This window comes from Vulpes vulpes, chromosome 12 (assembly GCF_048418805.1).
Source record: "Vulpes vulpes isolate BD-2025 chromosome 12, VulVul3, whole genome shotgun sequence".
NCBI lineage: Eukaryota > Metazoa > Chordata > Mammalia > Carnivora > Canidae > Vulpes > Vulpes vulpes.
The window spans coordinates 72,002,536-72,257,544 of NC_132791.1; the positions used below are offsets into that span (position 1 = coordinate 72,002,536).

The 255,009-nt window shown below is 43.9% G+C and overlaps 2 protein-coding genes across 14 annotated transcripts; both read right to left on the reverse strand.

Annotated features, from left to right (window-relative positions):
* Nucleotides 1–779: 779 nt before the first annotated feature.
* On the reverse strand, nucleotides 780–40,561 carry TBC1D9B (TBC1 domain family member 9B). Of its 11 annotated transcripts, none has more exons than XM_072731870.1 (22): nucleotides 40,319–40,552; nucleotides 36,621–36,731; nucleotides 32,868–32,986; nucleotides 28,029–28,257; nucleotides 26,828–27,086; nucleotides 25,489–25,696; nucleotides 22,537–22,749; nucleotides 15,775–15,936; nucleotides 15,311–15,461; nucleotides 14,615–14,829; nucleotides 12,903–13,020; nucleotides 11,755–12,040; nucleotides 10,458–10,587; nucleotides 10,218–10,316; nucleotides 9,460–9,528; nucleotides 8,069–8,309; nucleotides 7,698–7,763; nucleotides 6,075–6,146; nucleotides 5,810–5,860; nucleotides 4,322–4,381; nucleotides 3,797–3,903; nucleotides 780–3,039 (listed from the first exon to the last, which is right to left on the reverse strand). In XM_072731870.1, exons 1-22 carry the CDS (start codon nucleotides 40,434–40,436, stop codon nucleotides 2,353–2,355), a joined length of 3,771 nt encoding a protein of 1,256 aa, XP_072587971.1. In that variant the 5' UTR covers nucleotides 40,437–40,552; the 3' UTR covers nucleotides 780–2,352. The 11 variants fall into 11 exon arrangements, with proteins under 11 accessions (XP_072587971.1, XP_072587982.1, XP_072587975.1 ...); XM_072731881.1 differs by having other exon boundaries at nucleotides 4,322–4,384; nucleotides 40,319–40,535; XM_072731874.1 differs by lacking the exon at nucleotides 7,698–7,763.
* Nucleotides 40,562–43,793: 3,232 nt separating this feature from the next.
* On the reverse strand, nucleotides 43,794–187,584 carry RNF130 (ring finger protein 130). 3 transcript variants are annotated; one of them, XM_072731882.1, is made up of 9 exons: nucleotides 187,260–187,579; nucleotides 155,390–155,584; nucleotides 127,094–127,344; nucleotides 102,304–102,375; nucleotides 100,315–100,397; nucleotides 93,088–93,184; nucleotides 90,774–90,978; nucleotides 87,458–87,551; nucleotides 80,474–80,660 (listed from the first exon to the last, which is right to left on the reverse strand). In XM_072731882.1, exons 1-9 carry the CDS (start codon nucleotides 187,504–187,506, stop codon nucleotides 80,645–80,647), a joined length of 1,260 nt encoding a protein of 419 aa, XP_072587983.1. In that variant the 5' UTR covers nucleotides 187,507–187,579; the 3' UTR covers nucleotides 80,474–80,644. The 3 variants fall into 3 exon arrangements, with proteins under 3 accessions (XP_072587984.1, XP_072587983.1, XP_072587985.1); XM_072731883.1 differs by lacking the exons at nucleotides 80,474–80,660; nucleotides 87,458–87,551 and adding an exon at nucleotides 43,794–51,129 and having other exon boundaries at nucleotides 187,260–187,584; XM_072731884.1 differs by lacking the exon at nucleotides 87,458–87,551 and having other exon boundaries at nucleotides 187,260–187,581.
* Nucleotides 187,585–255,009: the final 67,425 nt, after the last annotated feature.

Genomic DNA, 255,009 nt, shown 5'->3' on the forward strand with positions numbered 1-255,009 from the left:
CAGTTTTGAAAAAGATATAGAAAAAAAAACATAAAAATACTGAGTAATCTTGGAACGCCTGGGTGTCCAGGCAGTTGAGTGTCTGCCTTTGGCTCAGGTCATGATCCTGGGATCAAGTCCCGCATTGGGCTCCCCACAGGGAGCCTGCTTCTCCCTCTGCCTGTGTCTCTGTCTCTCTCTGTGTCTTTCATGAATAAATACAATCTTCAAAAAAAAATTGAGTAATCTTAAATATTATGAAAAATGGTTTTCCTACTTTTCTGTTTTCCTCCTTTCTTCAAAAATATGTAATCTCCAAAAATTCATATATTTTTCTTGGGAATTACAAAATTGACTTGGTTTGGTATATCACTTGGTAAGCAGTTTTAAAATATATAATTGTGTTTACTTACAGAAGAAAAATATTTTTAAAGCTTTATTCGTACTATCCATTCTTTTGTCATATGAAAGGCTAGATTACTGTATCATATTCTTGTTTAATTTCTTCGGCACACTGTCGCATTTAGACTTCTATGTGATATAGAAAACATCCAAATTTCGCTTTATTTACATCTAATTGATTACACTCAATTTAAGACTTTAAACTGCCAACTTTATGGGGTTTTTACATAGATATTTACTTAATTTCATTATGGCCAAAAATGCAGTCTTTTGGATATGAACCCTTTGAAATTACTTTATGGCAAAGCATGTGGTCAGTTTGTATAAATCCTAGAAAGGAAATTACATTGGTTAATGACATTTTTTTTTGTTGTTAAGCAAACAGTTATTCAGTTTCCTTGATGTTGTTTCGCCACATTTATTGAGATGTGAACCAGCAGTTGTGAACAGGGTAAAAATCACAGAGACTGTCATTTAAAACACCAGCCATAAAACCTATAAATAGAAAGTAGATTAGTGGTTCCTTGGAGCTGCAGGTGGGAACGGGGATTGGCTGCACGTGGGTGGGAGGGTCTTTCTCAGGGGATGGAAGTACTCTAAAATTGCATGGTGGGGACAGCTGCACAACTCTATAAATTTACTCAAAATCATTGAAATATAGCTCAAAACAAGTGAATTGTATGGCATATAAATTATACCTCAATAAGCTATTAAAAGAAAAAACAAACACAGGGCATGCCTGCGTGGCTCTGTTAAGCATAGGACTCTTGATCTCAACTGGGGTCTTGATCTCAAGGTCGTAAGTTCAAGCCCGATGTTGGGCTCCATGCTGGGTAGGGAGCCTACTTACAAAAAGAGGGAAAAAAGCCCAGCCCCAGGACTTATCCTTATCCATGTGGCAGGGATGGGAAGGAAGGCGAATGCCAGACATCAAGGATCAGCTCTTGTCCCAAAGCTAGAGAGTGCTCATGGCTCAGTCTGCTACCTGCGGCCCCACGTCAACTTGCCCCAAGCGCATGCTGCAGCCCAGGCCCAACCACACCCCTGCACCCACGGGGCACAGGCTGCTTGCACCTGTGGAGCTTGGGACTGCCCCCATCAGCAAAGGTCAGTTCAGGCCCTACCGGGTCTGCATCAGCACCTTCTGTGTCCTCATTCTTCCTGAGGGCCCCGAAGCCCTACCCCTGTCGGGGTCTGAGTGCCCAGAACGTCTGGAACATGGCCTGGGGGCCCATCTGCCTGGGAAGAAGCCAGAAGCCCAAGCCGTAGCTGAGGCCCCATTAAGGCTCTGCACGCAGTATGGTATCGAGTTCTTTCAGGGGTTTATTAAGGCATTGAGCACAGTGTGATCTTCAGCCAACTGAAATGAATACAAGGAAATAGATCAGGACCTGAGGGATGTGCTTTTAAGGTTAATGGTGAGGCTGATGAGCTGAAAGAGCATTTCGAGTAACGTCTGTGTGGCACCTGCCCTGGTGCACTAGACACTTCCTGCCTGTGTCTCTTGGCCAGGGGCTTGGGCTCAGGGGCTTCCAGAAAGCACCTTGAAGTTCCCACCACCTTGATGCTCAACAGGCACGAGACTCGCTGCCTGGTGCCAAATGGCAGGAATGCTCCCCACCGACCCCCACCCCCACCTGGAGTACTCAGCTGCAGCCCTCCTCTCCCCCAGGAGTACTCAGCTGCAGGGTACCCCCCCATCTTCTTAGAAGTGGAAGGAGCAGGGTAGCCTGGCTACAGAATGGGGCACGGAGGCACTGGGCAAGCAGGCCAGGACGGACGGCCTCTTGACACTGCATGGGACCAAGGTGGGTCCCATGAAGCAGGGCATGAGGGGACCCAGCTGTGGCCATTCAGCCTTTTTTCCATTCACAACTGACTGCATCTGGGGAGAGCAAGAGGGGTGCATCCTTAAGGAGAAAAGAGAACACGAAGGGGGAGGGGGAAGCAGAGAGACAGGCCAGGTCCCTGTCAGCCTGAAACTCCAGACTGTTCGAGGTCGCTGGAGGTGCTGAACTGTCTCTCCACCTTCTTCTGCTCCTTGATCTTGAGTCCGATGTCCACCCTCTTCTCAAAGAAGTTCACCAGGACGGACTCCGTCAGGATGGAGGCCAGGATCTGCTCAAAGGAGATGCACCAGTCTGTGTCTACAGCGCCGCCACAGCGGGCGGTGGCTGGGGGACTGCGGGCCTCCCCGCCCACCAGCACCGTGTCGTCAGCCAGGTCCTCGCATGGCAGGGAGCCAGTGCTGACCACTGAGTAGGAGGACATGGACATGTCGTCTTTGGTTTCGTCGTCCGACAGAAGCTGGGAGGGGGAGCCCCGGCCCTCGCCGCTGCCCCCTTCGCCCACCACCTGGCTCTCCTGTGGAGCTTTCCCGAGGTGGGTGTCTCCCCTGGCTTTGGCCTGGGGATCCCCTGCAGCTGGGGGCTGAAGCTCCGGGGCTGGGTCCTGTGGGGGCTCAGTGGCCACGGGCTCATCCTCCTCGGGCACGCCATCCCTGGGCTTCCTGCCCGGCTGCGCCGAAAACTTCTTGCCCACCTCACCGATGCGGAGCAGCAGGCTTGCCACCGTGGCGATGGCATGGTACAAGTCCTGCTCCATGGGGTCCTCGCTGAACATATTGTAAAGTGTCTTGCACAGCTCAATGAACTGTTCCTTTTCAGATGAAACACAGAAAAAAGGTCAGGGAGATGGGAGAAGATGGGTCAGCCTGACCTCAGATCAGCCAGACTGCCCGTGCTCTGTAGTGTTGTTAGCTGTCTGTACACCTGCGCCTTGTTACACCCATGTCACAGACTGGGACGCTGAGACACAGAGTGGGAAGCTGACTTGACCGATATCACACAGCCTCAGAAGAGCTTTCTTTTCCAACTGCCTTTACTTTGAGCATAGTCTCCTCCCTGCCCCTAAGTCCACTCTGCTAGCAGAGCCACACTGATTTCTGCCATGACTTTCCAAACCCGGTCGGTGGCTACTGAAGGACTTCAGTGTGTTTTGGAATCACTTTGAGTTTCCTACATCTTTGATCAGAATAGATGGTGAGGACAAAGCAAGCACGGCCTGGGTCAGCTGTGGGGGGTGAGGGGGGGTCTGACGCCTGCCTGTGCCCGGCCCTGGGGAGGAACAGGAGTGCTGTGAGGCTGTCTTGTAAGAGGGGTCATGTGAGTCTCTACTGCTATTTTAGTGGATGGATCCCAATTAAATGTGAACAAGTCATCACCAGGAATTGGCTCCAAAGCAAGTGGACTCCTGTCCCTCTGGAATCATCCCTGACTCTGACTAGCAGGTGTTGGAGGCAGGCAGGAGAATTTCCACCCTATCAGGGGTTCTGGGAGAGACGGTGGGGAGCTTTTGGGTCCGGGGAACCCAGCCTTGGAAATGTCTGTTCAAGGGGGGCTCTGAATGGGCCTACCTGGTTCATTTTGGGAAGATCCTTAATGGTCTCCTTCTGAACCTCTTTCTCTTTGGCCCACATGCGAAGGTAGTGCCGATAGTCAGGAGGGCTGGTCCCCTTCTCCTCTGTGAGTTGGGAGAAAAAAAGATCTGTCAAGTCAGAGACAGAGCTGGGGCCAGGAGCAGGCAGTGAGTGGGTTTGGGGGCTGTCTGGCATGGGGTTACTGGGGCCCGCTTACAAAACACCCCAGTATCTGGGGAGGTGGTGATGGGAAGAGCACCCAGATGTCTCCCGAGTTATTACACTAAAGTAGGTTTGAAAGGACATGGAGGTTGATGAGAGGGTGGCAGGAGAGGGGCAGGCTGGGCTCCTAGAGGGAGGTGGGGGTGGGTTGGTATTCACAGCTAGGAGAGTCAGGTCTGGGGCTGAGAGGGGCTTCCTCTGGCAGCAGAGGCCGTTTGCCATTTCCCTGGGAGGGAGGCCTGCACAGACGCCATCAACCCGGGATCTGCGTCAGCACTGGCCACACTGGCCTGCCTGTACCTCCTCTCTTTTCTTGGACGTCCTCATTTCTGCTTCCCTCTTGCTCTTCCTGCTGCAGTGCTTCTGGACAACCGGAAAGGGGAAAGTACACAGAGAACATTCTTGTGTTACAACCGCAAACCACGGAGGCCTGTGAGCAGATGGGTCTGTTCTCCCGTAGAAGCCCTGCGCTGATGCTTTGCACCTGGTTACAGGACCCAAAGTGCCACCAAACCCTCCTGCCTCTCTGCCAAAGGATTACAAGCCTCGGCCCGCGGTGTTGAACTGAATAACCATACGCACGGTAGGGAGAAAAAGCCTGAGGACTAATTTCTGTAGTTTCTGTTAGAAAGGGTCAAACTGAAGGCAGTCCTGATGATCACTTCGACCCACACCTGACTGCCGCACTGATGAAGAATTTTATGGACTTGAATTCTGTGCCAGGTCCTGGGTTTCTTACAGCTGCACACTTGCTGGAGTTGGCCTGCACCGTGTGTCCTCTGGGGACAACGAACATGGGGACCCAGCAGGCTGCCCAGCTTTCCCAGACCTTGAGCCGGTAGGGCCACTGGGGGACCTCTAGTGGTGGTAGCACCCTGGGCTGTGCAGTGGTGGGGAAGGGCCCACCTCTCTGGGCTCAGGCTCTCTGCTGCAGAGGGGAGACTCGCCATCTGGGGCTACGTGGGGTCCAGGCACAGGGCTCTCCCCCACTAGTCCCTGGCCTTAATGGGAAGCCACTGGGAAGAGCCTCAAGTGTCCCTGATTTTCCCAGATTCTGAGTGTAAGAGAAGCATCTGCTTCTTCAGTTTGTGCACCTGAAATCAAGGCCCTTAAGCTTCCTATAAAGTTCCAATCCAGCCTTTTGACATGGCCAGCAGAACGGCCTTGCGGATCTTGATATGTTTTCTCTCTTGGGTGTATGTTGTCCTTGGTGTGTGTTATCTGCCACAAGAACTTACAGGCTGGGGGTTTGGTCAGTTTTGTAAGGACTTTATATACCACCAGCTCCGCTACCAGACCCAGGCCCAGAATGCCCCATCACCCTGCACCAGATGTCCCCAATGGGCTTTACACGTGGCCCAAGAATGTCTTCAAAAAGGCATGACAGATGTATTTTCCTGTAATGGAAGAGCCATGCCGACCACGAGAACACTTTACAGGGAAAGCACCCACCTCCACCTCCACCAGAACCATTTGACACTGTTGTCATGATGGCGTCTGGACTTTTTCCCATGAGTGTGACGTGGAATACTGACACTCCTGTGCAACGCCCACTGTGCCATGTGTCTGCATTTACTACCTGCTCCCCGCTGACAAGCATAGAAACCGCTTCTCTCCTCCCCGGTAAGCTGCGGCTTGCTCTTGGGTCCTCCTCAGGACTCATTCACACAGGAGGCATCCCTGGGACCAAGTGTGTCCAGACCCCCTGACCATGCAGGGGGTGGGGGTGGGTTGTTAGGTAGACGCAGCCAAGCATGAAGCAGGTGCCCCTGCCCCCCAAGGACTGACCTTGAGCCTCCCAGGGCAGGAAAAGGTCCAGATCTGAGGCCAGAGGAGATGCTGGGAGAGCACAGGAAGAGCGCAGGAGAGAGGGAGGGAGAGGCCAAGGTCCAGGAAGGAGGCAGAGACAAGAGAAACAGGAGTGAGAACACCTCCGGAGGCCCTTCCACAGAGAGGCAGTAGCCGACCCCGACACAGCACACTCCCCAAGCCCACAGCACGACTGCACAGCTGCAGGGCCCCAGGCCACGGCCCCCAGGACAGCAGTGCTCACCTTCAGAGGAGCTGTCCTTGGTGAAGTAATGGGTTGCTTCCAGGGCCGACTCGGCCTCCTCCGGGCTCAGGGCTATGCTCAGAAAGAAAGGTGAGTGAGGGCAGGACAACACAATGGGACTCGCCAGAGCATACCTCCCGAGTCCTGGCTCCCTGCGTGGCCTGCCTCACCACTATTATCAGGGCCCATGGTGCGGTGTGGGGTCACAGGGGTAATGACGACCACTGACCCTGGGTATTGTTCCTTCCCTGACTTTTACATTGTGCTTACAAATGTCATACATACCCCATCAAGAAGCCCGGTCAGTGCAGTTGGGGGTCCAGGGAGTGGCCTGCCTTCTTCCTGCCCTGATGGTGTGGTGCACAGCATCCTTTAGGGATGAGGTCCCCCAGGACACATGCAGGGACCAGCCACACACAGGGACTTACTCTTCTCACTTTATGCATCTTGTGCCTATTCTACACCTTTGGTACATTTTTTGTGATTAGGTCGTCCCCAAGATTTCGGATCCATGTGGTTCTGGGTGGGGGGCTTATTCTCCCCAGTGCAAGCGGGGGGGGGGGGCGGTTTGTGCTGACAGGGGTTGAATAGATGGCACTTGGGGGAGGTGCAGAGTGTGAAGCAGGGCAGGTGTGAGGCCTGGGTGAAGCAGGGCAGACAGATGTGGCTGGGAGTTGGTGAAGGAGCCCCATGTGCCCTCACCTGTAGAAGTGCAGCCCAGTGGGGTCTGCCCAACCCAGGCCCTGCCCTGAGCAGAGCTGGAGGTGGTTGGTACCCACCTTCCCTAGAGACATCCCTGAGGCCACTGTTCTTTGTTGAATTACGGGGAAAAATGAGCTACAGGTAAGAACACCTACATCAAGGCCTGGGTATTCCGGCTCTGGCTGCACAGAACCACCTCGGGGAGCTTTAAAACTGCATTCCAGGCCAGTCAAGTGCCAGCCTCTGGGGCACGCACAGCACCAGTGGTCAAAAAACCATTCCACCCACTTGGAGGCAGCCGCTGACCTGGGGCAGTTCGAGAATAGCAGCAGGGACCCAGGGCAGCTCCACCCCTGAGCAGAGCACCCAGGGGTAGAATTCTCACCTAAGTCTCAGTTTCTCCCTATGAAAAGGAGATCACGTCATCTTAGAGAACTCTCCGTGTGGCTACCCTGGCTGGGCAGGGTGAGCTGGGCCCACACGGCAGAAACCCACAGACCAAGGGATCCAGCCTGTCTGAAGATCAGCTGCCAGTCACCCTTCACCCACCACCCTGCAGCCTCTCAGTGTCTCCAGGAGGTACAGGTACAGTGTAGAGAAGCCAGGGGAGAATGGGCCCTGCTCATGACTGCACAAAAGGGCTACCCAGGCCATTTGGAGGGCCTCGGGGGTTCCCCCAAGCTGACCTCCGGGGATAAACAGGAGCTGCCCTGTGCTCCACCTGGGTCCCCACCCTCAGCCAGGCTTAGTCCTCTGAAACATGCCTCTTAGGTTATGTCCCTGCCCAAGGGCTCTGGCCTCCTCCCCCTAGGCTGCCTGAGGCCCACCCAGCACCTCATGGAGGCCTGCGCCTTGGGGCGCTGCAGCCCTAGCTCTGAATGCGAGAGGCCCGTGCCAGTGAGTGGGAGACGAGGCTCTCACCTGGGGGCAGGTGCAACTTGTAGAGTGCCTTGAGCTTCTCTGTCAGGTCCCCATGGTACATCCCACCTGTAGTGGAAGGCAATCCACACTGGAGCCCATCCCCTTCCAATGGGTTCTGGTGTGTTCCTCCTCATAGCCTCTCTCCTGGAGAGGTCCCTGGAGTGAGCCCCAGGCCTCCCACCTACCCCTGAGCTCTGCCCTTCTCAGTGTCGGCAGACCCACCCTGAGCAGCCCCGACCTGAGGAGGGGGAGGTGGAGGGGAGGACCCCACAGGATCCCCATGTGTTCCCAGTGGGAAAGCTGCCCTTTCCCTATTAAGGCTCCTGCTGCAGTGGGAAGGCTGATTGGGCTGGCATGCGGAGGCTACTCACTCATCCCAGTCACAAACTCCTTGAAGTTGATCAGAGAGTCCTTGTTTTCGTCCAGGAGCCGGAACATGCGTCCTGCCAACACTGGCGTGTGGGTGCCACAGGCCCAGGGTGTCAGGCTGGCAAAGAGTTCCCGGAACTGGCCTGCATCAATGCGATACTGCTCCAGGTAGGGCAGGCTGGGGTCCCGACGCACGGCTGTGGGGCGGCCACTCCCCCAGTATTGACTTGCCAGGTGCTTGGCCTGCTGGGGGCACAGCCCAGTGAGACAGCCAGGCCTCCCAGTCCCCATGGCGTTAGGACAGCCAGGCTGGTTAGTGTGTCCCTCCTCCTCCTTGGAGTCCTAGAATCCCGGGGTGGGGAGCACTGGGCCAGATTCAGCATGTCATAGAACCTCCCACACTGGTACCATCAGCCTCTGATGTTTACAGACACGGGAGCTGAGACACAGCCCTAGGGTTGCTGGCCGCTGTTGGTGAGAGGCCCTGACTGCACTGTTCTGACCACAGGGCTCAGGTCTGGGTGCCAAACCAGAGGCAGACAGGAACCGACAACAAGAACGGAAAAGGCAGCGTGGACTTTACTGTTTCGGCCTGCTTGTCACCCGTTTCCCCCTTCTTCTAACATCTGAAATTTTTTGGAGAGCCCCTCCTGTCCCACCCTCAGGCTATGGGGTGGGTGCAGGGCCTAGATTTGGCTCAACAATAAACACCCCCCTGTTCCCATAGCATCTGAGTTAGTCCAACAATTAACCCTGAACTTTTTGTTAAAACCACTTGGAAAGGATCCCTGGGTGGCTCAGCGGTTTAGCGCCTGCCTTTGGCCCAGGGCACGATCCTGGGGTCCCGGGATCGAGTCCCACGTCGGGCTTCAGCCACGGAGCCTGTTTCTCTCTCTGCCTGTGTTTCTGCCTCTCTCTCTCTATGTCTATCATGAATAAATAAACAAAATCTTAAAAAAAAAAAAAAAACACTTGGAAAGAAAAGGCTCTTTCCACTGAGAGAATAGGACAACCCTGGAACTGCTGATGACAGTCCTGCCATTCTGGTAGGAAGAGAAGTCCAGAGGACATCTGAGGTAGGAAGCTTGGCAGCATGTTTAAGCACCTGGATCTAGCCAAGGCTGAAGCTGTGAATTCCTAAACTATCTAGTAACATGAGCCAAGGAATTCCCTCTTGTGTAAACTAACTTGATTGGATTTTCTGCCACTTAAGAAAATGTCTAAGGCAGCCTAAGCTGCCTGAAGGATTAAATTCTACCATGTGAGGTTGGTGGTACCTGCATCTGAGGATGCTTTTAAATCAACTTCTCCTCTGGCAGCAGGTTGCTGCACCGAGGACTCACGTAGGGGACGAGGATAGGGTACTGGGCCTGCCCTTGCTCTTGGCTATCACCTTAAACACCATGTAAAGGTCCTCCAGTTCTTCAATTGAGAAACCGATGTCCCCAGGTATAGCTCGGACCTAGAAGGAGAGAGAAACCACATGTATGGATGGATTCTTGAGTTCTAGGTCTTTAAGAGAGTCCCCATGTGGACAAAGGCTAACACAGACCAGCTGACCAAGCACATGGTGACAGTCCATTCAGGAAAGGACGTGTGGACCTCCCTGCTTACCCACCCTGCTACACAGTCCACACTACCTAGGTTCCTTCCTGGTCAGGGCTCAGGGGGCCTTCCTGCCCTGAGCCCCAGCCAGGGACCTGGGGTGAGGGGCAATCATTTAGTGACTGACTGCTGTCTTGCTCCTTGGAAGGCATCCTAGAACTTCCCAGTAAATTCTCTCTCCGGAGTTGGGGAGGACAAAGGCTTGTGGTAGAGGCACAGTGGGCTGGGTGGGTGGAGGGTGGCTGAATGTTGCCACCGAGGGGCAGAGGCAAAGCCAGGCTGGTGGGATCAGCCCAAGGCAGAGTGACATGTGGCCGTCAGGTCCTGGGGTGTCAGAGAAGCTTTGCAGTGACCAGCCCAAGAGCAGAAAACAGTGAATGGGCCTCCCCCACTTACTCAAAATCACACCTGCATTCCCAGACTCCAGTGCTGCACAAGGCAGCACTAGGGGGCGCTCTTCAGGCCACCCAGGTCACCCTCCCCCTCCCAAACCCCAACCCCACCGCCAGCCAACCTGCGGCCACCGGAGGCCAGCCCCATCCATACCACGCTCCTCTTGGCCGTGTCCTCCAAGGACTGGATCACTTTCAGCCTCTGTTTAAACCGCATCTGTTCGATGTCTTCGGCCCTCAGGCTGCTGAATTTCTACAGGCCAGAGGTAATTCAGTGAGGAAGGCAGAACCACGGAGCAGAGAACTGCCCCCTCCCACCCCCTCCCACCAAAGCCACCCACACCCACACACTCAGATGGGGCAGGCTGGCCAGACAGCCCCACAGGGTGCTGACCTCATACGACACCTTCAGGAGGTCGAAAATGTCCACTTCTGCTGGAGGGTCATCTCCACTAGTCAGCAGGGCATGGAGATGTGGGATAGGAGGAGAAACACTCTGCTTGTTGACCACATTATCCAGATATCTGGAAGGATTAAAGCAACCCCACTATCAATAGGGATGTCCTAATAATGATGTGGAGGGACCTAATCTGCCTAGACCCCCAGTCAATAAATGAGTGTGCTGACGACAGAGCATCCTCCAGGAGGGCAGGAGATGAGGCCTGGACTCTGCAGGGGCAGAGGACAGAGGTGTGCCCCAGACAGTGCCCTGGCAAATCAGGGATCCCCCTGGAGGTAGCAGAGAGGCCTTGCCCCTCATGAGGCCTGAGCATGAATTCTAGGAAGCCAGTGTGTCCTCTGGGGGTTCCCTGACCCTACCATATCAGGAGAGAAAGGTCTGTCCCAGTTGGAGGGTTAACATGGTCCTGGGCAGGCTCAGAGGACAGGTGGCAGTACCTATGGCAGTCCTGGCTAGGAGTCTTCCAGGCTGGGGTAATACCCACACATGGCTAGCAGGACTGTACAGGGCTCAGAGCCTGGGCCTGTGTGACGCCAGGGCAGGGTGGGGGTCTTGTATGTAAGGGGCTTGAAGGCCAGGCTGGGGGACTTGGCTCCTTTGCCCAGAGAACCACTAGTGCCATGGGGAGTCACAGGGTCAGATTCTGATCAGAATAAGCTCTATGGGATGCTGCTGGCAGGAACAGGGAAAGCTGTGATGAAGCAGCAAGGGGCCCAGGGTGGGAGGGTACTGTGGACCTACACCAAGGCAATGGGGGTGGTGGGAGGAGGCTGCATCCCAGAGTCTGCGAGGATGGGATGTGGAGACTGAGGGCGGAGGTGGCAGCCAGGATGACAGGGAGGTATCAGCCCATCCAGCTGTCAGAGCAAGCCCAGCACAGGCCCCTTTATCTAGGTGATGGTGAGGGGGAGTGATGTTGCTGAGCTGGGGACGGCACAGTCGGAACTGCTCTGAGAGAAGAGTAGATACTCAGCACTTGCTAGAGGCTGGAGGCTGTGCTGCTCCAGCCACCTTTTGCCCCCTGGGTGCTCTAGTCCAGCATGCTCTGGCCCATCACCCATTTAGTCTGCTCCCAGAGCTATCACTACCTGGGGCCATTTTGTCTCCCCGCAGAAAGGAGGTTCTCTCCTGCCTCCCTGGACTGTGCTTGCTGGGAGGAGTGCCCAGGGCTGGTGAGGGGCTGAGCTCTGCTACCCGTGGGGGGTGCTGGTCAGCAATCTGGCTCGCTCACCTGCCCAAGACGGTCATGGCCTCACCCTCGTCGCTGCAGCCCAGCAGCTGCTCTGTGTTGGCATCCAGGATGGCCAGAGCCACCTGCAGGATCACCTTGATGCCCTCATAGAAGAAGCAGTCAACAATGACCACAGAGCTCTCAAAAGGCATGACGCTGAGGAAGAGGGTCAGGAACCAGGAGAGAGAGATGCTGGAGATCACTCCCAGGTCCTGCATTTTCTCGGAGAGCTGGGGTAGGAAGTCTCTCGTGAGCTCCTCAAAGATGCCTTGGTCCACGAGGGCCCCTAGGGAGAGGACAAAGGAGTGTGAAGGGTCAGCACATGCTGCTGGCTCAGGTCCTGGGTGCAGTGCAAGGAAGCCCACCTGATGATCCCTTGCCAGCTCCGCTTACATGGAGGGCTGGGGTAGGGAGTGTGTGGTGGAGAAAATAAGAAACAAAAACGCTACAGCTTCCAAAACTACTAGGTGAAAAGAAGAGCTGATTTCACTGTGCTTGGATTTGCTTTTGGGGAAATCCAAATTTCTCCATTCTAGAAGTGTCGAAAGTAAACAGGAACCTTGGTGGCTGTTGTTTGTCCTGGCCTGAAGCTTGTGAACAGATGTGATTATGAAAGGAGCCTAAGAGGGGAGATGCCCAAAACCAAATGGTAGGGGTAGGGCATCTTTGAATAGCCGACTTAATTATAGGTCATTAAATACATTGGCCAGTGCATTTCCACTTAACACCGACTCTACTGGCTGTGCTTCACAGTAGATAAGGCTGGGTAGTAGGGACACAGGGATGTATGAGCTGCTTGGGCTGTGAGGCTGGAAATCTCCAGAGTCAGATAGATGAGAATGTAGGCCCCAGGCTGGCTTCTAAAGGCCACTGAATGTGTAGCATCTTCTGTCACTGCCAGCACCCCCTAACAGGCTGCGTAAAGTCTGAGCAAGGTGGCTGGGGGGATCTGTGTTTGGTTCTCCATGTTCTAGCTGTGTGGTGATTTTTCGGCTTCCTTATCAACCTGTGGAATGGGAACCATGACTGTCTTTGGCCTGCTTCACATCCGTAAGGCCCCGGAGAGCTCAGAGTGTGTGCTGTGTGTAGAGCCCAACACAGGGAGGCCCACCACCCCCAGGGGGAGCCGCGGGGCCTCAGGCACTCACCTACCACCCTGGTATTGTAATAGTCAGGCAGCATGCGTTCACAGAGGGCCACCAGCAGCCAGAATGCCTCCTCCTCATTGCCATAGAGCAGAAGCACGGAGGTGACAATGTTCATGGCCTGTGGGCACAGAGACAGCAAGGGGAGGCTCCCTAACCTACCCCCAAGGGCTCACTCCACAAGCAAGTCCAACAACGACAAAATATCCCACCCAATTCCAGACAATTTGCCAAAAGGCCATTTGTAGGAAATCAGTTTGACAAAACCCATCATCAGATCCCTCAGATCCAGCCAGTGGGGCACTTGGAAAGCTGAGGAGGAGATGAGCATGGGGCTCTTCTTCAGAGTGGTTTCTGGTGTGGGGGCTGAGATGCAGGACCAGGCGGATGTGTAAGTGAGTCCTGTGTGACAGCCAATAGCAAGGCTCTTAAGTAAAAGAGCTTTGGGGCACCTGGGTGGCTCAGTGGTTGAGTGTCTGCCTTCTGCTTAGGGAGTGATCCTGGGGTCCTGGGATTGAGTCCCCCTTCGGGCTCCCGGCAACAAGCCTGCTTCTCCCTCTGCCTGTGTCTCTGCCTCTCTCTCTGTGTCTCTCGTGAATAAACAAAAAAAGGCTTTGAAGGTGGAAATGCTCTTAAGACTTCTCTAAAGCCAGCACACTAACTTTCCCTGCACTGATAACTCGTCATGCAGAACAGTGGCTGTACAGAGGGTGGCCTTGAAGGGGGTGGCCTGCTGCTCTGAAATCCCGATGCAGTCTCAGGCAAGTAGAAAGCCATCTGTCTGGGCCGGGGGTGGAGGTGGGGAATGTCACTGGATGTAAAACCTAATGCTACTGGAAATGCAAATTGAAAGCATGATAAAGAGGCCCCTCTCGCCATTAGGTTAGCTATCATCCAAAGACAAGAAAACAAGGTGGTGAGGATATGGAGGAAGTGGAACCCCTGCGCATGCATTGCTTGTGGGAATGTACAATGGTGCTGTGCCTGTGGAAAGCAATATGGGAATTTCAAAAAAAAAAAATTAAAGGTTGAACTGCTATATGATCCAGCAATTTCAGTCCTGGGTACGGACTCGAAAAAGAAATGCAAGTAGAGACAGGAACAGATGCTAGTGTGCTCATGGCAGCGCTATTCACAAGAGCCAGAAGGCAGAAGCCGTGCAGGCGCCCCGCTGAAGCGAACAGGTGCACAAGGTATGGTTTGTACACAGAATGGAATATGCTTTAGCCTTAAGGAGAGAAATCCTGACATGTGCTATGATGGGAATGAGCCCTGAGGCCCTTGGACTAATGAATAAGCCAGTCACAGAGACAAATACTGGGGGACTTGAGGTTCTCAGAGCAGGTAAGTTGAGAGAGATGGAAAGTAGAACTGGGAGTAGCAGGGGAGTTGTTTAATGGGGACAGAATTTCCGTTTTGTGAGATGAAGAGAGTTTTGGAGGTGGACCGTGGGGATGGCTGCATGACCATTCATGTCATGCCATACCCTAGCGTGCTATGGTTATTTTACCAGACGCACTAGGCAATCAAAGGCTCCAGGCCCCCGTTCAGGAGGCAGTACAGGCCAAGGGCAAAGTGAGTGGTGGATATCATTTCTCGTTACACCTCTCTGTGGTCAGGCTTTGCCGGGGGGAATGGGGCACCATCACTCAGGCCTCTGTTGAATGAGCTGCTAGTGGCAGATGCGGTCTCCAGGCTCGGCTAACCCTCTTTACCTGACAGTAGCCGATGGTGGGGTTTCGGAAGGCATAGGCAGTCAGCACCCGCCGGAGGGCAGCAATCCCGAGCTCATTCTGGAAGGCGGGGTGCTCGGGCATAGAGCGGTGGAGATCTCGCTCTATCTCCTCCGTGGCCAGGCTGTACTTCCCTGTGGACTTCTCTACCAGGTTGGCGTAGTAGCCGGGGTGAGTCACCATCTCATTCCAGGCCCCTGTGGAGACACAGCTGGCAGCTGTCTTTCCTCCTCCCCTCCTTTTGGGACTTTGGGGACAGTGAAGGGGCAGGCTGGAGATGTCAGAGAAGTGGGACCCTCAGGTCTAGGAGGAGGTGTGAGGCAAAGGTTCCTTGGTGACTGCTCCTGGAAGGGGTCGCCCACCAAAGTTTGAAGGGCTTCCTTGTGAAACTGTCCACATGGCCAAGGGCATGCATGTTGTCAGAGCCTGTCCCGAGGAAAGGATACCTTGGGGTCCCTTTCTTTCTACCCATTGCAACTGGGAAGGTACCATCTGGGTGACAGAGCCCCGCCCTTGAGGTCTGCACCCCAGGACAGTGGCCCACCCTAGCATGGGCCCCTCACAGCTGAAGGCCCCATTCTGGCCTTGTAAAGGGCTGGCAGCTCCAGGCCAGCCTGGGGTCAGTGGAGTTCTCACACAGAGGCCCTGGGGTGCTGGGCCAAAGCTCGGGCAACTCACCAGAGAAGAGAAGCCACAGCTCCCCGCGGAGGCTCTCGGGGATGCCTTTCAGCACCAGCTCCCGTGTTTTGGCTGTGCGGTACATGCACACACCACGTCCATACTCAAAGAAGTGAATGTTCCACGACTCTTCTTTCATCTTCTCCTTGGCCTGGGGGAGAAGCAAGCAGGGTCTGGGAATGTGTGCCGGGGCCCACCTCCATCTACACTGCACGTTTGCAGGAGCTGAGGCTGGGCGGAGCAGGGCACCACCCCCAGGGCATCAGAGAAACGAGCATCCGAGCAGAGGCCAGGAGCCTGGGGTGACTGGTCCTGCCGAGCAGATCATGCAGGATGCCCCTGTCCTTGGACACTGCCCTTTGCAGGCCTGAAGACCTGAGGTGGTGTGTGGGCAGGGAGCCACAGCTGGCCCTGGCCTCCTCCCAGGCCTAGGTGTGCTGATGGGGTCCGTGCTCTGGGCTTACCCCCCTGGCCCCCAGGTCCTCCATGGGTGAGTTCCCCTGGAAGAGTTTAAGCAGACCCTGGGAGGCGGTTGGTGCCTCCTGTATGCTGGAGCTTTGGCGGCTGCCGAGGGGTGTGGTGGGGCTGGCAAGCTGATCTGACGTCTCTGGAGGTGCCGGGGAGGGCTGAAAAATACGACACAGAAGGGAATGTACCCAGTGAGCGAACCGGCATGGAGGTATCTGGTCTGGCCCAGTCCCCCTACTTCCTCTCTGGCCGGCTGGCCACTTAACACGTTCTTCCCTTCACCAACCCGCTCAGACTGGCTGGTCTCTTGGGGATGGGACCAGAGGCCCATGCTGCCAGGTCCTCCCTCAGTGATGTCAGGGCCAGGAGACCCTGGGTCCGCCTGGTGGTGCCAACAGCTCCCCAGTCACAGGAGGCTGTGGCTCAGGTAGGGACTCTCAGGAAAGAGCAGCAGGCCCCGCAGAGCCCAAGTGCAGAGCCCCAGAGTGGAGCAGAGGCAGGCAACACTGGAGCCTGATGGCCTGGCCTGGCCTGGCCTGCCCTGGCCTTTCCAGATGGACAGAATCCTAACTGAGGTAATCTGTGTCCTGCGGGAGCCCTGATGACTGCCGGGCCAGGGAAGGAGCCCTCTCCTGTCCTCTCTCCCCCAGGCAACCTGACCACTGTGCCCTCAAGGGCCCTTCAAGGAAGGAGCTCCCAGACAGCTGGCTGTTGCCCCGAAAGCTCCCCAAGTTTCTGTCTTCCTCTGGTCCACATGTCTGGTATGTGGTGCACCCTGTCGTGGCCTCATGACCTCTTGGCTCTGGACACTCATGTCAGTTCAACGCTGGATGCTCCTTGACAGTGTGGTGTGGCCTCCAGCCAGAAGTGAGTGTGTGAGGAGGGGTCCCCGCCTATAGACCAGCCCTGCCGTGGGCTACCTCCCCTGCCCCAGGGTAGCAGTCTAGGCACCTGCTTTCCCACCACACGGATGGCCAAAAGCCAAGAGAAATGGGTCCCAGAATGGTTCTGGGAACCTGCCGGGGTAGGGGGACAATATGGGGCTGGCAGAAGGGAAGGGAGGAATCGGAGACGAGGGTCTGCAGGGCAGCCCTGGCTTTCAGGGCTCTTCCCCTGGTTTTCTGAAACCCCTCCCCCTAGCAAACCCATCTCTTCAGGGGAGCACTGGCAGGGTGGCTGTGGACATTCAGACACAGCGTGGGTGACACCTGACATTTGCCCCCTGCTTTTCGCCTATCTCTGTGACCTGACTTCCAGGTGACCTTACCCTGTCCTCTGGCCCAAAGTTGGCAGGGCCCCCATTCTGTCTGTTCCCCCCTCAGCTCCCTCCTCGAGTACCCACCGGCGGGAACAGCACTGCTCTCAGGTGGACGCCAGTCACTGGCTCCCCAGAATCCACTTCCCCTTCTGCCAGCACTCCCTATTTTTCTGTGGGGGCACATTTCTCTCTGCTCTTGGCCTCACACTCTAGGAGCTCCACTGAGAACCAGAATGACAGCCCTGGTCTGATTAGCTTTTCCTACCCCTGGGGTTAGGGAGGGGTTGGACGTACTATGTCACCCAGTTGCCACCAAGGAAATGCAGGGGTGACTCTGCAGGGAATGCTGGAATGAGCCAAGGAGGATGCAGAGGCTTCCACCAGCACCCCGGTACCACACACCCCTTGGGACAGCGCCCCTTCGGCAAGAAGCCCAGTCTGGTGGGGATGATGGGAGGCCGACTGCGTGGACTTCTTGGCCTATGGGCCAGTAAGCTATGCTATGCCTGTTGCTCCAGTCTGGGTCCTGTCATCTCTGATCCCGTGCCCTCCCTGCCCTAGGCCCTGGTCCCATCCTCCAAGAGGCAGGGGTAGGGGCACTGGATGGCTTCCTGCAGGACCTCACCTTCTCTGCGTTCCTGGTAAGAGAATGCTTTTCTTGGCTGTGGTGATAGTTTCACAGGGAATACATGTTATACCCTCCAAACTGTATTCTTTGAATATATATGGCACACTGCATATGTCAATCTCACCCCAGAGATGCGGTTTTTAATAAAATGGGGAAAAAGAAAGAAAAAAAGGAAGAGAGCTCTGCTAGGCCCCATCCACCATCCATCATCCCTCTGCCCCTGGGGGATGTTTCAGAAGTGGATTTTGGGTCCACTATGATAAATTTTCATGACAAACTGCTCAATCCACGGGTACAACCCCAGCCCAGACCGATATACAGATTCTGCTTCCTGCCTGAGGATCCCCAAAAGGGACCAGGACACAAATGGACTTGTGAGCACAAATGGCTTGTGAGGCCAGACAGCACCTCAGAGAATCAAACTGTCAGTGCTGGAGATGGATATGGACTCTAGGATGTGGCCTGGGTAACATGCATCTGAGACAGTGAGCTCATGGGCCACCTTGCCTGGGGGTCCTGCACTTCCCAGGGCCAGTTCCTTCGGTTCTTGTAGGAACCTCCCATTCTTTCATGTCAAACCTCCCAAACCACCTGCCCACCTCACTTCCTGCTGAAGAGGACCTCTGGCCTCCTGTTTGAGCGAGCCAGGGAAACAAGCTGAGGCCCATCACAGCCACAACAATTGGCCAGGTTCCCTGTATTTGTGGCCTCTCAGGACAGGCCCAATCCCTCCATTCTGGCCCCCAATCTCACCCTTCCACCTCCAGGACCTTCCTTGGGCCACTGCCCACTCCACTGACTGGATCAGGATCAAGCCACGCCATCCCTATAAGCCTACCTCTTGCTGCCACTGGGCAGCGCTCACACGTCTTGCTCCCTGAGCTACACATCCACCCTGGACCCGTGTGCTTTAGAGAATATGTGCTCAACTTCAACTGAAAAGTGAGCCCTGTTCTTCTCGGTTGACCTTTATACAAAATTCTCAATGTATCCTTTTCTCCTCAAGTTTTTTCCTCAGTCTGTCGGGAAGTGTTCTAATATCTAGTTCTATGTTCTAGATACAGTCTCGAACCTAATATCTAGTACTGTGGATTCCCTCCCCTGGGCAATACTGAAATTAGGGAGTAAGCCTTCTCTCCCTCTGCCTGTTTTTCCTGCCAACATACAGGGATACACTTTCACTCTTGGTTAAGGAGGCAATTGGTGAGCTTATTCTGCTTTTTATGTCTTCTCTTTTTGTTTTGTGTGGCTTTTTAAAAAGATATTATTTATTTATTCATTCATTCATTCATTTATTTATTTATGACACAGAGGCAGAGACTTAGGCAGAGGGCGAAGCAGGCTCCATGCAAGGAGCCTGATGTGGGACTTGATTCCAGAACCCTGAGATCATGACCTGAGCCGAAGGCAGATGGTTAACAGAGTACCTCAGAGAGTCTGAAACTTTTGTGTATTGTTTTTTCTAAACCTTTACTGAGTCCTATCAACTCTCTTTTCTGTTGCCTGGTCACTTTGTTTCTGAGTTTTGTTTTTAAGATTATTTATTTATTAATTTGAGAGAAAGAGTGAGTGAGTGAGAGAGAGCACAAACCAGGGTAAGAGGCAGAAGAAGGAAAGGCAGACTCTCCACTGAGCAGGGAGCCCAATGTGGGGCTCGATCCCAGGACCTTGAGATCATGACCTGAGCTGAAGGCAGATGCTCAACTGACTGAGCCACCCAGGCGCCAGTTTGTTTTTTCTAAAAAATTTTATTTATATAATTCTTTAGTAGTTCCTATAATTTCTCTAATGTTTTTAGATCATTTTGAAATATTAGGGCACAGTTCTCATCTGCTTTGGGGGATACTGTTCTGACGTGTGGAAGGTCACTTGGTTTGCGTTTTTCCCCAATGATACCTTTGTATAGGGTGTGATCATAATCTTGTGTTGCTCATGTTTGAACGATGTGAATTCTTCTGTACTTTAGGAGGATGATGTACGTGTTGGGGAGATGTGGGTCAGGGGAGCTTTCTGCACTGAACATTTGTGGGTTCTGTCTTCTGCTGTATCTCTCTGTATAGTTCCCTCCCCTCAGGACTTACAGATTTGTCTCCTCTAGCGTCTGAAGCTTCTGTCTTGTTTACCACACCCACCCCAGGCCCCGTCGGGGTTCCTGCCCTGTTCAGTCCTAAGTCTTATTTTCCTCAGGGAGGGAGGGCTCTTTCCTTTGGGGTTGTAGTGGGTGTTTCAGATCCTCAGGGGAGTGGGCCGCCCTAGATCATCTGATCTTCCTTCACCTATTCATGGATTCCTGTGGTTATGTTGTGTTGCCTCAACACAACATAAGTGGAGCCTGAGAAATCTCCCCAAGTCACTGGTTGTACCTCAACATCACTTGCTGAGGCCTTTGTTCAGTGGGCAGTCTCTCTCGGGGGTCTGCTCCACACCCTGCTCACACATTGGCTCCTTCTAAACAAATAAGTTAATTAATTTAAAAAATCTTTTAAAAAACAAAACAAAACTCAAAAACCATGTTGGGTGAACAGTGAACATTTAGAAGGGGCCCAGGGTCTGTGCTTACTCTGGCCTGGCAGGCCCTGTCATTTGTGGTGTTGGGCCTCATAAGGGCAGCTCAGAATTCTTGCTTATATTCCTTTTCATGCAATCCAACCTCACTTTCTCCTGAAATCCAGATCAAGCCCAACTTCCTCTAAGAAACCTTTTTAAATGTCTCCAATGAATAGATCCTGTCTGGTTCCTTCCCATCCATCCCTTACCTACTTAATAACTTACTGAGCATCAATTGTGGGGGTGAAAAATAGAAAGGCCTCTGTGGGCCAGACCAGGCAGGGCTCTGGGGAGCTGGAGGGCATGTGCCACCACCAGGCTCCAAGGTCACCCAATGGGAATGTGGGCCCTGTAATGCCAGGGCTGCTGCTTTTTCCAGAGAAGCCAGATACTGGATTTTTATATGGACTCTTCTAATCATGGAGTGTTTTCACAAACTCAGATTCTTGTCATACCAGGAAGTGATCAAATATGGCCAGGGTTGTGTCAAAAGGACTCAAGTGCCTACCTCAATAGGCTCCCTCTAGACAGGATGGATGAAGGTAATGACTGCCATGGACTGAAACATATCAAGCTGCCAAAATCTGTAAATTCATAATTATACTACGAAATAAACATAACAAATGACTCGATCACATCTGGAGAAATCCAGCTCATTGTTTTAACAACGGTGAATAGAAGCAGGGATAAAAGATTTCCTCTGCCTTTCCTATGTGAAGTGTTCCTCAGGTAGCTAAGTAGACAATGGACGGTTTTTTTTGTTTTGTTTTGTTTTTAAGATTTAATTTATTTATTCATGAGAGACACACACAGAGAGAGAAGCAGAGACACAGGCAGAGGTAGAAGCAGGCTCCATATAGGGAGCCCGACGTGGGACTCGATCCCGGGTCTCCAGGATCAGGCCCTGGGCTGAAGGTGGTGCTAAACCGCTGAGCCACCCGGGCTGCCCAGGGGGGTTTCTTTCTAGGGATGTATCCCAGCTCACAAAGACGATGAAGTGGGGGTTTCTTTCTAGGGATGTATCCTGTCTCACAAACAGAAGGAATGACAGCAGTAGAGTGCCACCGCCTTGCAATCCCTGATGAATTACCGGATCTACACAGGGACCAGTAACAACACACGACAAGATGACTGGGTGTTGATATGGCTCCTGGTGTTAACCTAGCTCCTCAATCCTGCCTCCAGGTAGACCTGCCCCCTAAACATACAAACAACTGAACCTGACTCTGACCTGGGTCTCCCTCTTCACCGACCAACTTACAGGAGACAGGGGACAGAGGAACAGAGTAAAAGCTTCCAGAGGGATGCTATAAGGCTACCAGCCTGTGAGATACTCTACAGCACAAATGACCCAGTTCCTTCAGCAAAATACTGCAAGAAGAGAGATGGAGCAGACATTTACAGATAAAAGGGAATTTAGGAGATATCAATGTGTACTTCAGTGTCAACATGCAAATGGTAAAACGTATGTCTGCATTTGGGGAGATGTGAATCCAAGTACAGTTGACCATTGAGCAACACAGGTTCTGAGTGTGCAGGCTCACTACACATGACTCTTTAGGATAAATACAGTAAATATATTTCCCTTTTCTCATGATCTTCTTAATGACATTTTCTCTTATGTTATTGTAAGAATGTGGTATATGGTACATGTAACATATATACATTAATCAACTGTTTGCTTATCAATAAGGCTTCCAGCCCACAGGAGGCTATTAGTAGTTAAGTTTTGGAGGAGTCAAAAGTTCTACAAGGATTTTTGACTATGTGCAGTGTCAGCATCCTAACCCTTGCATTGTTCAAAGGTCAACTATATTTGATATTAAGGAATTACTGTCAATTTTGTTGGTGTAATGATGATACTGAAGTTAAGTCACTAAAAAGGAAATCTTCCCCTCCTCCATACACACACAAAAAAACCCCAAAAACAAAACTAAAAAAAGAGGAAGTTTTTCCCTGTAAAAATCCCTGGAAGATTAAAGATCGACCAGAGAAATACCAATAAGTAAACCCAAGCTGGACAGACCAGATGAGGCTATCTGGTCCAGCTAGAGAAAGTTTCTTATGTGGAATGGGGCTCGAGGCAGGTGTGTCATACTGGGCAGGTGTGGTGGGGTGCAGAAGGGCCTGTGAGCTCAGGCAGCACATGTGTGGCTGGGACACCCAAGTCAGGCTACGTGAGGCTCTCGTCCTGCACCCTGGGGGGGACCTCCCACCTGAGGCCCACTGCAGGCACCCTGAGGTCAGGCTCCTGCGTCAAGGCTGAGAGTTGCCTGGGTTTTTCTCCTGGCCCTGACTGCTGCCACCACCCCACTGCTCTCTCACCTCTGGGGCCAGGTCCGCAGTGCTGGCTTTCCTTCCCCTTCCGTGGCCACCTGGCTGCTTGGATGGCATTTTCTGGAGGAAGTCAGAGATCCTCTGCACTAAGAAATCACGGTCCTTCAGGTTGGCGAACAGGAAAGTCATTTTGCTCTTGGTGCTGATGGACAGAGGGCTGGGCAGGACACTGGAGCTGTCAGCTTTCTCAACAATGGTCACCTGGGAAGATAAATGAAGCACTGGGCGTCAGCATCTGGTGATGGAAAGCTGACTGGTTCTGTGCCTGGGAGGGCCCAGTGAGCTCACATGGCTCTCCCCTGGCCGGGGGGAAGGTGCTGGGCCCTGCTGTGCTCCTGTGTTGACCTACTGTGTGTTGCTGTGGAGCTCTGAGCATGTTATGTGCCCGTGTGAGCCTCGTTTCGCCCTGCTGACGGGGCAGTGAGCACGACCACCATGAGGATGAAGAATGCCAGTACACCTCCAGCTGCTGCATTTGGCTGCCTTGAGATGATCAGCTACTCTACCATCTAAAGCATGGTGATCAGCCCTGCCGCACGCTGTCCTAAGCACTGGCTCCCACAGCACTTGCCAACAAGGTACCTGCTGGGCCCGGCTCTGACCCGAGGTGTGTGGACAGTGGCATCGGTGTGGTTGGTGCAGAATGGGCTCTCAAGGGACATCTCTTACAGAGCCTGCGGCCCTGAGCAGGAGGGACAGTCAGCAGTGACCACAGGGGGAGCTAGGAGGCCACCAGGCTGTTTATTCTGATGGCACTTCCAGGGAGGCCAGCTACTGGAGCTGAGACCTGGTATGGTCAGGCCAGAGCTGAGGCAGGGGTCAGGGCAGGGTTCCCAGCAAGCACCCTGAGGAGGGGATGGGATTGGCCTGACACACGAGGAAAGGGTAGAGAAGCTGGGGCAAGTATATATGTGTTATGGGGTGTGTGTGTGTGTGTGTATGCAAGCTCACACATGGCTGGTATGTGTATGCATGTGTATGCATGTCTCTATGTGCATAGATGCACGCGAGCATGTGTGTGGTATGTGTATGTGGATGAGTGTACATGTGTTTGCAGATGCATGTTAGCGTGTGTGTGGTGTGTGCACAGACATGTGAGAGTGTGTGGTGTGTGTATATGTATATGTGGATTAGTGTATATGTGTATGTGTGCAGATGCACATGAGCATGTGTGTGCATACTTGTGTGTACACACCTGCATGTACATGAGTTAAGATCTAAGAAGGGGAGAGCGGTTCCCTGAAGGTCCCATAGGTCACAGCAGGCAGTTGGAGCTTCTTCTCATCCCCAATGGTGGAGGAGTCCTGGTGGGGCACTGACTACACTGATGGGCATTCTGAGGTCCACTGGCTGCCGTGGGGGGAGGGGCCTATAGGGCTTAGGTGTAGGTGGCACTTTTTGCAGTGTGGTAGCGCCGTGGAGAGAAAGAGCCGTGCTACAGTTGGAACGTGGGAACAAGGCCAGGTCAGGATCAAGGCCAGCTCCTGCTTTTCAGCAGAGCAGACAGACAGAAGGAATGCTGCTTCCTGAGGTGGCAATAAGAAGAGCGCGTTTGGGGAAGTAAAGTCAAGAGCCCGCTGGAGGTGGGCATGCAGCTTGCTCTGTGGGGGATGCCCTATGAAGGCCCCTGGCAGGCACACTAAGGATAGTTGGTGCCAGGTCAGCACCTCTGTCCTGACCAGCTGCCGAGTCAGTCCCATGCCTGGAGCCCGAGACAGTCCTGCTCCCCACCTCAGCCAGAGCTGTCTGCCATCAGAAACGTCAGGATCGTCAGGAGAAAGAGCTGAGGCCTACGGAGACCTCTGCACCCTCCCCCAGGCCTCGGGCCCAGGACAAACTCAGAATCCAGCATGAACAGGGGTTACCTGAGCCCTCAGCCTGGAGCTTCTGGAGCTGTGGCTCTTTCGAGTCCTTTGCCTCTGACTTCCCTTGGGGAAACGAGGCAGCACACAGAAGCCCCCTCACAGCTGTAGCTACAATTGGATGACTTTGTGAATGCAGGGAGGTCTCGCTACTCTAGGTTGTTAATATAAATCAAGATACTGTGATTTAGGTTCTAACTTAAGAACCTCACTTTGCTTCACAGAGTCAAACAGCCAGTCTGCCCTGCTATGCCACTAGGAAAAGTAGGCCCGGGGGCCTGCTCTGATCCTGGTGGTGGGGGCAGTGGCGGGGGTGGGGTGGGGTGTTGGTTAGTGCTTTCCATCTCTCACCCTGGCCACACCCTTCACTGCAGGATAGGACAAATGGCCTTGCTTCCATCAGGCTCACTGTGGAAGCCTAAGAAACCTGAGAAAAAAAATACCTTTGACAGGTGAGAGCTGTCCCCATCCCTGACAGGTGAGAGCTGACCCCCACCTGTGATGGGTGAGAGCTAACCCCCCCCACCTGTGACAGGTAAGGGCTGTCCCCATCCCTGACAGGTGAGAGTGGACTTCCAGAGGCCCTGCTGGAGCCTGAATCACAGCCAAGGCAAGGGTCAGGAAAAGAACAGTGAAGTGGCCTCTGAGAGTGACATAGTGGGGCTGGTCAGGGGTCAAAGTCCTCCAAGCCAAGTTGAAGCACAGAACTTTGCTAAAGTCCACCTGAAGGGCCAGGAAGCCAGGACTCAGGGACACTCCCCTACAGGAGGCCTCTGGGATCTGACTGGAGAGGCAGACAAATTTCATGACATGACCTCATATCCCAGTGTAAGCTGTCCTGGCATGTCCAACCCCACCCTGTCCTCCCATCAGGTGAGGTGACCCCTGAGGAAGCATCCAGCTGGTCCCTTGCTTGGAGGGGCCTGGCACAAGGCAGGTGGTCAGAGAAGCTGCTGACTCACACTGTGCCCTCCATGTGCCCACCATCAAATGCTGTGGGGCTGCTGGGGCTGGCGACTCCCACCACGTGCCCCCACAGATGAGTCAGGTAGAGCTGGTGTGGGGCCTCAGGACTTACCTCCCGCAGGGGTATGATGAGGTGGCAGGCGTTCTCCTCTTTGCTGGCGAAGCAGATATAGTTGCTGGAGATGAACATCTGGCCAGGGATGTGCAGCTTGTTGAACGGGGTCCACAGGGTACAGCCTGTGTGGCCGTCCAGGCGCTCGTCCCTGGGCAGGCGGAATGTGGCCCGGTAGCACTCATTCTTCGCTCGGGCATCCAGGTCTCTGGGAAACCAAGGTATGGGTGGGAGGAACGGGGACAAGAGTTAAGGCCAGCATGCCTGCAAGGGGCCACAGAGCCTTGGTTTCCATGTGGAATTGGACTCTTTGGGGGTCCTCCCATAAGTAAGGCATGCCCAAGGATCTGAGTGTTCAATAAACACACACACAGCAGATGGCCAGGTATCCTGAGAGATATCTGTATGACCAGCAGAGGAGCAGTCACCAAACAGCATGCCCTTGAGCCCTGAGGACACCCGGAGGCTTGGCAGGGTTTGACGCATCGCTAACTTGGTGCTGAGGGCAGAGAGTGCCCCAGTGCCAAGACACCTCCCACACCTGCCTTGCGCACCTCTGCCTGGAGACTGCTGCTTTCTCCAGGAAAGACCCAGCCCTGGCTAGACACCAGATGAGGGTCTCCTGAACTAAAATACACGGTGCTGCTGTTGATGAATACAAAGGCACACTCGCCTGATGACTATGTGAGGCGGCCCCCTGACACCCTGCTCCTTGTCCCCTTACTGGTTCTTTCTGTGTAAAGATCTCTGACCCCAGCCCCATGGGGCTGCTGCAGTCAGCCTGAGCAGGGCCTGGCGGGCACACCCTGACGGACAGTGTCAAGTCTTGACTTTGGCCCGTTTCCTTTCTGGAAGGTTCCAAAAGGACCCTGTCACTCACATAGGGAGCATGAAACCCTTGAATGGTGCTCTGGTCCTGAAGGTGCACCCTAGCATCTGTGCCCAGGCCACAGTCCCTGGGTGCAACCCAGGGAACAGCCTGGTGGGGATGAGGTCTCAGGATACAGGTATGAATCCAGGAACCTCTGAGCTCCCAGCCGGCCTTGTGGGTTTCCTTCAAAGCTACCATCAAGGAACATGGAATTGCTCCGAGGAACACAAACAAATGCTGGCCACCATTACTGAGCACCAGTCCCCAGCACAGGAGCATTCTGCCTCACCGGGCTCTGAGAAAGGATTCTCTACAGGCAGCAGGAGGTATTTTTGGATGGTACCCCTGCAGATCTCTTGCTCCCCTCCTATAACTATCTGCAACCAGCCCTTTCCCAGGCTTTCTTCCTGTGGGGAACCCATGAAGGGCAAGTAAGGCAGGTCCCTCCCACCCCAGGGGGCTGCGCACCGCTTCAGAGCCGAGATGTTCCTGTGTGGCCGAGCAGGCCGGGGCAGCGCCTTGTCCTCCAGGAAGCCCTCACTGTCCAGCAGCTGCCGCATGGCCAGGTTGGCCAGCTGCTCCATGAGCTTGAAGGTCTCGCCGATGTTGAGGAACATGGAGAAGAAGAGCTCCTGGTCCCGGGTGTCCACACGGATGCTCTCAGGGAAGAGCAGCGTGGCATTCTTCTCCAGCCTCGTGACATCCACCCACTGCACCACCAGGCTCACTGGATGCCAGCAGGGACATACACAGCAGTGGGTCAAATGGGCCAGAGGGCTGGACAGCACATGCACCCAAAATCCACTGGGAGAGCCGCTCCCTGCAGGTGTCACTGACTGTACGTCCCTCATGCCTGAGCCTGGCTGTGCTGGGACATGTGTCCCATGAGGAGGGCTTGGGCTGTGGGGGTCTCCACTGCACCCCAGGCCAACCCAGCACCCTGCCTTGAGAATATCTTGGGTGAATATTAACTCCACAAATGGCTGAGGGGAGACAAGAATAAACGTGGGGAGATGAGCTAGCTGAGACCCTGGCCCCGAGGGGCCCCCAAGTGGGACTACATGGATGTGGGAAGAGAGCACACAGCTCCTGCCTGGTGAGGAGGTGCCAGGGTGGGGGCAGGGCTGGGGGAAGGGCGTGGCAGATGCCTGCTAAGCAGGACAGGGGCTTGCTACGCTCAGAAGCGCCAAAGCCCTGGGAGCTCTTTCTGGGGGTGGTGCAGCAGCAGAGGGTGCTGGCTGCCACTGGGGCTTCTGCCTTGTGACCAGAGGCCAGGGCTTCCCACAGGGAGGGATCTGCAGCTCCAGGGCACCACATGGCCTAGAGCCACTCAGAGATGGCATGTGTCCCCCAGAATATTCGATTTAAAGGAAAGAAGCTATCACTCTGAGCTATCACTCTGTGAAGAATCATGTTGGTGGATACAGGTGGGCCAGGGCCCCCTGAGAGCCAGGTATGAGCCTGGCTCAAGTCTGGGCCACCTTTCCTCCAACTGCTGAGGTGCCCTGGGTTTCAGGGAGACCTTCCAATGGGTGTGTGGGGGCAGAATATCTGGGGGCCACAAGGAAAGAAGCCACTCAAGAACTCTGGTGGTATGGAGAGGTGGTGAGTGTCCTGAGGGGTGGGTACAGGATGACAAGACCAGCTGGGGGCCCTAGGGGCCACTCACCTTCCTTCCCCAGCAGGAAAGAGTAGAAGCACAGATGGTTGACGGTCAGGTAGAGCCAGCCCTGCCGGGGCACGCGGCCCTTCCAATAGCTGCAGGAATAGTAGTTGACCAGCTTCTCCCCGTCAGGCATCCCGAATTGCTTCCTCATCTTCAGCTCGGCTTCCTTGAATTTCCCTGGGTCCTCATCTCCCTGGGGCTGCAGGTTCTTGTTCTCTTCTGCGATGATGCCCTGTAGGAGGATAGGGGACTGATTCCTGGCAGGCCTGGAGGGCCCCGGTGTTCAACCCAGGACTCCTGGGTGCTGGCCCTGGGGCCGGAAGCACGGGAGGACCAGCTGGGAAGCTGAGGCACACGGTTGGACAGATGCCAGGCAGGTTCCCTCAACTCCCTGAACGAACAATACTTCAAGCATGGCTGGCTGGAAGTACTGACTTTCAAAATAAACATTTACTTCCATGCAAAATTTCTGGAAAATAAAATAAACGTGGTATACAAAAATCAGAGTAGAAAGTGTATTCAGTAAGAATCTCCCTCTTGCACACTGTAGCCACTGCTGGTTTCCCCCAGGCAAGGAGACACTGATGGACCTTTAAGGAAACACCTGGTTTTCTCTTTCCCCTTTTCTTTACCCAAACGGCTTCCACCTGTGGCAATGTTTTGTGCAGTGCTTTTCTCATGACAAAGACGTTTAAATTTGAATCCACCTCACCTCAATATACCAGGGGGCTCCAGCTTCTTGAGCCTACCCTCCCACCAGCTGCGGCCCCTCCCAGCTGCAGCCCTTCCCAGCTCAGCCCCCACCAACTGTAGCCCCTCCCAGCTGTAGCCCTTCCCAGTTCAGGGCCCTCCCATCAGCTGCAGCCCCTCCCAGCTGCAGCCCTTCCCAGTTGCAGGCCCCTCCCAGCTCAGAGCACTCCCACCAGCTGCAGTCCCTCCTAGCTCAGGGTGCACCCACCAGCTACAGCCCCTCCCAGTGCAGGCCCCTCCCAGCTCAGGTACACCCACCAGTTGTAGCCCCTCCTAGCTCAAGGCTCTCACACCAGCTGCAGCCCCTCCCAGCCTAGGGCATGTCCATGCTGTGTTCTCCAGCGTTTTCACTAGGCTCAGGATGCCCAGAGACATCACCCTGGGCCACAGAGCTGCCCCAGCTCTTCGGGTAAAAGAGGTTCTTAGCACCCTTGGCTCTAAACATGCATTTATCCAGGAGGATGATTCAATAAACTAAGGTACTTCAAGACTAGCATTTGGGGCCTGGCCTACTGCCCCCATTGAGGGGAGCTCCATCCAGGGGCAAGGAGGACAGCCAGGAGCCTGGATAAGGACCAGAGGTAGGGTGTGCTCTGATGCTGTAGCTGAGACGTCAACATCTTTCTCTCAAGCTGCCCCTTGTGCCTCCCAAATGTTCCTGTAGGAAGCAGCTCTCCCATCTGGGAAAAAGGCTCTGGCAAAGTACCTGCCTCAATACTAAGGCCACATCTTTGTCTTCTGCTGCCCTCAGCTCCACCCACTGGGAGGCCATCACCCATGCCGTGCCCTACCAGTCCCCTTCCTGGGTCTCAGCCAGAAGCCTCCTTTCCCTGCTCCCTGCAGCTGAACCCTGGGGAGCCCCAAGCCAGGAGTAGAGGGGCTGACATCTGCTCTGCATCTCCCTCTGCATTCTCTTGGGGTCCCCCTTCCCAATGCCCTGCCCTTTATGACAGTGCTGCAGGAGGAATGGTCCCTAGCAATGGGAAGGGGCTGGCCTGGCTCACAGGGTTGAGATTTGGTTTGTTGGCCCACAGAACAGGACCATAAAAATTACCGGGCAGATTTTAAATGACAAATCCCATTTAATAGTTTGAGGCATATTCAGGTTTCTTATCTCTTCCTGAGTTCCGGTTTGAATTATATTTTGTGGTAGGCCAAATAAGAGCCCCCCACCCCCAAAGATGTCCAAATCCCAAACCCCAGAACCTGGGAATATGTTACCTCACATGACAAAAGGCACTCTGCAGATGGGATAGAGTACGGATTCTGACCCGGGAGAGGGTCCCGGATTATTCGGCTGAGCCCAATATATAATCACAAGGGTCCTTGTAAAGAGGAGACAAGAGGGTCAGAACCACAAAGGGAATGAGAGGACAGGAATGGGGAGATTGATGGCGTGATGTGAAGATACCATGCTGCTAGCACGATGAAAGATGAAGGAAGGGGCCCAGGAGTGAGGAAGACAAGTGGCCCCTAAAAGCTGGAAACGGCGAGGAAACAGGTCCTCCCCGCCAAGTCTCCAGAAGGAGCACAGCCTGCCCACACCAAGGTGTTCAGCCCGTGAGACCCACTGTGGGCTGGGGACTTCCAGAACTCCCAGGAAATGAACCTGTGCAAGGCCACTAAGTTTATGGAAACTTGTTGCAGTGGTGATGGAAGTAAAGACATCCTATTTTGATGATTGTCTAAACTCTGATTGGTTCAAAGCTGTTTATGGCCTGCCTTCCTTCCTCCCTCTTCCTTCCTTCCTTCCTTCCTTCCTTCCTTCCTTCCTTCCTTCCTTCCTCCCTCCCTCCCTCCCTCCCTTCCTTCCTTCCTTCCTTCAACTCTGCTTTTTTATAGGTGCTTCCCATAGTTCTTTCCCAACCCTGCTCATGTGAGGCTTCCTACTTCGGTCCTAGAGCCACTTTGCCACAGCTTTGTTTATATCTTAGATTGTTTCCTGGCCCTGTTGCCTTTCTGCATTGTCCTCTTGTTTTCTCTGGAGTTAACTTCCTCTTTTTATCATTTCCATTTGATTTCCTGATTTCTGGGGTTAGACATGCTAACTTGCTGAATTAGACGCTTAGCTCATTAATTTCCACCCTTTCTTTTTCTCCTCATATCATCAGATTTGAGGCTTCAAATTTCCTTCTGCATATGGCTTTGGCTGCAGCCCCCGAATGCAGATATGTAGTGGCATTCTGATGACCATTCAGTTCTAAGTATTTTTCTAATGCACATTTCTTCTTTAACCCAAGCATCAATGGAGAAATTTTTATTCTGTTTTATTAGTTTGTTTGGTCTGGCATGTAGGAAGCATTCAATAATGTTGCTTCATTATTATTATTACTATCATTGCCCAGCTTGCACACTGGGAGAGTAGAGACTTGCCTCTGCTCTCCTTGCCTTTTCTTGTGGAGCTAGAAAGGCAATCCAGGTCCTGCTCAGACCGTCAAAACATCTGGAGAGGAGCTGAGGATCTCTTGGTGCCGCCTGCCTAGGTCTAGAAAGTTCTGGCATAATGAAGTCACAGGGGCCTGCCCAAAGCAATCCTGCACTGCTAAACTCTGACCCAAAAAGAGCCATCCAAGAAATCTAATCTAAGGTAAAATCAGCAAACAGAAAGAAGACACACATGCGTATGTGCTAGGTATATGCTCATCGCGGTGTGAATTATCCCCCCAAAGAGAAGGCGAAGCATCACTATGAGGTCAGTTTTGACACATGGCTACAGTTTTCAGAGCTATAAAACACACCATTAGATACACTGCGTATGACTTCACAAGTGCCCTGAACGTGAAGGCCTTGGCAGAGTACCTAGGAAGTGTTGATAAAGGCCATGCTGGGAAGTAGCACCCCTCTCACTCTGCGGATCAAACCGTGGCTGCTTCTCCTCCTGCTCTCAGACTGAAGGTGCTCTCTTCAGCCTTTTTGCTGACAGCACTGCAGGGAACATCCTGAGGCCTACATGTTGCTCGGCACATGTGCCTACACTGTACAATGAATGCCAGGGGAAGGAAGTATTTCGTCAGAGGGTGCAAACTTTTTTTTTTTTTTTTAAGATTTTATTTATTCATAGAGACACAGAGAGAGAGAGAGAGAGAGAGAGAGGCAGAGACACAGGCAGAGGGAGAAGCAGGCTCCATGCAGGAAGCCTGATGTGGGACTCGATCCCGGGTCTCCAGGATCACACCCCAGGCTGCAGGCGGTGCTAAACCACTGCGCCACCGGGGCTGCCTGCAAACGTTTTTATTTTTATTATTTTTATTATTTTTCCGCAAACGTTTTTATTTTTTATTTTTTAATTTTTTTAATTTTATTTTATTTATTTATGATAGGCACACAGTGAGAGAGAGAGAGAGAGGCAGAGACACAGCCAGAGGGAGAAGCAGGCTCCATGCACCGGGAGCCTGACGTGGGATTCGATCCTGAGTCTCCAGGATCGCGCCCTGGGCCAAAGGCAGGCGCCAAACCACTGCGCCACCCAGGGATCCCCCCGCAAACGTTTTTAAATAAAACATTCCTCCAACTAGTCTATCACTTCTAGCCTTTTCCTGTTATGTCAGCCGAGAAGTGGCCAGCAGAGTGGTGTGCCTGTGTATTTGCTGCTCTAAGGCTCTTTGCAGGGAGCAGGAAGTCCTGGCTGAGGCTGGTCAGATCTCCCCCAGGGGTAGCCAGAAGTGGAGACCCGCTCAGCAGTGAGTTAAGATGCCCCTCTTTTTTTTTTTTTTTTTAAAAGATTTATTTATTTATTTATTCATAGAGATGCAGAGAGAGAGAGAGAGAGAGAGAGAGAGAGAGAGAGAGAGAGGGGGCAGAGACACAGGCAGAGGGAGAAGCAGGCTCCACGCAGAGAGCCAGATGTGGGACTCCATCCAGGGTCTCCAGGATCACGCCCTTGGCTGCAGGCGGCGCTAAACCACTGCGCCACCAGGGCTGCCCAAGATGCCCCTCTTGAGACCAGGAGGATGGGAGCACATACATGCTTTTGACCTCTGTTAAGGGAGATGAGCCTAGACCACACTGTCTGAAGAGTAAACTAGATGACACAGGGGAACACCGCCATCCCTGAGCGGGGAGTGGGCACTGGAAGCAGAAGGGGAACCTTACATGTATCTTGCCCTTGACAAAGGTGGTGATATCTTCCTCGTTGTCAAAGATGGACAGCGTCTGGAGTAAGTTATTCTCCAGCCATTCCCAGTGCTTCGTGATCTCTTTGCGGGAAGAACCTGGGGGAGGTTTGGTGGAGTAAAGAGGAGGAAAGTCAGTACAGTCAGCAGGCCTTAAACATAAATTCAGAGGCTAACACAGGTAACCTGATGTACTGTATATACCCTAGGGACTACAATCTTTAGGCTGCTCCCTCTTTTCTTTCTCCAACTTTATGTATATATGTATCTATAACAACAGTCATGGATGGTCCCAGTGAGCACGAAAAATAATTCAGGGAGAATCGCAGAGAGTCATGCAGAAGACAGAGCCTCCACATTCCCTAATGCCAGGAAAGAATGACCACCAGTTACACACATGCCCTTCCAGAAATAGTCTAGAGATCTGCGGGTTTGCTGAGTTACAACAGTTTTCCTTCGGGATAAAGAGAAGACAAACCAAACACAGTCAGACTTGGTATAAGTGACTGCAGTCCTCCGGGGGATTCAGGTGTCCACAGACGTCAGCTGGAGCGTCCTGGAGAGCTCCAGGCCCCAGGCTGGCTGGTCTCCTGCTGGGCCCGCCAGAGGCTCTGGCTCTCTGTGCAGCCAGATGCACCCACCCAGGTCTTTGCCTGCAGGCCGCTGTTCCCCATCTCTGCTCACATCCCAGCCCTGCTCCTGCCTCCTGGGGGAACCTCTGCCTGACCCCTTCAGCTTTTGGCTGGACCCCTGGTGTCTGCCCCTCCTCTGGAAGTGGTCCCTATGCTTCTCAGGGGGGCGGGGAAGGGGGTCCAGAGGCAGCGGAAAAACTTTGAGAAGGCAGTGCACCACCATTCCCAAAGTGCAGGGTGGCTGTTTTCTCTGCCCACCCCTCAAGGAGCTGGGAAACGGGCCCCGAAGGAGAAGCAAAGGGGTGAGGGACGTCTGCCTGGCTTGGCTTCCCCCGCCTCTCTGGGGTTTTGCTTGTGCCTGGCAGGGGGTTTGCTCTCAAGAGCTATTTTCTGAACAAATGAACAGAGAAGAAGGGGGAAGGCCCTGCCTGCTTCCAGCTGATCTGGGGTGGACTGCGAGTATCCACAAGGCCCAGCCTCTTGGGAGGCTGTGACCCATGAGAATGTCTGCACACTGGGCATAGGGGAGCCCAGGCAAAGACACAAGTCTTTCTTTCCCCACTTTTCTTTGGGCTTCTCATGTGGCTTCCTTTCCCTGGTGTACAGAGGCCACCACTTAGCTAGTAGGAGAAGGGATTTCTCTCTCTTTTTTGCCAAGAACCCACATTTGAATTTGGAAGTTAAACATGCAAGTAATGCAACTCAAGGGTGTCATCCCCTCTGACAAGTACTCCTGGCAACCTCAAACAGAAGAAATCTTGTCCACACTGCCTGTGTGGGTCTGTGTGCACTGTGATTGTCAATATTTACATACATGCATTTAAAAGAATGATTAGCTAGATGTCAGTCTACATTTAGCGCTAAGTAAACACAAACTATGCCATCTTTATATTAGGTTCAGGGAATAAAAAATGTAACAGCTAATTATTACCAAGTGCTATTTCTGTTTTCAGACCTTTTCGTGGAGTATCTTATTTACTTCTCAGAGAACCTTGGAGACAGTACAATTCTTTTCATTTCATAGGAGGAAGCTGAGGCACAGAGAGGTTAAGTAAGTCACCCAGTGTCACACAGCTGGGAACTAACCAAACCATGATCCTAACCCAGGCTGCCTGGCTGCAGACCCTATCCTCACCCTCTTCGGGAGCCGCCGGCCTAGTGGGACAGCCAGTGAACCTTCATTGCAAACTGCTGGTAAAGACATGGCAAGTCTAGAGGAGCAAGAAGAAAAGGTAGATGCCTGGGTCTGGGGAATCTGGTTTTCCATAGGAGCAGACACCCGAGCAGGTTCTCGACAGAGGAGGACGTTAGGTGGATGTGGGGCGATATCATGCACACAGTCCAGGACAGGTGTGGTTGGGAATTCAGGCCCTGCAAGTGTCTGGTCTGGCCGAGGGCCAGGTGTGAGCTGAGAGGAGGACAGGAATGGAGATGGGCTGACCCCAAAAGTCCTTCAGTGGCAGGCTTAGGAGGCAGGATTCACTGGGCAGGTCTCGGCATGACTTCGTCTGGTTTTATAGAGCTGAGGGGAGGTGGATGGGGCCCAGCAGAGGTCAGGCTGGGTTGGGAGGTCTGGCAGAAGCTGGAGCAGCTCAGCACATGTGGCCCAAAGCTAAGGACTAAGGCTCCCCAGCAGCCCCAGGCTCCTCCCCAGCACCAGGCCCTGCTGCCACCAAAGGGGTTCCCACGCTACCAGAAGTGTGGCTACCCTCCTCCCTCGCTGCTTCTGCCTGCCTCTTCCCCATCTGCTCCCTGAGAAAGAACATCGCTGAGACAGAGGAAAGTCTCGAGGGCCCATTTCGGAGTACTGTGTCTCTCTGTAGCCCAGGCACACACCAACCTCCCTGAGCTCTACTCCATGGAAGCCCCTCTCTCCTGCATGCTCTGGAACCAGGAGGGCTGGGGTCCTACCACGCCCCACTCGGCGTTGGGAAAACCAGGACTTTGAGGACTTGGTCTATGGATTCATACAGGGGTACCTCTGTCAAGGCACCAGGGGGGAAGAGGACTTCTCAAGCCAGGGTCTCAGTTGTGAATGCTCTCATTACCTTTCTCAGGCCCCCTAACCCACTCTGGCCACTGCTTCCTTAAATTCAACATAGAAAAAGACCGCCCAAAACAAAAGAACCCAAAGTTCCACCTTCTGGAGTTCTTGGGAGGTTTGCCTGGCCTGCAGGAAGTGCTGAGTGCTGGCTGTGACCACTGATGTATCGAAGTGACCTCAGCCAGGCTGGTATCCACTGAAAGGGACCTCCTCCCAGACTCTTGGGAGGGGTGGGCATGTCTCCTCCTGGGAGGACAGCTACAGCCCATTGCCATTACTGGCGGCAGTCAGGTTCTAGCAAGTGTCCTGGAACATGGAATTCGCCAAGACTGATCCCAGGGGAGCTACAGGGAGGGCTAAGCTCCTGTAAACCTGTGGTCACAATGTATTCATCAACCGATCAATACATGACTGTTTTATGCAGCTTTCTGTTTAAAAGCACCATATTTCCTATACATTAATTCCCAAACATCATACTCATGGCCAGCAGCAGCACAAGTAATTAAGGCCCGAACAAAGCTCCTTTAAACACACATTCTCTCCCCATGAGACACATCACCGTTTTTGTGCTTGGAAGCACCACCAGCATGTCGGCAACCATACATAGGGCTCCTTCCTTCCTTCCTTCCTTCCTTCCTCCCTCCCTCCCTCCCTCCTTCCTTCTTTTTTCTTTGTAGGGCCATTTTCAATAGCAAAGTCACCAACAAAAGAGACAAAAATGCCCAAAATATGGCACTTAGACCGCATAAAGGACCCTTGTTTACAGTTTGCCAGCTGACAAAAGGAGGCAAGGGGACACCTTGTCCCACTTTGGCTGGGAATCTAAAAATTTTCATTGTTCTGCACGTGGGCATTTCCACACACGTCCACAGATGATCCCAATGCAGTACTGAACATCTGGGCTGCCATCCTAAGCTAGATGCAGCCCTGGGTTGTGTGGTCTGAACGAAAGGTAGCACCGGGTTCTCCATAGGAAACATCCAGCCCGGGAATGCAGGTTGTGTCCCCTCCCTCCTGGGGGCCCTGCTCCTCTAGGGCAGGACCGGCCAGCACCTACCACATGCCACCGTCCAGTAGACCTGCGAGTCCTGGGTCTGGTGCAGGATTCGGTAAGGGGCCACGCGGGCACTGGAGTCCAACACCACGTCCAGGGTACCCACAAGAAGACCTGGGAGCAGGGCAGAGAGACGAGGGTGAGGGCTAACCCCTAGAGGCAGCCAGAATGGTGGCATTGCCTTCCCTGCACAGCTCGGATGGAGATACATCTGGCATCCCCCTCATCCACCAAATGACTTCTTTTTCCTCAAAGGTCTTCAGCTGTATCTGATCCCTATCAAAAAAATCTCCTCCCACTTCTTCCTAGAACCTTCCGTGTATTCTCCAGACTCACAAATGCTTGCAGGCAGGGGCTGATGCAGGTGTTATGGGCTCTCTTAAACAATTTTGTTTAAGCAAAAGCTTAAACAATTCTGGGAGGCCCTCTTTAGGAAAAATACAAAATTAGATTTGAAGACAAGTATGTGTTTAGAATGAAAAAGTACAACCATCACAAATTAAAAACAAAGACAATACTACAAATATCACAAATCCAGAATAACAGTACAGTGTGTTTTATTACTGCCAGACACATCTCTTAAGATATATTTTCCCCTGATATTTCCGGCTATGTATTCTGCTGGCTTAAAAAAAAGCGGGGGTGGGGGGGTGGGGGGGGTGGGTCCCGGGGTGGCTCAGTGGTTTAGCACCACCTTCGCCTGGGGCGTGATCCTGGAGACCTGGGATAGAGTCTCACATCGGGCTACCTGCATGGAGCCTGCTTCTCCTTCTGCCTGTGTCTCTGCCTCTCTCTGTGTCTCTCATAAATAAATAAAATATTTTTTTAAAAAAAGGACAACGATGGTTTTTGTAATATTACTTTCCATTATCAACAACAGGGAGATAATGTAGTCTTTCCTCTGCCAAGTAATCACACATTCTTATTCTGGGAAGTTTAAAGAAGCTCCCTGTGGCTACAGAAATCATGACTGAAGACGACATGGCAATTTTTAGAACCGTTCAATTTGGGAAAACACTGATCCAATTTTTTCCATCTTGAACTGAAGCATTTTGGGGCATTCCAAATTTTACTTGTCATCACATACAGCCTTTGTCAATGACACTACTTCCCCAACAAATCAGAGGAAATGTCCACCTTCTACCACTGTTTGATTCTCCCCTTTGTTAACTGAATTATCAAACTACCTAAATATCTGTTCACTGTTCCTAATTGGAATTTATGTTTTCTTTTTTAATGAATTGCTGCTTTTGGTGTGATCTGTAAATAGTTTGTTACCACTTTCCTGCTGATGCCAGAATAATTTCTACTGATTAACTTGACTTTAACACTTTTGTTTCATATTCCATCTTTTTAAAAGATTTTTATTTATTCACAGAGACACACAGAGAGAGGCAGAGGCACAGGAAGAGGGAGAAGCAGGCTCCATGCAGGGAGCCTGACATGGGACTCGATCCAGGGTCCCCAGGATCAAACCCCGGGCTGCAGGCGGCGCTAAACCGCTGTGCCACCGGGGCTGCCCTCATATTCCTTTTTCTTTTTAAAGATTTTATTTATTTATTCATAGACACAGAGAGAGAGAGGCAGAGATACAGGCAGAGGGAGAAGCAGGCTCCATGCAGGGAGCCCGATGCGGGACTTGATCCCAGGTCTCCAGGATCACACACCAGGCCGCAGGCAGCGCCAAACCGCTGCACCACCGGGGCTGCCCCTCATATTCCATTTTTAATCATTTTTTCCCTCCTCAATCTTTTAAAAAAGATTTTATTTATTCAAGATTTTATTTATTCACACAGAGTGGCAGAGACGTAGGCAGAGGGAGAAGCAGGCTTCCTGCAAGGAGCCTGATGCAGGACTCAATCCCAGGGCCAGGGGATCATGACCTGAGATGAAGGCAGATACTCAACCACTGAGCCACCCAGGCATCTCTCCTCCTCAATCCTTTAACAAATAAAATTACTGATTATAAAAGAAAGTACTCATCACATACATCCAAGTTATGAGTCTGTGATCTCTTGTTTTATTAAAATGTTCTAAAATGTCGCTCTAAATTGCAGTTAAAGTGGCATATTCAAGGGCAGCCTGGGTGGCTCAGCAGTTTAGTGCCGCCTGCCTGTGTCTCTCATGAATATTAAAAAAAAAAAAAGTGGCATATTCAAGCTTTATCAGTGTTTGGAATAAACTTTTTCATAGTCCCTGTTGAGGCTTCTCTTCTGGTCTCGGAAACCTTATTTTAATGCTTATTCTGTTGGCATATCCATGTTTCGAGGCCTGAAAGCTTTTTCATGGGCAGACCATCTCATCATACTCAGACTCTTCAATGAAGGATACAGGCTGGCAGGTGTTTTTAAAAGCCAGCTTGAACAAAACCACATCACTAACTGTCTCTCCCTTGGGGAGGCAGGGTTCAGGAGGCCACGGTGTCTATGATGGCACAGGGAAGGCCATGCCAGGAGCCACGGTGGGGCTCACAGAACCTGCCTGGAACAGGGAGCTGAAGGAGTGGTTCTGGGAGGGAGGGAGATGGGTGAGGTGGAAAGGGCCTTCTGTGCACAGGAAGGCAGAGCGGAGCACAGAGGGTCCCACCCGCCCTCTGAGCTGATCTTTAGAAGCACAGAGCACAGAACAAGAGTGGAAGTGCACCGGCCAAATTGGATACACTGGTATGCTGGCGCAACAGAAGGTACTGGGCACCGTGCCTTGCCTTCCTACATGCGCTTGCAGCTAGTTTCTGAGGCTGACCATGGCTCAGAATACCCAGAGGGGCTGTTATCTGACCTCCACTGAACCGCTAGCCCAGGACCAGGGTCCAGGACCGACTCCTGTGATTCCTGAGGCTGTGGGCGGCACCCCAGGCACGGAAGGGAACACAATTTTCTTAGGAAAGGCACAGTGTCTTCCACATTAGGAGGTGTGGCGCAGGAGAGGGTGGCCGAGGAGGGAACTTCTGCCTGCACCTGGCAGGGCTGTTTTCGCCGCACATGTTTACAATCAGGATGTTTCAAGGAAATTTCTGTTGATAACTTGTGAGAAGCACAGACACTGGTCCAGCCCCGAGCCTGCCCGAGCTGGACGGGCAGTGACCCCACAGGCTTAGAGCACGAGGGACCTCGGGAGACACCTGCAGAGGGTAGGCCCGGCCGGCTCGTCCAGGATGCCACATGCCACCAACTCCGGGAGTGCTGCGGGACGGACGACGAGGCACCCGGCTGGCTCTCCCAACAGCCTTACGGGTAATTAGTGCAGCCTCCGTCTGCGGCTCCGGCTCCGGGGCACCAAGAGGCAGGAAAGGTGCGCGAGGAGGAGCCGGAGGGCGGGGGCCGAGGCCAGGGGCGTCCTGGGGCGCGGGGGGCATCGGAGTGGCTAAGAGTAATTCGGGGGCACGGGTGGGGGGAGGGAAGACGCAAAAGAAAACGTGTGCTTGTGTCGTTTGGCTCCTCGGCGGCACCTGGAGAAACTGAGGCAGAGGCCAAGGACCAGGAGGCGTCGCCGATTTTCAGCTGTGACTCCCGTGCTGGGGGCTGCGCGCCCCGGGGAGCTCGCGGGCACCGCGTCGGGCACAGGCGCCCAGGCCGGCCCGTCCCACCAGCCCCCGAAGGCAGCACCTCTGCCCGCCGGCCCCGGCCCCGCCGCCCGCCGCCGCGCCCCGCCCCGCCCCCGCGCAGGCCGCCGCGTCCCCAGGCCCCGCCGCTCGCGCTCACCCGTGAGGCCGCCGCCCTTGCCGTGGCCGCGGCGCCGCTGCAGCACGAAGAAGGGGTTGGCCCGCTCCGTCACCCACAGCGCGTTGGCCACCAGCACCTCCTCGGGGCCCAGCCACATCCTGGGCCGCTCGCACCGGGCCGAGGCCGGCCAGGCGGAAGCGCCACCGTCGCCGCCACCGCCGCCGCGGCGCCGGAGCGGAGCGGAGCGGGCGGGGCGGGGCAGGGCGGGGCGGAGCGGCGGGGCGGGGCGGGGCGGGGCGGAGCGGCGGGGCGGAGCGGCGGGGCGGGGCGGGGCGGGGCGGGGCGGCGGGGCGGCGGGCCGGGCGGGCGCCCCCTGGCGGGCGCGCGGACCAGCACACGCGGGCTCCGGGAGCGCCGGGCGCGCGCAGCTCCCGGGCCCCGCCCGCCCCGCCGCCCCGCCCCGCCCCGCCCTCGGCCTCGGGTCTCCGCCTTCCGCTCGGGCCCCGAGCTGCTGACTCCTGTGGGGGCCACGGGCCAGCCCCGGGACGCGAGCCGCTGGCCAGGAAGGCCGAGCGCCCAGGCTGGAGGAACCGGTGGTGCAGAGAGTCGGCCCCTGGCGTTTTGCGAAAACCTGGACAGGATTTTGGCAGGGATCGGTGCGAAGAAATAGCGCAGGCAAATGCGCTCTCGGCCGCTGGTGCGGCGCGCCCCGGGGCGTGTTAACAGAGCGGACGGCGGCTGGAAAGGGTTAGAGACGACTGTCGTCGTTGCCAGAATGAGGACACTCGGGCCGAGGCCAGGAGAACCTCCGGGAGCCCGGAGCCGAGGACAGGTTGTCAGAAAGCCCTGGCAGGATCCTCAGAAATCCGTGCAGTCTACCCAGCTGACAGATGGGGACAGGGCTGCCGGTGTAGGGTTCAAGGACGGGGCTGCAGGTCTAGGGTTCACGGACAGGGCTGCTGGACCAGGGTTCACGGACAGGGCTGGGCCTGGGACATTGAGGTTTTCCTCCTAGCCACGGGCAGCAGCGCGATGGGCAGGGGATGTGCATCACTGCTCTCCCAGTGCTGGCCTGTAGGGGCCGACCTCTTACAGTTCAAACACTGTTTTGAGTGAAAGGGAGTGCTGTGAACTCCGTCTCGGGCAATCCAGAATGTCCAGTGTCACTTGGGTTGCAGGATCCTGCTGGTGGCTCAGGCCAGCAGCAGGATCCTACTGGAAAGGAAAGGGAAGGGGGAACTATGGGATCATCCTGGGAGGCTTAAGCTGGTCGCCAATTGGGTTTCTGTCACTGGCATTCAAGAATCCAATGTGATGGATGTAGGTCAAGTAGGCACTTCCGTGGTTGGCAGCCAGGGTGATCAAAAGTCTTCTAAAATGTTGCTGAGATTGAATCAAAATGCAGAGGCCATCATTCTTGAAGACCTTGGAAGCTTAAACTGATACTGTGCTCTCTGGGGAGTAATCTGCCCCAGGAATTTGGAATAATTGTTAACACCCTGAGAGGCCACAAAGAGTTATTTTGTTTCTTCCTGCCAGTGGTTCTCAAGCTTGAGCATGCATCAGAATCACCCGCCAGGGGCAGCCGGGGTGGCGCAGCGGTTTAGCACTGCCTTTGGCCTGGGGTGTGATCCTGGAGACCTGGGATTGAATCCCACGTCAGGCTCCCTGCATGGAGCCTGCTTCTCCCTCTGCCTGTGTCTCTGCCTCCCTCTCTCTTTGTGTCTCTCATGAATAAATAAAATCTTGAAAAAAAAAAAAAAAAAGAATCACCTGTGAGGCTTGTTAAAACACAGGTTGCTGGGCTCCACCTCAGAGTGTTTGCATCTCTAGCAAGTTCCTAGGTGATGTTGATGCTGCTGAAGTGGAGATCACCTTTTGATAACTATGCTTTATTTTTAAAAATTATTTTATTTATTTACTCATGGGAGGCACAGAGAGAGGCAGAGACACAGGCAGAGGGAGAAGTAGGCTCTCTGTGGGGAGCCTGATGCGGGACACAATCCCAGGGCTCTGGGATCATGCCCTGAGCCAAAGGCAGATGCTCAACCACTGAGGCACCCAGGCGTCCTAGAACTTTTTCTTTATTTATTTTTGATTTTTAAAAAGATTTTATTTATTTATTTATTTATTTATTTATTTATTTATTTATTTATTCATGACAGACATAGAGAGACAGAGACACAGGCAGAAGGAGAAGCAGGTCCATGCAGGGAGACTGGCGTGGGACTTGACCCCAGGGTCTCCAGGATCACACCCTTTGCTGACGGTGGGGCTAAACCGCTGGGCCACCGGGGCTGCCCGCCCCCCCTTTTTTTTAAGTAAGCTTCATGCCTAGCCCAGTGTGGGGCTTGAACTCACAACCCTGAGATCAAGACATGAGCTGAGATCAAGAGTCAGATGCTTAACCCACTGAGCCACCCAGGTGCCCCCATGTTTAACTTCTTGAGGAACTACCAAACTGTTCTTAAAAACCGCTGCACCATTTCACATTCCATAGTGATGTATGAGAGTTAGAGTTTCTCCGTATCTCCTCAACATTTGTTATTGTCTGTATTTTTTATTGTAGCCACCTTAGTGGGTATGAAGTAGTATCTCATGTAGTTTGGATCTGCATTTCCCTAATGATTTATACTTGATGGTCATTCGAGTATCTTTATTGGAGAAATGCCTATTCATATCCTTTGCCCTTTTAAAAACTGGGTTGTCTTTTTATTTTTGAATTGTAAGATTATTTGTATATTCTAAACATTAGACTGTTATTGGCTAAATGATATCAATCCTAATTCTTACATTATTTAAAATCTAGTTTCCCCATGTTAACCCTATGAGGTATTTTATGACCCCTGTGATGGAGGCAATAAAACTGAAATCCAGACAGAAGAAATTCCTTACCGAATTCGTACTAGTAAGTGGCAGAGGTGGTACTGATGTCCATACTTTTTTGGGTACCAACTCTTTTCTACACATGTTGGACATTTGGTGCCTTTGTCCTAACATCTGCTTCTTTCTGTGCAGCATCGTGACTTTATTGAGGAGAATCACATCTTAGAACTCTCAACTCCTGCCTTTCTGGTGAAGCCATATGCACTCTGTGGCTGCAGAAGAGGAACCCGCGCTGGCCTTGGCCATTGGCACATGCCATCCTTGAGACCACAGTGGCTGTTTCAGTGGTGGCCATGGATCTCCAACCAAGCTAGTCAGGCTCAAAGAGATGCCATTCTGGTCTGTGCTACCTTCTCGGGAAGTAGACCAGCTGTCATGCAGATGGGGCTGCTACCACCACTCTGAGCCCAAGCCTGGCATTTCCCCAGAGGAAGCACAGCTAGCAAATGTGAACTGGTGTCAGTGTTTGAGGGCCAAACCATGCCACAAGGGACATGAGCATAACCCCTGGCATTTTAGCTTTTGTGAGCCACCATGAGCCTTTTGCTCAAGCTAGTTTTGGTGGGGGTGTCTGTCACTTGCAACCAAGAGAGTCCTCACTGATACAGATTACCATGTGGCCAAAGCAGCTTTTTAAATAGGTTTTTATTGAAATGGTTATATTAGCAAATCCCACACATACAGGTATACACTATCGGCATGTAGGTATATACCATACCATTTCACTACTTATTTATACTTACATTAACCATACAGACCTAGGCACTGTGCTGCCCAGGAGATTTCAAAGGGCTTATAAGATCTGATTGCCAAGAAATCAGCTCACATTCTACTTGCAGGTATCTATGTTCTAGACAAGGTAAATCCCCCTACAGTGAGCCCCCAAATTAAGCAAATGATTGATTTTACTTTTTGGCTATTTGATGTGTGTTATTTCTGGCAGAAGCTATCCATTGGTGAATTAAAATTCAAGTGCATAGTCTCCCTTTCATTCCTCGAGGTGGAAGGGAAGTCGTTTGCCACATTTAAGTATATCCCAAGCCTCCCCCTCCCCAGATTACCTGTGCTAGTTAGAAAAATAGTTTTGTATGCCATCCTCTGAGATGTTGTGCATAGTTATCAGGAACTCAGGATAAGAGGAGCTCTGTGAATGATCCAAATATGAAAGGGGTAACTTTAATATTTTCTATGAGTATAAAAGCTACTGAGGGTAAAAAGCAACTGTGACATATGTAGCCTACAGTCTGGACCAACTCCTTTTCTTGTGCAGTAACAGGACTGTTCTAGCAGGTGAGGCCATTCCCTGTACCCCAAATAGCATTTCCTAGCTTGGAGTCTTTTCCTGTTTCTGTGATCACACTGGTCAAGTTTCTTAGACAGAGCCATGGCCACTTGGGAGCCAACCTTGCTTCTTATTCTCACTTTGAGACTCAGCTTTCGATTCTGGCCCCAAGCACCTGCCAAGGAGGCCCCTCTTCCACCTAGGCCAGCAAGCCAGGGGGATGAAGGACACAGAATGGCATGTGTCATTTCAGGTGGGGCACCCATTATAGGTGCTGGGATGCTGGCACTGGCCACAGCTGGTGACTTAGTCCACAGAGCATGCTGGCAGTCCGTAGGCAGTTAACCTGCTTAGGAACAGCTTACTTGAGTGAAGGGAAAGAAATGGCCTCGGTATTAGAGTCTACCTACCCCAACCCCACCTTTTGTTTTTACAGACATCTCTGCTCAATATCTACCCATCACTATAATAGTCCTTTAATAGCACACAGTGTAAATACACTGGGGCTTAGTTGTGGATGAATGATAATTCTGAAAACAAATTAGGATTCACTTTGTGTTGAGTTACATTTGTAAAAATAGAGCTCAGAACCATCATCTGTAGCTTTTGACAGTTGCCAGTGGCTCTACAGAGAGCTGGACAGAGAAGGCAATCATCCGAGGAGGGGTAGGCTGCTGCTGAAGGCCAGCCAGGCTTGCAGATGAGCAACCTACAGGGATCTTCCCAGCACCCATGCCCACCCAAGTAGATGACAGCATACTGGTGGGAGATGAACCATTTCAGGCCAGCATTCCGCTGGGAAGGAACCCTTGAGGCTGTGTCCCAGAGGATTAAAGATCCACTGCAGCAGAGGAAAGTGTGCTAATGACATCCTCCAGTGCTCAGCTTTTCCACCTAAGGAGGATGTGTGTGGTTTGTAAATGGTGTTTACCCTGATTTTGACTACCACCCTGGGCTGGTGCACTAGAGCTCTGGCAGCTGTGTCTGGGCCCCCAGCCACACTCCCTAGGCCTGCTGTTCCAGAGAAAGTCATTTATTTTGTGATGCCAAGCCAGGTCCATGCCGCCCTGGAACCTCTGTCTTTTGTGGTACATCCATGTAGAAGATTCAAAGGGAGGAAGTAGGAAGGCCCAGTATGGAGGTCTGGGTGATTCCAGCAGCACTGAATCCTTCTGAAAGTTTAATACTCAAGTTTGCATATAATCCAAAGTTTAAAAAGTTTTGTTTTCTTTTTTGTCTTAAAGTCTCACGTCAGAGTGAAGAAAACAACAAATGGCTTCAACTAGAGTGACCTGCAAGAGGTAAAAGCCCAGACAAGTCCTCGGCCTTGGACTTGGGGCCCCCACAGAGCCTTGTTAGAGCTTAGGAGCCAAGTCCTGGAGATAGGCATGTGGCCCCTGGAGCTCCGACCTCCCACAGTCACTGGGGGCCAGTGGGGAACACAGGTGGCTACTGTCATTTCCTTCCTGCAAGGGACCTGCCAGCCTCTCTTCTTTAAGCCTCAGTTTGTTGGGCTCTTGCAGGGCACCCCTAAGAAAGATGGCAAACCTCCTGACTTGACCTGCATCCCAGAGGAACCCCCCGGGGGAGAAACCTTTCCCCCTTTGCCACGTCTGGCGCTTCCTGCTGTTTTCCTGACAGTAAGGAAAGCACAAACCCATGCAGCCAACGCTGGCGACTTCCCTCTGTATCCTTCCTTCGTATGTTCTCTGATGTCATGATGATGTATTATACACATGTTTCCCAGTCCTGCTGAAATCTCCTTGGATGTTATGTGAACATACGGACTCGTTTTGTCCTCTTCTCAGTGGGCTCTGGAATGATTTACTGATGTGACCACAGAAAAGGCACAATTGCCCTTAGCAGGGAAGACACTTCTTTTAAGCTGCGGGTGTCACAAGGGTCTCCTGGGATGATGATCCCTGACTTGGGTGCAGGGTTGGGAGTGAATGCTCAGTTGAATCACCCCAAACTCTGTCTGGATGCAAGTGAGGGCTGGCCCCTGTGCCTCTAGCACCGCAGCCAGGTCAATGTCTTTTTCTTCAAGAGGGAAGTGACACTCAGTGGTTTTTCTAAACGGTTGCTGTTAGGAGCTCCCTCTGCTCAGACCCTAAGTGTTGGTGTCCCCAGAGCTTTTCCCTAAGCCTGGTTCTCCTGGCAACGAGCAATCTGGGCCCCATTCTGGCTTCTACCATCATCTGAAGTTAAGGGAATACCAGGCCCAGGTGGATACCCACTCTTGGGGTTCTAGCTCCTGTGAGCGTGTGTGCCCATAAGAGTGCATGTGCCTTGTGTACACAACTGTGTGTGTGTGTGTGTAGGTGTGTATAGGGGTATAGGGAGGGAGGCAGCGGGAAACAGAAGGTTTGGGGCATCGGAGGGACTGGGATTACATGGGGCCTACTTTGGTAGGTCTGGGTGACAAGCTCATTTAAAACACAGCTTCCCAGGGATGCTGATGCAGAGGGAGGGCCCCTCCGCTGACCACCCTGTCCCCACCAAACCTCTGCCTGAGACCCAGAGCTGGACTTCCAGGCCTCTCTCTGCCTCCCCACAGGGGCTGTCTCTGGGTTCCACCAACACCGCCCCCACCCTGGGTCACTAAGACCGCCAGCCTGGGCTTTGCTTCATCTCGTGGCACCCTCCTTTTCTGCTTCCAGTGGGACCCCCGTGTCAGGGTTAGGCCTAACTGAAGTCCTCCCTCTGCCCTGGGCAGCCTCTCTGGTCCACAGCCACCCCTGCCCCTGCTCGTTCTTGCTCCTACTCTTCCCCTAAACCCTGGGCAGTGAGACCCTTGCCAGTCTCATGCTCCCCTCACTGCCTTTCCTTTCTGACGGAGGGGCGCTCTCCAGGCTGCACTGTGCCCGTCCTCTCACACCCTGCCCCCCAAGCCTCCCCCTTCATCACTCACCCGTATGGCCGCAGGTCTTCCAATGCAGTTGGCTGTTAATGTGCCAGCTTTCTATCACAGCCCAAGTTTTAAGATTGTGGGGGTCGCCTTAACCTGGAGCAAACGTGTCTAGCACATAGCAAGAACTTAATGAAGGTTCTTTAGCCTCACAATCCTACCTTTTTCCTTCTAAATTCAACTTCCTGGAAATCGGTGTTTTTTGTGGCGTGGCATTTATGAATAGCCACGGCTTGACAAGGTGACCTGACAGTAACACCACCTTGTTTTCCTGTAGCCAAACCAGAGCCTAAGTAATAAAGGTTAACAGTGAGACAGCATTTTGGTTTTCCCTCAATGAAAGCCCATTTCGCTTATGGAAAGCTCTGGGTGTGAGGGGTCACAAAAATACAAGAAGAGTTCCTAAGGCCCATAGGAAAAATTAGGCCAGTCAAAATCAGTAATCTTATTTTGTTTAAACCCTCTGCAGCCGCAGGTTTTAGAAGCTGGGTTGCTGGGTGCATCAGGGTGGCCGGCAGTGCAGGCTCAGCTGTGGGTACAAATGGGTGCTCAGGGCAGTGCCTCTTGGAAGTTCCTCTGATCCAGGCCTCAGGAGGGGCCAGGAAGATGGAGCCTTCCTTCAAAAGCAAGGCTCAGCTCATGAGACTTGCTGAGGTGTCTAGAGCTTGTCTTGCCCTGTGGTGGGGGGCAGGGGCAGGAAGCTCTAAACAGACAAGCTGCCTAGTGCACCTACCACCACCACCACTACCACCACCACCACCACCAGGTTACTCCGTGCCTGGCCTTCCTATTGTTTTACTGGCCAGGAGCTTCTTCCCTCTTCCTGACAGATCAGCAAAGGAGGGTGATGGGCAGTTCTTCATGTAGGAAGTTAAAAATAACCAAACTTTACGTGTTGGCATTTTAACCCAATTTAACCCACTTTCTAGTGGATTGGGTGATGGTTATTTTGGCTCCAGACCTCATCCACAGGTATTCTGTGGTGCATGCTGAGAGATCTGTACCCAGCTTGGCTGAGAACAGAGTGGAGGCCATGGCAGGAGGAAGAGGCTAGAGCCAGGCCCAGCTCGGGCAGTCCACAAGAGGGATGGAGGGTTTATGGTATAAGCAGCTTGTTTCTCTGCCCCTTCTGTCCTTCAAATAGTAACCTGACCCCCAACCCCCCTCCCATATCAGAACTTATCTATACTTCCTGACTGTTAAGACTTGCAACAATTGAGATGCTCATATGGTGGAGAAGAAGTGTCTCTCCATAATCCCAACCAGACCAATGAACTGCTCCCAAACCCTGAACTTCTCTCAGAGGCAGGGGTACTGAATGAGAACTTTGATCTCACTCAGCTTCCCCACTATCCAGGGCCCTTGGTGAAGCTCCCCAGAGCAGTCTCCAGCACCAATGCCAGCAAAGAGGTGGTTATTTGGGGCAAATATTGCTACTCCCGGAGAATATGACCTCCACACAGAAGTTACTGTCCCTTCTGACAAAGCAGCTGAGCAGGAAAGTGGCCTCAATTTTTAGGGAAAAAGGTGTTGAGTTTGGGACCTGGGGCGTTAATTCTGAGTGAATTCCCTTATAAGAAATGCCTCCTTGGTTATTTGACAGTGAAGGTGTGCCCTAGATTACCCAGAAATCCAGATCTTATTTAATAGGTGGATTTTTAAGGGCCTGAATCTATAATTTCTTCTCATGCAATTTCATTTCTCTTCAGTAAAGGACTGCCTTGAATGAAATGTAATGCATATGCTTTTCCGAGAGTGTACAAATCAGGAGAAAATGTTCTAAGCGAGATCTCAGCCCTGGTGTGGGAAAACAAGCTCATGGTACGGACAACGTGGTCAGAGCTGAGCCGTCCTCTCTGTTGGATGAGCCAAACCAAACAAAGCTTGGGTGTGTGTCTGGAACATCTGGCACACGGAGTTCTAATCTCCTTGAGATGCTTTCCCCTCATCACAAAGCAAGCAGGGCAAATCTGTCTTTCTGGACACTGCTCTCTTGAAACTATTTATCAAAAGTATTTTTATAGTATAAAGACAATAAAAAGGGGGGGGGGACCAAACAGAAGCCCTTGGTTAAAGGTAAAGAGAAAAAGCTGCTAAGACTTTACAAGTTCTGCACTGCTCCAGCCTCTGTGATCATAGATTCAACGCTGCTGGTCACTCTGAGGCGACATTCCTGGTGGCTGTCACCACCATGGTTCTCTGAGGAGTTTTGCTCAGGGGCACAAGTGTGTTTGAGGCATCTTAGCAACACATAAGGAGAATGGACACTTAAAGACAAGAAGCCAGCCACACGGGAATATGGTAAGTGTTAGCCTCCAACTTCTGTTTTACAGAGTCAATAAAAACCACAGGGTGGGGGGCGGGGGCCACAGGTCCACATGTTTGCTGCCAGATCTGACTCTAGAATATGGAGGCCGGCATTTCCATCCTCATAACTAGGATTTGAGGACCTGAATGCATCTACATTTCTGCATAGCTTCTATGGACAGGAGGAACAGGCTGAACTATGGTGTGTCCTTGAGCAAGAAGGGTGAGCCCATTTGTTTATGAATTTGCGCATCGTGGTTCTGTGTTGGGATTACACTCTTCAGGTACACGTTTTCTCGTGATATTAACGTGATGTCATCCCAGGTGTGTGGGAAGAGTGTGTGTGTCCCTGATGCCCACCATGCAGGCTACCATGTGTTTTTCTGGAAGCTCCCATGCCTTCCTTGTGCCAAAGCTGAGGCTGGTAGGAGGGGACTGGGTTGGATCAGGAAGCCTGCAGAGGGGTGCTCATCTGGTCTCTAACAGTCACGCTGTGGTTTGATCTTCTCAAGAAAGTACTCAGAATCATTCTGATTTTGACACCCACTGGCCATCATCCCGAGATTGCTGGACCCAGAGAAGACCAGCAGGCTGGCCTCCCGGGGACTGCTTCTCCACACCCCTCAGCAGATGCCATGCAGACGAGTCTACAGGCCTCAGGATTGGGGCCTTCAGTGTTTCTGTGGTCACATGAGCACTTGGCACCCCCTGTATCATGCTCTAGGAGGGAGGCTGGAAGTGGCAATGGGGAGGACCACCCGTCCTGTGTAGCCTGTGGCCCCACTGCGGTGCTCTGGGTGGTGAGTCTCAGAGGAGGGACAAAAGGCAAACCTTTCTCTCTGGAACCTTTAGAAAGATCCTCTTTAACAGAAAGTAGAATAAGAGACAGAAAAACACAGAGCTGGCCATGTTGCAGCAGCTTGTGCCTCACATTAGTAAGAAGCGGCACCTGTAAGCTTTAGTATGCATTGTGAGTGGGGAGCACAAAGGTATTTTAAAAACCCCAACATCACCCTGATACAGAATAGCATGTAAATATTCAGAGACACGTTTGCAACACAACAGTAACCCCTGGGGCCCCTGCTTGGCTCTGGGAACAGCCAGGCTCGTTGGGGCCCCATGTTCTTGTGTCAGTGTTAGGAGGGTTTGCAGTACTACGAGGCTGCCTGGGCAATAACACTGTCCTCAGAGCCTCACCTTGGGGGAACCTTGCAATTTAACCCTGAGCCCCAACTCGTGCTTGGAAAGCCCTGCCATTCTTCCAAAATGGACGCTGACAGAAGAATACAAAATAAGAAAGGTGATTGTAAATCAAATCACAAAAGAGGTGACCCCCCAGAGCCCATTTAGAAAAAAATCAGGTTTTGTTCTCATCATACATGTCCAAAGAAGGTTCGATTGTGGAGAATTCACTTTCATACACCAGGCTCCGAGGAGACAAGGAGTTTCGATGAAAGAAGTGACCACCTGGAAAAGGGGAAAGGAAAAAAAAAACAGAATTAATAGGTCCTCAGGCCTCCACTTCCCACACAGCTTGGAGGAAAGAAAACGGGTTATCTTCAAGGCATCACATTTTCTCAAATATCTCCATTTTAGGCTCTTATCACGATACAAATGGAAAGAATGGAGGCACCCCTCAATTTAAGCATAGTATAAACTTGTAAATCTCAATGTTTGTGTTCCCAAGAGACTAACCACTGGAGCTTTTCAAAGGAAAAGCTGCCTGGTGCCCTTGAAAAGACTGCACTTATAAATGTGAAGGTTTTTGCTAAGGGCTGCACAATCTGTGGAGCCTCCTTGCCCACCTCCCTCCTGAATACCTGCTGTGGGCAGACCGTGTGCGCGCACGTTGGGCAGATTGGGGGTTGTGGCTTTGAGGCTTTGATAATGCATTAAAATGTTTTTACTTAGAGTTATACCTTCACATGGTTTTTAAAAAAATTTTAAAAAATATTTTATCTCTTTATTTGAGAGAAAGATAGAAAGTGCATGCAAGCAGGGGTAGAGAGAGATGCAGACTCTGTACTGATCAAGGAGCCTGATGTGGGGCTCGATCCCAGGACCCCGAGATCATAACCTAAGCTGAAACCAAGAGTCAGTTATTTAACAGACTGAGATATCCAGGTGCCCCTCACATGGTTTAGATAGTTAATTCCACACGTGTAACTGAGACCAGTAACCTCCAGTGGCCCTCCCCCAAGACAGCCACTTTAACCTGATTCTTGTGGTACCTACCTCCATACCTCTATGCCTGAGCTGGTCCTTCCTAATTTTTTTTTTTTTTTTTGAGTGTTAGACTTTATCTGCTGAGTTAATACTACGGAAGATGAAGACTTTCCCCTACTCTTCTGTGCCACATCTACCCCTACTTTCCATTCCCCACTCTAATTATATTTTGATAAAAATTTAAGCATTGACATTATTTGACTATTTCTGCTCTCCTAAGCAAAGCCGTGCTTACATTTCCTTTTCTGAACAACTGCTTTGTTTGCACAGATTTCCTGACATATAACTGACATACAACAAAACACATGTATTTCAAGATGCATGTATTTCAAACCATGACCAGATTCAAGATGGTGAACATCTCCATTGCCCCCCAGAAAGTTTCCTGGTTTCTCTGGGAGTTCTTTTCTTTTTCTTGCACTACTTCTACCCTCAGGTAAACACAGGTGAGGCTGCATCTTTCTAGAATTTTATATAAGTAGACTCATATCATTATCTATTGCTCTTGTAAATAGAACTGCTATGAAAATCTGTGTACAAATCTGAATGAGGACATGTGCTTCCTTTTTTTTTTTTTTTTGGGTAGATACCTAGGACCTGAGTGCCTGTGTGAATATGTTTACTTTTCTAGAATACTTGACCCATCAAATGTTCCCCAATCAGCATATGGGAGACCTGGTTCCTCCACATCCTCACCAGTACTTAGATGGCCAATCTTTGACACTTTGGATGTTCAAGTACCAGCACAGGAATATCTCATTGTACTTCAAATTTATATTTCCCTGAACTTGGGCATCCTCTCAAGTGCCTATTAGCCAACTGTCTATCTTCTTTTATGAAGTGTTTTGGTAAAATCTCTTGCTCATTTAAAAAATTGGGTTGTCTTCATATCATTGAGCTGTAAGAATTTAAATATATATATATGTATATATATTTAATATATATTCTAGAAACAACTCCTCTGTCAGACATGGTTTGCAAATATTTTCACCCAGATGACTTGCCTTTTTTTTTAAATTAACTAATTAATTTACTTATGATAGTCACACAGAGAGAGAGAGGCAGAGACATAGGCAGAGGGAGAAGCAGACTCCATGCACCGGGAGCCCGACGTGGGGCTCGATCCCGGGTCTCCAGGATCGCGCCCTGGGCCAAAGGCAGGCACCAAACAGCTGCGCCACCCAGGGATCCCGATGACTTGCCTTTTTATTTTCACAACAAGGTCCTTTGAAGAGCAAAAGTTTAAAAACATTTTGATAGAATCCAATTTATTGATTTTCCTTTATATAGGTTTGTGCTTTTTGTGTCAGAATAAAGAAATCTTTGCCCAACCCAAGGTCATTAAGGTTTTTTCCTATGTATTTAAGCCAGAAGCTTTATAGTTAGTGCTTACATTTAGATGATGACTTCAAGTAAATTTTTGCATATGGTGGGAAATAAAGGTTAAAGCTCTTTTTTTTTTTTCGTATGGATATCTGATTTTCTCAGCATAGTTGTTTAATAGATCACCTTTCCCACTGCACTGATGTGGCAACTTGGTTGAAAATCTGTTAACTGTGCATACCTGGTCTTTTTCTGGGCACGATTCTGTTCCAGCAATCCATCTGTCTTCACACTAATACTACACTCTCTGGATTACTCACAGCTTTAGAGGTCCCCGTCAGGTATATTGGATTCTGCAACTTTGTTCTTATTTTTTGAGTGGTATGATGGGGCGGGGGGAGAGAAAGGCTGTTGCAAAGAGGACAGACAAGTATTAAATGAAAACATTTCATGCACTGGTATGCATGGTAGGGCCACTTCCATTTTCTTGTTTGACTTTCCTATATTAAAAACCTTTTGCATTAAAAAAGAGGACAAAGTCAAAGATGCTTGCTATCTGTACAAAGCAGCCCTCTGAGAGAGGTGTCAGGTGAAACATGGGATGTTTGAACTGACAGCTGTGTCTCAGCCACCACAGGAATCTGCATACTTCAACAGGGCTCAAGGGCTAAAGATTTAAAAACCAAACAAAAGAGGAAGAAATGAGGTGTTCTGCCCTGTGGATAGAACTGAAGCCAACAAAAGAGGAAATGATCAGCTCAGACCAAACTCTTGCCAATAAAACATGGCTCAGAAATGTCATCAGTAGTCTACCCACCTGTTAACTAGTGTACCTGAAAAAAATATAGCATTAAGAGAAGAATCCACAGCAGCTGAATTTCAGAGAAAGACATGATGCTGGCTTTGTCAAGGAAGCGGAGCATATTTTTTGACACCTGAAAACACACCCTATTTACTGATCAAATGATGATGATGATTGTTTTCATTATTAGCCACATAATATTATTAGCCACATAATATTATTACATAAGCTCTTAATTGAGGTTTAACCTGTAAACAGGTATGTGCATAAATCCTAAGTATATAGGTCAATGACTCTTCACAGAGAGGACCTACCCCTGAAATCATCATTGGATCAAGAAATACAACCCCTAGCACCCTATAAGTCCCTCTATCAATCCCAATCACCAGACCCTCTCTTCTCTCCCAAAGGAAACCACAATCCAGACTTCCCACATCATGATTCAGTTGTGTCCCTTTAATGGAAACACTATTCTTTTGTATCTTGATTCTTTCAGACAATATTATGTTGTGACATTTATCCATGTCATGAAATAGATCAGGGACTGGTTTGTTTTCACTGTGCCATGACATTCCATTGCATGACTACCTCACCATTTATATATCTGATCTTCTCCTGATTGCACATTTGAATTGTTTCCATTTTGGAGCTCCTATGAATATTGCTATTAGAAACAGTCTTGTGGGGAAGCCCAGGTGGCTCAGCGGTTGAGCATCTGCCTTCGGCCCAGGGCATGATCCTAGAGTCCTGGGATCGAGTCCCACATTGGGTTTCCTGCATGGAGCCTGCTTCTCTCTCTGCCTGTATCTCTGTCTCTTTCTCTGTGTCTCTCATGAATAAATAAATAAATAAAAATCTTTAAAAAAACAGTCTTTTGTGTATCTTTTGTACACATGCACATGCAGTTGTCTTGGGTTTGTTGGATCTTGGGGTCTGTATATGTCCAGTTGCTGCTCATACTGGCAGTTTTTCAAAGTGGATGGCCCAATTTTTACCTCCACCAGTAGATGAGAATTCCAATTGCTTATATCTGTGCTGATACTTGATATTTTCTGTATTTTTCATTTTAGCACTTCTGGTGGGTATATAACGGTATTTCATAGTGGTTTTAATTTTCATTCATCTGATGCCAAAAAACAATGAGCACTTTTCCATATGTTTTTAGGCTATTTGTACACCCTGTTCATCCTGAAAAGCCTGTTTATTTATTTATTTAAAAGTTGTGAAAAAAAAGTTGTGGTATAACATATAATGTTATATTAGTTTTAGGTGTACAACATAATGGTTCGATATTTTTGTATATCATGAAATGATCACAGTAAGCCCAGTTAACATCCATCATCACACATAGTTACAAAATTCTTTTTATTTAAGAAGATTTTATTTGTTTATTCATGAGAGAGAAAGAGAGAGAGAGAGAGAGAGAGAGAGAGAGAGAGAGGGAGAGAGAGGCAGAGAAAGAAGCAGTCTCCATGCAGGGAGCCCGATGTGGGACTCGATCCTGGGACCAAGGGATCATGCCCTAAACCAAGGGCAGACACCCAACCACTGAGCCACCCAGGCGTCCCTCCAATCCTTAGATCTTTTATTTCTTTTAAAATATTTTATTAGAGAGAGAGAGAGAGAGAGAGAGCTCCATGCAGGGAGCCTGACGTGGGACTCGATCCTGCATCTCCAGGATCACGCCCTGGGCCAAAGGCAGGGGCTAAACCACTGAGTCACCCAGGGATCCCCAAAATTCTTTTTCTTGTGATGAGAACTTTTAGTGTCTACTCTCTTAGCAACTTTTTCTTTCTTTCTCCCTTCCTTTCTTTCTTTCTTTCTTTTTTCTTTCTTTTCTTTCTTTTCTTTCTTTCTTTCTTTCTTTCTTTCTTTCTTTCTTTCTCTCTCTTTCTTTCTTTCTTCTTTCTTTTCTTTCTTTTTTCTTTCTTTCTTTCTTTCTTTCTTTCTTTCTTTCTTTCTTTCTTTCTTTCTTCTTTCAAGATTTTATTTATTTGGGACACCTGGGTGGCTCAGTGGTTGAGCGTCTGGCTTCGGCTCAGGTTGTGATTCTTCCCGCCTGGGATTGAGTCCGCATGGGTTCCCCGCAGGGAGCCTGCTTCTCCCTCTGTTTATGTCTCTGCCTCTCTCTGTGTGTCTCTCATGAATACATAAATAAAATCTTTAAAAGAAGTTTGTATGTTTTGATCCCTTCTACTCATATCACCCACCCCTAACCACCCCACCTCTGGCAATCACCAATCTGTTCTCTGTATCTGTGAACTTGGTGTTGGTTTTTGTTTTTAAATTCCACATGTAAGTGAGATCATATGGTATTTGTCTTTTTCTGACTTATTTCACTTACTATAATGCCCTCAAGATCCATCCACATTGTTGCAAACAGCAGGATTTCCTTCCTTGTTTATGTCTGAATAACACACGTGCACACGTGTGAGCACACACACACATATGCACACCACATCTTCTTTATCCATTCATCCATCAGTGGACACTTAGGTTGTTTCCATATCTTGGCTATTGTAAATAATGCTGTGATGAACATAGGGGTACATGTTCTTTTAGAGTTAGGGCTTTTGTTTTTCTCAAATAAGTAACCAGGAATGGAATTGCTGGGTCTTATGGTAGCTCTAGTTTTAAGTTTTTGAGGAAATTCCAAACTGTTTTCCATGGTGGCTGTACCAGCTTGTATCCCACCAACAGTATAAGAAGGTTCCCCATTTGGGGCACCTGGGTGGCTCAATTAAGCATCTGCTTCAGCTCAGGTCATGATCTTGGGATCCTGGGATTAAGCCCCATGTTGGGCTCCCTGCTCAGTGGGGAATCTGCTTCACCCTCTTGCTCTGCCCCTCTCCCCACTCATGCTCTCTCTTTCTCAAATACATAAATAAAATCTTTTTTTTTTTAAGTTTCCCCTTTCTTTACACCCTCACCAAAACCTGTTATTTCTTGTGTTGTTGATTTCAGCCATTCCGACTAGTAGGAGGTGATATCTCATTGGGGTTTGATTTGTATTTCCCTGATGATGAGTGATGTTGAGCATTTTTTCATGTCTTTAAGCCATCTGTATGTCTTCTTTGGGAAAATGTTTATTCACTTCCTCTGCTCATTTTAAATTGGATTATTTTCTTGATATTAAGTTGTATGAGCTGTTTATATATTTTGAATGTTAACCTCTTATCAGATATATGATTTGCAACTATCTTTCCCATTCAAGAGGTTGCCTTTTTGTTTTGTTGATGGTTTCCTTCACTGGGCAAAAGCTTTTCAGTTTGATGAAGTCCCAATTGTTTACTTTTGCTTTTGTTTTCCTTGCCTGAGAAGACATATCTAGAAAAATGTTGCTAATAAGGCTAAGATCTAAGAGATTACTAGGATTTCTTTTAGTTTTATGGTGTCATGTCTTAGATTTAGGTCTTTAATCCATTTTGGGTTTATTTTTGTGTGTGGTTTAAGAAATTGGCCCAGTTTCATTCTTTTGCAGGGAGCTGTCTAGTTTTCCCAACCCTATTTATTGAAGAACTATTTTTTCCCCATTGTATATTCTTGCTTCCCTTGTCATAGATTAATTAATCATATAAACATGGACTTACTTCTGGGCTCTATTCTGTTCCATTGATCTATTTTAATGCCAAGACCATACTGTCTTGCTTACTATATAGCTTCTTAGTATGTTTAGGCTTCACATGTTTGTATTTCTTCCAGTGGTTTTTTCTTGTAATGTATCATTCAAAGCCACTGTTTCCTTATTGATTTTCTGTTTGGATGATCTATCCATTGGTATAATTATATGTCTTTTTAGATCTAAAGTGAGTCTCTTATAGGCAGCATATAGAGAGTCTTGTTTTTTTATCCATTTAGTCACCCTACATCTTTTGAGTGGGTTATTTAGTCCATTTGCATTCATTATTATGTTTTAAGTATTTATTTATTTGAGAGAGAGAGAGAGAGAGAGAGCGCACCAGAGAAAGACAGCATGAGTGGAGGGAAGGGGCAGAGGCAGAAGCAGACTCCCCACTAAGCAGGAAGCCTGACATGGGGCTTGATCCCAGGACCCCAGGATCATGAACTGAGCCAAAGGCAGATGTTTAACCCACTGAGCCATCCAGGTACCCTGTCCATTTACATTTTTAACATGTAACATTTCTTGTAAGGCCAGCATTGTAGTAATAAACTTTCACTTTTGTTTCTTTGGGAAAGTTTTCATATCTCCTCCAAGTCTTAATGATAACTTTGCCGAGTAGGGTACTCTTAGTTGTAGGTTTTTTTCTTTCAGAACTTTGAATATATCATGCCATTCCTTCTGCCCTGCAAAGATTTATTTTTCAGCTGAAAAATCAGCTGATAGTTGTACGGGGTTTCCCGTGTACATAACTTTTGTTTTTCTCTTGCCATTTAAAAAATCCTCTATCCATGGGATCCCTGGGTGGCGCAGCGGTTTAGCACCTGCCTTTGGCCCAGGGCGCGATCCTGGAGACCCGGGATCGAATCCCATGTCGGGCTCCCGGTGCATGGAGCCTGCTTCTCCCTCTGCCTATGTCTCTGCCTCTCTCTCTCTGACTATCATAAATAAATTAAAAAAAAAATCCTCTATCCAGACAGAACATGAAAGACTCCTAACTCTGGGAAACGAACTAGGGGTGGTGGAAGGGGAGGTGGGTGGGGGTGGGGGTGACTGGGTGACGGGCACTGAGGGGGGCACTTGACGGGATGAGCACTGGGTGTTATTCTATATGTTGGCAATTTGAACACCAATAAAAAATAAATTTATAAAAAAAATAAAAAATCCTCTATCCTTAATCTTTGAGATTTCAATTATTGTATGTCTTGGCATGGACTTCCATTGCTTCAGTTTATTGGGGGTTCTCTGATTTCTGGACCTGGATGTCTGTTTCCTTCCCTAAGTTAAGAAGGTTTCCAGCTATTATTTCTTTAAATAAGTTTTTTGCCACTACCCTCTCCTTCTGGGATCCTTGTAATGTGGATCTTAGTATACTATATCTTTGAAGTTCTCATTGAGTTCATCAACTCATCTCTCAAATTTGGTATATTCCTTTATGACCATTTCTGCGAACTTTTTTCAGGTAGATTGCTTAGCTCTATTTCATTTAGTTCTTTTTCTGAGATTTTGTCTTTTTTGGGGGAGCATATTCCCTATCTCATTTTTTTTTTTATTGTTTATTTCTATGTATTAGGTAGGCCAGCCAAAGTCTCCTGGTCTTGGAAGTAGTCTCATGTTGAAGGCATCCTGTTGTGCCCAGTAGTACAATCTCCCCTGGTCAACAAAACCAGGCACTCCAGCGGTATATCCTGTGCTAGCTGTGTGCACAACAGGGTAGCTTGTGTGGGTGGGCTGATGGGTGAGCTTGCTGCAGTTGCTGCAAGTGCACTGGTGGGCAGGGCTGGCCAGTCCAGTAGTCTGCAACTATTGAGGGCACACTGCTGGGCAGGACTGGCTCCCAGGGTAGCTGGCTGAAAGACCAATGGTAGGTCCTGTGGCTGTGCTAGTGGGTGAGGTTAGCTCCCAGTGCAGTTGGCTGACAGGCCCAGCCACAACTGCTGTGAAAGTGGTGGGTAGAGCTGGCTTTTTCCCTTCTTGGAGCAGGAGTTGCTTTGGTGGGGGGCACTAGTTCTTGCTAGATGTGGTGTGGTGGTGGTCACCTTGGGAGGACCATGGTCCAAACAGATGCTGCCTGCCAGGTGTGGCAGGGTGAGATCTGCTTTGGAGTGGCCCCTGCTGGGGCAAGAGAGGAGGAAGGTGCAGGTCCCCAGGTGGAAACTTGGTAGGGTGAGTAGTGCTAGCAAGGTAGATGGAGTGTCAGAACTAGTTCTCACAAGTGTCTGGCTACTTAAGCTGAAGGAGTGCATGAAAAATGGTGCCCATCAGCATTTCTGTTCTGAAAGAAAGTTCCTGCAGATCCCTGTCCCTCTGGTACATGCGCTCAAATCAGTCAATAAATTCTCATGTATACCCCAGATGCTTTTCAAACTGCTGCTTCTGTGCTGGGTCTTGGACTGAGGGATACAGCATGCTGGCCCTTTAAGAGCAGAGACTCAATTTTCTATGGCCCTCCAGTTGTCCTGGAGTTAAGCTCCACTGATTTTCATAGCCTGATGTTATGGGGGCTTGTCCTCCTAGTGTAGGTCCCCAGATCCAGTGGTGCCAGATGTGGGGCTTGATCCCCTCACTTTTCAGGGGGACCTCTGTGTCTGTTAAGCCCTCCTGCTTGTGGTTTGTTGTGCTGGAAGTTTGGCTCCCTACCTGGTCTCTAACCGCCCTACCCTCCTTAATGGGATCTCCTTACATCTTTATCTGTGGAAGAGCTGTTCTGCCTGACGTGTTTGTGGAGGAGGTGAGCTCAGGATCCTCCTCCTCTACCATCTTCCTGAGATCTCTAGTAGGTAGTCTTTTCATTTTGTTGATGGTTTCCTTCGCTGCAAAATGCCTGTTTATTTATCTTGCTCATTTTCCCATCAGTCAGGCTTTTTTTTCTTTATTCTGAAAAGAAATTCTTTGTCAGATATAAGCATCGTGGGTATCTTCTTCTAAAATAGTGTATTCTGATAAACAGAATTTTAAAAAAAGATTTTACTTATTTATTCATGAGAGACACAGAGAGGCAGAGACACAGGCAGAGGGAGAAGCAGGCTCCATGCAGGGAGCCCGATGTGGGACTCGATCCCAGGTCTCCAGGATCACACCCCAGGCTGAAGGCAGCACTAAACCGCTAAGCTACCGGGGCTGCCCCAGAATTTCTTTTTAAAATTTTTTAAATTAAAAAAAATTTTTTTATTTTTTTAAATTTTTATTTATTTATGACAATCACACAGAGAGAGAGAGAGAGGCAGAGACACAGGCAGAGGGAGAAGCAGGCTCCATGCACCGGGAGCCCGACGTGGGATTCAATCCCGGGTCTCCAGGATCGCGCCCTGGGCCAAAGGCAGGCGCCAAACCGCTGCGCCACCCAGGGTTCCCAGAATTTCTTTTTTAAAAAAATTATTTTATGGGGATCCCTGGGTGGCGCAGCGGTTTGGCGCCTGCCTTTGGCCCAGGGCGCGATCCTGGAGACCCGGGATCGAATCCCACGTCAGGCTCCCGGTGCATGGAGCCTGCTTCTCCCTCTGCCTGTGTCTCTGCCTCTCTCTCTCTCTCTCTCTCTCTCTCTCTCTCTCTGTGACTATCATAAATAAATAAAAAAATTATTTTATGAATTTATTTGTGAGAGACACAGAGAGAGGCAGAGACACAGGCAGAGGGAGAAGCAGGCTCCATGCAGGGAACCTGATGCAGGACTCAATCCCAGGACCCTGGGATCATGACCTGAGCCGAAGGCAGATGCTCACCCCTGAGCCACCCAGGTGCCCCACAGAATGTCTTAATTTTAGTGCGGACCAATTTATCTACCTTTTATTTTATGGCTTTTTGAGTCCTGTTTAAGAAAACTTGCCTATCCTAAGGTTTTGAAGAGATTTTATTTTATCTTTTAGAAGCTTCATTGTTTTACCTTTCACATTGAGATGTATGCTCCATTTCAAATTAATTTTGAATGTTGTGTTAAGTAGGAATCAAGATTTTTCTTTATAGCTATTCAGCTGATCCAGCAGCATTTATTGAAAAGACCATTCTTACCTCCACTACTATACAATGCTACCTTTGACATGAATTAAGCATCCATAAATGCATGGTTGTCTGGGACTATATTCTGTTCTACTAAGTTATATGTCCATCCTTGCGGTCAATAACTCAATCTTAACTATGGTACCTTTATAAAAGTCAATACAGTTCTATAAATTCTCCCACTTTATTATTTTTTAAGATTGTCTTGTTACTGTTGGTTCTTTCATTTCCACATAAATTTTATACATCAACTTGTCAAGCTACACACACACACACCCCACTCCTGGGATTTGACTGAAATTGCAGTAAATCTATAGATCAATTTGGGGAGAAGTAACACTTTTACAATATGAGGTCTTACAAACTATGAACCTGGTATATTCATTTATTTAAGTCATCTTTAATTTCTCTCTATAATGCTTAATATCTTTCTGTGTAGAAGCCTTGCATATTTTCTTTTAGACTTACTCATCAATATTTGATGTTTACTTGATGCTTTGGTACATGCTATCTTTTTGAAAATTTCATTTTAATTTCTTATTGTTGATAAAATTAACCCTGCTAAATTACTTATTGATTTTAAGAGCTTATTTTTAGAATCTTTTGGATTATCTATATATACCACTGTGTTGTCTTTGTTAGTGACAGTTTTATTTCTTCCTTTCCAATCCTTACTTTTTTTTTTTTTAGATTTTATTTATTTATTCATGAGAGACAGAGACAGAGAGAGGCAGAGATAGAGGCAGAGGGAAGCAGGCTCCATGCAGGGAGCCCGATGTGGGACTTGATCCTGGGACTGAGGGATCATGCCCTAAGCCAAGGGCAGACACCCAACTACTGAGCCATCCAGGCGTCCCTCCAATCCTTAGATATTTTATTTCTTTTAAAAGATTTTATTTATTTATGAGAGACTCCATGCAGGGAGCCTGACGTGGGACTCGATCCCAGGTCTCCAGGATCAGGTCCTGAGCTGAAGGTGGTGCTAAACCGCTGAGCCAGCTGGGCTGCTCAGATCTTTTATTTCTTTTTCTTGCCTTATCATAATGGCTAAGACTGCCAATACAATCTTGAAAGAGACAGTCACAACAGGTATCCTGATTTCTAACCTTAGGGAAAATTTTTAATATTTCATTATTAAGTATGATATTTGAAAACACCCATTATTAGGTTAAGGAAGTGTTCTTCTTTTTCTAGTTTGCTGAATGTTCTTCTCCCCCTCCCCTCCTTAGATTTGTGATTTTAAGTAATCTCCACACCCAATGTGAGGCTTGAACTCACAACTCTGAGATCAAGAGTCACATGCTTTTCTGACTGAGCCAGCCCTGAATGTTTTTTAAAATCAGGAATGGATGTTGAATTTTAACAAGTGCTTTTTCTGTACCCATTAAACATGATTTTCCACTTTTATTCTGTTAATGTGTTGAATCACACTGATTTTCAACCTCACAGTTTTTAATAAATCCAACTGGATTGTAATTTTTTCCTATTTATATATTGTCAGATTCATTGAGCTAATATTTACTGTATATACATCCGTGATCATAAAAGAAATTAACCTATAATTTTCCTTTTTTTGTAATACCTTTGTTATAATGCTAGTCTCATTCAAAGAATTGGGAAGTTTTCCTCTTTTTCTGTTCTCTGAATAAATTTGTATAAGATTGGTGTCATTTCTTCCTTAAATGTTATGAAATCATCTAAGCCTAGGGCTTTTTTCTGAGGGAAGATTTTATTTTATTTTATTATTTTATTTTATTTTTTTAAAAAAGATTTTATTTATTTATTCATTAGAGACACAGATAGAGAGGCAGAGACACAGGCAGTAGGAGAAGCAGGCTCCGTGCAGGGAGCCCGACAAGTCAATCCCAGGTCTCCAGGATCATGCTCTGGGCCAAAGGTGGCGCTAAACTGCCGAGCCACCTGGGCTGCCCTATATTTTTATTTTAAAAAAAGATTTACTTATTAATGTTAGAGAGAAGGAGAGTGAGCGCAAGTAGAAGGAGATGTAGAGGGAGCAAATCTTCAAGCTGACGCTCCACTGAGCCCCGAGAGAAGATTTTAAGCTTTTGATTTAATTTATTGCCTAGATGTAAAATTCCTAGTTCCTATTTCTTCTTGTGCCAATTTTGGTACTTTGCATTTTTCAAGGGATTTGTCTATTTCATTTAAATATCAGAATTTACTAACAAAGTTGTCATAATATCCTTTTATAATTTTTATAGTTGTAAAAAACACAGAACATGAAAGTTGCCATCTTAACCAATTTTTAAAAATATTTATTTATTCATGAGAAACACACACACACACACACACACACACACACACACACACACACACAGGCAGAGACACAGGCAGAGGGAGAAGCAGGTTCCATGCAAGAAGCCCGATGTGGGACTTGATCCCAGATCCCGGGATCACCTCCTGAGCCAAAGGCAGACACTCAACCCCTGAACCACCAAGGCATCCCTCCCCATCTTTACCATTTTTAAGTGTATTGAGTATATTCACGCTGTTGTGAAATACATTTCCAGGTCTTTTTAATCTTGCAAATCTGAAACTCTATACTTATTGAGCAACTTCCTTCTCCCCCCTTTCACCAGCCCCTGGTAATGATCATTCCACTTTCTATTTTTATAAACTTTATTATTATTTCTTTTAATGTGTGTAGGTGCTATAGTGATGCCCCCTTTTCATCCCTAATATTGGTCATTTGGGTCTTTTTCCTTGATAGCAGAAATTTGTTACCTTTAGTAATAGTCTTTTTCTTTTTTCTTTTTTTTAATTGTTTTTTTTTAATTTTATTTATTTATGAGACACACACACACACACACACAGAGAGAGAGAGAGAGAGAGAGAGAGAGAGAGAGGCGGAGACACAGGCAGAGGGAGAAGCAGGCTCCATGCAGGGAGCCTGATGTGGGACTCAATCCCAGGTGTCCAGGATCAGGCCCTGGGTCAAAGGCAGGCACTAAACCGCTGAGCCACCCGGGCTGCCCAGTAATAGTCTTTTTCAAGAAACAACTTTGTGCTTGGTTGGATTTTTTTTCTTTTCTTTTTCTTTTTTTGGATGTTTTTTCTATTGTATGTTTGTTTCCACTGAATTCATTTATGATCTTTTATTATTTCCTTCATTTGATTTAGTTTGGTCTTTATTTGGGAGGAATGCTTAGAAGATTGACTTCTAGCCTTTTTTTCTGTTCTAATATATATATTTGAGGTCACAGACTTTCCTCTAAATGGCATTACCTGCATCACACAAGTTTTAATAATTTCCACTGCAATTTCTTCTCTGTCTTATGAGCTTTGTTCCCCCTTAAAATAGGTTTTTTCTTTCTTTTTTTCTTAAAGTAGATTCTATGCCCAATGTGGGGCTTGAATTCACGATGTTGAGATCAAGATTGGATGCTCTACCAAATGAACCATCCAGTTGCCCCTGTCTTATAAGCTTTTTAAAATATATTACCTCCGGAGTGCCTGGCTGGCTCAGTCAGTGGAGAATGTGACTCTTGATCTCAGGGTTTTGGTGCAGAGATTACTTAAAAAAATAAATCTTAAAAATAAAAAATAAGTATATTATTGACTCCAAACATTTAGAGATCATTTTAATTACCTTTTCACTATTGATTTCTAACTTAATTCCACTGGTAAGAAAACATACTCTGTATAACTTCAATCCTTACATATTTGTTGAAATTTGCTTTATCACCCAACATATGGTCTATTTTAGTAAGTGATTTGTACGCACTTGAAAATAATATATAACCTGTAGTCAATGAATGCTATATTTATGTGTCAATCACATCTTTGTTAATCATGTTGTCCAAATCTAGATCCTTGATGAGTATTTGTGCACTTGTAAAAAGAGGTGTGTTTAAATTTCCCACTACAATGTTGGAATTATTTGTCCTTTTAGATCTGTTAATTTTTGCTTCATATGTTTTGAGAATATATTAGGTACACAGAATTTAGAATTGTTTTCTTCATGATGGATTAACTTTTTCATCAAATGAAATGTCCCTCTTTGTCTTAAAGCATATTTTGCCTGATATTTATACAACAATGATTTTCTTTTGGTATGATATATATATCATACATATATTTAAAGATTTATTTATTTGAGAGGGAGAGAGAGCAAGTGTGAGAGAGAGATGAACAGGGTGAAGGGCAGAGGGAAAAGCAGACTCCCCAGTGAACAAGGAGCCCAATGCAGGGTTTGCTCCCTGGACTCTGGATCATAACCTGAGCCAAAGAAAGACACTTAACCAACTGAGCCACCCAGGTGCCCTCTGTCTCCTTATATTAAAGAAGTATCACATATACACAGATGTATATGTGTATTTATAAATTTTAAATCATCTACCTTTATATTTGAATATTTAATAATTTTATATTCATTACTGATATACAGGGACTTAAATTTATGATATTTAATGTTTCTATTTGTCTGTCCTTTCCTATGTTCCTTTCCTCTTTTTTAAAAAAAACATTTCTTCTTTTGAATCACTTTATTAGTCTATTTTTTCTTCTATAAGTTTATTTTTTTCTGTTCTTTTAATGGCTATGCTAGCCTAGAGACTATTTTACCACTTTTTAGTTGTTACCTTGATCACATCATGTATCTTTGATCTATTTAATTAATTATTTTTTAAAAGATTTACTTATTTATTTGAGAGACGGAGAGAGCATGAGCTAGGGGGAGGGGCAGAGGGAGACAGAGAAGCAGACTCCCTGATGAGCAGGGAGCCCTATGTGGGGCTCAATCCCAGGCCTTGGGATCATGACCTGAGCTGAAGGCAGATGCTTAGCCAACTGAGCCACCCAGGTGCCCCTATTTTATTTTTTTAAAGATTTTAAAAAAAGATTTTATTTATTTTTTCATGAGACACATATACAGAAAGAGGCAGAGACACAGGCAGGGAGAGAAGCAGGCTCCATGCAGGGAGCCCAATGTAGGACTTGATCCTGGGACTCCAGGATCACACCCTGGGCTGAAGGCAGGTGCTTAACCGCTGAGCCACCCAGCTGTCCCCAAAAGATTTTATTTTGAAAGAGAGAGGGGTGGGGGAGGGACAGAGGGAGAGGGAGAGAGAGAGAGAGAATCTCAAGCAGACTTCCTGCTGATTGTGGATACCCACATGGGGCTCAGGTTTTATGACCCTAAGATCATGACCTCAGCAGAAATCAAGAGTCAGATGCTCAACAAATTGAGTGACCCTGGAGCTGCATCTTTGATTTATTAAATTCTAATACAAATCAGTATTTTTACCTATTCTTGGGCAATGCAAATATCTTAAAAGCACTTTTATCCTCTTCCACCTTTTGTGCAATTGATGTCAGGTAATCTCCATAGGACATTACTATTAAAGTTTTATACATCAACTGCCATTTAGGTTAACCTGCATATCTTCCCTTTTTGTGGCTCTTTAGTCTTCCTGCATCTCCATGTTCCTGTCTGGGATAACTGTCCTTCTGCTTGAAGATTTCCCTCTCAGTATTTCTGTTCATTGGAAAATGTCTTATTTGTTATTTCTGGAATGAGGCTTTTCATTTATTTTACTTTTTATTGAAGTATAGCTGACATACAATGTTATCCTAGTTTCAGGTGTATAACACGTGATTCAACATGTATACAATCAGCAATTCTATACATTATGCTATGCTCACCAAAATAAGTGTAGTTACCATTCGTTAACACAGTTATTACAATATTATTGACTATATTCCTGTGTTGTATTTTTCATCCCTGTGAATTATTTTATACATATTTATTTTGGATGAATTTTTTCCTAGGCTATTTAAGTTGGCAGGTTCCCCACTTACCCAACACTTTACTATTTTCTGGTTTTCATTGTTTTGTTCAAGATATCAACTGTCAGTCTTCTATTATTATTTAAAAGTAACACATCTCATATTGAAGAAGGAAAAACAAAGCTGGTGACTCATATTTCCTGATCACAAAGCTACTACAAAAGTATGATAATAAATATAGGGTGGTATTAGCATAAAGATGGATAGATCAATGCAATATAATCGAGAGCGTACAAATAAATTTATATATTATGTTTAACTGATTTTCAACAAGGGTGCCAAGACCATTCAATTCAATCTCTTCAACAAATTGTACTGGGACAAGTGGGACATCTACATGCAAAAGGATGAAGTTGGACCCATATCTCACACTAATACACAAATATTAACTCAAAATGGATCAAAGACCTAAGTATAGGAACTAGAACTACAAAACTCTTAGAAGTTTTTGTGACCTTGAATTAGGTAACAGTTTCTTAGATATGACACCTAAAGCACAAACTACCAAAGAAAACACAAACTGGACTCCATCAAAATTAAAAACTTGCCCTTTGAAGGATACTATCAAGAAAGTGAATAGATAACATAGAAAATGGTAGAAAATATTTGCAAATCATATATCTGATAAGTGCCTAGTATCTGGAATATATAAAGAGTTCTTACAACTCAATAAAAAAAACCAAACAAGTTGCTAATTAAAAAATAGACAAAAAACTTGGATATTTCTCTAAAGAAGGCATATAAGTGGTCAGTAAGTACATGAAAAGCTGCTCGAAATCATTAGTCACTAGGGAAATACAAATTAAAACCACATGAGGTATCATTTCACATTCACTAAAAATGGCTATAATTTTTTTTTAAAAAAGGAAAATAGTAAGTGTTGGTGAGCATATAGAGAAACTGGGACCCTTGTACACTGCTGGCAGGAATGTAAGATGGTTAAGTCACTGTGAGTAACATTTGGGAGGTTCCTCCAAAAGTTTTAAACACAAAGTTACCATAGGACCCAGCAATTCCATACCTAGTTATATACCTAAAAGAAATGAAAAGAGAGATGCAAAGATTCTTGTACAGCAATTCATAGCAGTGTTATTCACAATAGCCAAAAGGTGGAAGCAGCTCAAATGTCCATCAATGAATGAATGGATGAACAAATTGTGGTGTATACACACACACACACACACACACACACACACACACACACACACACACTGGACTATTAGCCATAAAAAGGGATGAAGTATTGATACATGTTACAATATGGATCATCCCTGCAAGCATTATGCTAAGTGAGAGAACACAGGCCAAAAGATCACATAACTTATATGATTCCATTTATATGAAATATCTAGAATAGGGATATCCACAGACAGAACACAGAGATCTTCCAAGGGCTGGAGGGGAGGGTGGAATGAGAAGCAACTTACTTCATGCGGAGGAGTTTGCTTTCTGGGGTGATAAAAACTTAGAACTGGATAGAGGTGGTGGTCATACAATACTGTGAACATTTTGATAAAACCATTTAGCACTTTAAAGTGGTTAATTTTATGTTATGTGAATTTCGTCTCAATTATGATGTGGTGTATCTTTTTTCTCTAATTGCTTTAAAGTTTCTCTTTGCTCCCTTCCCCTCTTTTAAAGTTCTACTATGATGTATCTTGGTGTATTTTTCTTGACTCTGTGATTTGATGTCTTTTGTCAGTTTGGGAAAATTAAAAACATTTTCTCTTCAAATACTGCTTTTGCTTTAACTGATCTTCTTTCCTTCTACTACCCAACCTGAATTACATGTATGTTAGATCTTGTTCATTATGATCTAAATTCTCTTGTGACCATTTTTTTGTTATTTTCCTTCCCTTTTTCCTTTTGTGCTTCAGGTTGAATACTTTCTCCTGACCTGTATTCCAGTTCACAAATCCTTTCTTCAGTGATGTTTAAGTTAAACCTTCTATGGGTTTCAGTCCTCACATTCCATTTACTTTTTTTGCTGTTTCCATTTATTTCTGAAATTATCCATCTTGTTATCAGTTTCTTGAACATACTTAAAGTTATTTTAAACTTTATGCTTCATAATTCTGATATTTGTTTTTCTGTGGATCTATTCCCCCCCCCCCCCTTTTTAAGTTGTTTGGTCTTCTTGTACGCCTGGTATTTTTGACGGATTTTTAGACAGTACATATGAAAACTGTAGAGATCATCTGAAGCTGCTGCTGGTGGTATCTCCCTCTGGAGGATTTCCACATGTTACTTTTAGGCTATGGACACATCCTTCAATCCAGTTGGAAATTAACGCAGATTCAGAGTTAGGCTTCACTCTGAGAGGGTTAGTCAAATTCTGGTTCAGCCTCTATCTAGTTCCAGGGTATAGCCCTTTGAGGATCCTAGGCTCTGGACTCCAGGGTGTGTCTCACAAGTTCAGGAAGGCTGCCTGAGCTCTCCTCATCAGTCATTCAAGCCCCCATATTCTGGCCACTTCTTAGCCACTGTCTGTGAATTGGCAAATGCCTCTAAAAGAAAGGCAGTGTTGAACATTGGGTTCATATCACTTCACTTCCCTTTCCTCTGGACTCTTGGCTTCTCAGGTCCTCATCACATTGATAGCTCTTCAATGCCTTAAGATAGAACAACAAAAAAATGCTTTTTCCATATTCTCTGGTTGTGCATGGTATGATGTTTGAACTATAACAAGTTAGGATGACACTACGAGAAACAGAAATGTGATTAACTTATCAGTGGCTTAGAGCTCCCCTTCATATGGCTTAAAGTTTTTCTAGACTTCAGAATCCTGAAATTGATGAATGCAATGAAAAAAAAATAGGGACTTTGTAATTCTCTGAAAAATATAAGTACTTGATTATATGTGCTCTTTTATGTCTTTCTTCCCTCAATTAGACCATAAATTTATGGGTACAACTCAGATATATTTTATCTCTGTCTTTTCACATTATGTCAGCAAATACTCCATAGAATTGAATTGAGTAGGATGCATACTATCCTAATCACATCACTAAATTGTGTCTAGATAGTTTTAACTTGGAACTCTCCTGACAGGAAATAAAATGGGTTTTTGCACTAAGAAAGAGACAGAGGGGTTTCTGGAAAAGCATGTGACTTTTGATCTCAAAGTCATTTGAGCCCTACATCAGATGTACAGATTACTAAAAAAAAGTAAACAAACTTAAAAAAAAAAAAAGAAACAGACAAGTAGCTAGAAATTAACCATCATTTGCTACTTCTGTGTATCACTGGTTCTGGTAGTTATACAGCCTTTGTAAAGACTATAAATGATTTAAAACAACTGAAATGTCCATCAACTAGGAACTGATTCAATATACAATGCATTTATCAATATTAAAGAGAAAGAGGCAAACAGATCCATATGCACTGATGTAGAATACCTCCAAAAACTGGGCAAGAAGAAAAATAATTCTTTTTTGCAAACCTATTGCTTCTATATTCTTGGTCTCAAATTGTGTTAAGTACTTTTTTTCTTCAAAGGTTTTATTTGAGAGAGAGAGAGAGAGAGAGAGAGAGAGAGAGAGAGAGGCAGGGACACAGGCAGAGGGAGAAGCAGGCTCCATGCAGGGAGCCTGATGTGGGAACCGATTCTGGGACTCCAGGATCACACCCCCAGCGGAAGGCAGGCGCTAAACCACTGAGCCACCCAGGGATTCCAAGTACTTATTTTCTTATTCACTTCTAGCAAAGAACAAACGGAAGCCTGGCTATGCCTTGAAATTGCAAGCCTTTGTGAGAAGAAATTTTAGATAAAATTAAGGGAATTGTTGATGCAGACACAAAAAGGCAACAGAATTTTGTAGAATAGAGCCACTTAGGAGAAATTTGTAAGGTTAAGGTGAAGACAGGAAGCGTTCATAAAAGTACAAGTCCTACCTGCTTACAAATGTAACCATTAGAGCATCTTGTGACAGTATTTATGAAGTCCCTTTCTGAGATTTCTGGACTTAAATAGTATAAAGTTTTCTTCAATGATGTTATATTTATTCTTAAAATACCCTGTGCTAATTTGTTGCTATGGATAACCAGATTCCTACTGTCATCTGTGGCCCTCTTCTGTGGATATGATGTAGGGATCCTTTTGTTTGGTAGAAAGCCTGAAAAATGTCATTTTTTTGTTTTTGTTTGTGTTTTTTTTTTTTACTTTTGGGCTAAAGGAAATTTAATAGATCGGTGACCAATCAATAACTTGTTCTAAACCTATGTGCAGAAGAGATTTTGTTGGGGAAGGATAATGTGTATACTGTGCTAATAATTATAAAGGTATGTAAGAAAGAATATGCTCACATATGCACAAAATCTCTCTGCAAATGCACACACCACACCTAGGCAACAGAGATGCTGGGAGAAGCCCAGGAAAGGCGTCAGGGTGGGAGGGACATGTACTTTCACCTTATGTATGCCCTTTTGTACTATTTTGACTTTTTGTTTTTTCAACCATTAGCATGTTATTCAGGAAAATAATTTAAGATGTTTTCTAAATACAAGAAAAAGGATTGAAGGGGGAGAAACTTAAAATTTCTATATAATTTCACAACCACCATGCAAGATAGATGTGTTATTCTTATTTCACAGAGAGATGAAATACTGACTCAAAATCATAAAGCTAAAACAACAACAACAACAACAACAACAACAACAACAAAATCATAAAGCTAGAGGTAGAGCCCAGGTAAAGCTGAATCCAAAGCATACTGGTATCTTTCAGTTTTTTACTTTTAACACATAAATAACTTGGATTGTAGTTATGAACAAACTGCAAAAAAATTTAACAATGAAATTTAGTTGATATAATTAATACAATTTAAGCTCCCTAGATGCAACACTGTTATTAAGAGTTTTCTATGCTGTAAAATAAATGGCTACAGTAAATGAGAAGGTATAATTTTTCTAAGGTAATAAAAATACAATTAAAATTCAAAGACTTTTCCAGGACACCTGTGATTTCTACCTGCCTTTTCAACTCCTCAGACCGTGCTCCCCCCACCGCCCCCGGAGCTGTATACTGAGTAGATACAAATGCATGGATGTAGCTCTCCTGTGCTGGGTGGATTCTCCCTAGAGGTCTCCTTACCCATGGGTTTTTAGGATCTTCTCCTCTTCATTGGCCCTACTGTTTCCATTCTATTTCTTGCCTGCTGGCTTGTTAAGGCATCTTCTTAGCTGGGATGTTCTAAGCCAGCACCTCTATATATTTTCTGTAGCGATCCCGTTATTTTAATTTCAGGAGCCAGTCTGCATCTAATTCACACTTTCCACAGTGCACGAACCTACTTTCGGCTCCCCATTGGGAAAGCTGTGGTCTTATGACAGCACCAGGACACCTCTCTCCCCAACCATGCTTTTGTCCTAAACCCAAGCCAATCACACTTCTCAGCCTTTCCTACCACCAAGGTTTGTGCACACAGGGCCCATGGCTAGGACGACCCACGATCTGCTCTTCTACTTGGCAAGCTTCTCTAAGGCAAAACAGAATGGGGTTTAGGACACAGCATTGGCAAGTTACTGGATTTCCCTAAACTTGTTTCCTTACCTGTCAAGTGGTGGTTAATAATAAGATGTTGTGAGAATTAAATGAGTTAATATGTGAAATGCTTAAAATTGTGCCTACCACATAGTAAGCTGTTATGATAATCAATAATTCACTTAAAAAATACATACACACACAGATATACAGAAAGAGAATGTGCATGCATGTGCTAGCTCAGCCCAAATAGTTCCCTCCATTCATGGTCCTGTTTTCCCCCTGAATCCATAAATTCCTTAAGGGCAAGAACCATGTACACCTCAGCAAAAGCAGTCTCAGGGCTGGAGGGTGGCTGGGGGTCAGGAACCACTGGGATGCCTTGGTTTCCTTCTGACTTTGTCACTTAATAGGTGTTCAATCTTGGCCAAGTTTTGGGACATTCTCTAAACCTTGTTTCTTTATTTGGAAAAGAGGAAAAACTATACCTCTTCTGATTTGGATACAGCCACAATAAAAAGTACAATGTATGCAACCACTCAGCATGGTGCCTGCCACATCTTATGTGATCTGGAGCTGCTGGTTTTCTCCTGCCCAGCTTCACAGTAGAGATCTAGAATGGCAGTTCCTATTTCTTTCTTTTAATTTTTTCCAAGATTTTATTTATTAATCATGAGACACACACACACACACACACACACAGAGAGAGAGAGAGAGAGAGAGAGAGAGACAGAGACAGAGACATGGCAGAGGGAGAAGCAGACTCCACACAGGGTGCCCATGTGGGACTTGATCCCAGGACTCCGGGCTCACACCCTGAGCCAAAAGCAGGTGCTCAGCCACTGAGCCACCCAGGGATCCCAGCAGTTCCTGTTTCAACTGGATTCTTTCTTCTTTTTGTTGCCATTAGGTTCTATTCTTAAACTTGTCTTGATAAGGAATTTAATATAACTAAATATTTTTGTAGATACAAGTCAAAGAACCTTACTATTGAAAAAGGCTAGTTATAACCCAGCCAGCTGAAGAGAATAGATTTAATTCTATCAGGCTTCAGTGGCTATAAATAGCTGAAGCCTGATTATCAGGTATAATCAGGAAGTGCTTTCCGGGGGTGCCTGGATGGCTCAGTGGTTGAGCCATCCTTTGCCTTTGGCTCAGGTTGTGATACTGGGGTCACGGGATCAAGTCCCACATCGGGTTCCCTGCAGGGAGCCTGCTTCTCCCTCTGCTTGTGTCTCTGCCTCTCTCTGTGTCTCTCATGAATAAATAAAATCTTAAAAAAAAAAAAAAAGGAAGTGCTTTCCTATGAAAGGGCTTTTTGGAGTATAGATTGTATTCTTACACACCTTTGGTCTGTTGTACTGAGGTTGCCTTGAAATAAAACTCTTGAAAAATACGTTTTTTTGGGTATGTGTAGAAAACAAAGGACAAAAACAACCTACGTTTTGAAGATTACAAAGTTTTTCCAAGAAGGTCTTAAAACCGAAATATCAATCTGTTCCAGACTTGTTGTTTTCTAATTTTTAAAATACGTAAACAAGAAATTACTCAACTTCCTACAGTGCTTCTATTCATAAAGCTGACTTCTTAGTTGGTAGCACTGTGACTATGAATAAGCAAACGCATTTTGATGAAACTTTGAATTCTGGTTCTAAGGAACCCAAACACCCACTTAAAGGATAACATGTGCGCACACACACAACACATCACGTTCTTAGCTGAGACCATGACTAATTGAAACATAAAAACTTAATGATGCCAGTTTAATCTCAAAGCCACAAAACGGCAGGTTCAAATTTCAATGGCTCATAAATCATCTGTAAGATTGATGAAAAGCTCTATTAGTTCACTCATTTCATTTCTTAGCTCTTATAAAAATTCTATATTTGGCCCCACATGGGACCTATTGTTTGAAAAAGTTTTATTCTCTGCTAGGGCTTGAAATAATGTGAAAGGGGTGAAAGTACACTAACAGTGGCATTGTCATTAAACAGTCTTACATCTCCTGCCTATTGAAGGAAAATAACAACTTGTCATAAATGGGAAGGAACAGCAAAGAGAACAAATTTGGTTAATTTTCACTGGAATAAAGTGAGGTGGGGAGAAACTATTCTACTAATTTGTGAAAATCTGCTCGAAGAGAAAAATTTTGTAGGTATTGAGGAAGAAGCGAACTTCAACACAGCCCACTCTAGGAATAAAGTCAAATACTCAGCTGAACTCTCTAGCATACAGTTAGCTGGAAATGTCAGGAGAGCCACTGAACCAGTCAATCTCAAGTGAAAAAGATACACTGAATAATCTCCGCAGCTTCTAGAAATTCTTTAACCCCATATGCACCTAACAACAGAACCCCAGAATACATAAGGCAAAAATTTCTCTATTTGATAGCAGAATATATATTTTTCTCAAGTACACATGGAACATTCTCCAAGATAGACGATATGTTAGGCCACAAAACAAGCCTAAATGTATTTAAAATTATTGAAATCATGTAAAATATGTTCTCCAACCATAAGGTAATGAAATTAGAAATCTTTAAGAGAAGGATATTTTGGAAATTCACAAACTTTTAAAGACTTTATTTATTTATCCATGAGAGACAGAGACAGAGAGAGAGAGAGAGAGAGAGAGAGAGGCAGAGACACTCACAGGCAGAGGGAGAAGCAGGTTCCATGCAGGGAGCCCAATGTGGGACTCAATCCCAGATCTCCAGGATCACGCCCTGGGCTGAAGGCGGTGCTAAACTGCTGAGCCACCCGGGCTGCCATAAACATATTCTTTTTAAAGATTTTAATTTATTTATTCATGAGAGACACATAGAGAAGGGCAGAGAAACAGGCAGAGGGAGAAGCAGGCTCCCTGTGGGGAGCCCGATGCGGGACTCAATTCCAGGACCCTGGGATTACACCCTAAATTGGAAGGCAGATGCTCAACCACTGAGCCACCCAGGTGCTATTCACAAACATATTTTTAAGATTTTTTTTTAAGATTTAATTTATTTGAGGGAGAGTGAAAGAATGAGTGCAAGTGGAGGGAGCAGAGGGAGAGGGACAAGCAGACTCCACTGTGTGGAGCCAGATGAGGGGCCCAATCTCACAATCCTGAGATCATGACCTGAGCTGAAATCAAGAGTTATTTACTTAACTGACTGAGCTACCCAAGCGACCCAATATGTGGGGTTTAAATAAAATATGGATCCAAAGAGAAATCACAAAGGAAAGTAGAAAATACTCTAGGATAAATGATGCAAAACCCACAATATACCAAAGCTTATGGATAGGCAAAATCATGCTTAGGTGAAAATTTATAGTTGTAAATGCTTGTAAGAAAGATCTGAAGTTAATAATCTAATTTTCTACCTTTAGGAAACAAAACAAACAAAACAAAACTAGACCCAAAGCAGAGGAAGAAAGTAACAAAGATCTGAGCAAAAACTAATGAAACAGAGAATAGAAAAATAGGCAAATCAGTGAAACCAAAAGTTAGTTCTTTGAATAGATCAAAATTTACAAACCTTTAGCTATACTGACTAGGCAAAAAGAAGACTCAAGTTACTATGAAATTAAAGAGGGCATTACTATCAACACTGCAAGAATAAAAAAGGATTATAAGGGAATCTTAAAATTGTATGCCAATGAGCAAGACAACCTTGATGAAATGGACAAATCACTAAAGAGATACAAACTATAGAAACTAACTTAAGTAATAGAAAACATGAATAGATCTATAGTAAGACAGTCAGTATACAAAAAACTCCCCACAAGGAAAAGTCCAGGCCAGATGGCTTCACTGGTAAATTCTACCAAATAATTGTGTAAGAATTAATGCCAATCCTTTTCAAACTCTTTTAAAAACCAGCAAAGAGGAATTACTTCATAATTCATTATATGAGGCCAGCATTACATTGACATTAAGCCAGAGAAAGACATCACAAGAAAATTACAGATCAATACCTTGTATGAATGTAGATGCATAAATCCCCCTGGGCTGCCGGGGAGGGGAGGGAAGGGATGGGGCTGGATTCAGGTGGATTCCCACCTGGAATGGCAGATGACCTCCGTGATGGAAAGGGAGAGGGTGATCCTCTCCGCAGAGAACCCTCAGTCCTTTGAGCGCAGTGTGATGGGATTTTACAAGATATGTGGCCTGTACTCTCAAAAAAAAAATTGTATTTTGGAAATATTTAGATAAATACAAGAGTTGAGACCATCTGAAAAAAAAAATACTAGCAAATAGTAGCAACCTGAATTTTGCAACATATAAAGGACAAAACCCACACAATCATAATAGGCATAGAAAAAGCCCTTGCAAAATCCAAAATTCATGATAAAAACACTCAATAAGCTAGAAATAGAAGGGAACTTTTTCAATCTGATAAAGGGCATCTATGGAAATCCCATAGCTAACATCATACACAATGGTGATAGTCTGAAAGCTTTCTCCTCAAGATCAGAAACAACATACGGATATCTGTTTGCACTTCTGTTCAACATTACATTAATGGGGGGTCTAGCCAGGGGCAATTAAGCAAGAAAACAACAGGACTCTAGATTGGAAAGATGTTAAACTACCCCCATTTGCTCATGAGATGACCTTTTATATAGGAAATTTTAAGGTATCCACTAAAAGACTATTAGACCTAGTAAAGGAGCTCAGCAAGGTTGCAAAGATAAAAGATCAATGTACAAAAATTAATATTTCTACAAAAATTAAATGGAAAAGGTATCCTCTCTTCAAGGACTGACTTACTATTTTAAAATTTTAATTATTTTTAAAATAATTTATTTGAGACAGAGAGACCACGTGTGGGGTGAGGGACAGAAGAGAGGGAGAAGCAGACTCCCAGCTTGATCCCAGGATCATGAGATCATGACCTGAAGTCAGATGCTTAACCCAGGTGTCCCAATATAATATATATTTTTTTAATTAAAAAAAATTTTTTTAAAGTAGGCTTCATGTCCAGTATGGAGCCCAATGTGGGGCTTGAACTCAACCCTGAGATCAAGACTTGAGCTGAGATCAAGACATGGATTCTTAACTGAGCTTCCTAGGCACCCCAAAGACTGAATATTATTCTAAAGCAATCTGCAGATTCAGCATAATCCCTATCAAAATGCCAGCTGGCATTTTTGCAGATTGAAAAATTGATCTTAGAGTTTATATGGAAACACAAGGGACCCTCTATAGCCAAAACTATCTTGAAAAAGAACAAAGTTGGGAGGACTCACACTTCCCAATTTTAAAACTTACTACAAAGCAATAGTAATCAATATCATGGGATACTGGCACGAGGACAGAAAGGGAGACCAGTGGAATAGAATTGAGAGTCCAGAAATAAACTCATATATTATGCTTAACTGACTTTTGACAAGGGTACCAAGACCACTCAATGGGTGTGTGTGGGGGGGAATAATTTGTCCAACAAATGGTACTGGGACAAATGTATAGCCACATGCAGAAGAATGAAGTTTGACCCCTATTTGACACCATATGCAAATATTAGCTCAAAATAGGTCAAAGATCTGAATATAAGAACTGTAAAAGGGCAGCCTGGGTGGCTCAGCGGTTTAGTGCCGCCTTCAGCCCAGGGCCTGATCCTGGAGTCCCAGGCTGGGCTCCCTCCCTGCCTGCTTCTCCCTCTGCCTGTGTCTCTGCCTCTCTCTCTCTCTGTGTCTCATTAATAAAGTCTTAAAAAAAAAAGAACTGTAAAATTGTCAGAAGGTTTTGTCACCCTCAATTAGGCAATGGTTTCTTAGATATGATACCTAAAACACAAACCAAAGAAAAAAGCAGATAAACTGGACTCCATCAAAATGAAAAACTTGTACTGTGAAAGATACTCTCAAGAAAGTGAACAACTTAAAGAACAGGATAAAATATTTGTATATCATATATATGATAAGGGCCTAGTAATCTGGAAGTATAAAGAACTCTTACAACTCAACAACAAAAAGACCACCCAATTAAAAAAAAAATTGGCAAAGGACTCAGATTTTTCTCTAAAGACATTCAAGTGGCTAATAAGCACTTGAAAAGTTGCTCAACATCATTAGTCATTAGGGAAATGCAAATCAAGAGCATAAGGAGATGGTTTTAAAAAGGAAAATACGAAGTGCTAGTGAGGATGTGGAGGAACTGGAACCCCTGAACACTGCTGGTGGGATTAAGAAACTGCAACGGCTCTGTATAACATTTTGGCAGTTTTTCAAGTCAGAGCTACCACATGACCCAGCAATTCCACTCCCAGGGACAGACCCAAGTGAGCTGGAGATAAGTTCATAAACTTGTACGCCAACGTTCACAGCAGCGTATTTGTGATAGCTGAAAGGTGGAAACAACAAATGTCCATCACTGGACAAGCAGACGAACAAAACGTGGTACACACCCATACAGTGGCATATTATTCAGCCACAAAAAAGGATGAGTACTGATTAAAGGTATAGCATGGAAGAACTTGAAAATGTTACACTACATGAAAGAAGCCAGATGCAAAAGGCTACCTATTCTAGGATTCCATTTACGTGAAATGTTCAGAACGGGTGGATCCACAGAGATAGAGAGATTAGTAGTTTCCAGGATGGCAGGGGGAGGGCAGGGGTGAGAGGTTACTGTTCGTGAGTATAGGGCTTTTTTGGGTGTGATGTAAATGTTCTGGATTAGGCAGTTGTGATGGTTGTACAACCTAGTATAGTCACAACTATACTAAAAACCATGGAATTGACTTATCCTTCAAAAGGGTAAATTTTTATGGTATGTGAATTATATCTCAATTGAAAAGATAAAAATCTTCAACCTACCAATTTGAGAATTTACTACTTTTATTGGTTTACTGTAGTGGGAGTTAAGTTCTCATCCCTTAGGGATGCTGAAGTAAAAGGCTGAAAATTCACTGCTCAAAAGGTTTATACACACTGATAATCCTTCAAGCATAGAATTCAATATAACATAAAATATTTCAACATTTTCCTCATCAATATAGCAAAAAATATTTCATTTACACATAAAATTGCTCTCTCCCAACTTTTTAGAATTTGCCATTTTTAAAGAGTACTGTACAAATCAGGTAGAAAACCATCATGGGTAGATGCAATTCATTACTCATCAGTGCGTAGTTTGGAAATTTTTCCATATACTCATTCCTTCATCCCACAAATATTTATTGAGTCCTTACTATGTGAGAACCACTTTACAAGGCTGGGGATACAGTGGCCAGCAACACAGCTAAACGTTTCTGCTGCTGTGGGGCTAATGTTCCGGTGAAGGTAGTAGGTCAACCACAAAGCAGTAAGAGATGATCAGAGAGCACGGAGACCCTAAAGAAAGTAAAACAGAGGAACTCCACAGAGTGCCTGAGCAGGCGGTGCCTCTGCTCTGGACTATGTTGGCATGGGAGGAGCCACTGTGAGAATGCCAACAGGAGCAGCGTCATGTTCCTCCTGTGGGGATTCATGAGCACATTCTGTCTCCAAAACACACATGTGAGATTTGGGTATGTGATCTCCAAGTCGGCCTTCCGAACACAAGTGAGTCAATGATACTCAACAGCACGGTCTTTTTATTTTATTATTTATTTATTTTAATACAAAGCTTTGGCATTAGCAATTTTATGAAAAAATAAAATGTACTAAAAATAAACGCTCGTATGGCATGATTGGTAAATGATGCACAAAAATAGGTTCTTTTTTCCTTGAAGGCAATCAGTCAGAAAGCAGTTTTTTCTTCTTCAAAACCACTCTACCCTGTGGAATGAAAGGGAAAAAAAAGAAGTCAAGAATCAGTTAAAGGGGAATTGACAATATTTTAAAATAACAGAGAAAGTGATCCTCACTGAGGGGTGGCCTGGCGCTGTCCCCAACTACTTCCCAGCCCTGTCTGGTAAAGCCAGGAAGCCACTGGCATCTTCCTGAACTTAGCAGCTTCAGATCTGTGATCAAGTGGCGCAGTCACCTTGGAAGTGTGTGTGTCCTCCCACCAGGAACATGGACAAAAGCCCAGGCTAATAGCATCTCGTTTAAAAATTCAGGGACAGGGGCACCTGGGTGGCTCAGTGGCTGAGTACCTGCTTTTGGCTCAGGGTGTGATCCCGGAATTCTGGGATCGAGTCCCACATAGGCTCCCCACGGGGATCCTGCTTCTCCCTCTGCCTATGTCTCTGCCTCTCTGTGTCTGTCGTGAATAAATCAGTAAAATCTTTAAAAATAAATAAAAATGCAGGGGCAACTATACTGGTTGCTGGTTCACAACTTTTCCTGGTTTGAATGTATGTTCTCAGGGCCGCGTGTCCTGGAATCTGTAGTTGTTTCTTTATAATAGGATCCCCCTTTATATCTCATGCAAGAAGGTCAATCTTTACTTTGAAATAAAATTTGCAGAACCCAGCCCTCCAGGGCTTATGGCTCTCATGGGACTTCCCCAGACTGTATGCACACACATCTGTCCCTAAAGCAAGTGCCTGACAGTACCTGGGGCCTCTGCAGCCTGGCACTGTGGGGCTGCTCCAGCTCGCTGAAGCCCTGTACGGCTGGCTCACTTCCTTGGCTCCCCATTTGTGTCTTTAGTGCTGCTTCCTCTTCTCTCTGCTCAGTTCCAGAGCCACGTTCCTTGCCTCTCAATTTCTAATCACACATTGCTCCAGCACTACTTCATGTCCTCTCTTCCCCATGACTTCCTCCCTTAGATCCATACTCTCACCTCACCCATCACCCTGCCTGCAGCCTCTACGCTAGAGCAACTCTTCGGCCACAGGAATCCTCTTTTTGCTGAAAAGCCTTACGTATTAGTCGCTGTTTCCAAGAACACAGTCCAAATTCTGCAGCTGGCCTACTGCTGCCACCACTTCCAGCAGACACAACCAACCCACAACTCTCTGGTCCTGTTCCATGAGGACCCCATCCAGGAAGCCTCTGCTAACTTCCCAGGGTGTGAGCAGGGTCCACAAGCTCTCCCATCACTTCAGCAGGCGCCATAAGCCTGGCCATAAGCCTGAGCGCTGTGCAAAGCAGCCCCATTCCCACAGCACCCCTGCAGGGCAAGGCCATTCACAACTTCACACAGAGCTCTGGACTTGACTGGTTACTGCAGCCCCGCTGAACATAACACACTGATTTTACAAAATTTTCCCAGAGAAATCAGATGTTAGATATAACAACTTTCAATGGGCAAATCAAGATTTTTAAACTGACTTTATTTGGGCTGCTCTTCTAAGGAACTGTAAATCGCTGCAGCCACAAGATTAAAGGGACTTGTGAAAACCAGAAATGAACACTACAGAGACAGTGCAGAAGTCCAATCCAAGGTCCTCATTGCCTTTGATCTTCTCTGTGTCATCACATTTCTAGAAAGCCAACAGTCTTCTTCTACCACATTATCCAGAGCCCTGGGATGGCTCTCTGGAGTAGTCAAAGATGAGCAATGCAAAGGGAAGAGGTAGACCCAGAAACATCGAGCTTGAATTCCAGGCCCTTCTTCCTATGGCATTTCTCAGGGAATCCCCCAGCCCCTTTGGGCCTCAGGTTATTTTGTGTATGTATCTTAGGCTCAGAGTGGCTAAAAGGAGAAGTAAACACTAGCAGAAAGAAGAGGATTCGTTATAAAATTGGGGGCACGTTGAATCTTTGCTGGTGTTATGACAAGGAAGGCTGTCTCGGAAAAATAAGCAATCCTTGATGGGTGCCAGTGTAAACAAAAGGTACTTGACTGAGAACCAGAAATTGAAAATTTTTAGTTCTGTGTTTTCTCAAACTGCAAGCAGTCTCCTATTAATGGACTGAAAAAGCCATGCAGAATTCCTGACTAGCATTAACAACAAAGTGTAAAGGAGGATCGTGGAATACTGTGTGTAGGGAGGAAGACACCTGTAAACTTTGTCAGTTACACACTGGGAATGTCACAATGTAAAATGTAGTTCTTACAGTGGTAGGTGGTAAAAAAGTTTTCAAATCATTGCTTAATATTTAAGGTTCTAAAAGGGGCAGCCAGCCAGCAGGGCATGCAAGTCCTCTTCTCAGGCTCTGACTTGTCCCAGGAAAGGACCATTGAGGACAGACAAGTGAAGAGGGGCTCTCAGAACTACAGGGAACCTCTGGCCTCCTCCCACTCAGGGTCTGCCTCCAAACAGTGCTAGCCTTGTAGCTCATTTCTGTCTGCAGCTCCCTGGCTTGCAAAGCATCCCATGTTCAGAGACGGATACTGCCGACCACCACAAAGCTCTTCCTTGTACTCAGTGGTGCTCTACCTTCCTGTGGATATCTTGAGAGCTCCCCAACTACACAGTAAGCTCCCCCTGTGTGTGCACTGGTCAGTCCCCATGGGACTGTGATGAGTGTCACACAGGGTAACTGGAGCAGACCCAGAGCCTGACAGGAATAGGCTGTTGGGAGGTACTTGGCAAACCATTGCTATTTTCATCTTTGCGAGCCCTTCAAATACTTGGAGACCTCCTTCACATCACCCTCAACTTTGCTCTTTAAGCCAAGCATCCCCAAGACATCAAAATGATTACACTTGCAAATCCTTTTACACTGAAACAAGTTAATGTTCCTCTTAAGAGTGTGAGCAGAACAGGGCGCCTTGGTGGTTCAGTAGGTTGAGGGTATGACTCGAGTTCGACTCAAGTCAGATCACAGGGTTGTGAGGTCCAGCCCTGCATCTGGCTCTGTGCTCACTGTGAAGTCTGTGTGAAATTCTCTCTCTCCCCCTCCCTTTGCCCTTCCCCTGCGTGTTCTCATGCTCTCTCTCTCTCTCTCTCTCTCAAATCAATCTTTAAAAAAACAAAAAAACAACAACCATGAGCAGAACAATTCAGAACTACTGAAGACAGGGTCAAATAGAAGCACTCATTCCTTTGATCAGGCTCCTAACTTTCCGTCACTATGCCTCAGGAGCCAGCTCAGCAGGAATACTGGCGGGGTTGACTCTGACCTGCTGCAGAGCTAGGGCTTCCTGGCCTCAGGTTATGCCACAGGAGTTTATATTTGCTACAGTTACTGCACATTAACCACAGCAGGGTTCATTTCCTTCTCCTGAGATGGTTTTGAAACTTGAATGTCTGGGTTATTATACTCCTGGGCAGATCTTTGGGCATGAGTTTTATGAAGTGGAATCTAGGAACTGAGAAAGAACACTGGAGGATACCTAGCTGAACCTCCCATTCCGCTCAAAATCCGTCTGCATCATTGTCCTGACTCGCAACGCAACTCGTGCCTCAAATGAAAACAATGAAAATACTTACTGTTCTCATGTTGAGGGAAAATAGACTGATACAAACATAAGCTGGTTAACACTGAGATTTAATGAGGTTTTTGGAATGATGAAGTAGAGCAGCAAACCTCCTTTGGGAGCTGAAGTTTACTAACATTGCTTACTTAGGTACTAAGAAATTGGGAGTATGGAAAATTATATATATAAATATATTTACCTTGGATGTTATTTGCTGCTTTGACTCTTTATATTTGCAAAGCCTCAACATTCACTAGATTTGTTTGCAGTGTTAAAAATTAAAGCACAATTAGTCACGGTTGAGTATTTAAATAATATTTTGACACAATAGAAGGGGAGTGACCTCAGATTCATGGACTTGATTGACTTCAGATCAGGAAATAGCCTCAAGCCGTGGATAATTGTGCAGAGTGTGGTGAGGGCAGAGGGCGTGCGTTTAGCCCTAGCAGGGCAGCCATTCACGCACTGCAGCCAGGCTTGGGGCCGTCTGGGTTCCACCACATGCCAGCCCTGACATGTGGCCCACACTGCTTCCTTTTGCCTACAGGGTTTCACCCGCAACTAGACTGGGTCAAGGTCTTGCTAAAATCACAATATACAAGTTCAGTGTAACACCAGCAGAAGAGTAAACTATAATAGTAGGTAATATGTGGGGAGGTGAATTTTACTATCAACTTCCAGACAAATTGTTAACATGTGAAAAGATGGAATCTACTTATATAGAAGACTATCTCACGCATGAATGAGGTTACCTAGAAAACTAAAGTAGCAATTAAATTGAAAAGGCAATCTCATTTTGGCTGCAGTTTTTGGTAAAGGCAAAAAAAGGAAGTAAGATAGATTTCAAAGAATTCATTGATGAAGAATAATTAGATTTATGTACTAATAGAAACTTTCCTCTGGAATTAAAACCTCATAGGAATTTTTCATCAAATTCTTGGGAAGGAGACACTGAGTAAGAGTGACTATTATTTTTCATCCTCCACAATTAAAATGGCCTTTAAAATATTAAGTAATTCATGTTTTATTGAAAATCAATATATAAAAGCACAATAGGAGAGAAAAACATCACCCCAAATTCTACTAAATTAGGGTAATCACCATTAATATTTTGGTGCATTCTTTCATGCACTCATATGTCCACACACACACACATACACACACACACACACTCTCTCTCTCTCTCAATGGGATCATGAAAATCGTCCTTCAGAGAAGTTCTGATTGGAGGCACAGAAATATTATCAGGATGAACAATTGCAGTATCAATCCTTTACAAAGGCTCATGGGAGAAGGGTTGGCCTAAGACATGGATCTAAGATCAATGTTGAGATTGAGTCATGCAGGCATTTATGCGTGGAACTGAAATATTATGGCCAAGGGACCCTGATTTCTAAAAGGTAACATGTCTATTGAGCCTTCTTTAAACTATCTGATGCATGACCTGACATCTGGCAGATCCTTGGTGGCAGCAAGGTGATCATTACATCACTGAACAGTTTTCTATAAGTGCCCAGAGTGCCCCTACTTGCTGTGATTGGTTTTCACTCATTTGTGAAAAATTTAAGGAGTGGGTTACATCATCATCTAGTTTGATGTGGTCACTGTGAGAGTAAGCAAATGAGGTGACTACAGGTGAAATCACCATTTCTCTACAAACTGAGGTCTGAATCACAGGACTCACAGAGTTCCTGTGATTCTGTATTATTTCATGGAAGAAAATGAAATTGATTTACCAAATGATAAAGGCAGCTATGGTCATCTTGTTCACAGGACTGGAAGAATCTCATTGGAACTGTTCAGCTAACATTTATTGAGCACTTATTATGTACCAGGCACTGTGCTAAGCACTGTATATGCTACTTCGTACAACCTATGATGTACTCCTGCCATTATTCCTGTTTTCTGCATGACTAAAATGAGCTTCCGAGAAATACAGCTGCCCAGGTAGAAAATGGAAGAGCAGGGAGTCAAACCCAGGCTATGTCTGACTCTAGAGCCTGAGCAATTAATACTTGCTATGTTGATGTAAACCATCGGGTAGGTTGACGTGCTGGATGGAGCAGCTGAGACTCCGCGCCAGCAGGCTAAAGATGCCAACTGACCATGGCATCCTCCCAACCTGTGCTAGGCCAGGGATGCCAAAGGGCACTTCTTACAAGTATCTAGATCAGGTTAGAGATAATAAAATCAGGTCATTATAAGCGGAGGTTACTTGCCCATTTGTTTCCATAGCTGGACAATGAGTGTTCCATTAAATCAATTACAGGAGCTTGGCTGGTTATTATTAATAAGTTAAAATGCCAGGGCATAAGTGAGTGTGGAGAGCACAGGAATTCCACCTGTGCCAATTTAGGTTCCTATCTGGGCTGTGTCCCAGGGATGTTCACCTCAAACTAGCTTTCATGAATACTGGTAAAGAAAAGGACTCAATAATACCTTACAGTTAAATGCCTTGAATTTAAAACAAACTAACAGAACCAAAAACCTTTCCTGCATCTTAGCCCTGTGGAAAGCTATCCTAGAAAATCACTGGATCAAATGGACCTTAACAGTCAGCTAGCTCAGTTTCGCCTACTCCGAAAAATCTCTGACCTACAACAGTCCAGACAAGTAACATGCAGCTTTTGCCTGCACTCCTGGTCCTGAGCACTCCCCACGGCAAACCAGTTCACTCGCAAGGAGCCTCACTGACAGATGTTCTTCCTTTCACTGAGATGAAATTCACCTTCCTGTCATCTGCCCACTGGTCCTCATCTTGCCCCATAGGAATACAGTTTATACTTATTTTGTTTTCCCCTGACAGTCCTCCCAATATTTGGAAACAGCGGGTCTTCCCAATTGCTTCTTTCTTATAGGCTAAACATCCAAGTCACTGTCCCCTGACCACAGGCCAGGGTACCAGTGTTCCATCAAAAGCTAAGTATGTAAGTAAGAATCCAGGTGAAGTTTGGTGGGCACATAGGAGTGGGACTATTTCTGCCAGTGATCCGGACACGGGCCTTCTTTATATGCTACAACTGTACTGGATCCCTTTGGCATCTGCATCACACTGCTCTTGTACTTTAAGCTTGTGGCTAACGGGAGCCCCTAGGTCTTTTCTCAAGTGAGCTGTTGTTGCTGAGCAAGGTGACCTCCCCGATCTGTGTACTGACTGCAAATATATGGTCACGAAATTCATTATTTTGCTAGGTATGATCTCATCAGGATCAGTATGAAACTGGTGGAGGCCAATTTTCACCATATCTATGAAAATTACTCTACAAGTTTTCTTGGGGTCATGTGGCACATGCAATCCAAAAAATAATTTGTTACTTACTCATTAGCATTCAAGCTAGCTGTGGCTCTGATGATCATGTAGCAGAGTGTGAGAGCACTGAGGAGGCCAAAACTGGCAATAATAAACCATTCTTCTGTTGACAAAGGAAAGGGAGGAAATCACTCTGGGGAGAAGCTTAAGTCAAATCGATGTCAACATTTCCCTCAAATGCAACGAAGCAGACGTCAACGGAGTTGTAAGCCAAGACTGGCCCAAGGAAGTGCAGCAGGAGGAGGTTTGCCAGAGAGCTACTAACTGGAGAAGGTTAGTGGAAGTAGTGGTGAAAGCTGCAAGGGAGAAAGGAAAGCATGGCCCAAACATTTCTTCCAGTTAAGGTCTTGAGGTTGTGGAGGAGTGTGGCCACCAAAAAGCGTGCAGTAGAAATATGTGTATAAAATTGCACGTGGACAGAGATTTTTAAATTACTACTTTAGATGACAGTAAAATGGACTGGCCATACTTATATAATCTTTCCTTCTTCACTTTGTCACTTCTGCCATGGTTGTATTACTCAGTCTTAGAGACAGGCTTACAAATATAGAGTAGGGGTCCCAGAGGTCTTGTGGGTACTCCACGCAGTCCGCAGGCTGGCCTTCCGTGGCATGCAGCTCTACTTTCTTTTCTTTTAGAGATTTACAGTCTTTACTTAAATAGGACATTTCATTGGTGACTCCTGGAAAGGCCTACGCTTCACACCCCCACCTCCCCAGTGGGGAGCGGCACTGGGCTGCTCTGGTTGCGTCGAGCAGGTAGTTCACCAGGTACACGGCCCATTAGAGAGCCGAAAATCTCTGGTACCCAAAGTTTTTAGCTAGTCTCTCTCTAGATCCAGGAAGTCAGTGGATATTTTTCTTTCTTTTCAAAGTCTGTGTTGTCAAGGTAACATTCCAAAAACACTATTTACTGAGAACCTCAAAAATAACCTGTGAACCGATCTGACTTGCTAACAAGTCTTAACTAGAAAATATTTCGTAGAGTATACACTAACTGGGGCTGGTTTAACAGTGCTACACAGTCAAGTTCCTTCTACATCTGCAGTAAGGCAGTAGGAAGACATTTCTACTTGGAATGTCAAATGTTTCTATGCAAAGTGTGTAACATGAGTGTTTCTCAATCTGGTTTCCATGAATCCCATAAATATGCAAAATTATGTATGTCTAGGAATTTGTCCAGAAAAAGGTTTTTTTTATAATTTCACTGGACTAAAGTTTTAAAGGTGGTGATCTTCAAAAGGTTAAGACTTTGTTCTTCAGGATTCCAGGATGATGAGTTTGTTCTATGAGCATTTCTTGGCCATCTTGATATTTATTATTAAAATGCTTAGCAAACTCTTTCTTCTTGGTAACAGTGCTGCCAAGTGCTTCCCAGATTACAAATTCCTCATCATTCAGTGAATTTATAAGGTTTGAATTTATGTCAAAATGAACATTTAAGAACCCACGCAAAATCCACCATTTTTACCTGGAGATATTTTAAGTTAGGAAAAATGTACACTGGCATTTAAAAAAATGAAGAGATGACTGGTCATCGGTATCAAGAAGCTTCGAACTCAGTGTTCTTCATTTTTTTCTTCTCAGAGACCTTTATATGTGATAAGGTGATAAGACTAACTTTTAGAACTTCTATTACATGTGTGTTTCTGCATTCTGAATATATCATCCATAGGTGTATGGCATTTCAATTATAAAAACTAGTGACCAAAAAGAAACAAACGCCATTGCAATGATCTCCATAGGGGACCCGGGGTATTTGGGCAGCAGTCGGCTGCAGCTGGGTCCCTGATCACCTCTGTCCACCCCAGAGTGTATTTAGCACAGTGTCTTGCACAGTGGATGCTGGGCAAATGCACTGTAGTTGCTATAGCACTACAGAGCTTTGAGGGGAAAGGAGAGGTAGCTTTGGTTTAATTTAACCATGTGAAGTTATTGATTAACATGCATTAATTTGGCTAAAGGTGATTAATTTGATACATGAAGTAATATTTTTTTATCATCAAAACGTAAGATTTTGAAAGGACATTCCTGCATAAAATTTATAACAGGACCAGAACTTAATGTAGTAGGAGGTGCTCAATAAATGTCAATCAATGAAGAGCCTACAAAAACTCAGTGATAAGCAAATAACCTTTGTTTCCTTTATTGTTACTAGGTCAGTTTTAAAAAATCTCCACTCTAAAACCTGAAACCATGAAAAGCTGTTAAATCGCCAGGATATGAAAGGAAATGAGTCAAACTGCATGGAAGAATACTTTTCCTGCTTTTATGAATGAATGAAGTCTCCTTGAGTTTAGACAAATGATAGAACAAAACCTGGGGAACTGTTTATTACTACTGATTTTTGGTCAGTGAAAAACATGTACACTTCAGTTGAACAGACCACACGAGCCTTACTATGTGGAGGAAAACTCCTGTGATGGCTTTATCCGTGCCACTGACTCATAGGGTGAGGCGGAGGTCCATCGGGTTTAGGGCTCGAAGCTACAGGCAAGCGACAGCACACACTGGGGAAGGAAGCACCACAGTGGTGACAGGGAGGATGAAGAGAGGCTGTTAGATGGAAAGACCGTGTAGGGGATGGAGCTGAAGGAGACAGCTGGCTTGTTGCAGGGTGAATGCCCACAGGGCCTACACACACACACTCCTGCCAGCCCACGCATACTGTACTTCGGCCTGCCCATTGACACACACACACTCGATATAATCGGAGCACCACTTTTCTTCGTGTCAACACTTCACCAATCAAGATATTCAAAACTAGTGAGAGCGTTTTTAAAGGCACATCACCCAATGGCTCTTGGTCCACCCTGTGCACAGTGATACCAAGACACCAGACTTCATAAAAAGTGTAAAATGAAATAAGCAGCAACAGGCCATCTCAACTCCCCCCTAGAGTTGTTTGTTCATTTGTTCAAATTCTGCCCTGGTTTTTCACTAAGTGGCCTGCAGCCCAGTGCTCATGGCTGGTTACACAACACATGATGCCCTGTGTCACATCCCAACGTGACTCTTAAAATGTCCGTCTGCAAGGCAGTCATCAAAACAGGTTTATAAACAGCTCCTAAGACAAATCTCTGAACAACTACTTGTCAGATGGCAGCTATTCCTATTTATTATACACAAATACACAAGCTCCTTATTGTAAGGACAGTTCTGTCTTCCCAAATACCTGTTTTAACAAAACTACCTGTCACCTTGTCCCTTACAGACTACTATCTCCCTGGCCTGGGTGACTGCCTCAACTGTCCTCTGGAGCAGTCAACACACACCAAGCAGCAGCAGCAAATCTGCTCTGCGCCTGGGTACAGGGTCCCACTTACTTGTTACTGCAATGTTGATCTCTCCCGTTCTGGGAGTGAGCTCCCCATCCTGCGCAAGAGGCGAGATTCCCGAAGTTCGAAGTGGCTCAAGGCCAAGGGAGTTTTCACTGGCGAGGTCACCTAGGGCTGATCTTCGGTTAACTGCTTGGGTTCTGGTGAGCCTTTCCATGTCAAATGCTACGTTATCAGTACATGGCAAATTTGGCTGCAAAATATTTCCAGATTAAGAGTACTTATAAGAATAACAAAATTTTTAAAAATAAAATTCTAAACGTCTGACACGCTGTTGAAAAGATCTCAAATTTTTTTCCATGTGATTTCCTCTCATTTCTTTCCCCATTTACCCTTTTTCACCCAAGAGTTTTTCTTTACGAGATGATCTCTTCCCCAAAAATGATACAAAAACCCCCAAATCCACTGCAGAGTTGATGAGAAAACTGGATCATTCATCTTCATGAAGAAACAACCACCTTTGGAGGACATGGCTCACGGGCAAAGGGATTCATTGTCATTATTCTAAAGCTGACCAACAGGAAAATGTAATTACACTGGCTCTTCCATTAATGTTGAGGGAGAGCAGATAACATAAAATACTGCTTTTATCCTATTAACTTCGCTGTAATGCCCCATTTATCTGGCAGTCAGTTTTTACCTTTTGACACGAGGATAGCACACGACCAAGAGTGGATCAACATTGAAAAGACCTTTGAACTGTGAGTATACCATCTGTTTCAAAATCAAAGCATCTAACCCAGAAGGAGAGGTATAGAGCTGCCCTGGGGCCAATATCTACCAACTAAAAAAATAAACGGGTATGAAAGTGTTCTGAGGTAACAAGATGGATATTTGGTTTCCCTGGCAACCTTCAGTTCTTTTAGCAGACAGCAGGTTGGAAGCAGAGCTGGGATGGCTGAGAGAAGCTCAAGGATGGAGAAGTCACAGCCAGCCAGACCCAGAACAATGGCTTCCTGTGCAGAAGTGTTCTAGATTGCCCCATGGTCCAAGTGAAAATGCTTATAATGATACCCAGTCAGAAGAGGTTTATTACAGTTTTTATAGTTAAAACCACAGCAGCTTGTAATAGATTTTAGAAGGATGTTTATTAAAAACAAAAGGCAGAAGTGTCAGTACTTCAGAGAATAGGACTCAAAAAAACCCCAAACCAAACAACCACCAAGATTGGAGGCAACAAAAAAGGCTAAGTTAATACTTCCCGAAGCATCTGTGATATGCCAGATATTACAGCAGATGCTCTACGTTAAGCTCTTCAAGCAGGGGTGATGGTTCCCCAAGGGAGACACAGCAATGTCTGGAGGCATTCTGATTGTGTGACTGTTGTGTCCTGCTACTGGCATTTAGGAGCAGCCAGGGATGTGTGAGACACTTTCCAGTGTACAGGATGTGCACCCCACCCCCTGCCCCGGTGGAATGATCTGATCTACAGTGTCAGTGGTGCTGAAGTAGAGTAACCCTGTGTTAAACTATGTCAATGACATGATCTCTGGAGACAGGAGGAACAATCCTGCCTAACTGGACTGCTAAGCATATTTCAAATAGGACTACCTGGATGTGCTTTGGGTTGCAAAGCTAAAATGAGCAATTCATCTGTTGGATCAAACTAAACTTTCAGTTCCATAAAGAAATCATTCACCCACTCTTTTCTGAGACCTGACTTTCCTCTAAGAAGCGTTAATTTTGGATATACACTTCTGGTAAGGAAGAACTGTAAGAAGTCTCCCAGGTCCTGGGTTAGTTAGTCAGGGCAGAGCTGCCTGGCCATAGCTGAATGAAGTCCTCTGAGTGGCACCTGACCAAAGGCTGCCAGGCTGGCAGAGGTTCACCCTGGGCTGGCACTGCCCACCTTTGCTGCTTGTACCTGACAAACGCCCTGGGGAGCAAAGCCAGATTCAAGAGGAAGGAACAAAAGTGAGGACATGGTTTTATATGATGCTAAATACAGAAAGAAAAAAATCTACTATTGGATCAAAGTCAAAAGTCTATATTCTAATTCTAGTCTTAAACAAAACACAACAAAAACAACAAAACCAGAATGGAAGAAAACCCCCACCCCTCTTTCCACTGCCATTCTTCACATTTTCACCACCTGATAGAAGCACGCTTCCAAATGGACTAGTTCAGTTCTCTATCTTCTCTTCTGGGAGTTCCCCAAAATGGGCTGACCTTTAAGGACTCTAGAAGGGACACTGGACTCACAAGGCTGTGCGGCAAGGAGGCTTAACCACCCGCTCACGTGATGTTAGCTTACACGCGGAGACAATACCACACAAAAGTAGTGACAAAACAGGAAACATACCACAATTCCCAGGGCCTTCAAAATATTAAGTTTGCACATTGGACAGGTACAATGTTCACTAAGCCAGGGATCCACGCAGGACTTGTGGAAAACATGCCTATAAAAAAAAACGGAGAGTCGTATCACAGATTATATACTGAGTAACTATTAAACCCAAAGAAATGGAAGTTTTAGTGTCTTTTAGTGGCTTTTGGACATACTGGCAAGTCCTAAGAGACAAATACTAGGGATGCATTAAAATATAGCTGGCAGAAAATCTGCCCCCAATCTGTATGATGAGAACAGATATTTGGCTGTAACACTATTTAGCAGGTTTTTTTATTCTAGCATCTGAAGAAACTTACGATATTGATTAGGAATGAAACAAACTATACTTTAACAGTCAGTTATCCTTTCTACAATAGCTAGAGTAAAAGAAGGGAAATTCAAAAGATATGAAGGGTAGAGTTTTCCACAAAAGTACTAATTGGTTTAGTGGAACTTGGTTTAAACGTTATTTAAAACATTATTTAAAACAACTTCTAGGGCAGCCCCAGTGGCGCAGGGGTTTAGTGCCGCCTGCAGCCCAGGGCGTGATCCTGGAGACCCGGGATCGAGTCCCATGTCAGGCTCTCTGTGTGGTGCCTGCTTCTCCCTCTTCCTGTGTCTCTGCCTCTCTCTCTCTCTCTCTGTCTCTAAGAATAAATAAAATAAAATCTTTTTAAAAAATTTTTTTAATTTATTATTTATGATAGCCACAGAGAGAGAGAGAGGCAGAGACACAGGCAGATGGAGAAGCAGGCTCCATGCACTGGGAGCCCGACATGGGATTTGATCCGGGGTCTCCAGGATCGTGCCCTGGGCCAAAGGCAGGTGCCAAACCGCTGCGCCACCCACGGATCCCAAATAAAATAAAATCTTAAAAATAAAATAAAATAAAATAAAATAAAATAAAACAACTTCTAAGCAATCTATGTTACATGTTTGTGAAAGTTACAGGGTGGTTGGGAGTATTTTTAGAGATGAGCTGTGCCTAAGAATCAGGCAACACTGAGCCAACATTTTTCAGTGGAAACATTAAAAGGAGAGAAAAGGATGGGTGATTTTTTTTTTTTTTTTAATTCAGGAGAGCGGAAAGTCACATCCTTGTAATGGAAAAGAAGTCAGTCATGGAGAGCTCTCCATGTGGAAATAATTTCTCAAGTTTAAGTACTCCTCAAGGCAGCATTTAGAAGCTAAAATGAAGCCACATGGAAGCCCAGAGTCCTGGCCACACAGGGAAAGAGAACATACATTCTGGGAACCTTTGGAGGAACTAAACTTGGGAGTCTTAGGATAAAATAAATTTTAAGAAAAAAAAATTTTAAGAAAGATAAAAAATTGAAACATGGTATGCCCTTAAAACTTTGTTAATTTATAATTTACATGTGGCTTAGTTAAATGGTTAACTTTAGCTGGTTAAAAATGCAGGTTTGATCAAAAAAAGTAAGAGTCAAAAAAAGAAATTAAGAGTCTAAACTCACTGCTCCAACTGGGATCTGGAAGAAACATTCATGCTTACTTAGAGCTTCAACTTTAACAATGCCTATGCACCCACCTACTGCCACTTGGTGACCTTGTACTCATTTATATGGATAAGAATAAGAATCTTGAAGACTGAGTTTATCAGTGCAATGAACTGGAACCTCCTCATCCCAGAAGGCTTTTATTTAAAATATTTAAACCTGCAGGTTACTTAAGGAGCAAAGGAGTCACCAAACCATAGGCAACAAGACCAAAATTTAGTATACACAAGGCCCTGTCATGTCTGCTTGTCACTTGTATCCTTATATGACTGCTCCAACAGGGGGATGAAGGGCTCCCTATATGCAGGGCTCCAATGGGCGGGTGTTTTCAGAGCCAGGGTTTACACCCAAGCAGCTGTCAGCTGTGCCAGTGTTCACTATAGTCTGTCAAAGATTAGAAGAAGGCTTCTAATCTTTCTGGAGACACAGACCCCTTTAGGTCAACTAACTGACAGGATCCTCCCCCTTACACCTGCCTAATCTCTGGCCTGTAGATCTCTGAGGGTTTGGTTAGTGTTCGGTGGGGGTGAGTGGTTGGGAGAGGTGCTTGAGGCCAGTTTTATGTGGGGCAGATGATGGACTTTGTGCAGTTGGCAGGTGACAGGAGAGGTGAGGCTGTGTGACCTCTGATGGAGCTGCTGCCATTAGCCAGCTGTTTGTGGAAACCCTGGTTTCTACAAGCAGCAGTGGCCTGGGGCAAACAGTGGTTTGCTCTCCCCACTCCCTCCACTTGTGTTTTTGCTTTCTGTTTTCCTTAGTCTACTTTTTTTAGTCTACTGCCTTTCTTTTTGATTACTGGTTGTTCAGAAAGAAGAAAATGGTATAATCTTATATTTAATTTTTAAAGCTATGTGAGTTGAATGTTCTCTGCTCATCTGTTCCTTTAGTTATAAATGGATTTTTCCTATGTTGAGCTTTTAAACTGTTTCCTTATAGGTTTGTTGAAATAAAAGACAGTGTCCCTCCATCCCTCTTGGGGTACTGTAATGGACAACAAGGACTGGCCAAGTCTCCAGGGACAAACTGAGAATGGCCCCTTTCCCTGGCCAACCCAAAATCTGAAAAAAAAAAAAAAAAAAAAAAGGAAAACAAACTTCTTTCTTTAAAAAGCCAACTTTTCCTTTTGAATATGTGTCCACCCCCGGCTCTCCTACTGTTGACCCCACCCCAGTTGGCCACCTGCCTCTCCCTTTGACAGATTCCCCAACAGCCTGGTTCTTGCACCTCGCCTGAGGGAAGGTGGGAGGTTGTCAACCTAGCTCCCATGCACGCCCCTCTCATCTGAAAATAGCCCGGCAGCTTTCCTGTTCACCTACGGGCCCTCTGATGCAGACCCCCAGCCTCCCTGGGGTTGCTGCTGGGATCTTGGTGGGTAACTACCCTGTGCTCCTTCTTGTCCTCCTCACCCATCTCCTTCCCCCCAGGCACACTCCTGCAGTTGTGGAGTCTGAGCCTGCCTCCTGGCTGTGTCACCCACAAGCTGCCAGGCAGAGCAGCGGCGAAGGTGCAAACTCCCTTGTGAGTCTGTCTGAGGCAGTGAGTGATGAGCTGTTGCAGAATACTTAGAAAAGCACAGTGTGCAAATGAAAGGTACTATTAAACCCACATCAGGTGAAGTAACGTTAATGTTTCACAGGATAACCCAATAAATGGTCAGAACATATTGTGTGGGCCTCTAGCGCCAGCATACCCAGCACCAGTGACTCCTGACTAACAGGTGTACCTTGCACCAGTCACAAAATAGAGCAGAGCAATGGCCGGGGTGGGGTGAGGGGGCCACACTGAAGGTGAGTGGTTTTCACAGCCCTGAAGCCTCTTGGTGTTGTGCAAGAACCTGGCGGAAATACAAGGACCTAGGATCCTTAAAGGTCAGAGACAGAAGTCTTTCCCTGGCCAGCCCGGCAGCAGCCGGAGGATGGAGCCCTCCTGGGCTCCCCAGATGGCATCCTGGACATAGTTTATCTGAGCAGTAGCACTCTACTTCTGAAAAGTATTCTTAACTACTAAAAAATTTTGTGGCTGACCTTTAAATAAGAGGTCTAAATAAGGTGATAGTTTCTAAGATGCACTGGCTGACATCCAAGGATGATCAGCTGTAATCAAATGACACATGTAGGAGGCCCCAGAGCAATGCCAAGTGCCATCTGTCCAAAGTAAATTAATGTGACAGAAGAGGCAAAGTAAAGGTCATGCAACAAAAAGCCAGCAATCCAGGAGAGCTCTGCTGTCTACAGATAAAAAGTCTTAGTTCAGTCTCCAGATAGGCTTGTTAAAATTAAGGACAGACAGAAACAAAGGCACTGGGGCTTTCCTTGGTCCCTTCCTCAGAGAAAGAAGGATGGTGAGCATAGCTCCTTCCCAAAGTCTGGCTGTGTAGGGAGGAGCCGAGGGTGGTAGTCAGAGAGGGCTTATGAAGCTGCCACAGAAGGTGCTTGAATGTGATGCAGCATCAGAGCTGCAGAAACAACACAAACTGGTAGGGGCACATTGCTAACAGAGGGAGGTCTGGGAGGAGGGGAGGAGTTGGCATGTAGAGGCTGAGGTGGGAGGAACAGATGGAGGGGAGGCTGCAAGGCTGGGTGGGGATGCAGGCACACCTGAAATATTGTGGTCAGGTAGTAAAGGGAATTTCAGGGTTGAAAAGGTTCTCCATGAAGCTGATGGGGAAGCTGTCCAGCTAGAGCAAGGAGCAAGCAGATGAGCTGAGGTGTTTAAGGGAGAATGAACAAGGAGAGGCAACCAGTGAAAGAGAAGGGCTGTGAGCAGCACTCTAGGCCCAGCTTAGGGGCTGCCTGGAGGCCTATGGGAGGCAGGAGGCCCCAGCAGTACCTGGCAGCGAGAGCTTGAGGGAGGGCAGCCCTGGTGGCTCAGCGGTTTAGCGCTGCTTTCGGCCCAGGGCGTGATCCTGGAGACCTGGGATTGAGTCCCACGTCAGGCTCCCTGCATGGAGCCTGCTTCTCTCTCTGCCTGTGCCTCTCTCTCTCTCTCTCTCTCTCTCTCTCTCTCTCTCTCTGTCTTTCATTACTAAATAAATCTTTAAAAAAAAAAAAAAAAAAAAGAGAGGGAGAGGGAACGGAGTCACAGTCTCCTTGGTTCCAAAGACCTGCAGACGAAAGAGGAAGGGCAGGGTGTCCCAGGCAGAGGGAACAAAATAGGCAGCAGTACGAGGCCAGAATTAATCAGAAAAGACTCTATAGGAGTGCCATGGAAACCAGAGGCGTGTGGAAGATCTGAAGTGCGAAGCTGTCCTCTAGGTCAGTGGTTCTCAGCTGCATACTTGTATTTAGTGGGTGGACTCAGGGATAATGCTAACTATCCTGCAATGCACAGGACAGCCTCCCCCCTCCTCTGGCCCCAACAAAGAATGATCTGGTCCCCAAATGTCAATAATACCAAGGCTCAGAAACCTTGGTATTATTGACAAGTTGTCGATCCTGGTCCCATAAAAATATTGCCCAACGCACTAATTTTTACTATAGCCAAGTGCCATTGGTACCGTTTCAGTGAAGTGACTGGTTTTGCTGAGCAGGTTGTGTGATACACCTCAGAGAAAGCTACAACTTAAGGCTGAAGGAGTACATCTAACAGATACCACCCTGCTCCAAAGCAAAAGGGGAACTCTGATATACAGGCATGGCATGTTAAGTCAGACAAGGACCCAGTAATGCAACACAACCCACTGAGGGTGTAGCACCCTAACTGCCGACACAGAGACCTGCCATTAAGTTTGCCCAAGTTCTAATACTCAGAAGCAGACCACAAGTACAAAAGGTGAGAACCAGTTCTTAGTTGGCAGGTGCAGCCAAAAGAAAGGTTAGGACTCTGATGGAGGGGGCAGGCTGTGTCAGTGTTGCTTAGGTGACTATTAAAAGCCACATGCCCGGGGGCTCGGGGATGTGTTTCTAACGATCCCCACTAATTCTGACACACTGTCAGGTTTGGAAAACACTAGAGTAAGTTAAGAAAAAAGAGAACTAAGAATCAAACTCTGTAAAAGCCAGTGCCCAGGGGGTGGGGAGGATGGGGAACAAGCTTCCAGAGTAATCTATTTTTGGCTGAAGCTCCCCTGAGGAAGACACTCTCATGTCAGTAATAACCACAAATGGCTTCAGAGTCCTTTGTTCTCAAGTCCAGATGGTCCCTCTGGAGGGGGGACCCTGGCCTGAAATAGGAAGACAGAATTTGGGAAGACTTGGCTTATTATGCCTGGTGATTCTAGGGTCAGAGGAAATCTGTACAGGTGACAATATGTTTAGATAGCAGTTAAGAGTTGATAACGCTTTTTTTTTTTTTTTTTTTTTTTTGATAACGCTCTATAATGTACCTGATCTTCCTGGTTTGTATTTGGATGTGTATTTCCTTCAGCTCCATTTTTTTGTTTTTTGTTTTTTGTTTTTAAAGATTTTATTTATTTGTTCATGAGACACACACACACACACACACACACACACACACACACAGAGGCAGAGACACAGGTTGAGAGAGAAGCAGGCTCTATGCAGGGAGCCCGATGTGGGACTCGATCCTGGGACTCCAGGATCACACCCTGGGCCAAAAGGCAGGTGCCAAACTGCTGAGCCACCCAGGGATCCCCATAGCTCCATGTTTTAAACCATAAATGACTGCTGCTGAAGGAAATCTGGTAATTAGCAATTTTCTACAGGATGGCTTACAGTTTTGTAGATTTTCCTTTATATGTAAACTAGATTGACTTGACTTCTAGAAACTGTTTTCTGTTTCAGCATTTGGAATTATTCTTAATTTCTATGGTTAAAAAAAACCCTCAAAGATCTTTCTAGGTTCAAAATAGATGACTTTGAGAATAGCACTATTAGCCTCATAGAGACAACTACTGACAATTATTTTGTTTGTTCACATGTTCTGTGTTATTAGATGGGCAGAGTGGTGTGGATGTGTTTTAAGGGAGGGAGAAAGAGGAGGAAATGTCTTTGAGTTCAGGCTTCTCAGTAGGCGCTTTCATATTTTCCTGATCAACATGCTTCTAAAGAACATGTGCTCTTTTCCGAGCACCACATACAGGTATACACCTTCTTTCTGGAGGGAGCTTCATGGTCCTATGTAAGGAGCACCAACATTCAAGGCAGATCTTTACTTTGACTCTGCCATTTCTGGATTGTGTGACCCCGGCACCTACCAGGGGAGGAAAGCACTGTTAAATGTCAAGCATACAGAGCACAGGGCCTGGCCCAGAACAGGCACGCAGCACCCAGCAGCCACTCTGAATAATACAGGTTCAGAAGGATTAACCCAACTCCTGGAGTTTCCGTTCCTGGTGACAAGTGAGCACCACTGAGCCTTCACCAGAAGGCCTCATGATGCACTCAGATTTAACAGGGAGAGGAACAAGTGGCTCGTTTGGAAACCCGTAAGTCACAGAATTGAAAATTCTTGACCTTAGTGGTTTTAGGTTACAATGTGTCTACAGGATTTTCTCCATGTGTTTCTTACAAGCTGAGGAGGCTCTGCAACCAGTCTGTGCTGAGGCAGCATGGCTCGCTGCCAGCTGCCACTTCCACTATACGTAATGTGCTGTTGGGCCTCTACCTGCCACGAGAGCTGTGCGTAAGGTGGCTCTCGAAAGCAAGTGGAATACCCACTCTGAAAGGGAGACATACATGCCATACTGATGTCATTCTGTTTTAGACAAAGAAACCTGACATACTTGCAGGGGAGAATCCGGACAACATCATTCTGCTTATAGCTCTCAATGCAGACAGCGCAATGATCAAAGTCAGGGTCTGTTTCCTGCAAGGAAAAGCACAGGCATAAGAGTCACATTTTAAAATTAAAGATAGACATAAATGGAGGAGCTAATCCAGCTAAAAACCTTCCTGTGGCAACTACGGTAAGCAAGTGACTATAAAGTGAAAAGTTATGAACAGTTCTAATGTGTTTAGCTGTATTGATCCACATGATATCAAAACCACTCTATCTTGGCTTTTTTTTTTCTATCTTGTTTTTAAACTATGTTGTAACAAACTAAGTCTATTTGTGAAATGTCTGAGGAGTCAGAATGCTTTTTTTTTTTCTAAGATTCAAATCCACCATCACTGCGGACATCCTCATCTCCCTCCCACCACTGCATCATTACTATTCTGGTTTAGTGGGTTTCACTGTACACCCTCCATAGTGTGGGTGGTCGTCTGACAATATCTAAGTATAGGCAGAAAAGATGGTGAGCCCCCAAGAGACCAAGTCCCAAGGATGGGACCTAGTCACAGGTTTGGGGTAGAGAACAGTCATGGTCCAACCCAATAGTGGGTCTTTGTCAAGGGTCAGGAAGAGTCAGCCAGGTATTTGGTCATCTAGACTAACTGGCTTCCATCCTCGTCTGTGCTGGGAAGGGATGCCCCTGAGTTGTCATAAAATAGAGCACTGCCAGGAACCTAAGCCAGGAAGGTGTGACTATTTGCTATGTCAAGGCCACTGTACTGAAACTCAGCGGGACAACTCTTGGTAGGTACAAACTAGGAAGAGGTGTTGGTATGATCAAGAAAAGATGGTCTGGTGTTATCCTGAAGGACAAAGTAGGACGGGCAGGTTACACCAGCTCTGGGGAATTTCAATTAATGTGGTAGCTGAAGGCTGCCAGGCCAAGAGGGTGGTGACCTCTCCTCTGGAGTTAAGGGGCAGCTGTTTTTTTTTTTTTTTTTTTAGGGGCAGCTGTTTTGATGCTGCTTTTATTTCTGCAAATGTTTTTACTTTTTTCTTTCCTTAGTATACACTGAAGTTCGCTGAAAATGTCTCCACCTTCCAGAGCTGTGTCAAAAAAACCCCGATGTGATGGTGTCAAGGTGTGGGAACAAAAATGGGTTTGACCAAGAAAGTGGCGAAACTAAGGAGGATGGAGGATTGTCTGAAATTATCCTCTTAGAGCTGCTAGTCAAAATGCTAGAACTGGGTGTGGGGCAGAAAACAGTTTTGGTTTTATACCTTTAGAGTGTAACTTTTCTAGATAACTGAATCTGTCGAATGTTGGGTCTCACATCAAGTTGCTTTGTCCTCATGGACCAGAAGTGGGCTCCAAGTAACGTGAGACCCAACTGGGGAGCTCTGGTGTGGTCACTGGTCACCGGGTTTCTCACTTGGTCCCCCCAAGCCGAGGGTCCAGCCGTGACACACGAGGCGCTGCCCTCAAACTGTCTGGCCCACTATACAGAAAGCACCTTGCAAATGACACTCCCTCGAGATGCAGGTCTCCAGCTCTCTGGTGAGCTGGTGACAGATTAAAACATGAAGGAGATGTGGCCATGTTTCTCAAGAAACACAGGGAGAGAACGTACATTCCTGGCCTCCGAGTGCACCAACCGACCCATCAGGGTTCTTCTCGAAGGCATCCTTGGCTGCAGTGGTAGAAAGCTCTGTGGAACACCACGGCTAGGGGAGCTGTAAGTAGACCAGTGCATCTAATAATGGCAGGGGCACTGGGAGTCCAGGAAAGTCAGACACTGTATGGAGGGCCTCCAAATGAGGTGAGCTAAGGGTAAGAGCTCAGAGGGAGGCTAGTTTAAAATGAAGCATTTAGATAATATACCTGGAGAAAGAGTCACCAAACAAATGAGACACAAATGATTAGGTGCTCTCTCCCACCAAATAAAAAACAAAACTACTTTATTATTTTTATAGGGTTAAAGTTATTTCACTACCATACCTTATCACCCTTTTTTACTGTTCTGGTGGTCAATTTGCTGATGGCTTTCTTGGCAGCATCTCCAAGACGACGCTATGACAATTATAAAGAAAAACAGACATTAATGCAAAATCTCTGATGTCCTTTACTTTAAAATAATTAAATGTATGAAGCCCCTGTTATCCTACAACATTCTCATGTCATATCACAAAAGGATTCTAAAAAAGCAATTAAAAATATTAGAAAACCTGGCAGTTTTCCCATAGGTTCAGCATTCTGAATTGTTCTGGTTGAATAATAAAAAAGTGCGTGTAGTGAAAAATTCAGGTGTCATAACCACTACTGCATTCCTGTATTTAATAAACTTCTGAAATACTACAGCATTACTGAAGTCTTCTTGTACATGTCTGAGCTACTGCCAATGTACTAACAGCTTTCCTATTCTACTCCAAGGATGATGAGATGTATAAGCTCTATCTTAGTAACAGGAACCTCCAATGCCCCCAAAACTGCTTATCATGGTGCCAAGTGTGGCAAAAGAGACGCAGTCACAAGCTCACCTTCTGTCTTTGCCAATACAATGCTCCATGATCTTAGGAAGGTGCATTTATCTTTCCAGGGTTGGGTTGTCCAAAAGAGTTAGGTCATAGACTTTCTAAAGCTGGATTTATCCAAGATTCTGGCAGACACTGCCAGTCTTGCTATATATACCAAGGACCCACAGGTGAAAAGACAGTGCCCCCTAATCTTGAAAGGCCAAATGAATTGGGGAACAGACCACAAAGGTGTGTGGCAGCACCAAGGGGCAGCCTAATGTGGGTGGGTGGGGCTGTTAGGGAAGGCTGAGGAAACGATGGCTGAGCTGAGCTTTGGGACACCAGTGGGAAGGAATTCAATAAGGAAAAGCAACGGGCAGGAGGAGGGGACATGTGAACAAAGGAATATTCTAATAAAGAGGTACGAAGCACAGGAGTATGAGGGAAATTATTCGGTATCATTAGAATGAACATATGTGTTATTGTGCAAATACAACATTTTCAGAGACAGAGGGCCCTATTAATAATTACATGGGACAGTGGGTGCAAACAGGCACATGGACAGGCAGCCACTTGACACACAAGCAAATCTTGAATTGTGGTAAGAGGCAGAGGTGAGGCTGAAGGGTGATGGTGGGGGCTAAAAGGGGAGACCCTGGATTTTATACCTTGAAGATTAAAAAAAATCATAACAATATAAAAATTTTAGGGGGAATTTATTTTTATTATTTTTTAAAGATTTTATTTATTCATGAGAGACACACAGAGAGAGAGAGACAGAGACACAGGCAGAGGGAAAAGCAGGCTCAATGAAGGGAGCCCAACGTGGGACTCGATCCTGGACCTCCAGGATCAGGCTCTGGGCTGAAGGTGGCGCTTAAACCACTGAGCCACCCGGGCTGCTTAGGGGGAATTTAAAAACACATAAAAGAAAATAAGTTGATGAACTTCTATATATCCATCATCCAACTTCAATGATCAGTATTTTACCTGTATTTTCATCTGTCCCCTTCTCTATTGTGCTACAGGATTTCAAGCATATCACAAGCATGGTAGCATTTCACCCACCCATAAAATCGTCACTATGTCCCAGAGATAGGGGCTTTTGTTTGGTGCTGTCTCATCTAGCAAAATTAACAATAAGTAATCAACATTAATAAATACACAGATTATACTGCAATTTCTCTAGTTCTCTCCAAAATGTTTTCTGAAAAAGATTTATTTGAGAGTGAGTGAGCGAGCAAACATGTGAGCACGGGGAGGGGCAGAGTCCCCAAGCAGACTCCTTCCTAAGCGTGGAGCCTAAAGTGGGGCTAGATCTCAGGACCCTGAGAACATGGCCTGAGCTGAAATCAAGAGTTGGCCATTCAACCAACCAAGCCTCCCAGGTGCCCCAGAATGTCTTTTTATATAGTTGGCTTGTTTGACTCAGGATACAAAGTCCAAGCACAGCATTTGGTTGCTGTTCCCTTTCAAGTTTCTCTTGATATGTGAGTCCCCTCTATTGTATATGTATCTGTAGCCTGTGGAAATAGAATGGACTCAAACTGTGTAGAAAGTGTACAATTGGTATTCAGACATGGCCCACAAAACCATCATTACCATTAAGACAATTTATCTATCACTCCCCAATTTCCCTGTGCCTCTTCCTAATCCTTTCTTTGTGCTACCCCTCCACCCATCGCCTACTTTCTGCTACTGTACTTTGTATTTTTCAGAGTTTTATATGAAAAAGATACACTGTGTACTATTCTGTATATGGTTTCTTTCACTCAGCATAATTATCTTAAGATTGATCCATGATGCTGCATGTATCACTAATTCACTGCTTTCTTATGCTATGGTATTCTCTTTTAACCCTTGATGGAACTTTTGTATTGTTTTGACTGCAATGCAGCTTTTGACTGCAATGAATAAAGCTGAAAACCACCTTATTTATTGGTACAAGTCTTTGTAAAGACATGTGCCTTCTTTTCTCTGGGGTAAATACTTACAGAGTGGGGAAGACTGACAATATTGTGGTGTGTGTGACTTTTTAAGAGACTGCCCAAGTGTTTTCCAACATTGAGTGGGCCATTTTACATTCCCATAAGCAGTGTATGAAAATCCCAGTTCCTCCACATCCTTACCAACACTTGGTCAGTTCCTTTCATTTGACTAATCACTCTAAGAGGGGTGTAGTGATATCTCCCTGTGGTTTAAATTTGCATTTCCCTAATGACTAAGGATGGTGAGCATCTTTTCATGAACTTGTTTGCCATCTGTAGATCTTCTCTGGTGAAGTATCTGGATCTTTTGTCCATTTTTCTACGGAGTTTGTTCTCTTATTGACTTGACAGTATGTTACATATATTTTTTTAAAAGATTTATTCACTTATTTTAGTGGGGAGGGGCAGAGGGAGAGAGAATCTGAAGCAGACTCCCTGCTGAGTGGGGAGCCTGACGGAAGGCTCGATCTCAAGACCCCCAGATAATGACTTAAGCTGAAATCAAGAGTCGGAAGCTCTTGATTGAGCCACCCAAGCACCCCTATGTTACACTTCGAAATACAATTCTTTTTGTATACTGTTTCTCTCCTTCTGTGGCATAAGTTTTTAATTTTGATGGTCAATTTATCAATTTTTCATTTGTGGACTGTACTCTGGTGTCATATCTAAGTAATTTTTGCTGGTATGTTAATGGATAATCCGCATGACAGATATATGTAGAAATATCACTAAAATTAACTTACATGACCCAAATGTAGCAAGTTTCCTAAGGGGTAATAGTGGATTCAGAACTGACATTCTGAAGCACATCCTCATTGTAGACAGTAATGCTAGTGCATGAAGCTTCTGTTTATTGCAATTTCCACATTTAAGGAAACAACATCCCATAATAGAAACTAGCATGCAGGGCTAAGGCATACAGGATTTTTCTGCAGGACTTTAAAGCTTTGAGAGGCCAATATCCCTTGTGTTAACTCTAAACATGTATATTTTTGTTTTGTTTTTTTACTTTTCATTTTTATATCAGCATACAAGGACAATTGTACATATGTAAACATTTTTAAAATAAAAAAAAAGCAGCTGTTTAAAAAAAAAAGGTTACAAGGTTACAAGACTTTCTTCCATTTTCCTTTCTTGAAGTTATTTAGGTTTCACATAGGCCTCTGGTCCATATTGAGGTCATTTTGTATATGGTGTGAAGTACTGATCACACGCGTTTTTTGGTATATGATATACAATGGTGCTGGTACCGTTTGTTGAAAAGGCACTCTTTCTCCACGAACTGCCTTTGTATATCTGGCAAAAATCACTTGCCCGTAATTTGTGGGCGTGTCTGAACACTATTTTATATCATATATCTATCATTAAGCAAATATCACACTTATTAATTTCTTGTAGTGCTTTATAAAAACAAATCTGAAATCAGATAGTATTACACTTCCAACTTTTTTTCTCCTTTTCCATCCTCCTTTTGGTTGTTTTTGATCCATCTAGTGTGTTCCCATAAGAATTTTAGGTCAAGCTTGTCAATTTCCATAAAAAAAATTATCTAGGGTTTACATTAGGATTGATTGCACTGAAAGCACAGATCAATTTGGGGAGAAGTGATATCTTAATAGTACTGAGTCTTCCCTTGAACACTGTATATCTCTCCATCTATTTAGTTCTTATCTAATTTCTCTCAGCAATATTTTATAGTTTTCAACGTACAGGTCTTGCAAATCTTTTTGTCAGATCTCTAATAATTTCTATTATTTATTCTATTTTACGTTTGATGCTAATGGAAATGGTACTTAAAAATTCAATTCTCATTCATTGCTTGTACAGAAATAAAATTTATTTTTGTATATTATTATATCTCTCACCTTGCTAAACCCATTAGTTCCAGCAGCCTTTTTATAGACTCCATCAAATTTTTGATATAGATGTTAATATCCTTTGTGAATGAAGACAGCTTTACTTATTCTTTTCATTTTTTTTTGTTCTTTTTTTTTTTTAATTATTTTCTTTTTTAAAGAGAAAGCAAATGTGAGCGAGCAGGGGACAGGGAGAGAAAGAATCTCAAGCAGGTTCCATTCCAAGCCCAATGTGGGGCTGGATTTCACAACTGAGATCATGACCTGAACTGAAATCAAGAATGGGACTCTTTTTTTTTAAAATTTATTTATGATAGTCACACACACACACACACACACACAGAGAGAGAGAGAGAGAGAGAGAGAGAGAGAGAGAGAGGCAGAGACATAGGCAGAGGGAGAAGCAGGCTCCATGCACCGGGAGCCCGAGTGGGACTCGATCTTGGGTCTCCAGGATCGCGCCCTGGGCCAAAGGCAGGCGCTAAACCGCTGCGCCACCCAGGGATCCCAAGAATGGGACTCTTAACTGACAGAGCCCCCAAGCATCCCTACTTACTCATTTCTGATATGGATACCTTCTATTTATTTTCTTTATTCCTTGTTGTGCTGGTTAGAACTTAGTCATCAGAGCACAGATACTTCTATTGCTCCTAATCTTAAAAAGAAGCATTTACTCTTTCACCATTTGGTATGATGGTATGGCTGTTTGCTTTCTATTGAGGCCCCTCATCAGTTTAAGGAAGTTATCTTTTATGCCTAGTTTGCAAAAAGTTTTTTTTTTTAAAGACTTTTATTTATTCATGAGACAGAGAGACAGAGAGAGAGAGAGAGAGAGAGAGAGGCAAAGACACAGGCAGAGGGAGAAGCGGGCTCCATGCAGGTCTCGATCCCGAGACCCCAGGATCATGCCCTGGGCTGCAGGCAGATACTAAACTGCTGAGCCACCCAGAGATCCCCTGCAAAAAAATGTAAAATCAGGAAGAGATGTTGGATTTTAGGAAGTGTTTTTCCCTCCATCTACTGAGACATATGATTTTCCTTTTTTGGTCTGCTAATATGATAAAATTACATTAATTTCTCAGTGTTAAAACAGCCTTGCATTCCTGGGATCAACACCCCCTGGTCATGATGAAATATCCTTCTTATATATTGTTGGGTATGATTTGCTAAAATTTTCTTTAGAGTTTTTACAGTTTTGTTCAAGAGGGATTCTGGTCTGTAGTTTTCTGTTTTGTAATATTTTTTGTCTAGTTTTGGTATCAGGGATGTTGCTGGCTCTATAGGACAAAATGGGAGGTATTCTTGCCTTTTCAATTTTCTGGAGTTTGTAGATTCTTCTTTTTAATGTTTGATAGAACTCAAAAGAAATCATCTGCCTTGAGTTTTCTTTTTTGGTGGAAGGTTTTACACTACAAATACAATTTTCCTGGGAGATAATGGCTGTTTACCTTTTCTTCTTGAATGTACTCTGAACATTAAGGGTCTTTCATGGAGTTTGTCCATTTCATATTAGGTGCCATAGAATTGTTCATAATATTCACTCATTATCCTTATAATCGGTAGTCACATCATTGCTTTCGTTTTTGATATTGTTAATTTGTGCCTTCTCTCTTCCTCCTAATCAGTTTGGTCAGATGCTTTTTAATTTTATTAATTTTCTCTTAAAACCACTGTTTTTCTTTTTTCTAGTTCATTTTCCTTTCTTCTGTGTACTCTGGATTTAATTTGCTCTTCTTCCCCAGTTTCTTAAGGCATAAACTGAGTATTAATTTCAGAACTTTCGTCTTTTCTAATACAGGCACTACTTTAGTGGAATTTTGAAAATTTTGATATTGTGTTTTCATTTTCATTCAGTTCAAATGAGTCTCTTATTTCCCTTTTATCTTTATCTGATGGCTTATTTATTTATTTATTTATTTATTTATTTTTTTATGATAGTCACAGAGAGAGAGAGAGAGAGGCAGAGACACAGGCAGAGGGAGAAGCAGGCTCCATGCACCGGGAGCCTGACGTGGGATTTGATCCCGGGGCTCCAGGATCGCGCCCTGGGCCAAAGGCAGGCGCCAAACTGCTGCGCCACCCAGGGATCCCTGATGGCTTATTTAAAAGTTTCTAAATATTTGAGTTTTCCAAAGATTTTTGTTATTGATTTCTGATTTTTTTAAAAAAAATTTATTTCAGAGAGAGGGAGAGCATGAGCAGGGGGAGGCACTGAGGGAGAGGGAGAAGCTGACTCCTTGCTGGGAGGGGAGCTGGACTTTGGGGCTTGATCCCAAGACTCTGGGATCACAACCTGAGCCAAAGGCACACCCCCAACTGACTGAGCCATCCAGGAGTCCCTATTTCTGATTTAATTCCAAGTGGTCAGAGAACATATTTTGTAGGACTCAAACCCCAATAAATCCACTGAGATCTATTTTATGGTTTAGAGTACACATTAAGAGATTCGAGTTTTCTTTAAATGTCAATCAGGTCAAGTTAATTACGTTGGTTTGAAGCTTTTACATACTCACTGATTTTCTGTCTATTCTTTTAATTTTTGAGAGTGGGGTACTGAAATCTTGCACTGTAACTATAGGGCTGCCTACTTCTCTCTGCAGCACGCTGTTAGTTTTCATTTCGCATTATTTTGGAATTTTCTTATTAGAAGCATAAATGTTTAGGTGCCAGGTCTTCTTATCAATCAATCAATCAATTTATGATTAACAAGTAACGTTCAGCTGAGCCACCCAGGAAGTCCCCTGGGAACAAAAACCGTTCTATTTTCTGTCTTTTATGATTTTGACTATGCTGAGTACCACATGTTAGTGGAGCCATTTGTTATTTGTCTTTCCGTGACTGGCTTATTTCACTTAGCATACGTCTTTCAAGGTTCATCAATGTTACAGTGTATTGCAGAATTTTCTTCCTTTTTAAGGCTAATGATATTCTATTGTATGCACACATCACATTTTGCTTATCCATTCATCTGTCAGTGGACACCTGGGTTGCTTCCATGTTTCAGCTACTGTGAATAATGCTATCAACATTATTTTTGTACACATGGGTGTACAAATATTTCTTTGAGATTCTGTTTTAATTTCTTTGGGTATACTGAGAAGTGGAATGCTGAGTCATGTGGTAATTCTACTTTTTTTTCTTTTTTTTAGGAACCTCCATACTTCTTTCCATAGTTGTAGTACCATTTTAAATTCCCAACAGCAGCATGCAAGGGTTCAAATTTCTCTATATCCTTGCCAACATTTATTGTTTCATTTAAGTTTTCATTTAAATTCCAGTTAGTTAATGTACAGTGTAATATTAGTTTCAGGAGTACAATTTAGTGATTCAATACTTCCATACAAAACCTGGTGTTCATCACAGGTGCTCTCCTTAATCCCCAACACTTGTTTCCCCCTCTCTTCCCTCTGGTAACCATCAGTGTGTTCTCTGGAGTTAAGAGTCTACTTCTTTTTAAAATATTTTATTTATTTATTCATGAAAGACATGAAAGAGAGACAGAGACACAGGCAGAGGGAGAAGCAGGCTCCCTAGAGGGAGCCTGACTCGGGACTCGATTCCAAAACCCCGGGATCATGCTCTGAGCCAAAGACAGATGCTCAACTGAGCTGAGCCACCCAGGCATCCCAAGAGTCTATTTTTTATTTCCTGTTATTTTTTTTTATAGTAACCATCCTAATGGGCATGAGTGCTATCTCACTGTAGTTTTGATTTTCATTTCCTAGTGATTAGTGATGTGGAGCATCTTTTCATGTGCCAATTGGCCATTCGTGTATCTTTGGAGAAATGTCTCTTCATGTCCTTTGTTTTTTTTTTTATGGGTTGTTAACCTGTTAAGTTTTTAGTTCTTTAAATATTCTGGCTATTAACCCCTTATCAGAGACACAATTTGCAATTATTTTCTCCCATTCTGTGGGTTGCCTATTCATTCTCTTGATTATGCCCTTTGATGTACAGAAATTTTTAATTTTGATGTAGTCCAGTTTACCTGTTTTTTAAATTACTTGTGGGATAGGTGTTATATCCAAGAAACACTGCCAAATCCAATGTTATGAAGCTTTCTCCCTATGTTTTGTTCTAAAAGTTACAGTTTTAGCTCTTATGTTTAGGTCTCTGATCCATTTTGAGTTAATTTCTGTGTATGGTGTAAGGTAAGGGCCCATTTTCATTTTTTGTCATGTGGATATCCATTTTTCCCAGAACCATTTGTGGAAAAGACTCTTTCCCCACTGAATGGTCTTGGTGCCCTTGTCAAAAATCATTTGACCATACATATGAGGGTTTATTTCTGGGCTCTCTACTCTATTTCATTGTCTGTCTTTATGCCAATACCACACTGCTTTGATTACTGTAGCTTTGTAGTAAGTTACTAAATCAGGAAATCTGAGACTTCCAACTTAGTTCTTCTTATTCAAGATTGTTTTGGCTGTGCAGCTCAGAGAGTAAAATTACCACTTTATGACAGGGGAAAGATGCAGGAAGAGCAGGGTGGGATTCAGGATGTCTGAGGTCAAGCATACTGAGCACTGAGAACTGACTATTGCAGCTGGCCAACGGGTCATGCAGCCTTGATGGAAGTCACTCAGTGGAAAGATGGAAGGAAAACCTGTGGGAAGGGGACTTTCACTGGGACAGGGCAGTGGGAGCAGGGTAATTTTTAAATATTACTGAATTGCCTCATGAAAAGGCCCAGACCAACTTTAGCAAAGGCAGGTGGGTCTCCCACAAACCTCAGACTAGGGATAGGCAGGTCAGACCACCAGTAGTAGTGATATTCTAAAGGGATGTAGGCCAGCAGCTGTGCTGAGGCTATAAAGAGAAGAGAAGAGGGGTTCTGAGTTCCTGGAGCCAGGGAACCCAGAAACCACCACAGAATACCTCCCACACCCCCGAGAGAGACTGCCCACCGAACAAAGGCCTCAGCAGGTGATGTTGAGGTACAACCAACAACCTGACAACCTGACTTGGGAAGGTTTCTCAGGCTCCATTTCATAGATGAGCCAACACAACATAACCCACAGGAATCCACGAACAGGTGAAGGAAGATCAGATGATTTAGGGCAGCCCACTCCCCTGAGGATCTGAAACATCCACTACAACCCCCAAGGAAAGAGCCCTCCCTCCCTGAGGAAAACAAGACCTAGGACTGAACAGGGCAGGAACCCCGATGGGGCAGGGGGGAGGGGTGTTGTAAATGAGAGGGAAGATTCAAGACACTAGAGGAAACTCTTCCATTTTGGTCAAAACCAGAAGTCTCCACCATACTTTTTTTAAATGCCATTTTAAAACGACAAAAGTGGGTTATTTGTCTAAAAGAATATCCCACATTCTAAATTTGGCTGCTTGTTTCCTCCTAGTGTCATTTTACTTGGTCCAGTTCTTATGAAACAGTAGTTAGATTTAGGTTCACCTGCTTTGGTGAGAGTACATCCTAGGTGGTGCTATGTACTTCTTAATACACCCCAACATGAGGATGCAGTGTTCAGCTTTCCGATTTCAAGCAACATCAATAGATTCAAGCTTTGTCAGCTCATTCATTATAAAGCTCCCTAAGTCTTTCAGCTGATTATAGTATCCACTGGTGATCACTACGTAAGGCATAATTCACTGATTAGTTGGAATTCTTTTTTTTTTTTTAAAGAATTTATTTATTCATGAGAGACAGAGAGAGAGAGAGAGGCAGAGACACAGGCAGAGGGAGACTCAGGCTCCATACAGGGAACCTGATGTGGGACTCGATCCCAGCTCTCCAGGATCACGCCTTGGGCTGAAGGCGGTGCTAAACCGCTGAGCCACCCAGGCTGCCCTGGAATTCTTGCATAAGGAGCTTTTCCTCACCAACTAGTTGGTTACTATACAATAATACAATGTGTACAGAAGACACAAGATGAATCATTTTTAAGGTCCTTCTCTTTCTCTCTCTCCTCCCTCCCTCCCTTCTTTCTTTCTTGTAGACTCCATGCCCAGCAGGGAGCCCAACATGGGGCTCATGACCCTGAGATCAAAACCTGAGCTCAGATCAAGAGTTGGACGCTTAACCGTCTGAGCCACCCAGGCGCCCCAAGATGAATCGTTTTTAAAACTTGGTTTTCAGAAGAGCAGGTTGGTTCTTTAACAGCTTCTGGTTTCCATCAACTGCTGTATTTATTCCTTGGTGCTTTTGTCTCACTTTCAAATATGGAGAGTTCCTTTAGATATCACACCTCAGTAGTCTTCAATCAGCCACCTTATATATTTGCTGCCCTAAACCTATACGATAAGCCATTTTTCCAAGGATCCCTGGCTCCTTTGAGTGGGAAATAGCATTTAAAGATAATGCTAGAGCAGCCTGGGTGTGGAAAGGAATGGTACAGAGCTTCATTATTTTATTAAGGATGTAAAATGGTAATTTTGCCATTCCTTCTGCATTTATTAGCTGGAATTTTTCTATGAACAGGGGTATTTTTTGTTATTGGGTTGTTACTAGCATGGGCAGAGGAGCTCTGTATTATTTTAGAAAAAGGAAACCAGGAGTTCACACGATTTCCAATTCAAAAGTAGGATCATAAGTGTTATCACCTAATGTCTTTTAGTATTTTTTCTTACAGTGAAAATCTTGGTTTCTAATATTATTAACACAATTACTTAAAAAAAAACCAATTACTTATTTGCTTTATCCTGCAGTATGCATACAATATGCATATAATTGTTTCAAATAACAATATCACTAACAATAAGATTATTAAGTGCAGCTGATTTTGTTTTTAATCCTTAGGCTACATCCCAGTAGAAATGTATTGTCCAAAAAAAGTGCCCTAAAAACAAAAAACAAAAAAAGTGGCTTAATAATTCCTTTATGTGCGTGTATGCCACCATCTTGAAATACATTTATGTTCACTTGTTTTCATGTATTTTTGATTTTGATGATTTCTTCTTTTCTTTAAATTATCTACAATGGTCACGTGGTTCCAGAGTCAAAACTACCAGGTACAGGGAAGTCTCACTTCTATCCCTAGTTCCTCCACCCTGTTCTCCTTCCCTTAAAGAACTCTTTAAGAGAATCCTGCTTTAACGTTATATTGTTTCCTTTTGGAAATACAAGCTCACAGGTATAGCGTGTGCATATATACTATGTACATCCATTTTCGTGGGTGAATTTTCAAAGTCCTCCTCTTTGTTACAATAAACTAGTGCACTAAAACTATTCTGTATAGGGGTTCCTGGGTGGTGCAGTTGGTTAAGCAGCTGATTCTTGGTTTCAGCACAGGTCATGATCTCACTGCCCTGAGTTCGAGCCCCATTTTGGCTGTACACTCAGTGCAGAGTTGTCTTCAGATTCTCTCTCCTGCTCCCTCTCTCCAGCTCATGTGCAGTCATTTTTTATTCTACCATACTTGGAGCCATAATTCAAGGTTTTCCAAGTTTCTCTATTATAAAGGAAAATTTAGCCCACATTTTCTTCTAATATTTGTAGTTTTACTGTTTATAATTAGATCTCTGATTCATCTGAAATCTATCCTGGTGTGCAATGTAAGGAATAGATCTAATTTTGTCCTTTTCCAGTTGTCCCACCACCATTTATTAAAAAGTTCACCCTTACCCACTGATTTGAGATGATGTTTTTTATTATATACTGTACTTAAATTTCTACATGCAGTTGTGTTTATTTTTGGATTTTGCATTTTGTTCTATTGGTCTTTTCATTCACGGGCTAACTTTTAACATTCTTTTAAATAAGAGGCTTCATTTATGTATTATAAAACTTGGTGTGGCTAGCCAACCACCACTGCTCCTCTTTTTAAGTCTTTTTTTCTGACTATTCTTAATTATTTTGCCATATGATTTTTATAATTACCTTATCTAACCCCCCAAAATACCTGAGGGCAATTTTGCTTGGATTAAGTTAAATTTATGAGTGAACTTTGGGAGAACTGCCATCTCCATTGTATTGAACGTTTATATTCCCACAGGAACCAGGTATGTCAGGAGTGTTGTGTGGTCTTCCTCGTGTAGGTTTACACAGTATTTGTGAAGTTCATACCAGGATTGAGCCACACACCCATCCACCCATCCAGTTGTAAATGTTGCCTTCCATCCCATTTTATCTTTTGATTTTTTTCTGTTAGTTTTTTTTAAAAATATGTATTTTACAGAGAAAGGGAGAGTGTGGGTACACTTGTGTGAGCAGGGTGGAGGAGGGAAGGGCAGAAGGACTCCTTGCTCAGTATACAGCCCAGATGGGGCTCAATCCCATGACCTGAGACAAAACTAAGCATCGGACGCTTGACTGCCTGAGCCACCCAGGTGCCCCTCCAGATGTTAAGTTTATATCCTGTTCCTTTATTAAGTTGTTTCCCTGTTTTAGTATGGTTCCATTGGCCCTTTTGGGATTTTTCACATAGACATTCGTATCAACTGGATATAGAGAAACTTCTGTGAGCCATATTCCTCTTACTGCTTGCTCTTATCTAACTGCTTGGGTCAGTACCTGCAGCACGACGTTAAAAAAGAGCAGCTCTGCTTCGTCCTGACTAGAGGTGAAATGTCTTCGTGTTTATCTGCCTAGTAAGATGCAGGGCTTTCAGGCTGAGGGTGTGCAGGTGTGTGCTCCTGGATGCCTCAGAGCCCAGGCACCCCACCACCTCTTGGGCTCCCTAAAGCTCCTTAACAGCCTTCCAAATCAGAGCCTGTGGTTTCAGCAGCTGTTCTAAGATGGCTTTGCTGAGGCTTTTGCCTCAGGGCGAAGCCCTCTCTTTCTGATTTCTGGGTTTCTGATTCTTTGGACCATAGGAACTACCCCTTTTCTTCTGTGGGCTACCTTCTCTGGGGTTATAGGGCAGGTCCTGCTGCTGCTGGCAATCTGGCCTGACCACGGCTTTTCCTGGAGTTCTTGGAGGCACCCTGTGGCTTCAGATCATCAAAGATGCTGAGAATTTTTCCTTTTATTATCCTACCTGTTCTCCGTTGTTTACTGTTTTATTTATTTTTATTTTTTTAAATTTTCATTTATTTATGACAGTCACACACACAGAGAGAGAGGCAGAGACATAGGCAGAGGGAGAAGCAGACTCCATGCACCAGAGCCCGACGTGGGATTCGATCCCGGGTCTCCAGGATCGCGCCCTGTGCCAAAGGAAGGCACTAAACCGCTGCGCCACCCAGGGTTCCCTTGTTTACTGTTTTAAAGGCATTTAGGGAAATTAAAAAAAAAAAAAAAAGATACCCTTCGACTTCCATCTTGTTCAGCTCAGAATTCTGCTGAAGAATTTTAAACAAAAGGGTTCCCTGATGAGATCTGAGTGTTGGGAGGATTGAGGCCTGGCCTCCTGAGAAAAAGGTATGTGACACAGGGAAGACTGGGGGCAGTGAGACCTGGAAGGGTCAGGGCCTCCAAGAGAGAAGAAGGCAAGTGTAGCAGGGAACAAGGGGAGGACAGAACCCTGCCAGGCTTCAGAGGTAAACCTGGCAGAACCAAATGACTGACCGGCGTGGGGGCCTAAGAGGGACAGGGGATCAAGATGACTGGCCATGTGGCTGTGGCACATTAGAGAGCTTCTGGAAGGAAGTGCAGGTGCTGGTGGTGCTCAGCCATTGGCAAGCTAGTATCAACGCATGCAGGGTATTGATTAGAGAGTGCCTGAAAATATTTGGGTAAATCACCCCTTCCACTTCTCGACTTCCAAAATCTGGGGCAAGAGGGTAAAAAAAACAAAAACAAAAACAAACAAACAAAAACCCTTCTCTCTGTATTTGATATTAATGTCAAGTATCTTCACTGTAGTATTTTTCACTGGAGTTGGCCGTGGTATTTCCTTCTTGTGGACCCCTCACCGTCTCCGATCACTCCAATCACACCTCCAAGGAAAGATACACCTCAGTCATGGTTTTGGCCCTTATTTGAATCTAAAACCCACTGCTTTAATACTATTTGTGTTCTGCTGACTCTCAAAAACTAAGATGAAGCACAAATTCCCTTTGCTAAGATCATTTTTTATTCAAGTTCCTTGTCTATACCTGACCACCATGCTATGAAGTCACTGTTTTCAAGGTGTAGTCAGTGGGGCAGATGCTTGAAATTTACCTTTGGTGCTTAATAATAATATGAAACAATGATATTTATAGTAACTAAGATTTATTCAGTATATACCACATGCTAGGTACTGACTGTTCTAAGCCTTTCATATGGACTGACTCACATAATCCTCATCATTTTGTGAGAAAGGAACCACATTATTCCCATCTTACAGAAGAGGAAACTGAGGCACAGGGAGAGGTAACTTGCCCAAATCCAAGCTGGTAATCCAAATCTAGACTTCCGGCTTCAGCCTGGGGGGTGGGGGGTGTCTTAAGAAGTTGCAGTTTTAAAGTGCACCTCCTCCTGCCCCCACATGATTCCTTACACACTGAAGTTTGAGATGCCCTAAACTAAGTATACACTCCCAACCCTCTCTCCAAAGCATTTCCTGGAGTACTCCACCCACTCCTCATATTCTCTGTATTTCTGACTGTGCTTTATTCATAGGTAGTAAAATTACTCAAGCTTCCACCTCGGCGCACACAGAGCAGTGGAATGGAGCAAACCACAGGGACATGTCAGGCTGCAGAGGAGAAAGCCCAACCAGACACAGTTGGGGTCATGTATGTATGTGATGGCAGCACAACTGCTAGGACCAGAGTCTCCTGACCTCCATTCCTGTTTCCACTCTAAATGCTGCAATGACTCTCCATAAGACAAAATACAAAGGGCTACTGATGGTCAGGGGCCACGCGATCTTGTTTCACTTTGCTAAAGGCACCGATGGTGCCAGTGTGAACACTCTTCTGGATGTGGATGCAAACAAAGCACCCATGGGTTTTAAATGGGCAGAAAACAACTCCGGCTTCACCGAACAGGAATACCTCGTTTAAAGCCAGCTGGTTCATAGCGTATGGAGGACAGGTCACTAGAATGACACTCAATCCAGATTTCCTGGTCATCAGAACTCTTCCACAGACCCACAGCAGGTCTGCATCAAAATGGAGCAGGGTTCTCTCCCAAACACAGTGAGATCCAGGTGCTGGGACTGTACTTCTTGACCCAAACCGCCTGGTCATCTGCAGTCTGCCATCCACTCTATCGCTACCACTTTTTGTCCCTTTTGTCTAAAACAAGTACCACATGCTCGTGCCGACCCCTCCCCTGCCCTCTACATGACCTTGCTTTATGAATATTACTTTCTTTGGCTCTTCAATCTTTCCCTAAGAGCTCCTTCTCCCTAAACTTTTCCCATCAGAAAAAAATATTCCATTGCTCCACTGCTAAAACCATCACTTTATGGCTCCTTCTGGCATAGAGAATAAAGTCTAAATGCTTCAGTGTGTGATTCCAGCCCTTCATCTTCTTGTGTCAACATGCACCCAGATCAGCTCATAGGCTTAGGTCTCCTCCCCACGAATCCTGATGTCACTCCACCCTCCCGTCCCTCCTTTCATCCCTCCACGGTTCTGTGGAAAATGATCTCTTGGCCTAACTTTCCTCCTACTCCCTATTTGATGAAGTCTTATTCATCCTTTAAAATTCAGCTCAAATGTCACTACCTCTGCTGTGAAGTACCCTGACTCACCTAGAGTAATATCATTCTGCCCCCAAAAGAACTCATAGCACACAGTATTTTGATTACACCCGTCTGCCTTCCTCATAAAATGTAAGCTCATTCTTTAATTCACTGAGTCAGTGTGATGTGCCAGGCCCCATGCAAAACCCTGAGGAGGCAGAAATGAATGTCTCACAAACACCTGGATCTCAAAAGCATATTCTGTGCTAGAAAAAAATCTTAAGCTCTTGATGTGTGTATAACTTTTAGAAGGCATGTACTTTCTTTATATAGACAGTGGTATTTATATATGTAAACTGATCGTAATAGCAGGACATGAAAAAGAAAGTAACACCATTTGAGGTATATTAGAAAAATGATGAAGTAATACATACATAGCTGAAACACCCCCCCAGTTTTTCTACAATTATTAATCTTTAATAAACGTTATAGACAAAATTCAATGTACAATCCAACAATACAAAAGAAGTCTGTCTTTTTGACACATAATCTTTTCTTAGGGGAAAAATCTTGACAGTATGCACAGTATTCCCTCCCTTCCAATTAGGAAGGAAGCCATTGAGCCCACTGTATTTTTTTTTTAAAGATTTAATTTATTTATTCATGAGACACACACACACACACACACACACACACACACACACACGGAGAGGGAGAGAGAGAGAGAAAGAGAGAGAGGCAGAGACACAGGCAGAGGGAGAAGCAGGCTCCTTGCAGGGAGCCCGACGTGGGACTTGATCCCAGGTCTCCAGGATCACACCCTGACCTGAATGGGGCGCCAAACCCCTGAGCCACCTGGGCTGCCCGAGCCCACTGTATTTCAAAGACCAACTGTGTTTAAGCCAAGCATTAGCCCTCCTCTGAAGAACATTCGGTTTTCTTCCTCACACTTACATGCAAGTGTGCTCTCCAATTAGCTACCTTCCAAGATAAAATGGGCAATAAAAGCCTGCTTCATTTCAGTAACCTCAAGATATTTAAAGTCTAAGAATTATGTATATATATTTTGGCAAGGAGCTTTGGCAAGTTTTAAATACCTTAGAAACTTAGAAATATGCATTTTCACAGGGAATTTTCATTAAAAAGTCACTCTAAACTCAGGTTTACCTGGTGGAACTTCTTTATATCTGCCTTATTATTCCTCAACTGTAAAAAAAAAAATTATTTGTTCTATTGTGGGAATCAAACCTGACTTTAGGATTAAAGATGCAACATTAACTGTGAAGTTTACCCTGAGGCTCCCTCTCGATAGAAACACACCAAACATAGATCTTCATGTGAAGGATTGATCACTGACTTACCAGCAGGCAACACATTTGCGTCTACCATCAGCCATTCTGAGCTGTCTGTGCCTAAACACTGTATTTAGATGCACTCGGACAGTTTTTCAGGAAAAGCAGACCACCAATGGATGTTTAACAGTAACGATTAGTTCTAGTTTTTTCTGTACATGTGAAATGGTGTCAACTGTGTACATTATATTGTGCTTAGAAAGTTATTTATGATACATTGTCTTTCTTAGTAGCATATTCTATACAGAGCACTGCTTCCTGATGATAGTCTGGGAGAAAATGAGCCTCTCCCTAAAGTCACCGTTTCTCCTTTGCCAAAACTTCTGGCTTCTCGTTTAAAATAGCCAGAGGTTTCAACCAGTTGAGCTTCTGCCACCTTCTTATTAAACTTTAATAAGCTAAGCGTTTTAAGCCACATAAAAATTTCATCAAGTGTTTCTCAACCCTTAGGAAAAGACGGAAGGAGGAAAAAAAGGTCAGATAGAACATGTCTTTCTGCTCTGGCAGCATCTGGAAAAGGCTGTGGAAGCCTGTATGCAGCCAGCTGCACTACAAGTGCTGGGGAGCCAGGAGGCCCTGGGCTGCACCAGATGGTGGGTGTGCCTTCACCTTCATCACACACGGGCCCCACACTGGGTGCTAATTAAAGTGCTACCGTCAAGCACCAGGCTCCTGGGACCAACTGTTTGCTCTTTTCCAAAAGTCCTTGGGATGTGCTATATTCACCCCACCATTACAGGGTTCTCGTGTTAGGAACACCATTTCAGAGCAACTCTTGATCATTTTACTTGCAGTGTTTCATAATGGCAACATATTTAAGAAGTGTCTTCATTTTAAGAAAATGAATAGGGCATGCCACATGTTAATACAGAGTTAATAACAGAAGGAACAGATAAAAGAGTTGAAAGAGGTTACTTGTCTCCGGGAAACAAGAATTAGGAAATGACTGGGCAAGGAACCAAGCCTTGTGGTGCTATTTATTTTTAAGAATCCTGTTCATACATTGTATTGGTGAAACATTTAAATTTACAAATGAAAGTTCCATCACTGAGGAAAGTGGGCTATTAAAAACCACTTCAGTGCTATGCCACAGTCCTCCAAGAAGCTCAAAAACTTCAGTTGACATCTATTTTCCCCAGACATCATCAGACAGGACTTCAATGATAAATACACAAATGTTGTCACTTGTTGGTGCTGGTATGACTCTTCCTCATTTCATCAAAACTGAATTTCACATCTATTCATTTTGTCAAAGACCGCACAAAACTGGTGCCTTCTATTTGAAGGCTGTAAATGTGATTTCACACATTAATAATCTTTTCTAGAACAGGCACATTTTAGATCAGCTAACACTTCCCACCTGCTAGTCCTTTATTGCCACCACCTATGTGCCCGCCCCAGTGTGGGACATGCTATGCGGACTGTCCATTCTGACAAGAGAAGCCCCTCCTGCCCAACCCTCCCTCCGGATCTGCTGACAAGCACATGAGTCTGAAAGGTGGACACCCTCCTCAGGGACTTGGAGACTGGAGGAATGCAGGGTGGAATGCCTGTACCCATCCTACTCTAGCCGCATCCCTTTTTCCATGGTGGCTTCAAAAGGGCCCAGCAGAAAGGTGATCTTTCCACCCTACCTTCTTGCAGAAGCAAGCTCCATGCACCGATCTAATTGACATCTATAGAATATCCTGCCCAACAACAGATTGTGCATTTTTGTCCAAATGCCCATATTATATTCACCAAGACAGATGACATGCTAGGTAATAAAACAAGCCTCAACACATCTAAAGGAACTGAAATCATACAGAGTATTTCTCTAATGATAATGGAACCAAAATAGAAATCAGGAATACTAAGATAACTGCAGAATCTCCAAACTCCTGGAAAGTGAACACATGTGTCAAAGAGGAAGTTTCAAAAGAAAAAATTACATAAAACTGAACAAAAATGAAAATACAGGATATCAAAGTATATGGGACACAGTTAACATAGTCCTAAGAAACTTAGAGCACTAAAGGCTTACGTCACAAAGAAGAAAGGTGTCAAATAGATAAATCTAAGTTCCCATCTTTAAAAATGAAATAAAAGGGGATGCCTGGGTGGCTCAGTGGTTGAGCATCTGCCTTTGGCTCGGGTCATGATCCTGGGGTTCTGGGATTGAGTTGTGCATCGGGCTCCCTGTGGGGAGCCCGCTTCTCCCTCTGCCTATGTCTCTGCCTCTCTCTGTGCGTGTCTCATGAATAAATAAATAAAATCTTAAAAAAAAAAAAAGAAATAAAAGAGGCACCTGGGTGGCTTAGTCTGTTACGCATCTGCCTTAAGCTCAGGTCATGATCTCAGGGTCCTGGGATCAAGCCCCATGTTGGGCTCCCCACACAGTGGGGAATCTGCTTCTCCCCCTCCTCTCTGCTTGTGTCCTCTCTCCTTATCTGTCACCATTTCTGTCTCTCTCGCAAATAAATAAATAAAATCTTTTAAAAAATGAAATAAAAATGGTTCTTCGAAAAATATCAGTAAAATGGAGAAGTTTCTAGCAAGACTGACAAAAATAAAAAAAAGATATAAATCATTAAAATCAGAAACAGGAATATCACCACAGACACTGTAGCATTACAAGAACAACTTAATGCTCATAGATTTGACATCTAAAAAACGAGCCAATTAAAAAAGTAAAAAATAAAAAAAACGAGCCAATTGCTCAGAAACCACAAATTACCAAATTCCATCTCTCTTACAAAATTAGACACAAAGGTCCTAAACAAAATTAACCAGCCAAATACAGCAATGTACAAAAAATTATATACCACAACAAACTGGGATTTATTACAGGCACGTGGGTCTGGTTCAACACTAGAAAAATCCATGACTGCAATCTACCATGGTGGGCAGCCCTGGTGGCCCAGCGGTTTAGTGCCGCCTTCAGCCCAGGGTGGGATCCTGGAGACCCGGGATCGAATCCCGCATCAGGCTCCCCTACTGGGAGGGGAAGCATGGAGCCTGCTTCTCCCTCTGCCTGTGTCTCTGCCTCTCTGTGTGTGTGTCTCTCATGAATAAATAAATAAAATATTTTTAAAAATCTACCATGGCAACAGGATAAAGAAGAAAACAAAAAATCATATGATCATGTCAACTGACACAAGAAACGTGACAAAATTGAACTAGAAACACAGAAGACCTTCCTTAAGTTGGTAAGAAACATCTACAAAACATGACAGCTAAAACATATTTAATGATGAAATTCTTTCCTCTAAGACCGGGTACCACCAAGGATGCCCACTCTCACCACTGAACTCTCATGCCCGCCCATTCAACACAGCACTGAAAATCTAGCCACTACAATTAAGGCAAAACAAACAAAACAAAAACAAGGGCAGTGAGACTGGAAAGAAGTTCCTATTTGCAGGTAACATGATTGTCTATACAGAAAATCCCAAGCAGTCTACAGAGAGTTTATCAAGACTGCAAAACAAAAAGTCAGCATACAATACTGAATCACATTTTGATCTACTAACAGTGGACATATGGAACTTGAAGAAACTAAAAACACATTTGCAGTCCATTTACATTATATTATCACTCACAGTCACAAATGTTGATGAAAGGAATGAAAAAGACCCAAATAAGTTGAAAAGTATTACAAGTTCATGGACTGGAAGATTCAACACAGTAAATATATCAGTTCTCCCCAAACTGATCTATAGTTTATTTATTTTTTAAAAGATTTTATTTATTCATAAGAAACACAGAGAGGCAGAGACAAAAGTATAGGGAGAGGCAAGCTCCATGCAGGGAGCCCAATGTGGGACTCAATCCCCAGACCCAAGAACACGGCCTGAGTTGAAGGCAGACGCTCGCTCAACTGCTGAGCCTTCCAGGCATCCCTGATCTATAGTTTAATGTGTTCATATAAAAATCCCAGCAGGGTTTTGTTTTTTTGTTTTTTGTTTTTTTTTTCTTTTTTGGTAGAGATACAGGCAAACTTATTCTAAAATTTACATGGAAAGACTCTAGGACCTAGAATAGATAAAAGAATCTTGAAACATAAGAATCAAATAGGAGGAATCACTCTACCCAATAGTGTGGTTACAGTCATCAAAGCAGTGAGGGATGGGCAGAGGGATAAAACCATACTTCAGTGGAATGGGACAGAAAACCCAGAAACAGAGCCATAGAAAAATGCCCAATGGGGGGGGCGGGGGGGGGGGGGGAGAAAAAGAAAGAAAAAGAAAAAAGAATCTTAACCCAAACATCTCATTTATACAAAAATTAACTCAAAATGGATCATGGACTTCAACATAAAAGATAGAAGTATATAACTTCCAGGAAAAAAAAAAGAGGTCTTTGGAATCTAGGGCTAGGCAAAAATGTTTTTAGAGTTGCAGCAAAAGTAAAGTTGAAAGACCTCATCAAAATTAAAAATGTTTGCTCTTCAAAGACCCTGTTAAGAGGTTGAAAAGACTAGATACAAACTGGGAAAAAATATTTGCAGACCACAATTCTGACAAAGGCTTGTATCTGGAATGTAACAACTCTTAAAACTCAATGATTAAAACAAACAAACAAACAAACAAACAAACAAGACCAAAAACGACCCAGGTAGGAAATGAGTAAAAGCCATGAAGGGCCATTTCACTAAGAGGATATACAGATGGCAAAAAAGCACATGAAAAGATGTTCCACATCAGCAGCCATGAGAGGAATGCAAATGAAAACCACAGAAGAGATGTGACTACACACCTAAAATATAAAAACATATTGACAATAACACATGCCATCAAGGATGCAGAGGAACTGGGTCAGGAATATGTATCTAGGGGATCCCTGGGTGGCGCAGCGGTTTGGCGCCTGCCTTTGGCCCAGGGCGCGATCCTGGAGACCTGGGATCGAATCCCACATCGGGCTCCCGGTGCTTGGAGCCTGCTTCTCCCTCTGCCTGTGTCTCTGCCTCTCTCTCTCTGTGACTATCATAAATAAAAATTAAAAAAAAAAAAGAAATCTCTAAGAGATTTCATTAAAAAAAAAAAGGAATATGTATCTAATGCAAATGTGGAATACTACAGCCACTTGGGGAAAAGGTATGGCAGTTTCTTACAGACTTTTATATATGCTTACCATAATAATAGAAATATCTATTTCATTCTTGAACTTTTACCAAAGGCAAATGCAAACTCATGTTAACACAAACACACAAACATCTTTAACAAATGTTCATAGCCACTTTAAAACAGCCAAAACATTGAAACAATCTGGTTTACAAAACTGTGGAACCACCAAGCTACAGAATTCTACTCAGCACTAAAAACGAATGAGCTACCAATACATACAACTTGGAAGGCTCTCGAGGGAGTTGTGTTAGGCGAAGACACCCAAACTCTAAAGGTGAAGTACTATACAATTCCATTTCAACAGCTTTCCTGAAATGACAGACCTGTAGAGTGGGGAACAGATCAGTGGTGTCGGGAGCTAGGCAGGCGGTAGGAGGAAGGTGCCTAGGACAGAAGAACAGTACAAAGGATCCTGGTGGGGAACTGCTCTGTGTCTTGACTGTGGTGACCTAACACTGTATAGAACTACACACATGCATGCACAAGTACAGATCAAACTGGAGAAACCTGAAAAAGATCAGTAGCTTGTATCCATGTCAATATCCTGCTTGTAATATATACTCTAGTTAAGTAAGGCTTTACCCCTGGTGGAAAATGCATAAAGGGGATCTGGGATCTCCCTGTTATTTCTTACAAATGCACATGAATGTACAATTATCTCAAAATAAAAAGTTTAACAAATGTAAAGGGCTGGTATTCCTGAAAAGATGCATATAACCTGGATCTAAGAGTGAAGGAACACTGGATATCAGACAAACTCAATACAAAACTATTAGTTTGGATTCTTCAAAAATGTCCACGCCATGAAACAGATTAAAAGACACATGACAGGGGTACCTGGCTAGCTCAATGCCCAATGAGGGGTTTGAACTGATGACCCTGACACCAAGACCTGCAAGCTCTCCCAACTGAGCCAGCCAAGGTGCCCCTATTATTAAGACAATTTTACAAAACTTAGGAAAGGTCTATAGATCAGTTATTGTTATCAGTATTTTGAAAATCATACTGTGATTATGTAAGAAATATTATTCTGTTGCTTTTTAAAAATACACAATAAGGTATTTAAAGGGGCATATCACAAATTTACTCTCAAATGGTTAAAAAAAGTATATATACATAGAAAAGTTAACAGTTGAAGAATCTAGGTAAGGAAATACTTTATACTATTCTCACAGCTTCTCTAGAAAATTATAAATAATAAAAATTGTCATAAAAATTTAAAGGTATACAGAATACTGCACAGAGTGTGGCACATAAATGTGCAATAAACTACAGTTTTCAGATATTTTATACCTTTTATCAGATGAAGAAACAGGTTAAGAAATGCAATAAACAGTCTAAGAAAGACTATGGCAAACTGGTGATAAGGTCAGGATTTGAACTTAGATCTGTTCCACAGCAGCATCTGTGCTTTCACTAGAATGAGGAAGGCTGAAAATTTTGACTCTCCCACAAGGGTCTTGATGTACTCTGTTTATAAGGAGAGGATGGCATTGCCTAAAGACTGGCTTCAAGCCACTCTCTAAGCAGTTCCCTTGCTAGTTTCCTACCAGAGAAACCTTGGACTGGGACTGGGACCTCACAGCTTCAACCCTGCCCCCCAGGTGCACTTTGTCTAGAGCATGTCAAACAAACTGATAAGATCACCGCCTGCAGGCCCTCCACTATAGGGCAGCACACTGTCTTGTCTTTCCTTGGTCTTTATTCACTGATGTGAAATCCACTGAACATTCAGTCTGTGCTCACCAATGGAAGTTCTAGGACAACCAGATACCTTTCTCCTACAGGTCCTCCTCCACCTCACCATCACCCCATGGCCAGGCTTAAACAGGGTAGGTGGTTTTTAATTGAATTATTTTTTCTGAAGAGATAATACACATGGGACAAAAGTACTTGAAGTTTCCCTCCCTCCACTTCCCAGCTCCCCTCCCCACGGACAACGAATGCTTCAGCTCAAAAATGCAACTCCATGATATTTATCCAAGGTACTAGCATTAGCTAGATCGTACTGTGATACTAAGCTGACCATTTACCTCGGATATTCCCAAGTGATCACTGTAAATTTAAATTCTAAGTTTAGGCATTTAAAAAAATCCTGAAAATAACATGAATAAGTAGGTTTTCAACCTACTGACATGACTGAGGGTCACCACTTTCTTCTTCTTCTTCTTTTTTTTTTTTAAGATTTTATTTATTTATTCATGTGAGACACGGGGTGGGGGTGGGGGTGGGCAGAGATACAGGCAGAGGGAGAAGCTGTCTCCATGCAGAGAGCCTGACATGGGACTCAATCCCAGGTCTCCGGGATCACGCCCTGGACTGAAGGCGTTGCTAAACCGCTGAGCCACCCAGGCTGCCCCACCACTTTCTTCTTAAGTGAAAAACTGCATTATTTATGACAACAGACATCTCCGAATTATGGTTGGTAAGCATGGATCATTAGAGAGTGCTAGGAACTCACCTGGTTCCTGTCGCGTGCGTTCGTGTACCTGATCTTCTGAATGAAGTAGAATATGAGCCACGCAGAAGAAATAATCATCAGAACAATAAAGGATATTGACACGAAGACTAGAGAGCCACGGCTGAAGTTCTTTGGCGGCATTCGTGTTCCAACAGCTATTGTCATTTGTACAGAGATGTTTTTCTCCAGATAACTCAAAATATCCTTACCCCTCAATTCTGTAATCATGACAGCAATAATATCTCCAGTGCCTGTAATGTAAAATAAACACAGACACTCAAGTGACCTTTAAAATTTATAGGAACATCAAACATATAAAAATGCTACTTAGAAAAACTGCTACAAGTTTTGCTAATGGCATGGGTCTGCAGATTCGACTTTTCAATGCGATGAATTTGCAGTTGGGTATGCTGGCACCAAGTAGAAACAAGAATCTGTAGTATATTACTTAAGACACAGACAAAGTGTAAAAGGATTGCAGTGGCAAGAGCCATATAACTAGGCATACAACTAAATTTAAAAAATTGATTATTGTATCAGCCAAATGTGGCAACAGATAGTATAAAACACATTATACAACAACATAATGTGATAAAATAATGGCAGGTCTTTTGTAAAACCTTTTCCATCTTGAAATGCTCCTTAGAAAGTCTCAACTCTTTAAGAAAAGGAGAACAGCGCTAGTATTTATAGAACAAAAAAAATAGTTCAAAAAGCACTAGTATTTATAGTACAAAAATTGGTACTTTTGGTACTACTCGTTTTTAGAAATATTTATGGAGCACCTATTGTGTATATAGAACTAGTATAGGGAAGAGAAAAAAGTATAGGATATGCAGTTTTATAATATCACTGATGTGACACAAACCTGGTAACAGAGCTGCAAAAGCCAAATGCCTGCCGGTAGTAACCTTTTTTTTTTTTTTTTTTTTTTGGTAACCTCTGTTAATAACAGTGGAGACTAAGTTTGGTCTTCTGTCTAGACCTGATGAGAGGAAGGTTCCTTTCTTGTTTACTCCAGAACCCTTCCGGATATTCAACCCTCCCTGAGACAAATCCAAGCTTCCACACTCTGGGCTAGCTGGGCATCAAAACCCTTCCAGCTTCTAATAGCTGTCCAGACATTCTGCCACAGCCACAAACTATTTAATATTTAAGGTAATTATCAGGATGTTAATGCTCCTTGAGTCATCTACTACTTTCACTTATGTGATTTCCAAGAGGAGTAATACAGTCAAGGCAAGTTACTCTATGTTCTGTGGAGCACAAAATTACTATTCCTTTCCTCCTCCACAAAGGGAAGTCATTTTCCATTTCCTTTCCAGGAAAAAGGGCAGCTGTCTTACTCCAATCAAGTTGCCAACGATCCTCCTTTCTAAGCTGAGGCTGGTGGCAACGTGCAACTTCTAGCACACTTCAAAGCAAAGACTAATAAGACTCTGCGGGTTGGAGGAAGGAGAATAAACATTTTATTTCAGGAAAGAGAAAATTAAAACTATTTATTCAAATTTGAATAAGGTCTGCACATTAATGTAAACCCCAAAGCCAAACAAACAAACACCCACAACCTGCCTTTTCAAAGGCTTTTTCAATGAGTAATACTACTAAGGATCTGGTTTACATGTTTACATATTTAACTAAAAAGAACCACCCTTGTTCTCCCATGCAGTCAAAAGGCCTCAGGCAACTGAAAAGAAATTTAATAATTAAAAGTTTCATGAAGCATTTAACCCAATGGAACATACACCTTTTATATTACCTTATTCAAAATTGTCCCAGACATTTTATCAGAACAGATTAAAAAAAAAATCCCAAAAACAAAAAGAAAACTGCAAAATTAAAGCAAGCAACAAAATTAACATCTTGTTTACCTTTCTGAAGTAAAAGTTCTGGTCAGTAAGTTACAGAAAATCATAAAACAATGCAAAACCATTTAAAATTTGCCATTCAGAAATCTTAGGTCTGTGCTTTTAAAATGCTGTTCAACAGGCAGTGGTGTGCGGTGTCAGGTACCAGGCACGGCTATAAAGTAACTGAGACGGATCCCACAACCGACACATGACAATCAGTCTCATTGCTTTATAATCGCATCAGGTACAAAGAGTTTTAGAAACCAGTTCTGAGGCTTCCTCTTGAAGACTCAAGCTGGAAGAGGAGCAGGGCAAGCTGCACAGGTAGCCAGGGGAAACCGATGCACACAATATCACTTGTTCAAAGAACATTAAGTGAATACCACCTAATTTCAACTGGAAAGCTGTTTGGGAAAAGAAGCATTTAATTATTTCAACCATCCACTCAATGGTATTTATTGAGCACGTACTATGATCAAAGATGATCTAATGTTCACTTTTTAATTATTTTCTAAAATTTTTTAAAAATTTTATTTATGATAGTCACACACACACACACACACAGAGAGAGAGAGAGAGAGAGGCAGAGACACAGGCAAAGGGAAAAGCAGGCTCCATGCACTGGGAGCCCGACGTGGGATTCGATTCCGGGTCTCCAGGATCGCGCCCTGGGCCAAAGGCAGGTGCCAAACCGCTGCGCCACCCAGGGATCCCCACCTTTTTTTGTTTTTAAAGATTTCATTTTTCAGTAAGTGCTACATACCCAGTGTGGGGCTCGAACTCATAACCCCGAGATTAAGAGTCACCTGCTCTACCGACTGAGCCAGCCAGGCACCCCTTACTCTAATGTTCACTTTTGAAAGTCAGAAAATTTACCTGCTGTGAAATAAGAGAAAACAGATATTATTGGTCTGCCCCGGTTCCTAGCACAAAGCCCCTAAAAACCCTCGGCAATTTCCTAAGTGGTAAGAGCATTAGAAGCATCTTTTGTTCTGATATCTGGTCTTGGATCCTGACACTGAGCTCCCAAATAATCCCTCGAACTTCCTGGGTGACAGGAGAGTCTTCTGTTCTAATGAGGTGACTCTTGATGGGCCATGAGGAAAAGTCTAGAACTTTAAGCCCATCCACTCCATTCTCTGGGGAAGGGAGAGGAGTTGGACATTGAGTTAATAGGATCATGTCTATGTGATGAATTCTCCATAAAAACCTATAAGAGTGGGGTCTGGAGAACTTATGTGTTGGTGAACACATGCAGGTGCTGGGACGGTAGCAAGCCAGAGAGCCTCTTTGCACATATCTTACCCCATGCATCTTCGGCTGGCCATTCACCTGTATACTTTATTATAACCTTTATAACAAACCAGTAAATGTGTTTCCTTGAGTTCTGTGAGCCATTCTAACAATGTTTTGGACACTATGAGGGGGTTGTGGGAACCTTGACTGGCTGCTCAGTCAGAAGTACAGGTGACAACCTGGGACTTTTGGTTGGCTTTGAAGTGGAGTGGGGAGGAGGCAGCCTCCTGGGACTGAGCCATTAGCTTGTGGGATCTGATGTGAACTCCAGGTAGACAGGGTTGGAATTCAACTAAATTCTAGGACACTCAGCTGGTATGGCTGAGAATGGCTTCATATAGGGGAAAGGCCCACATATGGTGGGCCTTGGTGACCAGAAGTATCACAGAAGCATTGTGTGTGAATAGTACAGGAGACACACACGAGGGTTTTTTCCTCTTTATACTTGTTCTCGATTATGTGAAAACTGCATTTACCCTCAAAAAGCAAAGGAGAATCCAAATACAATTCAATTAGAAAAAAAGGCTAAACAAAGTAATCAATAAAAGGTACATCCATTTTTAAAGAAAGAGCAAAGGAGAATTTTTTTTTTTTTTAAGTAGGCTCCATGCTGAGCATGGAAACCAACATGGTGCTTGAACTCACAACCCTGAGGTCCTGACCTGGGCTGAGAACAAGAGTCAGATGCTCAACAGACTGAGCTAGCCAGGCGCCCTGAGCCAAAGGAGAAGCGTGAAGGGGTTGGAGAGAGGAGCCCATGCAGGTAGCCTCAGCAGGCTGGTGCAGAGGAGGAGACTGCCAGCAGGACAGGAAAGGAGGCTCAAGCACTGCTCTTCAAGCAGAATGAAGAAGGTTGTCAGAATACTACTCAAGCCACTAGGTTTTTAACCGTTTCTGCCTGCAAATCAGTTAGAGAATCTGATGACAGGAGAGCCTTCCTACAAGAAAAGTTGTAATTCTGCTAATTTCAGGGGATGTTCATGGCTCTCCTCACTCCCCACTCCTAAAGCTGATCTGGGCTCACAGACCCTGATTTAAGGATGCCCCTGCCACTTGACTTTTAAAGATCTGAGAAGCCCTGGCCCCGCTTCTGGGGGTGAAGGGTTGGGGGACAGTAATGCCAGAGAAAGTACAAGCTTCAGGATAAAAGCAGGGTTAGGTCAGGTAGTGACCGGTAAGAATTAAAGACTTATTAGACTATCATGATGTAAACACTCAAGGAGAGATGACAAATATTTGGAGCATCCACCACCACCAACCTGAATCCTAACCCTTGGCCAACACTGCTAATAAGTCAGACATGGCCTCAGAATCTCACACATTTCAACATGCCCAGCAGCCAGGATTAATTTATCAGAGATGACAAATAAATAAAAATCTACTACAATCCCTACTTTCACTTATTTTCTTAAAACTTTCTCCACTTCTCTTTAACATGAATCTGTTTCCACCGCTTGAATCTGGCTACTTTATTCAACAATTCTGTTCTCCTCTCCCACCTCTGCCTTTCTTTAAAAAATTCCTTTTTCTTTTGAGAATTTCCAAACCCCCAAAACAGTTTCAAGTTATGTCATTTCCTCCGTAAATACTTCATCATTATCACCTAATCACAAGGACACAATTCATGTATCACATTCAGGAAACTGAAATCTGATACAGAACTGTTGTAACAGAATTCTAGAACTCCCTCTCATGAATCCTCCCGACCACCACGGGAAGCATGCAGGCACCTGCTGACCAACATAGGCCTCCCGGCTTTCACAAGGACAAGTACTTTAGCTCAGCGAGTCCTCCCAGCAAGGAGGTGTTAGAGACCCAGCCCTGACCAATACTCACCTTTTTCCTGGCTCCTGAGGTGGAATCTCAGGGCAAGCCCTGTGCAGCTGGGCAGTGGATACTTTTACCCTAGAGAGGCAGATCCAGGAAGAAAACAAATAAGCTGTCTGAGGCACCAGGCCACAAGTGGAGAGAGGTGCTTTTACTGTATGCTGCTTTACCTTTTTACTGTAAGCTTACCATCCTTTTTTTTTTTTTTAAAGAAAACAACATCTCTGTACAAAATCCCATTTTGCAGAGGTTTTAGTCCTTAACAGATGAAGGTGTTCGTTAAGTTCAAATCACCTGCCCAAGTTTTAGAGGATTTTCAAGCTCTTAGATGATCTTAGTAAATCTCCCATAAAAAAAGTTCAGGGAGATGCTGTATTCCCACATTAAGCATCTGTGGCGATATTTTCATAACTTCTGGTAGGTTACTATCAATGGTGTCAGATTTATTCCTATAGAATTCAATGGTCTATTTTTATATGTAAAACAGAATACTACAAACTTTAGATGAAAGAATTAAAATTGCTTTCAAATTCTAGAATGGCTGCTGTGGGGGGGGGGGGGGGGGACAGGTGGGTAGTACCCAGGGATTTTTTTTTTCCCCCACGGATTTTTTGTAACTCTCCATCAGGCTGTACAGATGAGCTGCACCCTGAGTGGCTGGGCCTCAGTGAGTCTGCTCTTGAATGGCCTGAGGCCCTCTCTCGAGTCTCCCTCCTGTGGCCTCCAGTCCTCCTCAAATGTCTGTCTGTAACACTCTCCCTTCTGCAAATCCAGTACTCACTCTTATCTTCTTTGACCCCCTTAAATTACTCAAGGGGGAAAAGAAAAGATATGCTATGTTCTTTTATGAAATGAGTACAGCTTTAATTCTGACAGATGTAGATGACAGGTTGTATCAACTACAACCTCCTGCTGAGACCTGTCAGTGTTTTTCTAAAACCTAATTTGTCATCTCACTCTGTTCAAAGCCTCTGATATCTGAGACAACATGAATGGGCCCAGAGGGTGGTATGCTAAGTGAAATCAGTCAGGCAGAGAGAGACAAATGCCACATGATTTCACTCATATGTGGAATTTAAAAAAACAAATGAGCAAACACACACTAGACTCTTAAATACAAAGGGGTGGAGGTGGGATGGGTGAAATAGGTGAAGGGGATTGAGCTGTACAAGTTCCCAGTGATAAAATAAGGGAAGTCACAGAGATGAGAAGTATGGCATACATAGGGAACACACCTAGAACGCTGTAGTAACTCTGTGTGGTGATAGATGACAACTATACTTGTGGTGAGCATAGAGTCATGTATAGAATTGTCGGATCATCATGTTGTACACCCAAAACTAAGATAAGGCTGTATGTCAACCATACTTCAACATCAAATTTTAAAAAAAGAAAAAAAGAAAGAAAGAAAAAGCCTTCATCCCTTAGGTCAATGAAATAAAGTCCAAATTTCTTAACCTGACGTTTCAAAGCATTTTGGGAGCAAAATGGGCCTAAAGGTAACAGTCATGTGACAGGAGACACTCTTCACTGCCCAAATGAAGCTGTTGGTCACACTGACTGAAACAGTGGCTCATCCAGTCCAACTGGAATGGAAGCATGACGCCTGGAGGAGGAGACCTGGAAGATAATGGATCGAGAGCTCAAGGACCTGGAAGCTTCAACAAAAACAAAAGTCAGGAGATCTCGGAGAGGAAAGCAAGGGAGGAAGCAATGGTCAGAGACCAGGACACTGGACATGAGACCAGAGATGCACTGAATCTGGGAAGATACCTGAGCATGGTTTTGTTTGTTTGTTTGTTTTTAATTTTTATTTATTTATGATAGTCACACAGAGAGAGAGAGAGAGAGAGAGAGAGAGAGAGGCAGAGACATAGGCAGAGGGAGAAGCAGGCTCCATGCACTGGGAGCCCGACGTGGGATTCGATCCTGGGTCTCCAGGATCGCGCCCTGGGCCAAAGGCAGGCGCTAAACCTCTGCGCCACCCAGGGTTCCCTGAGCATGGGTTTTAGGTGGATCCTGAGGCTGGCTAGGATAATGCAGGGCTGCGTGTAGGTAAGTGAGCCAGGAGTCCAGGCCTCCAATGAGCATGGGGAAGTGATAGGCAGGGAGGTGTGTGTATGTAGCACAAGAATGAAGCTGCTGTACTGAATCAAGAAAACACTAGCACCATGGCATCCAGCTGCATCCCCAGTCGGCACATTGCTGATCAGCTTGTAAGAGTGCTGAAGGTGAACCTCCATGTCCTGCCCAAGGCATACATTCGGGTGAGCCACAGAGACTCCCAAGTCATGTGATGATTCCTGAGCTACTCAAAAGTGGGCAGAGAGGGAGGGAGGGGGACACCCAGAGAGACCATACCAGTCAGCAGAGACCACACAATATTTCAGCTAAGAGAGTTCTTGGGGGTCATCCTGAACACAATACAAATAACTTCCTTACCATTTTTAGGCAGCTAAGAATTAGGAAGGTCTTCCTTAGAATAAAAATCTTGATTTCTTTTTTTTTAATTTAATTTATTTATTCATGATAGACAGAGAGAGAGAGAGAGAGAGAGAGAGAGACAGGCAGAGGGAGAAGCAGGCACCATGCAGGGAGCCCGATGCGGGACTCGATCCTGGGACCCCAGGATCGCGCCCTGGGCCAAAGGCAGGCGCTAAACAGCTGAGCCACCCAGGGTCCTAAAAATCTTGATTTCTAAATGCCCATTCATAGCTCTTTGTTCTCTTCACTCAAGAAGCACCACCTAATATATAAACTATATTTCTTTTATCGATGGTGCACAATAACACAGGCATCAGGTGCATCATTACTTTCATGTATCATGAAAGAAACAGTCAGATGTCGTCAAATATGAGAAACATCCTGACTTCAAGCTGTAGGTCCCAGAATGGAGGAAAATCCTTCTTCTATGCAATAGTCCTTTGTTAAGATAGTCAAAGACATCTTCTCTGTACTCCACCTGGACTTTTCTTCACGTTCACTACTCCCAGAGCCCCAAATCATTCATTTAAAAATACCTTTAAAGAACCTAACACAGAAAAGCTGAAGTATTACATAAAAACCTCTTTTCCCCAAACCACTGAAGACTAAGTTACTGGCACAATGTGTCATCCCCTCCAAACATTTAATGTGTATTCTCCTACAAACACACACCATTTATAAACGGAGTACAGACTCTCAACCTGGGAAATGAACACTGATGCATTACTACTGCCTCATCTGAGACCATCCAAGTGTTCCCAGCCAGCCAACAATATCCCTCAGGGCAGATCCGGATCAGAGCCATGTGCGCTGCCCTCAGTCGTCATGCCTCCAGTCTCTGCCAGTCTGGATGTCCATGGCCTTGACACTTAGAAGATTACATACAGCCTGGTTACTGCATAGAATGCCCCTCCTTCCGGATTTCTCTGGTGTTTCCTCGGGGCTAGATTTAGGTCATGCACTTCTGGCAGCAACACCCAAAGAAAGGATGCTGTGCTGTTTCACTGCATGCTAATGGGTGGCGCATAGTCAGGATACATCCCAGTGCTGAGGAAGCTCATTCTGATCATGTGGTTTGTAAAAGGGATGTTCTGCAGCCATCTCCACTGCCAAGTCACTCTTTCCCCTTTGTCATTAGCACGTATTCTATGGGGGAGGTACTCTGAGACTTGGCAAATACTTCATTCCTCATCAAAATTTCAACATATTCTTTTACTTTTTAGATTACTATGAACTCATGTTTCCTGTATTATTTAATGGGCTAATGAAATCATTACTGTCATTATTCATTTTCATGCTCAAATTCCAAATGGTAAAACAGGGGTTACAGATTTTTTCAATCCTGTTCTTTTGTGGATATCAGTTTTTCAATGTCTTTATTTTTAAAATATATTTTATTTATTTGAGAGAGAGAGAGAGTATGTGAACACACACACACACACACACACACACACACACACACACACGTGGCAGGCAGAGGGAGAGTTTGAGGGAGAAGCAGGCTCCCCGCTGAGCAAGCAGCTTAGTGAAGGACTTGATCCTTGGACCCTGAGATCCTGACCTGAGCCAAAGGCAGCTGCTTAACTGACTGAGCCACTCAGGCGCCCTTCAACGTCTTTATTAAAATAAAATTCTAAAAATGAATACAACACATCCAATATCAAGAGCAGCATGAAGCTAACCTCTCCCTATATCTGAATATTATGTTCACGAGATACAGCCCATGCTTTCAATATATTTTTTTGGCAACCATGGGACACATTAGTGCATGCAGGGCTTACAGGATAGAAGGTTCCCAGGGATCCTCTGCCTGACCTGTTACTTAAGCCAAGTCTCCACAACTCCTGTTATTTTTTGAACCCATCTGCAGGTTAACTTAACGAATAGCTTCTTTTTATTGTTCTATGTATTCCAAGATCTACCTAGTTTCATGTCATTTTCAAGTTAAGATGCTTACATTTATGTTTCCTTATAAATTTTTGATAGAAACATTTTAAACGGAGGAAGGAGGCATTCTGCCCAGAGAAGATATGCACCAAGCACCAGTGCTCTTAAAGCCTGCAGACCTGTTCTTTACATCTAAGAATCTGGATGTCTGAGAGCTCATTGAATTCACTGAGAAAATGGACGGTGGGTGGTGGGAGCCAGGTTTCTCCCAGTTGGAGTGGGAGTTTACAGGCAAGCAAGCGGAGGAGGCTAGAACAATCCATGTGGTCATGGATTAGAGTTGGAGGCATGGGTATGGACTTACTCTTAGCTTAATACAGATACAGAGAACTACATACAGAAGTATTTCTGGATACATGTGGTATACACACATGTATTCCCTTGCTCTGTCAGCTGGGAGGGCCCAGGGGAAACAATACTGCAATAGTAACAAGCACATCTAACACCCAGAGCTTGGTTTCTAATGCCATTTTCTCATCAACAGAAACCAGGGTTCCTGGGAGAAAATGGCTGATTCTAGGACCGAGACAGGAAGTACATACAAGATGAGCCTGGAGTATCTCATAGCACCACAAAGGAAGAAAGTGCTCAAAAACAAAAAATCAATGTCCTTGGTAATGGGTGCATGTCAAGGGACAGAGGAGCCAAGTGAAAGCGCTCCCAATTGCCAAGGATGGAATAGTCTGAGCAACAAAAAAAAAACCAAGTAGTACGGTATTATAACAGAGTATAAAATAAATATCCACAAGTCCATACTGATATAAATAAATGACTGAATAAATTAGTAAGTGGAGAAAACCCAAATCATCCATACAAAGTAATTCCAAATAAGTAATACTCTTCATATGTGGTCTGTGCACAGTGACTTCCTTCTAAAGATTACTGTATGGAAGAGAAACAAGCTTTGCAGGGGAGAAGCCTGAAAAACACTCAACAATCAGCCAGGTGATCAAGGTCTACAACAACAGTCAACCTGTTGTTGATAGTACATGTAGTACATGTTGATAGTATGTATCCTGGATAATATACTGAAAGTGATGCTGCACTCCTGTGATCTTCCTCTCAAAGTACCTGTGATCTTCCTCTTAAAGTCCCATAACCTTAGTCTAATAATTAGAAAGGCATCAAATTCCAGTTGAAGGACATTGTACAGAATATCTGACCAGTAGGCCTCAAAAATGTCAAAAACAAGGGAAGTCTATGAAACTCTCACAGCCAGAGACAAAGGAGACCCAATGACACCCCCTCCCAGATGGGATACTGGCAAAGAAAAAGGATATTACGTAAAAACTAAGGAAGTCTTTAATGACAATGTATGTAGGCTGATTTGGTCATTAATTATCACACGTGTAACATACTAATGTACGATGTCAGTAAGGGAAACCAGCAGCATTCTTTGTACTGTCTTTGCAATTTTTCTGTAAAGCTATTCTAAAAAAATACAATTTACCTAAAAAAAAAGACATTACATAAAAGAGAACACTCTTTCATTAGGAAGAATGGAGGCTAGAAAACAAAATAATAATACTTTTTAAAGTGCTGAAAGCCAAGTGCCATCAGCTCAGAAATTTGTGTCTATGTCCTTGAAAAATGACAGCAGAAAAAGACATTTTCAGAATAAGTAAGTGAGTGATGAGAGAACTCGTGATAAAGTTGACCTACGTTGACAGGGAAAGGACGGCAGGTGAGACATAGAAATAGCAGGAGGACCTAAGAGCCCTGGAAGCACTACTCTGTGGGTAAACATACAAGTTCCCCTGCCTTTCCTTTATCATTCTCCCATTCCTCCTCTACAGGTACCAGAGACCTGGAAGGTGACAGTGGGTCTCAATGCGGGGGCAGAAAAAGCCTCTCGGGGCGTGCTGATCAAAAACTTTGGGGAAGGACTATTTGCTGCTACACACATGGAGAGCTGTCATTGGCATTTCGTAGGCACAGGCTGGGGAGGCTGGATGTTATGTAATGCAGACGACAGTCCTGCAGAACAAAGGATTCTTCTGCCTCAAATATCTCTTACCCCTGCTTCATTCTGACAAACACAAAGTGCAGAGCGCCCTGTGGCATGCCACTGGCCAGGCCAAGGCACCTGCCCTGGCAGCTCTGCCTGTGTGGCCCACTCCGGGAGGGCTCCAGCACATCCTGACCACCAGCAAGGGGACAGCCATCAGGTAAAACCATGTCTCTCATCCTGTAAACAACGGACTTGGTTTCAAAGCCAGTATTCTACACCTCTGCTGATACTTTACATTCTTTTGGCTTCCTCCTCTCTTCGGCTGTTGGTGAGGAAAGATAAGCACCCGGAAGATATGGCAAACCAAGTGAGGAGCTGAAGCCACCCTCTCAGGAGCCAGAGCCTGCAAGGTAGGAGTTGGACAGGAAAGAGAGGGGACAAACTGTCTCAGGCCTCTGGCAGATGGATAGGCTCTTCACTTACACTTCAATTAAGATTCAGACACACAGAGGAAAACCTTTTGGAGTGGTTTTTGAACAGAACCATCAGCAGTGATTTTTTATAAGCAACTTTTATTTTTAAAAAGCTATGGCTTAAATGTTTTTTTTCCAGTTTTTAATTGCAGTAAACATATGATGTTATATTAATTTCAGGTAGGAACTGAAGAATTCCATACAACACCCAGTGCTCATCATAAGTGCTCTCTTTAACCCCATCCCCTACTCCCTGCGCCCCCCACCCCCAGCCCCGGTCCCATGACCATCAACGTGTTCTCTGTAGTTAAGAGTTTGTTTCTTGGTTTGTCTCTTCCTCCCCCCTTTGCTCATTTGTTTCTTAAATTCCACATATGAGTGGAAATCACTTGGTATTTGTCTTTTTCTGATTCACTTTCACTTAGCATCATACTCTCTGCTTGATCCATGTCATTGCAAATGGCAAGATTTCATTCTTTTTAATGATTAATATTCCATTGTATGTATATACCAACTCTTCTTTATCCATTCATTAGCCGACGGACACTTAGGCTGTTCCCATATAGTGGGTATTATAAATAGCCCTGCTATAAACAAAGCGGCATGTATCCCTTAGAATTAGTGTTCTTACATTCTTTGGGTAAACACCCAGTAGTGTGACTGTGGGATCATAAGGTAGCTCTATTTTTAAGTTTTTGAGGAACTCCCTTACTGTTTTCCAGACTAGCTGCACCAGTTTACATTCCCACTAACCATGTAGGAGGGTTCCCCTTTCTCCGTCCGTATCCTCACAAACACCTGTTGTTTCTTAAGTTGTCATGTTTAGCCATTCTAACAGGTGTGAGGTGATGCCTTATAGTTTTGATTTGCATGTCCTGATGATGAATGATGTTGAGCATCTTTTCATGTATCTGTTAGCCATCTGTATGTAGGTCTTTTCTAGAGAAATGGCTATTAATGTCTTTTGTTCATTTTTAAATTAGATTATTTGGTTTTCAGGTGTTGAGTTTTATGAGTCCTTTACATATTTTGGATACTGGCTCTTTATCTGATAATGTCATTTGCAAACATGTTCTCCCACTAAGTAGGTTGCCTTTTAGTTTTCTCTATTGTCTCTGCTACTGTACAGAAGCTTTTTATTTTGATGAAGTCCCAATAGTTTATTTTTCTTTTGTTTCCCTTGCCTCAGGAGACCTACCTAGAAAAAAGTTGCTACAGCCAATGTTAAAGAAGTTACTGCCTGTATCCTCTTCTAGGATTTTTAGGGTTTCAGGTCTCACATTTAGGTCTTCTGTATCTACTCTGAATTTATTTTTGTGTATGGTATAGGAGAGTGGTCCAGTTTTCCCAATACCAATTGTTTTTTTTTTTTTTTAATTTTTATTTTATTTATTTATGATAGTCACACAGAGAGAGAGAGAGAGGCAGAGACACAGGCAGAGGGAGAAGCAGGCTCCATACACCGGGAGCCCGACGTGGGATTCGATCCCGGGTCTCCAGGATCGCGCCCCGAGCCAAAGGCAAGCGCCAAACCGCTGCGCCACCCAGGGATCCCCCAATACCAATTGTTGAAGAGACTTTTCCCATTGGGTAGTCTTCTGTTTTGTCAGATTAATTGATCATATAGTTGTGGGTTTATTTCTGGGTTTCCTATTCTGTTCCATTAAGTGTTTCAGTTTTAGATTTTTTTTGATAATTCTGAATTTTCTTAAAAGTGTATGGATCATGTGGATGTCCAATTTTCCCAGCACCATTTATTGAAGAGACTGTCTTTCTTCCAATCGATAGTCTTTCCTCCTTTATCGAATATTAGTTGACCATAAAGTTGAGGGTCCACTTCTGGGTTCTCTATTGTGTTCCATTGATCTATGTATCTGTTTTTGTGCCAGTACCACACTGTCTTGATGACCACAGCTTTGTAGTACAACCTGAAATCTGGCATTGTGATGCCCCCAGCTATGGTTTTCTTTTTTAAAATTCCCCTGGGGGATCCCTGGGTGGCACAGCGGTTCCGCGCCTGCCTTTGGCCCAGGGCGCGATCCTGGAGACCCGGGATCGAATCCCACGTCGGGTTCCCAGTGCAGGGAGCCTGCTTCTCCCTCTGCCTGTGTCTCTGCCTCCCTCTCTCTCTCTCTCTCTCTGTGTGACTATCATAAATAATTAAAAAAAAATTTAAAAAAAATAAAATAAAATTCCCCTGGCTATTCAGGGTCTTTTCTGATTCCACACAAACCTTAAAATAATTTATTCTAACTCTCTGAAGAAAGTCCATGGTATTTTGATAGGGATTGCATTAAACGTGTAAATTGCCCTGGGTAACATTGACATTTTCACAATATTAATTCTGCCAATCCATGAACATGGAATATTTTTCCATCTCTTTGTGTCTTCCTCAATTTCTTTCAGAAGTGTTCTATAGTTTTTAGCGTATAGATCCTTTACCTCTTTGGTTAGGTTTATTCCTAGGTATCTTATGCTTTTGGGTGCAATTGTAAATGGGATTGACTCCTTAATTTCTCTTTCTTCAGTCTCATTGTTAGTGTATAGAAATGCCACTGATTTCTGGGCATTGATTTTGTATCCTGCCATGCTGCCAAATTGCCGTATGAGTTCTAGCAATCTTGGGGTGGAGGCTTTTGGGTTTTCTATGTAGAGTATCATGTCATCTGCGAAAGGGAGAGTTTGACTTCAATTCTTTGCCAATTTGAATGCCTTTAATGTCCCTTTTTGAACTCAGCCACAGTAACTTTTTGAAAGATATATCCACGAAGGCAAAAGAAACAAAAGCAAAAATGAACTATGGGGACTTCATCAAGATAAGAAGCTTCTGCACAGCAAAGGACACAGTCAACAAAACTAAAAGACAACCTACAGAATGGGAGAAGATATTTGCAAATGACCTATCAGATAAAGGGCTAGTTTCCAAGATCTATAAAGAACTTCTTAAACTCAACACCAAAGAAACAAACAATCCAATCATGAAATGGGCAAAAGACATGAACAGAAATCTCACGAAGACATAGACATGGCCAACACGCATGTGAGAAAATGCTCTGCATCACTGGCCATCAGGGAAATACAAATCAAAACTACAATGAGATACCACTTCACACCAGTGAGAATGGGGAAAATTAACAAGGCAGGAAACAACAAATGTTGGAGAGGATGTGGAGAAAGGGGAACCCTCTTACACTGTTGGTGGGAATGTGAACTGGTGCAGCCACTCTGGAAAACTGTGTGGAGGTTCCTCAAAGAGTTAAAAATAGACCTGCCCTACGACCCAGCAATTGCACTGCTGGGGATTTACCCCAAAGATACAAATGCAATGAAACGCCGGGACACCTGCACCCCGATGTTTCTAGCAGCAATGTCCACAATAGCCAAACTATGGAAGGAGCCTCAGTGTCCATCGAAAGATGAATGGATAAAGAAGATGTGGTTTATGTATACAATGGAATATTCCTCAGCCATTAGAAATGACAAATATCCACCATTTGCTTCAACGTGGATGGAACTGGAGGTTATTATGCTGAGTGAAGTAAGTCAATCGGAGAAGGACAAACATTATATGTTCTCATTCATTTGGGGAATATAAATAATAGTGAAAAGGAATATAAGGGAAGGGAGAAGAAATGTGTGGGAAATATCAGAAAGGGAGACAGAACATAAAGACTCCTAACTCTGGGAAACGAACTAGGGGTGGTGGAGGGGGAGGTGGGTGGGAGGTGGAGGTGAATGGGTGACGAGCACTGAGGGGGGCACTTGACGGGATGAGCATTGGGTGTTATTCTGTTTGTTGGTAAACTGAACACCAATAAAAAATAAATTTATTTAAAAAAAAGTGTATGGATCATCACATGGGAGATACAGGAGAAATATGTGTAACTCAGGCAAAAAGATACATACAACTTAAACTCTGACTTTCTGTCATAGCAGTTCATTTAAACTACAGGCTTCATCTTTTCAGAGGTAATTAAATCCATATTCAATTAGAACCAAAAAACTTTAAACACTAAACAATAGTATGACTATTTTCTTGATGAGTTTTTAGGATAAAGACACCAAATTGACACGATGTGGCCCAAATTATTGATATTTAAAGATATTTCTCAATATGTTTATGATTAATCCTTATTTGCTTTCATAAAGTCATTTTTTATATTCACAAGGTGAATTTTTTATATTGTACAAAGTGTGATGTTTTCTATTTATTGCTTGATAATAAATATAGAGGTATGTAAGTTTTGTTTTTTTTTTAAGAAAATATGATGGAAAAAAGAAGGTAAAGGGCCATTCAACTAATTCTGTTCAACCGGCCAAAGGAACAGTGAGAAGCATTTGATACTGCTGATTGATACCAAGACTGAAAAGCAACATAACATTATTGTTTGGTAGCATCCTTATCTAAATTACATTTTCCTACTAACAATGGAAAGAATGTCCACAGATTCTTACAGACACACATAAAACTGTAAGAGATTCCCAACTTGACAATGGTCTGACACAATTTAAGACTGGTAAATAGTAACAGTAAAGCCTATATAAATTTTTAAAGTCCAAGAAGATAAATCCTTAACTTTCAGACAAATGTATATTATTTTGAACTATCCAAGAGCCCATAACTTCCCTTTTAAACTACCACACATCCGCTAACTACATTACAAAGAACTCATTCAGCTAACTAGAGGTAACAAATCAAACCACAAATTGAGCTGTCTTTCCTGTCAATGATGTCATGGACACTGCACTGGGAAAGATGTCCTTCAGGCACTAAGCGAAGGACATTCAGTAGAACAAACACAGGCAAGCTCTTAGAACATCATTAACAAAGCAAGAAAATGAAATACTTAACAATGTGTAATTTTTTATTTATTTATTTTTTTAATTTTTTTTTTTAAGATTTTATTTATTTATCCATGAGAGACAGAGAGAGAGAGAGAGAGAGAGAGAGAGAGAGAGAGAGAGAGAGAGAGAGAGGCATAACGCAGAGGGAGAAGCAGGCTCCATGCAGGGAGCCTGACATGGGACTCAATCCCGGGTCTCCAGGATCACGCCCTGGGCTGAAGGCGGCGCTAAACTGCTGAGCCACCCGGGCTGCCCCCCCACTTTTTTTTTTAAGATTTTATTTATGTATTCATGAGAGACACAGAGAGAAGCAGAGACACAGGCAGAGGGAGAAGCAGGCTCCTCGCAGGAAGCCCAATGCGGGACTCGATCCGGGGACCCCAGGATCACGCCCTGGGCCGAAAGCAGACGCCCAACAGCTGAGCCACCCAGGCGTCCCTGTGCTTGAATCTTAGACTGCAGGGGATGGGTCTGGCCCTGGTGCCAACTGCATTTTCTCTCTCTCTGCCAGCCTCCAGCCCCTCCCCTCAGGGCCCTGGGCCCTGAGCCTCTGCCAGCTGCCCCTCCTTGGCGGGGGGCCACCTCCTGACCACCCCGTCACAACAGCCGGCGTGACCGACCACTGACTTGTAGCCACACCTGTGTAATTTTTTAAAGTCAGTTATAAATCCTATCCTCAAATGGAAGGAAAGCTCGATAAAACTAAGCATCTTAATGAAATCATTCCAGTGCTATACACATTTATTTTGGTCAAAGCATTCTGCTGACCACTGCAGAGAACAGAAAGATAAGAAGACAAACACTTTCACATAAAGAAAGCTGGCAAGTATGCAAATAACAACATAACAGGAAAAGGACAATACCATCAGGGAGGTACAAGAAGGTGCTCTGGAGATCACAGAGGCCCCGGGTTGGAAACTAACTGAGGGCGCATCCAGGTCTTTTTTTTCTTAGACTCTTACCAATTCATATTAGTTCATATCACAATGCACAGCACAGAGAGGTGCTAATCTAAGGTTTCCTGACTAAAATGAAGGGTGGGCAGAATTGACAGGCGAGCAGGGGAGGGCTAAGACATGGATCTTTGGGTCCCCTCCTTGAGATGAGGAGCTGTAGGTTGGGAGGGGAATACCCAGTGACTCTGATGCAAGGCCCCTTGAGCCTCACGTGGACAAATGCTGCTCTGCAGGGAGAGTAGGGTACCTGTGCAGGGAGAGGGAGCAGTAGCACACAAATAGGGCAGGATAGCAAGCGCTTCTCAGCGCATAAGGCCTCTCTATGGAGTATAAGCAGGAACAGAAGAGCAAAGCGCTAGGGCACATAGAGGAATTGCTGCTGAAAAGATGGAGGCCCGAGAAAGCCTGAGATGATGTGTATGCTGAGCCTGTGCTGTTTAAGCTGACCCCATTCCCAGAGGGTAACAGGATAGACCTCCATTTAGTGTCACTTGGCTGGGCTAAAACAGGATCTTCCTATAAACTACCATCTCACTGACCCTGAATGTGGACATCATTGGAATTCAGCCAGGCATCCAATGTCCCAGGGCCTTCCTGCTTCCAGGCTTTTCACCTGAGGCACTGGCCAGGGGTGTGTGTAGGGGGTGTGGGGGTGTGCAGGGACACACTGTGTGGAGCTCGATTTGCCACCGGTCGTTCCCTACACACCCCTGTCCACTGCTTCCTGCTGGGTTTCCCAAGCCCACACTTGGATGGCAGAGAAGCCAGATACAACTTTCCAGCTGCTTAAGACAGCAGCCACCAATGGAGCAGAGGTGCTCCGTGCTGTGGCAGGTGTGTGACCCCCACAGCTACAGAGCCTCTAGCACAGTGCCGGGACCAACCGAGGGGGCAATCAAGTTAGGTGGCATTGGCCTCACTGGCCAAGAACTACATCTCCCACGTCTTTCAAAATCCTCACTGTGACTAATAACTAAGTCCTTGCCTTGGGCACAGATCTACTCTGAAGAGGTCTTTAAGTTTAATTTACTATTACCCTACCCACCCCCCTTCAGCAAAACCTTCCTTCCTGGTATTTCAAATGCTTTCACATTGCTTTTTCCGCACCTCAGAGTCTTCAGACCTGAGGATTCTTCTGCCTAGAAGACTTTTCTCAACTAGTGAATTCCTGTTCAGAGATCAACTCCTCAGGGCAGCCCTCAAGGCAGCCCTCTCTGACTCAGTGGAACTTAGTTCTGCTTCATAGACTTTTCGTAATTATCATTTCTGATTCAATGTTTATCTTCTCTGCTTAATTATAACTCCACGAAAGCAGTTATCATGTGGGTCTTGTATACATTTGGAGATCTGACAGCAGCTCAAAAAATATCTGTTCATGAATTAGCATATGGAACCCAAATCCCTCTGCTTGCTGTCAACCCACCCAGCCTCATTCCCTGCCATCATCCTTAGGCTCCTGCCCCTCCAGGGGTGGAACCACTGACTCATGTGGTTCCCCCACTGACAGGGTCTCCTCTGGTCAAATCCTGACAACCATGGAAGGCCCCGCAGAATGAAAGCATCCTCTATGAAATCCTCTCATAAGTTCCTTCCAGCCATAAGAACCAAGAACTCTTCCTTGGTAACAATACTAAGGCCTGCTGTGCTAAGTCAGCATGCAGTGGGCCCCCAGATATTTCATGCATGTTTGTCTCCCTATAGGGGCAAATGTTCCTTAAGGACATGAACTTGCATATATTTCTGCAGATCCCTACAGGGTCACAGAATGCATGGCCTAGAGCAAATGTAACTTAATACCTGTTGATTAACTATTTTACACTAAATACATCTGAAACAATGGTCACCTGGAAGACCAGAAGAACAAAGAAAAAGTATACTTGGAAATTAAAAAAAAGAAGTACTAGTCTTAAAGAAATAAGTAGATTGATTTTATAGTGATAAAAGAGGTGGTGCTCATTCAAGGCACAAGAAAAACAAATAACAACTGTACAATTTAACAAATTCATTCTCTCAATAAAGATACAATCATCCTGTTTGGTGATTAGGCAGATGCTCTCACTGTTTTACAAATGAGGACAATGGTTTAAAGACTCATTCACCTACAGCCCCAAGGCTAGTCATCACTGAGCCTAGCATTCCAATTCCAGTCTCGTGACTGTCAATGCCAAACTCTTTTCACTATTTTAGAGGTGTTCTCTTATTGGACAGAGATTTAATTTTGTTTTTATGATGAAAAAGATGATGCAGAATGCTGTGGCAAATTACAGGTCAGTCACATACCCTTAAATACGCCTCTGAAAGATGAGGGTAGGAGAGTGAAGTCACTACAGAAGCAGAGATCTGTGAACCAGACAAAATACTCCCCAGTGCTTTTCCAGGGCAATGACTGCGTTAACAGATGCACCACCACAGAGAACAGACTGAAACGAAGACTGAATTCTGCTGGGCAAACGGGAGATGAACAACAGCTTGGGGATTCAAAAGACGAAGGGCAAAAGTTCTCCCTATCCAGACACCAGTCAGACCTTTTCATACCCTAAAATGAGCTTGTTTGCTCGTAACCCCCAAATTCCCAAACAAAATGGCATTTTAATTTTTCTCTAGTTAAAAGTAAAAATTAAAAATAAAATTGTGTTTCAGAAATCTTTTCAACGAATGGATTTACTTCCATTGCTTTTGTTAACAATATACATCCATGCTCTCATTTAAAATAATATGTGTAACTTTACAGGTTAAATAAACTGCAACCACCTAGAGGAGTCTGGTTTAGCCAAAGACTTCATAACTCAAATATTTAACCTCTGTGTTTAGATCATGACTTGAGAGTTAATCTTTCCATCTTACACACACATGGGCATTTAACATGTCTCCACTCACTGTAAAGGGACTGTCTTCATTTTTACATTTTCTTGCTCACATTTTAAAATCATTCTATCCTTATATGGTCTTTAACATCCTACCCTGAATACTTAAAATGAGAACCAAAGTCACATAAGATCATCTCATGAGTACCTGCTCTAAGTCTCTCAAAGTAAGAATATTTAAGGGCATACAACTCAAAGCTTCCAGTTTAAGAATTTTTATGTTGCTTCTGAACCTTACACTCACGTTATACCTTTTCTAAAAGCAATCTCTACATCCAAAGAGGGGCTCAAACTCATTAGTCACACACTCCATCGACTGACACAGTTGGGTGCCCCTGCATCACACTTTTGAACAACAGTGTAATGAAGTGTAATTTATATGCTGTAACATTCACTTTTTTTAAGTGTAAATTCAATGATTTTGTGCAACCACCACAAGCCACATTTTAGATGTTCCCATTACCCCCCAAAATACCCTTGTGCCTTCCCACAGGTGATCTGCACACCCAGCCTCCAGCCCGCATATCCACTAATGTGCCTTGTGTCTCTAGGACATTCCACATAAAAGAAATCATGCCACATGCAGATGTTTCTAGCTGCCTCCTTTTACTTGGTGTAATGCTCTAGAGGTTTATCCATGTTGTTGCAGCTATCAGTAGTTAATTCTACTTCATTGCTGAACTATAGTCCATTCTGTGGCTCTGTGGAATTGTTTCTCCAGTCACTGGCTGATGGACACTTGTTTCCACTATTGGGACTACTGTATATAATGCAATGAGTACTCATGTACAAGTTTTGTGGGGATGTTTCATTGTTTTCATTTCTCTTAGGTAGATTATCAAGAGCAGGACTGCTGAGTCATATGGTAAATTTATGCTTCATTTAAAGAAAACCTGCCTCACCATTTTCCAAACTGCTTGTACTGTTTCACATTTCTACCAACAAAGCAGGAGGGTTTCAGTTTACCCACTCCCTCCATAAAACATGGTCATACCTGTTTACTGTAGTCATTCTACTGGCTGTGGAATAATCTCCTGCTGTTTTGATTGTTTTCTAATAATTGATGAAATATTAAATCATTAAATCCTCTGCCCATTGTAAAATTAGGTTGCTTGTCTTATTCCTGATTTATAAGAGTTCAGATCTATGAGCTCGACCTATTTTCTGCCAGTTTGTGGATTTGTCTTCTCATTTTCTTCATGGTCTTTTCTGAACAAAGTATTTTACTTCCGAAGACTGACACTGTTGTCTTTTATGGATAGTGCTTTCGGAGTTAGAACTTTCCCAAATTACAAAGACTCTCCTACGATTTCTTCTAGAAGTTTATGTAGTCTTACTTCTTACATTTTGTCTAAATATCTATTGTGAGGTCATTTTTATACATTGTAAGGTAAGGGTCTTACTTCTTTTCTTTTGTATCTGGAGAACAACTGTTCTAGTACCACTTGTTGAAAAGACAATCTTTTCCCCACTGAAATGTCACAGCACTTTGCCAAAAATCAACTGAGTTTAAAAGGATTTATTTCTAGACTCTTTTTTTTTTTAGATTTTATTTATTTATTCATGAGACACACACAGAGAGAGAAGCAGGATCCACACAGGGATCCCAACATGGGGCTCGATCTGGAGACCCCAGGATCACCTCCTAGGCTGAAGGCAGATGCTCAACCGCTGAGCCACCCAGATGTTTCTAGACTCTCGATTCTGATCCATCAGTCTATGCACCATCCTTAACTTATGCCAATGCCACAATGCTCTGATTACTGAAGTTTTGCAATCAAGTAGCACGAAGTCTTCCAACATTGTTCTTTTTCAATATTATATGGGCTATCTGAGTTACTCTGAATTTTAGGATTACCTTATCAATTTCTACCAAACATCATATTTGGGAAGTTTTCAGCAGTTATTTCTTGAAATATTTTTTCTGCCACTTTCTCTCCTGTCCTCCGGGATGTGACAATGTCCCATGGGCCTTTGAACCTCTGTTCCTTTTCTCCCATCCAAGTACTAACCAGGCCCGACCCTGCTTAGCTTCTGAGATCAGACAAGATCGGGCACGTTCAGGGTGGTATGGCCGTAGACTCTGTTCCATTTCTTTAGTTTTTTAAAATTTGTTCTTCAGAGTGGATAATTTCTATTGCTCTAGGTTCAAACTCATGGATTCTTTTTATTTTGAATCCACTGTCCAAGGCCTCAATATTTTTCATTTCCAATACCATACTTTTCAGTTCCATGATTTCCATGTGGCTCTTTTTGATACTTTTTATATCTTTTATTGAGAATCTCTATGTGCTGGCTTGTTGGTGCCATTTACTGTTGTCATTATTTTCCTTTTTAATTCTTTAAATATCATTTCCTTTAGTTATTTAAACATGCATTAATTCCTTTGAGGTTTTTCTCTGCTAAATTCAGCATCTGGGAATACACAGAGGTAGCTTCTGCAGACTTTTCTTTTTCTAAATAGGCTCCACGCCCAGTGTGGAGCCCAGCGAGGAGCCCAAGCACATGGTTGTGAGATCAAGACCTGAGTGAATATCAAAAGTCGGATGTTTAACCAACTGAGCCATACAGGTGCCCCTGCAGACTTTTTCTGAGTATGAGTCGCACTTTCATATTTCTTTGCATAGCTTCTCATCTTTTGTTGAAAACCAGACATTTCAGACAATAAAATGTCACAACTCTGCTGCATTCTGATCTTTTTTTCCCCTTAAGTTTTATTCTGTTGCCTTGTTTGCCTGTTTTGTTTAGTAGGATGGCCAGGTTAGACCTGTAAAATCTGCTTCTGATATGGTGTGCAGCCACTGACATCTCTGCCCAGTTTCTTATTTTTTTAATATTCAAGACTAGTTGTCAGCCAGTTGCTGGACATGGGTGCTCCAACATTTCAAATCAGTAAGACTTGTATCATCTGCTAACGGATCTGGGTGTGGGGAGAGAACAGTGTTCAATGTTGTGGCCACTTCCAAACCTGCCTGGGTTGCTTCTGCAAGTCCCTTATCTCTTACCTACATGCACAGCCTCAGGGCCATCCAGGAGTGTAAACAGCTTCAGCTCAGTGGTTACCACGGAGCATGTGGTCTCTCAAACAAGAACATACTTGGCTGCAATCTTGGGCTAGGACAGACAGATACTAGCCCTTTCTCCACCTTCCTGCCCCCATGAAGTCACTTCCACAGACAACAATGTCGGGCACGGGTGTCACCCACCTTTCTGTCATGGTCAGGCAAGCCATCAGTCCTTGCCACCCACCCTGCCCTGGCAGAAACTCCATACAACAGAACTTGGGGAATGTGGGAAGCAGCCCCTGGCCAAACACCAGTTTCCCATTGTTCTTACCCAAAGTCTGGCAGTTTTTCAAAACAAAAATGAGCCTCAGATCGTTGTATGCCTCTGTTCTATTTCCAAACACTGAAGTGGTTGCTTTGTCAGTTTTGTCCACTTTTATAGTTGCTTTCTTTTGAGAAGAGAATTTGGTGATCTGCTTGGTCAGAGCCAGAAGTGCCACTCTTCTATTTACTTTTTAATCCTTCACAGAGTTTTACTATTGATTTTTACTTTGAAATATTTCAAAGCCCAAGAATTACAGAGAATATAATGAACATCTATGTACTCGACCTTGAGCTTAAGAAGCGACACATTACAGACCTGTCCAAACCTCATTTACTTCTCTCCGATCCTATTTAAATTCCCCTCTTCCTGCCCCCTGCTCAAATTCCCCTCTCCAGAAAGACCCATTATCCCCAAATTTGGTATTTGTTAATCTAATATATGCTTTTGTTATTTTATATATATATATATATACGCTTACATGGCAGCTACTGTTTGGCATTTTTAACTTCATTCAAATGCTATTTGTACATACTCTTCTACAACTTTTCTATGCTCATTATTATGTTATTGGGATTTATTCATGTAATTATGTGTGGCTTTATTATTGGGATTTATTCATGTAATTATGTGTGGCTTTAATTCACAGACAGTTAACTGCTGTATAAATATGCCACAATCACTCCCTTCTGTGATGGACATCTGGGTACGCCCAGTAATTTGTTGTTACAATGCTCCCACGAATACTATTGTGTGTGTTTCCCGTGCACATGTGCAAGAATAACAAGGGTCTAGAGGATGACAGAGAGGGCCATAAATGCTTGTGTAAATACATGAAATCTCCCATTGATTCCCACATGGCTGGAGGCAGAAAGTAGATCTCATAAGACAGGCAAAGAGTGCCTGTCCTCTACAACAGGGATTCAAGACCTTCCACAGAATCTAGGTATAGAGTCACAAGAAGCCTTCCCAGACAGAAGGCAACTTTCTGATGTTCCTGAGCAAGTCAGTGGAAAATCTGGGACTAAAACCTAGGTTTCCTGTATTTACTTCCTCGTGTCTCAAAGCAAGAGCTGTGGACAAGTAAGGCTTATATCATCTGCTAACGGATCTGGGTGTAGGGAGAGAACAGTGTTCAATGTTGTGGCCACTTCCAATCCTGCCTGGGTTGCTTCTGCAAGTCCCTTATCTCTGAGGCATTAGCATCACCTGGACATTTGTTAAAAATACAGAATCTCCGAGTGTACCCCAGATATGCTGACTAGAATCTGCATTTTAACAAAATGTCCAGGTGACCTGTATGCACACTAAAGTCTGGAAAGTACTCTGGAGGATGTATACAGGCATGAAACTACTGGATCACAATGAATGAACTCTTTAACAAGATCCCATGATGCCAAATCTCTCTCCAAAGTATGTCTCAATTTAGTTTCCCAGAGTCCATTTCTCATAACTCTTACCTCTGCTTTCATTCTATTTGCCTCACCAAAGTTCCACTTCCTAACACTATCTCCTCAAACTCTAGCCTGAAATTTCCTTACTTGTGCGGTTCCACACTAAACTGTGATAAGAGGGATACACAGTCAAATAAATTTGGGAAGCCACAGGTTAATCTGTATAGAACAAGTTTTTATTTAATTTTTTAAAAATTTTATTTAAGATAGATTTATTTATTTATTTATTCATTCATTCATTCATTCATGAGAGACACAGACAGAGAGAGAGAGGCAGAGACACAGGCAGAGGGAGAAGCAGGCTCCATGCAGGGAGCCTGATGTGGTATTCGATCCCGGGACTCCAGGATCATGCCCTGGGCCGAAGGCAGGCACTAAACCGCTGAGCCACCCAGGGATCCCCTAAAACAAGTTTTTAACCCTAAAAGACCTCAGTATGTCTACGAGGAGCCTCTAAAAGTGGACCATATCTTTCAAGCATTTTCCTAAACTTATTTTACCACTTATCTTTTTTCTGCCATGTGTCATCTATGAACATATCTGAATAATATTTCAAGGAACACAGATGGGAAATCTGCAATAATTTATAGAGGCTTCCCTCCTTTTTAAACAAAAACCATTAAAAAAAAAAAGACATCAATTTTCTCTCTTACAATCCCCAGATCTTCTCATATTTAAAAGACTCATTCTAGCTACTTCTTTGCAGTTTTATGTAAATATCACCACTAGGAAAGAAAAATACATGTGCTCAAATGAATTTCTCTCTCTTCATTTTTTCTTCATGTCTTCAGTAAGAAGAAATCAGTATGGAATAATCAGGTCCAAAATTTCAAATAGTTTCTCTTCACTCTACTACAACAGCTGAGGAGAACAAACTGGCATCTGCTCTGAGATCTAAAGTAGAAAAGCCATGGTCTCTAAATCCAGTGTTCTCCCGTAGATGGCCAGCTGAATTAGACTGTCCCTTAATCTCCTTTTGGTTTCCCTGAAGAAATTAAAAGCTATAGAACTTCAGGGATTTCTGGACAGTGAAAGTCACTCACTCCATTTTATTCTTTGTGTTTTCCTATAGTTTCAGTTTTTCTACACTGAGCATGTGTTACTTTTGGAACTAGAAAAAATATAGTTAAGCTCTAAAATGCTTAATATGAAAGGAAGAAAACAAGTCACAGAACAATAAAATTTAAATCCACCTCATTATTCTACTAAAATAGACACAAAAGGTGACCCTCAATTAGGGTGTGGAGGCCTTTGCAAGATTAGTGTCTAAAATGGATTATATCAAAATTATATGATTAAAATTCTTTAAATAAGTTATTAAATAATTTATATTTAAATAAGTCAAAATGATTAAAATTCTTCAAATTCATAAATGAAAAATTATTTAAATAAGTAATTTGAAATCATTATGAATGCAGAACTTAACATTATCTAGTTTGCAACTTTAAGAAATGAGAGACCATTGGCAAACCTGCTGGCCTGACCCCTGCTGTGCTTTCCTGGTCAACAAGATAGGAGAGCACCTACACCATGCACAGCTATGGGGAGGACTATGAAAATATGTATTAAAAAGTGCTACATCATATCAATAGGGAAACATATCAAAACAACTTATTAGAATTCTAGGCAAAAATCCAGCAAACGGTGACAAACTCTCATTTATTGCTGGTGAATGTGCAAAATGGTATAGCCACTGGGGAGGACAGTTTAGCAGTTTATAAAACAAAACATGCTTTTATCATACAACTCAGCCATCACGCTTTCCGGTATCTACCTAAAGGATCTGAAAACTTAAATCCACACAAAACCCTGCACACGAATGTTTACAGCAGCTTAATTCATAATTGCCAAAACCTGGAAGCAACCAAGATGTCCTTCAGTAAGTGAACAGGTACACTGTGGTATATCTAGAAAATGGAATATTATTCAGCACTCAAAAGAAATGTACTATCAAGCTATGAATAGACATGGAGGAAACCTAAATGTATGTTTACTAAGTGAAAGAAGCCAGTCTGCAAAGGCTGGACACTGTATGATTCCAACTACAGGACATTCTGGAAAAGGCAAAACTATGGAAATAGTGTAAATCAATTAATTAATCAGTGGTTGGTGGAGAAAGGGATGAATAGACAGGGCACAGAGGATCTTTAGGGCAGTGAAAATACTCTGTGTGATACCATCATGGTGAGTACATGTCATATCTGTCCAAACCCACAGAATGTACAACAGTAGTACTGACCCTCAAATTAAACTATGGCCAGTGGGTGATTGCAGTCATTGCAGTTTCACCAACTGTGAGGAACTTACTGCTCTGGAGGGGGATGTGGGTAGTGGGTGAGGCTCTGCATGTGTGGGGCTGTATGGGAAATCTCTGTACTTTCCACACAGTTTTCCTGGGAACATAAAATTGCTCTAAAGAATAAAGTTTGTTAAAAAAACAACCTCCCCTAAAAACCTCATAGTCCCGTGCCTGGCAGATATATATATATATATATCTCAATAAATATATAAATGCTCAATAAATTGCTATTGTTATTAAAACAGTTAAATTAAAAATATCCTCAAACGGTCCCACGAGAAATGAAGAAATAGTTACTACTGAGTTGGCTTCAACATTTATCCTGATAAGATAAAAAGCATCCTCCTTGAAGAGATAATCCTTGAGAGTCCATGACATAACCTAGACAAATGATTTTAAATGAAACACATTATTTTTCAAAGTTATCAAGTGAAATGCAGAAATGCAAAAAGACTAAAGATTTGGTCAAGGTCAGTCATTTATTAAGTACAAGTTTTACAGATGCTTACGGTCACTACTTAAGAAACAAATTCAACTAAAAGAAAAAGACATGCATCTCAATAAACAAATGGTAATATAAAAATGAATATAAAAAACAAATATAATCATAGAATTATGTTGTAAATGATGTGGTTCAGTGGTGGCAAAATGCTTACCTAAAATGCACTAATTTTTAGAAGGAGAAACAAAATTTACAACCCTCCCCCCCCATGTTGTGTTTACCTGGATGAGTCATGGTGACGGGCTCCTCTTTGGATTTATTATTGTAGATGACTACGGCAACTGCATTGTGGAAAGCAGCCCGTGATATTTTCTCTTTAAACGTGCAATTTCCCCTCTGCAGCAAGGCAATCCACTGTTTGATATTAGGAGGAACAAAGAACCGTGTTTGAGGATCACAGCCTAGATGATCAGCAACTAAACAGAAAAGAAAAAAAACTATTAATTTTTTTCTCAAATAAAGATAAATAAAATTAATCAAGTCTTTATGAAAGTGTTCAACTGTTCCCTGAATACTCTGTGTATATCCAAAGCACTTCAAGGAGCTCACTGCCAACAGACCTATGAATATACCCAAGAAGGACAATACGGTGAAAATCAATCTGTATCTGTACAGGGAGAGAGGCTCCATTAAAATGTTACCTGTGATGCAAATTAAAGCTGTGAAAAAATCCTGTTTAATTTCACAGAATGTCAAAGGTAAAACAGATTGATACCTCTAACACCCAGGTGACTGATCTACCCCTGACTTCTGCTTCCTCCTTTGCATTCAACTTTTCTCCACACCCTTACTCTACTCCCACCCTCCTTACCCACCCTCACATGGCAGAAAGGGACTGATTTTGCTTGAGATTGTAAATGAGGCAGTCAAACTAACCTTTATTTCAGTTACCAAGTGGTTTGTTGAAACTCAAGCTTGTTTGAACAAATTTCCTATTAAGTGTCTAAGGAAATTAGAAAGGTAAGCTTTGGTTTGTATCGGAAGTTCAAATAGTTAAAATAACATGAGATTAGAAACTGAAATAGATTATTCCTTTAATTTACCTTTATTGGTAAAAAAAATACAATTCCATATTAAGATACATGTATTAACTTTACTATATCCACCTGTCTGAAAAGATACATGAAGACCCTAGGACACTCCCTTTAGGACACTAATTATTACATGGCCACTATATGGATTTGGGGGGAGAATCTGTTTCAGATACCCATAAGTACACCGTAACAGTACACTGTTAAGGCAGGCTCTGCAATTTCTAGGTCTACACATATCATCATCATAGCTCTACCACCCTCTGCAAATCTTAAGAAGCCACCCCAGGCTACTCTTCCCCTCCCTGTCCTCACGATTCCAGCTGGTTAAAGTGAAAGGGAAGGGTGGTCCAGAAGAAGGAAAGAAGTCACAGAGGTGAAGCCCAAAGGCCACCATATGCAGTGTCAGAGGACAGCAGGCCCTAGGCTCTACACCGGTGTGAGTAGAGGTGCGGGAGAGGGGATGGAGAGGACAAAAGGGTAACACTAAAAGCAAATAAATAATAAAAATACTAAATCAATGTTAATCAATAATAAACTGTACCAAAAGATGGGAAATATATACTTTCCACACCCCAGAAGAATACTACTTAGCAAAAGAAATGAAGTGTTTATGCTACAATGTAAAGATGCCAACTAAATTCAGAGAAAGGTACATCTATCCTTCCCACTTACATGGTTTCTTCCCCCAAATTCTCTTCTTATTGCAGTGAAGGATTGTAACAAGAGCGTATTTGCTACCGGGGGCCTCCTAACACACACTGAGACATAAATGCTTTCACAACATCATGATTATATTGTTGACAACTATCACCATTTTCCTTAAACAATTTCTGCACTCCGAAACTTTAGTCCTTTCTCAATCAAATTAAATGGATGGAAAAAAAGAGTTTATTACAATTTTAGTAGTCAACTATTTATTGAAAGATACATTCAAGGCATTGTGAAACTCTAAAATCCTGAAACAGACTGTTTATTTGCAGTGCTATCTGTTTCCCAGATAATTATACTGCTTTGAAATATAAGCGTTTAGGTAATGTGTTGTGATAACCTGTCTTGGAAAAACTTCCAATATTGTATATACAGAGCAATCAAAGAGTTGGTTTTAAGTGTTTCACTTGTTATTTTTCAAAACATGCTGCTACACAAAACCTGGAAGAAAATGCAGAAACAAGAATACTTAAGAAAACTTATCTTCAGCACAATACTCATTTTTCTGTCACTTGCTCTGTGTGGTCTATGATTTCACGCATATCACACTGCAGTAAGGAGGAAACAAGACAGTCATAGAATTAGCAAGACTGGGGTCCACATTCTAGATGAACTATGCACTAGCTGAGCAACTGCCTGGGTTCAATGATCAACTTCAATTTTTACTTACAAAGATTGAGTTAAAATTCTTATTTCGTAAGAGTCATGTATATGAAAAAGGCTCTAATTATTCCTTCACTCTTCAGCGCTTAAAAAAATTAATTCCCTTGGGATGCCTGGGTGGTTCAGTCAGTTAAGTGTCTGCCTTTGGCTCAAGTCCTGATCTCTTAGCAGGCAGCTTGCTTTTCCCTCTCCCTCTGCCCCTTGCCCTATAATTAATATATAAATAAATAAATAATCTTTTAAAAATTCCTTTAGTTTTATGGGTGTCAGTCTATCTGGTCCTAGTGTTCCAGTTTGGTGCCGTGAGGATTTTCTGCACCAAAGTGTGTGAAATCCACCCACAGCATAGAGCACATGTCTGCCCCACATCCCCAGTTCCTAAGAGCTACTACTCTGGTCTCATTCTCTCTCCCTACTGCACAGTGTCACCGTCCACTTAGAAGGCCAGCAGTTCAGTAACAGTCATAATTTCCAAGAATGAAAAAACACAGGAAAGGATGCAACCACACAGGCAAATCTATCAAAAATACTGAAGGAGAGCTTTAAAATTCTCTTAAGGAATCCCCACCAAGAACAGATTCTTCAACTGTACGATCCAAACAAATTCCAACAGACTGAGCAAAAGAATGTCCTTGTCCCTAAAATTCACCCAAATCATCATCCATAAAATGTCTCTGAAAACATTTATATCAGTAAGAATATGCAATAATAAGACATTCACGTTCCTGTTCAAGGAAGGAATGTTCATTATTTAGAAAAAGAAAAGAGGTTTTCATAGCCACTTAATGTTGCAGCATGTTTATTTTATTATCTATTTATTCCTTCCTGTAATTAATAACTATGCATTTAGAAGCTATTAAAATTTATCAATAGCAATTTTGCTCAAACTCAAAATCATTTTACTTTTTTTTTTTTTTTAACCTGCCAAATCTAGAGGAGGACTACACCTCTGACTTCTTTGCATTTATTAGTTATAGTGTCAGGAAAAACTTTTTGGAAGTTATCATGAAAATGTGAAATTACAGATATAGAATATTGTACTACAGGATCTTAAAATTTTGTGAATTATATCTTCGATAAACCTGAAAAAAATGTATTGCAGACTGAACTTCATTTTTTTTCTGTGTGTACTATCCTGTTGAATCCAGAAACAGTAATGAGAATTTTATTTATTCCTTGAGAAGATCCAAACGATTACCAACAAGAATTATAGAATCCTCACCTCAACGAACACAGAAGGTCAGCAACAACCAAAACCCTGGTCTTGAATCTTAAGGAATCTCTAAATGTACTGAGAAGGCAAGCCTGGCACAGAAATGAAATCTCAGCAATACTGGTCAGTAGTATAAAGTACCAACATGAAAGGTGCTTAGAAATCTAGGAAAAGGAAAAGAACATGATGGTAAAGGTCTAATGGGTGCTGGAACCCCAATGGAATGCCGGAAAACTGCTAGGCAGAGAGGAGGGGATGCAGAAGTGACTCACACAAGAACACAGAATAAAGACGAAGCCCTTCTTTGAACTCTCATGAAAATCAAGTAAGATTTTCATAACTGAAGCTACAACACTATACAAATTTAGGATAATCAAGTTCTGAAAAGATGATCCCATCTGCAACAAACAGGAATAATATTCTGGCGCAAAGAGTGTGTAAATATTTAAAGGGTTCTGTGAGGGAAGAGGTAAATAAGTAAATAAAATCTCTTCTCCCCAAGCAGCCTGAAACTCCACATTGGTTCACTTGACTTAGACCTTGTCCCATCTAGTACATAGCAGTCACCACATTCGTGTGGGTCAGGTCTCCTCCCCACGTCTGAGAACCACCCATCTGCTGCAGAGGGAGCTGGGACACGGGGTGGAAGGTGCACAGCACAGCTCCCCAGTGCACCTCACGCTTTCAGAACCTGCGTGGTCTGTCTCCTCTGTCTGAGATGCCAATTGCTTCCTTGCTGACCACCTCCTAAACCTCAGGACTCTAAAATCTCTCCTCCAGAACGCCCTCCCTGACCTCCTGAGGCCAAGCTGGGTGCTTTGTGTTTCCATGGCATTCTGAGATGACACCCACTTTAGCATTTATCATAATGTACTAGCCACTGGCTGCTTATTCCAAGTCTCTCCTATTCGATTATGAGACTTAGCATCTCCTCCAGTATGTGTGGCACACAGTAGGCACTTTAACCTCCTAGGTAAAGGAAGAAATGGAAGAATGACACAGAGAGACTGAGCCAGAACTGACACAAAGAAAAGGGTCTGTGCTACAGGCCACAGTTTCATGTGGGAGCATTCGGAGTCTACTGGCTACTTCCAAAAAAAAAGTAAAAATAAAAATAAGCCTGACTAGTTACCCTAGATCTAGATGTTTTTCCCATGGTCATGTATGTTCTGGTTATTTGCTTCCTATTTACACATTAGATTATCATCTCTTTGATCTTGAGATTTCCAGCTTCTTATCCTGACTTTCCTTATTTTCCCTCTGTTAAATTCCAACTTTATGATTCAAAGGACAAAATATAATTCTTTGTGTTTCTCGTTTCTTAACTTTTAATGTTCAGCTCCTGGATTTAAATATCTAGCTTTCATTCCTTCATCCACTTTCACGGATAACTTATTTGCTTACGATTTCTAATACTTTCAATTAAATCTAGCACCTTTTTACGACTTGTCTTCAGTGTTTAATGTTGTTGAAATGTTTTGCTCTCCTTTTCTCTTAATTTCTCCTTATTTGTAAGTTCGATTTTTCTCTTAACCTTGTATCTATTTTGTCCTGATACCCTCCTCCCACCCCTTCCCAACTTCTGTTAATTCTTTTTTGGATTTGTTGCTATAATGGCCAGGAAAAATGATCTGGACCTTAGCTTTTCTTGATTTTTCAGGAACCTTCTATTAATGATCATTCCCTCTTTGTCTTTTTCCTTTCAATTTAACCTGCAGGTCCCTTACATCTTAAAAACAAAGAAGGACAAAAGATCTCTCAAAAGGCTTGCATTTGCAGCCACTGTTGTCAAAAGCTGCCTGTTCCTGCTGTCCCACCTCCTCTATGTCCACTCATTCCTCATCACACATTTTAATCTTCACATCTAGCCACTCCAGAAAAGTGCTCTGGCTAAAAAGCACCAATAACCTCAGCATTGCTAAGTCCTGGGACACTGTGTCCTCCTCCAAATCTGACTCTCAGTAATATCTAAGCTGAGCGCTCTCCTCTCTTGGCTCTTAATGCTCTCATCCTCCTGGCATTCCTCCTCCCTTCCTCCTCCTCCTTCACAGCCCTCCTTCCTTGTCTTCTTTTCTGACTCCCCTCCCTACACCTGAACCTTCAGGACCACTTGGATGTAGGTCTAGGACTCTCCAGGACTAGCATGTCCCTCTATACTGATGGTACTTTTTTCTTACTGCAACGAGGACGTTTACTAACATCTTGTGCCAATCAGCTCTTCTTTCCCGAGAAACTACTTTTCACTTTTTACTTACATAAACCCACAGTTTCCAGTATATACAACTAAATCAGGTTAACAGCATGCTAAGAATCAGGAGAGGAATATGGAAAAGTATACACAGGGAAGGGATCCATTCTATCCCCTTCCAAGCAGAAACTGGTCTTACCCTTGACAAGCCGGCAGGCATTCCTGAATGTTTCCACTGGTTCATATGGAGGGAAGCATGGTGGACAGACTGTCACCCTGATTTGTTTCCAGGTTACTCTTCCCCCCTTTCCAGGCAGGACCATGGGGTCACTCTGAGGTCTGAAGTAGATTCTGTTAGTTACCCCCCCCAAACATAAACAAAACATAAACAAAAACAGAAACCTTATTTAATTTGGGCATCTACCTACCCTGCATATGCTTTCAGTGACAACTATATGAGTGCCAGCTCCAGGGGGAGGGAGGTAGACATACAGTCTAAGAAGAGCCACAGGGAAGTGAAGAACTTAAACTACATTTGAGAAGAGGCCTTTCCTCTATTTCCCACAGGGAAGTGAATAAAGAAACATGGGGCTATAGTTGCTGCTGGCAGCCATTCTGTGATAAAGAGGAAACAATCTTAGGATGAAGTTAAAGCTAGGATGGCAAACGGGAGAGATCAAAAGGAACAAGACCCCTAGTAACTCTGCTAGGTTTTGAATTCCTGAACCCTGAAAGTGGCCCTAGCTTTGAGCTTACAGTTCTGACACAGAGCACTGTTAAGCAATATAAGTAGGGATTTGTGACTTGGAGCATTCAAGCTTCTTGTGCAAGTCAAGCAGCAATGGTTGAGATCTTGAGATCGGGCTTTACTCCTGCTGAGGCGCTTTCTTAGTCCACCAGGATCCAAGCATGGCTACTCAAGCCCACCAAGAAGAAGGCCAAACCTAAGGAGAAAGATTCCTTGGGGAAAGTCCTTTGACACAGGGAGACAGCCACGCATCCACTGACACAGGATGTCAATCCTTTGCCTCCTTCCCTCACTCAAGGGACATGGCAGCTATCTGGGAGAGGAGAGTTGCAGAAAGACTAACATCTAGAGCAAGGACTCTTGAGACGGGGCAGAACCCAAAAGGTTGGTGAAATATGAATGAGGGAAAACCATCTTTATTTTCACCACATTAAATGAAATCTACCATTTTCTTAATCTCTGAAGGTAAACAACAAAACACCTGAATCTGTAACTAACAACAATTACATTAGTTACTGCAGATATGGCAAAAACATGAAAACATACTGAGATTCACTTCATAGACCCAACATTGGTAATCAAAATGACTGGACCCACTGCTAGATCTTGTTACTTAGCATGATTAGGAAGCACAATTACTTTAAATATCGATACTGAGTATTTCAGGAGACTTGGTTTGCTTTAATCTTATTTACTTCTACATGTACTACTACTCTAAAAGCAGCCTAAGCGTTTCCCTTCCACCAGACTGCCAAAGGAGGCTCAACCACCAGGTCTGTGAATGTATATTACTCACAGGGTATACCTGGATCTGTTTCTATTACTTTACTTTGTTCTCATGTATCCTGTTATTCCTAAGCTTCTTTATACTCCCCCTTCCATCCTTCTCTACTTCTGAAAGCACTGATCACATTTTCTCCATTCCCCACTTTTCCTCCATTTATATATTCAAGTTCTACTTTAGAGATTACTCTTAAAATGTTAACATGCATACCTGATAAAGAGTTTACATTTAATCAATGTCTTTAGTTCCTTCCTGAATAGCGCAGGCTCTTAAACTATGTATTAGTTTCATAGGGTTATCCCAACAAAACACCACACACCTGCTGGCTTACCCAACAGAAATTTATTCTCTCATAGTGGTGAAGGACAGCAGTCTGATATCAGGGTGCTGGCAGGGTCCCACTCCCTTGAAGGCTTCAGTGGCAAACCCTTCCTTGTCTTTTTTTTTTTTTTTTTAAGATTTTATTTTATTTATTTATTCGAGAGAGAGAGAGAGAGAGAGAGAAGCAGAGACACAGGCCCCATGCAGGGAGCCTGACATGGGACTCGATCCTGGGTCTCCAGGATCCTACCCTGGGCTGAAGGTGGCACTAAACCACTGAGCCACTGGGGCTGCCCCCTTCCTTGTCTTTCCCAGCTTCAGGTGGCCCTAGGTGACCCTGGCTTCTGGCTGCATCATTCCAACCTCTGCCTCTATCTGCACATGGCCTTCTCTACTGTGTCTATGTCTTCACTTGTCTCTGAGGATACTTACTGTTGGATTTAAGGCCCACCTGGGTAATGTAGAATGCTTTCATCTCAAGATCTTAATTTTTTTTATTTTATTTTTTTTTAATTTTTATTTATTTATGATAGTCACACAGAGAGAGAGAGAGGCAGAGACACAGGCAGAGGGAGAAGCAGGCTCCATGCACCGGGAGCCCAACGTGGGATTCGATCCTGGGTCTCCAGGATCGCGCCCTGGGCCAAAGGCAGGCGCCAAACCGCTGCGCCACCCAGGGTTCCCAAGATCTTAATTTAATTACATCTGCAAATATAACTTTTTCTAAATTACGTTTCCACATTCATGGGTTCTGGGGGTTAGGACATGGACATATCTTCTGGGAGGCCAACATTCAACCTACTGCTGAATACAGCTCCAACCACCCCCTTTCATCTTATGTGTAATGACCCGTATTCAGTTCCATCTTGCTTTAATTATTCCATCCCTAATATTTAATGTTTCATACAGTCAATGCTTGTTAAATGTTACCTACAGATACTTGTCAGTCCTTATGTCAGTATGGGATCTACAGAGAAACAGACCAGTAAAATATGTGTGTGTGTAAAGAAATTTCTTATAAGGAATTAGCTTATGTGATTATGGAGGCTGACAAGTTCCAAGATCTGCAGGGTAAGTCAGCAAGCTGTAGAATCAATGGTGTGGTTAGTCCAAAGCCTAGCAGCTTAAGACCAAGGAAGAGCTAATGTTTCAGTTTGAGTCTGAAGGCAGGAAAAAGCAAAGGTCCTAGTTTGAAAGCAGTCAGGCAAGAGGAATTCTCTCTTATTAGAAGGAAAATCAGCTCTTTTGTTTCATTCTGGCCTTCAACTGACTGGATGAGGCCCACCATAACTGGGGATGGCAATCTGCTTTGACCTACTTTATTTAATCTACCAACTTAAATGTTAATCTCACTAAAAATACCCTCACAGAAACACCCACAATGTCTGACCAAATTATCTGGACACCCTGTGGGGACACTTAAAATTAACCATCACAGGGATGCCTGGGTGGTACAGTACGTTAAGCTTCCAACTCGATTTCCGCTTAAGTCACGATCTCAGGGTCTTGAGATCAACCCCTGTGTCAGGCTCCGAGCTCAGAAAGGAGTCTGCTTGAAGATTCTCTCTGCCCCTCTGCCCACTCATGTGTGTACACACACTTTCTCAAATAAATAAGTCTCAAAAAAAAAAAATTAACCATCACTATCCTCTTCACATCTCACTTTTTCCTTTTGTGTTTCGTTTCCTCCTTCTGTTTAAGAAGAATAAGAATATCCCTTTGATGTACTTTCAAATGAGGATCTGTTCAGGGTAAAGTCAGGTTTTTGAGTAAACTTGTCTTTTTATATCTGAAAACATCCTTCAAATGATCCCACTCTTGAATGACAGCTTAATTAATTACCTAATTAGGTAAAAATTTCCAGAGAGTTACTTTTCTCTCAGCACTTTGAAGATATTCCATTGTCTTCTGCTTCTTATGATGAGAATAGCTGAAGAAAACATTTTAATTGTCTGAGCTCTCAAATGTTATTGTCTCTAATTTTTCATTTTTGAATCTAGTATCCTTAAAAAGTAAAATAAATGTGTCCCTTATTTTTCTCCTAATTGGCAAATTTTAGTTCTTTGGTTATATTCTAAAGAAACAAATTTTTACAAGTCATTACCTTTCTGTATAGAGTTTTTAACAAGAAGGCAACATGAAGACATCTTCTGTACACCTGGAGTGCTAGATGTATCAGACTACATTGCAAGTAGGGTCATACTAACTGAACTGTCAGCAAGTTTAATTGTCAATAGCTATCCATTATCTTTCATCTTCTATACTTAGTTACTATGTATCACAAATGGATTTTGATTATTTTTCATATCCTTACAACTTAAATATATCTGCTGGATATTCTCCATGACATAATAAAAAGCATCTTAAGAGTAATTTTTTTTAATTAATTTTTATTGGTGTTCAATTTACCAACATACAGAAAAACACCCAGTGCTCATCCCGTCAAGTGTCCACCTCAGGGCCCGTCACCCATTCCCCTCCAACACCCGCCCTCCTCCCCTTCCACCACCCCTAGTTCGTTTCCCCGAGTTAGGAGTCTTTATGTTCTGTCTCCCTTCCTGATATTTCCCAACATTTCTTCTCCCTTCCTTTATATTCCCTTTCACTATTATTCATATTCCCCAAATGAATGAGAACATACACTGTTTGTCCTTCTCCGATTGACTTATTTCACTCAGCATAATACCCTCCAGTTCCATCCATGTTGAAGCAAATGGTGGGTATTTGTCGTTTCTAATTGCTGAGTAATATTCCATTGTATACATAAACCACATCTTCTTTATCCATTCATCTTTCGATGGACACCGAGGCTCCTTCCACAGTTTGGCTATTGTGGCCATTGCTGATAGAAACATCGGGGTGCAGGTGTCCCGACGTTTCATTGCATCTGAATCTTTGGGGTAAATCCCCAACAGTGCAATTGCTGGGTCGTAGGCTTAAGAGTAATTTTAAATGATGGCTAATACCAATCACTTCATCTAAAAAGTTATGCTCAAAAATAATTTCTATTACAATTGACACAACATCTTCATGCCAGACAGATGCTACAAATCAAAAGAACTAAAAATCACTCCAGGTTCTTAGACAAACTGGTATCATGGTGCAGCAGAAGTGTGTTATTTAATCCACCACACTGCCCATTCCACAAAAGCATTACAGCACTGAGTACAAGTCTTTCTGTAGCTCTCTATTCTGTTGACTCCTGTCCACCACACTTTGTTCTCAACTCTCTGCATACTCTTGCTCATCCTTCTGTTGCTAGCCTCTTTGCTGGAGGTGTTTCACTAAGCATCTGCCCTGGGCCCTCTTTTTTCAGTGGGCAACCTCAATCCCTCCAATGGTCTCAACGATCACCCACTGTATGTAATGTCTAACTAAATCTAAATCTCTCTCTTGTGCCTTATTCTGTAATTTTCAACTGTTTGCTAGGTAGTTCTCCATGAATACTGAGTATCTCAAACTCATTATCTTCCCCCCTCAAATGTGATCTTCCCAATGTGAAATTCCTGACTGCCAGCACCATCATTTACCTAAACATAAACACATAAAACTGAAATCCCTGTTGAAAAACAAGGAAGTGACAATTAAGAGACAAGACTAAATAGAATGTCCAGTTTTCTTTGCCACCAAAACCCCACCAAAGCAGAAGAAAGCCACTGACTATACCTCAACACTGCTGGTACACGGAAGGAGGTAAGGATACCATTGGACAGGAGAGTCTTTGAAGGCATTATTCCTTTCTCCCATCCCAGTTTTACTGAGGTATAATTAACAAATAAAAACTACATATAAAACAACAAAAACTATATATATTTAAAGTGTATGACGTGATGATTTGATACGCATTGTGAAATGATTATCACAATCAAGTGAATTCATATATACATCACTTCACTTACTTTTTTTTTTTTATTTGGTGAAAACACTTAAGATCTAGTCTCTTGGCAAATACAAATATGTCAACATGCTGTATATAACATCGCCAGAACTTATTTCATCTTATACTTGAAAGCTGGCAACACTGGAAGGTACTATCAATTCTTGGGCAGAAAAGTAAGGAATGTGGGAGTATTTCTGTTTTATTTATTACTTCATTCTTCTGGTACTAGTACTTCCAGTACCAATGACTTGGACACAGTGACAATGTTAACAAAAACTGGGCTATCTGGAACATAATTTCAAACATAAGAATGATGGCTTCAACAATACTTAACTAAATTAAAGGGTCACACACCATATCAAGTAGGGGATTTGTTCCAGGGATGAAATGATGGTTCAACCTCCACAACTGAATGTGATGCTCTACATTAACAAAATGGAGGACCAGGGATCCCTGGGTGGCTCAGCGGTTTAGCACCTGCCTTTGGCCCAGGGCACAATCCTGAAGTCCCGGGATCAAGTCCCGCCATCAGGCTCCCGGCATGGAGCCTGCTTCTCCCTCTGCCTGTGTCTCTGCCTCTCTGTCTATCATAAATAAATAAATAAATAAATAAATAAATAAATAAATAAATAAATCTTTAAAAAAAATGGAGGACCATGTAATCATCTCAACAGATGCACAAAAAAGCATTTGACAAAATTGAACATCTATATATGACAAAAACTCTCAACAGGAAAGGTATAAAGGGAATGTACCTCAACATAATGAAGGCCATATAAGACGGGCCCACAGCTAACATCATATTCCATTAATGAGAAGCTAAAACTTTTTCCTCTAAGATCAGGAACAAGACAAGGATGTCCACTCTCACTACTTCTATTCAACATAGCACTGGAAGTCCTAGCCTCAGCAATTAGTCAAAGGGCGGAGGGGAGAGGCATCCAAATCTGAAAGGAGAAAGAAAAACTCTATTTGTAGATGATATTATGTATAGAAAACCCTAAGGAGTCCACTAAAAAGCTGTTACAACTTATAAACAAATTCAGTAAAGTTGCAGGATACAAAATCAATAACTATGCATTTCTAGACACTAATAATGAATTACTAGAAAGAAAAGTTAAGAATCCCATTCATAATTGCATCAAAAAGAATGAAATATTTAGGAATAAATTTAACCAAGGAGGTGAAAGAGCTGTTTACTGAAACTTATAAGACATTGATGAAAGAAATGAAAAAAAAAAAAAAACAATAAATGGAAAGCTATTCTGACTGGAAGAATTAATACTGTTAAAATGCCCATATTACCCAAAGCAATTTACAAATTCAATGCAATCCCTATCAAAATTCCAATGGCAGTTTTCACAGAAATAGAATAAATAATTCTAAAATTTGCATTGAACCACAAAAGGGCCTGAACAGCTAAAGCAATCTTGAGAAAGACAAAGCTAGAGAGATCATGCTTTCTCATTTCAAACTATATTACAAAACTAATCAAAACTATATATAAAAACAGATACACAGAGGTGCCTGAGTGACTCAGCTGGTTAAGTGTCCCACTCATGATTTCAACTTAGGTAATGATCTCAGGGTTGTGAGACTGAACCCCATCCCATGTCTGGTTTCATGCTGGGCGTGGAGCCTGTTTAAGAGTCTCTCTCTCCCTCTGCCTCTTCCTACACCCCCCTACAAAACAAAAACAAACAAAAAAAGACACATAGATCAAAGGAACAGAATAGAGAGCCCAAAAATCCACACATATTTGGCCAATTAATTTATAACAATAGAGCCAATAATGCACAACAAGGAAGGGATGGTCTCTTCAATAAATGGTGTTTTGGGAAAAACGGACAGCAACATGCAAAAAGAATGAAGCTGGACCACTATCTTTCTTTTTTTTTTTTTTTTTGGACCACTATCTTATACCATACACAAAAATCAACTCAAAATGTATTAAAGACTTCAACGTAAAACCTGAAACCATAAAACTCCTAGAACAAAACATAAGCAGGAATTTCCTTGATTTGGCGATGATTTTTAAAATTTAAGTACAAAGTAAAGGCAAGAAAAGCACAAGTAGGACTCCATCAAAATAAAAAGCTGCTGCACAGCTAAGGAAACATCGACAAAATGAAGAGGCAACCTACTGAATAAGAGAAAAATATTTTTTATTTTTTTTATTATTATTATTTTTATTTATGATAGTCATACAGAGAGAAAGAGAGAGGCAGAGACACAGGCAGAGGGAGAAGCAGGCTCCATGCACCGGGAGCCTGATGTGGGATTCGATCCCGGGTCTCCAGGATCACGCCCTGGGCCAAAGGCAGGCGCCAAACCGCTGCGCCACCCAGGGATCCCGAGAAAAATATTTGTAATTCATATATCTGCTAAGGAGCTAATATGCAAAATATATAAAGAACTCATATAGCAAGAACATTTCTTCACATTGGGGTCCTTGCTTTATGCAATATCCACACAGTTCTCCACCATTCCTTACATTTGAGAGATGCTAGCTAAAAGTGTGTGATATGGGGATCCCTGGGTGGCGCAGCGGTTTGGCGCCTGCCTTTGGCCCAGGGCGCGATCCTGGAGACCCGGGATCGAGTCCCACGTCGGGCTCCCGGTGCATGGAGCCTGCTTCTCCCTCTGCCTGTGTCTCTGGCTCTGTCTCTGCCTGTGTCTCTGGCTCTGTCTCTCCTTCTCTCTCTCAAGAATAAATAAATAAAATCTTAAAAAAAAAAAAAGTAAAAGTGTGTGATACTGTTGTTAACCTTTGAATAGATATTATGTGAGTTAAAAGAAATGACTCATCCTCAGAGGAGAAAAAAAAAGAAAAAATGATGGGCTAGGAATAGCTAACTGCTGAGGAAGGATAGGAGAACATGAAAAAAAATCATGAAGTCAGTCCCTGTGGAGGACAATTAGGGAAAAAACCCCACTGTAAGAGACTACTCACATGAACGAATGAGAACAGGAGGTTTAAAGCTTTCGTAATCTGAGATGTCCATAAACTAATATTTAAAAGTAATAAGAAAAACTTTTAGATCACCTTAAATAACAACTAATCATCAAGACTTGTTGAAGTAGGTCTTGAGATTAGTCTATAATGATGGAGAAGTCTATCTAAGGAACTATTATTCAGAGAGGAAAAAAGATATTTTATATCAAGATAATAGACATCCTTTAGAGAAATCTAAGTGAACAGAACTCAAGAACCTAAGAAACAGAAATGAAACTTTGATGGGAGCAATATACCTATGTCAACCGGCCAAAGAAAGTATATATGAAAGCTCTTAATATTTTCACAGAGCTGGTAGACAAGAGTACTGACGGGTATCTAGAGAACTGTGAAAATCTTGTTCAACTTGTGCCTAACAAGTTCGTGATTTGCTTCACCATCACTTCATCTCCAACAAGATAATGGCTAGGGATAACCAGAGGAAACTGTTACCAGAACCCAACACACATCCAGGATGCAAAACAACTAGTAACTTGGAAGAAAGCAACCCATCATTTCAGAGTATGCAAAACCCAAGGTAAAGATAGCTGAGTAATTACAAATTATCCTGATGAGGAAGAAAATGAAGAAACCAGCAGGAATGCACAAGACAAATTAAACTTTAAGAAAGACTCACACAAAAGCTGTAAAGGCAAATGCAGGATGACAGTACAGACTTATAATTTTTTTTTCAAAAATTAAAAAGCCCAGGAAGAGTTAAAGATTGCAAATAATGACAGGAACAGGCAAAACAGCTTCTCTCTCGCCTCCTTCCCAAAAATTTTTTTTTAAGTTTTTTTCAGAACAAGAAAAACAGGAAAGAAATAGGTCTACCGCTCACAGTCAACAAAGCAGTGGACGAAAACATTTCTCAGAACCTTGTTTTGCTTTTGTTTCCTCTAACAAGGAGAATAACCTGAGAATGGAGACAGTAGCAGGATGGATAAAGGACACTGAAACTGGGTGCAGAGACAGATATACAGATTCTCTCTGACACACTCTCATCTCAGTAAAACTGTTGTATCTTGTGGATTCACACAATTCTCTTTTGTATTTGTATTGATCTTATATCTACTGACTTTTCTAAGTTTACTTGAGTTAAAAAAAAAATCATTCCGTTATAGGTAATAAGAGATTCAGCTTTACTGATGTTTCATTATGGAGTAACACTGCCTGCTTTTCTCAATCTGTGTCTAGTTGTTGTGTGTCTCCTATGGTATCTGAGGTATCCTAAGTGGGATCCCACAAATGTGAAAAGGATAGTAGTGACTCCCTCACACATGCGTTTCACTTTATTGCAAAATAGCTGAGTTATGTGGGTTTACAGATGAGACCTTCTACTTTTAGATTTCATTAGACAAATGCCTTAAATAAAACCCAGAACAGTAAAGCAATAAATAAATAAATAAATACATACATACATAAATAAATAAAAGTTGGCAAAACTGACATTTCTACTGCTGTACAAGCCCTTTCTAGTCACCATGAAAGGGCAAAACAAAAATAAATCAACCCCCCCAACCCCAAATCCAACCTAACATGAAGACTATTAGAAATACAGATTTATTACAGCTGTTGACTTAAGTGCTGGGCCTTAAGATGCAATGTCTAAGAACACCAAGAACATGGAATAACATTCCTAAGTATAATGCATACACTGGGGATACGTATGTATGCACAGCCAGAAAAGTTTGTGTTCTCATACTCCAGGGAATGAGTCAGAGTGGCTAACAGTGAACACAAGGAAGCTGTTAGGAGGCCACAGTCTGGATAAGAGATGAGAGTAGGCTACAGTAGATGGGGCAAATGAACACATTTTAGAGACCTTTAGGAATCTGGATCAACAAGACTTGGTAAGTAAAGAGATATGGAGGCTGAGGGGGGTGTGTCAGTTTCTGGCATAACACACTGGGTAGAAGTTGGTGCTGTTGGCTGACATGGCGCACAGTGGAGGATGAACGGAGTTCTGGTGGAAGACAATGAATTGTCCTGGACATATTGGGCCTGAAAGAAAATGGAGAGGGAGAGAATAGTCCCCTAAGCGCATCCCTGTACAACGCTCCCTCTGTGTAACTAGATGTGGACGCAGTGTGCAGGACAGCCACAAAGCAGGCAACCCACATGCCCATCAACAGAGGAACAGATTAACTGTGATCTACTCATGCTCTGGACCACTGGCAAAACTACAGAGTAACAAGTTCACCTCACATATTAGTGATGGAAACAAAAGAAACTAGTCACAAGAATACAAAAGAAGGCCTATCAAGATCTATGTGCATCAAGTTAAATGACAGGCACCACCTGTGGTGTTCAAAGTTTAGGAAGGGGGAGGTGTCATGACAGAAAGGGGGCTTCTGGGGAACCCCATGAGGCTGGTGGTGCTCACTTCCATGACTAGGTTTAGGGTTACATCAGTGTGTACACTACAGTAACTCAGCAAGCTGCAGACTTATGATGGTGTATTTTTCTGTGTATGCTGTGACTGAAAATGTTAATTCAAAAAAAAAAATCTGCTTATCTCACTCCTCAGGTTAAACCCTTCAACTGTATTCAGATACATGCTATGACATGGATGGATCATGGATGGACATTATGCTTAAGTAAAATAAGTCAGTCACAAAATGACACACACTATGATTCCACTTATATGAGATTCCTAGAGCAGTCAAAATTTCGAGACAGAAAGAAGGAGGGTGGTTGCCAGGGGCTGGTGGAGGGGGATATGGGGAGTTTCAGTTTTGCAAGATAAAGAGTTTTAGAGACTCTTTATTCACAACAATGTGAATACAGGTAACACTACCGAACCGAACATTTAAAATTGGTTAAGATGGTAAGTTTTGCATTCCATGTATTTTACCACAACTAAAAATTCAAACCAACCAGCAAACCCTTCAAAAGTCTTCTGTTCTTGAGATAAAGTAAAAAATCCTAACAGCCCAGAAAGTACTGACCTACCTTTCCACCTCTACTATATATCGCTGTCTCCTTTACTCTAAATGATTCACTTATTTCCTCCAGCGCACACAAATGGTTTTTTTTGTACCTTTTGGTCTTCGTACAGGTCCCCTGGCCTTGGAATGGTCTTCCTTTCTGTGTTCCTCTTAGTTTAACATCTGCTCATGCTTTTGTCCCCGCATTAACATTTAATCAGAGAAGCCTTCCCTGACCATCCTAGACTGGGCTAGCTCTCTCATTTATGCCCTCCTGGGGAGGCTACTTGTAAAACTAAAAAAAAAATTTTAAAAATAAAGTTACTTGTGTTATCATCTGTTCAATGTCTGTTTTCACCATGAGATAATGAACAGGTGTTGACTCCCCTTGCCTCCCCACCCAGAAGCATGCAAGAACTTCTTGTCCTGCCTGCCACACAGTAGGTACTTAATGAGTATGTGCTGAATGAGCATTTGAAGCAGCTGCCCACTTGAGTTTAGGATTTCTGATCCAGATGAATCACAGTCTGGTGAATCACAGAAGAGTGCCATCAGAAAAGTAACCTGTCGGGATCCCTGGGTGGCGCAGCGGTTTGGCGCCTGCCTTTGGCCCAGGGCGCGATCCTGGAGAACCGGGACCGAATCCCACGTCAGGCTCCCGGTGCATGGAGCCTGCTTCTCTCCCTCTGCCTATGTCTCTGCCTCTCTCTCTCTCTGTGACTATAATAAAAAAAAAAAAAAAAAAGAAAAGTAACCTGTAAACAGCACTCTAATGTTTACAAAGTGATGAAGGTGTGCAAAATTATGGATCTGTTAGGGAACCACTGATCCTTGGCAAAATTTCAGAAATTATTAAAAGAGTAACTGTAGACCCTGAGAAGAGAAAGCTGTAATCATGGGATCCTAGCACAAGTTCATTACCTATGAAAGGCAGAATAATGCCCTCCCTCCCTGACCCCAACCTAATCCCTGGGACCTGTGAATATGTTGGGTTACAAGCACAAGGGAATTAAGGTTGCTATTGGGCTAAGAGATTACACCCTGGACTGTGTGGGTGGGTCTAAGGTAATCACAGGGTCTTTTAAATATGCGAGAAAGGGGTAGGAGGTCAGAGTTCTGAAGACAGAAGCGACATGAGCCAAGGAATGCAGGTGGCCTCTTGAAGCTGGAAAAGGTGAGAATGGAGAATGGATTCTCCCTTAGAGCCTTCGGGAGAAATACAGGATTGCCAATGCCTTGATTTTAGCCCAGTGAGACCTATTTTGGGCTTCTCACTTCCAGAACTTAAGGCAATAAATCTGTGTTGTTTTAAGCCACCTAGGTTGTAGCAATTGGTTCCAGTGGCAATAGGAAACAAACACACTACAGCTGAGCCATGAAAGAGCCACTTCTTTTCCTTCTTTTCCAAAGCTCCTGACCTAGCAAATCAGGAACAGAGTAAAATATCTTTGTTCTTTCCATCAAAACACTTGATTATGTCTTTTAAGATATCGTAAGACTAAGAAATAGGCACCAAATGTGGAGTCAACAAAGTAAATTGGAAAACTCTGTGGAGTGCCCATGCCCCAAAAGTGCTGACGAATGGAACGCTGTCAACTGTCTTAGAAGATTCTGAGCAACACACTATGAGGGTCTGTCACATTCTTCAATACTTTTACCAATTACTCAAAGCAGAGATTCTTAACTTTGGGTTCGTGGACCACTTGGAGCTTTAAGAGGTCTCTAAGCCTTAATGAAGTTTTGTGTATTATCTAAATATGTATTTTTTGGCAGAAAGCTCCATGGCTTTCATTAGTCTTAAAGAGGATCTAGAGGCTCACAAGGTTAAGACCTGATTTAGATGAAGATATAAAAGGTATGCTCATTGCATTCACTGTTGACACTAAGCTGCTGGAAAGAGCAAAGACTGTGGGTGACACATCAGGATTCAAACAGTATCCTGAAAGGCTGAATGGACAGGCTGTATCCAGTAAAGATAAAATCACAGAGCTTAGGGGAGCCACTGAAAAAGACTCAGAAGGTTTAATCAACAGTAAGCTCAGTTCGAATCAGTGATTAGGGATACTGAAATAACTTAGAGGACTCTAGACAGGTGAACAGCACTATGGAAAAAAGCAGTTCTACTCTCTCCTGCTTTGGTAAAATCAAATGCATCACTCTGTCCAGTTTTGGGTTTCCTTTGTATTCATTTCCTAGGGCTGCCGTAACAAATGACCACAAACTTGGTGGCTTGAAACAACAGAAATGTATTGTCTAGCAGTTCTAGGGAGGCCAGAAGTTGAAATCAGAGTGTCAGCAGGGTTGGCTCCTTCTGGAGCCTCTGAAGGAGAAATGGTCCCACGCCTCTCTCCTAGCTTCTGGGAGTCGTCAGCAATCCCTGGTGTTTGCTGGCTGTGGCAGCATAACCTTGACCTCTGTTTCCCTCTATCTTCACTCTGTACCTCTCTTTTTTCCCTCTATCTTCACTCTGTACCTTTCCTTTTTCACTCTGTACCTCTCTGAATCCTCTCCTCTCCTTACAAGGACACCCAGGTTGGATTTTGGGCCCATTCTTAAACTATCACGATCTTATCTTGATCCTTAACCACTTAACATCTGTCAAGATCCCATTTCCAAATAAGGTCACCTTCTGAGATTCCAGGTGGACATGAACTTTTATGGGACACTATACAACCCACAGCATCCTTTAAGTGGAATGCCAATGGCAAACACATTCTGAAGTTTACAAAACCAATATTCTTAAGAATGGTCAAAAGAAATAGGGCTATAAAGCTGAAGGGTTAGAGGGCTTGAGTCGAACAAGGAAATTAACTACTGCTTACGAAGATTTGAACCAATTTTTTTTTCTAACACTATCTTCCAGAGATCAGTGTGGTAGATTTCTGTCACTGGTTTGTTCAAGCTTGGGCTGTACAGTCACCAGACAGGAATGCTGAGGCTTCATATGGGTGGCTAGACTCGAGATTCTCATCACCGATGACCACCAAGTTCTGACATTCTGTAATTCTCTTCCCTTGTCTCTGTCTGCCCCTTTAGTTGGCCATCATACAGAACCATGCACTGTAAAGCTCCGTTAGCACAGCACACACCATATAGGGGAGTAGGAAGTGGGCAGCCAGAAGGTACACATTGTGAAAAAAACCTCAGAAGCCGTATGAAGTAAAAAATATCAGAACAACTTCAGCATGGTGAGCAGGGGTGAGTGGACTGGCAGAAGTGAAGGAGGTACACCATGGGAAGGAGTTCAGATTTCCAGTCTAAGGATAAGAAGACACTGAAAGGGTTAAGCAGGGAGTGTTATGATTCCATGCAGAATCTTCAAGGTTATTCTGGCTACTGTAGGGAGAAAAGATTAATGGGAGTTAAGAGAAGTAGAGAGACCAGGAACAGGCAGGAGGTGAGAGCTGCCCATACTGCGATAGCAGAAGAAAGAAGGGCAAGCAACAGACTGGTATGTGTATCCTGCAGGTGAACTGTGGAGCAAAAACTGAATGTGGAATGTGAGGAAAGGAAGCAAGGACGACTCCTAAATTTGTTTAAATAGTAAGAGTAGACAGTGATGTCATTTGCTGAAATGGGGAAGACCGGGGAGCAGGGGGAGCAGACAGGAAGGCAAAAAATACATCAAAAGCTCCATCTAAGGCCCATTAACCCAGAGATGTCCTTGGGACGTTTAGGTTGAAGATACCAAGCAGGCAGAGTTGAATGTGTGACTCCAAGGCCCAGGAGGTAAGATGAGGCTGAAGGTAATCTGAAGAGACAATAGCAGACATTGGGGAGAGAGAAAATTGTTGCCTCAGAGAGCTGTCCCACTTCTCTAGAAGAAAGTATTTTTGGTGGCTGGCTCAGTCGGAAGAGTGTGCAACTAACTCCTGATCTCAGGGTCATGAGTGAGCCCCATGTTGACTGTAGAGATTACTTAAATAAAAAACTTTAACATTTTTGGATTACTGAACATTGTTAAGTATCCACTTGTTTTTGCTTAAATTTTATGTTAACATAAATTTGGCCAGGTGGGTTGTTCTGATTTTCTCCAGCAACATTCAGCTGCGTGGTGACAGGAGGTGCAGAGATGATGCATGATACGTGGTTCACCCAGGATTGAGATTTTGCCAAAAGAGTCTGATACAGAGAAAAAAGGGGTGATTATCATGAAGAATCATGGAATCTACATCAAATAGGGAAATAAGTGAGACGCCCTGAGGAAGCTGAAAGAGCAAAGGAGGCCAAGGGTTGGGGTCATCCTATGCTCAGTCAACGCTCAGGCCTTATCACAACAGACTGGGGTGGAAGGTAGTTGCCAGAGAAAAGGAAAACACTATGAGCCAATGTAGCAGCTACAACAATAATTATTTGTTGTTTGTCTATAGATGTAGATCTGTTTATGAGATAAAATCAGTTAATTCACTGGTAGCATTTCCTGATTTCAGAGTCTGTCAGTGCCTACTAAGTAGGAATGCTCTAGACACAGTGCTTAGTTTCTGCAGAACCCTACGTACTAATGCAGCCCTGGAGCTGGAAAAGACTGCAGATGCTGGGAAAGCAGGGAGCTTCAGGAAAGGAAAAAAAGAGGTGGGAGCAGAATTCATTTGTAATGTGGAAAGGGGAAAGAGTGGGGATCTTACTGCCCATACACAGAAAAGACAAATTTATCCAATGGCATACAGTGAAGTGCACCTGCCCCATTCACCCTGTTGTCCCAAGTCCCAAAGGCAACCACTTTTAACATCTATTTTTAGTTGTTCTGGTGGTCACCATCCAGTTCCAAAAAGGCTTACAGCCATTATTTCAATGTTACACACTATCTTTGGATTTACAAGTTCACAAATCAAGATCGTGCTTACTGAGGTTTCTCCATCTTCCCTCTCTCCCGATTTACTTCCTTATTTTCCTCTGCAGTTAAACCTTCCCAGCATTTGAACTACACACACCCTCCTGAATGCTTACCTTGTGTGCAGAGATGAAGACACTGGCCCTCACTAGTTCCTAACGTGTCTTTTCTCTCTCCCATTTCTCTATCTTCGTCATCTATTTATAGTGATATATTCTTAAGGTTGGTAATGTTTACTTTCTGTTCTACAACTAATAGAGCCTCCCATACTTTAACTACAGATTGATTTTTAAACAGTGAAAACCAACGAAACCACTAAAGCATTAATATCATTATAGAAATGTTACAGAGCAGCTGAGCCCTGTGCTACAATTCCATTTCCCTTTCCAGGACCCGTTAACTGCTCAAAATCATGCCACATTTTACTTTTGTTTCATATTTGGATCAAGTATTCTTGGTCTTAGAGTTCCTTTTTTTTTTCTTACTAGGGAAAAATATGCCCTTTTCAATATATGTCTGGTATCTTCTAGTTTCCTACTTTTTCTGACCATGGCTTGGAATTCATTCCATGCTTCTTAAATCTAGGGAATACACAAACAAAAGAACAACCTGTTGATATGGACTTGTTCCCTTCGGGAAATAGGACTTTTCCCCTATGAATGTTCTGTACTGAAAATTAACAATTTCGAGTGAGAGAAAGCGAGAGAGAGGAAAAAAAGAGAAGAAAATGAGGAATGTCACCCACAATTAAATCAATATAACACATCTAGTTTTATTTTTGCACATTACTTTGAGTCCTTCTCTGCTGTAAACAAATTTAACATAGTCACAGTTCAATCACTGTATATTCATTTTTGTAGGATATAGGCAGCTTTCATAATCCCCTTTAATGGCTGCATAACATTCCACTGAGTGGATATATCATAATTTATTAAACCCATTTGGGAAGCAGTACAAAAAAGTGGTTAAAGTATGGACGCTGCAATCAGACAGAGCTATATCACATCCTAGCTCTGCTGAATCCCTACAGTCACACGGATGGCATGTTCCCTCATCTGCTTTAATCCATCCCACGCTAATTACCCAGTGTCACCCTACTATGTTCCAGGTACCACACTGCACACTGAGTATACAACAGTGGACACAGAAACTGCATCTCTGCCCTCAGAGACAAAACAAACCGGAAATATAATTTCCAATCCTGTACAGTGCCCTAAGGAAAAAAGACACTCAGTGAGAACCTGGAGAACCCTGAATTCCCATAACTACCTATGGCTGTTATTAAAGGACCATCCATGTAGAATACTGGCACCATCCTCAATCCACAGTATGTGTTAACTATATCACTGCCTGAGATACACTGAGAGCATCAGAGCAGCAAACATCCTCTTGGTAAACTCATTTCTCTTCTATTCTCTATCAATATAAATTCAACCCTTTTTCAAGTTGAGTTAATGGCTAGAAGTCTGACATGGGTCTTTTCTGTATTCATTTCTCTCATCATGTTCGTATTTTCTTTTATCTCCTTGAACAAATGGGGTAGATCTATAATAGCCATTTTAACATCCTTATCTGCAACTCAATAATTTGTTCCCTTTCTGATTGCTACTGATTGTTTTTGTCTGGCTATAGGTCAGATTTTCCTGTTTCTTAGCATGCGTGGTGATTTTTGACTGGATATCGGTCTTGGATTTTATGTCCTTGGGACCCAGAAGTCATTGCATCCCTTTAAATACTGTTGGGCTTTGTTCCGGACCAGTTACTTTGAATCAGTTCTATCCTTTTAAAGTATGCTTCTAAGCTTTGTTAAGTGGGGTCCAGAACAGATTTTTACTTAGGGCTGACATGGCCCTGCTCTATGCCCTGTGCATTAGGGGGTCTCCCTACACTGATGAATGAAAATATGAACTATTCTCAGCATCATGGGAACTTCAGGAGTTCTTTCACCTGCAAATTTCTGACAGTTCTTCACAAAACGTACAGATCAGTCCTCAACCAAAGACTTGAGGGGCCAGCTGCAGCTCTCCAGAGTCCACTCTCTGTGCAGCTCTCTCCTCTCTGGTACTTTACCTCCTTGCATGTCCAGGCCCATTCCAACTGCCTTGACCTCCCTGAGCTCTGAACTCTGTCTCAGCAACTCAAGGAAACCACCAGGTTCCTTCTGGATTCCCCCTCCTTGCATGGCAACATGCAAACACTCAGGCTGTATGCTGGGGCAGTCATCTGGCTCCAGTTTATTTCCTTTCTTTCAAGGATCACTATATCATACTCTTTGTTGATCTATTTCTAAAACTGCTGTTTCATAACTGTGTCGGGTTTTCTAGTCATTTTAAGGGGGGGAGTAAACCTGGTCCCTTTGACTCCATATGGCTGGAAAAAGAACTCATCAAGATAGATTTCAAATTTCACATTTTTAACGAAGCCTTTCCAGACTACAAGTCCAGATCATGTTTTGTTTTTCTGGTCTTCGTTCCATTTACAATGCAGCACCCTAACAGAGGCCCTACAGTATCCTCTGTCCATCTATCCCCCTCTCCCCACCTGCCTACAAAGCCTGCCATCAGTTTCACCACCAGACCAAACACCACAGGATTAAATGCAATCATATATTCCAGTGGCTTGCTAGTGCCAGGCATAGTCCTAGGTGCTGGACTGAAACAAAGACAATGTCGTCCCTAACGGCCAGGAGCTCAAAGTCTGTGGCAGTTTAGGAATCAAACTTTCATCCATACAACCACAACATAGTTTTTAATGGGAAAAACTAAGGTATAAATGAACTCTTAGGATACAGACTGTCAAACGTTCTCTTAAAGGGCCAGAGAGGAAGTAGTTTAGACTTGCAGGCCACACAGACTCCTGTCACAACCACCCAATTCAAAAGCAGCCAAAGAGGGATCCCTGGGTGGCTCAGCGGTTTGGCGCCTGCCTTTGGCCCAGGGCGCGATCCTGGAGACCCGGGATCGAATCCCACATCGGGCTCCCGAAGCATGGAGCCTGCTTCTCCCTCTGCCTGTGTCTCTGCCTCTCTCTCTCTGTGACTATCATAAATAAATAAAGATTTAAAAAAATGTTTAAAAAAAAAAAAAAAAAGCAGCCAAAGACAAGCGAACAAATGGCCACAGCAGTCTTCGATAAACTGTTTACAGTAACAGGTGGCTGGCCCCTGGCTGTAGTCTGCAGACCCCTGCTTTAGAAAAACATTCGCCAACTGGTGAAGACAACCACATCATCTTTCACAATGTAGACAAGGCTGATCTCAACAAGAAGGCTCAACAAGAAGCAAGAAGACTAAACTTCTTAGTCTTCTTCTAGTGTGTGCCTTCTGCACACACTATAGGACTTATATAACACAAGCGCAGAGTAGGTACTTTTTGTTTTTTTTAAAGATTTTATTTATTTGTTCATGAGAAACACAGAGTGTGAGAGAGAGGCAGAGACAACAGGCGGAGGGAGAAGGAGGCTCCATGCAGGAAACCCGACGTGGGACTTGAACCCAGGATCATGTCCAGGGCCAAAGGCAGATGCTCAACCACTGAGCCACCCAGGCCTCCCTAGAGTAGGTACTTCTTAAGTACTTTTGTATTGATGCCATTTTGCATTTGAAGAGCTCCTTTGTTTTACCCAGAACTGCTTCCAACAGTAAAGAAAGCTACACTTACTACAATTTACAGAAAATAATGTCTAGTGCATAAAATACTCTAAGGATGATAAAACAAACAAATGTTGATGGTCCTGAAAAACAGTTTCATTTTGTAAATAAGTCAAGACTGCTATACTTAAATACTCAAAAGAATCAGCTCTGGGGACTATCCATTCATCCCACAGATGCGGCTGACATGGCCTCAAACACTAGACTTCCTCTCTTGAGATTGAGAATTATCGAAAGAGAGAATTCACAAGCACATAAAAAAAGCATGGACTCAAAATAACTTTCAATTGTCAAAATTCAAAACTATCTAAGAAAGACAAGGATTTGACATATTGCACACCATTTTTAAATTGTTCAATCAAAAATAATCTTACAAATTCTACAAGTATTTGAATGTATGTTTTCCTTGCTACACAGTATGTATGTGTATGTATGCATATACATATGTATACACGTGAAGTCATGTGACTGGTTTGAAAAGAATCACTCTTCCTTATAGGTGCATTCTGACAGGTCTGTTCAAAAAGATTTGTCTTACCATTTTACAGTCACACTTCGATCAAGGTGGAAGAATCTTAGACGTCATTTAATCTGACCTTCCTTCTAATGAAGGGTTACTCTTTTATAACATTTAAAACAATGCTCTGTAGTTCATTTTTTAAAACTCATATGCAGAACTACACATGAACTAGAGGTGGCTTGGCCTCTATGAGTGGGGTCCAGTGTTGGCCAGGATCTAGACACCCAGATATATGAAGGCTGGAGAGGGCCTGTCCTGCAAAAGGCAGTTAACTTTATCTTCTTTCAACTCCCTTTAATGCAGATTAAAAAAAAAAAAAAAAAAAACTGGAATTCAAGACTATTTATTTATTGAATTAACTTTTTTCTTAGTTTCAATGTACCATTCCACACATTGAGATCCTAGGGATTCTGTAGGCCAATATATCATTTAAAATGCCATGTTCTTATCAAAATCACTGGCACAGCAATCAAAGTCTTAGAATGTGAAGAACAGTCAGAGGAAAAACTGAAGGCAGGAAATATGGACAACACTTATGAGAAGCTTTGCCATTTAAAGAAACAGAAATAGGATGGTGGCAGGATGGTTATTTGGCCAAACGTTTTTTTTTTTTTTTTTTTTTTTTTTAATATTCAAGTACTTATATGCCATGGATCATCCAAAAGTGAAGGAAAACACAGTATGTTAAACATTTATGTTCAACATTTTCTAAATTGCAAAATTCAATATAGCCCTGAGTGGCTCAGTCAGTTAAGCATCTGCCTTCGTTTGGCTAAGGTCATGATCCCAGGGTCCCTGCTCAGCAGAGAGCCTGCTTTTCCCTCTGTCTTCCCATACCACCCCCCCCCCCCCCCGCCCTCCACCCCCGGCTCCTGCTCTCCCTCAAATAAATAAAATCTTTAAAAAATTGTAAAACTCAGTATAAATAGAATTTATTGTATATATCTCTTTTATCTGCTTGCTTGGCTATTTAATTTATATTAAAATCTGGTTTTTAGAACCTCCACCTCCTTTTGAATTCTTTTTCCTATCAGAGTCCCTGCTTCCAGGAACATACCTATTTTTTCTCTGAATATTTTGAAATCCCTATCTCCAGTAGCCCCTGCCTTTGCCGTTATGAATTTCAACATTATGTGACCACTTTCATACAAGGTCTTATTTCCAACATCAATCTCCTTCACTCTTTACCAGAATTTTAAAAACCATATTCAGGTTTAATGGATTCATCCAATAAAATTGCTTTCTTAAGCTTAAAATTAAAAAAAAAAAATTATCGTATCCGTACAGTCAGCAAGATGGTCCTTCCCCCGAAAAGTTGATCATTTGGTAAAATTGTTCTCCAAGGCTGTAACATCTAATCCTCAAAATTTCTATGCAAAGCAAAAGGCTGATACCAGATTCTTCCCACCAGCACATCTGCATACACAATGACATCATCAACACAGGGCCTTTTCCTTCCCAACCCCTCACCCCAGGCTCAGACAAAAAGTTAGTGTGCACACACACAGAGCACATTTACAATGTCTGCTCCACAGCAGGTACTAGCTAGTTTACCTTTGTTTCTGGTTCTAAGCTCACCCTTTGAATAGATCAGTAATAAGAAAGCAACTGTAATCTGCAAATAAATATAAGACCTGTTTCTCCAAAGGCCCATTTCTAAAAATGAATTCCTTATCAATTAAAATATGAAATGTGGTAGCACCAAACAAATGGATCTTCATTTACAAGTGAATTCTATTTAATGACAAAGAATGTTTTCAAAGTAGAACACTTATTGTTTTATAAAGTTTTACACTTTCCAAAATGTACTATTAAAATACCAAAGCATCTTGGGGATCCCTGGGTGGCTCAGGGGTTTAGCGCCTGCCCAGGGTGCAATCCTGGAGTCCCGGGATCAAGTCCTGGGATCGAGTCCTGGGATCGAGTCCCACGTCAGGCTCCCGGCATGGACCCTGCTTCTCCGTGTCTCTGCCTCTCTATCATGAATAAATAAATAAATAAATAAATAAATAAATAAATAAATAAATAAATCTTAAAAAAAAAAATACCAAAGCATCTAAACAAAAAGTTGCCTATTTATCTTTTAAGGATGTAGGACAAATAAATTTTGCTCAGTAATTCATACATGCGTAATTGATAGTAGCACTACAAAATAAGAAAGGTTTCACAAAACAATATTTCACAAATCAAGGCATAGATTTAAAATGAATCATGTTAAGCTCTAGGAAAATGTGAAGTTATTTTGTCTTTATGTTCATTACTGCCAAACACTTATCCTCAAAATGCATTTTCATTAATGTCACATCTAGGGGCCCCAGGCTGGTTCAATGGGTAGAATATGTGACTCTTGATCTCAGGGTGGTGAATTCAAGCCCCACGTTGGGTGTAGAGCGAGAAGAAAAGAAAAGAAAAGAAAAGAAAAGAAAAGAAAAGAAAAGAAAGAAAAGAAATTGATTCACATCTCAACTCACAGCTGCTTTTGCCAGAAATTCTATTCATAACATTTTTTTTATAATCTAAATATCACTTTATTTACTGTCAATATACAGTAAATCCTCAACATGCTAAGAGCTCTCTTCAATTCAAAATTTTAAGAGCATAAAGATAATTAGAATTGCAATATTTTCTCTTAAAATATAAAATTTTGAAGCTCACTAAATCAAGAATACCCACTTTCTTTCTCGCTTTTTTACCGAGGTATAATCGATGTAAGTTATTTCTTAAACAGGAGTAATTTTAACAGGTTTATATCACCACTGTTGTTTTTAAGATATATTCCTAAGTTCCTGCTGCCAAAGCATGAAAATGTCTTGGATTTCATGATTTACTGGTAAACTGATTTATAAAGGCCCTTACTAGCACTTCAGGAAGAGAGATTTTTATCTATTTTGTTCATCGCCCCAGGGGCACAAAGGATTTCATTTTTTTTTTTTAAGATTTTATTTATTCATTCATGAGAGACACACACACACACAGAGAGGCAGAGACACAGGCAGAGGCAGGAGCAGGCTCCATGCAGGAGCCCCAAGTGGGACACGATCCCGGGGCTCCAGGATCAGGCCCTGGGCAGAAAGCGGTGCTAAACCACTGAGCCACCCGGGCTGCCCCACAAAGGATTTCAATTAATATTTGCTAGACTGAAAGCACCTACGTGCGCAGACCCCTTGGTAGGAAGTCAGATCCAAATCACCACTCACACCCTGAGAAAACGAAGAACAGTCTCACGTATGAGAATGGAGAAAGGGAAGACAGACACTTAAGGAAACGGACCCCAGACTCAGCCTTTACACACTGCCCTAATGTGTTCACTTTGATGGGATGTCTAAAACCTCACCAATTTAGACTTTCATCTAGGTTAACAAGTTTGGTCTCTTTAAGAATGGAGAAACTATGGGGTGCTTGGATGGCTCAGTCGGTTAAGCACCTGACTGGATCTCAGCTCAAGTCTTGATCTTAGGGTTGTAAGTTCAAGTCCCCTGTTGGGCTCCATGCCCAGTTTTTTTTTTTTTTTTAAGATTTTATTTATTTATTCATGAGAGACAGAGAGAGAAAGAGGCAGATTCACTGGCAGAGGGAAAAGTAGGCTCCTTGCAGGAGCCATATATGGGACTCGATCCCAGGACCCAAGGATCACACCCTGAGTCAAAGGCAGACACTCAACTGCTGAGCCACCCAAGCGTCCCCATGTGCAGCTTTAAAAAAAAAAAAAAAAAAAAAAAAGGAGACCATATATACCACTCAAGAACCTTACTGAGGTAAATACGTCATCATTATGTTTTGCTGATGAAACTGAGGTTACACAGCCAATTTACTTTCCCAGTGTCACATGCCAAGTATATGTACAACAGGGTCAGAACTTTTAATCCGACAGTGATGCTACCTCCCCAGGGATAAGGGACAGGACTCACCTTCATCCACACACTGGTTGCATGTTAGCACCCAATACCCTTCTATTCCAACACCTAAAACAAGCTTTCTCAAAGACAGGGCTTTCATTTGGGGTTGACAAGCAAGCAACAAGTAGTCTTTAAACATGGCACACTCTGTAGGAAAGCATCTAAAGTGAGGATCATGGATTTAGGGTGCCAGAAGGAACCCAGCCCCAAAGAAAAACCACAGATTACAAAACACCACACAGGGCCAGCTCTTGCTTCAGAACCGCTTGCCTCTCTCTCTTCCTCTTCCTCCCCTACCACGTGACCCTCATGGTTCTCAGCACCAGAAAATAGGCTACCATTGTTAGTGCCATAGTTTGGCAACATTCTGTGATCCAACCACAGTGACTGGCACAGAACAGGCACACAAATATTTACTAAATGAACGAAAGAGCAAAGTTGTTTCTGCAGGCAAGCTGGGACCCTAACAGCCGTTTCTAACAAAGTGGAGATGAGTATATGCACATGAAGCCCCAGACTGTTGGCTTAAAACTGAACTTTGAGAGGGCAGGTCTAAATGGGGGGGGGGGGGGGGGGGGGAGCAAGCTACAGGGAAAGAAAGCCTCGTAGGAATCTTTTTCTCCAGTCAGTATAAAACAGCTCACCGGTTCAGCACACAAATGCAGATCTCAGGAGAGGCACGATGTTTTAATATTGTGAGTACAAAAACAAACACCATTACCTTATTTAGGCTGCCTTGTTTAGGTCATCTTAACATGAATAGCAGCTCAAAAAAAAAAAAAAAAAAAAAGTCCCCTCAGCATTCTCAGGATGAGTGTGGGGGTGGAGAAGATAGCAGGCATTTCCCAAAAAGTTCGCAGTGGAAAAAAAAAAAAACCCGCAAAAAAACGAAAACAACCAAAAACAACAAAGAAACAGCCCACAGAAAACAGCCAAAGGAAGAAAGGGTCCTTGAAAACATGGCCAATAATTTACACAAATATACGTTTTATACCAAATCACTAAACAGACCCTGCGTGTTTTAGGAAGTCATGAGGATAAGCCAAATGGCTTCAAAGACAGTTCTTGAAAATGTTATCTATTTCCCCTATGGTCGGCACCCGTGCCCCGAAGACTTGGCTACTGGTCCCCACCGGTATCAGATTCTTCCTAATGTGAGATTTTCAGGCGTCAAATTACAGTACAACTCCTGGGGCGGGACAGGAGCCAAGAGCAACAGGGAAGATGCCCGTTCCTCCCCACCCTCCTCCCACTTGCCACTTAACAAAAACGGCACGTTTTCGCGTTAGAAAAGGGCCTTATCCTTCCAGGTCCAACGCAGCGTGAAGTCTGGGATCTCCGGGACGGGCCCGCCGGCTCCGAAAGGCAGGTCAGGACCTCGCCCACCGGGAACGACTTCTGCGCTGCTCCGCCGCCTCCTTTGTCTGACCGGTCCCCGCAAACTCGCAGCCCGATGCCGCCCGCAAGCCAGCGGCCCCCACGACAAAGAACATTTTCCCCAAACGCGTCTGGAGCCTCAGCGCCAGCCGCCGAGCAGGCCGGGCTGCACGGGACCCGCACCCCTCGGCGCGGCGCGGGGCGGCTGGGAGCGGGGCGGCTGGGAGCGGGGCGGCGAGCCCGGCTGGGAGCGGGGCGCAGTCTCGGCCGCCCCCGCGCCCGGCTCCCCGCGCGCCGCCCCCGCCCCCCGCCCCCGCCGCCGCCGCCGCGTGCCCTCCGCGGCCTCTCACTCACCTCCGTGGATGGGCAGCGGCGCCAGCACCTGGCCGCGGACCTCGGCCTTGGGCGAGTCGAGCCCGTAGCGCCCGCGGTCGATGCGGAACGTGAGAGGGGCGCCGCGGCCGGGCTCCTGCACCGTCACGTTGATGAGCGCCGTGTAGTACTCCTGGCTCGCGTTGTCGGCCCGCGCCGGCCACAGGCTGCAGGTCAGCAGAGCGAGCGCGGCGAGCCGGGCCGGGCCCGCCCGCGCCGCGCCGCTCATCGTCCCTCCGGCCGCCGCCGCCGCCGCCGCCGCTCGCGGACCGGGCTCCGGGGCCGGCGCCGAGAGGCGGGGCGGGCGCGGCCGGCGCTGCGGCGGGAGCGCGCGCGCGCGGCCTGCGCGGAGCCGGGCACGAGCACGGCCCTCCTCGGCGCCGGGGCCCGCTGCTCGCCGCCCTCACGTCCGCGGCCCGCCGGCGGGGACGCGCCCAGGAGCCCGCGGGCGAGGGCGGCGCGTCAGGCCGCGCGGGGTCTTCTGCTCGGGGCCCAGCTTGGGCCGTGGGGACGGGCCCACTCCATCCCCCGGGGCTGGTCCCGCCGCGTCGGGGCGCCCTGCTGGGAGGCGGCTGGGGTCAGGCGGGCGGCTCCGGGAGGGTGCGCCCCACGGAGGGTCTGGAGCACGGGCAGCGCGCGCCGGACGGCCGCCTCCGGGCGCGCTCGCTACCGCCCCGCCCCGCGGCCCTCCCCCGCCCCGGCCGGCGGCCGAGCCGCACCGCGCAGGCCTGCGGCGCTGCCCCGCCCCCGCGCGCGTGCGCGCTCGGCCCTGCCCGCTCCCGCCCGCCTGCACGGGGGTCCCAGCCGCGGGGCCCGGTCCGTGCGTCCTGCGTGAGGGGCGCGGGGCCTGGAGCCCGACAGCTTTCCAAAAGCCGTGGAAAAGTTTGCAGCGAGAATGCAAAAGAAAAGACGGTTAAGACCTTAACTAAAAAAAATGAATTCATGTGAGATTTCACATTTTAGCAGCTCAGCTGCTAGTCCTATCATCGACATGATGGAGGGCAGAGGAGAGGACGCGTCTCTCGGCAAGGAGATGTGGGGGCCCGCAACACCCAGGATTGTCAGGGCACCTGTGTGGTTGAGAAGGATCTCTGCAGACTAGACTAACTGGTGAGACCCAACCAGCTCCCAGCACACACACACATTGTCAGTTAAGCTGTGTGCCCTTTTAAAGCATAAACGAAGGGGAGGGATGGGTCCTGCGTCAGGTGTAGCTGAATCCAGGAGCTCATAGACTACTGGGCAGTGTGGTCCTTCTTACTCTGAGGTAGAAGGAAACAGAATCTCCCGGACTGGCCAGTCCCGGATCCTCTGAATCTTATAGAGGAAAGGGGTGGGAGTCAACCTTGCCCAACCAAATGTACTGAATATCCCAGAAAGAGGAAGCTTCACAAAGGAAAACCGAGGCACTGTTTCCAGGTAAACGGTCTGGATGCAGGGCTGGCTAAAATAGCAGATGTCCCTGGGTGACTCTTTAGCAACAGCCTTCACAATTTCTCCCTGTAGATCCTTCCCTTTCACCCTCAGTGCCATCACCTGTCTACTTCCTGGCCATATCGACGCTGGATTGTATTTTATTTACATGCCTCCAGTAAGTACAGTCCCCAGACCAAAATAACCAGGTCCTCTCCCTGGGCCTAGCGCTTAGGCTTAGTAGGAGCTACTCTGGCCCTTCTGCAGCTGCCACCCTCATCACAGAGCAAGGATTCTTTGAACTAAGGAACCCATGTTCTGGCACCTGAGACCTGGAATTCCCTGCCCAGACAACCCTGGGTCCGGTGGGGATCTCTCTGCTCTGCTCCTCTTGGTATGCCCTGGTCTGCCTCCACCTGACATGTTCATGCCTCCTGCTGCTTTGTCCTTACAAGGGTCTTTCAAAGCATGGGATACAGAGTGGGATAAGGTCTCCATGCATAGCCTCAGCAAATGCCAGCATCTAGAGCAATGTTAAACCACTTTCATTTGGAAGTGTAATTGTTTTTAATTTTATGGACAAGAGTCCTTTAGGGCAAGAGATTTTCATTTATAGTAATGATACATACCACCTTTTAAGAATTAAAGAATTCCTTAAGAATTCTTTATTTAAGAATTTCTTAAGAAATTTTTATTTCTTTTATTTAAGAATTTCTTAAGAATTCTTAAATTTAAGAATTGCCAGAAAATAAACAAAACAGGGGCACCTGAGTGGCTCAGTTGACTGAGCTTCTGCCTTTGGCTCAGGTCATGATCTCAGGGTCTTGAGATGGAGCCCTGCATCAGGCTTTCTGCTCAACAGGGAGTCTGCTTCTCCCTCTCCATCTGTGCTCTTTCTCTCTCTCTCAAAGTATTTCTTTAAATACACAAAATAAAATTTATCATAACCATTTTAAGTGTTCAGTGGTATTTGATATATTCACACTGTTGTGCAACCATCACCACTATCCATCTCTACAATTCTTCATCTTGTAAAACTGAATTTCTGTATCCATTACATAATGACTTTCCCCAGCACCCTCCCGCAGCCCATTGTCACCACCATTCTACTTTCTGTTGCAATGAATTTCACTACTCCAAGTATATACATATAGACATTTATATATATACATATGTGGAGACACACAGTATTTGACCTTTTGGGGTTTTGTTGGTTTTATTTTTAGTATTTGACCTTTTGTGATGGGTTATCTTATTCAGCATAATGTCCTCTGGGTTCATCCATGTTGTAGCATGTGTCAGAATTTCTTTCCTTTTTAGAGATGAAGAATATTCCATTGTATGTACATACCACATTTTGTTTATCCAACCATTGATGGATGCTTGAATTGCTTTCACCTTTTGGCTACTGTAAATATGGGTGCATAAAAATCTTTTCAAGATCCCTATTCAGTTCTTTTGCATGAATACCCAGAAGTGGGATTGCTGGATCATAGTGTAGACCTATGTTTAATTTCTTGAGGAACTGCCATACCATTTTCCACAATGGCTACACCATTTACATTTCTCCATATCCACATCAACACTTTGGACAAAACTACCTTCTAAAGTATTTAAGTTTAAAAAAAAAAAATAAATAAAGTATTTAAGTTTAAAAAAAAAGTTGATTAAAAGTACTAATAACAGCTTAATATTTAATAATATTTAATATATATTTAATTTATTTAATATTTAAATATTTAATAATAGTCAAGTGGAACACAAATATTTAATAATAGTCAAGTGGAACACAGATGTGGCAAAATTGTAAAAGTGGTGTGCAAATGAGCAAGGTGTAGCAAATGCTGGCAGAGATGCCCAGATCTACTTGGCTATGATAGAGCTCATGAAGGATGTGTGTTGAGGGCTGGGAGTGAGATCTGGGTCCAGTCTCCAGGCTGTGCCCTCTATAGGGCTTTTTCTTTTGACTCCACCACACATGACTTTCCCTTACCTCTGCTCCTATATCCCACCTCCTAAGAAATCCAGGTCACCTGTGAGCCCCATCTGCAATCCCCCTTCTCCTCAGAGAATTTAATTTCTCCTCCTCCCCTACCCCCTTCCCCTCTTCTTCTTCTCTTTCTTTATTAAATGGCATAGGAGGGGCACCTGGGTGGCTCAGTGGTTGACATCTGCCTTTGCCTCAGGTCGTGATCCCAGGGTTCGGTGATTGAGTCCCACATCGGGCTCCCCACAGACAGCTTGCTTCTCCCTCTGCCTGTGTCTCTGCCCCTCTCTCTGTGTCTCTCATGAATAAATAAATAAAATCTTTAAAAATAATGGCACAGGATCCCCTTTTGGCCCTAGTAAGGCCTCGATCTTATTATTTATGATTTCCTTTTTATCACTACTTCTTGCTCCCATTCGCTCCCCACAGGCAACCATATGAATGCATTTAATGCATATCTTCTGTGTTCTCCCAGAATGTGTGGTATCCCTTAGTACACATATGTTTCTTAATTGTTCAATGGTATTGGTTATAGATGCCATTCTGTTTCTCACTCTCTTCATCTAGCACTATGTGGGTATTGGGAAAACCTTTTTCTTATATTTAGTTTTTAAATTTTATATTGAAATAGCACATAGCTGTACTATAGTACAAAATAATCTTATGTATATGGCTCAACAGATGTTTAGTAAGTGAACATAACTTTACGTAACCACTATCTAGACTGAGGTGGGCAACCTTAACTGGCACCCCTGAGGCTTTCCTGGGCCTCTCAGTCATTAGCACCTCACATTCTGATTTCTCTTACTGTAGCTTAGTTTGCCTGTTTTGGGACTTGATAGAAATAAAATCACACACCACATACTCTTTGAGGTCTGGTTTCTTTTTCTTGACATTATGTCTGTGATATTCTTTCTTTCCTTGCATGTGGTAATATGAGGTTGCTCTTTTTCTTTTCTGTATAGTACTCCACAATTGATTTGTCCGTTTTACTGTTGGTGGGTATTTGTATTGGTTTCCATTTGGGGCTGTTATGAGCAGCGCTGTTATGAAGACTCCATGTGTCTTTGGTGGACATGTGTATGCCTCTCTGAGAGGATATATTCTGTAGTGGAATGGCTTCATTGTAGGGTAGGCACGTATCTAGCTTTGATGGATACTAGCACTGCACTAGCTGCCTTCTGTACAAGCCTGTGTTTTTGCTTCCTCCCTCGGGCTTTGTCCCCTGGAGGTCCTGGTCCATACTGGCTGCCCCCTCCATTGCTGCTGCTGATCAACACCCTATCGCTCCCACCCACCGAACTGTGGTGGTAAGAGAAATGATTATGGAAACCTTTAGAGACATCAAGACTCTCCAAGACACAAGTCTAAACACTGGCTGAGCATTTTCACATTCATATCATATTTGCTGTCTCCTCCTTTTGAAGGACACAGTGACATATCCCATAGCCCTTTCATATGGTGGCTGTTATGGAAGCCAGCAGAAGGATGGGCCCCAGGTCCCCAGAGTGTAGCCTCCAAGTCACGCAGGCCAGCACATGGAAAGGGTATTTTAGGAAGTGCAAAAAATGTGTTTATTTTAGTAATTTAATGTTTGTTTTAATATTACTTATTGCTTATTCTTTATAGCAAGTGATTTTGCTTTTCAGCAATAGTAATGTCAACCATCTTTAAAAAGTAAGGTGTTGGGGCACCTGGGTGTCTCAGTCAATTAAACGTCTGCCTTTGGCTTAGGTCATGATCTCAGGGTCCTGGGATCCAACCCTGAGTTGGGCTTCCTGCTCAGGGAGTCTGCTTCTCCCTCTCCCTCTCCCCTCCTCCTGCTTGTGCTCCTTCTCTCTCTCTTACAAATAAATCAGTAAATAAATAAATAAATAATCTTTTTTTTTTTAAGTGAGGTGTCTTAGGGAAAATATTTAATAATAGTCAAGTGGAACACAGATGTGGCAAAATTGTAAAAGTGGTGTGCAAATGAGCAAGGTGTAGCAAATGCTGGCAGAGATGCCCAAGATTGGGTTCAAATCCGTGGTGCTGATTGTTAATATTCAGGAATTTTGCAAGCCATTTGTTAAGCCATGGATCTCTTGAAATTGACCATGGTGGTAGGTAATATTTATACCTGCCTTCCCCTCTCTCTGTCTCCTTTTCCTATTTTTCAGAGGGTGGTTTACCAGAATGGCCCTGGATTAAGTCCCTGCTTCGATACATGTCAAGTGGGTGACCTCTCCAAACTCCTCTCCCTCTGGGGTCAGTTTTCCTCTGTGAAGTGGACCTTATGGCCTCACTCTCTATAGCTCTGACATGCAAATTAGATGATGGGTGCCTGGAAGCTGTAGCTACCACTGTCACTCTTCCTATCCCTATGACTAGTCACAGGCATAGGAACCTGTGAAGGGTTTGAGGGGACTGCAGTGCACCCCCCACTGGATGCCCAGGCTGGCCAGCATCCTGCACACCCAGACACCAGGAGGTACCTCACAGCCAGTAGGGACACCATATAATACCATTATCATATTTAGGAAAATGTACAAAACATTTGAATCGACAGTTTAAACCTTTTGTTTTTCTTTAACCCTCATCTTTTTTTTTTTAAAGATTTTTATTTATTTATTTGAGAGAGAGAGAGGGAGAGCACAGAAGCAGAAGGAGAAGTAGACTCCCCACTGAGCAGGGAGCCTGATGTGGGACTCAATCCCAAGATCCTGAGATCAGAACTGAGCCTAAGGCAGATGCTTAACTGACTGAGCCACCCAGGTACCCAAACTTTTCATCTTTCTTAATGAAAAGCTTCAAGTATGAGAAAAAGTTGGAAGAATGGTATAATGAAGCGCTTGTACCCCACCATCTGAGTTCAGTTGGGGTTCACATTTGGTCATAAATCCTTTACCTGTCTATTGGTTTATTTCAACAATTTTTTTCCAAACCATTTTATGACTCTTTGGGCTGTTCTCCTGTATGACCACAAACAAGACAATTGTGCTGTAACTCTGTAAAACAATCCCATATCCTACTCTATTCATGTTTTCAAACATCTAAAAATGTCCCCCGACCCCTACTGATTTCTTTTTTCAAATGGGAACCAATGAAGATTCTGCCTTGGATTTGGTTGTTTTTTTCTAGAAACTCAGACTTTGAGGGTACAGCCCCAACTCCAGCAGATTATAAGAAATAAATGGCCATCAGGTGACTTTGTGTCACATGCAGACTGTACCACTAAAGTCGTTCACCAGAAAATGTATTGAGTTCTGCCATTATCTTGTCAATCACATAAATATATTGTATCATATTTTTGTTGTGTGTACAAAATTTTTATTTTTGTAAAAGGTTTTATTTATGTATTCATGAGAGACACACAGAGAGAGGCAGAGACACAGACAGTAGGAGAAGCAGGCTCCCTGCAGGGAGCCCAATCCGGGATCACGCCCTGAGCCAAAGGCAGATGCTCAACCACTGAGACCCCAGGCGTCCCACTTTCCTCATTTTTAATACACTGGGAACCTCAAAAATGAAAGCAGCCCAGCTTCCTCTCCACTCTGGGCCCACTAGAGGAAGGAAGCAGATGCCCTCCCCGCTCTTTCTGGTGGCATGGCATTAGGGAAGTCATGGAAGGGTTAGGGGGAGTGCAGGCCGATGGTATTGGCAGTCTTCCAGCCTGAGGTCACCTAGGTGAGAGGGGATTTGGGGTCCAGCAAGAGGCACTGTGAAAATCCCTGTCGACAGAGGAGGCACAAGGAGAGACAAATCAGTTCGGATTCTGAATCTGTAGTGGTCTGGAAGCTGGAATATAATTCTCCCTGGGGACTCGGGCATGGGGATTATTGCACCCATTTTGCAGATGAGGAACCTGCAGTTCAGGAGTGAACTCTTTGCCCAGCGACCGTGCTCCAGCTAATGGAGAGTGAGTGGTGGTGCTGGGATAGAAGCCCAGTCCTCACCGGCTCCAGGCTCCTCACTTATCTCTCCCTAGCTGCTTGGCCCCAGGCTCAGGATTCTGATAATGTCTCAATTTCTTGGTACTTAGCCAGCCTGGAGAGCCAAAGTCTCTGTCCAGGAATTCGGGTGGGTCTTCGGGCCAATGCTGAGTGGGTGCAGGCTGCTGGCGTGGCTGCCTTTTAGCAGGATCGAAGGCATCGCTTTGTCCTTTGTCAATTTTTGTTTGGTCAGAGTGATAAATTACTGAGTCAGAGATCCGAGAGAGGAGATGCTGGCTGGGCCGAGCTGGTCTGTGCATGCCAGCCTGCATGTCTGACTACTGACCCTCAGGCTGACCTGGAGTGGTGGTCCCTTGGGTCTCCAGGACTCCTCTGCCAGGGGGCCTGGCTCTGTCTGGGAGGGCGTTCTGTTCACAGAGATATGTACAGAAGGAGACTCTTCTGGAAGGATGCAGGGTGAAGGCCAGGGAATAGGACTAGGTTCAGAATGGACTGCACCCAGGAGGTTCTAGGGATCTGGACCTGAGGAGAGTGGCTTCACCAGGGCCTGGCTATTGGGCTAAATCAGTGTTGCTTTCCTCCAGGAAGAAAACATCTGACCTGTCTAGTTTGAGTCAGATGCCCACATCTTGATCCTAGAAACACAGAACATCTTGACTGTCAGCCTGCCTAAGAAGCATCTGATAGAGAATAGCAACCACGAGCTGACCTAGCCTAGTGAGCATGGGAGGTAAGGGCAACTCGGTCTGCTGTGGGGAAACCGCCCAGGCTGCTTGATCCCCCTTCCTGCCAGGTGAACCCCACTGGTGTCTTTTGCAAGTAGGGGTGGGATCCCAAACCTCTCTCTTCAGACATGTCATCCAGCAGGGGGACTGTGCTGCTGCCAGTTCATTGGTGGTTGACCAAGAGACCAAAATTGGAGGCTCAGCAGCTTTTTTCTGGCCAGCAGCCTGAAGTTTCAGGTGGAGTAAGGCAGCTCAAGCTGCAGGCCCGGAGCTGACACCAGCCTCCACGCTGCTTTTCAACCAAAATTCCACACTAGGAAGAGAAAACTATGTGCCCAAGGATGTTTATCGCAACATTAGCCACAGAAGCATAAAGTTGGAAGTAAACTCATTTATTTGTTAAGCAATTATGGTACAACAAATTTAAGGATGATTATGCTGCTATTAATATATCAAACAAGCTGTAGCAATGTGAAGAGCACTTATGATGTACTGTTGAGCATAGACACAGGATAGAAAATAAATCTCTGGCTGTCACTCTGTAAAATAAGTCCACATATGTGAACAAGGCCAAGAATGGAACTAGCAAAATGAAAAGAATTTGGTTTATTTGGGAGGATTATGGGTATCTGTTTTTACTTTCCCTCCCCCCTCCCCAGATGTGTTCTTTTTGCAAATATAGTGAAGCTCTTTCTAGTGATCCATCAGGAGATCATTAAGGAACCTATTTGAGGTAGTAGAACAGTGGTAGGTGGAGCCAAGGGTAGGGAGATTTAGTATTAAGGGGAGGTCAGGTTGGCAGAATTGGGGAAGGTGGCTCCTGGTGGCCCTCAGTCAAATTCTGCTTTACAGGCCTAATACCCTCTATACATTTAATGATTCTGTCCCTATCCCTTAGGGAAAAAAATAGACATTAATTTGACCTATTGACTGGCTGCACCATTGCTAAAAAGAAATCTCACATTATTGCAGCACATGGGATATGTATGATGGCAATGTTCCTATAAGAAGTCCTTATTCAAAACTGGTGCCAGTTTGTTGTTACTGAAAGCAGAAGGGGCCAGCCTGTTACATTCCCTGGAGTCACAGTTGGATCTCATTCCTGTCATCATTTTTGCCCCAAGAGAAGTCACAAAAGGTGAGGAACACATCTCCCCAATGAAGCATATGCTCCATGATGGATAAAAATCTCCTAAGATTGGGGTGGGGGTAACCATATCTGGCTCAGATATACGAAAAAAAGAATTCTTATAAGAGATCCCACCTGTGGAGGGTGAAGGCCCATCCTCCTGGATACTGTGTGCTAGTGTGGGGAATGGGGGTCAGATGATGTGAGGGATCACTCAGTGGCCATTCCAGTCCCTTCTTCCTTGCTTGATTCCATGGTGGGGCCAGAAGGAGATTAAAAACTCAATTTTCCCATATGGGAATCCATTCATCGAACTACACACCCATCCACCCAATCATCCATCAACCATCCACTCATCCATCCATCTATCCACCTATCCACCCACCCATCTACCCATTCATCCATCTACTCATTCACCCATCCATCCATTTATCTACCACCCACTCATCCACCCAATCACCCATCTACCCATCCACTCATCCACCCATTCATCTATCCACCCATCCATCCACCCATCCACTCATTCACCCATCCACCTATCCACCTATCCACCTATCCATCCATCCATCCATCCATCCATCCATCCATCCATCCATCCATCCATCCAGTCATTCATTCAGCATATTTATTTGGGCAGCAGTTCTAGGCACTTGGAATACCTAAGCAAACAATTCAAGATCCCCACCCTCAGGGTATATTTCAGCCAAGATGCTTTTCTGGCCAGTGAGCTGGGATGAAAGGTTGCTTTTGCCACATCATCCCCTTCCTCCTGCCTGTGTGGGATCATAAGCATGGAAGCCACACACCAAGGGTGGTGGAGAAGCAAGGGTGAGGGAGTGTGGGTCTGTGTCCTCTGTCTTCTGCATTTCTTTGTTTAAACTGCCATGTGAAAGATTTCCCATTATTTACATCTGAATGCAGCCCTAACTGATAGAGACAGAAGGAGAGAGAGAGAGAGAAGAGGAAGAAGAAGAAGAAGAAGAAGAAGAAGAAGAAGAAGAAGAAGAAGAAGAAGAAGAAGAAGAAGAAGAAGAAGAAAACAACACTATTCCTGGGCTCTGGATGTCTTGGTGTTCTGAAATATCCCCCATACTTTTCATCTTAAAAGATTCTCAGACTAAGCCTTTCCTAGAGAAAGGAGCTTCTCCTGACTGAGGGAACAAACTCTAAGAATGAAGAAGGAGCTTGGGATTTGCAGTATGAGTGAAGAGGGAAGTTTGAAGAGGGTCTTGCTGCAGGCAGGTGGCCCTGTAATCACTGGGCAGTATGTACTACTTGGGGCCATTTTGTTTTTGTTTTTATTTTTATTTTTTTTAATTTTTTAAAAAAGATTTATTTATTTATCTATGATAGACAGAGAGAGAGAGAGAGAGAGAGACAGAGAGAGAGAGAGAGGCAGAGACACAGGAGGAGAGAGAAGCAGGCTCCACGCCAGGAGCCCGACGTGGGACTCGATCCCGGGACTCCAGGATCGAGCCCTGGGCCAAAGGCAGGCGCCAAACTGCTGAGCCACCCAGGGATCCCCTGTTTTTATTTTTTAAAAAGACTTTATTTATTCATGAGAGACAGAGAAAGACAGAGAGAGAGAGAGGCAGAGACACAGGCAGAGGCAGAAGTAGGCTCCCTGTGGGGAGCCCAATGTGGGACTCGATCCCAGGACCCTGAGATTATGACCTGAGCCAAAGGCAGATGCTCAACCATTGAGCCACCCAGGTGCCCATACTTGGGGTCATTTCAGTGGCAAATATCAGAAATCTAACTCACTGTGGAGGAGAATTTTATATACAGTCACTTAACGAAAAGTCCAGGGGTTGCTCAGGCACAAGTGAATCTGGGAGCTCAAGTTATCAGAGTTGGGATTCTTCTGACTCCCTCTCAACCTTGTTTTCTTTTCTGTTGGCCTTCATTTGTTCTCAGGTGGGTTCTTTCCATATGGATGCAAGATAATTCCCAGGAGACCAGGGGGTACATTCTATTCTGTTCTTACAGAATCCCAAGAGGTCAAAGCAGGAGAGAAAGTCCTTTTCTTTCTCAATGGATTTTCCATTCCATATTCTGAGTCTCATTGGTCCACCTTATGTTATGAGTTCAACACTAAGCTGACCACTGTAACCAAGGGGATAAAATGCTCTGACTGGACAGTCCTTACTGGATGCTCACCCTTGGAGGCAGATAGAGTCTCCTTGACCCAACCTCATGGACTGAGAATGAAGGTGTGGTATAATAAGAAAATAAATAGGGGATCCTTTGGTGGCTCAGCGGTTTGGCACCTGCTTTTGGCCCAGGGCGTGATCCTGGAGTCCCAGGATCGAGTCCCACGTTGGGCTCCTTGCATGGAGCCTGCTTCTCCCTCTGCCTGTGTCTCTGCCTCTCTCTCTCTCTCTCTCTGTGTGTGTGTGTGTGTGTGTGTCATGAATAATTGAATAAAATCTTTAAAAAAAATAAGAAAATAAATATTTGGTATTTGCCTCTGGTTCCTGGCTCCTAAAACCATTGGCATCTGCAGAGTGGTAGAGTGTCCTTTCTCTCTCTTTCTTTTTTTAGATTTATTTGAGAGAGAGAGAGAGAGAGAGAGAGAGAGAATGAGAATGAGTGGGATTGGCATAGGGGGAGATAGAGGGAGAGGGAGAAAGAATCTCAAGCAGACTCCCTGCTGAGCATGGAGCCCAAAGCGGGGCTCAATCCCACCACCTTGAGACCATGACCTGAGCCTAAAACAAGAGTCAGGCACTTAACAGACTGTGCCATCAATGTGCCCCTGGTAGAGTGTCTTTTGTATGCTAAGGAGAAGAGATGGCTGAGGGCCCCTAAACAACTTCAGGATGGGAGCTGGTTGCCAGAAAGACCAAGGCATGTTTAGAGGGTTGAAACTTTCAGCCTCACCCCCCACTCCAGGGAGGATATTGAGTTAATCGCCAATGGCTAATGATTCTATCAGTCATGCTTACATATTGGGACCTCCATTAAACTCCTAAACAACAGAGTTTGCAGAGCTCCCTGGTGGGTGAGCACATGAAGGTGTTAGAAGGGTAGTGCACCTAGAGAGGACGTGGGAGCTCTGCACACTTCCCCATATCTTGTTCTATGCATTTTTTTCCATTTGGCTATTCCTAAGTTATATCCTTTATAATAAACTGATAATATTAAGTAAACCATTTTCCTAATCCTATGAGTCATTCTAACAAAATATTAAATCTGAAGAGGGGTGTTGTGGGAACTCCTGACTTTGTAGCTAAATGAGACTGAAGTGCAGGTGACCTAAGGGGTCTGATGCTTCTGACTGGCATCTGAAGTAGGGCCAGTCTTATGTGACTGAGTCTTCAACCTGTGAAGCCTAATGTAACCCCAGGTAGTTAGTGTCAGAATTGAATTGGACTACAGGACACCCGGTGGGTGTCAGAGTTGGTTGGTGTGCAGAGTTGAAGAATCGGTTATTGGTGTGGAAACAAACAAACAAGCAAACAAACAAACCAGAGGGGTTTCCCAAGGATATACCTACAAGCATACAGGACACAGATCTGGACAGGGACAATAGAGATGCACTTGGATTCCTTACCTGTGATCAGAAGTAGGCTTGCTCTTATCCTAGGCACAGAGTCAAGCAGTTCTCCAGCACTAACCTAGGGATGGGGGCTCCTGGAGACCATCTAAGAACAGCTCAGGCTGGGATGGGTCAATTAGGATGCTTTGGGCTGCAAATAACAAAAGTCTTGACTTAAACTGGCTCCCTTAAGAAGGAAATCTAGAGGAAAAGGAGGTGCCGGGCAGGCTGTCCTACATGGGCATTGTCCCAAGGCTGTCTTCTCTCACAGCTGTAGGTGGATGCCAGTGGTACAACAACATACTTATAACAACATATTTCCTCGTTCATCTTGGGTGGGGGGACAGAAGACATTCCCTCAACTGTAGAATAAAAATCCTTGTCTTCAGCTGATTGTGGTGACCTGCCCAATTGTACCTGGACAAGTAAGATTAACAAGGAAGTGCCAAGGCTCATTGGGTTAAGCATGGACCCTGAAGGGAAAGGGGGGTAGGAGTACATTATTGCTTAGAGAGGTGATTTGCTTGTACTAACTTTGTAGAAGAAGGGGATGCCTGTAAGGGGTGGGGTGAGTTCTGGCTAGGTGCTCTCAACGCAGAGCTGCTGTTGCGTAATACTTCTCTTACCCATGTGGAAGAGACCTCCTTCTCTTCTCTAGGCTCTCCTTCTCTGCCTCTTCTTCTTTTTCTCTTCCACTTCAGCCTCTCTCTCTCTCCACCACTCTATTCTTCCACTTCCTACTTTCCTTTTGCCCTCTCCTGCTTTCCAACTCTATTCCACATGCCTGTTCCGTGAGGTAATTAAAAATTTTTTTTGTAAAAATTTAAATTCAAGTTAGCATATAGTGTATTATTAGTTTTAAAGGTAGAATTCAGGGAGGATCCCTGGATGGCTCAGCGGTTTAGCTCCTGCCTTCGGCCCAGGGTGTGGTCCTGGAGTCCTAGGATCAAGTCCCACATCGGGCTCCCTGCGTGGAGCCTGCTTCTCCCTCTGCCTGTTTCTCTGCCTCTCTCTCTCTCTGTCACTCATGAATAAATAAATAAAAATCTTTAAAAAAATAAAGGTAGAATTCAGGGACACATCAGTTGCACACAACACCCAGTGCTCATTACATCACATGCCCTCCTTAGTGCCCATCACCCAGTTACCCACCCAACTCCCCTCCAGCAACCCTCTGTTTTCTATAGTTAAGAGTCTCTTATGGTTTGTTGCCCTCTCTGATTTTGTCTTGTTTTTCCTTCCCTTCCTCTATGTTCATCTGTTTTATTTCTTAAATTCCTCATGAGTGAAATTATCTGATATTTGCCTTTCTCTGACTGACTTACTTCACTTAGCATAATACCCTCTAGTTTGTCCACGTTGTTGCGAATGGCTAGAGTTCATTCTTTTTGATGGCTGAGCAATATTCCATTGTATATGTATGGACCACATCTTCTTTACCCATTCATCTGTCCATGACATAATTTTAATCATGTATATATTTCACCTTAGCATTAGCTACATGGTTTGGGCAGGTGGCTATGCATCTTTTAAGCCTTGAGTTCTCTATCTTTAAAATGAAGATAGTTTATTTTGGTTCTTGGGAATGCTGAAAGTTACATTTTTGGGTTCTGATGCTGGTCAAGATGAAGTAAAACCACTACAATCTACCTATTCCTCTGATTACAACTAAGCACTCTAGACAAAGTGAACAAGTAACCAGCTGAGGACTCTAACCTGTTAACGATGGCACACAGGTTGGAGAGAAGAATCAGAACTTGAAGAATGACCTGCCATGAGGGTGAGACTCCCAGTTTCTTTTTTTTTCTCTGGTTTCTCAGTTTTGATTAAAGGTCAGTTCTAGGGTAGAATGTGCAGAGAAACCATCTCTCTAGCCAGAGGACTGGGATAGAGGCCTCTGCAAGATGAAGTGTGTATGAGAAAATCCTTGAGCTCACTTTATTTAATCTTTTTTTCCTTCTTTTAGCCCTGTCCCAAGGATAGCCGCAGCTGCAGAGCTATACTCTAGTACCAGCATCATGAACACCTACAACTCTGAGAGGAAATCCATGTGAGCCAGAGAATGTGGGGTGAATCCCAGAAAGAAGAGGAATGGAAGGAAAATTCCTAATTCTGTGTGTGAGCTGACACAAATCCTAGGGTTACCTCCAAGCTGCACAGAACAGATCCAAAGCAGTATGGCAAAGTTTTTTTTTTTTTAAAGCTTTTATTTTGAAATAATTATAAATTCATAGAGTGTACCCTTCACCCAGTCCCCCCACAATGGAGCATCTTAAATAATTGTAGTGCAATATCAAAACTGGAAAATTGACATTGGTACAATATTATTAACTACACTATAGACCTTATGCAGATTTCACCAGCTTTCGCATGCCCTGTGTGTGTGTAATTCTATGAAATTTTATCCTATGTATAGATTTGTGTAACTGAAACCAAAATCACACAAACACACAGAATGGCTCCATTGCCACAAATAGACCTCCTCCTGCTGCCCCTTAACTGTTGTGCCCACCCCCATCTCCTTCCCTGTCCTCTGGCAATCACTAACCTTGCCTGTTTTTGTAGTTTTGTCATTTTGAGAATGTTGTATAAATAGAATCATAGAGTACAGAATCTTCTAAGATTGGCTTTTTCTACTAAGTGTAATTCCTAGGAGATCCATCCAAGTTGTGTCATGTATCAATAGCCTGTTTCTTTTTATCATTGAGTAATATTCTATCGAATGGTTGTGCCAGAGTTTATTTAAAATTTACCTGAGGGAAGGCATTTGGGTTGTTTCCAGTTTGGGGCTATTCTAAATAAAGCTGCTAAGAACATTCATGCAAAGGTTTTTGTGTGAACCTAAGTTTTCATTTCCTTTAGATAAATGACCAGAGTGCAATTACTGGGTCATATGGGAAGTGCATATTTAGTTTTCTAAAAAACTAGTTAGCTAAAAAAACAAAACAAAACCAAAAACAAAAAACAAAAAAACAAAACAAAAAATACTAGTAAACTATTTTCCAGAGCAGCTTTACCATTTCACATTCCCAGCAAGCAAAGCCTTTGAAAAGTAAGGTGACTTTGGATTTACCAGTGACAGAAGATGAGACAGAACTTGTGGTCTGAATCTAACCAGGATTGCTTGATTGCTAAAACACTGTAACAAAATCCATTCTCTAAAGGACTTCAATAGAACCCAGCATTGCAACAAAATGATATTCAAAATGTCCAGAACACAATCCAAAATTATTTCAAGTACTTACAGCAAGGAAAAATGTGACCAATTCTCAAGTAAAAAGGCAACCAATGAAAGATGCCAACCCCCAGATAACCCAGATGTTCAAGCAGCTATTAGAACTATGCTCCAGGAGGTAAAAGTAAACTCTTGGAAAAAAATTAAAAAGATAGATATTCTCAGAAGAGAAATGAAAGCAGCCAAATGGAAATTTTAGAGTGAAAAAATTACAGTATCTGAATTAAAAATTCACTCAATGGGGTATGTGGCAAAAGAGAGATGACCGAGGAAATAGTCATTCTTGGTGGGCCACTAGAAATGATCCAATTTGAACAATAAGAGAAGTAAAAAATGCAAGAAAACAGAATCCTGAGGGATCATGGGATAATATCAAAAGGTTTATTATTCATGGTGTTGGAGTCCCAGAAAGAGAGGAAGAAAAAAATTAAAGAAATAATGGCTGAAAATTTCTGGAATTTGATGAAAGGCAGCATTTACAGACTCAAGAAGCTCAGCAAATATCAATAGGATAAAACTCAAAGAAAACTATGCTCAAATACATCATAATCAAGCTGATGAAAACTAAAGATAAGGAGTAAATCTTGAATGCTGTATTAATGGATTAGAAGAACTAATATTGCTAAAATGTCCATACTATCCAAGACCATCTATAGATTCAATGCATTCCCTATTAAAATTCCAATGGCATTTTTTCACAGAAACAGAAAAGCAATCTGAAAATTTGTGTGGACCCACAAAAGACCCTGACTAATCAAAGCATTTCTGAGAAAGAACAAAGCCAGAGGGATCACACTTTCTGATTTCAAACCATATTACAAAGCTATAGTAATCAAAACAATATGTTAGTGGCATAAAAACAGACACATAGACCAATGGAACAGAATCAAGAATCCAGAAACAAACTCCCTCATACATGGTCAACTAATATTTGATAAGGGAGCCAACTATATTCAATGGGGAAAGATAATCTCTTCGATAAATGGTGCTGGGCAAATTGGATATTCCTATGTAAGAATGAAACTGGACCGCTGTACTACACAACCTACAAAAATTAACTTGAAATGGACCCAACTATAAGACTTGAAACTGCACAACTACTAGAAGAAAACAGGGGAAAACCTTCTCAACATTGGTCTCCAGAACCGTTTTTTGGATATGACACCAAAAGTATAAACAACAGAAGCAAAAATAAGTAAGTGGAACTACATCAAACTAAAATGCTTCTGCACAGCAAAAGGAACACTCAACAAATGAAAACGCATCCTATGGAATGAGAGAACATATTTGCAAACCCTACATCTTGATAAGAGGTTAATACCAAAATATTCAAGGAACTCATACAATTCAACAGCAAACAAGGATATTAAAAATATATCCACATATATAATATATATCCAAAATATATAAGTAATTCATATAACTCAACAAAAACAAAACAAAAGAATCCCAAATACTCAAATTTTAAAATGGGCAGAGGACCTGAATGGACATTTTCCCAAAAACACACAAGTGATCAACAGGTACATGAAAAAGTACTATTACAATCATCAGGGAAATGCAAATAAAAACCACAAAGTGATCTCACTTCACACCTATTAGAATGGCTATTATTAAAAAAAAAAAAAAAGGCAAGAGATAAGTGTGGGTGAGGATACAGAGCATGTTTGGTGGGACTGTGAGTTGGTTCAGCCACTATGGAAAATGGTATGGAAGTTCTTCAAAAAATTTAATTAAATTCCAAATTAGCACTACCATATGATCCAGAAATCCCATTTCTGAAATCAGTATCTTGGAGAGATATTTGCATTGCTCACCACCACGTTATGTAATATATATATATATAATTATATATATTGTCATATATATATATATCTCATACATATATATATATGACAATATTATTCAGCCAAAAAGGAATCTTGCCTTTTTTGTTTGTTAAGTGGGGCTTGAACTCATGACTCTGAGATCAAGACTTGAGCTGAGATTAAAAGTTGGATACTTAAACAAATAAACCATCCAGGTGCCCCAATCTTGTTTTTTTTTTTTTTTTTTTTGACAACATGGATGGACCCTGAACACATTGTGCTAAGTGAAATAAGTCAGATAGAGAAACTAAAAAACCATATGTTACACAAAAATCATATGTGGAGTCGAAAAAAGCTGAACTCATAGAAACAGTAGAATGGTGGTTACCAGAGGTGGAGAGAAATGGGAAGATGCTGGTCAAAGGGTACAACTTTCAGTTATAAGATGAACAAGTTTTAGGGACCTAATGTATAATATGATAATGATAGTTCACGATACTGTATTATATTCTGGATAGTTGCTAAGAGAGCAAATATTAAATATTCTCATCACACACACCCCCCCAGTATCATCCTTTCCCTTATTGATGAGGTGCATTACATCAGAGATATTGGCCTATAGTTCTCTTGTTTTATAACACCTTTGTCTTGTTTTGGTAACAGGGTAATGCTGACTTCATAGAATGAGTTTGGAAATTTTCCTTTCTAATTTTTTTAAATCATTTGAGAAAAACAAGTACTAACTGTCCTTTCAATGTTTGCTCAAATTCACCTATGAAGCTGTCTGTTCCTAGACTTCAGTTTGTTGGGAGTTTTTTGGTTACTGATTTTTTATTTCCGTGCTGGTAATTTATCTCTTCAAGTTTTCTATTCCTGGTTCAGTTTTGAAAAGTTACATGTTTCTAGAACTTTATCCAATTTATTGGAATCTAATTTTTCATAATATTCTCTTATAATCCTCTATATTCCTGTGGTGTCATTTACTGTTCCTTCTCTTTCATTTCTCATATTTTTTGTGTGATTTCCCCTCCTGCCTTTTTTATTTGTCTGTTCTTTGATGAGTATGGCTAAGGGGTTATCAATTTTGTGGACCTTTTATAGCACTACCTCCAGGTTTCAATGATCTGTATGATTGGTTTTGTAATTTCTATTTCATTTAATTTGCTCTACTATATCCTATTTTCTTCTTTCTGCTGGCTTTAGGCTTCATTTGCTGTTCCATTTCTAGCTCCTTTATGTGTAAACTTTGGTTGTCTACTCGAGAATTTTCCTGCTTCTTGAGGTAGAGCTGTATAGCTCTAAACTGAATTCTTAGAACTGCTTTTGCGATCAACCCTATTTTTCGGTGAACTTCCCAGGTAGTAAAATGACCCGGAGAGTAGAGGGACACATAAGAGTATCTGCTGCAGAAATTACACCTGATTTCAAAGCACAAGAGCAAGGTATTGACAAGGATCCACTACAACTAGGGCTTTGACTTTTCACAATGCATTTATCCTGTATATACTTATTTTCTTCAGAGTATAATGGGCATGATGTTTCCCTCATAGGAAAAGGGCATTTGTGTGCAATCACACCATAAATATGCATGTTTGTTAAGAGCCAGAAGCTAAAATTAGGATTGAACTCGATAGAGGTATGTGCAAATTTAGGTCTGGTTTTGGCATTTAATAATTTTCTAGGAATTTATCTGTTTTATCTACGTCGTGTAGGGGCACCTGGGTGGCTCAGTTGGTTAAGCATCGGCCTTCAGCTCAGGTCACGATCCTGGGTTTTTGGGATCCAGCCCTGACTTGCGCTCCCTGCTCAGGGGAGAGTCTGCTTCTCCCTCTGCCCCTCCCTACGCCCACTTGTGTGCCCTCTGTCACTCTCAAATAAATAAATAAAATCTTTTAAAAAATTAGTAGTGTATAGCATCTAACTGTTCACTAACTGCTGGTATGATTACCTGCCTGAAGGAACTGACAGGATCCAGAGAAGCTACTAAAACCAACAAGAGTTTCGCAGGGTTGCTAGATATACCATTAACATTCAGAATGAAGAAGACATTTCTCTATGCCAGCAATAACCAATCAGAAAACTCCAGAAAAGTTATATTCCATTTATAATTGCAATGAAACTGTGAAGTATTCAGGGGTTAATGTAACCTAGAATATAGAAGACCTTCATGGAGGCAGTTGCCAAAATGAAATCTTCAGAAAGATAAAATCATGATGTTCACGTAAATGGAAAATGGACCGGTGTCAAGGTTCTAAATTAATTAATTAATGAGGGAACTGCTCATGTCGGGGTCAGGTCGAAGGGCCCTTACGGAGCCAGGGATTTGGTGTTTGCCGGTGCGGCCGAGCGGGGAGCAGCAAGTGCGCGGGGGCGCGCGGGGCCCTGGGTCCCGGGGTCGCCTCTCCGCCCCCTGCCCCCGCGCCCCCTGCCCCTGCGCCCCCGCCTCCCCGCCCCCTGCCCCTGCGCCCCCCCCCGCCTCCCCGCCGCCCCCCCCCCCGCCCCCTGCCCCTGCGCCCCCCCCCCTGCCTCCCCGCCGCCCCCCCCCCCCGCCTCCCCGCCGCCCCCCCCCCGCCCCCTGCCCCTGCGCCCCCCCCCCTGCCTCCCCGCCGCCCCCCCCCCCCCGCCTCCCCGCGCCCGCGGGCGGGTCTCACCAGGCGGACGTGCCCCCGCCCAGCGCCGCTCCGAGTGTCCCCGCCCACCAGTCCGGCCACCCTCCCAGGGCCGCCCGCTGCTGCGTGGCTCCGGGCCACCGTCTCTAGGCTACACCCGGGAACCGCGAACAGCCCGGTCCCCCCCCAGCAAATACGCTGAGCTGCGGCCATCCCTGAGGAGCCGGGGCGGAGACTGCACCCACCTGCGCGGGAGCGAGCGCGGGGAGGCTGCGGCGAGGCATCCTTCAGCCGGGGACGGGGACGGGCCCAGGGCGCGGGGCTCCGACCGAGGCAGGCCGGGTCCTAGCTGCCCGGCGGCGGGGGGTTCTCCGCTTCTCCCAAGGCCAGAAGACACAGCTCGTCCCCCACGTGCAGATGACACTCTTGTCTTCAAGATGTAGCAGTTTGGTTTCTCCTTCCCGTGTCCCTCCCGTGTTCAGGAGGCTCTGAGACTGGGAAATACTTTGCAGTTGACGAGGATTTACATTGCAAATAGGAATTACCCAGGGTTCTTTGTTTTTATTTTTTGGTTTTTCGTTTTCTGATTTTGAAGCATTGATTTAAAAGATGCACGTAACAGATCCCTGTCTCCCAGCAGATATCCCAGCCCCTTTCACCCTCTTTTCGGAGTACACTTAAGTTACTCAGATGGTTTTACCTTCTCTTTCATAAGCTAATACAACTCAGGGTTTTGTGCTGAGTGCATCCGTTTGCCGTGGTGTGGATTCTGCTTAATGCAACTTCTTTTGAGCTTAATTAAGCATTTGCTTGCATGACTATTAGTGCTTTGAGGTCCATTTAAAAAATGCACAAGTTATAAATACCGAAGAAAGCGCAACCTACCAAACCTAACCTAACAAGAACTCCCCTTCCCCCACCAAAATTTTCCTACTAAGACTGTGGATTTCAGTTGTGCTTTACCTGTAAATTGATCCAAACATCTGGAAGAAAATGACTAAAACTGTTTGCATCTTTGTATGTATTTATTACTTGATGTAATAAAGCGTATTTTCATTAACAAAAAGAAGAAGAAGAAGAAGAAGAAGAAGAAGAAGAAGAAGAAGAAGAAGAAGAAGCAGCAGCAGCAGCCAGGGATTTATAGGCAATTTAGTAGAGAAATATAAAGATAAAATTATTGAATTGATTATAACATAAATGTACCACCGACCTTAAATCTTGGGAGTTGTTTGATCAGTCACAAAATTATTTGCACCTACCGGATGAAACTCGAGAAATTAAAATGTAACCTCACTAAGTCTGAGACCTTTCAGTAACAGTAAATGGTGAGATAAACCAGATACATTTCATAGCAATCCTTTCCTTTTGTGGCATTTATCCCCAAATGATATTGAAAGCATGTTCCATGCATCTTTTGGGCCTTATTTCCAAGTTTCACATTATTTCCTGATGCTTTAAGATTCTAGTGAAACAGGGCATCCCAGGTGGCTCAGCGCCCGCCTTTGGTCCAGGGCGTGATCCTGGGGACCTGGGATCGAGTCCCCCATCGGGCTCCTTGCAAGGAGCCTGCTTCTCCCTCTGCCTGTGTCTCTGCCTCTCTCTCTCTCTATCTCTCTCCCTCTCCCTCTCTCTCTCTGTCTCTCATGAATAAATAAATAAAATCCTTTTTTAAAAAAAAGATTCTAGTGAAAGATATAAAAGATGATCTAAATAAATGGAGCAACATTTCATGCTCCTGGATGGGATGAATGTATGTTACTAAAATGTAGATTTTCTTCAATTCAGTATATAAATGCAATCCAATTTCAATCCAAAGTACAATTAAATATTTTGCAGTAAAATTTGTAGAGGCAAATAAAAGCTCACGGCTGCCTGTTACTTAAAGAGAAGTCATAAAGTTGGAGACCTTGCCCTGTCAGGTATTAAGACCTACTACAGGGCCAAAGTGATAAAAAGCAATATGCTATTGGTGTAAGATCAGATAAACAGATAAGTGGAAGAAAATAATACACTCAGAAGAGACACATGTATCCATGGAAATTTAATAAACTTTAAAGAAATTACCACAAATCAATGAAAGTTGTTTAGTTGAAGTTTTTTTTTGGAAAGCTGGCTCACTATATGCAGAAAAATTAAATTGGATCCCTACCTAACCCCAAATAAATATTGATCACCAGGTAGATTAAAGATCTAAATTGGAAAGGGAAAAACACAGAGCTGATAGAAGGGAATGTATGAGCTAATCCTTGTGACCTAGGAATAGCGAAACAGTTAAAAAAATTCAAAAACAAAGTAAAGCAAAAGGTTGATAACCATAGGTAGATCAAAATTAAAGCTTTCCATTCATGAAGACTACCATGGGCCAGATTACTCCATGACTAACTAGGAGGAGGTGTTGTCAGCATCTAAAACTGGCAAGGGATGAATAATTAGCAGAGATTCTGTAAATTCATGTCAGTTCTGTAGCAGGGAAGCAAAGGATATAAACAAGGAATTTACAGAAAACTCTCAAAACCAACATGTACCAGAAGCCATGCTAGAGATAATAATCAGATGCAGGTTAAATGAACAATATTAAGTTGGCAAAAATCAGAAAGCTGGATAATGCTGAGTGTTGTCAGGGAAGCAAGTGCACAGGAAGCTTCCTGGGGAAGTAGACTGGCACAGTCACTGAACAATCTGTCATGATGTATGTAAATTAAATATATGTATATGCTATGACCTGGCAATTCTGCTCCTGAGAATTTATCCCCCCCTCCAAATTCAAATATTTATGGCGTGACAAATATAAAGATATTTATTGCAGTGTTGTTTACAGTGGTGAAAGTTGGTGGCACTTTGGGTACACAGAACAGACTTGGAGAATACCACCGTGGGTTCTTAGGAAGCATTAGAAAGAACACATCTGATACGTACATAGAAATAAGATCAGATCTTTAAAAAAAAAAAAAAAGAGCTTCATTCAGAAAAATAGAAGCTGAATTAGATCTATAAGGATTTTCATAGTTTAACATAAATGCCAAGAAAATTACACATCCAATTTTTAAGCATTTAAAAATAAAAAGGCATAAACACAACAGAATGGTTACTTTGAAGATGGGGATAAAATGGAATAGATAAATATTAAAACTAGAGAGCCTCATATGGATCAGTGTGTCTTGAACTGAGGAGTATAATTAATATCTGATGAATAAATTAAAAAATAAGAAAAAACAGTGTACCGGAGGATCCTAAGTGTTCATTGTTCATTGTTATAGAGGAATTATGACTTGCCTACTCCTTGCCTCTTTAAATTTACCACCATGATTGCCTTCTGGGGGATAGCCCCCCCGGGAGGCTGCTGTGGGCTGATCTGAGGGGTTTTCACATGGTCTGAGGTTAGAGACCAGCAAGAGAAATCAGAAAGAAGGAGCACATGCACCACCAAAATGGTTGTGATCTCTTTCGTACATGTTGTTAAAATGCTGCAAAAATTTTGAATATTATCTTTGCTAGCAAGAATTCCAATGTTTCTGCATCTCCTCCCCTGTTTAGTATATTATCTTCATGTTTAGTAACAACTCATGCTTCTATGGTTTTACAATATACAAGTCACTTTGATGAAACAATGATTTGTGTTTGCTACGGATCATTTGGAGACCCTATCATGGTACTTTTGCAGCTAAGGAGGCAAAGGCCAAGAAAAACCAAACAACTTGCAAGATGCCAAATATCTGGGAAGTGATGGAAACAGATTTTAATGTCAGGACTTTTGGCTCCAAACTCCACTTTTTAGAATCTAATGCTTTAGGCTGTTTTAATGCAAAGAAATCTTTAGTCCTAACTGAAATTTAAGAAATCGAAGAAAAAAATTAATGGAATTCTTACAGAGGGTTCTATTGCTATTTATGCAGAAATTAGCTAAGAATTAATTGGGAAGAGTTAGTAGAGGAGAGAACCAGGGTAAGGCAACTTTCCAGGGAAGTCTAAAAAGCAGTGATAAGTACTGTAATTAATTTCTTGGTCATCCAGTACTGTTTGGAAACCATAATGCATTTTATAATAAATTCTGAATTTCAAAGAATCTCAATTTGTCCAAAAGCATTAGGCTATGAATTGCAGATATTCTGTAGTGTCATCCCAGATGCAGTTTCAAAAAAAAAAAAAAGGAAAATTTATGGTATTAAACTTCTCAAATTTAGAAAAATTTTTGGGAAGTATGTCATTCAGTTTTGCAAAATAACAGATATGGGAAAGCTGCTTAAAATGGAACATAAATGTTGAAGCGAGAGTGACAGTAGTCTACTACCACGGGGCCTGTGGGCTTTCTCCATGTGTCTTCTATGAAACAAGACTACTGTCACCTCTCTCCTGAACCACACAATGTCCATTGCCTCCCAGTGCTCATTTGGCACAACGGTCAGGGTGATCTGATTATTTTAGAGTTCTCCAGTGCAAGACTTCCACATTTGCTTTCATAATAAAGAAAGATATATGGCCTCATCTAGTTCTATCTTACTTCCTTTTTTTTTTAAAGATTTTTAAAAAAATTATTCATGACACAGAGAGACAGGCAGAGGGAGAAGCAGGCTCTTCTCAGGGAGCCTGATGTGGGAGACTTGATCCTGGGTCTCCAGGATCACACCCTAGGCTGAAGGTGGCGCAAACTTCTGGGCCACTGGGGCTGCCCTAGTTCTATCTTACTTCCAACACTCTTTTCCCTCATCAACCTTAATCTAGAATCAATACCCAGTTCTTCTACCTTCTCAACTTGCCGTGATCCCTTCCACTACAGGCCTTCTGCATATGTGCTTCCCCTGACTGGAATGTTCTGGAATGTTCTTTAGCTCCTTTCATCTGCTTACCTCATTCCTTCCTCAGACTCAGTTCAGAAATAATTTCCTCAAGAAGTCTCCTGGATCCCCAGTTCGAGTTGGGTCCCATTGATAACAGCTCTCGGAGACCTGGATCTCTCTCCTTTGCATCACTTGTAGGGTTTATGATTGTATCTTCATTAATGTGATAACTTCCTGATTTTTGTTCTACCTTCCCCCCAAAAAAACTATAGATGCTGCACAATTTGTTGCTTAAGGTGTTTTCTTTTACCTTATCGTTTCATCAGTTTGTGTCTAGTGCCCTCTTGCTTGTTGGAAGCACTGGTTATTTATTTTAACTTTTTGGCACCTTTGTACCTCTTTCTTTTGTTTGGGGGAATTCTTCACTTTCTGAGTCCACGACTCACAGTGGCAGAGCCCAGAAACTTCCTTCCCTAGCCATCATACTTTGTAGCCATGCACAGACAGTGGCATTCAGCTTTTCACAGGCACAGTCTAGAAGATTCCAGAAATTGTCTTCGGTACCTGGAATCACCAGTGCAAGCTACGGCCTTGTGCCTCATGCTAGCTGTGATGCTGGCACCATTTCGCATGCTATTTTGAAAATTTTTACTGGGAAGAGTGGTCATCAAGCCTGGCTCTGTGACTTTTCCAGAAATTCTGAGGCTTATGTCCTTTAATAAAATATCTTTACCTGCTTTAGTGAGCTAGAACAGTTTCTTTGGTTTGCAACTAAGAATCTCAAAATGAATGAATGAATAATGGAATCTTTTTGTGCCAACACAAATTGGATGTTTTGATGTCTATGCTGTTCTATGAAGTTAGTACAAAAGAGATTTAAATTACAGAAATGATCTGAATGTTGTCTAGAGGCTTATTATGGCCTAGTATATTTCAACTGTAGGAGGCTACAAAATGTTCTTAGATTCATGTAAATATATGCATTGTCTTCCTAACATCCATTTCTTAAAATCTTTGACAAGTAGTTTGGGGTTCTGTGTAACCAATTTCAAAATAATTCAGCTCTTATTGCCTTCTGTTTGTTGCTTTATTGTACACCGCTAAGCTGAAGGAAAAATATTAGATACTTTTGTGTCAGGATTTATACTACTTCATCCTTTGTTCTACGCTGAAGGAAGATACTTCAAATTAAACAAATAAATTGGAAAAAAGATGTATGTGTGCTGTGATTCTCTGAATCACACCGGCAAAGATTCTGTGAATGTATGTATCCTAGAAGAAAAGAGTATGTATCATGACTATGTATTCTTCTGGTAATGAACTTTGATATCCTGGGGCACCTGGGTGGCTCAGTTGGTTAAGCCTCTGCCTTCGGCTCAGGTCATGATCCTGGAGTCCTGGGATTGAGCCTCCCATCAGGCTCCCTGCTCACTGAGGATTCTGCTTCTCCTTCTTCCTCTGCCCCTCCCTCCTTCTCATGAGTTCCCTTTCTCTCAAATAAATAAAGAAAATCATTAGAAATTTTTAAAAAATGAACTTTGGCATCCTGAATGGAAGGCCTAGGAAAGCAGAAATATAACATTGCCAGTTATTAAATATGTGAGCTGAGGTAGCAGCAGCAGTGGCCTAAGAGCTTAGTTGGCCTGTGCTTGAACCACTTACCCCTGGACCCAGCCAGCACTCACTTACATAGGATAGGCCCTCAAGCTCAAATGTCTCTGAAGCACAAAAATATGAAATATAGCTGCTAAACGGTATGTAGGAGTGGTAGGGATTGCGCAGGACATTTGCAGAGCGTTCATGCTAGTAAAAGATAGCCTGAGGTTATCTGAGCAAAAATCTATTCAAATCAGGCAGCACCAAGCCAGAAGTGGTCAGGAACGCTCCATGGACAGGAGCTTGGTGAGACACTTGCATAGAAAAGGTCCAAACAAACTAAGGAAGCTCTGGATTGGCTACAGTGAAAGCCTGGTTGGCTGTTTGTGATTAGTTGTTGTGTCATTTTTTAAAATATTTAATTAATTTATTTAAGCACGCATGTGCGTGAGAGAGAGAGAGGAGAGAGAGAGAGAGAGAGAGAGAGAGCGAGAGAGCATGAGCAGGGGAGGGGTAGAGAGAGAGGGAGAGGCAGGCTCCTGGCTGAGAGCCGGATGTAGAACTCACTTCCAGGACCCTGAGAGCATGACCTGAGCCAAAGGCAGATGCTTAATTGAGCCACCCAGATGTCCCTAGTTCTTATAAGTGTCTTGATTTCATGCTCTTGAGGCATTTGCAGACTTAGATTTTGATTTGCTTAATTAGGCTGCCATGGCATTAGAGCTATATCGGTCTAACGACCTCCTTGTTTAATTAACAATTCCTGGCTTTTGATCATATTCTTGCTTTTGTCTCAATGTGAAACTCTTAAGTTATGATGTCAAATCTGTGGAAGAATTGTTTTTTGCTGTTCATCTCCTTGTTCTGTAAGTAAGTAAGGTACCAGGATGGGTTTTTCGAATGTTTTCCAATGTTGGTAGTATAACCAACGTTTTTGATTGTTTCCTGTTGCAAGAACAGATTCTTACTGAACTTCTGCAAATAACTATTATCGCCATCAAATTAAGAAGAGGGCTTCTGAATTCCGGTGGCATCAGGTAGGAAGAAAAAGATAAATGTTTCATCCTTGCTCACAAAGGTGTATTTTCCAAATCGCTGATAGTTTAAGAGAAAAGAGATAAACGGTTTCCTTAAATCTGGAAAAGCAAAACATTAAAGGTCCCACACAAGTCATAAAAAGTGCGATCATCCTCATCAGTTCATTGAGTCCCATGTAGTTAATTCTTACTGATTGTGATTCTTTTGTTACAATTTTGTGAAGCCGTCACTTTCTCTGTTCAAGTTCTGAAATTCTGACCCTGTTCAGTAGTATGATCTGAAAGTTACCACTAAGTTGTACTCATTAGAGTCCTTTCCATGAGTTTTCTTGAAGATGGAGCACTTTGGCAAAGGCATCAGAGTAAAACGGTAATTGTCCAGAAGACAAAAGACTTAAAAATGGCCATGGCTAAAAATCTGAGGGGAGAGTTTGTTATAATGACAATGACAAGGGAATTTGGTTATTTCTTTGACATGATGGTTTTAAGATAATAACTGGAATTACAACTACAAACATTATTGTACTAGGACATATCAGATGTTCAGGAATTTTTTTTAAAAAATTTTATTTATTCATGAGAGACACAGGCAGAAGGAGAAGCAGGCTCCCCAAGGGGAACCCAATTCGGGACTTGATCCCAGGACCTCAGGATCACGACCTGAGCCGAAGGCAGATGCTCAGCTGCTGAGCCACCCAGGTATCCCAGATGTTCAGGAATTTTATACAATTTCTGGAATATTTATGTTTAGTAACATATATCCATATATTATAAACTAAAGAAGGTTTAGCATTACTTCTTGTTTGATGATGTTTCCCCTGTAGTTTAATGTATAAAACAAACCCAAATAGTTTAACATCTCTGTTTTTATAAGAAGATACAAAAAAAAAAAAATCTTTTGAGATAATTCAGGGACCCTCTGCAAACCCCAAAGTTACTTCAAAGTCAAAAAAAGAAAACTTGATTTAGAATTTTATTTTTGAGAAGTATGTCCCCCAAATATCCACCTAACCCAAGCAATAATTAAAAAACTTAAAAGGCAAATACAGATAGTTACATAGTTGTGAGACTTGAACTCTTTCAATATCGAGAAGACTGAGTTTTATGAAGTAATCAAAGATCTGGTAAAGACAAGAAGCCCAAGGAGTTGAATTCTGATAAAACACAGAATCTCTCTTCTAGACAGATCACTTAAAAGGTAAAGAAGAACCTTTCATAGGTCTTATTAATAACAGACCAATAGATCCAGAGAACTTTGTCCTTTAAGCAGGTGAAAGGAAATTCTTAGTTTCACATAAGTAAACTATTTATTGAAGCTTATTTTAAAAACCCACTATCATGAATTCATTGCGTTTTTAGCTGACTTGGCCACACAGGTGAAATTCTGTCTCTCTCGGGTGCCTTTCTTCCCCATCCTCCCTGCTCAACTTCCTGCATCTCATTTGTTTGCCCTTTACCTCCTCTTTCCATTCTGAAACAACCACTCAGACTTCAGGACACAATTACTTTCATCTCCTTTAGCAAAAATGTATCTCTGTTGCTCAGACCTTTTCTTCGCCAAATGTGTCCTCTTTCCCCAACAAAGATTATTCCTCTTATTATTTCTCGTCATTTCAGTTGCATAGACTAGACATAATTTTTAACCCTTAGAATTCCTTCATTCCTAGTGAAAACGAAGCAGTTAGGCGGTTGTGAATTTTCTGTTACGCTAGCTGGCAACAGTCAGTAGGAGTCAGTAGGACCCCAGTTGGGATGCAATCCCCCTTTCAGCCCAGCTATATATTTGCAACCCCCCAACCCGACGGTTGGCAAGTCAAGTCCTTAGGATACAAAGTGTGACAAATAAGAAGGCCATGGCTGTCCCGGGAGAGAATGGATCGACGACAAATGGTACCCAAAAGCAAATTCACAAGGCACACTTGAGAGCTGTAACTCTTACCAATGTTTTTGCCTGCCAATCGTATTTGGAAAGAAAGGGACTAAGTAAAATTTTACCTTCCCCTCTTGACCAGGCACCACTCACAGAGACCTGGGAGAGCTGATTTTGGTAAGAATTCTCACTCTTTACTGACTTCAGCCAGTTTTCCCAGAATTCTGCCTGTAGGCTCTAGAGACAGTGAGGTGTCCCAGCAGGTCCCATCATTATCACTAGAAACTGTAGAGGAGGAAAAATAACTTTCCCTCTACCCCTCATGATGAGCACTTGGCTAAGACCCCCTTGTCTTTAGGGCTTCTTGTACATGGATAAACTTAGGTGGGTTAAATTGTCTCCACTGTGGCCAATTGTAATCCAAGATTATCTTTGGTAAGGTTAACCGTTGTTCAGCCTAATGACAAAATTTTACTCACCTAAGGCCTCACACTGGACATGGTATCTGGTTTCTAAGTCAGACCCAGCCTGGTTTCTACATTGGACCCATTCTGACCTTGGACACAGTCCAACTTTTAAGTCAGACCTGGCCTGGAAAAAGGAATACTTGAAAAAGGTCTGAAAGCTCATTGTGCAAAAATTATAGAACTGAGATCCAAAAGGATGATAGGTCCTTCCTATCACCTCCAGTAGTACTGAGACAGCAGCGAGCTCAAGGCTCAGCAGGTGCCTTCACTTGGACCTTCGCTTTCTCCTTTCCAGTCTTTCTGGGAGACCCCATAGGAAGGTTATTTTACATACAATTTATGCTATTCTATGTGCTTCTACTGTGTGGTTCTGCTCCCTACCATCTCCTCCAGGATGCTGTGTAAAACATGTCCTGCGGCTGCTATCTACATAGGCCTGCTGTGCCACCAACACTCTCCTAGCTGCCCATTGAGTGATCCCAATCACCTTTGACCTCTCAAGCTCCTTGTGGCCTCTTCTCTCCGTAAGGCCAGGACTGTAAGTTCTTTACCATCTTTCCTATGAATCTTGTAGGCTCACTCCTGTGGCCAGTAAGAAATACTTATTCCTTGTCTGGTCCTGCTCCTTATTTCTAGCGGTGGTAGTGGGGGAATCTACTATGGGAGTCTTGATTCCTTGGTAATATCTCTTCTTTAGGATCCTTTGAGGTTCTTCTTGCTCCTTTCATTCTGATGCTAGAGATTCACACAAGTCACTAGGCAGCTTTTAATATGAAGTGTTAAGAGGACAAGAAAAGATGATTATGGCTTGCAGAGAACAGTCACTTGAGGGAAGTGTACTGAGCCACTGCAGGCTCGGGGTAAGAAGGAGAAGGAAAAAAAAAAAAAGAAGGAGAAGGAGTGGGGCTCCTGGGTGGCACAGTGGTTGAGCGTCTGCCTTTGGCTCAGGTCATGATCCCAGAGTCCTGGGATCAAGGCCTGCATCAGACTCCCCGGAGGGAGCCTGCTTTTCCATCTGCACATGTCTCTGCCTCTCTCTGTGTGTGTCTCTCATGAATAAATAAAATAAACAAAATCTTAAAAAAAAAAAAAAGAAAAAGGAGGAGAAGGAATCCTGGCCCTTGTGAACCACAGTGTTCAACTCCAGCAGAGAGGATGTATGCCATCACACAACTGGAATCAACCTCTTGCACCATGATAAAATACGGTCAGTCCTCAATTCAGGCAGATAAAGGGGCTTTGCTTGTCCTAAGGGACCTCCATTTCCAAAGCTGGAAAGATCATAAAACAACTGCCAATGTTTTTCTAACCTCTGTCCCCTTCAAGGCATGGGACTGGAGTTGTTTTGTTTTGAATCATAATAAAATATGACCACTTCTGGCGTCTCAGACACTGTATCATTTATGATGCCCCATATTTTCCAAACTCTGGTCCTTGGTCATGTTGAGGCTGACTTATGAGCCATATGGAAGCTAATGCTTTCCTTTGGAAAGCAAAGCAATACATTGTAAATAGCTATGTTTGACTATTTTTTGATGACTTCTTACTTTTGTCTAGGGAAAAATGATATTAATCATAAATGTTTTTTGCCTGTTGAAACATCTTTATTCTTTGACAAGAAAAAAAATCCGAGGTTTGCCTGGCTTTTAGCATTTATACTTCTGTTATGATAGCAGAGGTATTGAATGAATGGCTATTATTTCTGAATTTAAATAATCTTTTTAAACCTCATATATATATATACATACATACATACATATATATATGTATATGTTAAGAAGGTGATATGATAGTTTCTTTTTTTCTTTTTGATGTGTCTGCTTGGCTAAACTACATCTCCAGTTATTCAAACACTAATCTGGGCATTGCTGTGAAGGGAGTTTGCAGATGTGATTGAAATATTTATTCAATTGGCTTTACCTATGGGAGATTATCCTGGATAATCTAGGATCTGATTAAAGCAGTTGATTAGGAGCAGGGCTGAGGACTGGGGTGTGTGTGTATGTGTGTGTGTGTGTGTATGTGTGTGTGTTTATGAGAGGGAGAGAAATAGAAATTCTTGTGTGTTAAAATTTTTTTCTAGTTTAAGTGTAACTGACATGTTACATTACATGTTTAAGACATACAACATGATAAATTGACAGAAGTATATATGGCAGATGATTACCACAGCAGTGTTAGTTAACACGTCCAGCACGTTACATAACTTTTTTTTTTTATGATGAGGCCTTTCAAGATTTACTCTCTTAACAACTTCCATGTATACAATATAGTATTGCTAACTACATATAATGTATTTCAGTGTATAGATCTTTCACCCTTTTGGCTAAATTTGGGCAAGGCTCATACTCTGAGGTCAGGGGAGTTACCACTAGTTGGGCACCATGGTTAAGAGGACCTGCTGGCTGCACTACATGTTCAGGTGGGGCTGCTGGGTGGGCTCTCGAGTCGGTGCTGGCTGTGGTCTGCTGTCAGGTGGGGCCACTAGCTGGCTTCTGCATTTCTCCTTTTTTTCAAACAGAACGTGAGTCTGGTTGAAACCTTCTGTGTCCTACCAACCTCAAAATGTGTTGGGGATGGAAGAAGGGGTAAAATTTTTAAGGTCCCTTCCCAATGTACAAATCTAGGATTTCTGAAATTAAAGCTCCAAATAACAACTGACAATTCCTGTGACTATTTCCTTTGCTCTCAGGAGCTACTACCAAAAGTTCCAGGAGCTACAGATTATCTCATAATTTACTATGTTGATTGCCTCCAGGTTTTAGAGATTTCAAAGATTTTCCAAACGACATCATATGCAATGAAAAAAAGGAGTATAATTTAATCCTTTCTGTAACACTGAATCACAAAAACTGAGTCTACTAATGTAAAAGCTTGATAAACACTATAATTGTCCTGCCAGGATGGGCAGGTCAGCAATGTACATATCTGTGGACTGAATGTTACACGCAGAGAGGCAAGAACATACCTGGAATAGTCAAGGAACAGAAAGAGTCTCAGTGTGCGGAGGCCAAAGTGAGCAAAGCGTAGAGAAAAAAGAAATGAACTCAGAAAGGAAGTTGGGAGGCCTAGATTGCTAAGGCTGTAGGGGCATTTTGAGGACTTCGGTTTTTGCCTTGAGTGAGCAACTAAAGAGATTTAAGTGATACGATTTGAACTATGTTTTAATAGAAGCTCTCTGGATGCCATGTTATTAGAGACTGAAGGGGAGTAAAGACAAGATCAGGAAAACCGATGACTGGTTTAAAGAAGTGAATTTCTAAAGATGACCTTCTGGGACACCTGGGTGGCTCAGATGTTGAGCATCTGCCTTTGGCTCAGGTTATGATCCCAGGGTCCTGGGATCAAGTCTCATATCAGGCTACCTGCTGGGAGCCTTCTTCTCCCTCTGCCTATGTCTCTGCCTCTCTCTCTGTGTCTCTCATGAATAAATAAATAAATAAATAAATAAATAAATAAATAAATAAAAATTAATAATAATAATAATAATAAAAGATGTGCCTTCTAATCAGTGAAGGTGTAGGGCAGGGGTTAGCAAATAACAGTCCCCTGGTCAAACTGGGTTCTCAGCCTATTCTTGTAGGATCTACGAGATAATTATGGTTCTTAAATTTTGAGAAGTTGTTGAAGAAAGAGAAGAAGCTACAGAAACTGTGCATGGCCCAAAGAGCCGAAAATATTTAAAACCTGGAAAATGTTTCCAACACCTAATATAAAGCATCTGGCTGGTGGTAGGTCCTCAACAAACCTGGAAGGGGGAATACATGAGTAACTTAGTTGCTGAAAATATTATAAAGTGATACGTGTCAAGGAACATTTGTGTCTTTACTCCTACCCTTGAAGAACAATGTCATTTTCATTGAGCTACTGAAAAATACGGTCTATTTTTTGAAACGGTAAAACCAGAAGGCATTTTCTTGCCTAAACAACATCAGGCACAGTGAAATAGCAAAAAATAATAAAAAACATTGTTATAGAGCTTTAAACTTTACAAAGGATTTTCATGTTCATTATCTCATTTTATCATGAAAACAGGTATTTTCCCATTAGAAATTACTACATCCTGGGACGACTGGGTGGCTCAGCAGTTGAGTGTTTGGCTTTGGCTCAGGGCGTGATCCCAGATTCCCGTGATCAAGTCCCACATTGGGCTCCTTGCATGGAGCCTGCTTCTCCTCCCACTGCCTGTGTCCCTGCCTCTCTTTCTATGTCTCTCATGAATGAATAACTAATCTTTAAAAAAAGAAAAGAAAAAAAGAAATTACTACATGCTAAATCCTTAGGGATTTCTCAAGAAAAGTTGAAGTCTTGAATGTTACATCTGTGAATTCTGAGGTCCCCCCCCCATGGGAATGCTGAGTGCTAAAATCAACACGTATTTTCAGTTCAAGATGGCAGACCAGAAAAACATATTTACTTTCTGTTCCTTTTGACAGCATATTTAACAAAGTGTAGAAATTCCAAAATTAAAGCAATCAACACCAAGAGACTGGGGAAGTCATCCACCACAGAAAGGTTTTGATACATTTCTAGATGGCAAAAAGTGAAATGTAGGAGTGATAAAATGATCAAGAAAAGACCACCTAAGAAGGGGCTGCACAAAGCCAGTTTGCTTCTGCTGAGCCTTGGTTATAATAAAGAGAAGAGAGAAGAGGGGCTGTAAACAAGGGGACAAAAGGTATTTTAGGGAATAAAAGTTCATTTAAGGAGCTGCATGGATCCTTCAGTCTGCCCTCCGTATTAACTCTGTATGAATTACAATGGATTGTTGGTGAGGAAGACGAGGGAACAGGGGATGAGTGGTCAAACACAGGTTGTTAGCTATGGTTCACTGTCACTACTATAAATTCCGTCAAGGCTGCCCGCCCATGGCTTCCTTTGCTGTAATCAGAGATTGCACTTTAAAAACTGTCAGACGAGAGGTAATCTTCCTGGCAACTATAAATTGCTGTTATTATTAAAATATTTTTATTAATGACTAAATTAATCATTTAAAAAATATTTTGCCTTGACAAATTCTGTCTCAATTCTGCCAAGCCAAATTATCTCAGAATTACCACTTGTCACCTACTATTATTTTGACTTACAAGGACAAATAAGAGAATGGTCTTTATTTCAACAAAGCACCTTGTCCCTCCTCTCTCATTTGACAAGAAAAATGAAGAGGTAGATTTTCCTGGGATATCCTTGTCCAAATTTCCTTTTATTGTCCTGAAGTACTAATAATTCTTATATGTTTAAATTTCCCTCCTTGAGAAAAAAAAAGATGGAAATAATATGACTGTAATTTATTGTTTTCACATATGTCTGACATGATCACCTTTTTCAGAGTTCCTATAAGAAATCTTGGCCCAAAATTTGTGCAAGCTTGCTATTTTTGTTCAAACAAACAAAACCAAGAAATTGTCCCTTATTGAACTCTTCCCAAATGATATCAAAGAATTATGGCTAAATGTCATAGCTGTAAATCATTTCTGCTCCTAGAGAGGTTAGAAAGGGCTCATAACATTTCTCCTTTTTTTTCAAACAGAACGTGAGTCTGGTTGAAACCTTCTGTGTCCTACCAACCTCAAAATGTGTTGGGGATGGAAGTCAAATTTGCTCTAACATGCATAAGAGGAATGTCTTCAACAGAACGCTAAAACTAACTTTGTACATATGAATTATGTCCAGTGCTATTTTAAATATAAAAAATAAATATATGACATTTTAAAATGTACATATATCTTTCTTACTGGTCAGTAGGATTCTTGGTTCTGAAACTTCTGCATGTCATATTCCTAAAACGCAACATCAGCCCTGTGAGAGAGAAAACACTTCAATGATGTAAGCCAAAGAAACAAGATTCAAACTAGGTAAAGCCACGTGTTTGGCCAGGATTTTTAAAATCTTCCTCACGTGCTGAAGCTTCCAGCTCCTAGGCAATAATACATGTTTCCCTTGTCAGATGCCCAAGAGTATGTCTCCTCTCTTGGGCATAAGAATTTCTCGAATTACATATGGGTGCCAACAATGTGAGGTGAAGGGTGAACCTGGTTGGCATACTCATAATGACCGATAAGGATCTTACTTTAATCCATTCATTACACTGCTCACTATTAACTTACAATAAATGCTGTATTTGCTTTTTAGACATGAATGAGATGCCTTACTAGACATCGTCCTAGAGGCCAGAGAAACCAGCTTCTAATCCATATGCAACAATCCACTGGTGCATTCCTTTCAGGTAGATTACAATTTATCTACAATATAATCTTTATAGATTTACATAAAATCTTTACATAGAATCTTACACATTTGGATCCTGCAAAGGAGACCAAAGACCACATCGGAGCTGCAAGGCTGAATTATGAATGTGGGATGATGCTATGCTGATGACTGCTGGTCCATGACCTCTGTCTTCTAAGATCAGAGCCCAGTGTGGTCTCTGATCAATTTACGAATCAAACAAAAGAATACCTAATATTGGGCAGTGCTTGAGTAAGTACAGCACCGTGCTAAGTACCCTAAGAACTACGAAAAGTAAAAATTAATTTTAAGAAAATGGTAACACACACTTCTGAGAGTAAGAGCTCTGGGAGCAGTCAGGCTGGGTTCGACCCTGCTATGCCACTACGATCTCCCTGACCCAAGTAGCAGTGTAAGTTGTAAATGTTGTTTTGGCAAATTCCCATAAAGAAAAGAACTTGCCAGCCAGTGAGGGGTGTCACAGGAGGCAGCATCCAGTCAGGTCAGGGTCCAGTGTCTGCTCAGAAACGTCAACGGCCTGGCGGGTGACACTGGTGGCTGGACTGCAGGCCTCGCAGGGCAGTGGTGCAGCAGGCCTCTCAGGGCAGCAGGCAGCAGGGCTGAAGGCCTCGCAGGGCAGCAGGGCAGCAGGGCAGCAGGGCAGCAGGGCAGCAGGGCGGGGCTGCACGGGACCGCGTGGGCGGCTTTGTGATGCGTTAGCACGTGGGTGCACAGTTCAGAGGCTCCCTGTGTGCTTGACCTGGAGAGGAGTCAGACGCCTTGGAGACCCTCTCCAAGGTCTTACGCTCCCACCCCCGACCCTGCGCACAGCTAGCCCTACATGGGCCATTTATTTTCTAAGTTCCTTCGCCCTCCCCGCCGCCGGCCCCTGCCCCGCCCTCGCCCGCTGGTCACTCCTGCCTGTGACACCGCCCATCCGGGCCGCCACCACCCTGCCGCCCCTGCACCTGCCCCCTGCTCTGGGCGCAGGCCATCCCAGCGGATCGCAGGCCTGTACCAGCTCGCTGCCACGCGGAGCCCAGGAGGCGGTACCCGCTCCCCCAGGCCGGTGCCCCCTCTGGGCCTCCTCCCCGCGGTGAGCTGGGGGAACCCCCCCGGGTGGACGTGTGCTGTCTGCGCGCAGTTCCCTGATGTTCCGGCCCTCGGGGACTGTGAGGATCCCTCCTCCGTGCGCAGGTTCGCTCTCCTGCCTTCACTACCTGCACAGGTAGCCAGGGCTGCGAGTCAGGTACCATCCCCTCCCCTCCCCCTTTCGAGCCCACAGGGCACGGAGGAGGAGGTCCCAGAGCACCCCGGAGGAGAGACGGAGGCTCCTGTAGAGACCAAAGGGCCGGATGGTGGGAGTGGCCGCCCCCAAGCCGCGGGGATACACAGTTGTCATCGGAGCCCCCGGAGACCAGTGGCATTCTCAGCCCCCACCAAGCCAGCCCTGCAACTCTGCACCACGTCCCGTCCCCTCAGGAGAGCGCCCGTGGGACAGCACCCAGATGTCTCTGATGTCCTCCTCTGAAGGCCGCGTGGCCACCTCTTCATGCGGTCCCCTGGGAGATGTCCTCGGGAAGCCCGACAGGGACGCGGCGGTGCTCTCGGGCCCAACCCCACGCTGCCCCTTGCCGCAGGACACATCCGCGGAGGAGGCGGAGACTGAAAAGCATCAGCCCGTCCAGAGCGTGCGGGACGCCTGGAGGAAGGACGTACAGGCTGGGGAGCCCTCAGGCGTCTCATCCCGGGGCCGGCTCCCAGCAGCATCTGCCAGCAGCGGGCACCGCCAGAGGAAACTAGGCATGGCCCTAGCCTGCCGCTGCCGCCGCCGCTACCACTGCTGTGGGGTCGCGGGGACTTGCCCCCACCCCCTAAGCTTCCTTGCGTTGCCACCGACAAGGACCTGGGCCCCTTGCAGAACACCGAGTGTCCGGGGGACGACACCTGGAAGGACAGAGCACAGACCCTGGCCGACCGCGGGCCGCTCAGCCTGCCCCTTCCTCCCCACTGGCCTCGGGGACGCAGGCTCTCCGCCTCCGGCCGCTCACGCTTCCCACGTCCGGGTGCCTCCCACCGACGGGGCTGACCCTCCTGCCAGGCCCGGATCCTATCTGTGCCTCCGTGTTCCCCAACACAGCGTGGTGGTCGGGAACCAGGACGTGTCCTTCCTCAATCTCCTCCTCTTGCTGTTCCTGCTGATTCTCTTCCTCCCCTTAGTTCCAGAGCCATCGGGGAAACTCCGCTTCAGGGAGCTCCTCTTCCACCAGGCCGCCCAGGACAGCTCCCTCTGGCCGCCCCACACCTCCTACCACCTCGGCCTCCTTACACCCGCCTCCTGCACAAAAGCATCCCCAAGCCCTGTGTGTGTAGACTCTGCCCCGCTCTTCCTGACAACCCCTCTTCCAGGCCACTCCACAGAGGGCTCCGTCGTCGGAGTCCAGCCTGGCCCCTCTAAGCCGACTTCTACCATGGCAGCAAAGTCATCTACTCTGACCCCCAAGCCGATTTCACGTCCTGCTGTCGTGGACGTGGACACTGCGCCTGCTTCCCGGGCTGTCCTCAGCGCGCCCCCACACCGCAGGATGAGCTGTCCTCCGTGTGCCCGGGGCCGCGGCAGTGTGACGCAGAGGTGCCCTGCGAAAGTCGCAGCATGCACCAGTGCACCGACATCGGTGGCCCCGGCCCCACCCCACGTCATCAAGTCTTCAGCCTCCACATCACCCCTCAGCCCACACAGGGGACTCTTGCTGGGAGGCAGCAAACAGCTTTTCTTCCCGGTGCTCCTATCGCCACTGGCTTGCCCAACCTCAGTTCTGGAGCCACCACCACCCCAGCAGGCAGCACCTCTGCAAACCCCAACGCTCACTGGGACCCCGAAGCCGTGGATACCACATCTCCCTCCCGGGCTGTCATCTTCCAGGCCCCCCCAGGGTCCCGGAAGAACCATTTGTCATTTTACAAGGCACTTCCAGGTTCTGGCAACGCACCACCTAGTAGCAGCACTGCCTTGGCCCACGGTTCTACCAATTTACCTCAAAAGTCAGCCAGCATCCAGGCCCCCGGTTCTAAGCACCCTAACGCAGGAATCGCCTCTCAGCCCACAATTGGACGTCACACTGGGCAACAGGCTAACAAGTCCTACGTGTTGGGAACAACAGTAGCCCCAACACAGGCTGTCGGCCTGGCCACTCCATTAACTCACCCCCCCGGAGGCAGCACAATGCAGGCAGCTTTCCCGGGCTCTGCTTTTGGCACCACTGGCAACAAGCAGACGGCCTTGGGTAGCCACCAGGTATTCTCCACACTCCTCATTCTACCACGACTGGCTTTGGAGGTCCGACTGGGAACACCAGCTCATCACTCACAGCTACTACCACAGGCCTTGGTGGGGTCTGCAGTCCCCAGTGGCCCACGACTCACGGCTACCACTGCAGGCCCACAGGCCTTTGTGGGGTCTGCAGTCCCCAGTGGACCACCCATCACAGCTAACACTACAGGCCCACAGACATTTGTGGGGCCTGCGGTCCCCAGTGGGCCACCCCTCACGGCTACCACTACTGGCCCACAGACCTTTGTGGGGCCTGCGGTCCCCAGTGGGCCACCCCTCACGGCTAACACGACAGGCCCACAGGCCTTTGTGGGGTCGCAGTCCCCAGTGGCCCACCACTCACGGCTACCACTACTGGCCCACAGGCCTTTGTGGGGTCGCAGTCCCCAGTGGCCCACCACTCACGGCTACCACTACTGGCCCACAGGCCTTTGTGGGGTCGCAGTCCCCAGTGGCCCACCCCTCATGGCTAACACTACAGGCCCACAGACCTTTGTCGGGCCTGGAGTCCCCAGTGGCCCACCACTCATGGATACCACTACAGGCCCACAGATGTCTGTGGGGCCTGCGGTCCCTGCTACCACTACAGGCCCACAGACCTTTGTGGCGCCTGCAGTCCCCAGTGGCCCATCCCTCACGGCTAACACTACAGGCCCACAGACCTTTGTGGGGCCTGCAGTCCCCAGTGGCCCACCCCTCACGGCTAACATTACAGGCCCACAGACCTTTGTCGGGCCTGGAGTCCCCAGTGGCCCACCCCTAACGGCTACCACTACATGGCCACAGACCTTTGTGGGGTCTGCAGTCCCCAGTGGCCCACCACTCATGGCTAACACTACAGGCCCACAGGTCTTTTTGGGGTCTGCAGTCCCCAGTGGCCCACCCCTCATGGCTAACACTACTGGCCCACAGACCTTTGTTGGGCCTGGAGTCCCCAGTGGCCCACCACTCATGGCTAACACTACAGGCCCACAGGCCTTTGTGGGGTCTGCAGTTCCCAGTGGCCCACCCCTCACGGCTAACACTACATGGCCGCAGACCTTTGTCGGGCCTGGAGTCCCCAGTGGCCCACCACTCATGGCTAACACTACAGGCCCACAGATGTCTGTGGGGCCTGCGGTCCCTGCTACCACTACAGGCCCACAGAGCTTCGTGGCGCCTGCAGTCCCCAGTGGCTCACCACTCAAGGCTAACACTACAGGCCCACAGACCTTTGTGGGGCCTGCGGTCCCCATGGATGGGGTTAATGCATCCACACCAGGTTCCATTCGCTCACAGGCGTCTGGAGCATTCAACGTTGGGGCAGGACTGAAGGGGACATCCAGCACCACTTCGGCTCTTCCACTTGGTCAAATAGCCTCTAATCCATCTCATGGCAGCATGGCTGCTTCTATAGGAAGGGCAGGTAGTGTCCCAGTATTTAGACTTGCATCTAGTGCTACTTTAAATCCAGGCACCTGGGGCCCAGCTGCCCAGCGTGTAAGTGGTGTGAAGGAAGGGAACAACATCACTCCCAAGACTGGAAGACCTGGAGTTCCCGCTTTATGTCAGCATAAGGGGGGCCCACCTGATGCAAACACAGATGAAAACCTCATCGTGTCTATGATGGCAGCCCTCTGTATCAGCAACCGCCCTCAGAACCCTGGGGGCCTGCCTGTCTCTAAGGCCACTGGTGCTACGGGGAACGGCACCATACCTGCTGTGACTGGACAAAATAGTGGTCCCCCATTCCTACAGAGCACACAGAACCCCCCCAAGCCACAGCACTGATGGTGCCATGGGGGATACCACCATGCACCTTAGAACTCTCTACTCTTGGAACACGTGGATCTGCCCCTAGTCAGGGCACCCCTCTGACTTTGGTGAGCCAGCACCGTGTGTGCAAGTTCTTGGTCCACTGTTCTGTGCTCAGGGCATGGCTAGGGTCCCTTCATAACCTGTCAAGAAACCGCCACCCACTGGTTCCTTCCTTTTGTCATGAATCTCAACATCTACGGAACAGATATTCCTCCACATGTCATATGTAATAGTAAATGGATTTTGCTGTATCAGAGCCTCAATGGGCTCTTATCTTTCCCAGATTATGTAGATATACTTCTATATCTATAAAACTTTGTTCTTACTAATCTGCCTTTGCTCGTGTGTCTTTTTGTCTCGGCAGTAGAGAAAGAATTAACCGATGTGAGTGTGGTGGGTTGAACCAGACTTTATGCCAAATTTTCTGCGTCTCAGTGACTGGAATGTGGAAGTAGCCACAGGTTCTGGCTGCACGCACAGACCCCTGAAATCTGCATTTGGAGTGTAAGGGATGGGAATCCAGGAGGAAGGAAGGTCCAAAGGAGGGAGAGATGAGGTGACTCGTCCTTGCCTCTACCCTCTGTGCTTCGCTCTCCTCTCCCCCGACTCTGACCTCAATACAGGTTGAATAACCCGTGATGAGTGCAAGGAAACCACCCTATGATTTTAGTTTTTAAGAATGTTTAAATGTTTTCTTCAGTGCCTTCTTAGTTTAGACTTAGGCCAATCATTCTTACACATTCCCACTTCACCCAGAGAAGACAGATTTGAGCCCGGAGAAACAAATGGAAAAAGAGCACATATGCCTGCTCTGTAAGTGTTAGAAATGTCAGTTTACTTAGAATTTATTGTGCTGCTTAAGCACAATAGAACAGATCCTTTTCAATAATCAGCCCAGCTCTGATCTAAATCACTAAAATAGCAAATCACCTGTGTTATTATTCCCGGTTCTGGCTGACCCTAAACTTTTCTGGATCTCCACTAGACTTAATAAAGGCAAAATTCCTGACTTTGTGGGGCTTCCATTCTAGTTGGAGGGGAGAAAAATGCATACGTGTAAACTATCTGGTAGGTTAGTCACAACTCCTATGGAAAACAAAGCATATGGAGCATTGAGGCAGTAGGGCAGAGAGAAGCACAGCTTTCGATTTTAACAGTGGACAGGATAAGCCTCACTAGAAAGTGGGATTTGAACAGGCTAGAGGGAGGGAACGAATCAAATATCTGAGGGAAAAGCGTGGTAAATAATTGGAATAATCACTGCAAAGACCCATAAGAAGGGTACCGGATACCCTCAGGGAGCAGTTATAAACTAATGTGGGAACATATAATGTTTGTCCTTCTCCGACTGACTTACTTCACTCAGCATAATACCCTCCAGTTCCATCCACGTTGAAGCAAATGGTGGGTATTTGTCGTTTCTAATGGCTGAGGAATATTCCAGTGTATACCTAGACCACATCTTCTTTATCCATTCATCTTTCGATGGACACCGAGGCTCCTTCCACAGTTTGGCTATTGTGGCCATTGCTGCTAGAAACATCGGGGTGCAGGTGTCCCGGCGTTTCATTGCATCTGTATCTTTGGGGTAAATCCCCAGCAGTGCAATTGCTGGGTCATAGGGCAACTCTATTTTTAACTCTTTGAGGAACCTCCACACAGTTTTCCAGTGTGGCTGCACCAGTTCACATTCCCACCAACAGTGTAAGAGGGTTCCCTTTTCTCCACATCCTCTCCAATGTTTGTGGTTTCCTGCCTTGTTAATTTTCCCCATTCTCACTGGTGTGAGGTGGTATCTCATTGTGGTTTTGATTTGTATTTCCCTGATGGCAAGTGATGCAGAGCATTTTCTCATGTGCGTGTTGGCCATGTCCATGTCTTCCTCTGTGAGATTTCTCTTCATGTCTTTTGCCCATTTCATGATTGGATTGTTTGTTTCTTTGCTGTTGAGTTTAATAAGTTCTTTATAGATCTTGGAAATTAGTCCTTTATCTGATAGGTCATTTGCAAATATCTTCTCCCATTCTGTAGGTTGTCTTAGTTTTGTTGACTGTATCCTTTGCTGTGCAAAAGCTTCTTATCTTGATGAAGTCCCAATAGTTCATTTTTGCTTTTGTTTCTTTTACCTTCGTGGATGTATCTTGCAAGAAGTTACTGTGGCTGAGTTCAAAAAGGGTGTTGCCTGTGTTCTCCTCTAGGATTTTGATGGAATCTTGTCTCACATTTAGATTATATGTTCTCATTCATTTGGTGAATATAAATAATAGTGAAAGGGAATATAAGGGAAGGGAGAAGAAATGTGTAGGAAATATCAGAAAGGGAGACAGAACATAAAGACTCCTAACTCTGGGAAACGAAATAGGGGTGGTGGAAGGGGATGAGGGCAGGGGGTGCAGTGAATGGGTGATGGGCACTGAGGGGGGCACTTGATGGGATGAGCACTGGGTGTTATTCTGTATGTTGGCAAATTGAACACCAATAAAAAATAAATTTATTATTAAAAAAATAAACTAATGTCGGTGGCTGGCATAGAGTCAGCAAAGGGAGGAAAGAGAAGATGTGGGTTGACTACTCTGCACCATTTATTGGCTGTGCGATGACAAATGGTAGACCAACCTTCAAGAGTCTCCATGGACTCAGTGCTTTTTCCGTGACCTATTTACGTTGCAAGATTTTTGGAAGGCTAAAATAAGTAACTTATAACCCATGTTGTTATTATTCTATAAATAAGGATAGATGCACAGAGGATAGGTAGGTAGGTACGTAGTTAAGTAAGTAGATATACAGAGAGAGAAAGGATGGAGATATGGCATATACATATATATGTATGCTAATGAGCTCCTTAGGCCAGTAGTGCCTAAGCACTTGCCTTCAGCAGGCCTTTCAAAAAGGAGATCCCATTTTACAGGGCTGAGATCAGCCCTGTAAAAGAACACCAGCGCATAGAGGCTGCTGAACCCCTCCGGGCACCCTGCTGCCCATCCATTTACTCTAAGTTGTTTCTTACAGTTCCAGAGGATCAAAGCTCCTGCTCCCTGGCTGCAAAGAATTGCCTACCCTTTATTGTCAGAACTGCCTCTCAGAAGCAGGGTTGAAATCCAGTTTGCTTCTAATAGTCCTGCACCCTCTCTCAGCCCTGTCTGCTAATGTTACCAGGGACAACTTTTAAAAATTCGTACTACTTGACTTTTTTTTTTAAGCCTTCAAGCTAAAAGCAATACCCTGAATAAGGCAAATATTTAACAAATATGTGGTAGAGGTAAAGATGATTTTGAGTATCATGTTTTGATGCACTTACCCAGTAGAAGCAATTTCTAAATAGACATTTTATTTTTATGAAAATAATACATAAGCCTAGTAGCAACTTGAATGATAGTGAAATGCAGCCCTTCTCCCTCAAGGTCCCCTCTCCAGAGTCAGTTTCTTGCTACTTTGATGTCACCCCCATAGTTCTAAATGTTATGCTTATCCTGCTGTATCATTACATATTCATTTTAGACAATGTTTTTACCACTCTAACATGATGGAGGAAGATAAATTCCACTCCCACTGTTTTCCCTCCCTCTTCCTTTCCAAACATCATATTCAATTAATTTTGCTGCTTCCCTGTTGTACCTTCATGTAACTGTGCTGGGTTTATTGGTGAAGGAAGGGGTAGCAAAAGGCTAAAAGCTGTGGTTCTGATGATGCACCACTTGAATTAGAATCACAACCTACCTTATGGGGTTGCTTATGATAATGCAAATAGTAACGTATTTGCAGCCTTTAGTGTCTAACACACAGGACAGCTCAAGAAATATTAACAATTATTTATTTCTTGTGTTACCTACTTTCACCCTAATCTCATGATTTTTCTCTATGCATGAGCCTGTGTGCAATAGCTCCTCTGCCTTGCCTTTCCCCTTGCATAACTAACTCACTTAACTCACTTTCTATCAATAACATGTTTGCTTTTGTTTGTGCTGTTAGTATTTACATGTTTCCATACAAGTGTAGCAAAGTGTTCTGTGTTTTAGCCACAGCTTGGCTCTAAGGGCTGAAAACCAACAGCCTGTATTGACTAAGTATTGCTTAGTCCTGGGGAAAATAATGCGGTAGGATTCTATTTTCTACTCTGTCAGTATAGCACTCCTACTTGTCTTTACCATTCCTTGTTTAAAATCAAGCTCTATTTTAGTTTGCTTGATATTTCATCTACTATTTTCTCATACATTTTAAATAATTTTTCCTAAGATTTGAATTATTTCCCTCTTTTATAAATCCTTGCACTGCTCACTCATTTTATTTTCTTTTTTAAAGATTTATTTATTTGACAGAGAGAGAGAGAACATGGTAGGCAGAGGGAAAAGGAGAAGCAGGCTCCCTGCTGAGCAAGAAGCCTGGTTCGGGGCTCAATCCCAGGACCCCAAGATCATGACCTGAACTGAAGGCAGATGCTTCACGGACTGAGCCACTCAGGCTCCCTAAACTATTTTATTTTCAAACTCAGTAGTGTTTACTTGGCCAGATCCCTTCCTTTCCTAGAACCCTTTGCCCCTCCCCTTCTCAGTTTGGAAGATACATGATCAAAGTAAAGCATGATTCTAAGAGAAAGGGAGCCAAAGGGGCCATTCAAACTACTTTTAGGCTAGGCCAGAAATGCTCACTAATCACTAATTATGAAAAATGCATAATTCTGGCCCCACTATCCTAAGTTTATAGTTCTGTGGGAGAAACAACAATCTTGATTTCAACCAGCACTGCAGGTAATTATGATCCAAATAGTACACTTTCCATATTATACCAAATACTGGTTTGGGCCTTAAGTAAGGGTTCACCAAAGAGCCCATATATTTTACAAGATTAAACATTTTATATGGCATGTTGGGCTAAAACTCCAGTTAGTAATAAGCAGGACATTTTCCCCACATATATTTCTCAAGAACTAAAAGGTAGCTTGTGAAAAATTTCAGTGGTTCAGACTCATGTATGCATATCTTTCTTGCCCTAGATATATTCATTTTAGAGATCTAGAAACTACCTGAGTGTGATGAGCCTGCACAGGCCCTTCCTGACCCAATCACTGCTAAGATCCCAGGGCCATGTGATGTAACCAGGCTTCCCAGCAGCAGTTCACACCTCACCTGAGACAGAGCTGGAAATGTTCATTTTAGCAGTCCCAAGACCGTGTTGTCCTCAGATATCCCTTCCCGATTAGGAAAACTGAGGCTGGCAGAATCAAACAGGTGATAAGAATTAGAGCCATGATGTGGATCTCCTGATTTTGTCTGAGGCTACAGATGTGAGGAGGGCAACCAAACAAAACAAGACAAAACCAGGCCTGAAAAACTCTCTCCTGATGTCTTTTTGCTAAATCTATGCTGAGCTTGACATCAGAAACTTAAAAGTAGATTTTCATAACGTGGAGGACGAATGAAAGTTTATGCATAAAGAGATGGCAGTGAAGGGCCTTGAGGTAAAGGCTTTAAAACAGAAGTTCAGTTTCTAGTTTTCCATTAGACTAATCAAGACTGTCATACAGAAATTTGGAAACACTGGCTAATACCTAAGTTAGCCACATGGACAATCACTCAAAAATATTTTTCTGGATAGAAATATCTTTCTGGAGAGGAGGGGCAAGACGGCGGAAGAGTAGGGTCCCCAAATCACCTGTCCCCACCAAATTACCTAGATAACCTTCAAATCATCCTGAAAATCTATGAATTCAGCCTGAGATTTAAAGAGAGACCAGCTGGAATGCTACAGTGAGAAGAGTTCGTGCTTCTATCAAGGTAGGAAGACGGGGAAAAAGAAATAAAGAAACAAAAGGCCTCCAAAGGGGAGGGGCCCCTCGAGGAGCCGGGCTGAGGCCGGGGCGAGTGTCCCCAGGACAGGAGAGCCCCATCCCGGAGAAGCAGGAGCTGCACCAACCTTCCCGGGTGGAAAGGCGCCCTCAGGGAGTTAGAGCAGGACCCAGGGGGGCGGGGATGCCCTCGGGCTCCCGGGGACACTAATAGGCACCTGCGCCCCGGGAGAGTGCGCCGAGCTCCCTAAGGGCTGCAGCGCTCGGCGGGACTCGGAGCAGCTCGGAGGGGCTCGGGCGGCGGCTCCGCGGAGGGCGCTGCGGGGCGGGAGCGCGAATCCAACAGTGCAGGCCCCGGAGCACAGGGCGCCGGGACACAGCCCAGGATCCGGCCTCCCCCGGGACAGGCAGAGGCCGAGAGGGCCCAGGACAGCAAGGACTCTCCTGCCCGAGCTGAGCAGATCAGCGGCCCCGCCCCGGAGCCTCCAGGCCCTGCAGATGGAGAGCCCCGGAGTTACTGTGGGAGCTGACTCCAGGGCTGCAGAGCTGCCGCCGCCACTGCGGTTGTTCCTCCAGGGGCCTCACGGGGTAAACAAACCCCACTGAGCCCTGCACCAGGCAGGGGCAGAGCAGCTCCCCCCAAGTGCTAACACCTGAAAATCAGCACAACAGGCCACTCCCCCAGAAGACCAGCTGGAGGGACCAGTTCCAGGGGAAGTCAAGGGACTTAAAGTATACAGAATCAGAAGATACTCCCCCGTGTTTTTTGTTTTTTTTGCTTTTTGATTTGTTTGCTTCCCCCACCCCTTTTTTTCGTTTCTTTCTTTCTCTTTTTCCTTTTTTTCTTTTCTTTTTTTAATTTTTTATTTATTTATGATAGTCACAGAAAGAGAGAGAGAGAGGCAGAGACACAGGCAGAGGGAGAAGCAGGCTCCATGCACCGGGAGCCTGATGTGGGATTCGATCCCGGGTCTCCAGGATCGCGCCCTGGGCCAAAGGCAGGCGCCAAACCGCTGCGCCACCCAGGGATCCCTCTTTTTTCTTTTCTTTCCTTCTTTATCTCCTCTCTTTTTCTCCTTTTCCCAATACAACTTGTTTTTGGCCACTCTTCACTGAGCCAAATGACTAGAGGGAAAACCTCACCTCAAAAGAAAGAATCAGAAACAGTCCTCTCCCACAGAGTTACAAAATCTGGATTACAATTCAATGTCAGAAAGCCAATTCAGAAGCACTATTATACAGCTACTGGTGGCTCTAGAAAAAAGCATAAAGGACTCAAGAGACTTCATGACTGCAGAATTTAGATCCAATCAGGCAGAAATTAAAAATCAATTAAATGAGATGCAATCCAAGCTAGAAGTCCTAATGACGAGGCTTAACGAGGTGGAAGAACGAGTGAGTGACATAGAAGACAGGTTGATGGCAAAGAGGGAAACTGAGGAAAAAAGAGACAAGCAATTAAAAGACCATGAAGATAGATTAAGGGAAATAAACGACAGCCTGAGGAAGAAAAACCTACATTTAATTGGGGTTCCCGAGGGCGCCAAAAGGGACAGAGGGCCAGAATATGTATTTGAACAAATCCTAGCTGAAAACTTTCCTAATCTGGGAAGGGAAACAGGCATTCAGATCCAGGAAATAGAGAGATTCCCCCCCTAAAATCAATAAAAACCATCCAACACCTCAACATTTAATAGTGAAGCTTGCAAATTCCAAAGATAAAGAGGAGATCCTTAAAGCAGCAAGAGACAAGAAATCCCTGACTTTTATGGGGAGGAGTATTAGGGTAACAGCAGACTCTCCACAGAGACCTGGCAGGCCAGAAAGGGCTGGCAGGATATGTTCAGGGTCCTAAATGAGAACAACATGCAACCAAGAATACTTTATCCAGCAAGGCTCTCATTCAAAATGGAAGGAGAGATAAAGAGCTTCCAAGACAGGCAGGAACTGAAAGAATACGTGACCTTCAAACCAGCTCTGCAAGAAATTTTAAGGGGGACTCTTAAAATTCCCCTTTAAGAAGAAGTTCAGGGTAACAATCCACAAAAACAAGGACTGAATAGATATCATGATGACACTAAGCTCATATCTGTCAATAGTAACTCTGAATGTGAACGGGCTTAATGACCCCATCAAAAGGCGCAGGGTTTCAGACTGAATAAAAAACCAGGACCCATCTATTTGCTGTCTACAAGAGACTCATTTTAGACAGAAGGACACCTACAGCCTGAAAATAAGAGGTTGGAGAACCATTTACCATTCAAATGGTCCTCAAAAGAAAGCAGGGGGTAGCCATCCTTATATCAGATAAACTAAAATTTACCCCAAAGACTGCAGTAAGAGATGAAGAGGGACACTATATCATACTTAAAGGATCTATCCAACAAGAGGACTTAACAATCCTCAATATATATGCCCCGAATGTGGGAACTGCCAAATATTTAAATCAATTAATAACCAAAGTGAAGAAGTACTTAGATAATAATACACTTATACTTGGCGACTTCAATCTAGCTCTTTCTATACTCGGTAGGTCTTCTAAGCACAACATCTCCAAAGAAACAACAGCTTTAAATGATACACTGGACCAGATGGATTTCACAGATATCTACAGAACTTTATATCCAAACTCAACTGAATACACATTCTTCTCAAGTGCACATGGAACTTTCTCCAGAATAGACCACATACTGGGTCACAAATCGGGTCTCAACTGATACCAAAAGATTGGGATCGTCCCCTGCATATTCTCAGACCATAACGCCTTGAAATTAGAACTAAATCACAACAAGAAGTTTGGAAGGACCTCAAACACGTGGAGGTTAAGGACCATCCTGCTAAAAGATGAAAGGGTCAACCAGGAAATTAAGGAAGAATTAAAAAGATTCATGGAAACTAATGAGAATGAAGATACAACCGTTCAGGATCTTTGGGATGCAGCAAAAGCAGTCCTGAGGGGGAAATACATCGCAATACAAGCATCCATTCAAAAACTGGAAAGAACTCAAATACAGAAGCTAACCTTACACCTAAAGGAGCTAGAGATAAAACAGCAGATGGACCCTACACCCAGCAGAAGAAGAGAGTTAATTAAGATTCGAGCAGAACTCAATGAAATTGAGACCAGAAGAACTGTGGAACAGATCAACAAAGCCAGGAGTTGGTTCTTTGAAAGAATTAATAAGATAGATAAACCATTAGCCAACCTTATTAAAAAGAAGAGAGAGAAGACTCAAATTAATAAAATCATGAATGAGAAAGGAGAGATCACTACCAACACCAAGAAAATACAAACGATTTTAAAAACATTTTATGAACAGTTCTACGCCAATAAATTAGGCAATCTAGAAGAAATGGACACATTCCTGGAAAGCCACAAACTACGAAAACTGGAACAGGAAGAAATAGAAAACCTGAACAGGCCAAAAACCAGGGAGGAAATTGAAGCAGTCATCAAAAACCTCCCAAGACACAAGAGTCCAGGGGAATTCCCAGGGGAATTCTATCAAACGTTTAAAGAAGAAATCATACCTATTCTACTAAAGCTGTTCGGAAAGATAGAAAGGGATGGAATACTTCCAAACTCGTTCTATGAGGCCAGCATCACCTTAATTCCAAAACCAGACAAAGACCCCACCAAAAAGGAGAATTACAGACCAATATCCCTGATGAACATGGATGCAAAAATTCTCAACAAGATACTAGCCAATAGGATCCAAAATTACATTAAGAAAATTATTCACCATGACCAACTAGGATTTATCCCCGGGACACAAGGCTGGTTCAACACTCGTAAAACAATCAATGTGATTCATCATATCAGCAAGAGAAAAACCAAGAACCATATGATCCTCTCATTAGATGCAGAGAAAGCATTTGACAAAATACAGCATCCATTCCTGATCAAACTCTTCATAGTGTAGGGATAGAGGGAACTTTCCTCGACATCTTAAAAGCCATCTATGCAAAGCCCACAGCAAATATCATTGTCAATGGGGAAGCACTGGGAGCCTGCTATTCAACATAGTACTGGAAGTCCTCGCCTCAGCAATCAGACAACAAAAAGACATTAAAGGCATTCAAATTGGCAAAGAAGAAGTCAAACTCTCCTTCTTTGCCGATGACATGATACTGTACATAGAAAACCTAAAAGCCTCCACCCCAAGATTGCTAGAACTCATACAGCAATTTGGCAGCGTGGCAGGATACAAAATCAATGCCCAGAAGTCAGTTGCATTTCTATACACTAACAATGAGACTGAAGAAAGAGAAATTAAGGAGTCAATCCCATTTACAATTGCACCCAAAAGCAGAAGATACCTAGGAATAAACCTAACCAAAGAGGTAAAGGATCTATACGCTAAAAACTATAGAACACTTCTGAAAGAAATTGAGGAAGACACAAAGATATGGAAAAATATTCCATGCTCATGGATTGGCAGAATTAATATTGTAAAAATGTCAATGTTACCCAGGGCAATTTACACATTTAATGCAATCCCTATCAAAATACGATGGACTTTCTTCAGAGAGTTAGAACAAATTATTTTAAGATTTGTGTGGAATCAGAAAAGACCCCGAATAGCCAGGGGAATTTTAAAAAAGAAAACCATAGCTGGGGACATCACAATGCCAGATTTCAGGTTGTACTACAAAGCTGTGGTCATCAAGACAGTGTGGTACTGGCACAAAAACAGACACATAGATCAATGGAACACAATAGAGAACCCAGAAGTGGACCCTCAACTTTATGGTCAACTAATATTCGATAAAGGAGGAAAGACTATCCACTGGAAGAAAGACAATCTCCTCAATAAATGGTGCTGGGAAAATTGGACATCCACATGCAGAAGAATGAAACTAGACCACTCTCTTTCACCATACACAAAGATAAACTCAAAATGGATGAAAGTTCTAAATGTGAGACAAGATTCCATCACAATCCTAGAGGAGAACACAGGCAACACCCTTTTTGAACTCAGCCACAGTAACTTCTTGCAAGATGCATCCACGAAGGCAAAGGAAACAAAAGCAAAAATGAACTATTGGGACTTCATCCAGATAAGCTTTTGCACAGCAAAGGATACAGTCAATAAAACTAAAAGACAACCTACAGAATGGGAGAAGATATTTGCAAATGACGTATCAGATAAAGGGCTAGTTTCCAAGATATATAAAGAACTTATTAAACTCAACAGCAAAGAAACAAACAATCCAATCATGAAATGGGCAAAAAACATGAAGAGAAACCTCACAAAGACATAGACATGGCCATGAGAAGATGCACATGAGAAAATGCTCTGCATCACTTGCCATCAGGGAAATACAAATCCAAACCACAATGAGATACCACCTGACACCAGTGAGAATGGGGAAAATTAACAAGGCAGGAAACCACAAATGTTGGAGAGGATGCGGAGAAAGGGGAACCCTCTTGCTCTGTTGGTGTGAATGTGAACTGGTGCAGCCACTCTGGAAAACTGTGTGGAGGTTCCTCAAAGAGTTAAAAATAGACTTGCCCTACGACCCAGCAATTGCACTGCTGGGTATTTACCCCAAAGATACAGATGCAGTGAAACGCCAGGACACCTGCACCCCGATGTTTATAGCAGCAATGTCCACAATAGCCAAACTGTGGAAGGAACCTCGGTGTCCATCAAATATGAATGGATAAAGAAGATGTGGTCTAGGTATACAATGGAATATTCCTCAGCCATTAGAAATGACAAATATCTACCATTTGCTTCGATGTGGATGGAACTGGAGGGTATGCTGAGTGAAATAAGTTAATCAGAAAAGGACAAACATTATATGGTCTCATTCATTTGGGGAATATAAAAAATAATGAAAGGGAATAAAGAGGAAAGAAGAAAAAATGAGTGGGAAATATCAGAAAGGGAGACAGAACATAAATACTCCTAACTCTAGGAAACGAACTAGGGGTGGTGGAAGGGGAGGAGGGCAGGGGATGGGGGTGAATGGGTGACGGGCACTGAGGGGGGCATTTGATGGGATGAGCACTGGGTGTTATTCTGTATGTTGGTAAATTGAACACCAATAAAAATAAATTTATTAAAAAAAAGAAATATCTTTCTGTTCCCCTTGAAAAAGTTATGACAGAATGTTGAGAAAGTTATATGCTTGGATTTTGCATTTATCATTGTTATCAAACATATTTGTAGTGCTTACACTATGACAAGTACTTAGCAAATATTAACTCACTTAATCCTCATAATAGCAACACTATAGGTATTATTCATAATATCCACTTTTTGGGAGAAACCAGAAAGGTTATATAGCTTGTTTATGTCACACAGTAAGTTGGTAGCAAAACCCAGGATTTAAAAGCAGACCATCAAAAAAATAAATAAATAAATAAAATAAAATAAAATAAAACAAAAAACAAAAGCAGACTATCTAGACTTTAATCACTTTGCTGTGTTGCCTTATTATAAACTGTGTTTAGGAAAAGGACTAAGTTGACAAGCATGAACTCAAAGCAGAAGAGAAATGAATGAGGAAGAGGAAATGAATGAGCGCAGAAACTGGAGAGGAGTTAAGTTTCAGAAATTGCTGGTAGTAAGACCTAGAAATAATAATCTGGTTGAAATGTTAATTTCAGGTAGCACCTGAATCCGTTGAGAAATGCAATATATATATATATATATATATATATATATATATATATATATATATATATATATTTATATAGTTCAATTTGCCAACATATAGCATAATACCCAGTGCTCATCCCACCAAGTGCCCCCCTCAGTGCCTGTCACCCAGTCACCCCCCACTCACCTCCCCTTCTACTACCCGTTGTTCATTTCTCAGAGTTAGGAGTCTCTCATGTTCCATCACCCTCACTGATATTTTCACTCATTTTCTCTCCCTTCCCTTTATCCCTTTCACTATTTTTTATATTCCCCAAATGAATGAGACCATATAATGTTTGTTCTTCTCCAATTGACTTATCACTCAGCATAATACCCTCCAGTTCCATCCACGTCGAAGCAAATGGTGGGTATTCGTCATTTCTAATGGCTGAGTAATATTCCATTGTGTATATAGACCACATCTTTATCCATTCATCCTTCATTGGACACCGAGGCTCCTTCCACAGTTTGGCTATTGTGGACACTGCTGCTATAAACATTGGGGTGCAGGTGTTCCCGCGTTTCACTGTATCTGTATGTAACTCTGTTTAGATTACTTTTTGCCATGTAGAATTTTTTAAGTTACACAAAGTCCAATCCACTGTCTGGTTCTTTCTGACATCTCACTTTCATGTTTTGCTTTGGCAAAGACTTCATTATAATAAGAACAGTATTTCTCATCCTACCTTATGTTCCTCTACATTATCCTTTTCTTACAATATTACCAAATGCATGCTATACAGGCAGTTTTTGCTCTGCATTGCACACCTCTGCACAAATTTCAGTTACCAGTATTTAGTTAAATAATCTTGGTCCCGGGGATCCCTGGGTGGCGCAGCGGTTTGGCGCCTGCCTTTGGCCCAGGGCGCGATCCTGGAGACCTGGGATCGAATCCCACGTCAGGCTCCCGGTGCATAGAGCCTGCCTATGTCTCTGCCTCTCTCTCTCTCTCTCTCTCTCTGTATGACTATCATAAATAAATAATAAAAAAAATAATAATCTCGGTCCCAGGGCAACACAATTCACATTTTAGTTACCACCATATATTAAGGGTGAGAAAATACACGAAGTACAAACTTCATAGCTAATTCCTCAGAACTCAAATTACCATACAGATAACAGATGTGCGTCATGATCAGCCGTCACTTCCTTCACAGTCAGGCAGTGCTTGGTCCCCGTGCACCTTATTCAGTTCACACACAGATACCTAGACAGCAAACATGTCATTCTGCTGCTTCTTTTCCTCCTCTTGAACATCCACATCACAGATCACAAAACTGGATAATCTTGAGTGGGAGTGAGAGACGACAAAGGCACACGTGTCACAAGGGAACAGAAAGCGATTCTTTGGAAATGCAATTCTCACAGAATATGAAAGGAACCACTACAGAATAGCTGCCTCTGAATGTTGAATCTGCAGGCACAATGAGAGTAAATATGCAACCAAAGCTACTTAGTAAAGGCACAATCGGTACCTGTGGAAAGGGGTCAGGACATCCTTCATCAGGATGAAGATGTCAGAGAGTAAATGATGTCAGCCAAAAAGCTTCACATTAAAAGAACTTTCAGATATATTTCCCCACATTAAAAGCACAAAGGATAAAATGTCAGAAGTGGATACCAGACTCAGAATGGAGTATGACACTTTGACAAGGCATGGAAGAGATTCTTGCTCTTTATTGTCAGCTACACAACAGGAGGAGGGCAAGCACTGTGCAAAATAGCCTTGATATAAGTCTTTTCTTTTCTCCTTTAAAATTAGCCTTTATTTTGAGAGTGGTTTCAGGTTCATAGCAAAACTGAGCAGAAAGTAGGGAGTTCACATATCTCTTCTGCCCCCAAGTAAGCGCAGTATCAACTTCTCACACCAGAGTGGCATATTTGTTATAATTGATGAGCCTACATCGAAACATTATTATGGCTCAAGTCGACAGTCATTGGTTCATTCTTGCTGTCCTATATTCTATGAGTTTGGACAGATGTATAATGACATATATCTACCTCTGTAGTATAGTTTCCCTGCCCCACAAATCCTCTCTGCTCTGCCTTTTCATCCCTTTCTTGACCCTAATCCCTGGAAAACTATTGACCTTTTTACCGTCTCCATACTTTTATGTATTCTAATATGTCATAGAGTAGAAATCATATAATGTGTAGTCTTTCAGATTGGCTTCTTTGGTTCAGTAATATGCATTTAAGTTTCTTCCATGCCTTTTCATGGCTTGAGAGCCCATTGTATTTTAGAACTGAATAGTATTCCAGTGTCTGGATGTACCACAGATATTCATCCATTTACGCATTGAAGTATACCTTGGTTGATAACAAGTGTTGGCAATTAAAGCTACTGTGTACATCTGTATGCAGCCTTTTATGTGGACTTTTCAACTTCTTTGGGTAAATACCCAAGAGAGCAATTGTTAGGTTGTATGGCAAGAAAATGTTTAGTTTTTCTTGTTTGCTTTTTAATTTTTTTTATTTGAGCGAGGTTGACACACAAGATTACATTAGTATCAGGTGTATAACATAGGGTGATTCAATATCTCTATAGATTATGCTGTGCTCACCATAAGTGTGGCTACCATCTGTCACCACACAACATCATTACAATATCATTGACTGTATTTTCTATGTTCTACCTCTAATTCCTGTGACTTCATTCATTCCATAACTAGAAGCCTATATCTCCCACTCCTCTTCACACATTCTGTCCATCTGCACGCCCCCCTTCCCTCTGGCAACCATAGTTTGTTCTCTGTATTTATAGGATTCTGCTTTTTGTTTGTTCATTTATTCATTTGTTTTAACAGTATGTTTACTTTATATAAAATCACCAAACTATCTTCCAAAGTAGCTGCACCATTTCGCACTCCAACTAATAATGAACAAGACTTTGTGTTGCTGTACATTGTTGTCAGGAGTCAGCATTTGATGTTGTCAGTGTTCTGGAGGCTGGCCTTTCTAATAGGTGTGGACAACCTTCCTCTGATCACTTATTAGTTTCAGAAGTTTTTGGATATTTTTCTGTTTTTTTTTCACATATTAGTCATGTCATCTGCAAAAACGAAGACAGTTTTAGTTTCTCCTTTTCCATCTGTACTCATTTTATTTCCTTTTCTTGGCTCATTGCATCAGCTAGAATTTCTGGTAAATGTTGAAAGGGAGTATTGAGTGGAACCATATCTTGTTCCTAACCTTAGCAGGAAAGATTTTAGTTTCTCACTGTTAAGTGTGATGTTAGCGTAATGCTGGCTTCATAGAATGAGTTAGGAAGTATTCCCCAGGCTTTAATCTTCTAAAAGATATTGTGGAGAATTGGTATAATTTCTTCCTTAAAGAAATTGAGTTAATCGGTAAACACATCTGGGCCTGGTGTTTTCTGTTTTGAGAGTTATTAATTATTGATTCAATTTTAAAAGTAAATATAGGCTTATTCAGATTATCTATTTCTCTTTGTGTGAGTTTTCAGAGATTGTCTTTCCAGGAATTGGTCTGTTTCATCCAGATTCTTCTCAACTGTGTAGGCATAGAGTTGCTCATAGTATTCCTTTGCTATCCTTCTAATGTCCATGGGATATGCATTGATGATATCCTGTCCTCCATTTCTGATATCAATAGTTTGTCCTCTCTCTCTCTCTCTCTCTCTCTCATTGATCTGACTAGAACCTTTTAAATTTTGTTTTCAAAGAATCAGATTTTGGTTTTGTTGACTTTGTTGATTTTCTATTTTTATTTTTTTAAAGATTTATTTATTTATTCATGAGAGACACAGAGAGAGAGGGGCAGAGACATAGGCAGCGGGAGAAGCAGGCTCCCCGCAGGGAGCCTGATGTGGGACTGGATCCTGGACCCTGGGATCATGCCCTGAGCCAAAGGCAGACACTCAACTGCTAAGCCACCCAGGTGTCCCAATTTTCTGTTTTTAATTTCTCTGATTTTAACTGTTTCTTTTTTTCTGCTTACTTTGGATTATATTTGATCTTCTTTTCCTAGTTTCTTAAGGTAGAAGCTTAGGTGATTGATTTCAGATATTTCTTCTTTTCTAATTACACATCCAATGCTATAAATTTCCCCCTATGCTCAGTTTTTGCTGCATCCCACAAGTTTTGATCTGTTCTCATTTTCATTTTGTTCAAAATATTTTAAAAGTTCTCTTGAGATTTTTTTTGACCTATGCATTATTTAGAAGTGTGTTGTTTAATCTCCCAAGTATTTGGGGGATTTTCTAGCTATTTATCTGTTCTTGATTCCTCGTTTAGTTTCACTGTGGTCTGAGAACAAACATTATGATTTCTGTTGTTTTAAATTTGTCGTGTTGTATTCAGATAAACCTTCTTCCCCCTTTTCTTTCTCTTCATCTTCTAAGACTCCTCTGGTATGAATGTTATGGTGTCTTAATAAGTCACTGAGTTCCCTAAGTCTATGTTCATGACTCATTACCTTTCTTTCTCTCTTCTTTTTAGCTTCATTATTTCTCAACATTTTGTCTTCTATATCATTGATTCGTTCCTCTGCTTTGTCCATCCTCTTTTTTATGGCCTCCTTTTGGGTTTGCATCTTGGTTATGGCATTTTAAATTTCCGGCTGACTAAATTTTAGTTCTTTTATCTCTGTAGTAAGGGATTTCCTAGTGTCTTCTATGTTTTTTTTCAGCCCCAGTTATTATCCTGATAATCATTGTTTTAGGTTTTATTTTTTTTAAACATTTATTTATTTATTTGAAAGGGAGGGAGTGCGTCCATGACTACAAGTAGGGGGAGGAGCAGAGGGAGAAGGAGAGAATCTCAGTCCAACTCTGTGCTGAGCGTGGAGCCTGATGTAGGTAGGGCTTGATCTCACGACCCTGAGATCATAACCTGAGCCAAAATCAAGAGTTGGATGCTTAACTGACTGAGACCCCAGGTGTTCTATAATTGTTTTAAATTCTAGTTCAAGACATCTTACTTATATTTGTACTGATTAAATCGCTGGCTGAATTCTACTTCCTGTTCTTTCTTTTAGGGTGAATTTCTCCATTTCATCGTTTTGCCCAGAAAAGAAAAGAATAGAAAAAAACAAACAAAAAAACCAAAACAAACAAAAATCTAGATCCTGGATGTGTTTTGGTTGGCTTATTAAAAAAATCTAGATCCAAAAGTTTTTTAAAAAGAAAATAAATGGGGATCCCTGGGTAGCTCAGCGGTTTAGCGCCTGCCTTTGGCCCAGGGTGCGATCCTGGAGTCCCGGGATCGAGTCCCACGTCGGGCTCCCGGCATGGAGCCAGCTTTTCCCTCCTCCTGTGTCTCTGCCTCTCTCTCTCTCTCTCTGTCTATCATAAATAAATAAATAAATAAATCTTAAAAAAAAGAAAATAAAAATACATAAAATATATATAAACAAAATTTTTAAATAATTTAAAAGGGAATTGAAAACAATAAGAAAATACATGAAGAAATAATTTTTTAAAAAGTGAAAAGGAAGCTAGATCACATTTTCCCTGGAGCTGGAGTTTTGCAGCACTCTGTGATCAGTAGACTTGGTGCAAGGGAGTTGTTTGAGCTGGTCTTCTGGGAAAGGGGCCTGTTGCGCTGATTCTCAGGTGGACTTGCCCTAGTGGAAATGCCCAACCAGGGCACAGGGAGGCCGGCTCCGCTGTAAGCGACTCCCTCTCCACTAGGAGGCGCTCTTTTGCCCCTAAGGCTTTCAGCGCTGATGGGCAGAATGAAGGCCACCCTCCCCTTCTGTAGCCTCCCTGCCTCCTGCTCTTCAGGGAACCCTCACAGAGGAGCAACCAATCGCCCTCTTGTGTTGCCCGTTCCCATCAGAACAGAACTCTGCATTCATCCTGCCTGTGCCCAAGCTTTTTTTTTTTTTTTTAATCTCTGGAATGTGACTGAGTTTCAGTACCAAATTTTGAGGCTCCCACAATGCGCTGATCCTCTGGGGGAGGGTCTTGTCACACTTTTGCCATTTGCTGGCCTGTCTCAGAAAAGTGGTTATACGACTGTACAGCAATTCAGAGTTTATGGCCAAACAGAGGAGAAAGCTGCAGCAGGATGCATTGCCTTCAGCTGGCATCCCGGCTCCTATGCCAGGAACAGTGTAGCCCTTGGTGCCACCTGTTCTTCTTGCAACCCAGAGGATCCTCAGACGATGCTGTTGCTCTTGGGACTCTGCCTTACTTTCCCACCCGAGCATCTCTAAGTCAGGCACATCACCCCCACTGCAGTGGACTTAAGTTCAGGTTTTGCACTCCACTGATGATAATACTTCTGGGTAGCCTCCTTAAGCAGGCTCCCTTCCCACCACACTACCCACAGTTATATCTCCCCCAAGTCAACCTGCACCTCCTATCTTCCAGAAGGTGGTTGCTTTCTTACTTGTAGACTTGTAGTTTGGCTCTCTGAGATCTCAAATTGATTTCTTGAGTGTTCAGAATGATTTGATAACCATCTAACTGTGTTCCACAGTGGAGACAAACAGCCCCTTGCTCCTTGGCCATCTTAACTCTTCGGACCTCATTTTATCTCAACTGCTTTCTTGAGAGGTCCTATCTCCAAATATAGTCACATTCTGAGTTACCTGGGGTTAGGACTTTAACATGTGCATTTGAAGGGTGGACACAAGGCAGCCTGTGACAATTGCTGTATCAGCGGCAGTGGGATAACTGGGTCAAAGGGTAAATGCAATATAAATTTGATGTATATTATTACCACATTGTCCTTAATGGGGTGCTATAATGGCCTGAATTTTTGTGACACCCCTCCCTAGTTATATATTGAAGCCCTAAACCACAATATGATGGTATTTGGAGATGGGACTCTGGGGAGGTAATCAGAGTTAGATAAGGTCATGAGGCTGAGGCCTTAGTCAGATAGAATTAGTGCCTTATAAGAAGAGACGCCAGAGAACTTGCTTTCTATTTTTTCACACGTGCACAAAAAAGAGGTCTGTGAGAACACAGGAAGATGGCAGGTGTCTGCCTGCCACCTACGAATAGAATCCTACCAGAAACAGAATCAACTGGCACCTTGGTTTTAGATTCCTAGCCTCCAGAATTGTGAGAACATAAAATTTTACTGTTTAAACCACTCAATCTGTTTTCTTTTGTGTTATGGCAACCTGTAAGTGGCTATTCCCTGCAAACTTGACAAGTTGTCAAGAGTGTGTTGCCAATATTATGGGTGAAAAATATGTTGTTGTGACTTTAATTTGCAGTTTTCTTATCATGAATGAGAATGTGCACTGTTTCATATATTTAAGGGCCAATATGAATTGTTCACTCTTTGTCCATTTTTCTGTTGGAATGTTTGGTCTTATTTTTTTTAAAAGACAGCTCTTTTTTTTTTTAAAGATTTTATTTATCCATTCATAGAGACACACACACACACACACAGAGAGAGGCAGAGACACAGGCAGAGGGAGAAGCAGGCTCCATGCAGGGAACTTGACCTAGGACTCAATCCTGGGTCTCTAAGATCATGCCCTGGGCTGAAGGTGGCGCTAAACCACTGAGCTACCTGGGCTGCCCTGCTATATTTCTTTTATCATTCTTTTAACCTAGAGAGTATAACAAATAATCTTCTTACAAATGCAACAAATTACTACTTTTACCATTTCCCTATTAATGCTAGATGCTTAAAACATTTCAATTCCAGGGGTGCCCAGGTGGCTCAGTTGGTTGTGTACAACTCTAGGCTTTGGCTCAGGTCATGCTCTCTCATCAGTCATGGGATTGAGTCCTGAGTCAGCCTCCTTGCTCAGCAGGGAGACTGCTTGAAAGATTCTCTTCCTCTGCCCCTCCCCACTCTCTCTCTCTTTCTTAAGGTAAATAAATAAATATTTAAAACAAAATAAACAAAACATTTCCATCACATAGACTTTTCCTGGATTTTGCAGTACTGTTGGTATGTGTTTTATTTTTACATGTATTTTTAAATGCCACATGACACTGCTATTATTGCTTTGTATAGTCACTACTCAATCAGTACTCATTAATTTTAACCCACTTACCCTATTTGTACTTTTCATTCCTTTCTTCAATTATGTAATTCTCTCTGGAATCATTTTTCACCTGTCTTAACTTTTTTGAGGTTTAGGTTTTATAAGTTTGCTGACAATTAATTCTTTCTGGTTTTGTATATTTGAAAAGTTGTTATTTCCCTCCATTAAAAAAAAAAAAGAGTTTGTTTGTTTGATTGATTGGGGGAGAGAGAGAGAAGAGAGGAGAGAGCAGAGAGAACCTCAAGAAGACTCCCTGCTGAGTGTGGAGCCTGTCTCAGGGCTGGATCTCATGACCTGGGATCATGACCTGGGCCGAAATCAAGAGTTGGATGCTTAAATGACTGAGCCACCCAGGCACCCTTATTTCCCTCCATTTTTGAAGGATATTTTCTCTGGCTCTAAAATTCTAGGTTAATGATAATTTTGTTTCAATGCTTTAAAGATGTTTCTTTGTGCTCTGGTTTGCATAATCTCTGCTGAGTAGTCAGTTATTAATCTTATTTTTGTTTCTTTGAAGGTAGCATATTCTTTTTATTTGGGTGTTTTTAAGATTTTTACTCCCCCACCCCCCTTTGATTTTAACATTCTTATACTAAAATGCCTAAGTGTGGTTTTCTTTGTATTTATCTTGCTGGAATTTGCAGTGTCACTTGAATCTGTGCTCTGATGTCTTTAATTTCGGAAAATTCTCAGCAATTTTCTCTTCAAATATTGCTTCTGCTCCATTTCTTCTTCTCACTTTCTAGGGCTCCAATTCTCCTGTTTTACTTTCATTCCTGTGTTCTACATGTCTCTTACACTCTTTTCTGTATATTCTCTTATTTAAAAAAAAATCTCTACTTCAATTTGGATATTTTCTATTTGTGGTGACTTGTCTCCATGATGTCCATCATTAATTATTTCCTGCCCTGAATACTAAGGCATTTCTCCATTAAGAAGTAAAATCTGGGGCACCTGGGTGGCTCAGTCAGTTCAGCATTTGGCTCTTGATTTCGGCTCAGGTCATGATCTCAGGTCGTGAAATTCAGCACTGCATTGGGCTCTGTGCTGGGCATGGAGCCTGCTTAAGATTTTCTCTCTCTCCCTCTCCTTGTGTCCCCACTCCCCTTCTCTCTCTCTCTCTCTCCCTCCCTCTCTCTCTCTCTCAAAAAAAAAAAAAAAAAAAAACGTAAAATCTATTCCTCTTTCTTTCTTGCATCTGGGCTGGGTTTAGAACCCAACTGAGCGGGCAGCCCCCGTGGCGCAGCGGTTTGGCGCCGCCTGCAGCCTGGGGTGTGATCCTGGAGACCTGGGATCGAGTCCCACATTGGGCTCCCTGCATGGAGCCTGCTTCTCCCTCTGCCTCTCTCTCTCTCTCTCTCTCTCTATGAATAAATAAATAAAATCTTAAAAAAAAAAGAAACCAACAGAATGCAGTGGAAGTAATAATCAGGGACTTTTGAGTCTAGGTCGTAAAAAATCAGGCACTTTTCACTTATCCTTTTGGAATTCTCACTGTGGAGCAATCCAGCCACCATGCAAAAAGCCTGATCACCCTGAGATTGTCCTGTCTGAAAAGTTTTGAGCTTATCATACATAGAGGACAACCATAGGTGCTTTAGTTAATAGTCTCAGCTGAGTTCAACTTTACCATCATTCCCTGCACCAATGTGCTAGTCATATGAATGAATGACAGAAAATAGATATTGGTTTCTACTTCTGTTTCCTGGCACAAAGCTCCTGAAATATTTGTAATTTCCTCAGCAATAAGAATACTGGGAATATCTCTTGTTTTAGTATTGGCCTTTGACCCCATCCCTGACACAGAGCTTCTAAAACCCTTGTAAATTCCTAAGTGATAAGAGCTCTAGGAGCATCTATTGTATTATTTAGATGATTACAGGGGCTCCTGGATGGCTCCCAGCTCGGGGCTGCTCACCAGAAAGACCAAGCCCTGATCAGAAGCTTGGAATTTTCAGCATCCCCCACTTCCACTATTCTGCAGAGAGGAGAAGAGGTAGAAATCGATGTAATAATTGATCATGCTTACATGAAGAAGACTGCATAAAATTCTAATATCAAGGAGTTCAGAGAGCTTCCAGGTTGATGAGCGCATCCACTTTGGGAGGATGACACATGCCTACTTCATGGGGCAGAAGAAGGTCCCATGCTCGGGGCCCTCCAATTCACCCTATGTATCTCTTCATCTAGCTGTTCTTCTGCATGCTTTATTGTATCCTTTAATAAACTGGTAGATGAAAGTATTTCTCTGAATTCTATGAACTACTCCAGCAAATTAATAGAACCCAAGGAAGGTGGTTTCCGGAATCTTCAGTCTGTAGCTGGTTGGCCAGGAGCATAGGTGATAACCTGGTCTTGTAATTTGGTACCTCAAATGGTGATGGTAGGAACAGTCTTGTGGGACCAAGCCCTTAACCTGTGTCACCTGACACTATCTCCTGCACTATCTCCTGAGAGATGTGTCAGAACTGGATTAATTTGTAGGACACCCAGGTTGTGTCACAGAGAATTGTTTATCATGGGAGAAAAACCTCCAGACATTTGATGACCAGAAATGTCAGAAGTCAAGTGTTTTGTGTGAGTAGGGAAGGAGACTCACATGTAAGAAACTCATATTAGGGAAGAACTGTTTTTCTTTCCCTACATAGGAAGAAAAAAATATTGGGTTTTCTTTTACAGTGGGATTCTCTTAGACCAACCCATCTATTAGTTGAATACTGCCAAGTGACCTCTGTTGATGCTGCATGGAGCAGGAGAATCTTCAGCTGAGCCCCTAAATTTACCATCAACAACAAAATTGTGAGATAAAACAAAGTGATCATTTTTAGGAAGGCACTAATTTTGGGGTGATTTCTTATGCAGCAATAGCTAACTGGAACAAATGTCAGTACCTGGAAGTGGGTCACTGTCTCAGTGGAAGCCTGAACTATGTGATACTGGCTTTGGGAGTGGTTGGTGGTGGCAATTTGAAGGGCCTTGAAGAGATATGGTCACCAGCACCCAAAGGACAGTGAAGTCCTTGCTACTATTGGATCCTCGAGAAAAGACTGGGTTCCTCATGGCTGTCCTTTTCCATGATTCTCTCTGATAAACTAGCTGATTTACGGTTTAGATTGGTCTCAAGAAGCTACCAGTCTCAATTAATTAATTGCTTGCCACCAAAATTTGTTTTCAGGAGCCCCTTAAGTTGGAGCTTCCCTACACTCTATTTTAAGTCAAGTAATTTTCTTTGGGTAGAGGTTGGGAGTTCTCTGTTCTTATAGCTTGCCTCTCCCTACTGAAAAAAACCTCTGAGCCGTGCTCCAGAGTTGACAGTGGCCCACTTTCTCAGAGTGATACCCTTGTTTCATGAGCAGAGCACTGGATGTAACTTCTGGTCTTCTTGACTTGCCTCTCCCACCATAGAACACCCTACACACCACATTAGGTAAGGGTGATTAGGGCCCCAGTATTCCCTGATGAAAGCACCTGGTGTAGAGTTTCCAATTTATGACAGGGACCAGGTGGAGGAAAGTGGACCCCAACCACTCAGCTGCACTCACTTAACCTTACCTTTTGCAGCACGTAGCGGGAAGGCAGTTTGCTCCTCTTGAGGAGATATGGTAACTCCTGACTTTAATCTGGCCAGGGGATGGGGAGAGGGAGCCATGTGTTTTTGGTCGTACCCACCTGGAGCAGAGCATCTGTATAGCCACCTCTCCCTGTCCTCTGTCCCCAGGTGTTTCTCCTGGTAGCCCTGTGTGTTTGGGATCATAGTCTTTTGGAAGGAGATAGCCTTTGGGAGAGAAATCCATCTTTTGCTGTTCCTATACTTCCCCATGGTCTGAGGGCAGAACTCACGTGCCATCCCAGATTTGGAAACCGGACCCTACCTCCCACAGTGAATTACTGTGATTCTTTGTTTGAAAATGTTTGAATGGGACTTTATAATTTGGCTTTAGAAATTATTTCTAGAATTAAAATTTAAAATCAAAGTTTGGCTTGAAAATAATTCACAGTGTTAAAGCCTTTGTAACAGAAACCAGTCGTTAGTCCTGTTGCAGGGGCAAAGAGCAGGTGGATTTAGCTCCCAAGCCCAGCCCAGAGCCTGGGAGTCTTTTTCCACCTCACCGAGGCACTCTGGTCACCCCTTCCAGCCTTCTTTCAGTGCCAGGCTTTTACTGGAGCCTGGATCCGCCTGTTCACTCCAGTGGGTCCTGGTGCTCTCTTAAGACTGTCCCTTTGTCTCCTAGGACTTTCCTTGTTCTTTCCCTGCATTGGATCCTGTGATTGCTGACCTTCATCATCTTTCTTGATTTATTTCTTTATTTTGGTGCATGTACTTTGTAGCAGACCATATCCTAATGATGCTAAGTGTTGGCAAGAATTTGGGGGCCTCTGTTGTGGGAGCACACTCTGGTACCATCATTCTAGAAACCACTATTGCTATATTCTGTGAAATTGAGAATTTATGGATCCTGTCTAGCAATCCTACCTGCAGGGAATCTCTGATAGCTAGAAATTGGAAGCCCTCTCCCCTCAGATTCTCAGCTAGAGGTTCCCTCACTATGTGTGTTAAATTTTGAATATTAACTTCATTCTTGAATAGGTAACATACATGCATGGCACTGGAGCAGAAAGTCTCTCTGTTCACCCAATTAACTATTATTATTAAGTTTGTGGGTATTTTTATTTTTTAAAGGTTTTATTTATTTATTAATGAGAGACACAGAGACAGGCAGAGACACAGGCAGAGGGAGAAGCAGGCTCCCTGCAGTGAGCCTGATGCGGGACTAGATCCCAGGACCCTGGAATAAAGCCCTGAACCAAAGGCAGATGCTCAATCACTGAACCACCCAGGTGCCCTTTTGGGTATTTTTAAATGTTTGTAAAGTTTTAAAGAGATTTTTATTTTTATTTTTATTTATTTATTTATTTATTTATTTATTTATTTATTTATCTTAAAGAGATTTTTAATGTAACATAAATGAATGTAAATATGTCATCCTGCTCATTTCTTTTTATGCAAATGCTAACCTACTCTACAGGGTGCATTCCACCTGTATCATCTCATGGGTCCTTTTCATATCAATACATGAGCAGCATCCTCATTACAGCTGCACGGTGTTCTATGCTTGGGCTGTGCGGTGCTTGATTTCTTCACCAGTTTCCTATTTATTGACACTTGGGTGTTCTCCAATCTTTTGCTGTCACACAATGCCACAATGAATAGCCTTTTGCAGGCTTGTTCACTTGGTGGTATGCAAGCATGATGGGAAGAACAACTGCTAGTGGTAGGATTGCTGCACCACAGCGTGCACATACTCGTAATTTTGATGGAAACTGCCAGGCTCATTTTTGTAGGGGTGTTATCAATTTACACCCCAAATGGCAAGGTAGGTATGCCTATTTCTTCAGCTTTGTCCACACGATGTTATGATAATTATTGTTATTATTATTATTACTATTATTATTTTATTCAATCTAAGAATTAACAATGGTATGCCTGTGTGGTCTTCTTCAGTGTGAAGGTGAGCATTCCTGGGTGCAGAGTGAAGATGGTGGAGCAGTAGGGGGACCCTGGGCTTTCCTTGTCCCTATAATACAGCTGTATTAAGGTCAGGTCACTTGGAACACCCAGGAAATCGATCTGAAGACTGGGCAGAGGATCTCCATGGTTGGAGGGAGACAGCGTGGCAGGTGCAAAGGTGAGCATTCCTGCGATCCCTGAGCATCTTCTCACATGTTTGAGCCACTCATCTCTCTTCTGTGAACTGTTTTCATCCCCTGCCCATTCTTCTACAGGACACTTGAGCTTTCCATTTTCTTTGGAATCATCTTCAGTCAGATTTTTG

What these genes read in the sequence shown, in the direction of transcription:
- TBC1D9B (XM_072731881.1), bottom strand. Translation starts at nt 40,436, where the DNA reads ATGTGGCTGGGCCCCGAGGAGGTGCTGGTGGCCAACGCGCTGTGGGTG. An exon ending in CAAGGGCGGCGGCCTCACGG is followed by an intron (nt 36,732 to 40,318) that starts GTGAGCGCGAGC and finishes CCCTGCTCCCAG; the next exon opens with GTCTTCTTGTGGGTACCCTG. An exon ending in GCTGTGGCTTCTCTTCTCTG is followed by an intron (nt 14,830 to 15,310) that starts GTGAGTTGCCCG and finishes GTGTCTCCACAG; the next exon opens with GGGCCTGGAATGAGATGGTG.
- RNF130 (XM_072731883.1), bottom strand. Translation starts at nt 187,506, where the DNA reads ATGAGCGGCGCGGCGCGGGCGGGCCCGGCCCGGCTCGCCGCGCTCGCT. An exon ending in GCCGCTGCCCATCCACGGAG is followed by an intron (nt 155,585 to 187,259) that starts GTGAGTGAGAGG and finishes TTTTCTGTTTAG; the next exon opens with TTGCTGATCATCTAGGCTGT. An exon ending in GTCCGGATTCTCCCCTGCAA is followed by an intron (nt 93,185 to 100,314) that starts GTATGTCAGGTT and finishes TTTTTTTTATAG; the next exon opens with GCATGTTTTCCACAAGTCCT.